This window comes from Sinohyriopsis cumingii, chromosome 14 (genome assembly GCF_028554795.1).
Source record: "Sinohyriopsis cumingii isolate HCF-2022 chromosome 14, ASM2855479v2, whole genome shotgun sequence".
Classification (NCBI taxonomy): Eukaryota; Metazoa; Mollusca; class Bivalvia; order Unionida; family Unionidae; genus Sinohyriopsis; species Sinohyriopsis cumingii.
In genome coordinates, this window is record NC_142974.1 from 11,847,885 (window position 1) to 12,077,305 (window position 229,421).

At 35.8% G+C, this 229,421-nt stretch overlaps 1 protein-coding gene across 12 annotated transcripts; it reads left to right on the forward strand.

The window, feature by feature from the left end:
* Positions 1–7,798: 7,798 nt before the first annotated feature.
* On the forward strand, positions 7,799–192,299 carry LOC149783253 (protein scribble homolog). 12 transcript variants are annotated; one of them, XM_089931472.1, is made up of 40 exons: positions 7,799–8,118; positions 8,237–8,354; positions 21,904–21,985; positions 53,347–53,436; positions 62,044–62,164; positions 65,910–65,984; positions 68,156–68,300; positions 71,620–71,692; positions 76,045–76,090; positions 77,741–77,824; positions 78,645–78,760; positions 80,485–80,657; positions 81,053–81,186; positions 83,287–83,406; positions 85,332–85,470; positions 90,345–90,634; positions 92,537–92,749; positions 94,438–94,572; positions 95,103–95,180; positions 95,840–95,959; positions 97,578–97,667; positions 98,011–98,103; positions 99,268–99,288; positions 106,328–106,408; positions 110,896–111,870; positions 120,094–120,270; positions 122,514–122,624; positions 127,638–127,928; positions 132,538–132,594; positions 134,307–134,441; positions 135,512–135,580; positions 141,231–141,362; positions 147,252–147,354; positions 148,412–148,468; positions 154,248–154,344; positions 166,588–166,749; positions 171,864–172,000; positions 173,422–173,468; positions 178,703–178,779; positions 181,533–192,299. In XM_089931472.1, exons 1-40 carry the CDS (start codon positions 7,957–7,959, stop codon positions 181,534–181,536), a joined length of 5,430 nt encoding a protein of 1,809 aa, XP_089787598.1. In that variant the 5' UTR covers positions 7,799–7,956; the 3' UTR covers positions 181,537–192,299. The 12 variants fall into 12 exon arrangements, with proteins under 12 accessions (XP_089787598.1, XP_089787600.1, XP_089787605.1 ...); XM_089931474.1 differs by having other exon boundaries at positions 80,485–80,651; XM_089931479.1 differs by lacking the exon at positions 166,588–166,749.
* Positions 192,300–229,421: the final 37,122 nt, after the last annotated feature.

A 229,421-nucleotide genomic window follows, 5' to 3' on the forward strand; every position in this document is an offset into this window, starting at 1 on the left:
ATAGCAGCTAGTAGTTGCTAACTTCATTAATATTTTTTATAGCAGCTAGTAGTTGCTAACTTCATTAACATTTCTATAGCAGCTAGTAGTTGCTAACTTCATTAACATTTTTATAGCAGCTAGTAGTTGCTAACTTCATTAACATTTTTATAGCAGCTAATAGTTGCTAACTTCATTAACATTTCTATAGCAGCTAGTAGTTGCTAACTTCAATAACATTTCTATAGCAGCTAGTAGTGGCTAACTTCATTAACATTTCTATAGCAGCTAGTAGTTGCTAACTTCATTAACATTTTTATAGCAGCTAGTAGTTGCTAACTTCATTAACATTTCTATAGCAGCTAGTAGTTGCTAACTTCAATAACATTTCTATAGCAGCTAGTAGTGGCTAACTTCATTAACATTTCTATAGCAGCTAGTAGTTGCTAACTTCATTAACATTTTTATAGCAGCTAGTAGTTGCTAACTTCATTAACATTTCTATAGCAGCTAGTAGTTGCTAACTTCAATAACATTTCTATAGCAGCTAGTAGTGGCTAACTTCATTAACATTTCTATAGCAGCTAGATGTTGCTAACTTCATTACCTGCTAAGATAGCATTACATTTTCTTAGGAGATATTAATCTAAATTTTTCAGCATTTATTTGAATAGAATTAAAGCAGAACAGCCCATCCACCATTCACAAGACTTTTCACCAGACAGATAACTTAATTCCAGTCTTAAAGAGATTTCCGTGTTCAGCTTGTGTTTGCTTTTATATGATTACATAATATATTCAAACCCAAACTCAGTTTTTTGTGGTTAAGGTATGTAGAAACTTTCATAAAATTTGATCATTTTATGTATGTAAACATGAATATTAGTGACACTGAAATCTGGTCATATGAAACATTTTAATGTCTGGGGTATTTTTTCACCTGAATTGGTGGCTAGTACTTTATAGCTGTTTTAATTTAAATTTACAACTCGTTTAGTTCTTGTTAGTGATCATTTATGCAAATAGAATTTAGAGAAAATTCAATTAAATTATGTTATTTTTCAATTTTGTATGAGGTAACACCAAATAAAGAATAATATATAATATATTCCAATTCCTTACATTTATGAACGATTGTTTAACGTTAACGTGATAGGCGATACCACATTTCCCTTGTCAGAAGTTAATGGTTGCTTATTTCATGTATTCAAGAAAGATTTCTTGGATTTTGTTATTTTTTAAACTTAATTTACCGGGTTAATCAGATAATCACTACTCTCTTCCCTAGTTATATTCTGAGGATTACAGTAGTTAATTGAGCCAGTAAAAATGGTGGATAGTAAAGTGACCTAGTTTGTAATCAGAAGTTGAAAATGGTAGAGAAACAGCACTTATATATATATATATATATATATATATATATATATATATATATATATATATATATATATATGGCAGATTGTCACAGAAGCCTTCGTATTGTTACACGCACAGGGGTATTTACTTGACCGAGCGGTTGTCAAACCCTGGTGCGGTTCTCGCTAGAAGTCATAAGTTTATCCCAACTTTCCAAAGACTTCCATACAACTTCAGTTGTAAATTCGAAGGCCCGACGTGTCCATTCTATACCTAAATTTTATTCTAATTAAGGCAAGGCCACAGATAAAACAACCTGCCAAATATATATCAACCGCACATCTGCATGGTTTATCTTCATCATGTTTCCCTACCGCCAACCGTTCGCGCCTTAGAAATTATACGAGTATCCCCTAACACTGGGAACTATTTTAACCCCGCCACCTTAGGCCAGTCAATGTATGCTTTCCTTGGCACATTCCGCCAATATAATTGCACCACATTGGCCCCCATGGTGACATAAACGTTATCTGCCAAGTCTCTTCTTATTTATTCCCTTATGTAATTTACCGGTTTCCTACCGTAAATAATGCCACCGCAGTCACACCACCAATATACACCACTAGATTTGAATATGGACTATCTTACTACAGGGACATTCATTCAGTTTTGGCCTGAATTCACTACTAGTTAACCATGGCATCATGAAAACTTACTAACACTTCACTCCGTGACGTTTGCTCCTAATAATTGGCTAATTATTTCGGGCTAGGAATATTTCCAATGCGCCGAATTCCAATAATAATAATAATAATGAGGACTTTCTATACCGCCTAATCTTTAGAAGGTCTAAGCGCTTTACAACATTAGACGACACCTAGAACATAAAAAAACATATAATGATATGATTACAAAAACAAACACTATGAAATTAGAACTCATTATAAAAAAAAACATGCTGAGAATATTTAAGGTAGGAACTATTATTAGGTCTTTAAGTTTGTTCTTGCAGTCGAAATAAGTGAGTTTTGAGAGCACTCTTGAATGTGATCACTGTGTCTTTGTGTCTAAGTTCAGTGGGCAATTCATTCCACGTTGCTGGGCCCCGGTATTAAAAAGAACGCTGTCCATATGACTTTGTTTTCATAGTGGGAAAAATGAGTATACGATTGTCAGAAGAGGGGCGTAAGTTTCTTGCTGGTGTATACACATGGGTGAGGTTGGATAGGTATGTTGGACTAGCGTCCGACAGTGAAACGTAGCAGAGAGAACAGATTTTGTGTTTGATTCTGGATCGAATGGATAGCCAGTGTAGGTTACAGAGTAGCGGAGAGGTGAACTCTGATCGTGGTACTCTAAGTATGATCCGAGCCACTGTGTTTTGAACTTTTTCAAGTTTCTGGAGCAGATATTGAGATGAACCAGACAGAGTTACAATAGTCCAGTCTTGGAAGTTCAAATGAACACACAAGTGTTTTAGTGGCATCAACTCAGAGATATTTGCGAATTGAGCTGATGCGTCTCAGCTCAAGATATGCAGCCTTGCATATGTTAGTAGTATAGTGGGGCGATATGGCGACAAGGGGACTTTGATGTTAAAATAGGGGGTTTGCCTTATAGCGACAATGGAAATTTAACATGGGAAAATTTTGAATGCCTTATAGCGACAAGGGAATTTAACATGGGAATATATTTTGGGACTGTATAGCGACAAGGGAAATTTAACATGGGAAAATTCTGAATGCCTTATAGCGACAAGGGAATTTAACATGGGAATATATTTTGGGACTGTATAGCGACAAGTGAAATTTAACATGGGAAAATTCTGAATGCCTTATAGCGACAAGGGAATTTAACAAGGGGGTAGATTTTGGGACTGTATAGCGACAAGGGAAATTTAACATTCGAAAATTTTGAATGCCTTATAGCGACAAGGGAATTTAACATGGGAATATATTTTGGGACTGTATAGAGACAAGGGGAATTTAACATGGGATATAGATTGTGGGTCTGTATAGCCTCAAGGGGAATTTAACATGGGAATATATCGTGGGCGTGTCTAGACTCAAGGGGAATTTAACATGGTGGGACTGATACGCTAGTACAAGCCTGAGATTTATATATAAAGCATTACCAAGACCTAAAATTTTGCTGGGGTGTTCAAAAATTTGCATAATTGTAATGATGCTATAAATAGCTATAATCAAGGAAAAGCTCAACGCCAAAATGGATGTGACTAAAAGTAACGCTAAAATGACGAAATTGTTCCAGAATTTAAAGGAGAATAAACATATCCCCGAAAATTAAGTTACAATGGTTTAGACTAAAATGGATAAACCTAGTAACTACTTACAATATCAACTTGTGTGACGATCGTGGATAAACACCCATGTATCTATTTATAGCTATAATCAGCTGAAATTCCTATGAAATCTCACTATCTATTTATAGCTACAACTTGTGGAAAATTCCTTTTGGACAACCCCACTATCTTTTTTATAGCCTCAGCTTGAGTGACGTTCCTGTTTATGAACTCTAGTATATATGTATAGCTACAGCCTGTGGAAAACCCCCAAGTCCATATTTATACTCAAAATTTCCAGCTTCAGTGACGTCACTGTACTGGACACTAGGGGATAAATGGCAACAGTGTTGCAAGTGGCTGACCTGAATACGCGCTACTGTAGGTAGGTAGGTAGGTAGAATGTATTTGATAGGGATAAAGGGAGTTTTATAGGGACAGAGACCAATACATACACACACACAGACGTACGCACGCAGACATACGCACAAACACACACACACCACATAGGGAAGAAGAAAAAACAAACCCAAAATATACTATTCACACAGGGAAGAGGAAAAAAAACAAACAAATATACCATCCACACACGGGAAGAAAAAGAAAAGAAAAACAAATATACTATCCACACGATCTTACACACACACACACACACACACAGAGGAAAGAATAAAACCAAACCTAAAATATACTATTCACACAGAGGGAAGCGGGAAAAAAAAACAAAATATACTATCCACACGGAAGGGAGGGAAAACAAACCCAAATATACTATTCACACAAACTTACACTAACACATACAAACGCAATATCTACTATCTATACAAACCTACGCGAACGCATACAAATCCCAAATATACTATCCACACAACGTCGCTAACGCGTGCAAACCCCAAATATATTATCCACACAACGTCACTAACGCGTACAAACCCCAAATATACTATCCACACACGGGAGGAAGAAGAAAAAAAACAACCAAATATAGTATCCACAAAACGTACGCGAACACACATACAGACACACACACACACACACACACACACACACACACACACACGCACACACAGAGGGAAGAGAAAAAAAAACAAACCTCAAATACACTATCAACACAGAAGGGAGATAATACAAACCACAAATATACTATTAACACATGGAAGAGGAAGAATACAAATCCCATGCCTACTATCCACACAGAGGTGAGATGTAAAAAAATAAACCCCATATCTACAATCCACGCTGAGGGAAGAAGAAACAAATAGAATATAATGGGTTATTTCTTCACTCCGTGTGGATAGTGTATAATGGTTTTCTTCTTCCCTCTTTGTGGTTAGTATATTATCGCTTTTGCCTCTTCCCTCTTTGAGGATAGTGTATATTGGGTTATTTGTCGCTAAATTTTCGAATGTTAAATTTCCCTTGTCGCTATACAGTCCCAAAATCTACCCCCATGTTAAATTCTCTTGTCGCTATAAGGCATTCAAAATTTTCCCATGTTAAATTTCCCTTGTCGCTATACAGTCCCAAAATATATTCCCATGTTAAATTCCCTTGTCGCTATTAGGCATTCAAAATTTTCCCATGTTACATTTACATTGTCGCTATAAGGCAAACCCCCCTATTTTAACATTAAAGTCCCCTTGTCGCCATATTGTCCCACTATACTACTTATGTTCATGACATGCTGGTGCAATGTGAGAGTTTTGTCCAGAGTAACACCTAGGTTTCGTACTGATTGTGTGAATTTAATGTTGGTGTTGCTGATATTTATTGTTTGAGGTATAGTATGTGAATGAGAAAGTCTTTGTGTTGTAATCAGATTGGCCTCAGTTTTATCATCATTCATCTGCAGCTTGTTACATGTCATCCATGATTTCACATCAGAAATGCACCTCTCTACACCTTGGGTGGTAGCATCAACTTCAGTTGGGTGGCTAGATTTGTATAGTTAGGTGTCATCAGCGTACAATTAGTGAGACACTGGATGATGATCTATAACACTTGAGAGCGACTGAGTGTACAGAATGAAGAGAACAGGTCCAAGAACAGACCCCTGTGGAACACCACAACATAGATCAACTGGGCTGGAGTGTATTCCATTTGCAGATACAATTTGTGTCCTGTTGACCATGTAGGACTTGAACCACAGTAAGGCTGTATCACGAATGCCAAATACACGCTGGTGACGGTGAAGCAATAGACCATGGTCTATTGTGTCAAATGCTGCAGACAAATCAAAAAGGGTGAGGACTGTAATCCTTCCGCTATCACAAAAGTAATCATACAACTCTAAGGATTCCTTAAAACGGGGCGCTATAACCAAATGCGCATACTCCATATTTATTGTAGTATCTTTTCAAACGTAAAACTTCTAGCTAGCAAGGTTAAGCAGCTTTCTCCAAATAATAAAATGGTCATTTATCGGACAATCCAGATTTTTCTTATGAATATTTGTTTCACTTTAATATTTTAAAAAGGCTGCATCGTCATATTGTTGAGTAATGTGTTGGATTTTTTTTTCTTAAAAAATTGTGAAAACTGTTTCGAAGTTTTATGGTCAAGATTAACGTTATCTACTGACACGGTATTCTCACTGTGCTGCCATTGCATTATCTATTTTTCCCCCTCTTGGTATGTGTTTATATGCGTGTTACTGTGCAACGCTTGCATGTTTGAAATACGTGTTTGTCTGATCATGTACGTGTGCATGCAACATGTGTAGAGCAATATGACTGTTAGGTACCGGAGGGTGGGGTCATTTGTTAATTTTTGCATCTTTTATAATGATTTTAAAGCGAGTGAATGTAAGCATGTTTTTAAATGTGTTTTGTGGGTAATTTCAATAAATTGTATTAAAGTTTATGTTATTAGATACACGTGCATTTAGTGTTTTTCTGAGGGACAACATGGTGCATCAACATCAGGTAAATATGTCCTCGTATAATACATAAATAGCGACAATTAAAAATGATATAAGAAATGGACGAATATTTATACAGTTTTCTATGATGACAATACATCGTTAAATCATGTATAATATACCTCTTGATCCAGAATGCGTTTATGTGAAGACACCTGTCAGGGTTTCAGTTACTGGCGCCATTAGTTTGATGCAGAGAACATGCTTTCAATGGCAGGTGCCAACCGTCCTCACCATTCCTTACAAATGTTTTGAAGATCTGCCCCTATTACAGTAAGGTGAAGTCGAAATACTATGAAAATTTCAGCTGCCAAAGAAAAGCTCCAGGCGCACCCCTCCCTACACCTTGTGGAAAACGCACCTGCCCCAACTTTATCCCTCTCAACTCCATCGTGTCACCACTGATTCTTCCACAAGCTCAATTTCTATATTCAGCGTTTTGTCTGCTTTTCGAATGATACATTAATACTTTCGCATAGCAGGAATCTGCATAAAACCAGATCTCTACTGTGTTCGTTGCGTACGACAGTGGAGATTGAATTTAATCAGACCGTTGGTGACCTATAAACTGCTTTACCTGCAGAATATGGTCTGGAGCAGTGGTTCCCAACCTATTCGAATAGGAGGATGCTTCTTCACTTTAAAAAAGTGGTCCGGACACACACAAAATAAAGGCTCTCAAAATAATACCTGGGTGGGAACCTCTTGAAACTAGACCAAAGCAGGGCATTGACTTGTATAAGAAATACTGCAACAACACCTGCTTACAGTGTACCGCAGGATTAATATCATTTGAATATCGCTGGCTATGTGCAAATCAGTACATAACTACATTTTTACTGTAGTAAGGTTTTCTTGTTTGTGATATGGTCAATAGGTACGTTCAAAATTAGTGAGCTCGTTCTTTATTTGGAAGATTCACAGCTTAACACCCAAATATCGGCAGTCGCTTGTTTATTTTTGCACCTACTTCCTCGATTGGAAAAAAATAGTCATGGTCGAATGATTGGTTTGGTTTGGCCTTTTTTTTCTTAATGACACAGAAGTACAAGGTCTAGGAAATGGTGAATAGCCCGGCGAAAACGAGAATGCTTCCACGCATTGTTGTTTTATTAAACTGGAATATGAACTTTTTTATGTAACAGTAAAAAAGCCACCACTAAAAAAATTTGGTCCCACTAGTTGAGGAGTGATATGCCACCTAGCGGAAGAATTTGCGTGCGCACTGTTTTGTGGGATTTGTTGTGACGTCACGCGACTCAATACAGTATTCGAATCAGTATCATGTAGCCTCTGTTATTTCCCGGATAAGCATTGGATAATCATCGATCTGTTTTTCAGGCGGATATTTCAGGACATTCACATGTTGTCCTGGATAACGTAACTTAATTTAAACAGCATGTTTAAGTGTATACCTATATTTCGGGCGTGTAATCGCCAGGTAGAGTGGATAGATCGCCGACATTGTAATCTCCAGTCAGTGCCTGACGATGTTTTGCGATACGCTCGAAGTCTGGAAGAGTTATTTTTGGACGCTAATAGTATTCGTGAACTACCTAAGGTATAAGTTTTCATTTTTGCATGTGCCTGTATCTCTCTTTTCTTAGTCGGATCTTGTTGATCTTGGTTGGTACCGTATGCTTACAAACTGATCAACAAATTCCTCTTTCTCTTTGCAGAACTTCTTTCGCTTGGTACAACTGAGAAAAGTAACCCTTAGCGATAATGAAATCGCCAGGTTACCGCATGAAATAGCACACTTAGTGAATCTTGTTGAATTCGACGTAAGCAGAAATGGTAAGTTAGATTATACAGCTATTGACTTAAATATACTATAATTTAAATGGGTATATTGGCGGCCATTTTGGATGCTAGATCAGTGTGTCACCGGTGCATGGGCGTGTGTAAAGGGAGGTAACTCCTTGTGAAGGCCTGAACGTTTATGATGATTTTCTTTTGATACAGATTATATTCAGACTGATACAATTATTTAAAAATAACATATTTAGTTCCTCATAGTTTGGATCAGTTCTCAGTGCTTTTTTGCAATTTTCTAATTTTGGTGGCTTGTTTTGTTTCATTGTGTTTTTCCTTTTTTTTTTATTTAAAATAATATGGTTAGTGACAATTATGCTTTGATGTTCCATATGACAGTAACTGTTCAAATTAGAGTCAGTTTGATATGAGAGAAATATCTATGAATCATGTTGGTTATTCTGGTGATAGTCTGTCATGGTATGGTCAAGAACTGAATGTTGTTACGTCTAGTGACTTCAACATAAAGTAACAAGATAAGGTAAAACCCAAACAAGCATTCAAGTTTTCCAAAATAGAATTTTAAAAAAAAGTAACATCAAGTAAAACAAAGTCAAAGAATTAACAATAACTTACAGTGTATGAATTCCTTGAATGTAATTATAATAATCTGAATTGTACTATCAGTTTGTTGCTAATCCAGAAACTGTATCAAGCTATTGTGGATCAAGCTTTTAAAAAATGCATATTTCCGGTCAGTAGACCATTATCATTTTTGTTGTTGCTGACCCTTGCACCCCACCCCCATGGTTAAAAAAAAATAAATGAAAATAATAAAATCCATAAATTGGATTGTTTATCACATTGAACGGGCTTATCCCAATACTTAGAGCACACAGTACTTTATACTAGCCATTGTGTGCGTATATATATATATATATATATATATATATATATATATATATATATATATATATATAGTTGAAAAGCCTACCTACCTCTAATTTTGAAAACAGTGCAATAGGAAACACACATATATATATGTTTGTTTTTGTCTCACTGCATTTAATACAATTATTAATCCGAATATTTTTCCTTCAATGTACTCTCCAAGTCCTTGAAAGTTTCACATAATCTGATGTAATTAGTTAAATATTCATGTCCTCAAAAATAATCCCATGGCACTGTCTGGCTATATCTAATCATACATCACTAATTTCCTCCTTATGGCTCTTACAAACTTGAGCATAACTGCAACAGTAAAAAAAATATTATTTGAATGCCAATTTTTTTATCTGGGACACAGAAAATCACAGAGGCGGGAGTCCTCCGTACACATGTAATAGGTGTGGGGCAAAATTCAAACACTTGCCAGTCCTGCTTCAGCCACCTGGTTTGTGGAAAAAGTGCTGATCAATTAACTGTACTGATATTTACAGTGTCAGAATTCAGTTGCTGAAAGACCCCTTGATGTACATGTTGCCATTATAAGTTTACATCAAAAGAACACGATGCAATAGCTGAGCGGCAAGTTCAAAGGCTTTGACTGGAGGCGGGGATGGAAAATGTACTGATACTTACAGTGATTGAATTCAGAGGCAGAAAGACCCAGAGATGTACATGTGGTCATTTGTAATAGTACATCAAATAAGCAACTTTAGCTTTCATTATTGTGGTCATTTCTGAATGTAGCAGAATAAGCATTGCACGTGACATCAGAATCAAGAAATGTTGAGACTTAGACAAAATGCCATTCACCAATTTGGATAAGTAGTTTGGGGTTAATGAGATTCAGAAGAGTGCCAAAGTTGCTATTATTGATAGTTCGGTTGGGATGCAGCTAAGTTTAAGAAAATGTGTGCTGTCTGGCTTAGTGTTTGGAATAAGTCCTTACTTGGTTTGACAAAATTCAGTCTCACTCTGATGGTCAAACAAGAGCTATGTCTATGTTATAAAGACTGTAGAAATTAAACTCCATGGCAACCAATAGTTCTTCTAACTTTCATAGTTTTTGGGGGAGGGCCAGGGGTCACGCTACCAGGCAACTATGTTGCCTAAAAAAATGTAAACTTCACCTTCTTCTGTTAGGAAAGCGAAAATGATTTAGCCCTGTGATTTTGTAAGAGGTACATTGACTGATCATACTTTGTGTGCATTGATAGCTGATGGATCATTATCTCTTTTCCGAGTAAGGTAACAACTATCACTGCGCTATTTCCTCATGCTTCCTTTGATGATAAAAATATACGAACGTGTGTTTCGAAACTTGAACAGTAATGAGTAAATAGCAATTTGTGATTTAAGATCGGAATCGGTGTTCTGGATGTTGCCTCTTGTACACTATTTCATCATAAAATTAGTTTGAAACTGTAAGTGAACCATTCATCTAACGGGAAGTAATGGCGGATATCGCTTAGTCTGTTATGTAACAGTTTATTAGATTGTCTGCTTTTGTAACTCATCGGGCAGATATATTCAGAAAAATTCAAAGCCTATGTATTATTTTTGTTAAATATTTAACTTGAAAATGCAAACTATGTAGGTCAGAAATGTATGGAACAGTGCTATGTTGTGGAAATCGCGAGATGCACTTTATGGTCTACACCATTTTCTGACTTTACACATATTTGTGAACATACAGAGAAAAGCATATACTATGTAACCATTGCCTAAAATTACTACAGGTATGTAGACAAATAAATAAACCATAAATTTGCAATCCTGTCAGTGGAGTGTAGTAATGAAGTTATATTAAAGTGAGTGATTACATAATGAAAACCTCTCCTTTTAAAAATAGATGTGCTCACGTCTGTAGGAAAGAAGGGTTTATGTCATATACTGACTATAAAAGGAGACATCTGTAATTTTATGCATTTTAGTGTGTTATGTATTCAGAGATCTCGGAAATGCTTAATTACGCCTATATGGATGCCCATTTTTGATCTGGGTCACAGAAAATCACTGAGGCGGGAGTCCTCCATACGCATGTAATAGGTGTGCTGCAAAATTCAAAGACTTGCCAGTCCTTCTTCAGCCACCTGCTTTTTGGGAAAATTTGTTGATCAGTTAGCTGTGCTGTTATTTACGATGACAGAATTCAGTGACTGAAAGACCCTTTGATGTACATACATGTTGCCATTATAAGAGTACATAAAAAGAACATGATGCACTAACTGGGCGGTAAGTTCAAAGGCTTTGACTGGCTGCCAGGTGGGGAAATCTACTGATATTTAAAGTGATTGAATTGAGACTTAGACAAAATGCTATTCGTAAATTTGGATAAGTATTTTGGGGTTAAACGGCAAACTTACAAAGATTGTAACGAGATTCAGAAGAGTGCTAATGTTGCTAGAATTGATAGTTTGGATAGGACACTAGCTACGTGTAAGAAAGTGAGTGATGCCTAGCTTAGTGTTTGGAATAAGTCCTTACTTGGATTGACTAAATTCAGTATCACTGATGGACGAACAAGATCTATTTAAGAGGTACATTGACTGGCCATACTTTTTTAAAAATGCCCTTCGCCTTAGCCTGGTTAGTTCAAGTGTTGTAGCAAAATGTACTCATCAATAGATCAGTAGCTAGGCCTAGTTTTTATATCACTTACGTTGACAAACAAACTCTTGCCCATTAACCCTTTTCTGAGGAAGGTAGCAACTGTCAATTTCCTGCATGATATCCTTTGATGATAAAACATACAGATGTGTTTTAAGATCAGAATCGGAGAAATGGATATATATTGACTGCCTCTTCTACACTATTTCGTCATAACATTAGTTTGAAACTAAGTGAACCAATAGGCCTGACGGGAAATAATGGCGGACTTGCTAAGTCTGGGGTGTACCAGTTTATTAAATTGTCTATTTTCGTAAGTCATCGGGCAAATATTTTCAGAAAAATACACAAATCATTGAAAGCAAAGCCAAGGTATTATTTATTTTATTAAAGATTTTTAACTTTAAACTGCAAATTATGTAGGTCAGAAACGTATAAGACAGTGCTATGTTGTGGAATTCGCGAGATGTGCTTTAAGGTCTATGCTGTTTTCCGACTTGACATGTATTTGCAAAAATGTGGGGGGAAAAACAGCAAATCGGATACTATTTAACCATTGCCTAAATATGCTACAAGGACGTAGACAAATAAATAGACTATAAATTTGCAATCCTGTCAATGGACTGTTGTAATGAAGCTCTAAAAATAGATGCACTCACGTATGTTGTTGTCCTACTTTCCTGATGGTTGTTGATATTGTAAATAGTTACATATGCATTAAAATTTTAAAAATCAGTATATGTTCATGAAAATCTGTAATTTTGTCTTAAGCAGTCAGTATTTTAGTACTGAGTGGTTGGCAGCTATGTATAGTGTCAATTTGCATTTGAAATAAATCAGAATCAAAATATTTGAATATTCTTGAATGATCTAAATTGTTTTAATCCCATTCTTATTAACATGCAGGAACAGTCCTGTTCTGACCTTCAAATCTTGCATATTGAACCAATAAAATACTAGAGTACATGTGTTAATTCTCCATAGGGTAGTTGCACTTTGATTCGCATTCTTTGTTTATGTGACCCCCCCCCATTCATACTTGCGTGTCACTTTTGACCTGCTCAGTTGATGATTTCATCTTAGTGATCTGCCTTGTCATGAGTGAAATTTGTATATCGAAGTATACATGTACTTCTACTATATTACTAACCTCTGAATTAAAGGACTTAAAAATAAAATAGAAATCATATTAAAAATTCAAATGTTTCATAATTGCATAACAATGTAACTTGTACACATTCTGACAGGATCGTTGCCACAATACTACATGTATCTACATAAGGTTGTTCTCTGTTGACTTGACTTGCTACTTGGTGCTCTGTTGGCTCACCATCAAGATGAAAATGTAGCAACGGCATACTTCACCAATCAGTTCACTGGTTTAATGTTTTTATCATTATGACCCAGCATAACATTTAAAGCCATTTGAATAAACCAATGAAAATTTCTCTTCCAAACAGTTGCTTATCAATCAGTATAACTGGCAGTTGTATTGAGGTGAAGGAGAAGGTTACATTGTGCTGTAGACAATGTAGTTTTGTTTATGATTACTCATAACAAGAAAAAAAATCAGCATGATCAGCAATGTTCCCGCTAAGCTGCGTGCACGCGCAGCTTGTTTGATGTCTTAGCGCAGCTAAATGTATTCTGCGCGCAGAGATAATTCTTTTGATTGAACACAATTTCTTCTAATTGATTACAGTTGTTCATTGTTCAAAATATCGTGACTCGTGCCCCCCACCCACCCACTTTGATGCACCCTGCCTGAGGATACAATTTCCGTAAAAAAAATTTGCTCAGTAGGGTTTTGCGGTCTGTTCAGTGGCCTTTGCTCTGTGCTCACTAGTGTACATGCCTTAGAGGGTACGTTGATGATCAGGTGTGGGTAGTAACAAAACTGCAGATTGACTCCGACGGCTTGAAGCAATGGTCAGAAATTTAGTTTTACTAAGTTATTTATTGACCAGATTGAGAGTAGCATTCATTGAGTATGTAACAGTCTGCCTATAGTGCTATAGTTCAGATGTGGCATATGATTCCAGTCAATATGGATATATAATACTATGGAAGAAATCAGTCGTTTAGATGGCAGGGATGGGTATTGCCAGCATTTTAATTTTTTTTTAATAGGTATTGCAATTTAGCATGAAAATATTAATAGTAGTAATTAATATAAAAGAGTTAACATGTAGTCAGAGTATGATATAACTAGCATTGTTACAATTATTAATTATAATGGAAAATCGGTTGTATGAATGAAGAAGATACTTGATTGTGAGACTCCATGATCAGTTGTGCAGAAAAGGAGACTAGATCTTTCCTATTGTGTTTGAGAAGAAAATGGGGGATTCCAAATTACTTTTTTTTCTTAAAAACCACTAGATCGGAAATACATGCCATGGATCAAAATGATCAAACCACAATATGGAAACCCTCATTTATTTTTCTTTGGATTTTTGCAAAAAGAAGAGTCCACTGATGAAGCAGAATATAAAGTATATACGCACGTATATGCTCTTTCGCATATAAGCCAGCCTCCCAAACTGAATATGTATAAACATTAAAAAGTGCATTACCCCGACCCATGAGACTGAGAAAACATCACAGGATGCATGCAGTAAGGGGGCCTCCAGGTACTTTTGTTGAAATCAATGACAGGGTGCATTTTACTATTTCAGTAGCTTGCAAAACAAAGGTTATGTGCCATTAAAACCACACCTACTGTATTGATATACATGTTTTTTATACTAGTGGAGGAAGGGTGAGGGAACAGAAAAGACATTTGCACATTATTTAAATATTACCTTTATTGTTGAAAAGCTATGTCGTTTATAATCTGATGTTGGTTCTTTTCATCGTATGATCTGAAAGTTAAGATTTCATTCTTTAATGACCATGCATATTTATTCATGGTTTTAAGTTCCTATTGAAAACCCAGTTTTAATTGTTGTACAGAACATTCACTGATCCCATCACAGAATAAATGAAAAAAATCATCAGATCGAGGCATCTGTTTTGGCAGAAACTCTTCTATTATTTTCCTTTGTATATTTTTGGTAACATTTCTTTTCCTTTTCTCTTCATTCCATCTTCGCTTTTCAATGGAAAAAATACCAGCACCTTCAACATTTCATTCATGCTTGAATATTTAAACATTTATGAATAATGTCTTATGAAATGTACTAGAAGGTTATTTGAGGTTTGATAGAGTTAGTAATCCATTTTTACCCATGTATAGATCTGCTACTTTGGTTTACCAGTCTTAATTGGTACATCTCTAGCTTAAATAGTGTAACGATTATTATATCAAATAGCTAATACATGTGCATGCATCAGTTTGGAATTGATCAAGATAGCTGACTGATGGCGGCATTAATTTATATTTTGAATGGGCCTTCATATCAAGTAATTAATTGAAATGTATCAGCCACTTTTATGAAATGTACAGAGTGGTTTGGATTTAAATTTAATGCATTACTTAGATTACAGCAGTAACACGTACAGATTACTTACAGAGTCAGCGAAGCTGTGCTTTGTTATGCTGGTCTTAACTCCCAACCTCAGGTCATGACCCAAATGTTGGTGGCCAATTTAGAGTGGCAGTGAATAAAGGGCTTTGAAAATTCTGCCTTCACCATTGTTCTTCTTGCCTCAGGCAAGAGATAATGTCTAGCAGTGTATAGGGAGAAGTGTGGTGTGGTTCATTTTTGTAGTTGCTTATAGATTCAGCAATTTATAACTCCAAACTGACACAACAGACACTTTCCAGTGTAAAGAAAAAAGCCCAGCTGAGATCTGTCTAAGCATCACTATTAAAACTAATTCATGCACAATTTCGGAAAGCCCAGAATTACAAAATGGAGGCTGTTTACATATAAAAAGATCACATAACCCAGTATGACCTTGATAAAACCCAATCATTTTACTCTGAGACTTTAAAAAAAAATACAAACTAGTTCAGGTTTAGGTGTTTACAACTGAAGAGTCTAGGTCAAACTATTATCCACCGCTCCGGTGGCCTAGTGGTTAGAGCGTCCGCCTTGGAGGCAGGAGGTCATGAGTTCTATCCCTAGCAGAGTCATACCAAAGACTTTCAAAAATGGTACAAACAGCTGCCTCGCTTGGTGCTCAGCATTAAGAGGTTAGTGTTAGGACTGGTCGGCCTGGTGTCAGGATAATGTGACTGGGTGGGACATGATGCTTCAGTGCTAAGCATCACTATAAACTGCCACACTGTAGACATAGTGATATGACTGAAAATTGTTAAAGCTTCATTAAAAATCCAAATCACACACACACAAACTATTTTCTGGAAAATATCAAATTTCTAGTCAACAAAACTACATTATTTTGACATGTAATGAAATTAAAAATAAAAAATTTAAAACTTAAAACAGACATTTAAATTAAATCAAATATACATAACATTACTCTGATCTGGTCTGCAGAATCTTGACCTCAAACAGGTGTTATCTTGGAATGACTGAATACAGCCATAGCGTGTTTAATTAACATGTAAATACCACTACCAAGCCATGTGATTCTTGTAATAATGTAAATGGAAACAAAAATTATAAGGAATCACTTAACTAGTGGTATTAATTGATAATGGAATATGGTACTGCACTTGTACACAAGTAAAAATCATTCACAATATAAGTGAACAGTACATATTTACAATCGTGAAGACATCTGTCTGTCTCTCTTAATGGGGATACAGTTATTTTTTATCATTAGGTGCAAGAAGAAAATTGTGATGGAATATGTCTGTCTCGTGGTTATTCATCTTCTAAATTGTAAATTCTACCGCACATATATGCAATTAAATTTAAACACTGTATATTACAAACAATGTACATTACTGGTGCATCCTGCTTTAGCGCAATTACATCTGATCTATGTTCATTTTTAATACTGACGATCATGTAAGTGTTTAAAATATTCACTGTGGGATCCTATATTTGTTCATACACGATCTCTTCCCCAAAATGAAATATCTTTTGTACATTACTCTTGGAGAATTATTTTCCATACGAAAAATAGGATAAAGCGATTAGGATGACATAATCCATATACAAGTTGATTCAGAGTATACGACAACGCTAAGGCTGGCAAATGTGGTATCTCTGCTTGGGTTCTAAAGTGAGTCCTGCATCAGATCAGATGGAGCCATCTTACATGGCCAAAAATGTTGAATACAAATCAACGACAGCAAAGAAAGTATTGTTGTTGTCTTTTCATAGGTGAGAATGGCATATCAACGTCTGTCTGCAATCTGCATACTATAAATATAACCAGTAAATCACATAAAAGAGCACCACATACCACTAACAGACCTTCTAAAAGATGGTAGGATTGTCAATTTAATATATGTATCATTAATGTATTATATCATAGGCTGTGTATCATGAGTCATTTCGATGCACAACACAGATGTATCATTTTACCCCTAATTTTTAATGCCTCATGTTTGGGGCATTTCATTTAAATACTTGTTAGTCGCAAGTGTTAAGGGACACTTGTTACAGAGCTGTGAGCTTTTTCCATGTGCTTGGTTTTTAAGTTAACATTGCATGTCTGGTTAGTTCACCATTTTAGCATGTTTAGAGTTTCTAATGAGGTTGTTTGAACAATGCAAGATGGTTGTATCTGTCAAACTGATGCCAAATTGTAGCAAACAAATTAAACCATAACAATAGAGGCACTACTAAATTATTTATAACCCCCTACTGTGGTGTATACTGGTGTTCGATTGTCTGTTCAGCCATCAAACATTTGTTTTGTTTGTATATCTTTTAGCAGTCATGCAATACGAGTCCGCCTTTTTTATCAGCAATTAAGTTATCCCCAGTTATTTTCTACCTCTGTGCAACACACTATTCTACAGTTGATATCCTGAACAAATCAAGACATTTTCATTAAACTTGATGCTTTTGAATCCTGATGTGTCTGATAAAGGATGAGCTTTGTTTGATTAGCATTTAAAGAGCTATCTTAATTATGCACACAAAAATAATATTTGGAGTATCAATGCATTCAGTTGGGGCAAAAGTAGGATTTGCATCAAAGGTTTTACCTTGATATTTTTTACACATTAACCCCTGGAGCTTTTTGCCATTTTTGCCTGAAAATCGAGTAGGAAACACATTTTGAAAGATCTTTCTTAATAGACTCGAAGACACCAAATCCCTGGTCATCTTTCAATAACATACTGCCTAGTTGATGTTAGAAACATCATTTTTCATTGGCTATTTGACTCGCACATGAGCCAAATGCCGGTCTTATCCTACATTTTGCAAAGGCTCATCTGTCTGTTTGCAGTTCATACCAGTTTGCCTTAGATCTGAGACCAAAAAGTCTAAAATATGGACACAAAATGGGATTCCAACTACGGGCGTATTTTGCATAAAAAAAAAGTCGGGTCCAAAACACGAGGTTTTTCTATCTGTATTTTGTAGTTGCAACTAGATATTCCAGATTATTTGGTATCATTGTAGAGCTACATCTGTTTACCTTTCTATAATACCACCCACTTTAGTGTATCATGCGTGATCATGATGCTACAGAGCTCGGCAGTAGGCTACTACCTCCTGCCCTGTAAAGTCGTCGCTAGGGTTTAATGTGTTAAGCACAATTTGGTTTCTCTAAAGCAGTCATTCATCTTGTTAGAAAGGATGTCTAAAATGCAATATAAATGTATAGAATCTTCTATTTTAGGATCTTCATTTCTTGTTCACATAAATATAACATATAATATCTAATATCACTGGCTTCTAGAATAACAAGTAGACAAAGTTTACGTAATGTACAAAGTGTAGGATAATTGATTTAAGGGAGAGAATTGGGCTCATAAAATTCTTGCCTTTAACAGCACAATTTTAATTTTGTATTCAAATTTTTTCAGTGCTCCTTATTTACAATTTGAAACAATATTTCAGATGTTGTGATTTAATTTTACTTGCCGTTTTCCTCATTAAATAAAAGGTTGATCACTTTTTTGGGGCTAAAAGTTGATAAAGTGATGTTAATAAACATTTGAATTTTGGAGTGTATATGTAGACCTTGTACCTGTTGAAGTGATCGAGGTCTGACTTACTCCACACATGGGCCAGATTAGTGATTTTTATTGTCCGTAAGGGGATACAAACCATAGTAAGGAGTAGGATTGGGAACAGAAAGTAAATTACTGCTGCCATCCAGCTGTGTTCTACTCTTATTTAGCTAACAGAATTTTTTAAGTTTTTGTATTGTTGAAAATAATTGCTTGATTGAGCTTGTGTTGACATTAACATTGCCTGTCAGTCATGGAGATTTAAATTTTTGTAATTCAGTTTATCTATCGGTAAACTCAAAATCAGTAATCAAAAACAAATGCGGGCAGTTGGTTGAGATCGATTTCTTAGTGAAAGAGGTAATTAGCATCTTCATGTTATGTCACAGAAGACCAAATCCCAGGGGGAAAAAGCTGTTTGGAAAAACGTTGCTTGGTCATGAAGGCACTGCAGACCCACAGCGCCACATGTATATTGGATGGGGGTTAATCTTTGCAAAGATTCTTTGCAAGATACGTCAGCTCTGCTTTCGTGCGAGTTGAGGTGAAATTTTGGAAATATGCTAATTCATGAAAGGGTGTTTGAGACAAACCATAAAGAAATTCCTTTTTATCAGAATGTATCTTGTCTCTGTTTAAGTATGATTTCCAACAGCTTACTAACAACACATGTATGAATTTGTTGACTGTTTTACTTCCTCGAGGAGAAGTATATCTAAAATCTTTCATCAACCAAGTCTGCTCTAGCATTTTAATTAAGGCAGGTAACATTACTTTTTGCTTTGAAGATCACAAGATTTATTTGATCTAAGTAATACACCCTAAAATCACTGCAAATCAGAATGTGCATTTCATTTATGATTTGTTTCAGAGTGGGTGGTATCATCTTTCATCGGGGGGGGGGGTGTCAGAGTGGATGGTATGGTCTTTCATCTTGCCCTGTGGTCATGCTACAGATGGATATTTGCTCATATTAAGTTAATTTGTCATGGTGATGGAGAGGTTAGAGCTAGATTGGAGGATTGCCACTTAGTGCCTATCAGTTCAGCAATTTCGTTTGTATGAGAATCAAATGAAAATTCCCATATTATTTTGTATGACAAAGCAGGTAGTGACCAACATGAGGTTGATCTGTTGTATGATGAAACATTTGAAGAGAGTGGTTTGCAAATATATCTATGAAGTGTTACATAAACCGAAATAAAGTAGCCTATATTGTTTTTGCTTTTCTTTCATGAGGCCAAGGAAAGTGTTATGATTTTGTAACCCAATTGATATAGTGTATGTTTATTCCATGTATGAACTGATGTATATTAGTCTACCATTTAACAAAAATAATTGAAGATGTGTCAGAAAAGTAAAATGAAAATTTTGATTTAGCTTTTCTTTAATTGAATATAAATAGTAACGGTCCTTTTTTGTGACTGTTCTACTTGCTCAATGAATTGCTGTTGTTGTTGTAGGGTTTAACGCCATTTTTCAGCACACGATAAGCTATACATGGCAGCCAGTATTAATTGTGGAGGAAGAACCTGGGAAATCCCCTGAAAGAACCACCGACCCTCGAGAAGCTACTGGCAAGCTTTCTCGATGAATTCTTGCAGGAGAAATATAAATATATGTACTGTACAGTATAGATGAATATCAGCTTACATTGAATACAACATTCTATTATTTAGTACATTCCCTGCACCAGTAATAAGGCAATTAACCAAATGTGCATGTAAATTGTTGAACTTGACATGATATAATAAACTTCAGCATTACCATGTATGCTAAGATGGCATTGTTCAAAGAGGCACCATAGCAAGTTCCGATTGGAATTAATTATAAAATGAAATGATCTTTTTCCCATTTTTCAATGGAATTAATGATGTGAATTAGATTGTTTTGTAATATAAAAGATGAGTTACAGTTGTATTCAGAATGAAGTTCACTCATTTGTGTTGACATGCCAATAGGCTTGGTATATCACAAATGATCTAATCCAAAATGTCTTGAACTGAATTCATGGTAATTCTACAACAACTAGTAAATTTAGAAGTCTGAGCACTTTGTAATTACAATGAATAATTGAAATAAATTAATCCTCTAAATTGATAACAACTAAATTATTCCTCTAAGACTGTTGTTTATGTTAGGAATTACCAACTTTCAGTAAATCATCCCTTATGTAAAAAGACATACATAATACAGAAATGGATGAGAGCTGAATATTCATTCTTGATCAGTCAAACTTTGTCAGCACAGTCAACTACTTTAGCTGCTAGCCAGTCAGTAATTAGGTAAACTTGTGTCTTTTTCAAGAAAAATCCTGAACTCTATTTCATGAACATGTTTACTGTGAGAAGAGTACATTTTACTATCTTGAAAAATGAGTTCACTAAAGTGGCCTCATCATAAAGTCCACACCCAAAATCATACAGAAAATTTGTGTGTGTGTGTATATATATAATAATAATAACAATAATAATGAGGACTTTGTATAGCACCTGATCTTTAGACGCTCTAAGCACTTTACAACATTAGACAACACCTATAAGATAAAAAAACATATAATGATTACAAACACAGACACCATGAAATTAGAAAACATAGAGAGAAAGAAACATGTTGAGAATATTTAAGGTAGGAAACATTGTTATGACTTTAAGTTTGTTCTTGCAGTCGAAATAAGTGAGTTTTGAGAGCACTCTTGAGTGTGATCACTATGTCTAAGTTCAGTGGGCAATTCATTCCATGTTGCTGGGCCCAGGTATGCAAAAGAACGCTGTCCATATGACTTTGTTTTCATAGTGGGAATAATGAGTATAGATACATGTATATCCACACACACACACAGATTTTCTGTATGAATGTGGGTTTGTACTTTAAGATGAGGTACACTTTGTGGGGAGTATAATATGATTTTGTATGAACAGGTCTATAAATTAGTAGTCCTGTTCTTGCTTTATTTTACCATATTGCATTTTTATCCCATTTCAGATATTGGAGAGATACCAGATAACATTAAATTCTGCAAAAATCTACAAGTGTTGGATATCAGCAGCAATCCTCTGGTAACTCCGTAAGTATTGCATATTTTGATAGGTTTTGTACTTGTGCAGTCTTAACAATTAGCATCTTACCCATGACCATTATCAGCCAAATAATGTTTGAACTGGCAGCATTTGCCTGTTAAGTGGACCAAATGAAGAATGCACAGTTCTGATACAATATTTATTATAAAATTCTGTTCCATATTCTTTCATGATTCTAGTTATTTTCACAATTTCATGGCCATCTGAACAGTTTCAGTAAGGTAGTTATAAGTTAGCTTTACACAAACAAATTGACCAGTCACATGAAGTGCAGTAAGATTCTACTGATTTTACAACTTATATACTTTAATGAGTTTGATAATTCAGCATGTTGATCGGAGCTGCAAAGATCCAGATCTTAACAGACCGAAAATCTTGCATTGTTTTCAAGGTTGTGGTTTTTTCCGTTATTTTAAGTGAAAAAATCTTTCCATCATGAATAACAGAGGTGCCCAGAGAGGGACTTAAGGCTAATCTGCTGATCTGTGACACATAATTTTTGAATGGTCTACAAAAAGTGCCATCGTGCTGATCCGTGACACATAATTTTTTGGATAGTGTACAAAAAGTCCCATCCCACACAAATCTCTTTGAAAACGTTCTTGTTCCTATTGTCATTTTGTAAGTTGATAGCATCAAGACTTTAGATAATTTTAATAATGAGTGACATCCCCACGAAATGAGGTCACCTTGCATTTGACTGACCATATTTTTTTTTATAAGAGTTTGATTTGACTTGGTATTTAAGCTTATGTTATTAAGATATTGGAGGAGGTGGATTGAGAACATCATCCCCACATATTAATGTGGTGACAGTGTTGCATGTAGGTTGCACAACTGTTAAAATCCCATAAAAATACAGCTTTTTCTGGATAATTTTTAAATATATGAAGCATGGTTTTATGGATCATTCCCACTTTATTCCAAGAATTGTAGTAATTTCTCTTTATGCTCTGTTATAAAGTTGCTGTTATGGGATACCACTTCACTTGGTTGGAGATTGATTATTGCCAAGCAATGCTAATTTGATTGAACTCAAGCTTAAGTTTCTTTGACAAAGCGATTATGTCTAATCATTTGGCTGAATGAGATTATGTATACAATGGTCCCCCTCTTATATGGCCACCCCTTGTACAACAGGAAAGTGGCCTTTCCAGAGGAAACTGAATTTTTTGTGAGAAGTATATGTAATGTACTAAGTAAGAAAGCTACATACTTCAAAGCATTTAATATCTTCGTTTTAAAGTAATATGCCTTCATAGGTCTAATGATTGGGTATGGTTTTTGTTAGATGTTTCGCAGGAAGGCTACCAAAGACAATTCAGTCAGTTCTTTATATTATGCCAGACTAAAAATATGTTTTTCCAGTCATCCGACCATACCATCCCTGTTTCTCATTGCCGACAATAGCATTTTTTCCCCCCATGTTTAAAAATAATCACATTAAAAAAATACTGTATAATGGTTTTAAAAAAATGATCTGCCAACCCTAATCTTAAAACCATGCAACTAGAACACATTGTTTGACTTTAGAAAAAGGAATCTAATTGCCTGAGGGAGTTTATGAAATCTTACAATCAAGCAAGTTTAGTTCGAGTCCTATCGACATGGCCTAGTCTGGGTTAAGCTGCTCAATAAAATGATGTTCTGTCGCTATTGGTATTTTCTTGTTAATGTTAAGGTTTTTTGTTTTGATCCAAAGGGATAAAAAAATAAACCCCAATCCCAGTTAGGCGTAAAACGATAAACCTGTGCCATATATGTATATTTATTGGGACACACAATCTACACTGGTGTACATAAATTAACAGTATGATTCAGAATTTGTTGTCAAAAAAAAAAGTATTAAAGCTGTAAAACAAGACATCATTATCTCCTGAAACCATGAACAAAAACCTCAATCTGGCGATTACATCATTTAAAGTCAACAATTATAGAGATAACATTGACACTCATTTAATTGATCTTGAGTACAGTAAATTTCAAAACTCCATTGCCCAAGTAAAATATTCTGTATATCCTTAGATTTTATCATGTCTGTCATTATTAAAGGACATCATAATACCCAGATGTTCAATGAAAGTGAGATAGGCCATTGACATTCCATTTATTGGGAGAGCATAACTATACACATACGAAATCATGTTGAATTCCTGAGAAGAAGAAAAATAAAATTTTGAAATTCACAATCATTGAATATAATATTTGTGTCTTCGGTGTTAATCCTGAATTCTGATATTTTAAGTCAGTCTTGCAATTTTCTGACTGACATGGCAAGGAATGTACATGATGACCTAATTTATGATTCAGGTTGTAAAGACATGGTGCCAGCAGAATTTCCGATGTACTTTTCTGAATTTTGTAATTCTATCTGATGCCAGAATGTCACATAGCAGATTCTTCTCAAATACTAGCAGATACTGTAAAAAATAGCTGATATTGTCAACATCAGTGTTGCCTCCTTGTTACAGTTGCATTTGGGTTGACAGCCATTTCTATATGGAATTTTCGGTCAATATTTTAATGATTATTTATTTGGAGAGACCTTAAATGTATTTCATGATCTTTAGTGGAAAAGCAGAAATGGCATCTTGTTACATCACCAACCATTGAGTGATTACAGTTTTCATATACATGTACCTAGATTGGTTCTTTGGTGTCTCCAGTATCATAAAACATCAGTTGGATATTTTTCATTGATGTTAAAAAAATGTAGGTCAAAGTTCACTTTGGTGAAAGACAAACTTGTGATGCCTGTTGTACATCTATAGATGTGCTGCATATTTGACATATTTGAGGCTAATTATTTTGCTGAAATGCATAGTAGATAATTTTACTTCATTCACGGTCAACAGAACATTTTAATTGTGAGCACATGTATCAGCATCTTTGGTGTGTCTTGAACTTAACAGTGGTTGAAATTATAGATTTACTCTATTCAGAACACTTAAATTCATCATTTTAGAATTCGTGCATTGGTTATCTGCTAAAGTCTTTGTCACCAAGCCATGTTCTTGCATTGTTGGGTGCATATTCATTTTTGCTCTTGGAGCGTTTTTGTCCAGTGTCATCCACACCGCTGACCATTATGTGCCTAATGTATTTCCATATAGTGTAGGGAAAGTGCAAAGTTCCCTTGGTTCATGTCCATTATGTGGATAAATGTAAATTGAGAAACTTTTACATACTTTTATGTCCTACATCACATGTTGTTGATAATAAATATGAATAAAATAGGGATGGCCTAGTTGCTATGTTATCCGTTTTATAAAATATCTAAATCAACTGAGACTACAGTATGGAACTTACTAGTCCATGCAGATACATGTATCACTGCATAAATTTACTTCCTAGTCCTTTCAAATACATGTATCACTGCATACATTTACTTACTAGTCATTTCAAATACATGTATCACTGCATACATTTACTTACTAGTCATTGCAAATACATGTATCATATACATTTACTTACTAGTCATTTCAAATACACGTTACTGCATACATTTACCTACTAGTCATTGCAAATACATGTATCACTGCATACATTTGTTTCTGTGTCGTTACTGTCTGGAGGAATTTTCTGTAATTGCTCAGAAGAAATAATAGTCCAATTTATTTGTATAACAGTACAAAGAACCAGTTGGTTGATAAATACAAGCCTGGAGGGCATACATAATACATGCTAGCTACTTGAGTGCTTAATAAGAATTCTTTTGCAATAATGTAAACATTTGTGGAGGAAGATGGTCATACAAATGGACAATGGTGAAATCCACCAAACAGGTCAAGTTTGGTTTGTGTCGATGTTTTTATGCACTGTGAAATATGTTGGTTGTTTAGCACCAAGTTAATTGAAGCAAAGAATTTCCTCATTATTTTAATACAGATTATTAGGAGTAAGTTTTTTTCCAAAGTATTTGTTCAGTGACCATTCAAAAATAAACACCAGTTCTAGTTCCAAACAGACCTAGTCCAAAATCAGACATTTATGAAGATCTCACAGTATTTTTGTTTATGCCTTGAAATGTGTATCCCTAAATTTGTGGGTTAGAGGATCACAGTGTTCCCTGTACATGAATCCTAGGTGTGACATTGCATGTTGAACTGGACAAGAATAATATATTAATCGGTAATGCTCTGTGACAGTAGTTCCCATCTTGGGGACCCTGGGGTTATTCCAGTGGGTTTGCAACTGACTTTTCAAATATGTGTTTTTGTGTTGAGTTGGATAAAATGTGAATTCATGTACGACGATTACTAAGCTCATACTTTTTGTCAGTATATATTTTCATGATTTTGTATTATATATGTTCTGCCTAAATATACAATTAATTAGCATGCAGGGGGCTGCAAAATTTTTTGAAGTGAAGAAGGGGTCTTTATACTCAAAATGGTTGGAAACCAAAGCTCAGTGGTGTTTCAAGGTGTTGAAAATTGATTGGTCATACTCTGGTGTTTACAAGGTGGACAAAGAATATGGCTGATAATTGATGGGTCCTATTCTGGTTTGAAGGTGGCCAAGAATATATCTGATAATTGATGGGTTGTACTTTATGATATTTACAAGTGGACAAGAAAATATCTGATAATTGATAGGTCATGCTTTATGGTGCTTACTAAATAACCCTAGTTGATGCTTCAGACCACGAAGTTCCAAACCAGAAATGCTTTAGACCTGAAAATCTTATCTTGGGTTCTGATGTAGCAAGCAGTATATTATAGCTGACATGTCATGATAGGAGAAATATTGAAGTAATTTATTGCTCAGCTTGAACATGCCATGTAATTTTACTGCAATTACTAGTCATGTTATCAAATGTTAAATTACAATTTCTGTGAGGTAAAAAGTGGTTTTTCGCTGTGTTCCTTTTCTTTAATTGGAACTTGCATGGATAATATACTCCAACCTAAAGAGATAACAAGAAAAGAAGACCAGATGAAAACTAGAGAACAATGGAAAGAAGATAAGATGCAAATTGGAAAGACAATAAAGAGACTAGTAATACAGCATGCAAATTGGGAATACAGTGTAAAGAAGACAACATACAAACTGGGGAGGCAATAAAGAGACTAGTAATACAGTATACAAATTTAGATGACAACAAAAAGAAGACAAAATTCAAGCTTAAAATTTTTCATTTGAAAACTTTCTGTTTTATGATACTTTATTGTATTTTAATAGTTTTGTCAACTTTGACTAAACTAGTCATATTTATATTTGGAACTTGTGAACAAATGTTTTCTTTATCATAAGAAATTTTAATTTATTGTGCATAAAATAAAAGGGGGGTGCGTTAAAATCTCTACCCAGGGAATGAGCAGGAAACTTAAAATTGATAATGCGGACAATGTTTTAGAAACAGCATTAATTATAGTCCTGCACTGAAAATCTTAAAGCATTCAACCAATAATTTTGTATGTCCTAGTTTTAAGATATGCATGACAGTGTTTGTTGTCTGAATATAAAAAACAACTGCAAACTATGATTGTCCCAAAGGCAAATAAAAGCTGATTAAATTTGTTACCATCCAGTTTACATCAACAAATGCATGATTTTCTGCTTACCATATATGCTCACTTATAAACTGAGTCAAACTGAAAACAACAATCCTGATGTGCCTTAGCATAATGCACCTGCAGATCAGGGTCATTGCTGTTTGTTCTACTGATTCCTCATAACAAACTGTGCCATTTGCAGTCGGACTGGACTTATCAGAGAGTATAGATGGTACATTGAAACATCAGATGAATTTCTTGTTTTGTTTTATTAGTCAATGAATTGGATCAATGCAGAGCTATTGAAATGGTGACCTGCAAACTTGCACAGAAATTCCTTTTGCAGTAACATAGTTAAGTTGAAGGGACTGATGTGTGAATAGAGAAATGGTATTTCATTTTCAGTGCTAAATATATTGAGCGGTGTTTGTTACCCAAAGGACCAATCATCAGTTACACAAAATTAATCCATCATCACTTCCAGTAAATTATTTCTTCAAACTGAAATCAGCCATGATGACTGAGTACAGTTCAGTTGACAATGAATTTATTTAGAATTTCCTTAAAAGGACTTCATTTATTGATTGAATTCGAATCAGTGCACACTGTTCCCCATGGTGTAATTTACTAAATGATTACCATGTATGTACACACATGTACAGGTTACATCCATTTGCAAACAAGGTAGACCCTGATCTACCAACTTGTTACAATACCTCTGATCATGGTGTTGTTTATTTGGTCTTTCTCTTTTGTCTGAATTAACCTTGAAAAGAGCTGCACTTTGTTTCTTTTCCATTCCAAACAAACCCCTGCTTCAGCAAAATATTGTGTAAGTTACTCGGGTTTAACAACAAAGACGATGCAGGGTATGCATCCATTGTTGGAATTGTTAATGTGCAAATCAAGCCAAGAATTGTGCCACATATATGTCTGCAAGGAATAAGTTCAGACCTTTAAGTCATCGTTTTCCGTTCAATTGCTGATATTCATCTAGGCAAGTATTTAATAGTCTTTAAATATTTTTAGCTATGTGACTCCATTGTGTGATTGTCATTTCCCTGTAATGGAGTATTAAGCCGTAGTTTAATACCACAACTCTAGCTGCTACAGATGCTGGTCTATAATGTACTTGCAGATCAGGATCTGCCCTGTATTTAGCTCTATGTGTCTTAAACCACAAGAACTTATCATCAGTTCATCTATTAGGTTAGTGTAGCCAGCCAACCCCTAGAGAGGTACAAGTGTAACTTATTTGTTGTGTCATCAGTTCGTCCATTTGGTTAGTGTAGCCGACCAACCTCTAGAGAGGTACAAGTGTAACTTATTTGTTGTGTCATCAGTTTGTCCATTAGGTTAGTGTAGCCAGCCAACCCCTAGAGAGGTACAAGTGTAACTTATTTGTTGTGTCATCAGTTCGTCCATTAGATTAGTGTAGCCAGACAACCTCTAGAGAGGTACAAGTGTAACTTATTTGTTGTGTCATCAGTTCATCCATTAGGTTAGTGTAGCCGGCCAACCTCTAGAGAGGTACAGGTGTAACTTATTTGTTGTGTCATCAGTTCGTCCATTAGGTTAGTGCAGCCGGCCAACCTCTAGAGAGGTACAATTGTAACTTATTTGTTGTGTCATCAGTTCATCCATTAGGTTAGTGTAGCCGGCCAACCTCTAGAGAGGTACAAGTGTAACTTATGTGTCTTAAAAGCATAATATGAGCATCAGAAATGTAATTAGTGTATTGCGTGACATGATTACAATTAACTGTATGAAAAATCTACATTAATTTTGCTGCTGTCCTGGTTAAATTTCTTATAACAAATTGGCAAAATCCATCTGGATTAGTACTAGAATACAAACAAAAGGCAATGAGTGGTATTACATCACTCTCATATTCTTCTTTTTTTAATTTGTAAAGCACTGTTGAATTGTCCTTTTCCAGTCATACAACATTTATTTATCAATTTGATTAAGCCTGTTTCACCTGGTTCCGCCTTTTAGTTAGAGAATGGTCAGTTGTACAATTCATTTCATTGGACTTGGCCAGTGTGGGCTTTATGAGAAAGGATGCCAGAAGGTTCCTAATAGGTCAGTGGTTATTTTCAGGATTTTCCCCGGGTTTTTCTGCCATTTAAGCTGGCCACAATGTATAGCTTCACGTGTGCTGGAACAAAAATGGCATTAAACTCGCAACAACAACAACCAGTATTGCTGAAAGTTTTGTCATTTTGATCTTGCTACTGCTACGCCTCCTGAATAAGTGGCAGTATCAACATGGCTATTTTACCAAATGACTTCTTACAATGTGCGGCTGGTCCTTAATGGGGGCGCTCACCAGATAATATGTACTTTTGAGAGAGTGATGTATGTAAGGTGAAGTAGTTTTGCATTTAAAACATGCACAACAGAGAGAATGTTGGCATACCTCTATGCTACATTAATGTAATGTGGATGATATTTCTTTTGGATATTGTACTTTTGGAAATTTTACATGATTTAAGCACACTGCTAACTAAAATGACTGCTCCCTTGTGTTTAAAAAATCAGCCTGAATTAGTCTAAAGTACACTATACATAGCAGCTATTAAAGTAGGGAAAATGAATTTTGCCAGACTAGACAATACCAGCTTCTGAAAGTGCAATGAATGAATTGCCAAATATATAAAATGTAAAAAAAGTAAGTTCAGGAAGTGAAAATGACCAAGTAGAGCTAGCACTTTTTTGAAAGGTGCACATCTGAAGTAAGGCCAAGCTGTATACTCTATAACCCATAGTACACCTATCAGTCATTCACCAAAATAAAGGGAATTAAAGGTTCTTTGCATTATACTTAAGATATACAAGGTCTTTTCTAAATAGCCAGTATAACGAGTGAGGAAAGCCAGGGAAATTCTTTTTCTTTAAAATCCTAACTCTATGCAAAATACGAAACTGTAGAGCGCCACCAATGTAAATAGTGCCACTCAGACATCAATATAGCTGCCACTATGGCCAGCTTGAACATCTTGTTACACTACTTACTGATTGAATGTCATATCAGCATGAGGTTTTCATTGAGAAACTTCTAATAATGTCTAGTTGGTTGTAAATGGTGTTGATCTGTCAATATGGCTGCCACAGTGGCCATCTTGAACATCTTGTTTTTTTCTACTTTTCTAGATGGCTGGTCGTATTGATATTGTGCTTTCACCCAAAGACTTTCTTATCATGTCTTACGATGTCTAGTTGCTCCTAAAAGGAAACGGTGTCAGTCCGATATCCATTATGACTACTTTGGCAGTCATCTTTAGAATCTTGTTCTCGCTACTCATCCCATATGGAAAATCATAATAACTTGGGATTGACAATTGCACGTAATTTACTACCCAAGGAAATAATGTACCTTATTTCTGTGACACAATGTAATATCAACCATCAGCATTGATTCCTAAAAGTTTGAATGTTACTCCTGATATAACAGCTTAGGGGCCAACTGATGCCTACCTAAGATGAAAATGTTGTGTGAGCTCTGCCTGATGCTGCTGTCATTAAATTCTTTTAAACTCCATTCTATTATTCCTCCATGTTTTCTTTTTTTTCTCCAGCTTTTATGATGTGGCAAAGACATTTGTAAATACTTGTCTTATACTTATTATAATACATATAAATGCCTGTTCTTACCAACAAATAATGAAATAACTGTACACAGTAGAGGGCCCCAAGGGTGACTAGTTTTTGTAAACTAATTGGGTTACCCTCTGACAATAGAGACTTTATTATTACAATTATTAGTAGTTATTAATACACTGGTTCATGCTTTGCACGGTATGAAACAGCGCCCCCCACCCCCCACCCACCACAAATGCACTAATTTTACCTTATGCACACAGATTCATTGTTTATGCGTATGTTAAAGCAAATTTTGTATGCCATTAAAATACTGTATAAAGAATTCAGAAAGCAAGTTTTCTTAAGATTCCGACTTTTCTTCTTGGTTGCAGTCTCGCAAACAAATTGGATTATCCTAAACAATGTTGATGCTTGTATTCAATGATGGTAATAGAGCAGTGAAAATTGTTTTGTTAATGGCTGCTGTTTCTCATCAACTTACTAGAGGTGCTTTAAAAAAAAGAACCTTGTCTGTACCACACTCTATGATGTAAATTAATTGATACAAGCAAGGCCTGGGCCAGATCAGGTCTGCTTTTCATATTTTGCCCACCCTTGCTCTTAAGGTTTCAAGAATAACTGTACATGAAAATATTTCTACATGTACATAATTTATCAGGTCATAAAGGTTAAGTTTGCATGATTTGTATTAGGTAGTATTTGAAACTGAAGTGTCATTGGTGGCAGCTGGGAGCCACATTAATAATTCTTTCAACACCGAATCATTTTATTTTGAACTTAAACACTACTGATGACTTTTTACTCAGTAACTAAGTGACAGTGTTTGTGAAATTATTTGATATCTGTGAAATTATTGGAAATGTATCGATTTGAGTTCACTGTCAGGAATGATACTACTACATTACCATGAATTACTGTAGTCTGTGCCATCCAGCATTTGAGCTGGCACTGAAATGTTTATCTTTAGCAATGACTGATGAATTATGGCACCATCATATTTAACCTTTTGCTTCCCATATAAAAATCTAACCCCCCCTAGCATTGCCTCCCATATGACGTTCATGACATCATAGTTTTACTCCCCATGAAAACACATAAACTGTAAGCAACATCATCTTGAAGACATTATATTCTTGCATTGCTGGAAGAGCTGATCATTTCTACTGTAAGTTGGCATATGTCATCACTGCTGGATTTCCATTAGTTATTATTTACCATCATGATGAAAACAGATACTAGCTTGGGCTTTGAAGCTTTAAAAACATAAATATGTAAATACCGCTATGTATTTAATCACTGTACTTGGTGAAAGCATTTTTTTAAATACTTTTTGTGAAAATTTTCACTGCCGTGCTTGTATTGTATTGTACATAATATCTGTCTGAAACCACAAATAAACCGGTCAATGGACAGGAAAGTACCTGTAATAATGACAGACATTGCAGTACACCACTCCCTTGATAACTTGCAAACCCACTTATAACATAGGGTCAGGTGTGGATGTCAATTTTTAAAACCAGAAAATACCCCCAAAACTGAATCCTATTTGTTGAACTTAAGAAAATCGCGATCAAAATTGGTAATGGAAACTTTGATATAGGGAGAGGTGTATCTAGGCAGTACCTCTTCATTAGACTACCCGTATTCGTAATTCATTTGGCAAATACATTAAGGAAATTATGGAATTTTTTATAAAAAAACATAATCTAAATATTATGTGATTGAATATTTAGCTAAAACTAAATTTAGTCCAAAATATATTGGACAGTGCAAAGTCCCGAGTCAAAGGTCAAAGTTGTTTTCTTTCATCACTCTTTGTGAAATAAAAATGCCATAAAACCGTATATAACCTATCGACAACAATAGTACTTACACAAGTATTAAAATCTGCAATCATATCGGTGGTTGTCGTAACAAAATTAAAATATATGTGTTCACATGAAGAAAATTTCTGTTTCTGAAAATAGATGTACCCACATGGTATGCATGGTGCCATTTTGCTTTTGTCTGTATATTCTGTTGGGATCTAGTTCATTTGAAGATGGACTTCCGTGTTTCAGTTCATCATCGATGTTAGCCAAGGTAATGTTTTATCTGCAACAACGAAATTGATCATCAGAGTTTTGAGGTGACTATATATTTAGAGCTTGAAAATATTTGTACTTTCACTGTTAAGAATTACAGAATTTTCAAGCATAGTTCAGTTGCCTTCACAAAAACCTTTTCTCAGGTTATTAATTCACTTGGCCTGCTTTCCATTCTTGCGCATATTAAAGGTTATTACGAACTATTTCAAAGTGTTTTAGTGTTGTTTGTCATTAGTGATGTGGCTTAGGATAAGTAACTTTATCTAGTTACATGCATGAATAAAATGAAAATAAAAGTATCTTACCTAATGATGTTTCATTTCATTGAAGAGTTGATGTCAAATACATGTATAAATATCTACTATTTGGGAAATCACTTACAATATTTATATGTTCATCGAGGATATACCATGCTTGGTACAGTGTTTGCAGGTTGATTTTCTTTAAAGTGTCTGCAGTCTTTGTGTGTCATTACTGGCCTTTGTCACTGGGGCTACACATTTTCAATGCATGGCAACCTTTATGCACTTGAAACTTCCTATCTGCTGTTTGGCCAAACCTGTCCATGGCTTTGTAAGCCATTGGACAACTTGATATCCAAGACCCTTCATGCTGTCATTCACTTCATCTGTATCTTCCTTCCCCTGATAAAACTCAAACTGGGAACAGAAACCAAACTGTCACAGCTGAGCATCCATACTTAGGCCCCATTTGATTGGCTTCGATGGAAGATACTGCTTGGATTTGTGTCGTCCCTTGAAGGCATTCTTACCTGTAAAGTGCATTGTTCTTGATGCATCATCTACTGAATTTTTGTATGAAATTATAATCTAAACTTTCAAAAGGATCAATTAATGAAAAATTTATTATGAAAAGATATGCTTTAGATTTCAGATTTTCAGTTTTATGTATGGAGATAGGTTGGAGTTATATGATAATGGGTGTCTAATGTGTGTGTCTGTGTGATATGCACATAGGAATGGTTCATATTAGACATAATTATGATATGTAATTACTATCATATTTTGTGCATGTTTTGTTTGTCTTAAAAATTATCATGTTTATTGTAAGAGAAAGTATGTATGTATGTATGTCTTCCTTCTAAGGTCTCTATATGTAAGTGTGTCTGCTTTGCAATTTATTTTTTGAAAGAAATATCTTATTTGTAATCAATGTCGAAATATATAAATATGAAAACCTTCATTAGTGGATTGATATTGGTTAGGCTTGTATGTCTTCACAGTGTTGGGCAGAACTTCATAGAGTATTAGACATGTTTTGTGATGTTCGTCATGGTTAGGGTGATCTGCAGGAAACTATATATTGTCGTCATTTAGGGGTTGGCACTGCAAGAGGTTTTCAAACCCTATGTGTGGTATTACATCTTTAATTCCTTTGTTGGAGAGAAACTTGTTATTTGACCAATAAAGCTATCGTCAGGAGCCAGAATTATCCGTATACGGATCAACATGCCTAGAAGGGCAGAGATCTCAGGCATCATGGTGTCTGTCAAGTTTGGATCACTATTTCCATGATCCTCTTGTTGTTCAGCTGCAAATTTATTAAATTACTTTCTTTTCACAAGTCCAACTGGAAAATATAAATGGAAATAGTCTAGTTCTGGTGCTGTTTCCTGCAAATTAAGTGACAGTCCTGAGTAAATGGACACTTGTTTGGCTGATCATCATCAGTCACTTGATTTTGATGATATTTCAGGACAAAATGTCAGATCCTTCATCTAGGCTAAGGTAAAGGGTGGAAAAGTGTACCTGGTGAGTATAGAGTTAATTGACACCGTTAATAGTCACTGCAAACAAAACAAAATGTGTAACCATTTTCCAGAAGTACAAGAATACAAATGGATGTGTCAGATAACAAAAACAATTCATGTTCCAGCTAATAGTACAGTTTATTGGTATTACTGTTTTGAAAGGCTCTGTGTACTCAACACAGCACTGTTGCATCTTGAGCAAGTCATGGGGATATTTTTCCACCCCAAAACTGCCAGTTTAAAAAATCCCAATATTTTGATCATTATAAATGGATAGAGGAAAACACACAATTTACCTGACAGCTTGTAATAGGTGCAACCCTGACACTATAAGTTATTAGGCAACAATGATCCTTTGACTGTACATCACAGTATGTTAAAGAATGGTTCTAATAAGCATTTGTCAAAATGTAAGAAATGCACAGAAGACAGACAAGTCTATGACATTGAGCATATCAATTCGTCAGACCATTTTGTAGCAGACTGTTAGATGTGATTCATTGTTGGTAAGCAATTTGCCTAAAGGTTATCCTGAAGGTTCTGGTCAGAATGTGAAGGCTGTATTCTTGTCAGTTATTGAGAAACTAAGGAAGGTCCCTTGTTATTTTTGATTATGGAAGTAAGGTTTTTGAAATTGGTAGCACTGTCTTGTCACTGTCATAACATTTAGTGAGAGTGGCAGCCGGGTACAATAGATAGGGTCTGTAGGGGACCTTGAAAACCTTGGAAAGATTTTAAAAATGAATTTGTTCCTCAAGGCCTTGAAAACACCTTGACAATTCAAAAATATTGTTTGGGTACTTTGAAAAGCCTTGATTTTTATGAAACCGAAAAGAATTAATAAATTTTGTTTTACAGATTTAAGTAAAATAAAGAAAAGAGAAAAAAACGATCGCTTGCTAAGTTTGTGCCGGAATGGAAATTATCTACAACTGGCCACTGCGCAGTTGTACATTTTTAACTTCCGATTGTATGAAGCTTGGATATAGCCGCAATTTAAATATGAGTCATTTGTAATCTTTGAAATGGTGGCTGCTGATTCCAACTTTGGTGGCTTGATGAAGAAACATTTAAAGATTGGATTATGAGATCTTTCTCAGAGCAAAATGTAAATTACACCAGAAGGATATTGATTTGCATGCAATGAGGGTGTTCTATGGTCGCATGTAACTGGATAAAAAGCAGCTAATATGGCAAAACAGGAAGCCTTCAGCATGAAATCGTTTTAAAATAGAAACTGTATATAGTCTTATGAAATTAATTTGATCTGGTTCTGTTTTAAGATTGAGTGGAAATAGGCAGACAATAATTGCAATGAACACAATAAATCTGAAAATATAGAATACAGCTAAGCTGAGACAAGTACTAATGTATCTAATATGAAATGGTTTAAAATATCGATGCGCTATTTTTAAATATGTGATAATATTTTTTAAAAACATATCTTTGTTATATTTTTGTTTTATGGGTGTGGGTGAAAAAGAAAGGCAGGTACTGAAAATGATTGAGACAGTGACAGCTGCTGCTGATACTCTGCAATGAAAGCAGAGACCAATAGGAAAATTTCCTTTATCACAACACCTAATAGTTTGAGGAAAAAGTGTTAAGGACAAATTAGCTGAACTTAGAGCTTTCAAAAAAAAAACCAGCTTGATTGCAAGCTGCATGAACTGAAAAATTCACTCTAAAGTATGTTAGGCTTTGTAAATAGTGTTGTGTAGACAGAGTAAAATGAACATAGTTCAGTGACTACATTATTCTAATGTCCAGATGTGGGATGTTTAATATTAATGGGAATTATATCAGTGATCATACTCTTGACTTCATGTTTTTTGGTAAATAAATTTGCAAGAATTTTGTTCCTCGTATGAAGTAATAGTAAGTATCAGCTTGTGTTTACATGCAGTTTCATTTATGTATTTTTTAAATTTTATGTAATAATGCACCTTGAAAAACCTTGAAGATTTAAAAAGAAATGTGCTACTAACCCTGAATAGAACAATCTGCAACAGTTTGAAACAAAAAGTTTCTGTTAAATGATGTCCCAGTGTATTTTTATTGCTGAACTGTATGGGTCAGTGGACTTCCCTTTGTTTTATCTGTTGACCTATTTAATAAACCTTGATTGTCCCAGGTGTTCTGAAATGCACCTTATCTTTGTCACCAGATATATTTAATTGTGCAAATTGATTGACTTGATACCAAATAAAGAAAGCTGTGCCAATTTGTGTCATTTCTGTCCAGTTTACCATTATTGTTTGCCTTTTGTGGATACTGGTTGGGAATAACAGAATTTAATGGTTGATTCATGCATATCTTAGCTAGCTCTCCATAAAAATTACATTTATTACCAGCTAGCTTATTTGCTACGTCTATCTACTGCCCCAGCATTAAAATAAAATAGCACTGCCCTCATCTTTCTAAAAGTACAGGTGTGCTAAAGCACAGTTTGTATGTGTGACTTGGGGGGGGGGGGTTGGGTTAATGGGACAAAAGCACAGTCGTGGCTTATAGATCTGAGTAAGTTTAGGTACCCCCTCCTCCTGCACACAGAATAAAAATAAGGATAAAATCTTTAAAATGCATTGTCCACATAATTTAATTCCTGAAACAAGTATTGTTCCTTGGGGTTTTAACACCATTTTGCAGCACATGAGAGGTTATTGATGGTGCCAGTATAACTGGTGGAGGAAGAACCTGAGAAAATCCCGTGAAGAACCACTGACCCATTGAAAACTATTGGCAGGCATTCTAACATAACTGCTTTGGCCAAGTCTGAGACTCAATAATGCGTAAACAGAGGTGAGATGACTGGTCAGTAGGTGTGCACTATAGACCACTCAGCCACCTGGAGCCACACTGAAACAAGTGTGTATATATATTGTTACGTATATCTGATTTAATTCATATTTATTTTAATTTAATTGTTTGTCGGTTTTTAAATTTTTTATTCTATTATATGCTATTATAATGTAAATTTATTCACTGGAGATGATATTTTTCCAGAAAATCGGTTGACCTGAAACATTCTTTCATAAACACGAGGTGTTGATCTAATTCCTCACCTTGTTTCAGAATTTGTAGCAACCTTCATAAACAAGTTCTGTTTTATTTTAAATTAATGGTTTTCATCAGGGTCATTTTTGGTGTACGTGACATAAACACGATCACATGACCCCCCCCCCCCTTTCGATTTCACAATTCCGGTTTTTCCATTACTGTGCATTGTTTTAATAGAGATGTATAGAGAGAGATTCCTCAGTTTTGGTCTTTTTACACTGATGTCAGGTTATTTTATTGTAGCCATATTTTTGAGTTATAATTTTCTTCAGATCCGTTGGATTTCAAAAGGATTAATTCATTTTTTTCTGTGGAAATATTTTGAGGATTGCTCACACAGAAGTTTTGGAAAGAAATTGCTTATAAATTTAATTTGGATTTCCAACACTGGAGTGCCATTATTTGTATTTCTACAAGGAACTTTAGATAAGCAGAGTACTGACTACAGCATACGTCATCCATCTTGGATTTTCCATCAGATTAGAACAGTTATTACTAGGACTTTTGCAATTTAATTTGTGGGTTTGATTCTTGAAACTGTAAGTTCTTCTCCTTTGTTCATTTTTACATAATTTTTCCAGGGAAATAAATTATTTGTTAAATTTTAAAACGCTTGTTGTTTTCACTCTTTCTGTGTTACTGTTTATTCGAGCCTAAACACATAACATTATCTGTGTGTGTGTATATATATATATATATATATATATATATATATATATATATATATATATATATATATATATATATATATATATCTTTTATTTTGCATGTATTGGCATTTTATAGAACTTTAACATTTTTATGGTGTGTGTGTTCTTTCTTATGATTGTTGCTGTACTTAAGAGTTTATCTTCAAAAGATTTGTGCAGTTTATTCTTACATTTTTTAAACATTTACCTTTAGTTGGCACCAATAGCCATTTTTGTGCTGAGGTGCCATAAATGCTGCTACACATTTACATGTACATGCTTGATTAATGAGGGACTTGGACAGGTATGTTGTTGCATATTGTAGGTGGAAATTAGCAAACTTCTATGTATTTAAATGTATACTATCACATCAGAATTCACTTACATCAATATTTTAATTTTCTTTTGCAAAAGCTTGAAATGAGTCAATATTTATCCGTTCAATGGAGATGTAAACATGAACTTCAAAGACTTGTCTCTTTCTTGCATCTCTGTCTCATCTTTTGTTAATGTATTATGTTCCCCATACACATGCTAAGCGACACCAACTGGAAATGACGCTGAGATGTAAGGGTGCAGTAAAACCATGACCTCTAATGTTTGATCAGGTGCAACTTGAAACCAAGATGCAATATATTTTTGATGTCCTTGGTAACATGTTCTTAACCATTCCTGATTTCAGTATTCCATTAAAACTAATAATGAATGATTCTGATGTATTTTATTTCTGTGTCATTGCTTTATATGTATTTCATTTGGCTTGTTTTGGAAACAAGGAGTGGCACCAAGTTTTTCTACCTTTGATACCTTTGAAATATATTTAAAAGCTTAGTAATCTTGGAGTCAGTTACAGTAAGTCGACTGGGAGTTGTTGTGTTGCATGGAGCATTGCATGAAGTGTCATAGTTAAATCTTTTTCAAGCATATAAATGTAGGAAGCTGCGATGGCTTTGGGGTTAGCATCTCGGACTCGTGACGAAAGGGTGTGGGGTTGAATCCTACCTTCAGACCAGCCAGGATCAGTTACTGGGGTGTGTCCATGGGCAAGGCACTTTAATCCAATTGCCTTGGCACTAAATAACCTACTTGTGTTGGTGTGCTATAAAGCACAACATCAAATGTTTGCTGCATGCCCAATTTTCGAAGGCTGGCACAAGTATACACTTCAGATGAGTCCAGCTGCAAACTGCACAGAACCAGTTCTGCTGTCACATAATGTGCTGGCATATCATTGTCTATGCAGTTGGTTAGGAGTAATCAGTCCCTGATATGCAGGCACATTATGCTATGGCAGTTGAGGATTTTTGTTTGGCTCCACTTGTAAGCAAGTATATACAGTATGTAAACACCTGAAGTTTGGGACCTAGGTAACACACATGACCATGCATTAGGTTTTCATTAGAAGCAACTGTAAGGATCACCTGTGCTAAAAATGTCAGATTTTTCTAATTTTGAGTTAAATTTCGTAATCGTTATTTTATAGTAACTATATTACAGGCACACAAAATGTTTTGAATATAAGGATATATTAAGTCCATTTACAAATTGCACCGACTTTGATCAGGTGTCGAATAATGTACAGATCGGGGCCTATACAGGTTGTTGGGAATAATCATTTAACAAACAACACAGATCCTGATCTGATGGTGTGTTATGCAACAACAGATCTGGTTCTATGCTGTCTTTTGATTATGCATGCTGCAACAACAGATCTGGTTCTGTGTTGTTTTTTGATTGTGCATGCTGCAACAACAGATCTGGTTCTGTGCTGTTTTTTGATGGTGTGTTATGCAATAACAGATCTGATTCTGTGCTGTTTTTTGATGGTGTGTTATGCAACAACAGATCTGGTTCTGTGCTGTCTTTTGATTGTGCATGCTGCAACAACAGATCTGGTTCTGTGTTGTTTTTTGATGGTGTGTTATGCAACAACAGATCTGGTTCTGTGTTGTCTTTTGATGGTGTGTTATGCAACAACAGATCTGGTTCTGTGTTGTTTTTTGATGGTGTGTTATGCAACAACAGATCTGGTTCTGTGTTGTTTTTTGATTGTGCATGCTGCAACAACAGATCTGGTTCTGTGCTGTGTTTTGATGGTGTGTTATGCAATAACAGATCTGGTTCTCTGCTGTTTTTTGATGGTGTGTTATGCAACAACAGATCTGGTTCTGTGTTGTTTTTTAATTGGGGTCATCTTATAAGCTGATATTTATAGTATGCTTTTTTTTTCTTTTTTTTTTTCGTTTGTTAGTTTTGGAGACTTTTTCTTTCCTGAATTACTGTGTGGGTGAATTCATTAATAAAGCAAATGGTCACATGTCACAAGACCAATCTTCTAAGGATGACGGCAGGCAAAATTTAATTAAAAAACCAAGCATGCTATGGCTGCATACACATAAATGAAACCCAACCACTGTCTAGGATGCCATAATGATATATATGATGGCATATGACAAAGGATAGGGGATGGTTTATGGACACCTGTATGTTTTTAGGATTGCCCAAGATTTAGGGCAGACATTGAAATGTTGTAAATACTAAGAAGGATTGCTGTGATTTTAGCAGAAATGAAGCATTATTGACTTAAATAACTGTCAGTTGCTAACATCATCTTTGTAAATAAAGTTACTTGTTCCCATTGAGACAGATGGATGTCCAACTTCTTCATATATTTTGTTGGAACAGTCCTTATTACTTGGAGCTGTCATTAGATGATAAAACAACTTTCTTGATTCAGTAGCTTTTTGAAGTTTTCCAAAGGCAGTTGCCAATATATTTTTCAATTTTTATGTTTGAAAAATGTATCCATGGGTGTCCTATGATGAATTTGGAAAAATGTTGTTCCTTGGACAGATTTAAAAAGATGAATTATAGATGAATTTAGAAATTTGTTTATTTCCGTGGATGAATTTAGAAAAAAAATAGTTTCCTGGCATGAATTTAGAATTTAGACAAATGTTATTTCCATTAATGAATATCGATCGATTCATACTGCACAAAGTCCAATTTAAAACACTGAAGAATCATTAGATATCCTGTTAATTCAAATATTGTACATGTTTATGATTTTTTTTTCTGTCCCTTTCTGTTGGATAAGAAAGTTTTTAACAATAATGTTTTATTTTAATGTTACTTATAGTGAAATAAAGAAAGTTTCTAACAAGAAAGAGTTAATTGTGTCGCAGGGCTTTTCCAGATAGGAATATGTTTGGAAAATTGCTATTTTTACTTAAGAATTGTTTTGGATAAGTAAAAGGAATATGAAGCTTAGTTTTTGTGTAGGTACCATTTAGCTCAAACACACACTATTTTGAAACAAAATAGAAACTACACTACATTCTGTGGGCAAGGAACAATGTGCCCCTGAGATTCACAGTCAAGGGAACACTGTTTTTTAAATTGACAAGAAAAGTATTGTGAGAGATTGAATTTTGTAATAAAAAAATCAAAATACACATTTGTTTTATGGCTTACAGATCTTTACATAAGTTTACATGTGAAACTATGATCATCTGTTCAGTTATTGAAACAGTATTTCGTCTTTCTCTACCCTCCATAACCTAAGAGCAGGTAAGAAGTGAATCCTCAACTTGCATTTCTCTCTCTTTGTGCCCTTTTATATGCTAAATTCACATTCACATGTAGCTGTATGGAGAGGAAAGACAAGAGCAAGCTGCATTAACTTTAGCTGATATGGTAAGATTGAAGATTGACTGGTATCCAAAACTGTACCTCTAACTACTTCTTTCACAGACCTTCATTCCTCAAATGCCAATTTGGCATCGATTACTGACTGATACTGACATTGTCATACTGTTTTCACAATTACATAGTCATCTAGAATCATCTGAATTTTGTCATTGCTATGTGAAACTATGTCATCCTGTGAAACATGAAATGTCTCTCATTGATAATGCTTCCCCTGCTGATGCAGTGGTGAGGGTACCTGTAGGAAATCGTGTTTCAAGATTTTCCTTCAGGTTTGTAACAAATTTTGTACTTGCAGAGTCAAACTGAGCTCACTGGCCTTCTCTGCTGGTTATTTCTATGTCCTTGTAGACATATATCCCATCAGCTTGTCTGATGTCATTGTCTAGAATCTTCAAACAGTTCCATCTTATTAAATACATTGATAGCAAGTCTTAGACTAATGGTGGGTAGATCAAGATCTTCTCACTGAAATTTCATGCTCAAGGCTGTTATAACAGGAATGATAGTCATAAGGAAATGTGTCATGGCCGCTAACGTGTTATGTGGGATTTTCTTTAGCAAGCCATTCTCCCTTGCATCTTTGGCAGCTAGAGAACTATGAGTCTAAGCAATGACTTTCTGACAGTCGTATGCAGTTTTTAGGGCATCAAACAAGGCAAACCATCAGACTTCATTCATCTCCTTCACCTTCAGTTGAGGAGAATGTACAACTTCCTGTATCAAAGTCTCTCTATTCTGAAAGAAGAGGATTTAAAATAGAATTAAAGAGCAGTCAAAGCTCTTTTTTACTTCTTCATTATGTTGATTTTATCTGCTGCCCAATGGGAGCGTAGAGCCAGCTTATGAGCAGTCGAGTAAAATTGAATTATGAAAGGATTTTTGTTTTAATTGTGTCCCAACACCATTATGATTCCCTGTCACAGTAGAGGCGCCATCTGTCAACAAGGTCGCTACCTGAGACAAGTCAATATTCCTTGATCTTATGCACACCTTTAATTTCTCCGTGATACCAGAAGCAGTCTTGTCCTGTCCATCATAGTCCTCAAGAAAGTAGTTGCCAGTCAAGTGTACAGGGGTCAGCAGTTCTTGCTGGTTACAGATATAATAATAATAATAGTAATAATAATAATAATAATCATAATAATGTCTTTATTTAAAGTGGGTAACTCATAAATACGAATGATCTCTCTAGTTGTCCTCTAAAAAAGTATATATATATATATAGAGAGAGAGAGATAGATAGATAGATATGCATACATTGATCTGCTTAGATATACCTTGAGGCTATTCTGCAAAAATGTGACATACACATAAATAGCATACTTTTTCATAACACAATGTTAGGTACAAAAGTAGTTCATACACTGAATTTATCTGTATTGGACAGTTTTACATACTTTTTTAAACATGCTAATATAAAAGATGGAAATCAAGAAAGTGATAAATTTGAAGAGTATCACTGTAATAAATCCAACTTGAACTTCTATTTCTAGTTTGTTTGTTATGTAAGTTTGAAATACTGCATGTACGCTTTTTTAAAAAAAGGATTCAACTGAATCAACAGATAAAAATGTGTGCAGCAAGCGAGTTTCATAGTTTTGTCCTAAAATACTGCAGACTTCCTTTGAATTATTCAATTATGGTTTTGACACCTCTAAATTGTTGTTAAAATTTGATCTTAGTTCATAGGGAGAAGACATTTTTGTAGAATAACTTAGCCATGTACTCAGGAACATATCCTTTGATGCGTTTAAAAACTAGAACTGCTTTCAGAAAAATGTATTCTCATATATTTTTACCATTTTAAATCTTTGAACATGTCTGACAATGATGCATTGATGGGGACATCAAGTGCACGTCTGACAATGATGCTACTATGGGGACATCAAGTGAACATGTATGCTGTGATGCATCAATGGGGACATCATGTGAACATGTCTGACAATGATGCATCAATGGGGACATCATGTGAACATGTCTGACAGTGATGCATCAATGGGGACATGTGAACATGTCTGACAATGATGCATCAATGGGGACATCATGTGAACATGTCTGACAATGATGCATCAATGGGGACATCATGTGAACATGTCTGACAGTGATGCATCAATGGGGACATCATGTGAACATGTCTGTCAATGATGCATCAATGGAGACATCGTGTGAACATGTCTTACAATGATGCATCAATGGGGACATTATGTGAACATGTCTGACAATGATGCTTCAATGGGGGCATCATGTGAACATGTTTTAAAATGATGCTTCAATGGGGACATCAAGAGTATGCTGAGCTGCTCATTTTTGAAGCTTGTGAATTCTGTCTAGTTGGGAACTAGCACAATTTCCCCATATTGTTGTACAGTAGTCAACTTTTATAGGTATATAAGCATTACAGTAAAGAATTCTTGAGTCCTTTGTCAGGTACTTTTTTTATTTTACCAAGCAAGGAAATTTTAGATGTGAGCGACCTTTATATATATTCTGTACTTGTTTTTCCCATTTAAGACATCTGTCAAAAATTACTTCTAATATTTTCTCATCATTTCTGTTTTGAACTGCCTTATTGTTAATGTACTGTTTCTCATTGCAGACCCTAACACTATTTTCCCATATGGTAAAAAAAAATAATCACAAAATGTAACATTATATATATATATATATATATATATATATATATATATATATATATATATATATATATATAAAATGACCTGCCTACAATAATTTTAAAACCAGTGAAGTATGAAACACATTATTTTCTTCGGTCTTACTCTTATTCATTTCTTCAAGGCATTGATTGGTTAATTTTGTAAGAGCTGTTTTTATAAACCTTTTTTAGCTACATGTTTTTCAAAAATCTTTGATAAAGCTGGTAGAATAGAAATAGGTCTGTAATTTCCAGGATTACTTCTGCATTCTTATTTAAAAACAGGAATAATTTTAGCACACTTTAGTTGATTTGGGAAGACATCTGAAGTAATAATGAAGTTAATGGAGTAGGTAACACTATAACTGGTGCTGATAAATGTAGGATTTTTAGTCCCACCTCATCTGTACCACACAATGTGTTATGTGTTGATTGTGCCAAGAGTGTTTAGTACGTCACTTTGTCTCACAATGTCTAGGGCAAGTTTTAGATCATCAGGAATTCTAGCCTTTACCCGGGGTTTAAGTCTGGGAACAACCATTTTGTTTGTTCATTCTCAGAATATAAACTTTTTAAATGGATTGAGTTCATTCACATGTTGTAGTCACAAGGAGCTAGAATGTTATTTTCTTTAATTCAAGTTGCATAGTAACTTTTCTTTAATTCATTTGTTAATAGTTTACTTTATTTTGCCATTTTCTATAGGTTTTCCAGTCTTTATTTTTTTTTAATGAAAGTTGGCCGGTTTATGTCATGAGTCCTCCATTTAGTTTGTTATTGATGATTGACACGTTTTATTTATATTGGTATATGTTTTGAACATTATTAAAAAGTCCATACAACATGGCAAGAACAGTGCCAATGTCCAATTCTCATTGAAAGGCAAGCCAGGTCATAAAGGAATTCCTTTTTATCAGAATATTTCATGTATCTGCTTTATATCTTTGTGATGATAACAGAGAGATGTGAAGAGTCTGGCTGTACAAACTGGATAGTAGTCAGTTAGGGCATAAATAATTACTTTCATTTTACTTTCATTTTCTGGTCTATTAGTGTAGATATGGTCAATAAATGTAGCACTGTATTCAGTTCCCATGGTTGGTTTATCAATCATTTGGGATAAATTATGTGGCTGGAAGAAATTTGACCATTTTTAATGAGGATCTTTGAACAGAGCAATATTAAAGTCACCCTGAATGATTGTCTCATATTCTTCATTTAGAAAGCTTTTTCAGTTTCAGATTCTAGTTTATCAGTCCATTCAGACAAGGAAATTGGTAGTCTGTATGCATAACACAGAAAAGTAATGGCCTAGCTTCAGGAAGTGATATTTCAGTCTAAATTGTTTCTATATTGCTTATTTCTAAATCCTCCCTTAGTCTATAATTTACTGACTGCATTGTATAGCAGAATACCGTGTCCATGACTGTTTCTGTCCTTCCTTTTCAGTTCATAATTATTTATACTGCATATGTTATTAGGAATTGTTGAATTCAAAAAGTCTCACATAATCCCAAAACCATGTTTTTATGCAACATTAACTTAATTTAATCTAGTTTGGACATAACATGTGAATGTTCAAATTAGCTGTCCTTGAACTTTTCCTTTTTAAACCAAATGGTTTATGGTTTACTGAAATTGGGATATTTTTTACATCAGTTGATAAAATATTGTCTCTTGAATAATTCATATAATTACTTGAAGAAAATATAAAAGTATTCCCAGTATTGGAGCTGTTGACTCCAAAACAAGAATTATATGATCTGACATATTTGAGAGACTTCAAGATGGAGATTTTTTAAGCATTGAATTGCTGTATACTGCATTCATTGTGCACTTCAGGCACATCGACATATCTGACCTTGCATATGTCTGTATGTATGTGTGCTCCTTCTGAAAGGAGACTGCTAGAGTCTCTAAGATTCACAGTCGTTTCATTGTTTGTTTTTTATTGTTTGTTACAGTTTTATAGGGTGATTTATGGACATTTCACAGCTTTTAGGTGTTTTCAAGTTGCACTCTCTACACAGATCAGATAACAGCTGAAACCTGTTTACAGAATGTTTACATTCATTGTGTAAAAAGGTTCTTATACATTTTGTTGCTGGTTGTTATAGGCCTTCACTTCTTGGCCTTTTACCTGTTGGTATGTGGGTTACTTTTGTTGGTCTCCTAGTTCATTACAAACATAGCCACAAATCTGCTTTCCATATAGACACCTCAGTGTTAAATGCTCCCAACAATAGTCTGTTGTTTCATCACAGGACACCTTCAAGAAACTACTTTTACAAATTTTTTTGGTCAACTTTATTATCAACAGCTTGGATTTGAACAATCAAAAACTCCACAGCTGTCTTATGTGATGTATAACAAGCCTGTGATGACACATTCAGAGCTTGCAAAATCACAGCCATTAACTTATTCGGCCCCAGAGGCTTTTGTCGTTTTCGCCTGAAATGCACATAGGAAAGACATTGGGGGGCTGTTTCTGAATACATCATAATACATTGGCTTTCAACAGATTTTCCATGAGACTAATGCCTAGTTGTATTAGAAACATCATTTTCCATTGGTTATTTTGCTTGCACATGAGCAGGAGGGTAAAAGTTGGAGTTCTTTTTTTTTTTTGCTTAATGGACCCATCATTTTTGTATGGAGACCACTCTTTATTCTTGATGCCCACCTTTTCCTAGTTTTTGCAAAGGTTCACCTGTCTGTGTGCAGTTCAGACTGGTCTGCCTTAGATCTGAGGCCAAAAGGTCTAAAATCCGGACACAAAATTGTATTCCAACCACGAGCAAATTTTGGGTGGAAAAAAACCGGGTCCAAAAAATGAGGTTTCTCCCTCTGTATTTTGTAGTGCAACTAGAACTTCCAGATTATTTGGTATCATTTTAGACCAATATCTGTCTGGTTTTCTGTAATACCACCCACGTTGGTATATCTTAAATGACCTTGAGGCTGCAGAGCTTGGAAATAGGGTTCAGCCTCATCACGCCTACAGACGGGATTGGGGCCGAATCAGTTATGTTCCATCAAGCTGACTTCCATTTTCTGATAGGTATTTCCTCCATTGCCATATAATATACAATTCTCATGGTCTTGGTCAGGTGTAGTGTTAACTCATTAACCCTTGAGGCAAACAGCTACATGTATGCATTCCTCTGCAGGGGATCACCTGGGGCAGTGTTAACTTTACCAGTGCCTGTATCCCTAAGACTCACCATCATCACTTGACTTGATTTTTACAGAGGGGGCTACTTACAGTAAATCAGTTATTTTTTGCTTTTTGTTTCTTCCATTAAGCTGATATTTGTCACAGATGTTCTCAGGATAATTATGTCATGTTATAAATTTCATGTAACATGCATAAATAAAACCTTGAGTGTAAAGGTAAAACCAAATGATTTTCTTAACAATAACCTTCTTGTATCATTTATAATACTTAAAATCCATTATGAATTCACACTCAATAATTCAAACCTTCAACACATGAAGTAATTTTATTTTATTTAGACAGAAATTCAATTCGTCATGTCTCTTGCAACCTTTAACCCTGTGTGAAGACTGCAGACTGGCATATTTTTCTTGCCCTATAGTACATATCTTTCTTCCTTAGAATTCTCCACTGTACATTTAAAAGCTAACAAAACACTTTGAACAAAGTACACTAATGCTAACTAAATTCATTTTCTCAAATATTTACCAATTCTTCAAAAAATCTAGACAATTCTTTATCAGCGTCTGTAAGGTAACTTTCTGCACCCAATAAACGATTCTCGTCATTTTACATCATTTTCAAATCTAACTAATTCCACTGTTTTTGGTGTTTTTTAAGTTAAATTTTTATTTTTTTGTGCTGCATTGTTTCTTGTATCTATGTAACCTAAAATTTGATTGGTCAAACTGCCTGCATAGCGAGGAAATGGCTTGAAATCTGCCAATGGTTTGTGCCACTTTAACTCCGGTGGGAAACAGGTTTAGGCTAATAGTGCCATTCAAAATCGCCGATAGTGATACCAGCAAGGTAAACTCTGCCATGTTATTGTGGCACTGAGGAGATGAGACATTTATGTGGTGGCAGGGGTTAAGGAGTTTAGCAAACGATTGAAAACCAACTGCATATATGACTGCATTTTCAGAGTACATTCATCACACTTGTGATCAGAGCTTGCTTTGTGATGAGTAAGAGTTGAGGTTCTGATGTTACCCGTTCACTCACAAACGAGTTTGAAATTTTCAGTTTTTAATCAATACAAACTTACATTGAATTTTACCAACTTGTTTCTTTTAAGCCAATTTTGTCTCCAAACTCTCTCTCTCTCTGGTAATAACAAGATTTTGATCAATCTTTTTGAATGTGAGATTCAGGAATAGCTCTATTTTCGGAACTAAAATTATATTTCTCATTTGATTGCTCACTGACAACATCTTCCCTTGATACACTCATTGTAATATTAAAGAAATGAAAAAGCCTCATCTGTGTAGGTGGTTTAACCATCAGTATTGTTGTCATCTGCTTACTCTGTGGACACTTACATTATGCAATAGAAGTCATACGAAGTGCTGAAGTAACTTGCAAGTATTCATGAATTGCACATATCCATCTAAGCTAGTATTTACCGGCAGGCTACTTGTTTGTTTTTGATACTACACAGGCAAATTTGATTCTGCAAATAATGGAGGGTACCACTTTTGATCAGCCACTGTAATCTTACTTGGCAATAATGACATACAGAAACCATGCATGCATCAGCTGGTTACAATATTTCCTAAAAGGGATAACATCGTAAATTGGCCACTCCTATTTCATGAGATCAGAACAGTGACAAGTAACATGGAACATGGAATTTGGTACTCTATGTTCAAGTTTCTTAATTTACATGTATTTCTGAAATTGACCTACACCAAGGTGATTTTGAGACTTTTTTTCTCTCTCTGAAATATAATGGACAGAAAAGCATGGCCAAGTGATGCACTGGGTCCAAATTTGGGGGACATCAGAGAAACATCTACAGGAAAGGACATGGCCAGCACTCTTGGTACAACACTGAATACATGCAGGCTCAGTTAATTTCACTTGTCTTTTTGCTACTTGCTAAATTCAGTACAGTACAGTGTGCAAGCACACGTGCATAACACACAAACCCAGATGTGGCAGTGACTGAAACATGCCATAGATATGCAGAATTTTAGCAAGTAAGACAAGGCATTATAAATGTAAATGAAGCACATTTTGATAGCTTTACTTTATAATATGCAGTATCTGGGAATATGAAATATGGAAGTAACACGAGTTTTTTTAATGTCAAAATAATACATAATTTGTATCTCTTAAGACAACTTACAGCGAGAAATTTATATAAAAGTGGAAAAATTATATCTAAGCCCAGATTAGTTTTTTTTTCTTCTTGAAAAAAGTGGCACAAAAGATGGGCTTGCTTTAACAGAGACATGTACAACGTAACATCCTTAAGGCCAGATCTGGTTTGCAACCTGGCTTTTTCCATTTATTTACATCACATACTTGCTCGATCATTGATTGATTGTCTAGCTAATTGACTATCCATTCCAAACTTTGTGGTCCCTTTGTTGGTTAGTTTACCCTTTTGATATTTTCCTAATTCCTGTATCGAATATAGACTAGATGTGAATTTACTTAATCTGAATCATAGGACATTATAGCTGAGACTTAGAAAGTGTAAGGGATTTTGTTTTCAACCATGTGTGATAATAAGATGTCTCGAAAAAGAACAGAAATAGATTTTAAAAAATGATCCAGGGCTTGACATTTGACTTGCTGGACCAGGACCATTAAAACCACAAATTGCAGATGATTGCACAATTGACTCACTGGTCCAGGACCATTAAAACCACAAATTGCAGGCGATTGCACATTTGACTCGCTGGACCAGGACCATTAAAACCACAAATTACAGACGATTGCACATTTGACTTGCTGGACCAGGACCATTAAAACCACAAATTGCAGACGATTGCACAATTGACTCGCTGGTCCAGGACCATTAAAACCACAAATTGCAGACGATTGCACATTTGACTTGCTGGACCAGGACCATTAAAACCACAAATTACAGACGATTGCACATTTGACTTGCTGGACCAGGACCATTAAAACCACAAATTGCAGACGATTGCACAATTGACTCGCTGGTCCAGGACCATTAAAACCACAAATTGCAGACGATTGCACATTTGACTCGCTGGACCAGGACCATTAAAACCACAAATTGCAGATGATTGCACATTTGACTTGCTGGACCAGGACCATTAAAACCACAAATTGCAGACAATTGCACAACTGACTCGCTGGTCCAGGACCATTAAAACCACAAATTGCAGATGATTGCACATTTGACTCGCCGGACCAGGACCATTAAAACCACAAATTGCAGACGATCACACAAGCCAAGACAGGTTTCACAATAAAGTATAACATGCAGATATTTAATACAATATATTACCATGAATTAAAGACATGAACATTAATAAATTTAATGCAAACTTAGAATGCAGGCAACTGCTTTAGTGCTTATTAAATCATAGAAATATTTTACTTACCATAAAATTTAAAAAATTTAAAGTTATGTGACCAAGCCTAAATCTGATGGTGGATCATCTTTAAATCTTGGTGCTGTAGTTAACTAAAACTTCAAGTCTAAATGTGCTCAAAATAAAAGATATCAAACATCCAATCAAAATAGAACACAATAGCCATTGAAAGCTCATCTAGTGAAACAGAAGGGACAACACCCATAAAATCAGTCAGTAGCCCCATAATTAACAATTCAGTTTGCAGGGTAAGAGTTTCCTCTGACTAAATTTCCCACCCATTTGATTCTTTTTGCATTTTTTGTTCTCAAAATATCAAAAATGGGGTAGGAAAGGTCAGAGAAAAGTTAAATTACTCGACAGATTGCTCAACCCCACATTAACTTCGGCATGGCTGTCACAGACATCTAGTTCATTTCACAAGCTCTTGTGAAAAGAAAATATGGCATCCTGTTCCAACTGCGAAGCTGCAATATACATTTATACTGATATATATGTAAAATATAAAAAGTAAGTATTGTTCTTTGCACTTTCTGTAATTAGATAATTATGACATTGTTCAGATATTGTCAGTGACTGTGTTGAGATACGAGGACAAGGATTTCATTGGTGTCTTAAGTTACATTGTTTGTTGTTAATTACTAAACATATTTCTATTACCTAATACACATTAAGAAGTACTGTATCTCATTTCATACAAAACTGAAGGTGTTTTAAAATAAAGTGACATGGGTAATTTATAGCTTTAAAATTTTGGGCAAAGAATTAGATGTGACAAAAAAAATTAAACTTTAAATTTTAAGATCTCTACCATGTATCATTGTGCCATGAAATCTCTTTTTCATTATGAATACTAAAAAAATGTTGGTGGATGGATTGTGGAGTTAAAAAAAATGTATTTCTTACATAACAAGAGTTACGGCGGGTATGCAGTCAGTGTTCTTCAATAGAATGCAGTTTTAACTAGACCTACAGTTGTTTGGTCATTGCATATTCACAGCCATAAAGCACAAGACAAAAGAGGTACAAAACTTGTATTCTGGGCTGTAAAGAGCCTTTCGCTGAATGATAGCTCCAGGGTGTGTACTAAAGACATTTCATAAGTGACGTTGACCTTTTAATTGTATTGTGTGACTGGTTTGTTAGAACATTCAGTAACTTGAGAACAAGATAAGTGTGGTTCTGGCCCTAATTAAAAAGAAAATGATAGATACTAGCATCCATTATCATCCTCCTCCACTAACAAGTGTTTGAGTACCAGTCCAGATCAAATAAAACTTCAATATCTTACTTACCAGAAATGGTTGTTGATTAAGTGTTGGGTTGTTTTGAGCTTTTAGGTCAGCTTGTTGCCATTGAATACTTGATTTTTTTTATAAAAAAAAGACTTGATCAGCATACAATTTTATGTTAACATTTTATGAAAAATTGTTTTTTTTATACATGCAAATAATTAGTTTGAGAGAAAATAGTCTTTGTAAGTTAGCTTTGTGGTCAGCATTAGAAACTTATAGGCAGTTTTTTTTTACATTTTAAGTTTAAAAATTTGCTGACTACTATACAAGGATTAAAACCTTCATTCACCATGTGCTTTAAACTAAAGGCCATCTTTTGGAATGGGAAGTTCTCTGTTGGTGAACAGAAGTTAATTTTTTTCTTCCATTTTCCAATTATTGAGATTTGTCCATCTTTTCCTACAGACTTCCAGCAGGGTTGACACAGCTGAGAAATATAACACATTTGGGCCTTAATGATGTCTCACTATCATGGCTGCCAAAGGATATTGGAAGGTAAGATTCAAAGAAAATAAAATTCATACCTAATTAAAAGAAATGCCTAGTTGGTCAAAAATGAAAATGTTGCTGATCTGACCTACAGTAGGGCCACCACCCTGCAAATATTGTTATCACGTCTTCGAAAGAGTAAGTCATATCAACATGGGATTTTCATCTGAATACAGTTTTTCGGAGTCTAGATGGTCCTAAATGAAACTGATGCCAATCTGACACCCAGTATGACCATCATGGGGAAAACGAAATGTATTCACTACTCCTAAAAGGACGGTAATATTGATATGGTTTTTTTTTTTCTTATAATAACTAGTAGGTCCAAAATGATGTGAATATTACATCCAATATGGCTTCCATGATGACCATCTTGAGAATCTTGTTATTGTTTAAGAATATTATAGTTTGAACACTCAACACTTTATAAGAAACAAGGAACTGTCTTGTATTGGATTCTGGAATTAATAGTTTTCAGGCAGTATAGTTTGTCCCAATTTTGTTTTGTTTTTGTTTCTTTCCCTGTGGCTGGAAAAGTTTACTCATTTGCTATTATCCATTACTACCTCATCCCTTAGCAACATGTGAAGAGAGAACATGCCAAAAAAAACTTTATCAATTTTTGCGAACTTTTTTTATTTAAAAAGACCTGATGTAAGACAGTTGTTTGGGATCTTTAAAAAGACAATTTACTGTAATTTATGTAGAAATTCAGAATACTTGGAAGAAAAAACACAACAAAGAACTGAAAAAGAAATATAAACCTCAGTCTTTTTTTTATATTCTTTCCATCATATGAGCTGTTAGTAGTAAAATGATGCTTTTCCTCTGTACCATTCAGCTGTTTCTAAAGCTAAAGTTTGACAGGAAATCCTATATAATGATGCTGAGTAATAAATCAATAACATCTGAATACTGTAAAGTATGCAAGAAATTCACTATAGTAATGCTGAGTACTGAAGCCTCACATTTGAATACTGTAAAATGTAATTGCTGTCTGTAAATTGTAATAATACTAAGTATGGATCCCAAACATCTGAGTACTTTAAAGTATGACAAGAGATTCTCTATAATGATACTGAGTACTGAATCCTCACATTTGAATACTATGAAATGTAATTGCTGTCTGTAATAATACTAAGTATGGATCCCAAACATCTGAGTACTCCAAAGTATGACAAGAGATTTTCTATAATGATACTGAGTACTGAATCCTCACATTTGTATACTGTAAAATGTAATTGCTGTCTGTAATAATGCTAAGTATGGATCCCAAACATCTGAGTACTTTAAAGTATGACAAGAGATTCTCAATAATGATACTGAGTACTGAATCCTTACATTTGAATACTGTAAAGCATAATAGTTGTATGTAATAATACTTGGTGCCGAATCCCTAACATTTGAGTACTGTAAAGTATGACAAGAAGTTCTTTGTAATGACACTGAATACTGAATAACTAAAATTAGAAAACTGTAAAGTATGACAAAAAGTTCTCAATAAGAAATACTGGGTGCAGAATTCCTGACACTTGAATACTGTAAGGTCAAGAAATTGTTTGTAATGATACTGTGTACTGAATCCCTAACATTTAAATATTGTATATTGTGACAAGAAATTCACTGTAATAATGCTTAGTACTGAATCTCTAACACATACACCTCTCCCTCGATAACTCGCGCACAATGGGGTCCACAAACATTGACCACACTATAAGCGAGGCGCAAGTTACAGAGGGACCTCCAAAAAGTGATTTAAAAAATCGCTTTGACATCGAGAAAACAGTATGGGGGAGCGGCATTAGGGAACTGGGCTGTTTAATGACTGAATTTTCATTTTACAATCACGTCGATAATAATTTTTAATAATGATCTTTTTATAATGAAGTTGATCGTTACACTGTTTAAATAACATTTTTTCTTCAAAATATCCAACATAAAAGATCGTTCCAACTAGTTTGAACAACCATCATGTGTATGCGAAAAATCAGTGTATTACGTCACTGCTTTTTGTTTTTTTGATGAGTCTGGTTCCCATAGTGGTGTTTATTAGTATCTTGCCAAATCGGTAGTCCATAATAGGAACAAGACTAACTGTTGATACACCACCAAACAAGATTCCTTTTTTTGTCCTTCAAAAACATGCGACATTTATTTTGTGACATGTCTACATCGAAACTAAATTTTTTATTGTTCAATTAGTACAGTGTTAATGTCGTGATTTCAGTGGAAGTAATAATGAAATTTCTTATCATCCCTGAGGATATCTCGAAATGCCAGTTCAAGAATTCTTGAAACTCACTTGCTCACAAATGGTCCGTATCTGTGAAATCAAGCTCTATTATTTACTTAGTATTCATTTCGCTTGGCTGCTTTGTTATCTTTGATCACAGTTATCAAAAAGTCGGTTAATTTTAGGTAGTTTCTGTTACATACACAATAATGTTTATTACAGTGCCAGCTTTTAATTAAGTGCAGCAATACAACAAATACTTCCGCAAGTCAGTTCTCAAAATATGGGATCCACTTAATTAGGTTCTGAGATAAATGCTCGCGGACATAGCTGTTACGGTAGATTGACGCATTTTACATTTATATTACAAGAGGACATATTGTATTTATGACGACTACACTTAAAAGGAACTAAAAGATGGAACTAGAACACAAATTTCAATTATTTAATTTGTATTTATTTATTAAAGTACTGCCTCCACTCGGTGTAAGTGACATTTTCATTGATTGAAATTTCCCTACATATAGTTATTTGCGGTGTACTAGGAATGTCGTTTGGAAAGAAAATGTAAAAAATTTTATGAGCTATTTTTAAATTTGATATTTCATAGTGTTGATTAAAATTTCCAGGTCCTATCTACCGTTTTCAACAATAAAACGAGTGATACAACAAAATTTCCGTTTCCAATTTTGATTGCGATTTTCTTCAAATTCAACAAATAGGGATAAATGTTTGGGGTGTTTTCGGGTTTAAAAAATGGGATCCATGCCTGACACTGCGTTATAAGTGGGTTCACGAGTTATCAGGGCGTGAGTTATCGAGGGAGTGATGTACTTGTCTTCGACTCTGTTTTTGCCAGAATAGTTCCAGTTTCAGAACCATAATACCACATTCTGATTATGCTGTTAAAATTCCAATTTTAATGTCTTGAAGTTTAAAAAATATTGATTTAAAAATCCAAAAGCTGCTTACTAGACTAGCTTGTATGCTGGTTTTGTTTTTCTTTTTTCTTGAGAGCATGGGCAAAACTTAGTGAAAATGTACTGTCGCCATATTTTTTTCCATTAATTCATTGAGAGCAATTCCATCCATTTATAAAATTGTGACCTTCCAGTAAGAATATATCATTGAGGTTGAGACTTCTCCGATGGCCTAATGGTTAGAGCGTTTGCCTCGGATGTTGGAGATTATGGTTCGATCCCCTGCCAAGTCATACCAAAGACTTACAAAAATGGTACTAACAGCTGCCTCACATGGTGCTCAGCATTAAGAGGTTAGTGTTAGGACTGGTCAGCCTAGTGTCAGGATAATATGACTTGGTGGGACATCATGCTACATGTCTGCGGCATGATGCCCCAGTGCTCGACATCACTATAAACTGCCACACTGCAGACGTTGTAGCGATATGACTGAAATATTGTTAAAGCTACGTTAAAAATCCAAATCACACACTCATTGAGGTGGCATTAGTTAAAAGTAAAAGAATGTTGGATGATGACTAAAAGACATCTGCACAACCAGATCTGGCTAAATGTAAAGCCAAGATGATAATTGAAAAGAAATAAAGTGAGTTATGGAGGCCTCAGTGATGTTAAGAGACATGTTTCTATTAAGAAGCACATTACCATGGCAAAAGCTATGGAATCTAGCGGTAAAATGAGTTCATATTTTATGACTCTTGCACACTACACTGTAATAAACGCTGAAATATTGTTTGCAGAATTTATTGTGGAACATTGACTTCCATTATCTATGGCAGACCATGTCAGGAAACTCTTCCGAAAAGGTTCCAGGTTGCAAACAAATAAGGATCTGCCAGAACCAGAAGAACTAGCATCATCTACATTCTGGGAGATAATGGTGTTAGTCAGATATTTGATTGTATAGGGAATTGTCCATTTAGCATTATCACAGATGGTAGTAATTATTATGAAGATGTAAACCTGTACCCAGTATCGGCGAGATACAATGATGAAATATCCTCCTCTGGCAAAGTTAGCAAAGCTGTACTGGCAATACATTATTCTAACTCCATTTGTGAGATAGCAAAGCTGTACTGGCAAGATATTGTTCTAACTCTAGTTGTGAGATAGCAAAGATGTACTGGCAATACATCATTCTAACTCCAGTTGTGAGATAGCAAAGCTTTACTGGCAATATATCGTTCTGACTCCAATTGTGAGATAGCAAAGCTGTATTGGCAATATATAATTCTAAATCCTATTGTGAGATAGCAGAGCTTTACTGGCAATATATAATTCTAACTCCTGTTGTGAGATAGCAAAGCTTTACTGGCAATATATAATTCTAACTCCAATTGTGAGATAGCAAAGCTGTACTGGCAATATATAATTCTAACTCCAATTGTGAGATAGCAAAGCTGTACTGGCAATATATAATTCTAACTCCAATTGTGAGATAGCAAAGCTGTACTGGCAATATATAATTCTAACTCCTGTTGTGAGATAGCAAAGCTTTACTCTCAATATATCGTTCCGACTCCAATTTTGAGAGGATCATTAGCATTGCAAACAAGAACAAAACAATTTAGATCAAGCCTCTCTACTCATGCACTAAGTAGTATCACAACTAGAAAATGATGATGACAATAACTCATAGTTGTTGTTATGATATGGAGCCTAGTCAAGAGTTGCTAAATAAATATAAAATTGCAACTAGAGACAATCTGGCTGATAATTATATAACAGTAAGATAATTCCAGCTATGTCAAGTGGTTTAATGCTTAAACTTATTTCTATTTTTCCTAATGCTTCTAAAACTTTTGTTATTGTAAGGTAAATTTTCAATATTGGTTATTTTATATACATGTGATCAGTAGGTAAATGGTTATGTATTTTCATTATTTGTGCTTCAGTATTGTTTGATTATGCTACAGCTGTTCCATACTGCTCCAGTGGCCAAGTGGTTAGAGTGTCCGCCTTGGATGCGGGGGATTGAGGGTTCAATCCCTGGCCGAGTCATACCAAAGACTTCTAAAAATGGTACTAACAGCTACCTCGCTTGGCACTCAGCATTAAGAGGTTAGTGTTAGGACTGGTCGGCCTGGTGTCAGGATAATGTGACTGGGTGGGACATCATGCTACATGACTGAGGCATGATGCCCCAGTGCTAGACATGACTATAAACTGTCACACTGCAGACATTGTAGTGATATGACTGAAAAATTGTTAAAGCTGTGTTAAAAATCCAAATCACACACACATACAGCTGTTCCTTCATTAATGTAATATGATCAGATTAAATAAAATCAGTCTCTTTTAGTGACATTTTTCTTTTAATGAAAAGTCACCTTGTGATTAAAACTGATATATGTAATCTTTTCAGTGGATCAATTGTGTAATTCCTTTTTTTTTGTCTCAAAAAGGCTGGCAGTATGCTAACATTTGAATACTGTATAGTGTGACACTATTCTCTGTAACAATACTGGGTGCAGAATCCATAACATCTATATAATGTTAAGTATGTCAAGAAATTCACTGTTATAATCCTTTGTACTGAATCCCTAACATTTGAATATTGTATAGTGTGACACTGTTCTCTTTAACAATACTGGGGGAAGAATCCCTAACATCTGAATATTTCCTCACAATATAGGCAACTGAATACTGTAAAATATGTCATTCTAATGATACTGGGTGCTGAATCCCAAATATTTGAATACTGTATAGTGTGACAAGAAATTTTAAAAATACTGGGTGCTGAATCCCTAATATTTGAATACTGTATGGTGTGACAAAAAATTTTTGATGTTACTGGGTGCTGAATCCCTAATGTTTGAATACTGTATGGTGTGACAATAAAATTTTGATGTTACTGGGTGTTAAATCCCTAATATTTCCTCACAATATAGGCAGCTGAATACTGTAAAATATGTCATTCTAATGATACTCGGTGCTGAATCCCTAATATTTGAATACTGTATAGTGTGACAATAATTTTTTTATGTTACTGGGTGCTGAATCCCTAATGTTTGAATACTTTAAAGCATGTCAAGAAATTGTAAATGTACAGTGTGGTGAATCTCTTACATTTGAATACTTTAAAGCATGTCAAGAAATTGTAAATGTACGGTGTGGTGAATCTCTTACATTTGAATACTTTAAAGCATGTCAAGAAATTGTAAATGTACAGTGTGGTGAATCTCTTACATTTGAATACTTTAAAGCATGTCAAGAAATTGTAAATGTACAGTGTGGTGAATCTCTTACATTTGAATACTTTAAAGCATGTCAAGAAATTGTAAATGTACAGTGTGGTGAATCCTTTACATTTGAATACTTTAAAGCATGTCAAGAAATTGTAAATGTACGGTGTGGTGAATCTCTTACATTTGAATACTTTAAAGCATGTCAAGAAATTGTAAATGTACAGTGTGGTGAATCCTTTACATTTGAATACTTTAAAGCATGTCAAGAAATTGTAGATGTACAGTGTGGTGAATCCCTTACATTTGAATACTTTAAAGCATGTCAAGAAATTGTAAATGTACAGTGTGGTGAATCTCTTACATTTGAATACACTGCTCTTTGAATAACTCAAGCTCAGATAATTGAAGAACCCGCTTATAATGCATGGGCAGACATGGATCCCTTTTTTTCTAGAACATGCCAAAAGAATTTATCCATATTTTTATAATGTAGAGAAAATCATGAAAATGGCAAGTTTTGCTTGTTTTATCATCGAAAATGGTGGCTACTGTCCAGAAATTTGAATCAACATCATGAAATTCTCAGAAGTTCTATACATGTATTTTTTTGTCCTTTTTCTTTACGAAAAGAAAACTTCTTAGTACCATGTAAATAAAAATCTTTGATAAAATTTCTATAAGTGGAAATGTCACCTGTGCCCAGTGGCAACACTTGAAGAAATAAATAGCATTGAAATAGCGTTGTTGAGTGAAATTTGTTTTAATCATATATTTTACTTCGGTTTTAGAGTAATCAGGCAAAAAGAAAATATCTCTTTCTGGTCAGCCAGCCATCTCCATTTCTAATTGCCATCCCTCTATGGTTGCCATGGTTTTAAAAAAATCACAAATAATCACACTGAATTTATACAAAGTTTAAAAATTAATAACAAAATATGACCTGCTTGCCGTAATGTTAAAACTAATGCTGTAGGAAACATTGTTTTGGCCTCATCATAAATGCAACATGCCCACTTTTATTCAGTCTTGAAACCATCTCATCTGTGTTTGGGTCTGTTTCTTTGAGAACATAATTAATGGCCTGATGTGTTTTGATCTCCAATTGGTGAATGTATTTGTTGTATTCTTACACTAAGTTATAAACAGACCTGCTTTGTATTGTCATGTTAATTATGTCTCTTGTATGAGATAAAGGGAATCAGAAAAATAAAAGAGATAAATGAGCTAGCTGTCCTGGTTATTTGTCAGGTCTGCAAATTTCAGTTGACTACTCAAACACTGTTATAAATATTATTGTGTAAGTAACAATTAAACTACCTCAAATTATCCTATTCATTCACAAATGTGATCAGAGATAGCAAGGCAACTAAGCAGAAGGAATAGTGAATTCAGTGCTTTGTTTGATAGATGCGGTTCGTTATAGAGAAGCAAGTTCCAAAGTAGATCAAGAGTTCAGGAATTAAACGTTTACTATAAAACTTTGGAACTTGCTTTTGTGCGTAGGGTGCAGAATTCCCAAAATTGTAATACTATAAATAGACTTATGATTCTGTCATACCAGTTATGTGTGGATTATATTGTTTTTAGTAACTAGAATATGGAATATCCATCATATAATCTTTGTTAAAGATGTATTTTGTTTTGATAAAACCACAAATTAAAACGATGCTGTACAAAAACTATTTCCATTAAAGCTCCACAACGTTAAAATTGCTTATCATTAGGATCATTCATTGTTTCACATCACCTGAATACATTCAACATTGATAGAGTGAATGCTTGGAGTTAATCGCACGTCTTGATCATATACATACCAGGTCCATTATGGCAAGAGAAAGCCTTGCATGTCCTTGATTTCACACATGCTTTTCTGTTATAAAGAAAATTAATATTTCAGTCAGGATATTTGGGATGCAAGAAAATAGGCAATAATAGTAAACATATAAAGCTGAAAGAGAAAGTTATTTCCATGAAAATCAATGGACTCCATTTTGAAAATCTATATTATTCTTTTCTGAAGTTTTTTTTAAAGCATAAAAAGTCTCAAAAGTAATTTATTCTGAAGAAATAAAATATTACAGCAGTTATATGAAAGTAATATATAACTCAAGTGAAATTCTCTGGTTCATTCCATCAGAAACATATATTTCCTAATTTTCTTGTACATTTCATCAAAGTTTGTTTAAAATCTCTTTCATTTGTCTTTTTCTAGTTTAAGCAACTTGGTGTCACTGGAGTTGCGAGAGAATCTACTGAGGCAGCTGCCGGCCTCCATGTCCTTCCTTGTGAAGCTGGAGATCCTGGATTTGGGCTGCAATGAGCTTGATGAGTTGGTAAGTCTGGATTTAGTTTGCATTAAGTTTGTTGTTTTAGTTTGTTGAGATTTGGACTGCAGTGAGCTTGATTTAGTTGGTAAGTCTGGATTTAGGCTGCATTGAGTTTGTTGTTTTAGTTTGTTGAGATTTGGACTGCAGTGAGCTTGATTTAATTGGTAAGTCTGGCTTTAGTTTGCATTGAGTTTGTTGTTTTAGTTTGTTGAGATTTGGACTGCAGTGAGCTTGATTTAGTTGGTAAGCCTGGCTTTAGTTTGCATTGAGTTTGTTGTTTAGTTTGTTGAGATTTGGGCTGCAATGAGCTTGATGAGTTGGCAAGTCTGAATTTATTTAACAAAATTGCAGGCATGAAAATTTGCTGAATCTATTTGGAATTGCATAACCACAAATCCATTTTGATTATTTAAGTGGCTAAGAGAAAAACCACTTGTAGATATATTTCATCCAAGTTTACTGTTGTAGTTTAAATATGGTATGAAAAGTGCAAGGAACGTTATCTTTTTTTGTAATTAGGAACAGTTTCTATCAATTCATGTTTAAATTTCCTGAAAAACAATTAGGATCCATTTTCTCCAGAGGCTTTCTTGGAAACATTAATATTGTCTTTAAATTATTGTGCAAGGAAAAGTCACAGAAATCAATTTTCCAGTTATAGTTGGTATCCTGTATTGTTTTGTGCATTATGTCAGGAAATATGATACAGCCATGAAAATGCATTCTTCATCCTAATTATACAATGTTTGATTTGTACCTCACTGAATATGAATGGGAAATTATCTTTAGTGTAATATGAGAACACTAGGAATTTGTCAAATTTTCTATGATACTGGAGGCAGAAATTGTCTTGAGCAAAACAGGTCGCTTGGCATACCCAACTCATTCTTGGCTGTGGCATATAGCATAATTTTGTTATTGGCTGAACTTTTCTTAAATGTATCTGGACTGAAACTTGCAAAGTCATTGGCTTATTGATCAAGATAATTAACCCATAGATGAAGATAGGCTTGCAGGACATCTGAACTGTTTTTCGTTCAGGCAGTTATTAACCTAAAGCTGTTTGAATGTAGTGATTTTTTTGTGAGTGCATTTTTAGACGATTGTAAACTGCTAGTTTCATTTGCTGTAGTAACTGAAGGATATGAACTCCAACTGACTTCTAAACTACAAACTAAGGCCTCCATGCTTGGTTGTTATGGTATATCATATGAATTTTTTGTATGATATAGAATAACTAAGTCACCTACACTCAGAATATCAAAGGGAAGTTGTATCCATTTAGTAGCTCGGACATTTTACCCATGGTCCTCACCATATTGTACATCTCAGTCTGTGTGTTCTTTGCATTGCAACAGGCTACAAGTGTATTTACTCACCTTCTCTTTCTTTTCTCTTTCTCTCTCTCTCTCTATATGTTTTTTTTATTTTATTTTTATTGGGTAAAATTAGAGCAGCGAGTGGCAGATCTGATACATGTTTTATTGTTTAACTAGAAGGTGAAAAATCATAGAAAGTGTGCTACCATTCAGTTTTAAAAGAAAAAACTTAAGTGACACAACGTTGAATTTGCAAATCAAAATTGCTTTTCTGGTACCTTTCCCTTCATGAGAATAAATGTCAAAAATGCAAATGTTTACATCAGAGCAAAAGTAGATCTTTGTTTTTTTTGGTAATTCTGTGTTATTCTTGTGCATGTATAAATGAAATTAGCATTTTCGAAAAGCTTCCATCAGTATAAGTGAAATGCATTCACGGTTCAGTGTCATTTCCTCTCAGAGGTAATTGCATACAGCTCAGCTCCACATGAGTGAGCAATGATAGTATGGAGGCACTAATTTGTGTAAAATAAAAAATTTAGCTGCCTGGTAAGCCACTTTGCTGCCAGATTAAATGCTATAATTTTCAAGGTAGACTTTAAACATCAACATTGTGTCATCATGGCATCATGTCAGTATCATGGCATCATGTCACATTTACACAGCAGTCCCATGATTACCATCTTTCTCAGGATTTTGGCAAATTTTATTTTAAAAATGAAGAGGCCATTGATAAACCTACCTGTTGCCTGTTAACAAATGTACAAGGCATGCTGCTGTTCTTTTCATATAAGACATACTAACTAGATCTCACTGTTGCCAAATTGTTTGTTTGCATAATGTCTTCTGCATGTATATTGCCAAAAGCAAAACTGCTAGAATATCAGCTGGGAATATATTTTATATGTATATTCTTAGAACTTAAATTAGTAGATATAAACATTCAGGTCATGTCCTTAAACCAGACCAGTGATGAGTTGTACAGTATCGAGACCACAGCATGTTTAATATTTTGAGTTCTCTGTCAAGATATTTTTAGCAGAGTGTGTGTGTGTGTGTGTTAAAAATTTTTAATAATACTTATCATACTGTTTCAGAGATGTCTGTTTAAAAAGTTAACCATATCAACTATACACACAACTTTAGGTATGTTTATTGCTATGATTTCAGTGTAGTTTGTGCAGTTTAAGTTGTCACTTTTTCATTCTATCTTTTCCTGCAAAGATTCATCATGTTAGAGTTCTGTGTATATATTAGGCTTTTCAGCTCAATCACTGAAGTTCTGAGAATGCTTCATTGCACCACATTCAAGATTCTGTAGAATTGAATGAATTCAGGTGTGTGTTTGATTTTGTGATGGTAGTTTGTGTGGACCTCATGATCAAATAGTAACAGCCATACATTGTGAGATTTGTCAAAAGTGTTGATGTTAAATTATGGACAAAATGGCTAAAATAACAGGCAGGAATTTTCCAAACTACTGTAACACTTCTACACAGTTTTGTTTGTGTGGAATGTTTGCTGTATTTTACTTTTCCCATATGTTTATTGCTTGTCATGAAATCTGTAGCTGTAATTTTTCAGAGCTTTATAAAGCATGCACATTTTAAGGCACCATCCCTTCATGAAGTTAGTCAAGCATCTGTTCGACAAATTGTTACCTATACTGTGAGGAAAATACGCATCTATATAAGTGGAAGAAAACTTGATCAACATGTACAAGAGAGAGATAATCATGCATGATAGAACAATTAGATAATTGATACTTTCCACAAAATCTAGAAATCTGCCTACCTCACAGTTCTAAGCTGATCTATTTAAAGCATTGACCTACATATTTTTTACCCAAGGTATTGATCAGTTTTTCATGGTATGTACCTTGTTTACCATATATAACCATAAACAAGTCCTTTCCCTTTGTACTTGTGACTCATCTAAAGTCACAGCTTAAGTTGCTTTTACATGAAACCGGTCATGCTGCTGGTTTGGAAGGTTCAGGGTAAGTGTTTGGAAGGTTTGGGGTAAGTGTTTGGAAGGTTCAGCATAAGTGTTGAAATTATTGTTTTAAGGAATTATGAATTACAGTTGGTTCTATAAGATTGCAAAATCTTTATATGGAATAAATAGTTTACATCAGTCTGCATGATGAATGATTTTTTTATAATTCTAATGAATTTTTTAAAAGGGGAAAAAAATATTTAGTAAAAGTGGACCTGTTCTCCCACCCACACCAACCCCGGCCTGCAAATCAAGAATTCATAATTTTCAGGTAAGGCTGATGTGTTGTATCATGAACATCAACACTTTCATCCAGCTGCTTTCTTGGAGGTGCTGGTGTTGGTGGTGGGATTTGCTGAAATATCGTGCTTGCTAGTGTATTTCTATTTTTGTTCTTGAAATATTATTTATCAAGCTATTTCTATCTTTTTCAGCCAGACACAATTGGTTCACTGCCAAATCTCCAAGAATTATGGCTGGATGGAAATGACTTGACATTTCTTCCGCCGGTAAAATGCGACCAATGAACTGCCTTCCTCTCTCTCTCTCTCTCTCTCTCTCTCTCTCACACACACACACTCATGTTTTAGGCAAGGCTTCCTTTTATGTTATGTATTTGTCACAGGTTTCCCATGCTACTGGGCAAGTTGGGAGAAATAACAGATTTTTTTCCCAACTGTGAAAAGTCCTTGAATTTTTGCAACATTGATGAAAGTAGAGGGAAAAACCTACAAATTTTCGGTCACCACTTGACGAGAGAGACAAGTATGTAACTGAGTAGTAACTGAACTGCAGGGTTCCCATTCTACTGGGAAATCGGGAAAAAGTCAGGAGAAATGATTTTTTTTTCCTGACTGTGAAAAGTTCTTGAATTTTGCAAACATTGATGACAGTCTGGAAAAACCTGGGAATTTTCCTCCACAACTTGATGCCCAAAACAATTACATAATTGAGTCGTAACTGAACTGATCTTGAGTTCAATTTATTGAGTTCTAACCAGAATATTAGTAGGTTGGCAATATGGATCATTTGGCTGCTTGCCATATATATATTTGTTGAGACAATCCAAACGCTCAGTGGATTAGATTTGTCTGGTAGACATTTTGTTTCACAGACAGCTCGATATCCCTATTACATTTTTTCATGGAAGGTATGAACAGCAGTCTAGCACCACAAGAGGCCAAGATGGTGGCGTTAAAGCATAGCCGCTTAGCTGATGGGCTTGCAAACTTAAATGTTGTTAAATCGAGTTATACCTGCATGAAATCAATATGAAAATTATTTATTTTCTCAGAAATTGCGAGTTTTAAAATTGTTATGTCTTTAATCTGCTGAAAGACGATAAAACTAAAGCATTGATGAAATTTGAGCTGGTACTAGCGATTTCTATTGCTAGTGGCACGAGCTCACATAATCTCACAGCCGTCATTTTCAAACATTGTAGACAAGATATTAAATGAAAGTCGTATACTGATTGTAATAAAAATACATAAGCGAAAGAGCACAAAATTCTCTACATTTATTCCGAGATCAACTTCCGTTGTTTTGTTGTATTACGTGACTATCACATTGATATGAGTACTCTCACGCAGTGAGCATACAAAGCAGAGAACCAGGCTACTCTGCTTGACTAATCAGACTGGCCAAGTTTCTTGTAGTTGTTCTTGAAATAAATATGTTGAGAATTGTATATTCTTTCTGGTTTTTACAAAAGGTAGTAGACTTTCTTTTAATATAATTGAAATTTTGTACAACAACATTGAAAAGGTGTTTGTTGTCGATATCACATGACTATTGGACTTCCAATATCGTTGTTTGGTATTATTGAAGTCATGTGACTATTCTCATCTGTGCTGAGTTTCGTCTAGTCTGTCAGTGGATTAAAGACATAATGATTATAATACTTGCCATTTTTGAGAATTTGGTTTCAAATCTTAAATAGGTTACAGGAGAAATAGAAATTGATCATCTCTTGTACTATATTCAGTAAGTTTTAAAAAAGGATACAAGCCCCTTTATGTATCATTACAGATTCTGGACTGATGTGTCACATTACAAGGAGACCTGTTGATTTGACAGACAGTGCAGTCCTTTTTTACACACTAGTATATGATTTTGAAGGTCATTGTGGTCAAGATTTTAATCAACCATTTTGTAATTAGGTCTTTTTAAATGAATGCTTTTAAAACAAATTGTCTTAGGCCCAAAGGTCTTTTTTTCTTGACTCAGTTTGGTACTTAGCCACTGTGATCAGTAACTTTGATCAGGAAGTTTTTGGATGACATTCAAGGTACAGGTCATTTAATGATCGGGACTGAGTAAACTTTAGATAAACTGTTTTAGTATTAAGTTTAAGAATAGCAATATTTAATTCAGCTTGAGTAATTGTACACCATCCGCTCAAAAGCACCTTGTTTGGGTGCAAGAGAATCGTTCTTGAGTTTGGAATAATCTAGCATTTATACAAGAAGAAATAAGAGACATTTTGCAGAACTTTTGTAAACATGTATTATGTTTTCTTAAGTAATATTTCTTTTCCTTTGCCCCCTTTTCTTTACAATACCTAGGTTTTATTGCTTAAGTATTTTCATTATTTTAAATATAATTTTTTTAAGACCTGCAATTCTTTTATCATAAAAATATTTTAATTCATGACTCTTCTCTTTATCTGTTCATTCAGGAGATGGGTAACCTAAAGAAACTTGCTCAGTTGGATGTGTCAGAGAATCAGTTAGATTTTTTGCCAGAAGAGATCGGTGGTCTATCCAGTCTAACAGACCTTTGTTTATCACAGAATAACCTGGAATCACTGCCTGATGGGATTGGTAAGTACTAAAAGAAACAAAGAAGGATGACATGTTTCTTTTTGTAAAACTGACGGAAATTGTTTGTGTGGTTCCTGTGATGTTGGTATCTTATCATCAGCTACTGAACCTGCATAGTTAATTTTCTGTTCATTAGATTGTCTGGAATATGTGCAGGTTTGGAGTAAATGCATTGTCATTATTATTTTGTGCAGTTTAAATGATGTAAACCCTAGCCACACACACATACACACAAATACACAAGCTGGGTTGGGTTATTTTTTAAAAAAATTAATTCAAAGCTATAGTTTGGTTATTTAGATCTGAGTCAATTGATGTAAGATGCATTGCCAGCACTGACTAATCCAGTGGTAGGGTTTAAAGTAGCACCCTTTTTGGTTTTGGGCCAAGCACTTTGCCACCATAGTTCCAGGTTCTGTTAGTTGCATTCTATAACATGAGAGGGATCAGCAAGTCTATTTTGTCCAAGCCCATGGGATGACCTCCACAAGATGGAACTGATGTTCTTGGCTACCGCAGGATGATCTTCATAAGATAGAACTGATTGATGTTCTTGGCTACCCCAGGATGATCTCCACAAGATGGAACTGATGTTCTTGGCTACCACAGGATGATCTCCACAAGATGGAACTGATTGATGTTCTTGGCTACCACAGGATGATCTCCACAAGATGGAACTGATGTTCTTGGCTACCACAGGATGATCTTCACAAGATGGAACTGATGTTCTTGGCTACCACAGGATGTTCTCCACAAGATGGAACTCTTGGCTATCCCATGATGATATCCACAAGATGGAATTGGTGTTCTTGGCTACCACAGGATGATCTTCACAAGATGGAACTGATTGATGTTCTTGGCTACCACAGGATGATCTCCACAAGATGGAACTGATGTTCTTGGCTACCACAGGATGTTCTCCACAAGATGGAACTCTTGGCTATCCCATGTTGATATCCACAAGATAGAATTGATGTTCTTGGCTACCACAGGATGATCTTCACAAGATGGAACTGATTGATGTTCTTGGCTACCACAGGATGATCTCCACAAGATGGAACTGATTGATGTTCTTGGCTACCACAGGATGATCTCCACAAGATGGAACTGATGTTGTTGGCTATCCCATGGTGATCTTCACAAGATGGAACTGATGTTCTTGGCTACCACAGGATGTTCTCCACAAGATGGAACTCTTGGCTATCCCATGATGATATCCACAAGATGGAATTGATGTTCTTGGCTACCACAGGATGATCTTCACAAGATGGAACTGATTGATGTTCTTGGCTACCACAGGATGATCTCCACAAGATGGAACTGATGTTCTTGGCTACCACAGGATGATCTCCACAAGATGGAACTGATGTTCTTGGCTACCACAGGATGTTCTCCACAAGATGGAACTCTTGGCTATCCCATGATGATATCCACAAGATGGAATTGATGTTCTTGGCTACCACAGGATGATCTTCACAAGATGGAACTGATTGATGTTCTTGGCTACCACAGGATGATCTCCACAAGATGGAACTGATGTTCTTGGCTACCACAGGATGATCTCCACAAGATGGAATTGATGTTCTTGGCTACCACAGGATGTTCTCCACAAGATGGAATTGATGTTCTTGGCTACCACAGGATGATCTTCACAAGATGGAACTGATTGATGTTCTTGGCTACCATAGGATGATCTCCACAAGATGGAACTGATGTTCTTGGCTACCACAGGATGATCTCCACAAGATGGAATTGATGTTCTTGGCTACCACAGGATGATATCCACAAGATGGAATTGATGTTCTTGGCTACCACAGGATGATCTTCACAAGATGGAACTGATTGATGTTCTTGGCTACCACAGGATGTTCTCCACAAGATGGAACTGATTGATGTTCTTGGCTACCACAGGATGATCTCCACAAGATGGAACTGATTGATGTTCTTGGCTACCACAGGATGATCTCCACAAGATGGGACTGATTGATGTTCTTGGCTACCACAGGATGATCTCCACAAGATGGAACTGATGTTCTTGGCTACCACAGGATGATCTTCACAAGATGGAACTGATGTTCTTGGCTACCACAGGATGTTCTCCACAAGATGGAACTCTTGGCTATCCCATGTTGATATCCACAAGATGGAATTGGTGTTCTTGGCTACCACAGGATGATCTTCACAAGATGGAACTGATTGATGTTCTTGGCTACCACAGGATGATCTCCACAAGATGGAACTGATGTTCTTGGCTACCACAGGATGTTCTCCACAAGATGGAACTCTTGGCTATCCCATGATGATATCCACAAGATAGAATTGATGTTCTTGGCTACCACAGGATGATCTTCACAAGATGGAACTGATTGATGTTCTTGGCTACCACAGGATGATCTCCACAAGATGGAACTGATTGATGTTCTTGGCTACCACAGGATGATCTCCACAAGATGGAACTGATGTTGTTGGCTATCCCATGGTGATCTTCACAAGATGGAACTGATGTTCTTGGCTACCACAGGATGTTCTCCACAAGATGGAACTCTTGGCTATCCCATGATGATATCCACAAGATGGAATTGATGTTCTTGGCTACCACAGGATGATCTTCACAAGATGGAACTGATTGATGTTCTTGGCTACCACAGGATGATCTCCACAAGATGGAACTGATGTTCTTGGCTACCACAGGATGATCTCCACAAGATGGGACTGATTGATGTTCTTGGCTACCACAGGATGATCTCCACAAGATGGAACTGATGTTCTTGGCTACCACAGGATGATCTCCACAAGATGGAACTGATGTTCTTGGCTATCCCAGGATGATGGAACTCTTGGCTATCCCAGGATGATTGAACTCTTGGCTATCCCAGGATGATCTTCACAAGATGGAATTGATGTTCTTGGCTACCACAGGATGATCTTCACAAGATGGAACTGATATTCTTGGCTTGGTACATGATGGATCTCTAGCTGCTTACATTGTATCAAGGGAAATTTGTACAAGATGTCTTTAATATCAATAAATGCATCAACTCATTTTTTATTCTTCTATATGTCCTGTCTGAACACATCTTCCCATCCACCCATGTATTTAAGTTTTTGTGTATAGAAAAGCTTTCCAGCATTGGTCCTCTTTAGTATTCACACTGTTGGGTTTGTACAGGCAACTCATGCCACTTTGTTTTAGTTCCCTATAAGTTTGAAAAAAGTTGCACCATAATGCAGTTGTGGAAGGGATAGTTTGTTAATGGTTGAAGTGTTAGAAAGCATTTAACAAAGACATTAATAAATAACCATCATATTTTCTTTCCAGGTCAGCTGAAGAAACTGTCAATCATAAAAGTGGATCAAAACAGATTGATGACCCTTACACCTCATATAGGAAGGTTAGTTTCTTTGTTTATATGATATTTTGGCTTTAGTAATACAAATCTTATTGAAATTAGATGAAGTGTACCTTAGTATGCTTCTTTCAATTATGATAGCTTTCCTAAATATCTTGTTATAATCTCAGCATAGAATGATTATGAATAAAAAGGATTCATTCCATAACCTACATTGCACTTTTGATGCCTGGTTCAGTGTTGGATTATTTACATTTAGGTTTCTGTTTTCATTTGCCAACATCTCCACAATCTCATGGTGGATTTTCTAATACTTTGTATGAAGCTATAAAGGTAAGACAAATTATTCTGTGTATAAAGGTAAGACAAATTATTCTGTGTATAAAGGTAAGACATTATTCTGTGTATAAAGGTAAGACAAATTATTCTGTCTATAAAGGTAAGACAAATTATTCTGTGTATAAAGGTAAGACAAATTATTCTGTGTATAAAGGTAAGACAGATTATTCTGTGTATAAAGGTAAGACAAATTATTCTGTCTATAAAGGTAAGACAAATTATTCTGTGTATAAAGGTAAGACAAATTATTCTGTGTATAAAGGTAAGACAAATTATTCTGTGACATGCTTACTTAACCATTTGAACTTGTAAGGAAGGTCACATTTTATCGCAGTCTTGACTTAGTAATAAAATGTTTAATTATAATTAATTAAAATAAGCTAGAATATTGAAACTTTTCATTAGAGCACTTCCAGGTATGGTTTTAGTGTTTCCCTTTACCCTCATCTGCGCTTCAGAGACCCCCATTTTTAATTTGACCCCCAGTTCTGATACCAAAGTATGTTTTTTACTCAGTCTGACCCCCAGTTTTGACACCAAGGAGATTTTTGACTCTCATTTTTGCACTCCTAGGGGATACACTGGTTTTACGCATTTCAATTTTCAACTAATTGTGTAAAAAGATTTGAAGGGCGGAACATGCATTTCCTATTTCTGTTTTTAAAATCCGTTAAGAATTTTTTTTTGGCAAACACTGAATTCATTTTATTTCGAGAGTATCATTTGTTGTAGTTTATGAGTCATGGCATCTTGGAATTTTCTCAGTACTTAATTGTGTGTTTTGGGGATTGAGTCATATTGTTTCTACAAAAATATCGGTGTTTGTTTGTCGCAACCTCAAAAATTGTTCCATGTACATCTTCCTTTTTGCACAAGTTAGTTATAACTACTCTTCCAAAACTACTTAACAGATTGGTGTAAAACTTTATACACACATTCATTCATTCTAAGACCTGTTAGATCCTAAATGAAAATTGTGCTGATCAGAAATCAAATAAAATTTTGTTATAACTACCCCTGAATGGATGGTCACATCAATAGGGAGTTTTAACTAAATCAGTTTTTATGATATCTACTTGTTCCTGAATGAAAATGGTTTGGCTTTGTCATCCAAAATGGCAGCCACAGTGACCATCTTGAAAATAATTTTTGTTACCCCTCCAGAGTGAATGGGCATATCAACATGGTACCATTAAAAGACTATGATTTTAAGTTGGTGGTTATGAAGATGGTACCAATCTGACATTTAGTTTGGATGTCATGGCTTCAGTATTGAAAATCTCGTTATTGCTACTGCTTTAGAAACCGAAGTTATATTGACATAAGATTTCTTATTATGTTTAGTTGGTCCTAAATGAAAATGGTACCGATCTGACTTGCAATTTGGCCACGACAATGGCCAACTTGGAAATCTTGTTACTGCTATTACGGTGACCCCAGATCAGAAGGTCATATCAGCATGGGTTTTCACTAAAATTCATATGGTTTCTGGTTTGCACTAAATGAAAATGGTTCAGATCTGACATCCAGTATGGCCAACATGGTGGTCTTAATATTGCTACTCCTAAATGGAAAGTCATATCAATGTAGGGTTTCACTTAAAGACTAATTATGATATCTGGTTGGGCTTGATTTTAAAATGCTGTTGTTCTGACCTCATATATGCCTGCCGCAATGAACTTATTGAAAATCTTGTCCCCTGAAATAAAGATCATATCATGTGTTTTTTTCTCGCCAAAATTCTTATAATTGTATCAAGCTTGTTCAAAATGATAGCCGATTTTACATCCATTATGTCTACCACAGTGGTTAGTTTAAAATCGTATCACTCATGAATATCAGAGATGTTTTCAATACTTGGCTGATTATAAGAAAGTAGGGTCTTCAGGGCTTAACGGGGCCCTGAGTGGTCTAAAGCGCTCTCCGTTACGGATCACTGCCATCTCACCTATGTCTGCGTCAGTTCGAGTCTCGGATTCGGCTGATGTGGGTATGTGAGAAAGCTTGCCAGTAGCTTCTCATGGGTCGGTGGTTCTTTCCCGGGTTCTTCCTCCACCATTAATACTGGCCGCCATGTATAGCCTATCGTGTGCTGAAAAATGGCGTTAAACCCTACAACAACAACAAAAATCAGGGCTTAACCAAAAAATTTCCAAACCCCCTGGGATTAATGAGCTGCATGAGTTACTCCTCCCTGTACTCATCCCAGCACAAAATATTTCTGAACTACACTGCTTACACTTTTACTGAAGAACCACAGGTACCCGATGCAGGCTTGATACTAAAATGGGTAAAAATCATGAAAATAATATGTTCTAATACATGGCTTCATTGACGAACATTAGTAAGAGACAAGGTTTGTAACTCAAGAATATGCTTTTGCATATATAGCCATTGATTTCTTAGTGGTATTTGAATTTACAGCGAAATGTAAGATTAATCTAGGTGCCATAACTTTCCTTTTTTTAAGCACTCTGTCACACATCTTTAAGAATTAGATATGTGAGAAGGGAAGAGAGCGAAAACGTAAATGTTTTATGATTTTAATCTGGTGAGACAGTGTTATACTTGTCCAAAATGACCAGTATTTTCAAAACTGCATTGTTATTATTACATTGTCACACCAAGGTAAAGAAAAAAAGCAGATATTTGTACAAGCAAGTAATTACTTTTCACATGATAGATGTCTGTAAGTTGCATTTAAAAGGAAACTTTAAAAATTCTCTATTTTCAACAACATTCCCACAGCTCTCTACTCGAGAGAGCTACACACAGGCAGGATAAAAAATGGAAAATTGGCCAAAAGATTTGGAGCCTGTCATTACTAATGTGTCTTGACATTATTTGCAACAGCTGCATTGCACAAACACTTGTGGGAATCAGCTGGGAAAATGAAAATACTCATTTTGAATGTAAATGAGTAACATCTTTCTTGTGAAAAGTAATAGTACACTTATATCAATATCTGCCAGCATCTTTACTTTGGCATGACAAGGTATCAATAAAGCTTCAGTCTTGAAAATATCAGTGACCTGTGACAACTGTAACACCTGTGACAACTGTAACACCTGTGACAACTCTAACATTGCCTAACCAGACTAAAACATGTAACATTCTGTATCTTATTTTCTCAGACTTGTAAAGATTTGTTATAGCTCATTGCAAGGGAAACTTTCTCCACATAAAAATGATGCCAAAATTGCTGAAAAGAGTCACTGTAAAATGTTAACACCATTAAGAGTCACTGTAAAATGTTAACACCATTAAGAGTCACTGTAAAATGTTAACACCATTAAAAGTCACTGTAAAATGTTAACACCATTAAGAGTCACTGTAAAATGTTAACACCATTAAGAGTCATTGTAAAATGTTAACACCATTAAGAGTCACTGTAAAATGTTAACACCATTAAAAGTCACTGTAAAATGTTAACATTGTTAAAAGTCACTGTAAAATGTTAACACCATTAAGAGTCACTGTAAAATGTTAACACCATTAAGAAATTGATGGCTAAGCATTAAACAACAGCATAATATATTCATAATATTTACCCATTTTATTATCAAGCTTACATATGGTACCTGTGTAAAAAAAAAATGAGATTGATTCCTCTGCAACATATTCTACACTGACAGGTATGCTAATTAGGGATAGGTTATTTATAACTGATGCATGCCAAATATTAATCAGTGTTAAATTTGGGTGCTTGTAAAGCCTAGCAAATGCACTCAGATTTCTCCTCAGGGTGCAAATATGCATGTACCTGGCCCAGGGATGAGTAAGTGGTAAAGTTGTACTTGGCCGGCCACTATTTACCAAGTCAGAACTAGAGAATGAGTGGTTTTGCTGGGCCCTGTGTCTTGTCTTGTATTCCTTTATATAAAAAGATTGGCTAATACAGATTCTTTGAGGAACTCTTGTTGAAGGTCAGTGTGTATTTATGGTCTCCTCTAGCACTAGAGCGCAGATAAGTAGTGTCAATGTTATGAACACAGTAAACTTTTGTGAACCATCTTTTCTTGTGTATAAAGCCATTTTGTTGTTTTTTTTTTCAGTTGTGAAAACTTAGAAGAGCTTATTCTAACAGAAAATTTGTTAACTGTAAGTATGTAAAATTTGAAATATGCCTGACATAAGAACATGGTAAAGGGAACAAAAGTTTGAGATTTCTTTTCATTCCTTTGCCAAGAAATTAATATTAAAAATTTCAGTTTTAATGTGGCTGTGTATGTTGCTGTTACCTCAGATGAATGGATTATTCTTGATTATCCTAAAGATCCTGTTGTGTATGTTGATATATGTATGACAGTTTGAAATGATGAAAGTCGGGTTTTAAAAGTATGCAGACATTTTCATTAGGGCAGAGGGGAGCCAGAGTTTGGGACTCTACATAAATTTTGAGGAACTTGCCCAATCGGGAGGTTTTATTTCCTTGACCAGTTCATAACTAGCCTGGACTGTCTTCAATAAAATTTGGTGAAAACATACACAAATAGTGGCTTATTCATACATGATTGAACAAATATATTTTTTGAATTTGTCAAAAGGTGATGCTTAAAAAAACAAGAGAATATGGTTAGATATGGTAAGATCACATAATGGTACACTTCAGAAGAGAAATAAAATTGTATAAGATCAAAAGTATTGTAATTGGGAACAGAATGGATGATTGCGTGAAGATATAAATCTTGTTTTATAACCAGAATATCATTAAAATAATAAATCATATTAAATCAGATTAGTATAATCTATAGTTATTAATTACTTTTCAGACCAGTTAGTAATCCTCATCCAAAATAAGTCTCCTATATTCCACATTCTGTTTTGGCAATATCATGGTATGCAAACCACTGTACTACTGTGACTACAGCCAATTTTAATTACTTCTAATGACGTACAGGAGAACCAATCTGTATCATGTAGCCCTTGGGGGCTGGTGTAGGATAATTAAGCTATCTGTACAGGAAAATCTGGTTGTTTGTACTGTAAACCTATTCTGAAATATCAGATTTAAATGGTCTACTGTTGTAAATCAAACTTAAGGACAGTGTTTGCATTTGTTATTTTGAGGTTAGCTCTCATTCCGCTCATGTGAAACTCCATCTTTATCCTCCTTGAAATGAAGATGTTTAGGACCTTCTTTTGAAGTACTGACTCTGTTATGTGTTAATGCACTGAAGGTAGTGACTTGTATTTTATTTCAAAACTGCGGTGGAGGGAAAGACTGTGCCGTTCACCACTTCATATGAGGTATTTTAAAAGAACATGCAATTTTGGATTACTTCATGAAAATCCCATATCACGTACTTGGTGGCTTGTATTTACGTTTTGAGTGCAATATTTTAGCAGAAGTCTTTTAAATTTTATCAATTGCACATGGACAAAATGGTATGGAATGAAAATGTACTTGTTTTGTTTTTAGTCGGAATTTTTTGACCATGTCTATTGCTTTAGCTTAATCAGTCTGACAAGTTCTTTAGCTTTCATTTGTTCTGACATTAGTTTCAGTTGCTCATGCAACATGGCAACTGTTAGTATCAAGCCCGGGACATGTACATCATGCTTGAAATAGGTCACAACCCCTTATGGTGGGCATTTCTTTAGGTCCAAATTGTGCAGTGAGTACATTGTTTTTCTATTTCAGGAAATTAATATATGAAATTATTGGAAAATTGTGATGGTTTGTTCTCATTGCATGTTTTTAATTGTAATTCCAATCACATACTATCCAGGACTATTTTCTTATCACAGGAGCTTCCAATCACCATTGGAAAGCTAAAGAAGATGACAAATTTCAATGTAGACAGGAATAGGTTAACAGACATTCCAGTTGAGGTAAGAAGATTGTGCACTAATACTTTCTGTAAATTTAACATGCTTTTTCACTGCTGAATGCTAAAATTTGCAACAGTAAAATGATAAATTTTTGGAAAATTTTGGTTCTGATGCCATTCCAAATTAGTCTTGTTTTATTCCTTGTCATGACAGTGGAAAAACTAAGTGTTACCATTTTTCATCCATTTGTACATATCTCCACAAGTTTGTCAAGTTGTGCATTTGCCATTTCTGGCACTGTGTTGGTGTCTCTGTTTTCCATGAACAGGTCTCTGGTTTTGGAAATATTTTCCAAAGCATGTCAGAATAGGATAACAGTAATGTATTTGATGATTTGCAGGCATTTATGCTCATTTACTATCACAAAAGATATTACCAGTAACATGTCACTCAGTTTGTGACAATTATTCACCTTAAATAATCAAAGCATGAAGTAAATTTCTGTTATGCCATTAATTACTATTTACAATGCATGCTGTAGAATAGTACTGTAAATACACTACTGCATTTATCATTTAAATTTGACAGCATATTTAATAGAGATGATTGATCAATGAAAGTTAACATGGCAAGATGGAAGAATCCATTACAGAATAAAGTATTTAAATAAATACTTGGTTGTGCTCATATTTTACAAACAACAGACTGAATTTTATCTTTAAGACCGTTTTTCTTGTACACAAGTATATGCACATATTTTGATTTCAAAAGTACACGTGGGCTCATATGTGCATATTTTTATTGTCTGCATATAAACAGACAATATATTCTATTTTTTTCTTGCTGACATGAATAAATAGTTTTCTTCGTTCTGCATCAGATTGGAAAATGTCAGAGGCTTGACATCCTTAGCATGAGGGACAATAAATTGCTCAGGTTACCTCAGGAACTGGGAAATCTGAAAGAACTCCATGTGTTAGATGTGTCAGGAAACAGGTAAGTGAAATGTGACTAGGTATTCATCATGTGAGTGCATTGATTAGAGTAAACCATAATAACATTACAGTTGTATGACTGATCAAGATACATGGAGATTTGGATGAATTGTTCAAGAATGAAACATAGTACCTTCATGCAGCATTATTTGCAGCTGTATAGACTGATTTACAAAATAGATCAAGTAGATTTTTCATCCCCATCCCCTCCATTAAACAACAGGACCATGACCACATGAACACCCCACCCCAATACCACTCTTAAATGTGCCAATATTTGGTAAATTTGAGTGCTTTTATTTAATATCTGATAAGTAAAAGATTACTTGGTTGTAAAATTTGTAAGAAAGAATTCATTTGCAGACCCATACTTAAAACGGGAACTATGATATGGTGGTGGAGGGTAATGGAAATGCTTCTTGGTGGTGGAGGGTAATGGAAATGCTTCATGGTCATGGAGGGTAATAGAAATGCTTCATTGTGGTGGAGGGTAATGGAAATACTTCTTGGGGGTGGAGGGTAATGGAAATGCTTCATGGTGGTGGAGGGTAATGGAAATGCTTCATGGTTGTGGAAGGTAATGGAAATGCTTCATGGTTGTGGAAGGTAATGGAAATGCTTAATGGTGTTGGAGGGTAATGGAAATGCTTCATGTTGGTGGAGGGTAATGGAAATGCTTCATGGTTGTGTAGGGTAATGGAAATGCTTCTTGGGGTGTTGGAGGGTAATGGAAATGCTTCATCTCAGGCAGTTTCTGACATGATTTTCAAGCCTATGGCACACTTGCTGGCACTCATGATCGACAGGCCAGACTCGATGCACTTTGAGCAATTTGTAGTTTCACCTGAAAACATAATGGTATCATACTGCACCCTCATCCATTTTGCTTGTTAGTCCATAATGTGGCAGTGCATTCAAATATTGTATCAGATTATACACACCATATCCAAGGTTACAGTGCCTGTGTTTTTGTTTTCAATAGGATACTAATGTGCACTTAGTAACATTTCTTAAATGCGTGAAGTTTTTAAACCATACTTGTCCAGCCTGTTACCTTGTAGTATTTAGCCAAGTTCTGTTTGTGATCATTGTCAACGAAGGGCTTATTCATTAACAGTAAAGTAATGAGGGCTTCTGTATGATGAATAGTCAACCATTATGTAATGTTCCATTAACATTTATTGAGATTTGGCTCTTGTCAGTTGTAAAGTTGTGAGAAAAGGTTGCTAATATTAACTTGATGACAATAACAGTTTCAAAGAACATGTTTCAGATGTTATGTCAGTATCATCTTTTATTCATAGTCTTAAAATGAAATATTTTTGCGATATTTTGTATCACCAGGTTCATACTATATTTGACACTGTGCACAAGTGCAGTGTCCAACAAATTTAAAACTTGGAAGCCTGCAAGAAAAGAACCTGCTTGCCTATGTTAAATTCATTAACCAAGAAAAGTTAAAGAAGACACCTGAATTGAAAATGTTAACTTAAGGGCTATACATTTACCTTATTATATGGTATTTTTTTATAATTATTATTCTTTGTAAAGTATTTTTGTAGGTACATTTTCCCAAAAATATAAAACAATTCATATTATTGTATGGTAGCCCATAGTCTCCAAGTACAGTGGTAGGCATTTTTCTGCTAAATATTTATGATCGAAAAACAATATGTAACAAAATGTTAAGACAGTTTGTATGATGTTGTACTGTTTATTTTCTAGGCTGGAATACCTCCCCATCACAGTTACAAATTTGAACCTGAAGGCACTGTGGCTGTCCGAGAACCAGGCGCAGCCAATGCTCAAATTTCAGACAGACTTTGATGAGAGGACAGGCCAGAAAGTTCTTACATGCTTCCTCTTACCACAGCAGAACTTTCACACAGAAAGTATGGGTAGGATGTTTACCTGGCATAGTGTTCTATGCATTTTATTATAAGTATGCTCACTGTTTAAGTATAGTATTTTTCCATCAGAATTTAAATATGTTTCAGAGAGAGAGAGAGAGAGAGAATACGCACCATTGGAAATAGTATATGGCTGAGTGGGTAATTGTATGGGTACATTGATGATGAATGATTTATTTCAGGTTTTAGTTTCTGCTTTCAGTTATAAGTGTCTGAATTGTGAGTGATGTTTGTTGTAAATTAAGAGGTGCAAATTGTATATATGTATGTGTGGGTGCACATATATATGTGTGTGTGTGTGTGTATATATATATATATATATATATATATATATATATATATATATATATATATATATAGTGTAATCTTTAAATCTGTTTCAGAAAATCTTCTTCGAGGCAGCACTGCAACTGAAGATAGTCGATCTAGCTGGTCGGAAAAACTGGAAAAGCCTCGTGACAGTGTCATCAGGTTTGAAGAAGTGGAAGGGGAATCTGATGAAGATGATGAAGATAAGGTAACGAGAGACATGTACACTTGCTGCTGTATTGCATATATTTCACTAGTTATCTTCAACTACATATGCTCTCACCCAGTATGAGACTTACTGCTAATAAGACTTTAGGATTTGTCTCACTGTAAAGCTGATAAAACTTGATTTTGGTTTTGTCTTGCCTTCAGAGTTGATAAGACTAGATTTTGTCTAGTGTTTGTTTGCTCCAAAGCTAATAAAGATGACTAACACTAAGTTTTATCTCACTTGCAAAGGATAGGTGAGAAATATTTATCACTTTTCCATCAGGAATGGAGGCAGATATGACTTGGTTATGAAGTTTGTTGTTAACATTTGTGTCAGTCCTGTTTTGATTGAATATCATAGCTGGGTCCACAGGTGATTTGTAGTGTTCTACATTGTTACTGTCATTTTAGTTAGCTCAGGTGATTTGTAGCGTTCTACATTGTTAATGTCATTTTAGTTAGCTCATTAATTCTGGTTATAGTCATAATGTCTTCCGAATTGGTAAGAGATCTGCATAACTGTAGCCTTGATAGGGTGGTTAAATCTCCAGGAGTTCTGTGTAACTAACCTGATAGGGTTAAAGTTTCAAATGTTTTTCAGTATAATTAAAACCTTGATAGGGTTGTTAAATTTACAAGAGTTCTGATAACTGTTGCCTTTATAGGGTTGTACAGTTTCCAGGAGTTCTTTATAATTGTAGCATTTCCAGGGTTGTACAATTTACAAGAGTTCTGTATAACCATAGCCTGTATAGGGTTGTACAGTTTCCAAGAATTCGGTATAATTGTAGTATTTTCAGGGTTGTACAATTTCCAAGAGTTCTGTATAATTGTAGTATTTTCAGGGTTGTGCAATTTCCAAGACTTATGTATAATTGTGACAATTTCAGGGTTGTACAGTTTGCAAGAGTTCTGTATAATTGTAGTATTTTCAGGGTTGTACAATTTCCAAGACTTATGTATAATTGTGACAATTTCAGGGTTGTACAGTTTGCAAGAGTTCTGTATAATTGTAGTATTTTCAGGGTTGTACAATTTCTAAGACTTATGTATAATTGTGGCATTTTCAGGGTTGTACAGTTTCCAAGAGTTCTTTATAAATGTAGTATTTTCAGTGTTGTACAATTTCAAAGACTTATGTATAATTGTGGCATTTTCAGGGTTGTACAGTTTCCAAGAGTTCTGTATAAATGTATTATTTTCAGGGTTGTACAATTTCAAAGACTTATGTATAATTGTGGCATTTTCAGGGTTGTACAGTTTTCAATAGTTCTGTATAACCATAGCCTGTATAGGGTTGTACAGTTTCCAAGAGTTCTGTTTAATTGTAGCATTTTTAGGATTTTACAATTTCCAAGTTAAGATCTTTTATCAAAGTCATATGGTTTAAAGCAAGAAAAGAAAAAGAGAAAGTTGATCTTGATAGGTATAAATAGGCTGTCAGTAATTTGGGGAACGTGTTCGAGGTGGAATTTCACAAACAATTTTCTTAGGCCTGCCTGGGTCATAGCTTGAAACGGTGAATGCTTGGCATCCATGTTTGTGTCTATACCTCTGTTTTTTTTAGATTTTACTTGGTGTTAGTTTTTTAGCTTTAACTTGTTGTAAATATTTTAAAAACTGAACTCGGTATTAATATTTCTTTTTTTGACTAAATAGAATGTTAATGTTCTTTTACTTTCTAGTTGAATAAAATGCTTGCTTTTCAAAATTGGAGTCTCTTTGTTTATTTGATATTTTGACTTAACAAAACACCTTAGTTTGTGTGTCAGTACAAAGTTTCACAATTGTGTAAATTTATTTAAAAAATTGTTCTATTTTGTGGCTATACCTCAGATGTACTTCAGTTCTGATGGAATCACACACGTTTGACTTGGCATTTTAGCATCTCTTTCAATTCTAAGGGAACTCATAAATTTGTATCTTCATTACTTAGATCACATAAATGTGACTGTGTCTTTTATTATCTCCTAAATGTTTGTAACCTCATTTTCTTTTATTTTAAAAAGTTGTATCTTACATGTCCTAATCTGAGTTTGCTGTCTGTCATGAATCTGTGAAATGTTTACACTAATACATTTAACTCGATGCTTTTCAGACATTTATTCGTCATGACACTCCACATCCAAAAGAGCTCAAGGCCAGGCATCCAAAGTTTGTAAAGGCCAAGGGAAGCATAGATGGCCACATCATCCCACACCATGAGAAGAGCAAAGAGGTTAGTATATATAAAAGAAAAGGGCCAGTTTTTCATCTGTCCATGAAAATAGCAAAGATGTGTGTGTGTGTGTATATATATATATATATATATATATATATATATATATATATATATATATATAAACAAATGGGGCAGTTCTTCATCTGTCCAGGTGATGTGGAAATGTCTGTTAACCAGAAAACATTTCAAGTGTATTGCTTCCATTTTCCTGCATGTCCTTGCAACCTGTATTATTATTAATGTTTGTGCTTTGCTGTATAAACACTGTTTTGATTCCATAAAAAATTTTGATTTAAGTTGTATTTTCCTCTTCTATAAGTTGTATTTTGTTCCCAACTTTTTTGCCAGTCCGCATGGCCTGATAAGACTCTTGGCTTGTACAGGCAGCACTTAATTAGTTTTTAAGTTGACATTCCTTTTGATCAAGCTGTGAATATAGCACCTGTACTTTCTCAGAGCAAAGAAGAGTTCCACATGTTCCAGTGAAAACTTTTACCTTAATCCCTCAGATATTAAAGTCTGCACCCTCATTGTTTTCACGTGACAACCCTTTGATCGATCCATGAGTGACAAGTAACAGAAGGTGGTTAATTGAACTTCTTGTGATCTGGCCACACAATTAACAAATGTTCATTTACAGCCTTTAATTGATTTAAAACTACGATCAAAATGTTACTAAGCTCAGTCTTTACATAAGTACCCACATATGACTGAAGCAGAGGAAGCAGATTTGGATGATAATTACGATAACTAGATGGCAACAGGATTTCAGAACTTGATCTGACAATGTGGATTATTCTTTGATTTTGTAACAGATGACATTGGATAGTGACATTCATAGAATACTGTGTGTGTGATTTGGATTTTTAACATAGCATTAAAAAAATTTCAGTCATATTGCTATGATGTCTGCAGTGTGGTAGTTTAAAGTGATGTCTAGCACTGGGGCTTCATGCCGCAGACATGTAGCATGATGTCCCACCCAGTCGCATTATCCTGACACCAGGCCAACCAGTCCTAACACTAACCTCTTAATGCTGAGTACCAAGTGAGGCAGCTGTTAGTACCATTTTTGTAAGACTTTGTAGGCCTCGACTGGGGATCGATCTCCCGCATCTGAGGCGGATGTTCTAACCACTAGGTTACCGGAGCGGTTATAGAATGCTGTGAATTAAACAATATGGACTTTCATTATTTATCTGTAAGACATGTGGAATTTATGGGATATTGTGAATAAGATGATTCAGAACTATTTTTATACTGATGTCTGACCTATAATTGAATTCATGGATTTGTCATATAATGGATTTAAAATGTCAAGCATTATGCATTTTAGAGGATTTAATTAGAACAAATTGTAAGTTGTCATATTCTGCTTGATAATATAATTGTATTTTACACTGGTTTTGTCATTTAATATGTCTGTGCAGTTGGGTTTGTTTATTTTTCCAAAGTGCAACTCACTCACTGAAGACAAATTACTCCTTCAGATGGGTCTGACTCTAAAAATATATGGCAACTTATTTGAGGGTTAAATTGGCTTTTTGTAGTACCCAAAAGGTGGATCAATTTATAGACAAGGCGACTTGTAAGTGAATATATACTGTACTGATGAGGAGACCAAGATGTGAAACTTAAAAATTGAGCTGATTCCTTTTGAACAAATGTATGACACTAAAAAAATAAACTGAAAAATGTATAACACTAAAGAAATGATCTGGTTCTTTTTTGAGACAATTTGTATTCAGACAGTTAATAAGTTAATATTAAGGTGGATACCAAATACCTTTGATTTGTAAATATTTATATCAAAGAATTACAGTTACGTAGGTATGTTAAAAAATTTAAGTCATAATTCATTCATACTTAATAATTGTGAAAATATTTGAGGGAATCTTAAAAAAAAATTATCATTGTTCTAGGACCAGGCATTTGTCCCGATGCGGGACAGTGACACTAAATGGATGACGGATGAAGAAGATGAAGCTTCTCCAGTAAAAGAGAAGCCTCCAGTACCTGTGAGAACAAGCACACTAGCAGCAGAAAAGACAGTGCTGAGAGGTAGGTAGTCATAGCATAGCAAAGAAAGTAAATTGACATGAAGAATTTGAGACTTTCAGTTGAAACTTAAGATCAAATGGTATTTTTAGTTAAATTAGTTTAGTTAAATACCCATCATTTGTTTCAAATCATTAATCCTTGGGACAAGTCTGTTGCTTGACCCTGTCATTATTGTATTGAAATGCAGTACCCTTCTCCACTACACTACTTCTGTGTTACTGAAAAATCACATAGGTACCAGACACAAGCTTACTTCTTAAATGAGTCAAAATAAGACAACGCATATAACAGTATTCCAATACACAAGCCCTTACATTAATTGTACAGCTAGCCCTCACAGACTTTCTGGTATTTGTTTCTACAGTGACACCTTAAACATTGTTGTAATACATCAGCCCTTACATTGTTCAACTAGTCCTCAATGTCTTAGTATTTGTGTGTACAGTGACACCTTTAACAGTGTTCTAATACATCGGCCCTTACATTAATTGTACAACTAACCCTCAATGACTTATTAGCATTCATGTGTACATTCACACCTTTAACAGCATTCTAATTCATCGATCCTTACATTAATTGTACAGCTAACCCTCAGTGTCTTAGTAATCATGTGTACAGTGACACCTTTAAGTGTTCTAATACATCAGCCCTTACATTAATTGTACAGCTAGTCCTCAACGTCATAGTATTCATGTGTACACCGACACCTTTAACAGTGTTCTAATACATCGGCCCTTACATTAATTATACAGTTAACCCTCATTGACTTATTAGTATTCATGTGTACATTGACACCTTTAACAGTGTTCTAATACATCGGCCCTTACATTAATTGTACAACTGACCCTCAATGACTTATTAGCATTCATGTGTACATTCACACCTTTAACAGCATTCTAATTCATCGATCCTTACATTAATTGTACAGCTAACCCTCAGTGTCTTAGTAATCATGTGTACAGTGACACCTTTAAGTGTTCTAATACATCAGCCCTTACATTAATTGTACAGCTAGTCCTCAACGTCATAGTATTCATGTGTACACCGACACCTTTAACAGTGTTCTAATACATCGGCCCTTACATTAATTATACAGTTAACCCTCATTGACTTATTAGTATTCATGTGTACATTGACACCTTTAACAGTGTTCTAATACATCGGCCCTTACATTAATTGTACAACTAACCCTCAATGACTTATTAGCATTCATGTGTACATTCACACCTTTAACAGCATTCTAATTCATCGATCCTTACATTAATTGTACAGCTAACCCTCAGTGTCTTAGTAATCATGTGTACAGTGACACCTTTAAGTGTTCTAATACATCAGCCCTTACATTAATTGTACAGCTAGTCCTCAACGTCATAGTATTCATGTGTACAGCAACACCTTTAACAGCGTTCTAATACATTGGCCCTTACATTAATTATACAACTAACCCTCAATGTCTTAGTATTCATGTGTACAGTGACACCTTTAACAGTGTTCTAATACATCGGCCCTTACATTAATTGTACAACTAACCCGCAGTGACTTATTAGTCTTCATGTATACAGTGACACCTTTAAGTGTTCTAATACATTGGCCCTTACATTAATTGTACAGCTAGTCCTCAGTGTCATAGTATTCATGTGTACAGTGACACCTTTAACAGTGTTCTAATACAATGGCCCTTACATTAATTGTACAATTAACCCTCAGTGACTTATTAGTATTCATGTGTACAGCAACACCTTTAACAGTTCTCTAATACATCGGCCCTTACATTAATTGTACAGCTAGTCCTCAATGTCATAGTATTCATGTGTACAGCGACACCTTTAACAGTGTTCTAATACATTGGCCCTTACATTAATTGTACAGCTAACCCTCAATGACTTATTAGTATTCATGTATACAGCGATACCTTTAACAGTGTTATAATACATTGGCCCTTACATTAATTGTACAACTAACCCTCATTGACTTATTAGTATTCATGTGTACAGCGACACCTTTAACAGTGTTATAATACATTGGCCCTTACATTAATTGTACAGCTAGTCCTCAATGTCTTAGTATTCATGTGTACAGCGACACCTTTAACAGTGTTCTAATACATCGGCCCTTACATTAATTGTACAACTAACCCTCAGTGACTTATTAGTATTCATGTGTACAGCGACACCTTTAACAGTGTTCTAATACATCGGCCCTTACATTAATTGTACAGCTAGTCCTCAATGTCTTAGTATTCATGTGTACAGCGACACCTTTAACAGTGTTCTAATACATTGGCCCTTACATTAATTGTACAGCTAGTCCTCAATGTCTTAGTATTCATGTGTACAGCGACACCTTTAACAGTGTTCTAATACATCGGCCCTTACATTAATTGTACAGCTAGCCCTCAATGACTTATTAGTATTCATGTGTACAGCGACACCTTTAACAGTGTTCTAATACATAATTTTCTTTTTTTAGCAAAGTATCGCCGAATTTGATTTGGACCTTTAAAGGACAGAATTTTTTGATGTCTTGGGTGGGCAGATATAATCATACACTGCTAGAAGTTAACCCTGATAATTATTGGGATGAGGGGGTTGGTGCAATTTCTGCTAAATTTTGTACTGAGTAATCCATTTTAGTGAAATTTCCATTTCTGGATAACTGCTCAAGGCTATATGCCAAAGGAAAGAGTGCTGACTAGCCAAGTGAATTGGAATGATTCTACATAATGATCTCAGTTCAGTTTGGATCAGTCGGTTCATGACTTGACAATGTGGGCTTTATAAATAAATTATAGTGGCATGCATTGTTTGAAAGTTGGTGGAAGTCTTTGGAGACACTTAAATTTGTTTTTTTATCAAATGTAAGTTATCAAAATATTGCGCATGAAAAATCCTGCTTATACAAATATATATATGCAGGCATTTTCTTTAGCTTGACAAAGCATCAATAAAGTTGCAGTCTTAAAAATAATCATGACCTGGGGCTATTGTAACACTTTAAACAGCATATCACACAATTTTTATATTTGCTGGCTGTTAATTTATCATCTGTCTGACTCAAAAATATGTAATGACTTGTTGAAAAGGTAAAATTTCTCCACAAGAAAATCATGCCTAGATTGCTGAAAGATAAAATTTCTTTACAAGAAAATGATACCTAGATTTCTAAAAGGTAGAATTTCTCTACAAGAAAATGATGCCTTGATTACTGAAAGGCAGAATTTCTCTACAAGAAAATGATACCTAGATTACTGAAAGGTAGATTTTCTAATATGATGCCTAGATTGCTGAAAGGTAGAATTTTTCTCACAAGAAAATGATGCATAGATTACGGAGAGGTTGATTACTCCACAAGAAAATTGTGCCTAGATTACTGAAAAATATTACTGTAAATGCAAATATCATTAAGAAATTGAGGGCTAATAAAGAAACTGCAATTTCCTGGGTTAGTATACAAACCCTGTCTCCAATTATCTACTTATGAATGGGGCCATGTATTAGAAGGGTTTGAAACAAGATCTCGGCTCTAAGCATAATATTTTCATTAGTTTTGTGCAATTTAATATCAAGCTGACATTGGATACCTGTATAAAAAAGACAAAGTCATCTTCCTTTGCAGCATCTTTGAGATCGATAACAAGAAAACAAATGGGCAGAAGTAATGGGTAATTGATGCATGTTAAATGTTAAGCGATGTTGAACTTCAGCTTGTAGAAAATGCACACAGGTTCATTCTCAAAGTTACAAATCTGCATCAACTTTTACCCATCTGTAGGAGAAGATGAGTGGGGTTTTTTTTAAGTGCAGATTTTGATTGTTGAATATGAAGCCCAATGGTAATGTTGTGGAGCTTTATCTCCTTGTTAGTTTAACTTGATGCACAGAACTTTAATTACGAAATCGAAAGCATTGTGAATGTCTGGATGGAAAATAATCAGCATCAGAGAGATGGGTGATGGAAATTGTTAAGTAGCATTTAGTTTTATAGTGTCACATTAACAGGATAGAAATACCCGGATATGGCCACGGCCAGTCTTCATTGGATAGAAATACCTAAATATGGCCATGGCCAGTCTTTACGGTATAGAAATTCTTGGATGTGGCTATGGCCAGTCTTTACAGGATAGAAATTCTTGGATGTGGCTATGGCCAGTCTGTACAGGATAGAAATACCTGGATATAGCCTTGGCCAGTCTCTACAGGATAGAAATACTTGGATATGGGCATGACCCATCTGTGTATGATAGAAATACCTGGATATGAGCATGACCCATTTCTGCATGATAGAAATATCTGGATGTGGCCATGGCCAGTCTCTACAGGATAGAGATACCTGGATATCGGCATGACCCATCTCTATAGGATAGAAATACCAGCATACAGACATGACCCATCTTTACAGGATAGAAATACCTGGATGTGGCCATGGCCAGTCTGTACAGGATAGAAATACCTGGATATAGCCTTGGCCAGTCTCTACATGATAGAAAAACCTGGATATGGGCATGATCCATCTCAGCAGGATAGAAATACCTGGATATAGCCTTGGCCAGTCTCTACATGATAGAAATAACTGGATATGGGCATGACCCATCTCTACAGGATAAAAGTAACTGCAAGTAAGAAATAATAATAAGCTGCTGCTGAAAATTCCACATGATTTTGAAATGGACGATTGGGATTTGGTCTTATTGAAATTTGGATTTGGCATTTTTATGTGGTCTTTGAGAACTTATGACAAAATTTCATGGCTTATGCTGTTGTTCCTAAGATTATCAGATTATTAATTAAACATTTGTTGTCATGAAAAATGTAATATTTCATGAAGATATAGTAAAAAACAAAACAACTTCGATAATAAGTATATCTTATCCTTAGCTCCAGAACTGGAAACCAAACGATCTGATGCAGAAACACGGCAACAAGCAACATCTGATGAGGAGGAACCACCAGAATCTCAGCCTCTGCTCCGTGAGGTTACTATAGTAACCAACACCACAACGATCCCCATAACTGAGCCAGAAGAAGAAGAGGAGGAGGAGGAAGAATCTAGTGAAGAGGAGGAGGAGGGGCAGGAAGAAGAGGAGGAGGAAGAGGAGGAAGGCGACAAACAAGAAGAGGAAGAAAATGAAGAAGACTATAGAGATGAAGAGGACTACAATGAAGAGGTTCATTTTATTCATTTTCATTTCTAGTATGGTATATTAAATGATACATGGCCATAATTTATGATACAAAAAAGCTAACAACAACACATAGGTTTTGAAGAAGACAGCTTTTATCAGATTTTGTACCTTTCTTCATTAATTATTGTAGAAGTTAATTTAATTTTGCATGCTTATGTTGTGCCACAATCAAAATTACCTTTACTTTTCAGATTGTATTTGGATATATGTTGCAGTTTTAATATAAAAAACACTTTATTGCTATTCCCTGTAATAAAATGTGCTAAAATTATGTTGTGAGCACATCCTTAAGAACCATTTGGTTTTTGTGTCTAGCTTTGGTAAACATATCTTGGAATTTTTTTAATAAAAATATATGGACTAGTTTCAATCAGATTTTCTGTTTCGAAATGCTGTTTTTAACTGAATTGTATATAAAACTTCATTTAGTTAATTTGTTATATTCACATGTGAAGTATTTTAACAATTATTCCAAGGTTATGAGCTCTGTTAGTCAGATTTGCTTAGGGATGTTTAATGAATGTTCAAAAAGAATGTGTACAGGGTGTTTCTGAGATACTGCCAGAGTACACACATGCATGCATTGTGCAAAATTTGTTTGAATTTGTGCATTTGGAGAGCAATGATGCTCAAGAATTCAAGCAAATTAGTTTAAAGTTGTGCATGTAAAAATGTGCTCAGCGTTATATACAAATTTTTGTATTACCCGTAAATTGCTTGTCACGTCACAGTCACGTCACTGCCAGTAGAGGTCTCATTGAGCTTGTTAGGATCTTTGTTTTCTGTCGGGTCAGCAACTGTTCTGTGTATATTGGCTTAACATGGATGGGTGTTAAGCTAAAGTTGATTGGCTCATTGGGCCCTGGATCAAGCATTCTTTCATTGTTTAACTTTGAATTCATAAAGTTAGTTGTACAAATGCATGTTTAAAATATGGGCCACCTGGAAAACCAGAATGGTGTATCTTCAGATGATTTTGTTTGGCAAATACTGCAGTGAGTTTTAAAGTTATAAATTATATCAAATTATTGGAGCTGGGAAAGTGTTGCTGGAAATAAAAGTGAACGATTTTGAACCTGAAAATATTGTTGAATGTGAGTCTGGTGTGCATGCTGGATAGACAAAAAAACATGGCATGTTAGTTGGCCCCCATATTTAGCTGTATTTCAAAACTAAATGTAGAAAAGAAAAAATACCAAGCCCAGTTAAACTACAGCTTATTTAGAAGATAAAAAGGTATTATAGCACTCTCATCTACTCCCAGTTAACACAAGGTAACGAACTCTTGCAGTTTGAAATCTGACCCCTTCGCAATTCTGTGCTAATTGTTTTATACTATCTGAGGAATCAGTGACTCAACTTAATCCATAATAAAGTAACTTAAAAACATTTTCCATCATGTACCTTACCAATGTTTAATGGCAATTTTTTCTACTTGTTTCTCTGTTGGTTTGTATCTTGTCTGTTTTAATACTAGTACAATACTTCCGGTTTACTTGACTGATAGAAACAAGTATCTGACTCCAAGGATTAAGATAACATTAAATAATAAGAATATTTTAAAAAAATATGACAAAGTAAGGATATTTATTTGATTAAAATCTTTCTGCTGGAACAGTAGAGTTATAACAGAGTTGAACAATAACAAAGAGAGAGAGTTAAGTGTTGTGTAACTATTGAACTATGGCCATTCCCCCTCCATTCTTTCTTTTACCCACCCCATATATTGTGACAAGAGGGTAGCTTCCCCTTTTAGATAAAATACTGACAGCATCTCTGGTATTTATTGTGTTTTGACATGCATAAGACTGAATATAATGTTACGGTGGAGTTTTACACTGTGCACGCTGTTGGACTATTTTTTTCCATTGGTGTCTAATGTAGGATGAAGATGAGGCAAACACATATGTTGAGAAGCGGGTAGGTTTTGCTGCAGATGTGGAAGATGAGAAAGAGAAGATTACTCCACTACGACGTCGTGACACGCCTCATCATAAGAAGAACAAACGAATCATTCAGAATGAGGAAGCAAAGGAAAAGGTTTTGGAAATCCTTGCCAAAGTTGGGGCCAAACCTCCAGGAATGCTGCAAAATCAGGTAGTTTATGCTTATGCCTTGTGAGACCACTCAGGTTGCCTAACTGGTTACAGTGTCCACCTTGGACATGGGAGGTCGAGTTTTTAACTCTGGCCGAGTCTTACTAAAAATTTATAAAAATGGTACTAACAGCTGCCACTCTTGGTGCTTAGCAGTAAGAGGTTAGTGTTAGGACTGGTTGGCCTGGTGTCAAGATAATATGACTGGGTGGGACATGATGCTGCATGTGTAAGCATGATGCCCCAGACATCACCATAAACTACCACACTGCAGACATCGTAGTGATATACTGAAAAATTGTTAAAGCTTCATAAAAAATTTAAATCACACACTTAATGCTATATGTATCAGTAAAATCATGCTGATAATTGAAAACTTGTCAGTATGAGTCTCAAGGTCAGTACTGTTTACCCTATCTATTAGTCATCCTACATTAATTCATTGTCTCCTGACAGAAATAAGCAGTAATGGATGGGATTTGTTATTGTCTTTGACTGGTCATTTGTAGTACACTATTCTCATTTTTGTATGAGAGCCTGATTGTAAGGTTGCTCTTGTTGTCTTCAGCAAGATGGCTTATTGTTTGTTGAACCTCTGATTGTAAAGTGTTCCTTGTATTGCCCATAGCAGAATGCTTCATTGTTTGGTGAACCGCTGATTGTGAAGCCTTTCTTGTGAGTCCTCAGTAATATGGTTCATTGTTAGATGATTGCTAACCCTACCCCCACCCCTACACCTAATTAACTATAATGATATTGAACAGGCATACTTGTATTTCTATGTTGTTCACCTGATTAGATTTTTCAGGGCATTACAGAAATGTTTGAATTTGGAATGCTTCTTGACATTTTTTTAGAAAATGTTTATGTCCTTACTTCCATCCATTTGATCATGCCAAGTTGCTTGTCAACAAGATTGCTTAAAAAACCATTAAACTGAGGCCAACAAATTTTTTGTTGGCATATATGTACCCCTGTGTGGAATTACCTGATTAGATTTTCAGGCCATTTCAGAAATGTGTACATTTTTAACATAGACCCTATTGACAAAACCCTTGGGAGGGGTCCCATGTGACCAAGTGGTCTAAAGCGCTCACTGTTATGGATCACTGCAATCTCACCTTTGTCTGTGGGGGTTCAAGTCTTGGGCTCGGCCAGTGTGGGTATGTGAGAAAGCTTGCCAGTAGCTTCTCGTGGGTCGGTGGTTCTTTCTGGGGTTTTCCCGGGCTCCCATGTATAGCAACAACAACAACTACAAAAACCTTGTTAGCACAGTGAAGTAAACTCAACTTTAGAGAGACAAATGAAACTTGAAACTTGGTAGGCTTATTTATATTCATATGTAGATGATCTGATAAGAGTTTCGTATCGTTTTAGCATCTTTTCAAAGTTGTCTAAATGTACAAATATTTTGGGACTTAGACTTTTTAGTTTGCAGTGGGGACATTTATTTTATAAGCACAACTCATATTTATATTGAGTTGAAATCTTAAGAAGTCCACAATTGGCATATAGCAGTTAATGTCACGTAAACTTTTGGCAACTGTAATCTCAATTTGTATAGTTACTGTGGTTTCAGACTTTAAAACTGTTATAACTTTCTTTACTTTGCAGTCAGTTTTGTCTATAAAAAAAATGTGAATGTACAAATAATACACATCTATTAATGGTTGACGTTTTTTCCACCAGGCTGGTGAGGAGGATGAAATGGAGGAAGTTATAGAGGAAGAAAGTACTATCACTATTTTCCGGGAGCCAGGAACAGGGCTAGGCATCAGTATAGCAGGGGGCAAGGGGTCCACTCCTTATAAGGGCAATGATGAGGTAAATATGACAGGGTTGTTTTGGGTTGGCATTTAATGGCACTGTTAGCACATATTAGGATATATCTTGCAGATGAAATTGAAGCTGACTGCCTTTCCTACCAAGGCAGATGACCAGTGGTGGACTGGATAGGTATCCACAGGAAGTCCTGAATTTCTGGGTCCAGGTATTAACCAGTAGCCCTTGGATTTATAAGTCCAATATTTATTTGTTGAGCTGCCATGGTGGTCAAATATGACAGGGACCGGGACCTAGATTTACTAAATCAACATGTCTATCTAAGTTGAGATTATTGTTCTTTATTTATAATGCTTGCTTAGCAAGCATGGTTGTTTTCACAGAGCATTCAGCTTGCATCATGGATAAAAATAGTTGTAGGATCATACATTTTCCTAAAGGAGTCTTTTCCTTGTCTCTGAGAAATGTTTGAGGAATTCATCAATTTTTTTTCTCAGGATTAGAAATGTTTCTATTTATTAAATATTAAAACTAACAAGATGATTGAACAATGTTTATTTTCTCTTCCACAGAGCATTTTTATTTCGAGAGTCTCAGAGGATGGTCCTGCAGGAAAAGCTGGTGTTAAAGTGGGAGATAAACTGTTATCTGTAAGTACAATGTCCAGATCTAGGTCTAGTAGTAATCATTGAACATGAAACACAAGCTCAAGGTCAAATGATGAAGACCAGGCTTATTTTCACTGTTACATTAAATTAAAATGATGTTAGATCTCATAACGGTGCATTATTTGATGGATATTTCTTTAAACATACTTTTTTATCACAAATTTAAATGTACTTTCCTTCATGCTTTGCTACAGCTTATTTTGTGATTTAGTCACACCATGTCAGGTTGTTGCACTTGAATCCTTTCTTTGTGTACTTGAATCATACTACTCAAGGGATGTGCATTTTTGTTTATAATAAAAGTAGTATCAAGTTTTGTTGAGATGCATAACATAATTCATTATTCAAAAATTTCTTTTGCAAAAAGGAAATTTTGAGTGACTTTTGGATGTAGATTCATTTATAGGTTTTTGATAGTCTTCTTAAGTTAGGTTGAATTTTGTACAGCTATATGTATCATTAAAGGATATTAATGCTGTAGTATAGATTTGTTTGTAGTAAAATATCTTATTAAAAAAAGTGGTTTAACATTGTGTTCTGAAGTTTATAAAATGTCTGTAGAGCACACAGCACAAATGTAAAGCAGTAAATTGTTTTCAAAAGATGCAGACACATTTACGTTCTTCTGTTGAATTGTTTAGGTGAATGGAGTACCGCTAAATGATGCCGATCATTACGAGGCTGTTGACATACTGAAGAATGCTGGGAACTCTATCACAATGGTTGTATCTCGTGAGACCATTGTGGACAAACCAAAAGAGGTATTATATTTCTCTTTTCAGGTCTTAATTAATAGATCGCAATATGTGTACAATTTTTTCCATCAGGGTTTGCAGTGGATTTTGTCAGCAAAGTTGAAATTTAGTCTTAACATTGATATCTTGTTAAAACATCTGAGTACGGTCATGTGACAAAAGATGTCAGTTTTTGAGATTTGTGGAACAAATAGAATACTTGAAAACACCAAAATAATTCTTCACTTGATTTAGCTTTTTAGAATAAACATCAAAAATGGGAGTTATTTCCTCAGAATGTAAAATTATTTTCTTGTTTATTAAAAGATAGTTACTCATTTGTCTAAATTAATTCATTGGTTTGTCAACTATTTCTACCAGTATGAGCAAAATGGTTGAAAATAACTTGTTCCTCCCTCCCCTTCCATTCAACATCAGATAAATGGTGTTTTGCAAGGGGTATTGTACACAAGGAGTATTACACACAAGTACTTTATGTATGATCCTCTGTCAGAATCTTAAAAATGACAATCAGAAGTAAGAAACTTAGTATAATATTACAATTCTTCATTTATTTTTCCCACTGCCATCTTCATGGCAGGATGTTTTGATTTATAGCAACAATAATCAGCACATGAGTTATAGAGACAGTACATGCTTCAGTAAATGTGTAGTGTTGGAAGCAACAAATGCCATTGCATGGGCAACACACATGAATTTATCAAACAAATTATTTTCAAACTTCATTTTTAGCTATGCTGGTCATTAACCAGAAAGGATAATTGAATGGTCTGTTGTGACACTAGTCTATGGAGCATACAGAACAAATTAGAAATGGTTTCATTGTTGATGTCCATCTATCTATAACCACAAGTTTGTTATCACTACTCCTTCTAAGCTGTACATGCACATTCATCCCATGTTCTACTTGTTCCAAAATGACACTGTTTTGGGCATCAAATATGGTCACCATGACAGCCATCTTGAAAATCTTGTCACTACTGCTTCTGAATGAATGTTACATCAACATGGGGTTTTTACTAAAAGACTTTATTTGATATCTAGTTGGCCCTGAATGCAAATTGTGTTGATCTGTTCTTCAAATATAGCCACCATGGTGTTCATTATGAAAATCTATCCAACCCTACGTCTTCTTAATAGATGGTTTTATCTGCCTGGGGTTTTGACTGAAATACTTCTCATGATGTCTTGTTGGTATTAAATGAAAATGGTGCCAATCAGATGTCCAATATTGCCACCATGACAGTCATCTTGAAATCTTTCTTATCTCTACTAATTCAGAATGTATGGTCATATCAACATTTGATTTTAACTAACAGACTACTTATGATGTCTAGCTGGACATAAATGAAAATGATGCCAATCTGACATGCAGTATGGCTGCCATGGCAGCCATCTGGAAATCTGTAAATGGTGCCAATATGACCTTTATTATGGCCACCACAGCAACCTTCTTGAAAATCTTGTTATTGCTACTTCTGGCTGGAAAGTCATATCTTTATAACATTGTTGTCTCTACTCCTGTTCAAATAAATGGCCATGTCAGCATGAGGTCACCTTTAGACTCCTTTTTTAGGACTTATTTTGATGTTTAGATGTAAATCTTAGTGTCTTTGAATTTTAGGTGGAACCTCCTGTGGAAGAGAAAACACATGCCGTCAGTTTTGCAACAGTTACCTTTGAGCCAGAGGAGGGCACAGAAGTTTATGGAGAGGTATTTTGCTTACACACACAGTGTATTAAAAAACTACAGAAGTCCATAGATTGCAGATTGTATATCTGTGTTTTCTGTAGTTTTAGTAAGCTGAAAACACTAAACAGTGACATAGAGATGAAACAAAATTCTCTGTAGACGGACAAAGTTTATAATGTGTTTTGTCAAATTTGCATTTTTTTAAAATGGCATTACATTGTATTTTTAAAACAACCATATCACTGCAGCAGATTTGAAGTTTATATTTATTTTCTCTGTTTTCTACAAGACAATATTCTTTCAAATACCCACATCCTTTCCAATACCCACAGACAAAAGTGTATGTAACATTTTCACATTGCAGACAATAACAACCACATTGTTGCGTGATCAATCTGGCCTAGGCTTCAGTGTAGCAGGAGGAAGGGGCTCCGTTCCATTTAAAGGCAGTGACAATGTAAGTAGCAGTTTTTATATTTTAATAGTTTTACCTTGGATAATAATCCATTTCTCACATAGAAGTATTAAAATAAGATTTTTCTTTTGCAGAATGAAAATAAAGTAGTTTTGTATCATCAAGCACATGAAATTAATCAGCCTGTTAACTTTGTATTTTGTCAGCAAAATCTTTAATTATTTTGTTTTTTCAGTATTAGAAAATGCTGTCAAGCAGTTTCTTTATTACCGTTCCATTTAGCAAGATGTCAGAAACTTGTCTTCAGAATTCATAAGTTCATGTTAAACTTTTCATACACAATGTGATCTTCAATTCATATCTTTAAATTTCATGTTCTGAAAATCCTTGATTTTTTTTATAATGCAAAATCCATGACAAGGGTCCATATTGATTTTTGTACAAAATAAAGTTGAGGTTTATTTAACATTATGATAGAGTCTTATTAGAGTCATTGTTAACTATAATTGAATTTTGTGTACTTTTGCTTGTCATTGAATTTTGATGTTACAATTGAGATTTTTTGTTTGACACGTTGAAGACGGCAGTATGTTTTACAAGCTTACACACTGATTATTGGATATTGTAAAGTAAAAATCAATACATGTGCTTTGCGTAGTGTTGAATTAATGTTAAAGCAGCACCTATATTTGTTGCCTTCATTTGTCTTTATGGTAGCTTTCATTGGTCTTGTGTTTATTAATGAGTTTGCTTGGCAGACATCCAATGTCTTAGTGCAATCAGATTTAACAAAGTTTTTTTTCAATGTAGGCAGTGACATTGAAATTAATTATTAGGATAATTAATTTAGAAAAACATTAAGATCTAAATAACTAATGATAGTTAATTAATCTTGTCTTCATGTGATATGGTCTTTAGAAATGCTGTTTTGTGTAAATTAGATTATTAATGGATTATTAAATAAAGATTAATAAAACCAGCAGGCCAGAGAGGGAGAAAAATCTTAAGTTGCAAATAAAGATCTGTTACCATTTTATTGGCATAATTAGACTAGGAATCATTTCTGTTGATCTGATTATAAATGGATTTAATAAGGTGACAGTATTCGTTTTGGGATGATTCACTCAGGCAGTAGAGGAAATGAATATCTTCTGCTACAGTAAATAAAGAAAATGCAAGATTTCATACCAAAACTTCCATTTCCAGAAATTTTACACTTTTCTGGAGGTCAGTATCACTGCATTCATTGTTCGTTGATTTGTTGCCTTGAAAGCATGACATTTGCTGCTGTTCCTCAGTTACTGTATTGTTTTATTGGCATATTTTGTAAAAAAGAGATTAACTAGTTTGTCATGTGGGAGCTGAGAAATACACTTCTAAAATTACCATTGTTATTATTCTAGAAAGATACATTTATCAACTCCAACTATTGCCTGTTATAAAGACCAATGATATATACTAGATCTGGATGCCACAAAGAGCTGTTTCAAAGCCGCAATGTGTTGCCAATTGAAACAATATGTCTGGTGTATGTTTACAAATTAGCTCTTCTTAGATTGAAATGCATGGAAATTTTGTATTAAAAAAAATCTTAAATGTTTTCAGAGCTATTTCAACTCAATGCTCTTTCTGCCTTATAAAGGGTGAATGGGTTGGGTGGGTAGGTGGGACCAAAGAACCAACAATCATACTGTTTGATTCATATTTTCATGATTCAAGGAATATGGAAGAAATGGTCTCATCTTGAATTCACCAAAATTCTTTTTGGCCAGTAGAGTGTCCATCCATAGGAGGAACACTTGTTTCATGATATAAGGGGGAAAACAAAAGATTTATACACATCTTGGTCAGTTGGTAGAAAAAGCAGTCACCTTTAATACAAACATGTTTTCCATGCACTTTTATTTAACTTAAAGTACATCAAAACATTAATTGTCCATTTAATAATTAACCTGAATTGTTCGAACCAAAGGATTTGTGGAGGTAATGATTCACTTTGATGAAAGTAAATTATACGGAAAACAACTGATGAAAGTAAATATATGGAAAATATCTGTTTTGTCCAACAGCTAGTCTGACAGTCTGTACTAGTATAATGTACAGATAACATGGTAATCTGACCCTACCAGACTTAGAAAAATTACACAATGTAAAATTTAGAGAAAAGCATCTGACCCAGGAAGCATATATTTTTATTTCAATAGAATTTGTCACTTTGAATTTGAGCTTGCACACACTAAGTACAGGAGAGCTTATGCAGTGTCTTCGGTGTTATAATTGTCGTTGTCATCATATATGGCATTAGCAAATGTACACCTAATATGTTCAATCCAATATATGCCCAGGTGAGCTTTGTTGTCTTCCAACAACTTCATTTTTTGTTTTGAAAATGCATGTTTGTGATATCTTGTTAGCTTTACCAGTCATTGACCTGAAGAGCTTAGATCTTATGGGTTGCCCTATTTTCGGTTCAGTTCATTAGCACAGTTTGTTATCCGTACTCCTGGAATTTTTGGATGGCTGCCTTGAAACTTTACACACACTCACACATTCATCCCAAGGTCTGGACCACTCTGTTGACCTAGTAGTTAGAGTGTCCGCCTAGGATGTGGGAGGCTGTAGGTTTGATCCCTGGCCAAGTCGTACCAAAGACTTACACAAATGGTACTAACAGCTACTTCGCTTGGCGCACAGTATTATGAGGTTAGTGTTAGGACTGGTCGGCCTGGTATCAGGATAATGTGACTGGGTGGGACATCATGCTACATGTCTGTGGCATGATGCCCCAGTACTAGACCACTATAAACTGTCACGCTGCAGACATTGTAGCGATATGACTGAAAAATTGTTAAAGCTATGTTAAAAATCCAAATCAATCACACACACATCCCAAGGTCTAGTTCATTCTGAATGGAATTTTTTTGGCTCAAGATATCTACTATGTCATGGTGCCCTGACAAATGATTGGCATTAAGATTGATGCCTTACACAGTCAGAGTGCCCTGACAAATGATTGATATCAAGATTGATGCCATACACAGACCTGCCAACTCAAACGATTTTGCCTAAGTCTTACAAAATTTACCCTTAAAATCCATACTTAAGCATAAAAGCAAAAACTACAGAAAAATTATCATTGCTCAAAAATCCGGATTTTTTTTCTTCATCTGTGGTTGATTTGGATCTGGGTTTCATATTAAAAGTAGTGAATTTGGTCAGGGAAAAAGGCAAATATTATGTGTTATTGTCCATGCAGATGTATGTGTCATGTCATGCAGTGTCTTGTGTACTGTTGTTGACTTCAAGACTCAGGTTATGATTGGAGATAGTCGGTACAGGAGATCAACAGTTTTGGAATTGAGACAAAGCGTGGGTGGTGGTGACATATTTGTCCTATCTAGTTAGTGTAGTTTCAGGAGTTTTGATGCACAAATACTCCTCGAGATTGGGACTGTAAACCTTCAGATATAATTCAGGGTGGTCTGTAAAATGCACATTAGTCCCAAGGTTTTTTATTCACTTCCAGGAGCAGAGATGTGGACCCATTGGTTATTACTTGGAAACTGTTCAGGTCCCCACTCTGTTACTATGCAAGCCCTATACTTACTGGGTATGAAAAGATGGATTAAGATTAGCATGGGCTACATGGTCTGTCATTACCACTAAGGGGCACAGATTGAAGTAGTGAAACAAAAGTGGGAGCATGGGTGCAGTTTTGAAATCACTCAGGAATGTTTTTTTGTATAATGAGTCTCTTTGCCTGCTACTCTCCTGTCTTCATTGTGCTTGTCAGATGACCTTGGATCAAAGTTACATGGTGAAATTTTGCATTAGCCATGCCTTTGACTTTTTTAATGAATTAAACATTCTGACATTTTTGTATTAGAGGTCCCATACTAACCATTAAGCATGTTGAGCAACATCAATATACATGTTCAGTCCATAATGAAATATGTTAAGTTGTATTATCAACAGTTCCTGCAGTAGTTTGTAAAGGTAGTTGGACACTTGTATGTATGTATTGTATATTTCTTTTATTTTTATATCAATATTTAACATATACCTCACTTACTTTAGTCCATCTGGTGTTCATTTAGAAACTTTTAATGAAAATATGATAGATGTTCTTTTTATCGTCTTGCCTTTGTCAGAGAATAATGTGAGACAGAGCAAGCTTGGTATCATGCACTGGCAATGGCAATATCAGCGTGGACCCATTTAAAGATGAGACCTTCATAACTCTTGTTTAACTTTGAAAAGTAGATATTATACAGAGAATGCCATGTCTGTTCTTTAAAAGGAATGAAATAGCATCTTTTGAAAGGCATCAACATTGAAGTATTAGTAGTTTGTTTGAAAGACTTTACATTTTCATCAAAATTATATCCTACCAGTGTACTAGTAGATTTTAATTTTGTACTTCAGAAGATCACACTCATTCCAAGGACTAGTCCCAAACATCTTGATTCAACTGTGTGTTATCCCCACACATCAGTCTTTCCAAGTACTAGTCCCAAACATCTTGATTCAACTGTGTTATCCCCACACATCAGTCTTTCCAAGCACTAGTCCCAAACATTTTGATTCCTATGCATCTTATCCTGACACATCACACTCTTTCCAAGTACTAGTCTCAAACGTCTTGATTACTGTGTTATCCTTACACACTCTTCCCAAGTACTAGTTCCAAAGATCTTGATTCTTTTGTGTTGTCTTCACTCATTACCCTCTTTCCAAGTACAAGTTCCCAACATCTTGATTACTATGTGTGTTATCCTGACACATCACATTCTTTACAAGTATTAGTCCCCAACAACTTGATTACTATGTGTGTTATCCTGACACATCACACTCTTTCCAAGTACTAGTCTCCCAACATCTTGATTCCTATGCATGTTATCCTGACACATCACACTCTTTCCAAGTACTAGTCCCAAACATCTTGATTCCTATGTGTGTTATTCTGGCTGACACATCACACTCTTTCCAAGTACTAGTCCCAAACATCTTGATTCCTATGTGTGTTATCCTGACACATCACACTCTTTCCAAGTACTAGTCCCAAACATCTTGATTCCTTTGTGTGTTATCCCGACACATCATACTCTTTCCAAGTACTAGTCCCAAACATCTTGATTCCTATGTGTGTTATCCTGGCTGACACATCCCACTCTTTCCAAGTACTAGTCCCAAACATCTTGATTCCTTTGTGTGTTATCCTGACACATCATACTTTTTCCAAGTACTAGTCTCCCAACATCTTGATTCCTATACATGTTATCCTGACACATCACTCTTTCCAAGTACTAGTCCCAAACATCTTGATTCCTATGTGTTTTATCCTGACACATCCCACTCTTTCCAAGTACTAGTCCTAAACATCTTGATTCCAATGTGTGTTATCCTGACACATCCCACTCTTTCCAAGTACTTGTCCCAAACATCTTGATTCCTTTGTGTGTTATCCTGACACATCATGCTCTTTCCAAGTACTAGTCTCCCAACATCTTGATTCCTATGCATGTTATCCTGACACATCACTCTTTCCAAGTACTAGTCCCAAACATCTTGATTCCTTTGTGTTTTATCCTGACACATCACACTCTTTCCAAGTACTAGTCCTAAACGTCTTGATTCCTTTGTGTGTTATCCTGACACATCACTCTTTCCAAGTACTATTCCCAAACATCTTGATTCCTATGTGTGTTATCCTGGCTGACACATCACACTCTTTCCAAGTACTAGTCCCAAACATCCTAATTCCTTTGTTTTATCCTGATATATCACACTCTTTCCAAGTACTAGTTCCAAACATCTTGATTCTTTTGTGTGTTGTCCTCACTCATTACCCTCTTTCCAAGTACTAGTCCCCAACATCTTGATTACTATGTGTCTTATCCTGACACATCACACTCTTTACAAGTATTAGTCCCCAACAACTTGATTACTATGTGTGTTATCCTGACACATCACACTCTTTCCAAATACTAGTCTCCCAACATCTTGATTCCTATGCATGTTATCCTGACACATCACTCTTTCCAAGTACTAGTCCCAAACATCTTGATTCCTTTGTGTTTTATCCTGACACATCACACTCTTTCCAAGTACTAGTCTCCCAACATCTTGATTCCTATGCATGTTATCCTGACACATCACACTCTTTCCAAATACTAGTCTCCCAACATCTTGATTCCTATGCATGTTATCCTGGCTGACACATCCCACTCTTTCCAAGTACTAGTCCCAAACATCTTGATTCCTATGTGTGTTATCCTGACACATCACACTCTTTCCAAGTACTAGTCCCAAACATCTTGATTCCTTTGTGTGTTATCCTGACACATCATACTCTTTCCAAGTCCTGGTCCCAAACATCTTGATTCCTATGTGTGTTATCCTGGCTGACACATCCCACTCTTTCCAAGTACTAGTCCCAAACATCTTGATTCCTATGTGTGTTATCCTGACACATCACACTCTTTCCAAGTACTTGTCCCAAACATCTTGATTCCTATGTGTGTTATCCTGACACATCCCACTCTTTCCAAGTACTAGTCCCAAACATCTTGATTCCTATGTGTGTTATCCTGGCTGACACATCACACTCTTTCCAAGTACTAGTCCCAAACATCTTGATTCCTATACATGTTATCCTGACACATCCCACTCTTTCCAAGTACTAGTCCCAAACATCTTGATTCCTGTGTGTTTTATCCTGACACATCCCACTCTTTCCAAGTACTAGTCCCAAACATCTTGATTCCTATGTGTGTTATCTTGACACATCCCACTCTTTCCAAGTACTAGTCCCAAACATCTTGATTCCTTTGTGTGTTATCCTGACACATCACACTCTTTCCAAGTACTAGTCCCAAACATCTTGATTCCTTTGTGTGTTATCCTGACACATCATACTCTTTCCAAGTACTTGTCCCAAACATCTTGATTCCTGTGCATGTTATCCTGACACATCACACTCTTTGCAATCACTAGTCCCAAACATCTTGATTCCTTTGTGTTATCCTCACTCATCACAGTCACATTGTTTTAGCCATCATTGTGAATCGTGTTGGGAAAAAAAGTAAGCAACAATGATCAATTTATCACATGATCAACAAGCATGATTAGTTCATCATCCATATTTTATACATCAATGCCTTTCTTCATCATTTCAATTTATTCATATTCGGATTAGAAAGAATCAGGTCACGCTGAAATTTGACTTTGAGAAAAACGGTAAGGGGAACTTGATTGCAGATTTTCTTGTATTTTCAGACTTCATCTATTTTTACTGTTATTGCATGTGCTCTTTAAGCCATCAGAAGTTTATGTTGGATTTTTGTTTGCATAGTCAAGTTTCTAAGTTTGTGTATCTTGCATTTAATGTGTTCCCATTTCAGTCTCACATTGTATTTGAGAATGTTTGTCTCACTTGTCCTCTGTCTCACGTTGTATTTGAGAATGTTTGCTTGTCTCACTTGTCCTCAGTCTCACTTTGTTTTTGAGTATGTTTGCCTCTTATGCTTGTCCTGAGTCTAACGTTGTTTTGAGTATGTCTGCCTGTCTTACATGCTTGCAGAGGAGAATTTCTCTCATCTGACAGATGAAGATATCTTTCACTCTAGACTTTAACTTCTTTATAGTTTGCAAAAATGCATCATTTTACATTTTTTCTTAGTTTGAAAAGATTAACATGAATATAGTAAAAGCTGACTTTAAAAGTCACTCAGTGACTTGTTTTGTTCCTATCAAGAAATGTGTTCTTTAATAAAAAGTTAAACATAAGTGAATTTAAAATAAGGTTCACAAATGTTATTGTATTGGCAGGAGTCTTTTATATGAAGGTGTCTGCTAAAACATATTTCACTTTAGATGTTTTCCTATATCAGAAAATCATATTCCCACGTTGAAAATGTCTTATATTAATCTGTAAATGTTTGCAGCAAATTGTAATGTGTAACCTCACCTGAGCACCACTTTGGCATGGAACAGTTTTGGTTATGTAAGGAAGGTGCTGTTCAGTGGAGTTGCAGTTTACAAGGAAACAAATATGTTGGATGGAATGCAGTACTTTATAAAGGGAGATAACCATTTGTAGTTTTAATTAAAATTAGCTGTCAGCATCAATATTGTCAGTGATTAACGACATGTTTATTCAAAGATTGGTACTGCAGCAAATTTATTTCTTCCTTTCATCTTTTATTTCTTTCTTTCTTATTTGACTATTTGTAAGTCATTTCACTGGAAATTATTTATTTCACAGTCAATCTACATATCAAGGATTGTTGAGGCAGGGACTGCACACAGGGATGGCAAGCTGGCAGTTGGCGACAAAATTATATCAGTAAGAAATTTTACTTTTGTCTGCACAGGGACAAGCAGATATACAAGGTTTTGTTGTTGCATTGTGTTTCATCTAGTATTTTTAATTTTCAGCTGATTTCTTGGCAGCATTTTCTACCAATTGTAAAGTGCACATTCACTCTGAATTTGATATTTAGATGTTTCTCTACCATTCAGCATTTACTCTTGTTGGTGAGTATTTGTTGGAACTAAAGTTTTTCTGAATGGTTGTAGATTTGCTAACTGATTTCCAAGTGTTTTAAAAAAAAGAGTGTACAATTGGATAGATACACAAACACACATGAAGAGCCACATCTACACACACAAATTATACTCTACAGATATGTTGTCAAATTTGGGAGTGTATACTGAAGTAATTATACTCTACAGAGATGTTGTCAGAGGAGGGAGTGTATACTTAAGTAATTATACTCTACAGAGATGTTGTCAGAGGAGGGAGTATATACTGAAGTAATTATACTCTAGAGATGTTGTCAGAGGAGGGAGTGTATACTGAAGTAATTATACTCTACAGAGATGTTGTCAGAGGAGGGAGTGTATACAGAAGTAATTATACTCTACAGAGATGTCAGAGGAGGGAGTGTATACTGAAGTAATTATATTCTACAGAGATGTCAGATTAGGGATTGTATACTGAAGTAATTATACTCTAGAGAGATGTTGTCAGAGGAGGGAGTGTATACTGAAGTAATTATACTCTACAGAGATGTTGTCAGAGGAGGGAGTGTATACTGAAGTAATTATACTCTACAGAGATGTTGTCAGATTAGGGAGTGTATACTGAAGTAATTATACTCTACAGAGATGTTGTCAGATTAGGGAGTGTATACTGGAGTTACCTAGTCCATCTGCATCTTTCACGTTAATGTTAATGTCTCCACAAACTTTTGTGATATCATTATGATGCTTGGTATTTATAACTAGACATTGTGTCCTGTACAAAACTGGATATTGGTCATCAGAGTTGTCCCAATTATTATCGGGTCTGCTGGTCATAGGCCGAAAGAGCTTATGGGATGTCGTCCATCTGTCTGTTAGCACACGTATGTTATCATTACTCCCCTTGGAACATTGCCATCACACACAGAGACACACACACACACTTGATCCTAAGTGAAAATGGTGCCACTGAGACATCAAGTATGACTGCCACAGTGGCTGTCTTAAAAGTCCTCTTATTGCTACTTCTAAATGGAAAGCCATATTGACATGGCGTTTTCATTTATGATTTATTATGATGTCTAGTTGGTCATAAATGAGTGGTGCCAATCTAAAATCACTGTGGCCATCTTGAAAGACTTTGTGATAGTTTTTCCTCCTGAACAGATGGTCATATCAACATGGGGTTTTCACTAAAAGAGATTTCTTGATATGACTGGTTGGCCCTAAATGAAAATGGTGCTAGTCTAATGTCTGATATGAACAGTACATTGGCCATCTTGAAAATTTTGGTTTTGCTAATCCACCTGAGTGAAAAGTTTAATTGTTTTTGGCTTTTCCCCCCAAAAGACTTGTTACTATACTTAGTTGGTCTAATAATGCAGATTTCTGAATTTCAGCATGACCACAGCAGCAGCCATTGTAAAAATATTGCCACTACTCCTCTTGAATGGATGGTGATATCAACATGAGTTTTTTACTAAGCAATTTTATGTCTAGTTGGTGATAATGTTGCCATTGAGACATTCAATATGCTGACCACAGTGGTCATTTTGAAAGTTTTGTTATCACTTTATCCTCCACGAATGGTCATATGAGCATGGATTTTTATTTTGAGAGTTATTTTGATGTTTTTTTGGATGCAAATGAAAATTGTGCTGATTCAGATTCTAATATGACTGCCCCAATGGCCATCATGAAAATTCTGCAACTTCTTCCAAATGGCAGGTGATGATGACTTTGTTTTTAACCAAAAGATGATGTCTAGTTGGTACTAAATAGAAATGATGTCAGTTTGATCTTGAAGCTGGCCACCATGGCTTCCATCTTAAAAAATTTATTATTATTCCTCCAAAATGGAAAGTAATATCCAAATGGGCTTTTCCACCTGAAGACTCCTTCTGATGCCTTGTTGGGTCAAAATGAAAATGGTGCTAAGATGACATTATATCCACCACAGCAGCTAATTTTAAAATCTTGTTATAGCTGAAAAGTTTCAATGATGGTTTCAACACTCAGTAGTTAAAAGGAACAAATGAATTTGTCTTGAATTGCTGGAAGCTATTTAACTCGGTGGAACATCAATTTCTCCAAAAGACTCTTGTTACAGATTTTCTCCCTCTGTCCATCTCACTTTGCTTCAATGGCCCTCTGTTCATCACACTTTACTCCTGTCTCCCTCTTTCCATCACACTTGACTCAATTGTCCCCCTTTCCATCACACTTGACCCTTTGTCCATTACACTTTACTCCAATGTCCCTCTGTCCATCACATTTACCTTTGGTGAAAATCTGAACTTTGTGAGATATCTGAATTAAACATGGTGTGCATTTGTATTATGACAGGTGTGTGTACTGGCTTTTTCAGATTATTGCTTCTTACTTCCCAGGTTTTGAAAAATTTTATATTTTGTAAAATCTCCTTAAACATTTGATGTAGCTTTGTGATACCTGGCATGCTCTTGTAGTATGACTAGACGTTGTTTCTTCTAAAAGAATAGACTCTTGTCGGCATTGTTTCCCTTTCTTCTAAAAGAATAGACCCTGGTCAGCATTGTTTCCCTTTCTTCTAAAAGAACATCCTCTAGTCATCATTGTTTCCCTTTCTTCTAAAAGAATAGACTCTTGTCAGCATTGTTTCCCTTTCTTCTAAAAGAATAGACTCTTGTCAGCATTGTTTCCCTTTCTTCTAAAAGAACATACTCAGGTCATCATTGTTTCCCTTTCTTCTAAAAGAATAGACCCTGGTCAGCATTGTTTCCCTTTCTTCTAAAAGAATAGACTCTTGTCAGCATTGTTTCCCTTTCTTCTAAAAGAATAGACCCTGGTCAGCATTGTTTCCCTTTCTTCTGAAAGAATAGACTCTTGTCAGCATTGTTTTCCTTTCTTCTAAAAGAATAGACCCTGGTCAGCATTGCTTCCCTTTCTTCTAAAAGAATAGACTCTTGTCAGTATTGTTTCCCTTTCTTCTGAAAGAATAGATTCTGGTCAGCATTGTTTCCCTTTCGTCTGAAAGAATAGACTCTTGTCAGCATTGTTTCCCTTTCTTCTAAAAGAATAGACTCTTGTCAGCATTGTTTGCCTTTCTTCTAAAAGAATAGACTGATCAGCATTGTTTCCCTTTTTAAAATAAAATTGTGTAAATCTATCATTTTCTTGACAGTTCATATCTTCCAGACTGAGATTGTTGTTGTTGTTGTGAGGTTTAACGCCATTTTTCAGCACACAATAGGCTATACATGGTGGCCAGTATTAATGGTGGAGGAAGAACCTGGGAAAACCCCGGAAAGAACCACCAACCCACAGGAAGCTACTGGCAAGCTTTCTCACATACCAACATTGGCCGAATCCAAGACTTGAACCCATGCAGACAGAGGTGATCCGTAACAGTGAGCGCTTTAGACCACTCGGCCACTTGGGGGCCCCCTCCAGACTGAGATAATTACATGAAACTTTTCTGCATTTGTATCTTGATGGAAGCCCTGTCACATATAAGAACAAGACTATTGTTACTTTCTGAATAGGGTGTATTTCATAAGCACTGACAGATCTAGTTTCATATGTGGGTGGGGTGCATTTCTTTATTTTCAGATCTTTTAGTTATTTAAATTCAGCGTTGTCTTCGTCAAGATTCTATGATTTAAATTCACATCTCTTCATATTGGGTAGTTGAAGAATTACTGTTAAGTGATCCTTTATAAGAACAATTTTTTTTTATAGTTAATTTTGTGGTTTTGCAAACTTATAATTTTTTTTTAACTCTTTGAATACCTGTTATAGAGCACCTGCATCATGGTTCATTGGGTCACTAATAGCAACCACAAAATCAACAAAAGTTAATTGAAATTGTTCATTGACTCATGGAATGTGCTCTAGAATTTCATTGGCATACTGTGAAACTTTTATGAAATCAGTGAATTAATCGAGGTGGAATATCCAGACCTGCAGGATCTTGATAATAAAAAATAAGTTTATAGTATTTTTAAAATGTACTAAGTACAATGTAGGATACTATTTATTATATGAAGTATACAAATAAACTGAGTACAGAGATGTTGATTGATATACAGTTGCTTAAAGCATTGGACATACCTAGATAAGAAAATAACAATATTTGGGGGAAAATCACAACATTGTTTAAGAGCTCTAGTATTCTTAATTAATTGTTTAGAGACAGTTTTGCCTGTTTAATTTGTATTTTTGATTCCAGTATGTTTTGTTATGTTATGACACAGAATATCACTAATGTAACATGAACAGTTTGAAACCTATTTATGTTGTAAATTAAATTTCATATCTCATTTTCAGATTAATGGTGTCGACTTGACAGATGCACGCCATGATCAAGCCGTCAGTTTATTAACAGGAGTTGACAAGGAAATAAAGCTAGTTGTGTACAGAGAAAAAGTAGTAAATAATAATGATGAAGAAATGACACCACCTATTGGAGAAAAACTAGAAAAATTCTCTCAACCGAGGATTGTATGGAATCAGACAGATTTAGTTACCTTGCCTGCTGCTGAGGAAAAAGTAACATTGAGTCAGTCTGTCAATATATCAGCTAGTCCAAAGCCCCCACTAACATCAAGCCCCAGTCCATTTTCTGCTGCTATTCCATCATCATATACATACCCCAGTCAGCCATCTCCACCCCTACCCCCACCCCCACTTGTTGAACGCCATATAGAACCATTACCCAAACACTCACCCCTGCCTGCCTCGCTCCCACAAGTGCCACCTCCCACCCAGATTCTTCAGCCTTTTCCTTCTCCATCTCTTAGTCCAAAAATTCTGACCACAGAATGGACATCACCCCCACCTGTCATTCAGCCCCCCAAGTTTCTTTATCCAGGATTTTCTCGATCTGCAAGAACTTCGGCAAGTGATACTGACAAGAAAACATCTCCTTTGCTACCAAAAAAGACTGTTAGCTCAGGAGTGACTTCACAAAATTCCACAGATTTAGAGCCACGTTTGAATTTAATAAATCGTGTTCACTTAGACAGTACTGATGATACAAATCATGTTTTAGGAGTAGATAACAGTGTTCAACAAGTGGATTCTTATCATAGGACGATAACAGAAACACGTGCTACTATTTCTCTAATAAAACCGGATTCGAATCATGTGAGTTCAGTTTCCAGTGACTCAGAGGGGAAATATCCCATTGAGGATATAATAATAATGAAAGCTGGCGGCCCTTTGGGCCTTAGTATTGTAGGTGGAAGTGATCATTCAAGTTTACCATTTGGAGCAGATGAGCCAGGAATATTTGTTTCAAAAGTAAGTAATTTGATTTCATTTTAAATCATTTAAAAATGACACTTTTGATTTTGAGTTTGCAATGTTTTATTTATAAATAATTTGGAGGTTCAGGTGTCTTTGGATTTCAGCAGTGAGAATTCAATTAAAAGTTACCAATTATTGTATTATATCACTTTTTTGAGTCACAAGTGCATTTTTATATATTTATGGGGGTCAGAGGGAAACCCAGGAAATGCTTTAAAACAAGATTTCTTCAAAGGGACTGGCTAAAAAGAATGCCCAGAAATCCAGGAGTATGTTTTCTTCTGTGCTTATATTTTTGTTACCTTCTGAGTATTGAAACCATCTGTTATATTCTGAGAAAGTCCAGCATATTAAGTTTGGTATTATTATTCACTTAGGCATGTTCACAAAGTATGTGTGGATGCAGTTCAAAATTTTTGTTGTAGCATTGACCTTGAACCTGGATATCATTAAAAAGTCGTCTTGGCCTTGTCAAGAAGTACCGATTTGCTAAGTTTGTTTGAATATATGATAGATAGTTTTTGAAAGAACCAAATAATGGAACTATCACTGTTCAAGGTATTTTTCAGTTACTTCTACCAAAATATGGGTTTGAAAAAAATCCTTTCATTTTGTTTGTGTTGCTATGATAAGATTTTTCTTCTGTCAGATTTCTGTTTACCGGCTTGTTTGTATATTTGTATATGTACTAGGCACTAAGTTCATAAAATTAATTTTTTTAAAATTCTGTTTCCTGTAAGAGGCTTGAAAAATATTGGGTAGAAAGTTTAGCCTCTTTTTTAGAAAAACAATTATTGTATGAATTCACTTGTCTTTGGTTCCAATTTTTCAAACCTAGGAACAATGCAATTCTTTATACTAAATACCAAAATGACAGAAAATCTGGATTTTATGAGGGTTTGTTGGGTTACAGGAAACAGAATTCTTTTTTTTTTTTTTTTTTGGCAAAGCCCAGTGAAGTATCAGAGTCAAATTGGTGACATGTGACTTCACCTCAGTGTCATCATTAGATCTACTTTTTCAAAATCCACCCCAAAATCGGTGATATGTTTATGGACAGATCTGTACCATACTCATTCAGAACCAATCACATACTGCAAGAAGTTTTCCACCATTTGTTACAGAGTAGTGTCGACAAGATTTTTCGCATGGTCAGTATGGTTGGGTCAGGTTTTGTGATTTTTGGCATAACAACACAAATAGATTATATAGTGCCTAGGCAATTTGAGTAAAGTGCCTTGCTCAAGAAAAAACTGCTAACTGAACCAGACTGCTCTGAGGGTAGGGGTTCAAACTCTTACCCTTTCTGTCACAAGTCCAGCATTGTGGCTTCCTAGTGTTTTAGAGACATGTCGATACAACCATCCCTTCAGGAAAAGTAGCAGTATGAAGATTTTCGAGATGGCTGTCATTGCAGCCAATTTGGATGTAGGATCAACATTAAGTTAATATACAAAAAAACATGTATTGCAAGAAAAGAAAAAATATCAGAATGACTATTCAGGGGAAGTATCAATCCCAAGATTTGTCATATTTGGTTCCTGTGGTTGCAATCTTGAGTAATCATATTGGTATCAATTCATTTGGAACCACTACAAATGATGAAAAATGTTTTAGTGAAAACTTCATATTGATACAACCGTCCTTTCAATAAGAGAAGCGTTAAGAATAATTTTCAGGATTGCCACTGTGAACAGCACCATCATTTCCCTTGTAAGTAAACGGTGCCACAAATTCAATTTAAACTCCATAGATCCTTGTTTCCTTGAAAGTAAACATTGACACAAATTCAATTTAAACTCCATAGATCCTTGTTTCCTTGAAAGTAAACGGTGTCACAAATTCAGTTTAAACTCTGTAGATCCTTGTTTCCTTTGAGTACGAAAAAGTTTTAAATTCTGTTTATTGTTTCATGTTAAGATAAAATTGTATCATCTGCAACTGGAATGAAATAATATTGACAACAACAAAAAATCAATAACTTCAAGTTACAGATTTCAGCACCACTGTAATAGAAACTCCTTCATATGGCTCTAGTGATTGACAGTAGGTTAATTTTGTCTTTAAAATCATGATATGACTCAATTCACTGATAGTACATTATAAAATTTGGTTAAAATTCATGATATGGCTCTATTCAATAACTGTAGGCAGTAAAATTTGTCTTAAAAACCATATCACTATATTCAGTAACTATAGGTTGTAAAATTTGTCCTAAAAATTGTGATATGATTCAATCAGTGAAAGTTTGCTCTACAGTTTGTCTTAAACATCATGATATTGATCTGTTAATTGTCAGTAGGTCATCAAATATATCTTTAAAATCATGATATCTGTATTGACTAACAGTAATCTTTGTCATAAAATCATGATATGGTTCTGTTGAGTGACAGGTTGTAAAATTTGTTTTAAAAATCGATATACTCTATTGATTAACACTAGGCTGTAAAATTTGTTTTAAAAATCATGATATACTCTATTGATTAACACTAGGCTGTAAAATTTGTTTTAAAAATCATGATATACTCTATTGATTAACACTAGGCTGTAAAATTTGTTTTAAAAATCATGATATACTCTATTGATTAACAGTAGGTTGTAAAATATGTCTTTAAAATCATAATATGAATTTAATTGACAGCAGGTCATAAAATGTGTGCCTTTTTTAAATATGAATCGTATTGTCTCACCAGCATAAAGCATAACAAGACTGATATTATTTTAATGGTGATGGTGTTGTCAATGTCAAAATTGTATTCTACAAGCGTGATGAGGGTAGAAGAGAGATACATCAACACTGTACAGTGTATTTCCTAGGAAAGCTGGATTGGGTGTCAGAACTGAGGTCAGACTGGTATCAGTGAAGACTGGTATCAAAATTTGAGGGTCTGATAAAAAATATGTGGGACCCTGGACCATAAATGAGGGTAAAGGGGAACACTCTTACTTATTGATGGATGAGGTTTGATGGCTTATCAATCAGTACAGTAGTGGCTACATGGTTACATATTGATGGATGAGGTTTGATGTCATATCAATCAATACAGTAGTGGCAACATGGTTACATATTGATGGATGAGATTTGATGTCATATCAATCAATACAGTAGTGGCTACATGGTTACATATTGATGGATGAGGTTTGATGGCATATCAATCAGTACAGTAGTGGCTACATGGTTACATATTGATGGATGAGATTTGATGTCATATCAATCAATACATTAGTGGCAACATGGTTACATATTGATGGATGAGGTTTGATGGCATATCAATCAGTACAGTAGTGGCTACATGGTTACATATTGATGGATGAGATTTGATGTCATATCAATCAATACAGTAGTGGCAACATGGTTACATATTGATGGATGAGATTTGATGTCATATCAATCAATACAGTAGTGGCAACATGGTTACATATTGATGGATGAGATTTGATGTCATATCAATCAATACAGTAGTGGCTACATGGTTACATATTGATGGATGAGGTTTGATGGCATATCAATCAATACAGTAGTGGCTACATGGTTACATATTGATGGATGAGGTTTGATGGCATATCAATCAATACAGTAGTGGCTACATGGTTACATATTGATGGATGAGATTTGATGTCATATCAATCAATACAGTAGTGGCTACATGGTCACATGTTGATGGATGAGGTTTGATGGCATATCAATCAATACAGTAGTGGCTACATGGTTACATGTTGATGGATGAGGTTTGATGGCATATCAATCAGTACAGTAGTGGCTACATGGTTACATATTGATGGATGAGATTTGATGTCATATCAATCAATACATTAGTGGCAACATGGTTACATATTGATGGATGAGGTTTGATGGCATATCAATCAGTACAGTAGTGGCTACATGGTTACATATTGATGGATGAGATTTGATGTCATATCAATCAATACAGTAGTGGCAACATGGTTACATATTGATGGATGAGATTTGATGTCATATCAATCAATACAGTAGTGGCAACATGGTTACATATTGATGGATGAGATTTGATGTCATATCAATCAATACAGTAGTGGCTACATGGTTACATATTGATGGATGAGGTTTGATGGCATATCAATCAATACAGTAGTGGCTACATGGTTACATATTGATGGATGAGATTTGATGTCATATCAATCAATACAGTAGTGGCTACATGGTCACATGTTGATGGATGAGGTTTGATGGCATATCAATCAATACAGTAGTGGCTACATGGTTACATGTTGATGGATGAGGTTCGATGGCATATCAATCAGTACAGTAGTGGCTACATGGTCACATATTGATGGATGAGGTTTGATGGCATATCAGTCGATACAGTAGTGGCTACATGGTCACATATTGATGGATGAGGTTTGATGGCATATCAATCAATACAGTAGTGGCTACATGGTTACATGTTGATGGATGAGGTTCGATGGCATATCAATCAGTACAGTAGTGGCTACATGGTCACATATTGATGGATGAGGTTTGATGGCATATCAATCAGTACAGTAGTGGCTACATGGTTACATATTGATGGATGAGATTTGATGTCATATCAATCAGTACAGTAGTGGCAACATGGTTACATATTGATGGATGAGATTTGATGTCATATCAATCAATACAGTAGTGGCTACATGGTTACATATTGATGGATGAGGTTTGATGGCATATCAATCAGTACAGTAGTGGCTACATGGTCACATATTGATGGATGAGGTTTGATGGCATATCAATCAATACAGTAGTGGCTACATGGTTACATGTTGATGGATGAGGTTCGATGGCATATCAATCAGTACAGTAGTGGCTACATGGTCACATTGATGGATGAGGTTTGATGGCATATCAGTCAATACAGTAGTGGCTACATGGTTTTAATTTAAAGCTGTCTTTAAAATGTATTTAAAGAAAGTAGAATTTAAAGAAAATGTGCGGAAGGGTAAACCCTTCCAAAATAAATGTAGACATTGTTCTAGTAATTGTATTTAAAGTGTGGTGCATATGCTTGAAAAGGTTTCCTTGGACACCTTAACCATAATGTTTCTTGGACATCTTAACCATACTGTTTTTCTGGACACCTTAACCATAATGTGTTTTGGACACCTTAACCATAATATGTCTTCAGATTATCAGACATGCATATGTACATAGACATGTGCAGTAAGACAGATTATCCAGACTCAGGGAACTTTGGATTTTCTGTCATCTGGCTGATCAGATTGTGGTTAAGATATTGAAATGGAAGTGATATGATAACATAGGTGTGACAGACAGTGATTTTATTTGCGTTTTGGAGGGTTCTTTTTACTCCGTATCAAAGAGCTTTGACCATGGTAAACTCAGCTGCCATGGATTCCTTTTTCACCTGTGATGGTAGGTGATTATCTGTTAAAACCGACAAAAATAAAACAAACTTCTATCACATGTGAAGTTACCATTGGTAACTGATCAGCAGCTAATAACTTGGGGTAGGACTATACAATGCCAATCTGGTATTAGAATAAAATTTCATTTTTGATATCCCCATCTCTCTGTCCTGCCCTTCAGATTACATTTACATTATTTGTACATTTAAAGGGTAATTTAGTTATTCTGAATAACACTGTATTTATAGTTGTATGATATTATATTTAATTGTGTTTGCTTCTGATTTTTGGCATTATAAAATTGGCTTCATGTATAGACAGTGGATGTTCATTACGGTTGTAGTAGAATCTATACATGACTTGACCCAGATATTCAGCATCTAGATAACAGATTTTACTGTACATGCAAATAAATATATATTTGCCATCAAACAGGTATATGCATACATACGGACAAAAAGACAGACAAATGACTGCATGCTGCATGATACAACAAAAATATAGTACGAGCATATATTGTTTTCTCCCAGATTTATGTTCTACACAAGGTTACTGTATCCTGCTCTCTTTAACCCATCTTATGAATGAAATTATCATGGACTTTATAAATAGATACCCATCTTACGAATGAAATTATCATGGACTTTATAAATAGATACCCATCTTATGAATGAAATTATCATGGACTTTAAAAATAGATACCCATTGTTGTTTCTTCACCCTCTCTCAGTTAGTCAGTTGCTGAACTTGGCAAGATCAAAAGATGGTCTAGAAGCCTATGATGAACAGAAAATCTAAAGAAGCTAGCTGTGCATTGAACTGAAACTTCACCTGCCTTTACAGACATATTTTGAATATTAAATGACCCCTGGCCTCTTATGAAAAGGGCTGTAACTTGTATCTCTTCATAGAGACATACAATCCTTCAGAGAACTTTAATTCACAGGTAAATAGGTGAAGATATGTATCTGTACCTGTCACAATGGCATAATGGTGACTTCCATTTATGCCGCAGTAACACAACTAACACAACTACTTTTCTCACCATCCAGCAAATGAATAGCTTTGATCCTGAACCCGAGTGGTCTAAAGCGCTCTCCGTTACGGATCTCTGCCATCTCACCTCTGACTGGGTGGGTTCGAGTTTCGGATTTGGCCAATGTGGATATGTGAGAAAGCTTGCCAGTAGCTTCTCGAGGGTCGGTGGTTCTTTCTGGGGATTTCCCGGGTTCTTCCTCCACCATTAATACTGGCCGCCATGTATAGCCTATCGCATGCTGAAAAATGGATTTAAACCCAACAATAACAGCAACAACATTGATCCTGGACCCTAATGTTAAAAAGTGCATTGACTTTAAATTTTTGGTCCCAACACTCGTGAGCAACACTGTCTAGATGAGTGGAGTTTCGAATACAAGAGATAAATGTTTGTACATCGATTCACATATTTTCCTTTATGAAAACAAAAACCCACTCCGGTGGCCTAGTGGTTAGAGCATCCGCCTCGGATGCAGGAGGTCATGGGTTTTATCCCCAGCCAAGTCATACCAGAGACGTATAAAAATGGTACTAACAGCTGTCTTGCTTGGCGCTCAGCATTAAGAGGTTAGTGTTAGGACTGGTTGGCCTGGTGTCCGGATAATGTGACTGGGTGGAACATCATGCCACATGTCTGCGGCATAATACCCCAGTGCTAGACATCACTATAAACTGTCACATTGCAGACATCGTAGAGGTATGACTGAATTTTTTTTAAAGCTATGTTAAAGATCCAAATTGCGCACACACACACACACACCCCTTTATCAAAAAATTGCCATCCTTATGAAACAGTTTAGATGTGCCCTAGTGACCACTTAAGGCAAGGAGAAACCTTTATTTAATAGGGAACACCTCCCTACTGAACACAAAATGCAGGGGACCTTGTACATGCAGGGTATTTATATTGGAATTTTTGCTTCCCCAATGACCACTGAGTAAATATGACTGTTTGGACAGGTTTGATTGTTTTTGTTTTTATTATAAAGTTTTATTGCATCCTTGCTTTCAAAAGTTGGCATAGATATGTATGCAGAAGTGACATATTACTTACAAAGAGCTTATTAAATTAGAATATATAAGACAGAGAATTTGCCATAGGTTATGACATAATCGGTGATTATGAAGAGAGATTATGACATAAAAAGTGATTATGAAAAGAGATTATGACATAAAGCCATCATTAGTACAGAATTCCAGTTTATGTTCACTTGGCAAAAGTTGCACATGTAGACTGGTTAAATAATATTGATTATAAATAATTTTTCATTAATTTATGCCACATTGAATAGTTTAAGGAAAAACGAAACGAGAAAAACCCTGTCAGATCCATATTTTTAGTTAAAATTACCAACAATACCTCTTTCAGGATAAATGGCTTATCTGTGAAGTGGTACATGGAGGATACTGCTCGCTTTTAAATGTAACCTTTTATCTCCTAACATAATATTTGACCATGTTCAACTTGACATTCTCCATCCTAAATGTTTAAAGTGACTTCAGCTTTTATAAAACTGTGTATGCAGTTCAGATTCCTGTACCTAACTCGTCAATAATTTTAATGGTAAATTTCATTACTTTTGTTGGAGTGAAGTTTTACAGATAAACTAGTTACTCACAAATGTCTGCAAAAAAAATACAATAATTAGATAATTCAATTTTTTTCTATTCGACCTTGAAAATATACATTAATGAGATGTAATATTCTTCAGAGCACTTATTTTTTCTGTCTTGTTTTTGTGAGAAAAAAGACATCAGGAAGTGTGAAATCAGCGTCTGATTTATTTATGCATGTAGATTGTTCCTGACGGTGCAGCATCTAGGACTAACCTTCAAGTAGGAGACAGAATTTTAAGTGTTAACGGTAAAGATCTGACAAATGCCACGCATCAGACGGCTGTCATGAGCTTAATTGCTCCAACATATGAAATCCGTGTCAGGGTTCGGCATGATCCACCTCCAAAAGGCCTTAAGGTGAGTAGGGTACTAGTGAGTCTTTCTTTTGTTGTAAGAATTTTTGCACCTAATGCTTAAATTAATTTTTCTGATATGCCCATGCAGGGAAGAGCCATGGGTGGGGTAGAGTGGGGTGGTCTTGTCTCTCAGAATAACCCTACTCCAACCTATGACCCTGTTTTTTTTTGTATGTGCACATTTGTACAAATTCCCAATCTGAAATTTTACAAAAATTTAAGTCCTTTACTATACTGAGCAAGGAATTACAATAATCAATGCATCAGTTAATTACAATAGTCAATGTAGCAAGGAATTACAATAATCAGTGTAGCAAGGAATTACAATGATCAGTGTAGCAAGGAATTACAATAATTAATGCATCAAGGAATTACAGTAATCAATGTAGCAAGGAATTACAATAATCATTGTAGCAAGGAATTACAATAATCAGTGTAGCAAGGAATTACAATAATCCATGTAGCAAGGAATTACAATAATCAATATTGCAAGGAATTACAATAATCAATGTAGCAAGGAATCACAATAATCAGTGTAGCAAGGAATTACAATAATCAGTGTAGAAAGGAATTACAATAATCAATGTAGCAGGGAATTACAATAATCAGTGTAGCTAGGAATCACAATAATCAGTGTAGAAAGGAATTACAATAATCAGTGTAGCAGGGAATTACAATAATCATTGTAGCAAGGAATCACAATAATCAATGTAGCAAGGAATTACAATAATCAATGTAGCAAGGAATTACAATAATCAATGTAGCAAGGAATCACAATAATCAATGTAGCAAGGAATTACAATAATCAGTGTAACTAGGAATTACAATAGTATAGCTAGGAATCAAAATAACCAATGTAGCAAGGAATTACAATAATCAGTGTAGCTAGGAATTACAATAGTATAGCTAGGAATCAAAATAATCAATGTAGCAAGGAATTACAATAATCAATGTAGCAAGGAATTACAATAATCAGTGTAGCAAGGAATCACAGTAATCAATGTAGCAAGGAATTACAATAATCAGTGAACAAGGAATTACAATAATCAATGTAGCTATGAATCACAATAATCAGTGTAGCCAGGAATTAAAATAATCAATGTTGCAAGGAATTTACAATAATCAATGTAGCTAGGACCCTATGGAGTTAAAGCAGCTTAGACTAAACTTAATGCAGAATTTTATTCATTGTCCATGTAGAACTCAAATATTTCGGTGAAATGACTTGTCTATCCATCGAGAATGAAGCAGAGCTGACAAAAATAGGTAGTAGTGACTGTTGAAAGATTAACTTGTATAATATTAACCAGTCACTCAATCTTCTGCTTTTACATATTTTCCTGTCAGTTGATTAAAAGTACTGATGAGATACTATTAAAACTTGATATAAACAATATTAAAACTTGTTTCAAAAATATTAAAACTTTTCAAATTTTGCTTCTTTAGAATTGTTGATTAAAATAAAATGCAACCTTGAAAATAGGTTACAATCAAGGACTGGCAACATTTGTTAATGGTAGAAGTCTTTTCTCACGTTTATAGGATGAAATATTGGAAAGAAATGATTATTTCTGAACAGTAATATAAGTTGTCCATATTGTCACAATTTTGTGGATGGCTTGCACGCGAGATAATGAAGAAATGAAACAGTTTTGATGTTGATGATAAAACAGCTATTTATCTGGCCAAAGTAATTAACATGAGGTTGTCACATTATTGATGACTCCAATGCTGATGTTGAAACTGCTATTTAGCTGGCCTTATAAATTAACACAAGGGTATAACACTATTGATGTCTCTCATCCAATGATAAGACAGCAGCTTAGCTAGTCAAAATTGTTACCACATGGGTATAACGTTATTGACATCTCCTGTGCTGATGAGAAGATAACTGTTTTGTTGGCCATAATAGTATTTAGCTTCATTGGCATCACCCATAACGATATTATCTCCATTGTCAGAGTGGATAATTGTTTAAAAATTCTTATAACTTTATTCAAACTTTCAGGCTGTAACTCTTAATTTTGTTTATACAAGTCATAAATTCCATTGAAGTTAAATTAATTAAAAAGTATAAAAGAGTGAGAAAGAAGAAAGATTTGAAAATTTAATTCATTTAATTTTTGTTTGGGGGTTGCGGGGTTGTGGCTTAAAAATTGTTTTATTTGAAATATCTGGTTATAAAGTCACCATTCTGTGATTCGGAACCAAGTTAATGTTTCCTTTCTTATATTTTAATTACAGGAGATTACGATAGTAAAAAGCCCAGGAGAAAAACTGGGCATGAGTATTCGAGGTGGAACAAAGACATATCCTGCCAATACGAAAGTGGATGAGGGAATATTTGTATCTAAGGTAAGGCAGGTTAATCACTTTGTAGATAATAAGTAAATTAATTTGGTTATCTTCACTCACGCTAACTCTTCCATCAATACCATCACCATTTCTTCTATATCACTGCCATCAGCAGCACAAAACACCACTAGTATCACTATCAGTGTCAGCTGCACTACCACCACCATCATCAACATCATGGTCACGTGAATACATCCCCTCATGAAGACAGGAACCAGGTCAATATTTGTGCGTATTCTGACTGTTGATCATCATTCTAAGTTCTCAAGCTGGGCTATAAACAGTGAAAAGAAGTAACTCTTGATTTCTTGTTCAGTTATTATTGGGGACCAACTAAAAGAAGAAATTTGTTCACAATGACAATTGCATGGACATGTGGCCAGTTTAATTTAATTAGGAAAAGTAGATTGATAAAGGCTGTCTTAATAGCTCTATACCAGGGGCTCAAACTCAAAGCACCCTGAGGGCCGCCAATCATTTTGCAGGCCACACATGATGCGGATTGGTGGGCCGCATGTTTGAGACCCCCTGCTCTTTACCATACACTGCAACTATTCTGCTAAAGCGCTCACCGTTACGGATCACTGCCATCTCACTTCTGTCTGCTTCGGTTCGAGTCTCTGATTTGGCTAATGTGGTTATGTGAGGAAGCTTGCCTGTAGCTTCTCATGGGTCGGTGGTTCTTTCTGTTGTTTTTCCGGGTTCTTCCTGCACCATTAATACTGGCTGCCATGTATAGCCTATTTTGTGCTGAAAAATGGCGTTAAACCCTACAACAATAACAAAAACAGCAACTATTCTGAATATTGAAATTAGTATTATTGTATTTACTTATATGCAAACTGCATGGACCCAGATCTGATATCACATAATGTGCCAGGAGATCTGGGTTCATGCTGTTTGTTAAAACTTTTACTCTTATCTGCCAGTTCTTTATGCATTGATAGGTCAAGCTTTGTGTTTGTTTGCAGTTGGATTTGACCAGCAAGTGAATATATGCGGTACCTTATAAGTGGGAGTTTGAATATTTCATGTTTTAGCAAGATTAAAGTTGTTTCTTTGTAATTTAATTTGTCCTTGCATTGGTACATTCAGCCTTGTTTGCAAAAATGGTGTTATACTTGCTAGGTAAGCAAATATTTAAATACTGATTTTCTGTTTGAATATTCACGGACAGGTATTCTTATTCAGGTGTTTGTTTATTTGTTTAAGGTCTACTCAATGATTATGCCCCTCGGGTAGGGATGAACCCCAGGGTCATTGTTTGATGCATATATACATTTTTGTCTTTTTTGGCCCCATAGATGCATATATGGTTATGATGTGGAATGTGTCGTGTTTTGATTCAGTGGCCAAGTTCTTGGGATAAGAAATGACTCAAGTGCATCTCCCAGAGGTTCCAGGCTTCTATAAGTTGGGTCACTATTCAAATACACTAATTCTAAAAAATTTGAGACTTGGGAGTCATGTGATTTTTTTTTAAAGCGCCACTGCCAGCCGCACACTTAGGGCACAATCATATTTCTGAAAGGTTTGGCAAAATTGACACTTGTACAGACCCAAGTTTAATCTTGATTCATGTTTTCACAATACACTTGACGGGGTTGATTAAGGAACCATACTAGGTATATATAAAAAAATTGTACTGCAGTGTCTCTGAACATACCAAAACACGTACCAAAGTATACTGTAAATATATTTGGGATAAACCATCTAATATTCTTGGGCAGGGGCTGGACATTGTTTTTATTTTTTTTTAAATTATTGGCTGTGAATAGGTGGGGGAAAAAATAACTTGCTTTTGACTTGTAGCAAAATAACACCATATTCATTATATTTTTTTATAAATGACTTAAGATAAAAGAAAAGTTATCTCACATCAAAGGAAAATGGAACCATCCCATGCCCAAAATATTAATGGTCAGTACCTTATAGACGATGAATTTGTTTTGTTTATGTTAATTGTTATTCAGTTTGTAATCTAAAAACAGTAACTGAAGGTTAATGACGTAAAAGACGTTATACTTACATTAGAGAGCTTGTTGATACATAGGAAGTGTTGATACTGAAGCCTACAATTTACTAGCTACTCCATTGATAGGAAGTGTTGGTACTGAAGCCTACAATTTACTAGCTACTCCATTGATGGGAAGTGTTGGTACTGAAGCCTACAATTTACTAGCTACTCCATTGATAGGAAGTGTTGGTACTGAAGCCTACAATTTACTAGCTACTCCATTGATAGGAAGTGTTGATACTGAAGCCTACAATTTACTAGCTACTCCATTGATGGGAAGTGTTGATACTGAAGCCTACAATTTACTAGCTACTCCATTGATAGGAAGTGTTGATACTGAAGCCTACAATTTACTAGCTACTCCATTGATGGGAAGTGTTGATACTGAAGCCTACAATTTACTAGCTACTCCATTGATGGGAAGTGTTGATACTGAAGCCTACAATTTACTAGCTACTCCATTGATGGGAAGTGTTGATACTGAAGCCTACAATTTACTAGCTACTCCATTGATGGGAAGTGTTGATACTGAAGCCTACAATTTACTAGCTACTCCATTGATGGGAAGTGTTGATACTGAAGCCTACAATTTACTAGCTACTCCATTGATAGGAAGTGTTGATACTGAAGCCTACAATTTACTAGCTACTCCGTTGATAGGAAGTGTTGGTACTGAAACCTACAATTTACTAGCTACTCCATTGATAGGAAGTGTTGGTACTGAAGCCTACAATTTACTAGCTACTCCATTGATGGGAAGTGTTGATACTGAAGCCTACAATTTACTAGCTACTCCATTGATGGGAAGTGTTGATACTGAAGCCTACAATTTACTAGCTACTCCATTGATAGGAAGTGTTGATACTGAAGCCTACAATTTACTAGCTACTCCATTGATGGGAAGTGTTGATACTGAAGCCTACAATTTACTAGCTACTCCATTGATGGGAAGTGTTGATACTGAAGCCTACAATTTACTAGCTACTCCATTGATAGGAAGTGTTGATACTGAAGCCTACAATTTACTAGCTACTCCATTGATAGGAAGTGTTGATACTGAAGCCTACAATTTACTAGCTACTCCGTTGATAGGAAGTGTTGGTACTGAAACCTACAATTTACTAGCTACTCCATTGATAGGAAGTGTTGGTACTGAAGCCTACAATTTACTAGCTACTCCATTGATGGGAAGTGTTGATACTGAAGCCTACAATTTACTAGCTACTCCATTGATGGGAAGTGTTGGTACTGAAGCCTACAATTTACTAGCTACTCCATTGATAGGAAGTGTTGATACTGAAGCCTACAATTTACTAGCTACTCCATTGATAGAAAGTGTTGATACTGAAGTCTACAATTTACTAGCTACTCCATTGATAGGAAGTGTTGGTACTGAAACCTACAATTTACTAGCTACTCCATTGATGGGAAGTGTTGGTACTGAAGCCTACAATTTACTGGCTACTCCATTGATAGGAAATGTTGGTACTGAAACCTACAATTTACTAGCTACTCCATTGATGGGAAGTGTTGGTACTGAAGCCTACAATTTACTGGCTACTCCATTGATAGGAAATGTTGGTACTGAAACCTACAATTTACTAGCTACTCTACTGATAGGAAGTGTTGATACTGAAGCCTACAATTTACTAGCTACTCCACTGATAGGAAGTGTTGGTACTGAAGCCTACAATTTACTAGCTACTCTACTGATAGGAAGTGTTGATACTGAAGCCTACAATTTACTAGCTACTCCATTGATCGGAGGCGAAACTTGAGTTGGATGCCATCTCCTGAGCAAGGTATTATTAAGAGAGCACCTGTAAACATAAACACTCAACTGTTTAGACAATATTTTGTGGACTTAAGAAATTACATAAAAGTAAAACAGGAAACAATTTACTTCAGAAAATCTTGACATGATTTGCAATCTTACAGTGTTTCCAAATGTAGGATTTGGTCTGATTATTTTTCACAACATTCCATTTGGCCACCATGTTGGCATAGTTGACACATGTTAAATATATGATTAAAGGATCATAAATATAATTATATTTGTAATATTCAAAATTAAGATTTGACAAATATATCTGCTTTGTATAAAAAAAAAATTAAGCTGAACTTTTAACATCATTAAAGTTGTAAAAAGGTATCTCCTAAATTCCCATGCACTCCATACTTCATACTGATAGAAATGATGATAGAAATGATAATAGTACTGATACAGTGAAAATGTACTGTGTTAACATACCACAGGTATGCAGTAATAGCATGCACCTCTTGGGGCTACCTCAGACACTTTATGTTTTTTATGCAAAATACCTACATGATCAAGCATTTGCTTTTATTTTATAGCTGTCTAGAAATGTCATCAAGCAAAGGTAAACATGTTAAAGGTGACGTTAATAATTCACCTTTTAAAATGTCCACACAGTTGGCATGAAAGTATGAGAAAGAATATTTGCTTGGTCATACATGGAAGAAAACATCAAAGGCAACAGTTAAATTTGGTAGACATGATTCATTGATTTGAGTATTAAATCAGGGGAGGTAATTGCTGTTGCCACAAGAATTGATCCACTAAAAACAGAAAAAGATTATATCAGGTTGAGAGATCCAGCAGAAGTAATTGACCTGCATGGGTTCAGAACGCCAGGTTTCTGAAACTGCACTGGAGGTCATCAAGGCCAAAGTGTACTTGACAGACTTTTTAGTCGAACACGATGTTGTCTTCAACAGTATCAGATCACACAGCTGAACTTTGATATAGCATGTTTTCTCATTGACAATGGCAGTACATGATATTTCATTGAAAATTGCTCCAACTTAAAGGCTTAATTACTGAGAAGGTTTCTGCATGGTTGGCAGGTCTGTGAATATGCAAGTTTGATTTAATCTTGCCCGCAATATCCAACAATACCGTCCATATAAAATACAGTACGAGAGGGAAATAAATTGTAACTTGGCTGTTAAACTTCTTGTACTTCTACACGCAGATTATAGATGGTGGTGCTGTTGCTAAAGATGGAAGGTTAAAGACAAATCAGCGAATTTTAGAAGTAAATGGACAAAGCCTCCTAGGCGCCACACATCAGGAGGCAGTCCGAGCATTAAGAAGTGTGGGTGATAAGTTGGTAATTGTAATTTGTGAAGGAGAGGAGCCTGAATCACCTGAAAGTCCGTCGCCCGATACACCTAGTAGCCCACTTGGGTATATCCCTTCCATGAGAAGGTCCTCAATTTCTAGCATCGACAAGGAAGACGAAGAGCACTTTATTATTAAGAAGGTAGGTAAAGTTTACTACTGGTGTATTTTGTGATCTTCTCTTGTCTCATACATTCTAAGACTAGCACGTCCGATTTGAAATATTGTCTTAATGTCATGGTAATGTGAATAGAACTGGAGAAATAATTTATTTGTTGGGTTTTTATTTTTAATAAGAAATTTTTAACATAATATGTATATGCCTGCATGTTATTACTCTACTGGAATGCTTTTTATCCTTTTCCTTGTATCATGCTGTACTAAATTTTCCTCTACTTTCTTTTAAAAGCAAAGAATAAAACAAAACAGATATACATTCCTCATTGAAGTTCTTAGTTCATTTGAGTGTGACAGGCTTAAGGTATGGTCCACTTTTGGTTGTAATTGTCTTCCACCATCTACAATCTATCGATATAAGCTATTTCAGATTTCTCCTACCAGTTAAACTTCTACCAGTCAAATTTCTCCCCACCCCCGAAACCTGGCTGGCATTAAAGCTTTTAAATTGGGTACAGATAACATTTGTCTGCTTGACATATTGTTAGTGTGTCAATAGTAGTAGAAGCTTACAAATTAATGATTCCTGAAAGTTTTACAATCATATTGGACATAATATTCTATCTGGATTCTTTCAGTCTGGTGATTTGTAGCTACAGCATATGTAATATTTACACTTTAATTTACACCAGCTATAATTTCATTTCTTTGTTCATTCTTGAGCTATTTAAATTTATTGAGCTGCTCTCCCCCAACCCACCACCTTGTATATATGTTTTGTTCCTTTTTCACACAAATGTGATTGTAAATTACACTGGTCAACAGTGAAATCATTACTGACTTGAAAAGGCCCTAATCTGTAGTATTTTGGTGTGCCGAACACGAATATAACCGTGAAAAATTTGTATTGGCTCTCGTTTTGAAGATATTCATATACCTCATTTTCTGTGTTTCACTGTGTAAATTTCTCCAGTAGGACTGCAGCAACATCCGGAATAATGATGTAACATTGCATAATACCATCATGCTCACATCATCCACAGTTGATTGCATCATTTTCTGATGCAACGCAATACTAATGCCATGCGGCTGCTGAAGTAAGTTGACGTCAGCAGTGTACTATACATGTGTAGGCCTATTATACTAATGCCAGGCGGCTGCTGAAGCTGACGTAAGCAGTGTACTATATAAAACCCAATCAGATAGGTTCAGCATTTAAAATATTTTAGACGTTGTGCGAGACAGTTCAAGCTACTGTTACATAAAACTTATTATTTTATCCATTTACGTACAATAAAGAACAGTAATGCCTCGAAAGTGTGTTAATACCGCGGACAATTTTTGCTATATTTGTGGGGAAGTGACATTTGCCAACCAGAAGAAAAGTATCAATTCTCAAGTGAAGAAGGCATATCATCTTTACTTCGGATGCAAGGTTGGTGACCAAGACAAGCCTTGGGCTCCGCATATATGCTGTGCTACATGTACAACACAGCTTTCACAGTGGTTGAATTGCAAAAGGTCATGATCATCAATGCCGTTTGCAGTCCCAATGGTGTGGAGAGAGCCAAGCAACCACCTAAATGACTGTTACTTCTGCTTGGTTCCTCCTCTTTCCGGCGGAATAACGAAGCGAAAGAAGTCGAGAATAGTCTACCCAAACATTCCGTCTGCATTGAGACCAGTTCCACATGGTGAGGGACTTCCTATTCCAGAACCTCCAGCAGAATATTCTCTTGATTCATCTGACGAAGACAAAGGTGAGTCGACCTGTTCTTCTCCTGGTCCATCAGCATGCAGTGATCCAGATTTTCACTGTGGTGCATCATCAACCCCACACAGAATAACACAGGAAGAACTAAATGACCTGATTCGTGATTTGGACTTATCAAAGAACAAGGCAGAATTGCTAGGATCAAGACTCCAACAATGGAATCTTCTAGAAGAAGATGTCACAATTACTGCATATCGAAAGCGCCACCAGCAATTGGAGCCTTTCTTCAGAAAGGAAAGTAATCTGATATTCTGTTCCGATATTGAGGGCCTCATGAATGCTTTAAAAATCACTCATGACCCACAAGAATGGAGACTATTTGTGGACTCTTCGAAACTGAGTCTCAAGGCTGTGCTTTTGCACAATGGAAACATTCTTCCATCTATTCCAGTAGCGTATGCTGTCCACATGAAAGAGACATACGATAACTTAAGGCAGCTACTGAATTCCATTGAGTATAACAAGTACAGCTGGCACCTCTGTGGTGATTTGAAGGTAGTTGCCCTTTTAATGGGACTGCAGCAAGGATATACAAAATACATGTGTTTCTTATGCGAGTGGGATAGCCGAGCAAGGGAAATGCACTACATGAGGAAGGAATGGACTCACAGGCAGAATGTAGCCATTGGAGAGAAGAATATCCAACAGCCAGCTCTGGTTGAGGCTCAGAAAATCTTGCTACCACCCCTTCACATCAAACTAGGTTTGATGAAGAACTTCGTGAAAGCCATTGACCGGACTTTGCCAGCATTCCGATACCTGCATGAAAAATTCCCTCGACTCAGCGAAGCAAAGATTAAAGAGGGAGTTTTTGTGGGTCCTCAGATTCGAGAGCTTTTCAAAGATGACCGGTTCAACAACTTGCTGGAAGGTGACGCGAAACAAGCATGGAATGCTTTTCGCCTAGTTTCTACAAACTTCCTCGGAAATGTTAGGGCAGAAAACTATAAGGAACTAGTAGAAGACATGTTGATGAAGTATAAGAAACTTGGCTGCAATATGTCTCTAAAGATTCACTTCCTTCATTCCCATTTGGATTTCTTTCCTAGCAACTGTGGTATTGTTAGTGATGAACACGGCGAACGTTTTCATCAAGATATCGCAACAATGGAACAAAGATAGCAGGGAAAATGGTCCACTACAATGCTGGCTGACTACTGCTGGACACTCCTCAGAGATGCTCCCGAACAGCTGTACAAGAGACAGGCGAAGAAATCTAAGATGTAGTCAATGACTTGATTTTTTATAGGTAGGCTATTACAGTTGACCTTTTACTATTGGAATGCATTTCGTTATGTAAACATTAATTTCTTGCAGATTACAAAAAAACTAGAGCCAATTTTGCAATTTGACTGTCATATTCGTGTTCAGCACATAAAAATTGATAAGAATTGACTAATTTTATTTCAGTAACATGACTTTTGTAAAAATTTGTTGTCCAGTGTTATTTGCCATGTATTACAAGACTAAATGATTGTTATGTATTTCAGAAAAATCATATTCTATCCAAATTCTGATTTGTCAGTAAGATACCCAATTCCATAAGGATGAGTGGATTTGCCTGAATTGTTTGGATATCCACTCATTTTTATATACCCTTGATAAAGCAGAGCACTTTCTGTTAACGATACTGTCCAGTTATATTCTGTCTTAATAATTTTGTTTTCACACAATGATGACTCAAGTTGTCCACCATCTGTTACCAAACTTTGAGGATTGCTTTGGGATAAGGAAAAAACTCGTTGATTTTAGGGTCAAAAGGTCAAAGCTTAAAGTAGCTGACTGAAAGAAGAAAAATGGTGTCTGCACACAAAATGGTTTTAGCTATCGTCCATGTGCCTTCATCAAAATTTTTGGATGACTTAAACATCGGTCAAGAAAGAAGCCAATTATTTTTTGGGGTCAGAAGGTCAAGGTCACTATAAATGTATAAAGAGAAACTTTTGTATATTTCATTCTATACCACATACCTTGACCATAGTTAATGGTGGGTTTACACTTAATTATGGAAGACACCTGTTGATTTAGGAGTCAAAGGTCAGTGGATGTCTTGCACTGAAGATAATGAAAGAACCTGTGGCTTCATAGGTCAACAGGTCAGAGTTAAAAAAAAAAAAGATTTATACGTTCAATAAGAAATTAATAGTGTCTGCAAATTAAGTTGGGTTTATGACCCCATGCCTTGACCCAAGATCCAGGTTATTGAGACCAGTTGGTCAATAAGCTGTCGAGTGAACCGTGCCATACTGGTGCCTACATAAAGAACTATTAAATACATGTCAGGCGTATAATGAAGAATTCACATTACTCTTGTTCATGGCTATGTTAATCCTACATTGAATTTATTTTAAAATATATCCTTCGTGGTGACCATCTGAATTTTTGTTCAACATGTGTACATTGCAAGAAAAGGACTGTTAAGTGAATTAGTTATGGATTAAAGTATTTGATAATAAAGAAATTATTTAAAATTTGATGTTAACACTTTTATTCTTTACAGTCAAATATATCTATTACAGTACTGTTTTCTCCATTTTAAATTTTAACATCCTGTTTAGATAATGAGTCATCTCTGCAGTGTGTGAATTGTGTAGAATTGACAGAATTTTCATGCAAGGTATGCTGTCTCAGACCTTTATAACTGTACACTCTAAAATATTATTTAGAATTAAAATCTTGAAAAATGATATAAAGACTCTTGGATTCTCATTTGTTTTGTTTTTTATGAAACTGTAATTTACACCTACATAACTGCATGATCCCTAATATTCTTGACCTGTAGAAAACAGGGGTGTTTTAGCACTAATTGTCTCTTTCTACTGTATGGTAATACTAATCTATACTGATCATTAACCTGCAGGAACAAGAGTTAGTTCGAGAAACTTTACAGTGGGAGAAAGAAGAGCTAGCCAGATTGGTAGGTCCTCTTAAAAAATCCAGGTTTTTATGAGATTTTAAAAATGTGAAAGTTTACAGTAAAGTTTTATTTTATAAGTAATAAATCAAGCAGGCATTTTGAAAACTACACCCAGACAGTAGATATTACGAGGAAATCCAGATATCAGCTAGATAGCTTTGTCCATTTCACAAGACCCTGCTGGATTTCTTTACAAAGTAAAGATCATGGGTTTGATTTGTTCTCTAAATGAAACAAGTGAGACCTGACAAAACGGACACAAAAAGCATGCATATATTGGCAGTGTTGCTTGCTGCAAGGGAGTTGCAACTTGCCTTGCACAGAGGAATCTTAATGGTTGAACACCCAGGATTGCATGATTTGGTTTTGGTTTTGGTTTTCACTCCAACCAGAACCATATTGCATGGTGTCCTACTATAATGATGCTAAGAATAATGTGTGTTCCTAATAATACACCTGTCTATTAACTTTGTTGATCTTAATAAAAGCTATGTAAAGGGATGTGATTCTTTCTATTATTTGTGGAAAATGAGCTGACTCATTGTCATTACCTCCCTTTAATAGTGTGGCAGCTTCTTTATGGCAATCCAGATTATACGTCATTACAGTTGAACATACTTGTAAAAGGTAATTGCTTAAGCATTTTCTCAGAAATAATTTCATTTTTTTTAATCAATTCACTGTTATAAAGAGAAAAGATAAACAGAAGTAACAAAAAAGTTTAGAATTTATATTATATGTATTTAACCTTAAAATAGAACATAATTATTAATATTTGGCAAGTGTGCAATCCTTCCAAGGAATCAGTATTCTTAATACTTTAATTAATTGACTGCAGAATGTTTGTTTTTCTTGTTCACAGTTCCTATTAGGTTAAATTGAACTTCATTGACTTGAAGTTGTTCACCAGGTCCCAAGTAGTTTGAACCTCTTTGACTTGAAGTTGTTCACCAGGTCCCAGGTAGTTTGAACCTCTTTGACCAGTTAACCTACCTCAAGAGTGTTGTGCACACATTGTTCATACCATACCATTTTTGTCTCTCTGAATTTATTGATATAATTATTTTACTTGATATTCTGGGTCCCCAGGGTGGAAGAGTGGTCAAAAGAGCTCACCTTTACCGATCACTGCCATCTCACCTCTGTCCATGTGGGTTAGAGTCTCAGGCTCAGCCAGTGTCGGTATGTGAGAAATCTGCCAGTAACTTCCCATGGATTGATGGTTCTTGCTGGGGTTTTACCTGGGTTCTTCCACTACCATTTATACTATCCGGCATATATCGCCTGTCTTGTGCTGAGAAATGGCATAAGAATCCAAAGCAACAATAACTTGGTATTCTAATTCTAATTAACAGCTGTGTCACTTGAAATCAGACATATTTATATGAACACACTATTCTGCTTTGTTTTATTTCAACTACAATTAAACAAGATTGGATGTTACATAATATTATGCACATTATGAACCTATCTCCATTGCTGATTTGTATCCCCCATCCTGGAGAGAATTTGACATGGCTATAGTGGGGATAGAATAAATTCTTAAAGTGGATGATTGAACTTTTAACCAGCTTGTTGTGGTTAGGAACAATGACAAAAATAATCAGAGGAAAAACATTAAAAATTTTAAAAACGGTTTGTTCTGAAATATTGGATTATTGAATACCATTTGTGTACAATAAATATGTGCTTGAATAAATTTTCTTGTCCAGGAAAAATTGCAGCGTGAAAGAGAAGAGCAGGAGGAAAGGTTGAGAAAAGAAGAGGAAGAAAAACGATTGAAAGCTCATGAAACATTTTTGAAGAATGAACAAGATCTTATCATTGATCAAACAAATCCAAAACAGGTCATTACTTAGAAAGTTACTTGTTGAGTTGGTTTTAGTTTTTTCAAAGCTTGTCTCTTGCAGGGCATATTTGTTCTTTTTACATCTATTGAAAGTAGAAAGCTAAAGTCATTCATCATTTATTTAGCCACAGAAAAAAGGGAATGATATTTAATCTAGTTATAGTGTCTGCATTAGTTTTCAAATGAGTAATTACAATTGGAACTGAAATGCATGTATTCATGAGGCATAAAGTGCCTTGAAATATGCATGGAATTGATGTTGAAAAAAAAAGGAACTAATATGTATGTGTAAATGTTAATTAAGCTGTTTAGGAGTGACAGTTTAAATGTGAGCTTGAATTTGAGTATTTTGAGTAGTCCAGATATGAAATGTCTTGGTTTGTTGTCATTTCTTGTGTGGCATTGCTTACATTTCATGCTCTAAATCAAACCACTGTTGTCAAAGCTTTCTCTTATTACTTCTGTTGTAATTTTCTTGATTCTTCTGAATGATTTAAATTCTTATTCATACTCAAGCATGCCTTATTTAATATCATTTAATTTCATAGGTTTAAGTCGACTTGTTTATTTCTCTGGTTCAGATGTTATTGTTAGTTCATCATTATTTGTGGGGTAACATTTTTGAAGAACTTTATGGTTGCTACAAATTATCAGATAAAAATGGTCAATTAACAAAGAACAACCTGTGGGGAAATGAAAAGCCCTCCAAAAACATCTGAATTTAATTACCAATCAAAATATTTTTGGTAAATGTATAAAAACAGATTTCAAAAATAAGTATTTTTCACAGTATTTTATTTTGTATGTGTTTATGTTATTTGTTTTTCTCAAGTTTACTCTTACTATACTAAGTCAGTACAAAAAGTTTCTTGGGGGGTTCAAGTAAAAATGGACATTTTCATTTTATTGAATTTCTGATTTGTTTTTTTTTTCCTACCAAGTATGCAAAATCAAGATATGTAAAAGAACTCTAAAGCATAGGAAATTTAAGAAGACAGATAAATATACCTGCTTGTATGAGCCTTCTGATGCTGAAAGGGTTACAATTGTACCATTTTTTGCTTGTAGAATTCTATGTTTGTGATGTCTCAAGTGCCTCAAGAACCAGAACCTCCTTTGCAGACCTCCAGTCCACAGGTAATCCACTTAATCATGACCCCTACTGTCTTCCTTATTCTGTGCACATATATTCTTATACCACTATTAAAAAAGCTTTGCCTTCATAAGAGAAAGGTGCATGAGTGAGCAAAGCAAACTGTATACACTTTATGACTTTTCACTTTAAATCAAGTCCAACAATGATGGCAGTTATTTATGGTCAGATGTACAGATTTACTTTATGTATTTAGGTGCATAGAGTTGAAGTTTTCACATAAACTACACAGTTATCTGAAAACTGTATAGAAAGTGATTTTGTTGAACATGTCTGCAAAGTGATTTTGTTTAACATATCTGCAAAGTGATTTTGTTTGACATGTATGCAAAGTGATTTTGTTGTACATGTCTGTAAAGTGATTTTGTTGTACATGTCTGCAAAGTATAGGTAAATAGACAGGGCGTACAGTGGGGTTATTGTTAGTATAGATGTTGTTAAGTCTCTGCAGTTAGCTCAGTTTCTCTGATACAACTGTATATATATCTATGAAACTTGTTGGGTTTATTCTTCATGGAGGGTACTACTCACCATGGATAAAAGTGTTATCATTGACCTAGTTTTCATGTTCCATTTTTGTTTTTAGCTCAGTTTCTTTGACACTGTTTTATGTACATTCATGATACTAAATGAGTATATTCATTTTGGAGGGCACTGCTCGCCACTGGCTAAAATTGGTCACAGTGACCTATTTCCCTTGCTCTAGAGCTTTTGCAAGATTTGTGTAATGTGTCATGGTAGAACATGCAGAACACATTATTCCACATCTTTTGGTTTTTTTTAATTGTCCAGCCATATTCCATTACTTGTTATTCTGTTTTGCATTAACCATGACCTTCCAGTCAGATCTTGTCTTTTTTGTTCCACTTCCTGGGTTTCCAATGTCATGGAAAATTCTGGGAAATATGTTTGTCACGGAAACATCATGGAAAATGGCCAGAGTCATGGAAAGTGAATTGAAAGTAGTGAAAAATGTCCAAAAAGTGTGTTAAAGTTGATGGATCTGATAGCTGTAGGTGGAGGAGGAGGCCACAAATTAAAAAGGATCATGTTGATAAGCATTATCATTATTTTTTCTTTGTTCCAATCCATCTTTCTGGCCTTTTCTTTGTGAGCATGGAAGAATTTTGTCACGGAAGATTGTATATTTGTCGTGGAGAAGTCATGGAAAAAAAACTTTTGTGTAATAACCCTGCACTCACTAACTTTCCTAATACCTGCCTGGATTGAAGGAAAATTTGGCATGGGACTTTATGTTAAGTAGATTTAGGTCAAATTTGATTTTCAACATTTTCTGGCCAAGTTGATGATGACCAATTTATAAATCCTGATTGGCTTCAAACTTTATCTTGGGATATTGAACTAAGCTTTCTTAAGTAACATCATGTCGTTGGGTTGGTGGGGGGTATCCAATTTGTGTGATGTATATCAAATTTTTTATACAGTTCAACACATTGTACTGTGTTTGAATTTTACAAGCACTCACTTTCATGAAAATGATTTGATACTAAATGAAAGAACAAGCTGTATACATAAATTGTTTGAAGTTATGTTTTAATACTGACTAAAGCTGGATGAATTGTGACTGATTTTTGAAAATATTTTTTTTTCTTATTTTATTGTCTGCTGATGGAGAATTTTAAAATACATTCACATGTGCACACATTATCATATACACCAAAGCAGTGCCAGACATGTACATGAGATAACCTTGTTTTTTTAACAAACTCCTAACTTAAAAAATGGCATGTTTTCAGTATAGACTATTGCTTACAAAGCATGTTAATTGTATGCATCATTTGGTTTTTGCTACTGTTACTTTTCCTGATAGGTTTGAATGTTCTACACATCAGTACATTGATTTTATTTTTTATTGCAGTTGTGCTTATCCGCATTTTCTTAATGGCTGAAAGTAATTTTGATTGCAAATAACATATCTGTTATGTGTAAAAGGTATATCTGTAAATAAGCTTGCCACTAAGATTTGTTCTCATATATTATGCCCCTTGATTTAGGAATTGAACTGAACTGCTTCAGTAATTTATTTAGGTTGGTTCCAGGCTTGTAAATATTCAATTTGGAAACAAAGAAGGTCAGTAAGACGGTGTCAAAGTCAGTAAGATGCAACCGCAGAAATCTATAGAATATATTTAATCATATATGAAGATCTTGTCTTCTGATGGTACATTTGCATGCTGTCAGACGTGTTATCCAGTGTCTTATGCAGTTTCAGTATCACTATATGACTACATTCTTGGTTTTAAAAAATTCAGACAGTTCTTTGGATTGAGTAATTACAATATTTTTGTTTTTATTGTTATATTTGTATGATTATGAAAATACAGTCCTTCATCACCACAGTACCATTAAAGGAGCCATTAGAGTTGTCAATGTTGTAGATGGTGTTGGCTTATACAGGGTTACATACTTTAGAAAATTAAGAAGTGTCATGAGATTGATGCATATCTGTGCAGTGTTATGCTATGGTGTTGTTTAGTAAGGTGCCATCTTATGCAATGAGATCATTACTTTTCACTTGGGTACCTAGTTTGGGGGTAGGATCTCTTACCGCTATAAAGTACTCAATGATCAGTTTTGCTGACAATAGAACAAGGTTCCCAGCCTACAAATTCATGGATGATTGCTTGTGATGTGTAGGAGTATGTAACTTCTTAAAAAGATGTATAATTTGTTATTGATAGGGGTCCAAGCTATCCAGTGCCACTTAAAAATGTATAGGTTGTTGTGCCTTTTCTCAAATGAATGCATATTCCCAAGTTGGAGTCAGTACATGGAAAAGTATTTGAGAAAGTACACTGTCGTTAATTGTCCATAAAATAATAGAAGAATGATATGTATTAGATTAGCAGAAACAAGATCATGGACACCTATTGATTACACACAGAAATGTGTAGGACGGTTGTGAATTTTTTAATATGACAAAGTTGTGAGATATCTGATTTTCTGCCGCTGAAAACCTGTGCTGCCTATTTATGGTAGGTCATAAAGGTCTTGTGTACTTTTTGTGAGTTTTATCATTTTGTTTCACAGGACTAGTATTGCTGTTAATAAGATTGTATAAGCATTTATTTCTCTTTCGCTCTTTAGTAGGTGATAGAAGCCACAGTTGTGTCATTTTACATGCAGTCTGTCCCAAATACACTATGATACATTTTGGTGACAAGGGATATGTGTATTAATCACATAATTTACAGCTGCACGGTAAACCTTGATTTTACGGAAGTGGATATCCTTAAGATACAAGAAAAAGCTTACTGTATGGACTCGCTTGTAATTTGAGTCCAACTGCAGACTACATACACTCAACTCTACTGTCACATAATGTGCCGGTAAATTAGGACTTGTTTGGAATACTAAGTAGAATAGACTGCATACACCCAGCTCTACTGTCACATAATGTGCTGGTAAATTGGGGCTTGTTTGGAATACTAGGTAGAATAGACTACATACACCCAGCTCTACTGTCACATAATGTGCTGGTAAATTAGGACTTGTTTGGAATACTAAGTAGAATAGACTACATACACCCAGCTCTACTGTCACATAATGTGCTGGTAAATTAGGACTTGTTAGGAATACTAAGTAGAATAGACTACATACACCCAGCTCTACTGTCACATAATATGCTGGTAAATTAGGACTTGTTTGGAATACTAAGTAGAATAGACTACATATACCCAGCTCTACTGTCACATAATGTGCTGGTAAATTAGGACTTGTTTGGAATACTAAGTAGAATAGACTACATACACCCAGCTCTACTGTCACATAATGTGCTGGTAAATTAGGACTTGTTTGGAATACTAAGTAGAATAGACTACATATACCCAGCTCTACTGTCACATAATATGCTGGTAAATTAGGACTTGTTTGGAATACTAAGTAGAATAGACTACATACACCCAGCTCTACTGTCACATAATGTGCTGGTAAATTAGGACTTGTTTGGAATACTAAGTAGAATAGACTACATACACCCAGCTCTACTGTCACATAATGTGCTGGTAAATTAGGACTTGTTTGGAATACTAAGTAGAATAGACTACATACACCCAGCTCTACTGTCACATAATGTGCCGGTAAATTAGGACCTGTTTGGAATACTAAGTAGAATAGACTACATACACCCAGCTCTACTGTCACATAATGTGCCGGTAAATTAGGGCTTGTTTGGAATACTGAGAAGAATAGACTACATACACCCAGCTCTACTGTCACATAATGTGCTGGTAAATTGGGGCTTGTTAGGAATACTAAGTAGAATAGACTACATACACCCAGCTCTACTGACACATAATGTGCTGGTAAATTGGGGCTTGTTAGGAATACTGAGAAGAATAGACTACATACACCCAGCTCTACTGTCACATAATGTGCTGGTAAATTAGGACTTGTTTGGAATACTAAGTAGAATAGACTACATACACCCAGCTCTACTGTCACATAATGTGCTGGTAAATTAGGACTTGTTTGGAATACTAAGTAGAATAGACTACATACACCCAGCTCTACTGTCACATAATGTGCTGGTAAATTAGGGCTTGTTTGGAATACTAAGTAGAATAGACTACATACACCCAGCTCTACTGTCACATAATGTGCTGGTAAATTAGGGCTTGTTTGGAATACTAAGTAGAATAGACTACATACACCCAGTTCTACTGTCACATAATGTGCTGGTAAATTAGGACTTGTTTGGAATACTAAGTAGAATAGACTACATACACCCAGCTCTACTGTCACATAATGTGCTGGTAAATTAGGGCTTGTTTGGAATACTAAGTAGAATAGACTACATACACCCAGCTCCACTGTCACATAATGTGCTGGTAAATTAGGACTTGTTTGGAATACTAAGTAGAATAGACTACATACACCCTGATCTGCTAATGCATTATGAAATGTCAGATCTGGGTCTGTGTTGTTTGCAGTTGGAGCCAATGTTTATTGAGTATATATGGTACGTTAAAATTCTTACCAATAAATAAATTCATAGGATCTTTTATTTTCTTCTTTTTTCTGCTAAACTGAAGCCTTCTCTCATGACGGTTTTAATGAAATAGATACCTTTGCCATTCTAAGGCAAGGTTTTGATTTCCAGTGTCAGTGTCGACAAGGATTTATCATTGTTGATAAGCATGAGAATATTTCATCTCTGTATGTTTTTCTGAATTAAAAAGTTTCATTTAAGTTTTCACAGTGCACCTAGTTTTTGTTTCGTCAGCAGCTTGCTCCTGTTCTGTCGCCTCTTTAGAGTACATGCTATATATTGAGCTTAAAAGATGGACCATCAGAAAAATGTGACCGCTAAATAAAGCATTCAGCTTTTGAACATTGGAAGGCCATTTTTGTTGTACATTATTAACAATTCAGTCGGGTATGTTTGTTGGGCAAATAGAGTAATAAATGTTAATGTAATGAACAATCTACCATAGTTGTTGTTAATTTTTGTGAAAGACTGGTTCAGACCAGACCTAGTCATTCAGGCCTAAAATGAGTTTCTTCCACAATGCTCAAGTATATTTAACAAACTTGATGAAAGAAGGCTGACTGTTTTGCAGGCATGTGCATGGTTGCATGTTACAGTATGTTTTCACTTCTTTTTGATTGTAGCCTGATCGCAGGAATAAACCAGGTACTAAGCCACCCCCTCTTCCTCCGAAACCAGCTAATTTAGCACAGAAAACTGTACTTGAGGACATTCGTAAACAATCTAGAATTCCATCAGCAAAAGTTGATGTTGAGGTAAACATTTTCTGCTTATTTTCTGTTTCTTTTCTTGAATGCCTGCACTAATCTATTGTCTTTTATCAGACTTTTTATATTTTGTTTACTGTAATCATGCTTGTTACTTTTTCTGTTTGTTTATTCCTGGCTTTAAAATGTTATGCAAATTGCAGTATTGGTTAGAGTTTTCCGTAGTCCTTTTAGTTTTATAAGTGTTCATAATAAGGAAATGGAATGTGCTGTTTTCTGTTGTTGTTGTTGGTTGATGGTGAGACAGCATCTCATGACATACTGTTAATACATGCATATAAGGCCCCAAAAAATGTGTTTCCAGTCATTCGACTATCCCAGTTTCTATTTGCTGACCCTAGCACATTTCCTCTATGGTAAAAAATATAATGTTCGAAAGATAAATTTAAAAAAACAAAAACAACCTGCCTACCTTACTTTTCAAACCAGAGCAATAGGAAACATAATTTTTTCCTTTTTTTTTGGCCTAATGCATTTCAGACATTGATCAGAATAGACTCTGAGCTGCTGTCATCAGACATGTCAGGGTCTCTGCTGGAATACAGTATAATTTAAATTCACTATTGTTTTGTGGGATGCCAAATTTTGTGATGCCCACCTTTAAAAATCATGTGGACATCTGTTTGCATGTCCTTTCATATGTCTGCATCCTCTTTATTTTATGTTTATTTAATGGCCTGATGGATTTTGTGTTGGCCACAAACACTGAATATGATGACTCAATGAATAAATGATTATCAGATTGATATGTGTATTATGATTACCAGATGTGTATATAATGATTGCCAGATATGTATATATTGATTACCAGATTGATCTGTGTATAACGATTACCATATTGAGATGTGTATATTGATTGATGTGTATGTATATTGAACACACAACCACAAAATAGCTTACACTCAGATTTGCCATCGCATAACATGCCCGCTGATCATGTGTGTAAGCAAGTACGTTCCTTATAATGAGGTAGTAGTTTGATGTCAGATATGTATGCTGCTCAGTTTGGTGTATATGGTATTAAGCAAACATATTTCATATAATGGGACACCTTATAGTGAGGGTTTAGTATGTTGACATGCATCTATGCTATTGCATTGTGTACAAGCAAGTATGACCCTTAAACTGAAAATCTTTATAGTCTGGAAGGAATTTGATGGCAGATCCTTCAGTGCTGTTTAGTTGAATGCACACTGTGTGTAAGCAAGTATCGCTCTTGTGCAGACACCTTATATTGAGGGAGTAGTTTGATGGCAGATCCATATATGCTGTTCGGTCCTTATAGCAAGGGAGAAGTTTGATGCAGACCCCTATATGCTGATCATTTGGGTGTGCATTATATACAGCAAGTATATAGTGAGGGAGAAGTTTGATGCAGACCCCGATATATTGATCATTTGGGTGTGCATTGTATATTGTATACAGCAAGTGTATCCGTTATAGTGAGGGAGAAGCTTGATGCAGACCCCGATATACTGATCATTTGGATGTGCATTGTATATAGCAAGTATGTTGCAAATAATGAGAATAATTTGATGGCATATCCATCAGTGCTTCTTAGCTGGATGTGCATTGTATTTAAGTATGACCTATATAGAGTCACTTTATAGCAAGGGAATAATTTGATGGCAGATCCATCTGTGCTGTTCATTTATTTGCACTGTATACACCAAGCATGTCCCTTATAGTGAGGGAACACTTTGGTGACAGATCTGTTGTTGATTTTATTGTGCATTGATGTAAGCAAATTTGGTGTATAATAAAGGTTTAAATTTATTGCAGGTTTAAATATTTAAAAAGTCTTCTAATTTCTTATTTGTGTTTTGTGTCCAAACTTTGAATTTTTTTAAAATGTGATAGAGTTACATTGGAATGATAATACTGTACTCGATGTTGTAATATGAACACAGTACTTTAGTATGAGTGACTTAATACTGGATAGAAACACAGGTGTGAAACTTGTTGGATTGAATCAAGTTTGGAGCTGTGAAGCTTGTCATCAGTCTTATTTTGTTTTACTGCATATATAACTGCAAGCTTGGTTTTCAGATGCGGACTTCCCTTATTTAAATTTTGGTGAACACTGGTCTGGTTTAGGGTGATGCGGGTATTAATATTATTTTTATCTAGTGACTTGTACAACTATAATCATTTAGATTTTTAACTGACTTGTTTCTCTTCATCAGTCATGTTCACTACCCTATTAGTCACATCAAACATTGATGTAGACCCTAACTTTGTAAATTGGTTTCATGGGAAATAGATGCAGCTTTTGTTCCTTGGATGTCCTTGATGTCAGTTATGTCATTGCATTGTCATGCTTTTTCTAATAATATTTGAGATTGATAAATGAATTGATAAATAATATGTTGGGAGAGATTTTGTATAATATGGATCAATACTCGGAGTGGATGTTTTGTGTTCTTTCTGTGACAGTGTCATATTCTGATATTCATGTAGCCTTGTTTCGTCTAGACTGTTGTGAAAAGCATTTTTTAGATTTTGGACATTAATGGTAACTTACGATGAATCATTTGAATTATTCTGTATTTTAAAAATAATATGTGTGCATATGGCAGGGAAAATAATCTGCACAACTGTTGAGGATTTGGCATCTGCCATTATTTAAATGCCACTCAGTACCTTCTAATATTCATGTTTCCAGAAATTGATCAAAGGCTGTTTTCTAACAGGTCAATGTAATCCCTTTCTACCCTTTTCATGCCCCAGTTGCATCAACCCTTTTCATGCCCAGTTGCATTAACCCTTTTCATGCCATCAGGGCTTTGGGTTTGTACCAGGAGTCTTCTAATGGTGTCCAGAGTGTCATAAATGGAAATATTGCCAATCTTGCATCCAATACAACCTCCACACTGAATAATGCAATAATCTTATTTCTCAAAAATGGCAGAGATGATTTCAGCACTCAGTAGTTGCAAAGAAGAAATGGTCTTATTTTGAATTCCTGGAAATCCATCTCATTCAGTAGAGCATCAGTCTATTCCAGAGGCTCTTGTACATATTTATGAACAACAGTTGAACTTCATTGCCTGTTATTAATGCAAGTCACATTGTGAAAGAGACTCGTAGGTAATCATAGTGATCCATTCCCAATTGGCATGTTTTTGGCAGACAGTTATCCAGCTTGATGTGCAAGGAATAGATCCTTAAGCATTGAAATTAACCTTCATTGATGCTTCAGTCATGAAGGAAATATATGGATCTGCAATTTTAATTCTTTTGATTTCATTCCTGCAACATTTCATTGAAGAAAAAAAAAACACAATAAGAATTCATTCAGTTTCAGATGCTTATTGCTTACATTACTATTAGCGAAGACATGTCATCAAGCCATTGTGACGTCAGTAAAATTACCAACTCAAAAACACCTGTAGGATTCAGGGCAGTTCAGGATGGCCATTTTTTTTCATGTGAGGATCTTTATATTGCAAGCAAATGAAAAGGCCAAGGATTTTGTGAGTGGAGAACATTGTTGTTGCTGTAATTTGCTTGAATTTAAGTCACCTAAATAATTACAACTCAAGTCTCAAAATGCCATGAAAGACATTATAAAAGGAAAACAAATAATGGAGGTTAAGAACATCAGTTACAAAACTTGACACAAGTTAATATTTAGGCTTTGATGATTCAAGTTATATACAAAAGTTTTGTGACAAAGTAGTCAGGTTAGCTATCATACATGTACACTGTTCCTTTAGGGTGGGGGCATAAAGTGTTCCATAAGTGATTGGATTTTTCTCTTAAAATAAGGGATATTTTCATGCCCTTTGGGTGTGTGCTACTCTTGCTGATTCACTCTCTTAACTATGGCCTTGTCTGTAGAGTTAATTGATTACTTCATGATCTAGGCAGGAAAAGGGCTTTATTGATTTTAATACAAAATGTCTCTGCCTGGGTCTACTGTTTTCTCCCAGCTTGTGTTATAGTATTCTACAGAGTACACTGTGGCTAGACAGTGTGGGGGCCTTTTGCAACATAATTCACCAATACTCATTAAAGTAACTGATTCACATCAGCTCAGACATGATTGTGTAGGAAGAAAGGTTTATTTCAGAGCATTCAGGAGTATGGCTGATTTCAAGTATGAAGTGTTTGATTATCAGGTAGGTAGTCCCATGGAAATAATGTGACATCCATTTGGCAATTTATATTTTGTAGTGAGCTGTTAAGGAAGAAATTCTGGGAATCTGAATTTTTTTAGCTATTAATTTTTTGTAAGTCTCCAGATGTCAAACAATTTTTTTAGGGGCTTCATTCTTCAGATCTGTTGCTGTTTATTTAGTTTTTTAAGACTTGCTGTTTATTTAGTTTCTTAAGACTGTTGCTGGTTGTTTAGTTTCTTAAGAAGATGCATCATGCAACTAATTAATGTGATTCTCACTTAAGCTCCATGTAGGTGCCATAAATTTACTGTTTTTCATTGGGTATCAGCCGTCATGGATTTTTGATTTGCCACAAACCATAAAATTTAAGAGTGCAATGAACAATGATCCTTCTGTGGAAACAATCAAGGTTGCTTCTCCAAGTCATTTGTTTAAATAGTGACAGAAATTTGATATTTTTACAAGCAAAGAATTTTGGTAACCATTATAAAATATTAATTATCAATAGAGAGCACTTATCAGATTAATGTAGCATCTAGAGAAAAGTTAATTTGCTACGTTTTTTTTATGATTTTTGACGTAGTGTTTGTACATGGCTGAAATGGTGCACAATTTGTTGAGGGGGGGGGGCTAGGAACATAGCTGCCAATTTTAACATATGAATAGTTGAGTGGCTGCTAAAACACATTTAGAAAATCAGTTCTCATAGAAGCTACCACCATATGGGCCTGCTGTATCATTACCTTCTAACTTTGAGGGTTGAATTAGTTTAATAAATTCTTACATGTGTGAGGGTGGGTGCCCATGTTGAGAGAGAGAATAAACCTCGAGACTGGAGATTTCCCAACATAGACCAATAGAGCTTGCTCAATCATTATGCGCATACACATGATCATGAGATTGTTTAAAACTGAGGAATTATTTACAATGAACTTTGACTCCTCAGATTACCAATATGACGTGTTACTTTGTATTTGGCATTTCTCCAAAATTGTGGATCCAAGTTATTTTGGTTGAAAAATGTTTTGAAAAAAAGAATTATATCAAGCAACCAGTAAGTTTCTTCTGTTTACCATTTGACACCTGGATGATATAATTTATATATTTAAGTAGATATAAGGAAATATTTCACAAGTGAAGTGAAAATATTGTATTGTTATCATTGGTGATATTATGTTTTTTTCCACCTACATATGTCAGTATCTCATGAAACATCTTAAGTATCCAATTCTTTATTCTTGATCATTTACATGATTGTGTAACACTTGTAAACTGTATATCCTCCATTCAGACCTTCCGATAATGCTCATACATCACTGACCATGGAAGTTGTTGTGGGTTCAGCACATCATATGTTACACATGTCAGCCAGTATAACTGGTGGAGGAAGAATCTGGGAAAACCCTGGGAAGAATTGACAAGCTTTCTTACATGCCCACAGAGGCCAAGCTTGAGGCTTTAACCCAAGTGGACCAAAGTCAAATGGCAGTGATCAAAGTCAAATGGCAGTGATCGGTGAAGGTGAGCACTCGGCCACCCAGAACCCCTCTGTGTAAGTGGTCAGATATAACATGCTTGGACAGGATTCACTGCGGTCTGCGGAATCAGTTGGTCAAACATTTGTTTTTAGGTGAGCATGATACTTTTGGCCACTGATAAACTCAGTTTGAAACTTTGGAAAATGCACAGAGGAGTCAGTGCTTGTCAAATCCTTAATATTCATGCACTGTTCTGGTGGTTAATATCATTGCAGGATGAGAAGAAAACAAACCTTAAGAGTGAGACTTTGACATTCAGCGCCAAGAAACACTTTTTCGAAAAGGAAATTCATGAACAGTCAACCAAGGCCAAAACAGGTGAGGTATCATATTAAATTTCTTCAGGAATTTTTCAAATTTTTTTTAATCAAGGTCTTGTTGTACTTTATAAGATGTACTTGGTATATATGCAAGGACATGTTTTTAAAGGAAAGTGTGGGTCCCCTTCCACTTTTACCAACTAAACAAAGCTAGGTTGGGACATGCACACAAAATTGTTGTTATGCAGTGTTTGTTGTAATCTGTGCAGACTGACACATGAGAAATTTATTTTTTCCTGGCATATATACGGCATTTTTATGCTTTATGAATTATCAGGGTTCCTGTGTATGGGTCTGGAAGTCTGGAAAAGGTCTAAAATTTAAAAATTGCTTTACTGGGTCTTGAAAATGTTTTGAAAAATGACTAAAATGTCTTGAATTTGTTTTCATTATTACAACTGTTTTGGTTGCAGTCCAGTATTTTGACTGCACTTGTATTTTTGGGAGAAATTTTAGTATATTGATTCTGAGCTCTTCAGGAGGTCTGGAGATTTTTTGTGCCTGGAAAAGGTAAAGAATGTTTGGGTTTTTCTTAAATTTGTGGCAGGAAGCCTGATTATTCTCACCATTGTTAAGTGAAGGGTGATATTGGCTTAATTTTCCATTTTGGGGTACTTTATATACTGGCATATAAGTAATGTCTAACAGCCCAACAAAATCCATAGACCCTGATCTGTTGCAGATTAGGGTCTCTGTTGTTTGTTCTATTGATTACTCCCAACAAACTGGGTAATTTAAATCTTTATTAAAAACAATTTTTATTAGCATTTTATTCTATTTCACTCATATTAGTCACTATATTGTGTTTTATTGTATTTGTAAATACATTAAAATATTCATATTTTTGAAACAATTTGAACATAAATATGAGTTTAATATAGTTATCACCATTTTATAAAAAGAAATAAAAATGCAGAATTACAATTGGCAAGACAAAATATATAGTGTCTTGCATAGTTTAAAAATCATTTTATTGTTTTATTTCTCAAATGCATTGTATTTTTTTATTTCTCAAATGCATTGTGATGAAGTAAGAATTTTTTTCTTCACTTTAGCCAAACAATTTTCATACTTCTCCGAACATGAACTTGCAAAAATGAGGCAGGAGGAAGGTATATTTGGTGTTGTGAACACAAAAATTGGAATATGTGCACATTTTGGTTTCTTGGTTTGGACGGTAGTTGTTTTTTTTTTTTTTTTTTTTTGCTTTTTGCTTAATGTCTGTATAGAGATTTCTGTTTCTAAAATATGTTTCTTGTTAGCTGACCTTGCCATAAAGTAAATTGAATTTACAGTTCAGTCCAACATCTTTTGCCTTTGTGCATCTATGAACAATTGCTGTTTTAAATGCCTCAGAAAACAGTGGACATGTTTTGACAAATTTTGCACAGAGCATCCTGGCATAAAAGGGTTTCAGATATGTACAAATGATGACAGCCTGCTTGCTGTCAAACATGACTACTGCTGCTGAAAATTAAAAAAAGGGCCTTTAAATAACTTCCCTAAAGCTGCTGAATTATATTTGAAAAAAAGTATTCTGGTGTGAAGAACTTTAAATTGATTTGCAAATGATACCAGTCCACCATGAAATATGGCCACTGTTACTAAAAATAGAAAAACACATCCACTGTCTATCAGCAGTTTTTCTACACATTTAAGAACCAAGTCGAACAGTTTCAGTAAAACTTGACACAGAGCATTCTGGCATAAAGAACTTTAAAATTTATTTTATGATCCACCTTCTGTTATACACTGTTTCAATGGAAGAAAAGATAAACACTTATATAATATATGCTACAAATCCATTGAAGAGAATATGATTATGTTTGACAGAATTCATCCTGGCATGAAGACCTTTCAAATTTAGAGATCGTTATGCTGATCCACCACCAGATATGGCCACCATTCCCCACAAATATAAAATCTTGAACTGATTGAGTTTGTTGCAGTCTGGTTGGATTTAAATGATCATGCAATCCTGATTTTTAATATTCTACACATCGGTAAATTCTGCAGACTACTTTTGGTTTCCAATTGTCAGGTGACTTTGTGTGAAGCTTTCTGTGACATTGCCTTACACCGTATTAATAACAACAAGCCTTACCCACCCCCCATGATTTCCTATCAAAATTTCCAACTCCTGATTAAAATCACCAAGAAGAAGTTAAAACCTTGTAATCGCACAGTCCTTCCTGCACTCCAACACCCTTTTTGCCAAAGTAAGCATTTGGCAGGCTTTACAAACCAATCTACTGTCAGAAATTATTGCATTTGCATCAACACTGTTAGCTGTTATTATAGTACAAGTCAAATGGGTCATGTATGTGCATTTACCCATTTTAAATTGAATATCAATTGTTCTTTTAAAATTTAACAATAATTTTCATTAACTAAAGCCTATTCAGTCTTGATTATTGAATGCTCTGCACCTTAACTGTCACCAAGAAACTTCCAGATGAAAATTACTTATCGCTATGGACCTTTACAATGATGGCCATGTACTAAACTTGAGTCAAAATAAGTGTGTGTCGAGTGGAAACGGCACAGTTGAGGGTAGTACAGAGTTGTTCTTCAATATGTGTAGCTTTCATTTTGACATCACAGTGTGCAACATTCAATCCGGATTGTACTGGATCACATCTTTAGGTTCATTTCGTCCAAAAATGTTGAGGTACTTTAACATTGATTTTGCTGTATGCATGTCCCACCATGTCACATTATATGGGCGTCTAAATGATGACCTTCCAAAGGAATATGGATGTATACGAGTGCAGATGAAGTGAATACTTGCCACTTAAAGGTATGTAGAATCAAATTCTAAGAAGTGACCCATTTCTGTAATAATCAGTTTTGAATGCCTACATGACCAATGTGACTTGTACTATACTAAAGGTCAGGATCATATAACAGGCAGGGAATCTAGCTAAAAGTGGGCACAATTTTCACTTTGAAGATGGAAATGCATAGAAAGCAAGAATAACAAACACCAAAGCAACACTTGTCATACGGGTGCATAATGTTGGAAAACAAGGAATAATCTGGTTTAAACAATTACAACAACCACATGAAATTTGAATACAGTCACTCTACCAAGTTGCTTAGATCACTACCATGACCCACTTTGACACTATCCTATAAAACTATGTAAGAGTTGATGAATCTTGGTGAGTGAAGATGGAAACCTATTCTGGTGCAGTGTGAAAGAAATAAAACTATAAGGTATCTACATTTGAATTCTTTGTTCATGAAATCCACTGATATTATTACAAACGGGAAGAAAATTGGAATTATAAGGATTAGGATCAAGGTTGGGTATTTATCATTGTGTAAATTGTTACCTAATCACTCACCACTTCTGTGGCCTAAATGGTTAGAGTGTCTGCCTCATATGGGAGGTCACGGGTTCGAACCTGTCCAAGTCAAACCCAAGGCTTATAAATATGGTACTAGTAGCTGCTTCACCTGGCACTCAGCATTAAGAGGTTAGTGTTATAGTACTGGTTGGTTTGTTATCAGGATAATGTGACATGGTGGGACATGATGCTACATGTCTGCAGCATGATTCCACAGGGCTAGACATTACTATAAACTGCCATACTACAGACACTGTAGCGATGTGACTGAATTTTTTAAAAACCTATGTTATAAATCCAAATCTCACACAAGCACACACACACACACAACTGTATCTCAATAATCTGATGAACAGAATTTGACCAACTTTGACATGATTGATTCTGGCTTTGGCCTTTCAGTGTTGCATCAAAAATGCTGATGTGAAATCAAATATAGATGAAGACAGAACAAAACTAGAGACACCCTGAAACAGTTGTTTTTATAATTTATGTAGCGGACAACATTGGGAGAAATTTCAGCAGCATCATACTGGGGGCCAATCTGCTCTTGAGTTTGGCTATTAGGCCGATTCACCAGGTGAGCAATTTCTGGCTCATCTTGTTTCCACCATGTTTTTGGAGCATTTGTATATTGACAGGACAAATGAGATAAGCATACAAATAATATTTTCATTAAGGTTATAATCTAGATTATATCAGTTGATAATCTTAATCCATAATAATGAAGCCTGAATCTTTATTTTCAAATCAGACAACTTGCTTGTTCATGGCTTCATGTATAGCTGCCAACCCTCACGATTTTGGTGTGAATTTCATGTGATTCATGGATTCACGCCACAAGCAAAAAATTAATGAATTCTCCAATTCTCAATTATTTTAAATCTTTAAAATAACAGATTTTTGGTTAAGCACTAGTCATGATATTGGCAGTTGCCGAAACGGTCCGGTACTACTGGTGGCAATATTAAGATGTAAGATCTTGAAAATTTAATTTGGAATATGCCAAAAATTGGTTGTGCATTCTGCCATTAAACATTGATATACATCATGCTTTTTGCACAGAGTGTGCCACAGTTTATTCGGCATAGTGGCAGAGACCATGTGAGGAAGCACATAGGTTGCAAAAAAAACGTAGAAGTTGGGAAAATTAAGAATTCGCAGATTTCAGCTCTAGAATATTTTAATGCCATTGATGGAAGACCTGCAAGCTGCCAACGCTAAAGCATTATTTGTAAGTTTTCTTGTTGAATACAATCTATCTTTATCAGCTGGAGACCATGCTAAACATTTGTTCCGACAAATGTTCCCTGACTCGAAGATCGCTACCAAATTTTCCTGTAGAACAGCCAAAATTGCTGCAGCTCCTGTGCATTCCTCACAGCAACAGAGACAGTGAAGGAGTATTTTCTCTAGTGAGGAAAAATAAGACAGACTTTAGGGCCTAAAGAGCCAAAAAGTTGTCAGCAATTTTAGTTACCAAGATCAAACAGCAGGCAAGAAGTCTGAAATTTTTTTTAAAACAAATTTATGATCAAGCTATTGAGGAAGTTCAAGTCTGCCATAGTATCATGTCTTGATAAATAATCACAAGAACAAGTGAAGTTTATGAATACCATAATAAATAGAAATGCAGATATGTAGCGTGTTAGTTTTATATTGCGATCTTGATATAGTGTAGTATTGACGGTCAGAGTTGATGGAGTTATTATGGTATTTTTCAGTAATTCATGTACAAATTCACTACTTTTTAACCCTATTTTCACTAATTGCGAGCCTGGAAGGTTGGCAGCTATGCTTCATGTCATTTTAAAAATGTAATGCCATTTCAGATAAATCAACCTGCTTGTTCACATTTTCATGTCTTTTTAAAAATATATCATTTCAAGGGAATTTCTATCTATCAATTTTTAGTTTCCTGTAAAATGTTAAGCTGTGTTGTGTTGCATGATGTTTTTGCAGTATTTGAATAATTGTATTCATATATGATATTTAGTCACCTAAAACATTATTTCAGATCAAAGACGATTGTATCTTTTTAGAATCTACTAATGTTGCTGACATCATCGTGCCAAAAATGCTATCCATGTAACTTTGAAATTCTTTTCTTTCGCTGATTACATAGTTATTTGATTTTCCTTAAAATTAACCACAATGAAAAAATGTATTAAGTACATGTAATTGAAAAAAATGTATTAAGTACATGTAATTCTTCATAACTTCTCTAATTTATGTTAAAGTTGTTACAATTGTCTGTTCTAATTCTGTTAATTTTAGAAAATTTGTTTCATAATGTTTTTTATTTTTTTTTCTTGGTGGGAAGCAAAGCATTGTAAGATTGTATTAATGAACTGTTTTGGTACTATGCAGGTGCATTGTGACAGTACAGTCCTTGTGAGAGTGGCAATAGTTGACTTTTAGGTTTTATGTACCATTTTTGTCATGTATACTGCACAGACTGTGATTGTGGTGGATCTTGATCTGCCAGTATATAATATACAGGCAGCTCAGGATCTACACTAGAATTCATACTTGTGATTTCAAGTGAACAGCTTACACTGATGATATTACCTTGGTGTTATTTAGGTTAATATTCAGGACCTGCCAATCTTTAATTTACACATATAAGGAACAGTAGATAAAATAAGAAACAAAATCATTGCACTTAGATCTGGATATTATCTAGGTTTGGTCTGGGTCCAGGTTATTCTTTGACTGGTGATGGTCAGGGAACCAGACAGACTTTGCTGGGGTATATCAAATGTTTTAATTTGCCTGATAATAATATGTCCTTTGCAATAGAGAAGATTGCGGCTGACATGTGAATTAATAAAAGGTACAAAAAGGTTTCGTCAAGTTGAGAGATCAATGAAGAAATTATTAGCCTGCATAAGGTTTGGAACAGCAGTTTCAAAAACTGTATTGTTGATCATTATGGCCAGAGTGTACTTAGAAACCTTTTAGTTGAACCTAATGATGTCTTTTCTGCGTCAAAACCACACCTAAACGTTTCAAACATCTTTGGTCTCAACAATAGTGGTATGTGCTATTTTGTTACACCAAACAGAACAAAATTGGATTATCATCTGGAAGAATATTAGCCACCTTACTGAGGTCTTTTTATGGCTGTAAGGTCATATATCTCTCTTTATATTTTTACACAGGATTAATAGCATCTCATGACTTTAGATCATGACATGTACAGTACAGATCGTGAATGATGGAAATCATACAACTTGTGTCATAAATTTATTTTCCAAAAAGTATTATGCAAGATCCTCTTTGTTCCAGTTATATCTGTATTTTACATCAGTGTATAAATAATGGTAAATGGATTAAAACTAAGAACAAAGTTACAAATACAGAGCAAAGGTAGATGCATAAACTTGGATAATCAAGAAGTTGATGTTTGTGATCAAGGTATATCTTACTGTTCTGAAAATGATATAGTAATGTACGTAGTTTTGCTAAGTAAGGTTTAAATTGCTTGTAACTGGGAAAACTTGCATTAAGGTTGGTTGTTTCTTTTCTTTTTCAGAGACAAAGGCAAATAGCATGACAAAGGAGGAACTGTTGTCACGGGCAACAGATAACATTAGCTCAGGGGAGGAAGAGTTTAATCAAGTTCTAGCCAGGTAGATCAGAGTGATCTCCCATTTTTTTAAATTGTTATTATTTTTTTTGTCCAACAGATATGCATAGATATTTGTATCATACTCACTTAATCAAGAGACATATCTAAGTTGTATGTGTGCATAGTAAATGTCATGTTTGTCACAAGAGTAGTTTTTGTTTTTGTTGTAGTTAAACAAAAAGTTAACCATTTAATTACAATTTAGGGTTTGTTCAGCTTTCTGTCACACTATATTTTAGCATGCTCTTAAGATTAGCACTGTAATAGTTCCTTGCACTTAAAGTTGAAAAATTGATAAAACAGAAAAGTTATTATGTTTTTCACTTTGGTCCTTTTTAATATTATAATGTGTTAGTGTGAATCTTTATCTCATTTAAGAAATTATAAAGTGATAACATTAATGGTATTGTTTACATATTTTACTGAGTTTTGACATAGTGAAACTAGATTTTTTCTATAAATCACATCAGGTTATATGTTTTGTGGTAATGACAGTAATAAAGTGCAGTGTAGCATTGTTCTTGTGCCTAGACTACATTTGTCTTAATTTACACCAAATGTAAATGTTTATGCATGTGTGATTGCCTTTGGCGCATTTGGAGGGAAATAACAGACCAGTAAATGTATAAATAAATAATATATCATTCATCTGTAATCAAAACTGATGACAGGACAAGACTAATGTCACTAAACTACAGGTGTACAGGTGTACAAAAATCATGTACATTTCTCCAGCTGTTATTGAAGATGACACAAAACAAGCCTGTTAATTTCTTTCTGATTATCTCCTCCTACCTCAGGAGCTAATATACACAGGTCAATATTTTATTCTGCTGTCAGTTGAGACAAATGTTGGTTTCTTTGGGTGGGTGGGGGTGGACATGTACATTTTCTCAAGTTCTCAACACTAAATATTTGCCACATTGCACTTTACAATTGTATATAAAAAAATTAACATGAATATTTTATAACTTCATCAGACCTATTTGTTGCAAATATACGTCCAATCAAATTTTTTTAAATATTTTTTTACCAAATACATAATATATCATTAAAAACTTTTGACTGTAACATAGAATCTTTTACTTTGGTACATAAAATTATTATTTGTGGTTAAAAGTTATTACTAAGTACTAATTATTATTACTAATTACTAATGAAATTTAGCTTTATATCTTTTGAAGACATTGAGCAATTCCTCATGTACAATTAACCTCATGCATAAAATTACTAAAGTTGGACCCCAAGAAGCGTTTTATTTTTAAATTATGCTAATATTGGATATGGAAATATATTAGTAAGGAAGTGGCTGTTGTAGATTATTATTGTTTTTTATGTATGGGTGTGGTTTTTTCACTAACCATTATTACTGCTCTTTTATTTAATTGGATCTGGATTTTATGTTGCTTACAGTATTTCTAAGAACAAGACTTATGTTAATAGCCACTGAAGTTGCTAAATTGTTCAAACTTTATTTCAGAAAAATATGATACTTACTACTCGGTTTCATTCATGAGTGTGAAATTTTGAATTGTATTTTTATATAGAAGTAAGTTCCAGGGTTAGTAGTTAACTTAGATCTGTTGAGTTTATCTATTTCTTCCGACCAAAGAGGAAATAGCTTGATAAAAATCCAGGCTCAATTGATGTTCATGTTATTAACACAGTTTGCCAGTGATTCAGACTGAGACTCAGGTTTAGAAATGTTTGTACATCAGAATATGTTGGAAACAATTTATATGATATCTGATGTTAAAATAAAACCAGTTTGATGTTGATTTACACTCATTGTAGAGTATTCATTGCCTCATAGAAATAAAAAATAACATTGTCACCAGTCTAAGAATGTTGGTTTCATGAATTTTATAGATCTTGTCATGTTGCCCATGTACATTACCTACAGTTACTACTATTACTACAGAATAACATAGTTGTAAGTATCGGTAATCTGAATCATTAGTAAATTAGTTCATACTATAGATGAATATTGTCTAATCTTGAAATAATTTCTTACTACTTGAACAGTTTTGGAATCAGGTAACATAATGGAGTACTAAATTTCCCATTGTTATTGCATGTATTCTGCCATGATGCTTACATGTAGTATATTTTGCCAGCTTCTGTATGACATTTAGTATGCATAATTGAAATAAATGCACTTTTTATGCAAATCTTACCATTTCCAGTAGGAATGCAGGATTTGTAATATTAACAAAATGTCGATCAACTAAACTTTATCAACATGCATGAAAATATGAACTTTGTTTGTACACACAGATTAATAAGTTTTGAAATGAAGATTTTTGAACTCCATTTAGCTTTTGCTCATTCACAGAGTAAGTTTTGTAATTTCTATATTGGGTCCAGCTGTAATCAACATAGACCCAGATATCCAATGGCATAATATGCCAGTACAGAGTTTATGTTATTTGTTCTACTGATTACATATGCACTTTGCCATTGGATCTGACTATTATGCTAATACTTATTTTCATATTTCTTTTCTCATATAGTCTGAATCCCAAGATCATATCAATCTTGTGCATGTACATTATATGTCCTGCTGTACAGGTCCTTGTGGAATTAACGTTTTAAACATATACTCCTTTATTTTGCATTCCTTTATGACTCCTCTTGGACAATAAAAGTTCTTAATATTGAAGGAACCATTGCCTAATACCAGGTATAAACAGAGTTTGTAAAAGAATATGTTGTGGGTTGGGGGTTTTTTTGGGGTGTAAAATCTAGGCAGTTGGTATCTGATATACAAGTGTCATTAAAGAAAAGCTTTCCTGCATCAGGAGATCTTATTCTTTTTGAGGAAAAATGTCCTGGGAGATTAAAATCAATCCTTTTATCTCATCTTTTATCCAACAAATTTTCCAGATATGTGAGTATATTTCTGAATTTTCTTTTTACTGAAGTTGAGCAATAAAAGTAGCAAACACCCCACCCCCACATGGACTTGTATATGATTGACATGATTTAACACACACTCTAAATTAAGCAGAGGTTCACAAACACATAAATATGTATACGTAAAACAACTGATACAAATTAGTGCAATTCCCTCAATAACTTGACAACCCACTTACAGTGTAGGATCAGGCATGGATTCAAATTTTAAGTAGCAAACACCCAACCTCCACATTGGGCCCCTGTTGAATGTGGAAAAAAATCAGGACTGAACTTGGCATGTAAAACCTTGGTACATTTCCCATCAAATTCTTAACTTTTAGTAAGAAGATGTTTACTTTGTTAAATATTTCCAAGCATGTATTCAAATTTTAAGTAGCAAACACCCCACCTCCACATTGGGCCCCTGTTGAATGTGGAAAAAAATCAGGACTGAACTTGGCATGTAAAACCTTGGTACATTTCCCATCAAATTCTTAACTTTTAGTAAGAAGACGTTTACTTTGTTAAATATTTCCAAGTAACTCTCTCAGGACACTGTCAATAACAGTAATCAACTAAATTTTGATTAATGACAAAGTGACTAATGCAACACTTTAATGAATTAAAAATAGTTAAATAAGTTTTGTCAAATGAAATATGGGTGTTAGTCCTCTTCTATTCAAACGTGATAATGTGAATCAGCATCACAGCTTTGTCCACAAGAAATTCTGTGAGAACCTCATTAAATTTGTATTGTTCCACTCAGTTAAAAGCAGACCTGCTTTGTTTTATCACATTAATTATGTCTTTTGTTTGAAAACAAAGTGGATGGAATAAAGGAAAAATTGAAGGACGTGGAGATCCTTTCTGCTAACATGCTAGCTGACACGGTCACGTCGGATCAACTCATTTCTACTACTTGATTGAACGGTTATAAATATTAACTCCTTTAAATTAGACCGCTCATTGTCAATTTGATCAAAGATAGCAAGGCAACCAAACAAAATGAATACTTTGTGAATAGACCGCTTTGTTTCGCAGTTTGTTGTAGAGAAGTGAGTTGCAGAGTTAGTAGTCAACTTAAAATTCCTGAATTGGCACATGGACATTTCCTCACAGATGAGAAAAATTGGCACATGGACATTTCCTCACAGATGAGATAAATTGGCACATGGACATTTCCTCACAGATGAGAAAAATTGGCACATGGACATTTCCTCACAGATGAGAAAAATTGGCACATGGACATTTCCTCACAGATGAGAAAAATTGGCACATGGACATTTCCTCACAGATGAGATAAATTGGCACATGGACATTTCCTCACAGATGAGATATATTGGCACATGGACATTTCCTCACAGATGAGAAAAATTGGCACATGGACATTTCCTCACAGATGAGAAAAATTGGCACATGGACATTTCCTCACAGATGAGAAAAATTGGCACATGGACATTTCCTCACAGATGAGAAAAATTGGCACATGGACATTTCCTCACAGATGAGAAAAATTGGCACATGGACATTTCCTCACAGATGAGATAAATTTGCAGTTACTTGCAATAAAATCACAGCATCAGTAGAACACTAACAAATCGAAGTTTCGATGTTGACAGTTGTTTCATAAAATAAACGTCCCTAGTTTTTGTAAAATAAGGAGTCTTATTGTGTTACAAATCAATAACAACAAAAAGCAACAACAGTTATGTAATACACTGTGTTTTCACATTCATGTGATAGTTGTTGAAGCCTATTGAAGTAATGTTGTTAACAATCTTCAGAGTTTTGGACTCTTGATAATAAGGTAATGTATACCATTAAAATCAAACAACATAATTAGAAAAACTTAAAATTATTAAACAGTTCCACTATCCCCCCAACCTCCATTCCCTGTTTTCTTGATGTCAAGCAAGGATGGCATCCATCTTGGTAACTTGGCTGTAGTGTTTTCTATGCTTTTGGACCCAGTTGTGCACAAGTTATCAAGGGAGAAGTAGGTGTTGTTGTTGTGGGGTTTAACACCATTTTTCAGCACACGATAGGCTATGCATGGCGGCCAGTATTATCGATAGAGGAATAACCCAAGAAAAACCCGGGAAGAACCACCGACCCACGAGAAGCTACTGGCAAGCTTTCTCACATACCCACATTGGCTGAATCCTAGACTCGAACCCACGCAGACAGAGGTGAGATGGCAGTGGTCCGTAACGGAGAGCGCTTTAGACCACTCAGCCACTCGGGGACCCGAGGAGTAGGTGTATGGCTATCTATATGTTCCTTATTTTGTTTCTGGTCGATAACTTGATTTCTCCTTCAGATACCATTGCCAGACTTTCTAAGCAGCTTTTATTTGGCATATTGAAAAAGGTAACAGCTTTGGGGTCAAAGGTCAGGGTCACAGGGACTAGAAGAAGGAAAACTGTTTCCACACAGTATTTTCATTTCTGTATCAGGTACCAAGATCAAACTTTGTACATGACTTGTACATGTATGTGAAACAAGACAAAAACTTTTGACTATCAGGCGAAACATGCAATGGTCAAAGTACCAGTGTCTATAACAATAAAAATGGTTTTTGCATGGTATCATAAGGTATTTTTTAAAATTACATTCTCAGACCAGACTTTATGAATTGCTTGCACTTTGGAACAAAGAAGACATATGTTCATTTTGGTATCAAAGGTCACAGGGATAAGATGAAGGAAAAAGTATATCCTCAAAGCTGCTGAAGTTCTGTGTGACATGCTTTGACTAAACTTAGCAGATGGCTTGTATTGTGGACATGGAAGACACTTTGATTTGGAGGCCTAAGGTCAGGGTCAGAGGAACTCCAGGAAGTGAAATGGTTTACACAAAATAACTTAAGGTCTATGCTACAAACAATGATTGAAGTTTTGGGATGACTGCATTTGAGGAAAAAAAAAGACACCTCTCAGTTTTGAGGTCAACGGTCAGGGTCAACAGAACTGAAAGAAGAAACATGGTTTCCAAAAAATAACTTTAGTTCTGTGGATTTTACCTTTATCAGGTTTTTCGGATGGTGTGCATTTAAGACAAAGAAGATATTAATTTATTTTGGATTCTAATACGGTTGAGTATCTGCCCAATAAAAGAGTGTTTTGCATAAAAGAAGTACAATAATACCCACATGGTGGATGTACAATCTACTGCTCATGTTACTCTTACTCTTTCTCAAACAACATGTGCTAACATTGATCTGCACAGAAGTCCAAAATCACAGGTGTTTAAATGTTCAAGTATTGGCACAGTATTAATTGTTTTACCATACCTAAAATACATGCATTTGTAAATAAAAGTGACTACTAGTATTATATCATATGTAGAAGGAGACATCTATGCCATAATATCAGTGTCAGTCATTAAAAGAACATGTAAACATGGGGAAATATCAATGTTACACTTTTATGAATTTTCAGTTTTGAAAATTCATGTTAGTAATTTGTTCTATTTTGTTTGTGGTATGCCCCATCATTACAGTGGAAAGGGCATATAGTGTTGCCATTGTCGGCTCATCAGTACATTTCTGTTCATCAAACTATAATTAAGGTTTTAGTTGGCACTGTGATGGGGCATACGTTTTTATATAAAAACCTTTCTAATTCAGTTATTTTCTTACATTCTATACTTCACAATTTTGGTTCTTTGTGATCAGGTAGTGAAAATTAAGAGACTTTAAAAACTTGAAATTACCCAATTTTTGTGTGTATGTGTGTTACCTGCCAATATATTATGTGGCAGAAATGTGATAAGAAACAAATGTTGAAATGTACAGGAGACAGTACATGTCGAAACAGAGACTTTTGAATACTGAAAATGGTCTTATGTTATATTGAAAGAAAAAGAAGCTGTGCACACACAATACAGAATAGAAGATAAGCATTACTCATTTCCTCCAGGGTCTCGTGCCTTTTTATGTCCTTAGAAAGGGCACTTGCTTTCCATTTCCTCCAGGGTCTCATGCCTTCTTCTGTTCTTAGAAAGGGCACATGCTTTCCATTTCTTCATCTTGATATAGCCTGTATTGTTTTGCAGATATTTTGCAAAAAAACCGAATATTTTTGGAAATCATTTTTGCTGTTTTATAGCATTGAAGAAAATTGTGTTTCTTTTTTTTTCAAACGCTTTGCTACATTTAGCTTCAAGCATTTATTGTAGTGCACCAGCAGTTGATTAAATTTGTATTGTGATGGTGGTAGTTACTTTGATTCTTTAATGGAAAAAAGCCAGTATGCTTTTTGTGATGGTTGTCAACAAATAAAGGACTTTGATTTTTTGGGGTTTGTTTTTCCTTTTTAGTTATTCTTTAGATTTCTGGTTCTTCTGTTGATTTTGTAAAGCTAAACATTTTATAGACCAGAAGAATTCGTGAAATGTCTAGTACTGTTCTGTCATTTAGTTGTCTATCCATTAATACAAGTGTGTCATAGCTACTGCTCAACCACTTGGAGGATTTTTTACATTGATGTCAGGATCTGTTATGTCCAAAATGAAAAATGTGTCACTCAGCAGTCCAAAATGGCCAATACAGCAGTCATCTTGAAATTTTGTTATTTCCACCAGAATAGATAGTCATATATACATGAGATTTCATCAGAATGCTTCTTGTCAAATCAGGTTTAACCTAAATAGATATAGTGGTGATTGGTCCTTCAGGATGGCTTCCATGTAATTTATTATTACTTTTCCTGAATGGATGGTCATATTGTTCATTAAAACAAATCTTCTGTCTGCTTGGTCCTAAATGAAAATGGTGCCATTCTGACAACCATTTTGACCTTGGTTGCCATGTTGAAAGTCTGTCTATCACAACTCCTGAACAAAAGGTTGCATCAGCATGGAGTATTTGCCAGAAGACTTTTTATGGTATATAGTTGATTTAAAATGAAAACAAAATTCTTATTACTGTTACTTTGCATTACAGAGTGGATGGTCTTACTGACAAGATGTTTTCATCAAAAGACTTTTTATGATTTCTACTTAACTCTAAATAAATATGGTGTAGATCTTGCCTCCAGTATAGTTACCATGATGGTAAACCTTATCACCACTTCTCCTGAATGGATGGTCATAATGACATGGCATTTTCACAACCAAAATATAAAAGTGGTCCTAAATGAAAAAGTGCATGTTGTATCCATTATTGCCACCATCATGGCCATCTTGAAAATCCTATTGCTGAAGAATATTTAAGATGATTTCAAAATCCATTAATGAAAATGAATCACCATTTTTATCTTGTAGTTGTCAATATTCTTTTGGCCAATAGAGCATCCGTTACCTCGAGGGACTTTTGCATGTCTTGTCCCAATGAAAGTAGATAATGAAGTTGTGAATACTCTTTTGGCCAATAGAGCATCAGTTATCTCGAGGGACTTTTGCATGTCTTGTCCCAATGAAAGTAGATAATGAAGTTGTGAATACTCTTTTGGCCAATAGAGCATCAGTTACCTCGAGGGACTTTTGCATGTCTTGTCCCAATGAAAGTAGATAATGAAGTTGTGAATACTCTTTTGGCCAATAGAGCATCAGTTACCTCGAGGGACTTTTGCATGTCTTGTCCGAATGAAAGTAGATATGAAGTTGTGAATACTCTTTTGGCCAATAGAGCATCAGTTACCTTGAGGGACTTTTGCATGTCTTGTCCCAATGAAAGTAGATATTATAGATCGCTGGCATATTGGCTCAGGTGGATTTATCCCCAAAGCCTTTAGAATGCTTTCTGCTCTTGTTACTAGGAATAGTCAGCATTTCTAAAAGTTTGTCAAATTCTATAGTTAGCTCTATTTATATTTAAGCTTTGAAAACTTGTCAGGCTGTTGTAAAGGGACATGACTCAATTTCTAATTCTCACTCAGAACATCTCATCCCTCACTAATGCAAATCAGATAATTTTGACTCACTGAAAGGGACTCCAAGGTAATCATAGTGATATTTCCGAAATTGGTAAGTTTTTAGTGGACAAACATCCAGCTAGATGTGCGAGGAACACCCTAATAATATGAAAAGTCTTGAGATAACACTATGTGACATTTCGGCAATCATGAAGTAGCTGGACATTTAATTTTTAATAATATTCCTGCATTTTTGTAATAAAAAAAAAAGTTGAAGAAATGATTTTGGTTTAAATTGTCCATAATTATTGTTTTTGTTGCTGTTAGTGATGATAAATCATCTTTTTTGTGATGTTATCAAGTTAAAAATACTTAATAACAACTACGAGTTTGAGGGCAGATTAAAATGGCCATTATTTACATCCAGTGATTGTTTCTAGCATGAGATGGAAACAATTAAAGATGTTTGATTGTACCGATTCAAAGAAAATTATACTTGGATTCAGTGTACTTACCTCCCTTAATTTTTTTATATTTTTTTTAATGATCTTCCATTTTACTTGAAATCGTAGTGAATCAATTTAACAGAAAATGCTTGTAATAGCCAATTGCTTAAATATTTTTAGGAATTTGAAAATCTGTTCTCTTTTGAGAAATGAAGAGCTGGAAATGCTTACAATTTGTACAGTTAAGATTACAAGAGAAATATTACTAAATACTTATCAGCATAAAAAAGAATAGGATTGTCAACATCTTAAAATTTATATTCATCCCTTTTATACTATTTATTATTTTATATTATCCAATCCTCCAAGCCATTTGTATTCTCCATACTTTGATTTGGGCTTGTACTATTTATTTCCTTGATCCCTTCCACTGTATGATTTTGTTTCTGTTCTTTATATTTTCCTTTATCCTCACCAGTGCATGATTTATTTGTATTCTATATATTTCCTTGACTCCCAAAACATATGATTTTTATTTTATACTATTTTCTTGATCCCCACCACTACAATTTCTTTTCATGTTACAATGGTTCCAACAGCTGTAACTTTCATTATAACAAGATTAAAGCAAGCTTTTCAGTGATGGCATTATTTTAGGTTTTCTCATCTATATTTATGTCCCATTCTTTGCATATTTTACCTGCGAGGAATCGCTTCTTCAGAACCTTTATATACGTCGACTTCATAGAGTATGTTAAAGCATTTTATGGCCTGTATGCATTTCATTTCTTTGTTAATCAATGTAAAGAAGAGAAATGGAACCAAAAGGAATCATCCTTAAGAAAAAGAAGAAATTATTTAAAGCTATCAGAGTTTGTCAGTAGGTTTATGAATTTGTATATTTTATTTCTTGTATTTGTATTGCTCTGGCAATGACCTTCAGGAAGGGAAAAAGTGGGACTCGAGGGCCCTTTGAAACTTAAAAATGGGGAATAATTTTTAGAAAAAGAATGGGTCACAAATATCCATACTGATTACTGTTTATTCTAGAAAATTATAATCCATACTGATTACTGTTTATTCTAGAAAATTATAACTCGTATCATTATTAGCCTTGTCTGCCATTACTAGCCTTCTGTACAAAGATTTGGATTCCTTCTGTTAATCAGCAGTTCCCTTGAAGACATTGTTTTGGACATTTGAGTGTACATGTTTTAAAATCTGTTTGCTACTTTAGAAATAAGGGGAATAAGATGCTGGAGTGATTTTGCTGAAGATTTCATCTTTATACATTTTTTATCCATGATCATTGACCAAGTGTCCTTACCTGGTACACAAGCTAATCAAAATCACTAAGACATTTTTGTCAGCCAGTCAGATTGATTGTCTTGTGATTCTTTGGAAATGAGTTCACTCTGTTGAGTAATCCAGCTTGGGTGTATATGATTAAGTGAGACTATAATCAGCCATAATGATCTTACACCTCTATTTTCTAGAATTTTGTATGTACCCTGCAGGTGCTATAGAGGCAATGTTACTGCATCAATGATCAAAAATAAGGTCTAGTGCAGGGGTCTGAAACACATGGCCTGCCAAGCCGTATCCTGTTGACTGCAAAATGATTGGTGTTACAAGGTGTCATGAGAGAAAACAAAGGTGGCGCAGCCCTTGGGCCATCGAAAATGCTTTCATGTGGCCTTTGGGGGTGGTTTGAGTTTGAGACCCCTGGTCTAGTTGCACAGCCTAAAACTACTTTTGCCTTGTTGAATCCTTTTAATACAAAACTGTGATAAGCTGCACTTCGAATGGTAAATTGCATTTGTAAATTATCAAGAAAATTAACCAAAAGTTTGAAATCTTGAGCTTGTACTGTTTGTACTCTAGTAGTTTCTCACTGCCAGAAAGTTTGGCTTCATTGGTTTGTCTGTTTGACTTAGGTTTAAACTTGAATTCTTATTTCATGTTAATTGAAGCATGGATGATGTAGCAGTTTTCCTTTACCCAGGTGTTCAATGGGTCATTTTACTCTAGGATTTTCACATTTCTACTTGACTAAATACTAACCAATTCAGTCAGTTAATTATAATTTTTATCTTTAATTGGGATTTTCTGTCATAAGCATGTTGTAATGGGCTGCATGAAAATCTCTATAAACTGAGTCCAGTTCATTTTCTTCAGAGGAATGTTTTCTTGTGTAGCTATGAATGCTAAAATGACTTTGGCTTTATTGGAAAGAGTCACTCTTTGTTTATTGAAAATAAAATTGTTTCTAAAATTCATTATATCTGTTAAACATAAATTAAATGGAATTAAAGGATTGTTGGCATCTAATATTTTGTATATGCATGCTTATTACATAAAGACATATGACATAAATGTATATGCACAGTCTACCAATCTGAAATATTGAATTAAAATTATTTTCAGATACACAGTCTAACTAGTAACTGATTTGAATTTACTTTCTTCCCCAATTAAGCTTGACCCAACCATGGCATTGTATTAAAGCAAAACCATTTGGGTAATCAGATGCCAAATGAGCAAAACTGAGCTAACATTATTTGGAATACATTATGCTTTGTATTAAAGCTACAGAGTGATAATCAAAGGCCAGGTGAACAAAAACTAAACTGCAATGATTTTGGAATATTATCTTTTTTGTTGTTATAAAGCAACAGTACAATAGTTAGAGGCCAGGCGAACAAAACTAAACTGTGAGTTGGAATATATTATTTTTGTACTATAGCTACAGTTAGATAATCAGGAGTCAGGTGATAAAAACTAAACTACCATTTTTTGGAATGTTATTTTTGTGTTTTTCTTGGGGAAAAAAGGAAAGATAACATTCTTTTCCATTATATGGAGGAAAATTGGGATTTAAAAGTTTGGTGTCAATTTATAGTTCAATCTTGCAAAGAGTGACTTTTCTAAAATTTACTTCTACAATTCCTCTTTTCACATGGATTTGCCCTATTGCAAGCTTTCTTGTCTCCTATAGTTGTTATGCCATTGGAATGATGCATGACTGATTTCTGTTTTTGCTAGTCCTCCAAATGTGGTACGCACCGCCAAAGCTGAGAAAAGGATGAATGAACATTTAGGTGAAGAATTATCCGATGCTTCTCTCAATTTTGAAGGGAAAAAACTTTCGCCCGCAGAGGAGCGGGTACTTCAGGCTGAGAAAAAGGCAGCCTGGCGGAAAGCTAGGTGTGTTTTATTGATCACTTTTTAGTTGCTTTTCTTTGTTATAAAAATTGTTTTCTTATGCATTTGCTATAAACAAGAAAAAGCTAAATGTGTAAACTGTGTAACCAGGTTAATTACAAAAAGTAGTGATGAATACGGAGTTGAATGAGGCATATAAAATTAGTGTCAATTAATGGTTCTGGAAAAGACTTCAATCTTCCAGGAAATCTTGATGAAAGCTATTGTAAGGTAAAGTTATGACACACTGATGTTGGCAGTGAAGTTTATTAATATAGGATAACTGATTGTATTTTATAAATAAAACTTTGAAAATTGTTCTCTGGCCTTTTTTCCATTATATGAAACTTATTTTCACAACAGCAAATTTCTTCAATGCTGTCAATTTTTCATGGTTATCTCATTTTATTAATGTGCAGAAAAAGGTGATATATTTGTTGGTACTTAAATTTGTCAATGGACAACGAGTTTTAGAACATCATTATTTGTTGGGTTTCAGAATCCATAGATTGCATCAAGCAGAAATTACCAACAAATGTGTGGCCACCCCCCACCCCCTCGCTTTGAATTATATTGAATTCACTGTACATAAAAATGCAGGAGCTGTGGTAATGCAGTTGGTACAGAGCATTGGATTGTCTGAAGGTAGCAGGTTTGAAACCCAGCAAGGCCAGCCTAGGTCAACTGCCTTGATGTGGCCTTGGGAAAGACAATTAGCTGACATATCCTTGGCATGATACAGTCAATAATATACAAAACATGCTGTTACCCCTCCCATACATCTTCATGGCAACAGTATTCTGTGTATTTTCTGTGTTTTATAAATGATATAAAATGAGACTGTTTGATTTTTCTGATTTTTTTGAGGTTAAAATGGGAAATACTTTTTAATGTTGCACAGGTTGTCACATTATAACATAAAATGTGATACAAGGAACTGCACATGCACAGTTGTTAGTTTGATTGACTAGCAACTGAAAAGTGTTGGGTTTGAATCCTGCCATTGGATCAGCCCATTTCAGGTATTATGGTGTGCCCACGGGTGGTATTTTACTTCAGTAAATAACTTGCATGCATTTTAAAATACTCAATGAATTCATAGTCTTGCACCATTATTGTTTGTGAAGTAGGCAAAATATGTTGTGTGTTAAAGATTTATTTGCTTATGATAACCTGCCCTTGTTCTTAATTTGTATGCAATTTGTCTACATGTCAGAAGCAATTATGCTATTAAACTTGGTTTTCTGTATGTTGTACCCTTTATGCATGTTATATATATTTCTCTTGCTTTTCTCTCAGTTCATTTCTTAAGTGCAGGGGAGTTTATGCTATATTCCGAGTGTTGTAGTTGCTATTACCAAATGTACACCTTGTATTTTTTATTTCCAGTGTTGTAGTTGGCACTATCAAATGTACAACTTGTATGTTTAATTTCCAGTGTTGTTGTTGCCATTACCAAATGTACACCTTGTATGTTTAATTTCCATTGTTGTAGTTGACATTATCAAATGCACACCTTGTTTGTTTCCTTCATTGAATGTACAGGTGAGCATTGCTGTCTTGTGACAGCTCAATTCTTGTTTATTTTTTAATGCAAATTTTAAAAGTGTCGAAAAATATGTCATGGCAGAAAAAAAATGTGATGAGTATTTTAATTGCCACTTGTTAAGTGATTATTTTTTTATTTTTTAAGCCATTGTTTTTTTATCATTTGGTGTGAGGAAATTTCAAGATGAAAAGTCTTTTTAAGGTGCTATTCAAGAATGCTTTCTGAATATTTTTTCTCAGTCAAAGAATATTCCATTCATGAGAATGATGTCATTTTTCTCTCCGGTAAGAATGGTCCATGCGTGAGAATGGTGTCATTTTTCTCTCATGTAGGAATGGCTCATTCATGAGAATGGTATCATTTTTCTCTCGTGTAAGAATGGTCCATAACAGAGAGACCACTCTGGTGGCCTAAGTAGTTAGAGCATCTGCCTCAGATGCAGGAGATAGTGGGTTTGAACACCAGCTGAGTCATACCAAAGACTTAATAAAAATGGTACTAACAGCTGCCTCGCTTGACATCCAGGATTAAGAGGGTAGTGTTAGGACTGGTCGGCCTAGTGTCATGATAATGTGACTGGATTGGAAATGATGCCACATGTCTGCGACATGATGCCTCAATTCTCAACATCACTATAAACTGCCACACTGCAGACATCGTAGCAATATGACTGAAAAATTGTTAAAGCTATGTTAAAAATCCAAATAACATACACTCTAAGAATTATCCATAGATGAGAACAATCTGTCATAATTAGCTTTGTGGTAATGTTACATTGGGTGTGGTTTGCACTCCTTCACACAACAGTATGTGGCTATGAAAAGAATTTTCATTTGCTGTGTGAATGGTTAGGATTCTTTTACCATCGTGGCTTTGTCATCAGTCCAGACAGCAGCTCATCAAAAAAGAGCATTTGGACTAATATCAATCCACAAAAAAAGCAATGAAAATGTAGCTGGTATGGTAAAACTAGTACCTATTAAAGACTAAATCCATTTGAGAAAAGCCAGATTAATGTACAGGATATCCAATAATAGTGCTGCTGAATATTTACAATCACTATTCCAGTATAGGCTACTTGGTAATACTCCCCACCTGTGATCCATGTCTACCAGACAGTATAAAATTCCTAAACCAATTAAGGAACTATTTAAAAAAAGTTTCCAATACTCTGGAACTTTGCTCTGGAATAGTATTCCGGTTGAAATTAGAAATACCCACTCTATTCCCTTCTTCCAAACCCAATATTTCCAGTGGCTTCAGAGACGCAGCTAAAATAAATAAATTCCTTTATATGAGGGCCTCAAGGTAGATTAGTTCTTAACTAACTGAGTTACCCTCTTTAAATAAAGTCATTATTATTATTATTATTATTATTAGCTGTCACCATTCTGGTGATTAGTATGTTGGCAAAATCACAGTGTACATATTGTGTACATCTCTGTCATGAATGTCATAACACTTGTGTTCCTAGAATTGACTGTACAATAATACATCTTGGATGTGACAAAATGAAATACATCAATTTGATGGAAAGGGCAGCACTTGGCACATTTTCTGTTCCATTATTGGATGGAAATGTTTACACTTGGCACACATTCTGTTGCATTACAGTTGTGACACTTCCTGTTGCATTTTTTATGGAAATATCTGCACTTGATACATCTTCAGTTGCTTTATTTAATGGCAGCACTTAGTCACTTCCTGTTGCATTGAAAATGTCATCACTTGGGATAGTTTCTTTTGATGGTATTGTCTTCACATTGGACACTTTATGCTTCATTATTTTGTGAAAATTCAACTCGTTAGACTTTGTGCTGCATTATTTGCTAATAAATGAGTAACCAGGTTTTATTTTGTAATAAATAACAAATTTATTATTAAATAATATATAACAAATTTATTATTAAATAATAGATACCAAATATATTATTAAAAATAGATAACAAATATATTATTCAATAATAGATAACAAATATATTATTAAACCATAGATAACAAATATATTATTAAATCATATATAACATGTATATTATTAAATGATAGACAACAAATATATGTTTAAATGATAGATAACAAATATATGTTTAAATGATAGATAACATATATTAAGTAATAGATAACATATAATTAAATAATAGATAACATTATTAAATGATAGATAACAAATATATTATTAAATAATACATAACAAATATATTAATAAACAATAGATAACAAATATTAAATTCTGAATCAGAAGAGATACAATAGTAATGTGAGAAAAAGCATGCAATTTTGAACTTTCAGATTGATAAATAAGCATTTAATACCAGGGCATTTCATCATGAGAATTTCTGTGTGTATACAGTAGACACAAAGTGCACTAACCATATTACACTCATGCTAATGTGGGGTGCAGTAGAGTGTAAAGTGACATGCAGATGTATTAACCAGACTGATTTTACTACTATGCGTATATTACACACTCAATTCCACAGACATGAATGTAGTCCCTCTGGTCAATTTATGGCTACTTTGTATGTTCACATATGTCACTGAAGGACTCTGGCAGGTGGGTACTTCATTGATTATATATAAATCAAAAGTCTAACACCATATAACACTTTATCTTGGAACCAAGCTTCACCAATAACAAATGTTACACAGTGTAGTGGGGTGTAAATAATTGGCAGCCTCATTGGAAAGTGGAAAATGGTCAGTACCCTTTCTATGCACTGGATTGGCAAATGAAGGAGCTTTCCAACAATTGTTATGAAAACCATTTAAAAAAAATAATTGTGGCAGCTTGTTGTAAGTGGCTGTCATCAGCAAACATTTATCTTGTGTTTTTTCTTCAGGCAGAAATACTGGAGGTGTTCACAAGGATATGTAAACAGTAGTTACAGTGCAAATATTACAAATTTTACTTATTCTTTCTAACCATTTTTGTGGCCTACGTGGTTAGAGTGACTGTCTCAGATGTGGCAGATCATGGGTTTGAACCCCAGCTGGTCATACTAAAGACAAAAAAAATGGTACTAACAGCTGCCTTGCTTGGTGCTAAGCATTAAGAGGTTAGTGTTAGAACTGGTTGGCCTGGTGTCAGGATAATGTGACTGGGTGACTGGGTGAGACATGATTTGATGGATGGAACATGATTCCACATGTCTGTGGCATGATGCCTCATTGCTAGAAATCACTATAAACAGCCAAACTGCTGACATCTTAAGCAATATGACTGATTTTTTTAAAAGCTAAAATAAAAATCCAAATCACACACATGCACATGACAAAAGAATGGCACACCCTTATTCTTTCAAAATTTCTAAATAATCTTCATCTTTTGTTTGTTTAAAATCTTATTATTAGATGTGGCTCAGGTTCCCCAGGAGTCATCAAATATAAGAATTGTGTGGGTTAGGAGGTCAAAAGTCAAAGGTCATAGTTGATGTTTGCCAGGATAGGCCAGAGTGATAATTGTTGCATATAAGACTGCAGATATATAAATGCTTCATTTTTATTTATCTTGAAATGAATCAAATAAGTTATGTGATGTTTAATTTGGTGGTGTTCTTTTGCCTGGCAGGATGAAGTCATTAGAAGATGATGCCATACGTGCTCAAGCTGTGATTCACAAGGCCCAGGAAATGCAGATGGAAATTTCCAAAGAGGAGGCCAAAGCCAAGGCATCCAAACTGGAACCTGTTGAAATTGCTTTTGCTGGTATGATTTTGAAGACCAGAGTATCAGTATAAACTTATTTAGTACATGCCAGACTCATATATGAATGGACTGATGAATACAAAAATGTACGAATTTACATTATAGTCGACCCATTTAAGTTCTTGAGCACGCTTAAATGGTTTTTTGCCTCAGCATGACATCAGAATGGTATATAGTGTTACTCTTGTATGTCCATCCATCAGTTTGTCACACCTTTGTTAAATTTTGCATGTAAGTCAGTTTTGTTTGCATAGCTAGAGGGGTGTCTGTGCTCAATGAACATATTTTTGTATCTGGTATAGATTGGCATGGATACATATATAAATGGACTGATGTTTATTTCACTTTTTTTAATAATAGCAAAATCATCAGATTGACTCGACTTTCTGATAAACAGTTAAGGGTTAGAGTAACTTACAGTACAGCTTACCCATCATTAAGTTGAATAAATTAAGTAGATTTACTGACAACTGATTTATGCAGTATGTAAGTATATATATATATTCTCTGATTGATTGATGTACCACCAGCTGTCAGTCGTGTGTTCTTGAGTTAATATTCCAAATGACCACTTCCCACTCTGAAGATGGGCTGTTTGGTTTATTACATAATAATGCTGGAGTGCTAAGATTGTCTGACAAGAGATAAATAAGGGTGGTTCACTGATGGTCTAACACAGTGGATAATTTCATATAGAATATGCAAATTCAAGCAATTATAACTATCTTTCACCCATTTTTATGAACATTTCTCTACTCACCAATAACTTCTGTAATATAGGAGTACAGTTTTCATGAATGTTTTGATTTAATAGAAGATGCTGTGGTCATCAGTCATTGTTATTAATGGAAATATCTGGACATCAGGTATGCTGTTGAAAGCTGACAATAAATTGGAAATGCCGTATTTGGAGTGTCAACAATGTTAAAATTTCTTCATGACTGATATATGTTAAAACTTCTTCATACACTTAAGTATGTTAAAACTTCTTCAAACACTTAAGTATATTAAGACGTTAAAATATCTGGACATCAGGTATGCTGTTGAAAGCTGACAATAAATTGGAAATGCCGCATTTGGAGTGTCAACAATGTTAAAATTTCTTCATGACTGATATATGTTAAACCTTTCTTCATACACTTAAATATGTTAAAACTTCTTCATACACTTAGGTATGCTAAAACATCTGCATATACTTTAGTATGTTAACATATACATTGTATGTTCAAACTTTATGTAATTAATATGTTCAAAACATTTCATACACAACAGACCCTCCCACAATGATGTGAGAAATAACATGCATCATTTCAAATACTTAGTGATCAGTCATTAAAAAATGAGAACTTTTAAGACCTTGGGGATTGTCTTTTTTCTAAGTGATTTTATGTGACCTTGTCATAAGCAAAATATACTTTCAGATGATGAAGAGCATATTCAGCCAACAGATCAAAATGGAGATACCAAGGTAGGTTTGTCACAAAATAAATAAATTGTTTAGTTTAAATTTTCTGTTTCATGTTGTATTAAAAGTTACATTATACTAACAATTAGCTACTCAGGTAGTAGTTGTGCTTTCTTCTTTATGTTTCACATTCTATGACTGTAATAAAAACTATACAACACTTCATGTTAAACCAGTTAGACATTGGAAACAGATAATATGCCTATAGTCCAGCAAGAATAGGCTCCAGAATCTTAGGACTTGGTGACTTAAGTCATTTTGAAAATTTTCAGTCTAAAGGAATTTGTGGCTTCATATAATTTCTCATTTCATGCTAAGTTCTGTTGATATAGAATGATTTGACTTCACCAAGTGTTTCATCATGATTCCAAAATGAAGATCTTTGAACATGGTCAGTAACACAGACAATCTTGGAGAGATACTTTAGTTGTTGAGCCTTGTCATTGAATCATGTTTTGACTACACACGATATCACATATTAAAAGGGAAGTAATTTTTAGTGATTCCTATGTTTTGTAAACCTGTTAGTGAATTTCTGCTTCCTTTGTTGCATTCCTTAGCCTTCATCATTAGCTGATGGGAATGTGAAGCTTATTGTAAATAGGCGTCCAGGGGAAACTTCTGTTCATGAAACATCCCAGGTTATCGATGAAAAAATAGTCCATCGAACAATTCAGGTTGTAGACGAAGTCACTGGAAAGGCACAACTTCAGACTTTTGAAGTGATCCAGAAAACAGTTGATCATGAGGTAGTTTTGTGGTTCTTATGGCCTTGTTACCTTGGCTTTATGTGCACTGGTGCTTTGTATACCCCTTATTTTCTATGTTCAACAATCCTCAGGTGTTTTGTTTCAAAGTTTGTTCATTTCTTCATTTATTTTAGTTCTAATTATATATGGATTTTTATTGTTTTCCTTTATTGATAGAGGTGATAAAGTGGTGTTTTGGTGGAAATTTTCTAATTATTGCTAGTCACATAGCTGTCTTACTTATCCCAAACCACTCATCTATATTAAGTTGTTTGTTTTTTTTAATCAGCCAAGTGTTTTTCAGTCATTTACTTGTTCCTTTAAAACAAAATTCACATTGTTTTAATTGGGGAAAATAGCAAAGGAAGATCATCCTCCATAAAGCAGAGCCTATCATGTTATGATGTACAGCTTTCTGTTTGCAATTTCATTTCCACAACAACAAAGTCTCCTTCATCTGCCATTATTAAACCTTGTAAGTAGCCTATATTTCAGGCAAGGAAGAAACCTATTGATTTTGGGCTCAAAAACAAAAAGGCCAAGGTCATACAGATTGAAAGAAGCAAAGTCTTTTCCACACAAGTTGTATACTAGATATCCTGACCAAATATTGTAAATGGCTTGCATTTGAGATTAGAAACACACCTGTTGATTTGGGTGTCAAAAGGTCAGTGGTGAAGGTCACAGTGACTCTAAAAGGAACATGATTTCTGCACAATTACTCAAGTTTTTTTACTACCAACTTTGACAAAGCTTTGTGGAAAGCTTGCTGTTGAGACCTACTGATCTTGCAGTCATGGTGAATGACTTCGATTTGAGACAAGAACGGCTTGTTTTAATTTTGGTATTAAGAAGTCAGAGGTCAAGGTCACTGGCAGAAAATGTAAATTGTATTCTGCACAGAAATTTCACTTGGCATCCATGTACTGTCTTCAAAGTCTGTGAATGGCTTACATTTTGGGTAGAAAGAAGCTTATTGATTTTGAGATCAGATGTCAAGATCACTGACTGAAAAAGGAAAATGGTGTTTGAATAATAGCCATAGTTTAAGACCACATACTGTAAGCAAAGATTGTGGAGGCTTGCATGTAGGCATGTAAGAGGTCTATTGATTTTGGATCAAAAAGCTAAAGGTTAGGGTCATTGCTTCTCAGAGTAAAATATTTAGCAAAATAACATTTGTACTAAAGCAAGTTCCTTTGCATGTCTTTGTTATTGGCTTAAAGCTTAAGATTTTTGGAGTCTTGTTAAAGTCTGATCTGGAAATGACAGTTTTCTGGGCACTAAGTTGAATTTAAGATCACATACCATGACCATAGGTCATCGTGAGCTATTGGTCAATATTCTGCAAAGGCAACCACACTGTACTAGTTCCTACATACTAAATATGGTGTTGGCACATAATGTACCAAATATAGTATCGTTATTTAATATTTTACAACAGAAAGTCACAAGGTTTGTATTGTTTGGTGTTGGTGTTATATGGCTAAATGTTTATTTGTTACTGTCTTTATCATGTTATTTGTATGATGTGGAGTTGCATGATACGGTCACTTAGATATTTGCATTCTAACTTGAATTTTCAGCATGAAAGCAATAGATCTTTGTTTATTTGATGATCCAGTATGGGTGGAGTCAAAATGTTTTGCATAGGAAAATCTACTGGATAACAAAGCTACTGTTTTGCATAGGAAAATCTACTGGATAACAAAGCTATTGTTTTGCATAGGAAAATTTACTGGATAACAAAGCTATTGTTTTGCATAGGAAAATCTACTGGATAACAAAGCTACTGTTTTGCATAGGAAAATCTACTGGATAACAAAGCTACTGTTTTGCATAGGAAAATTTATGGGATAACAAAGCTACTGTTTTGCATAGGAAAATTTACTCAATAACAAAGCTATTGTTTAGCATAGAAAATTCACTTGATGGCATTGTTATTGTTTTGCAAAGGGAAATTCACTAGACAACAGTATTATTGATTTTTGTTACAGACCACTCCAGTGGCCTAGTAGTTAGAGTGTCCGCCTCGGATGTGGGAGGTTGTGGGTTTGATCCCCAGCCAAGTCATACCAAAGACTTATAAAAATGGTACTAACAGCTGCCTCGCTTGGCGCTCAGCATTAAGAGGTTAGTGTTAGGACTGGTCAGTCTGGTGTCAGGATAATGTGACTGGGTGGGACATCATGCTACATGTCTGCGGCATGATGCCCCAGTGCTAGACATCACTATAAACTGCCACACTGCAGACATCATAGCGATATGACTGAAAAATTGTTAAAACTACATTAAAAAGCCAAATCAAACACACACACATACCCTTTTCATTACAAAATCATATTCAAGTCCATTACAAAGGGGAAAAATGTCCTGATGTCACAAAGGTAGGAGTTAAGTAATTTCCATGTTCACAGAAAAGTTGCACCATGTTTAAAGTTCAGAAGAATTCATTATGTTTAGATTATGGTCTGTTGAAAGGTGACAACAGTTGTAGATGGTATATTACTAGGATCAGGTAGATACAAAATGGAATAATAATAAAGAGAACCAATTTAATGCTCACTTCAGGTGTGTTTCATACAGTGATACTGTTTTGACAGACATTGTACACTCCAAAGTGATTTATGTCAAAATGTTGTTTGCAGGATGTGCAAAGAATTGAACTATCCCCATTGCTGCTATGCTTCACAAAATAAATGCCTGTCAACCAGGAGTTCTGAAATTTATTTTGCAAGGATTTGTTTGCTTCGCAGATTGCTTATTGCTTTGTGAAGTGCCTTCAGAATTGAGACAAGAACTGAAATAATTATGCTTTGTATTTTATATATGGTGTAAAATCAGACTTCAGAGAAATATTGTCACTCTTCACAAGCTTATCAATAAACCTGAACATAGATGGCTTAAACAAACTCATTCAAGGCAATAATGTGTAATAAACATCTGTTCATCAACATGCATCTCATTGATTTACCTATAACTTAAGATGAATTGGGTTGTTTCACTTTGTGAACTTACCTATGCAAATTAGAACAGTGTGCTCACCCACAGCAGTCTTAAAAGTAATTAACACATCACACTAGCTTTTGTCTGCCAAATTAAGTGATATGTGAAATAGTGGTTTATACCTTTCCTCTTTGTATTTTGGTTGCCAATATTCAAATGAGTTGTGTAATATACTTAGTGGTAGCAACATCTTTATAATATTATGACCAATTATACAAAATTACTGTGGCACACATTATATTTACTTTTATTTGCTTTTAATTACTGCATAAAGTATATTATTATTATTATAAAGTATATTATTATTATTATTATTGTTATTATCATTATTATTGTTATTTAAACTGTCCCAAGAATCGTTTTGTGTCAGTTCCAATCAGGGCTGCCTACTGTTCATGCATCCTACAGATTACAGGCATATATTGAAGTGGTGGGTATTTTTTTCTCCAAGACTACTGAAAATTATTTCTTTTTATATTAAAAAAAAGACAATGCTGTCATGGGGTTTGGGAGTAAAACTAAGTTCATGTTTCTAGTGTTATGTATGCTGGGGCAGTTACAACTCCAGTTTGCTCTTTTTTGTGTGATTATGCACAAAATTAGGGATGCCATGATACACTTTATATCACAATAGGTGATTCATCATAGCCGTTCATATCATAACAGATATGTCCTGCTACAATATGCATCATTGATATGACAAAACTGAAAAGAAAATGTATGCAATATAAGAATACATCGATTAATAATTCTCACAATTCTGTTCAATATTACGTTGATGAATTTTCATAACTCTCTTAAGTTGAAAGGTAGTATCATGTTTATATAATGGTAATATTTTATGTATTTTCATAGCCCTAGCATGTATCATTGTATCATTACATCCATAAACAAATGATACATGTTTTCTTGTATCATTAATCCATACAGAAAGTGATACATGGAACTTCAGAGAGATGTTTTCTGGCCAAAAATTGTCGTACAACAATGACATTTTTACAGGTCATTAAAAGGTCATTAAATTGTGCTAAATGCATAAAAATGAGTATTTTTAAATCAGGAAATCCATTGTAAATATATACCACACAATGTTTCCAATTTACCTATTAAACATTTTGACCAGCTTGAATTGTGGGTTGGATTTTATGTGACCCTGGACTTAGAGTTTGATGCCATACAACTGAGTTACCTCAGATTCCAACCAGCTAGGATGAAGACGTTATTTTTGTGAACAGTCACTCGATCTGATTAGATATAATCAACTTTAGTGCATGGTGTCATTTTTTTTTTATCTTTCTGATGCTGTGTTGAATATGATAAAGTCCACTTGAAGCTGCTTTAAGGCTTTTGCAGACGTAAGTTTTGTCTTTTTTGATACAGTTGTCAGGTACATTGTACCTGAGATTTTCAAATTTCCAGTTTTTTTCAAAAATGAAGTGAATTGATTGGCATACTCATGAATTTTTATTTCTATTTACATAGGTTGAAGTGAGAAAAAGACAAATCATAGAGCTCAATTTAGAAGATAGTACAAATATTAACAGTACAGGTGATAATCGGTAAGTTTTCATTATAAATCCTTAGTGTTCTGCAGTATCACATGAATTGAACTAGTGAAAACTATCAGACATTTAACTTGTCTCATGCATTCCAGCTGAATTGCTGTTAAACCACTCAGATAACAGTTGTACCCCTTGAGACAAAAGTATTTTCAAAGTGAACTTTATCAAGAAACTGTATGATGATGTGCCACCCAAAAAAAACATATTGGACTTTTTTTTTAGAGAATGAGGTTAATATAATACATTTATGAATTTTACATGTGTTACCTTATTATTTATATTTTTTTACAGAATTGTAACATTATTACTTTTATATTTTAGCTTGTGCTTTATGTTTACATTTTTGGGGAGGATTTAGTTTGGTTTAGTTCTTCATTTTTAGCTCTACTTGTACTGGACCAACATGGGAAGTCATTTGATCAACTTGGGAAGTCATTAGATCAACATGGGAAGTCATTAGATCAACATGGGTAGTTGTTAGATGAACATGGGAAGTCATTAGATGACCATGGGAAGTCGTTCGATCAACATGGGAAGTCATTAGATCAACATGGGAAGTTGTTAGGTGAACATGGGAAGTTGTTTGATCAACATGGGAAGTCGTTAGGTCAGCATGGGAAGTCTTTTGATCAACATGGGAAGTCATTAGATCAACATGGGGAGTTGTTAGATCAACATGGAAAGTCATTAGATCAACATGGGATGTCATTCAACCAACATGGGAAGTCGGTAGATCAACATGGGGAGTTGTTAGATCAACATGGGAAGTCATTAGATCAACATGGGGAGTTGTTAGATCAACATGGGAAGTTGTTAGATCAACATGGGAAGTCGTTAGATCAACATGGGGTTTACACTTCTAATAAAGTGTAGCTGGTCCATAATGAAAATTATGCTAATCTGTTATCCAATATGGCCACCACATTGTCCATATTGAAAAGATTTTATCGCTAATCATCCTACATGGGTGGTTATGCCATCCAGGGGTTTTCACTGAAAGGCTTCTTATAACGCATACTGTTCCAAAGAAAATGGTGCTGATATGATGTCCACTATGGCCACCCACTGAACTTTTTTTTATTATTGCAAATCATTCTGAACAGAATATAATACTGACATCGGGTTTTCCCCGAAGAGCTAATTACGATGTTAGTTAGTTTTAAATAAAAATGGTACCATTCTAACATCCAATATGGCCACCACACAGGAACCATCTTGAAAATCTTGTTATGGTGCTGATCTGACATCCAATATGGCCACTGCATAGGAATCATCTTAAAAATGGTTATTGTTACTCATCTTGAATGGATGGTTTTATCAACATTAGGTTGTAACTAAAAGACTTCTTATGGTGTCTAGTAGGTCCTAATTAAAAATTGTAATGAGCTGACATTCCCATCATTGCCATTACAACAGCCATCCAGAAAATCTTCTTACAGCTACTCCTTATGAACAGAAAGTCATATTAACAATGGGTTTTCACCAGAAGGCTTCGTATGATGTTTGGTTGATCCAAGATGAAATTGGTGCTGATCTGAGTTCTAACATGATTGCCACAGTGGTCAACTTGAAAATCTAATCATCACTACATTTCCAGAATTAATTTTCATATCAGCATGTGTTTTTCACATAAAGACTTCTTACAGTTTTTTGTTTATTATAAATTAGAATGATGCTGATCTGACATCATGTGGCTGTCTTGAAAATTTTGGTTTTTCTACTCCTTTTAAATGTTGACATGGTTTCTTTCTTTCTTCAGGAGACTATCTTTCATTTTGGCCAGCTTGAATATAATGTTACATTTACCAAATGGTTGGCAATATCAACACGGGATTTTAACCAGTAGGCTTCATATGATAACTAGTTGGTCCTAAATGAAGTTGGTACCAATTATATAGCCAGTATGGCTGCCACAAGTGTTGTCTTTAAAATCTTCATGTCATATACATTCCCTGAATAGGAGATCTTATGGTGTTGTCACCAAAAGACTTATGATATGGTGTTATCACCAAAAGACTTAGATACGATGTTGTCACCAAAAGACTTATGATGTCTACTTTGTCTTAAATAGAAACAGTGCCAGTCTGACATCCAGTTTGCCCACCCCAACAGCTGATTTCAACGTTTCGTTGTTGCTGAAGAATATCAGAGATGGTTTCAACACTTTGCAATTAAAAGGAGGAAATGTTCTTATCCTGAATTTCTGGGTATTTATAGAACATCAGTTCCTTTGAAGGACACTTGTTTTATTTTTAGAACCTTGCTTTTAATTGGTACCATGTAGCCATTGTTGAGCTGTCAAATGCTAATACCTACATCATTTCACGTTTGCCAAGATCTGGTCTTCATATTTTACATTTGACAAGTCTGGGTCTACATTTAGGTCAGTTGGCAGATTTGGGTCAACCAATTGCACTGCAGGCATATCTGGGTTTACTCCTTTCACAGTTGGTAGGTCTGAATCTACTCATTGCAGAGTTGTCAGGTCTGATCTACTCATTTCACAGTTGGCAGATCTGATCTATTCATATTCCAGTTGGCAGATCTGATCTATTCATATTCCAGTTGGCAGAGACAGGTATACATTTTCACAGCTAGGCATGATACAAGCCCAAATATAATGAAGCCATTGTGACTCAGTATGGTATTTAGTTCTTCCCATTTCTGTTACTCACGAAGATGCCTTGTAAGTTTATGATAATGTCTACTCAGATGTGTTTTAAATATGTATATATTTTATTTCTTTTCAGGTAGATAGGAAATGTGTTAAATAGCAACACATGCAGTTTCTGGAAAGAGGCCATGCCTAAAGAGGATTCATTACAAATGAAAAATATTATGATTACCCATGCTTTTTATAGCATGGAACTAAATAATGGCAAGCATATCGTTTCCAGTCCTACAGCGCCAAGGGCATAGACCTGTTCTTCAATTTCTAGCATCATGTTTCCTAACTATTACAAAGATGCCATTGAAGACTGAATTTTATGTTTGTTTTTTTTAGAATGGGGGGAACTTTTTATCTGTACAAATTTTAATATAACAATTTTTACCCTGCATTATAATAATTATTTACAAGTATACATATTCTTTAACATTGGATGGTTTATCATTTTCTCAGCATTGATAATGTTACAACATGTACGTTAATGATGATTATAATAATCATTATCTGTGTTTATGTATACTGTTTTTAGAATTATACCTGGTTGGGATTTGCGTGAGTGTGTTCTTGAAAAGAAAACATGTCATAGTTGCATATAGGATAATTAGGAGCTAGAAAAGATCTGTTTAGAAATGTTTTACCAGTTCAGAAATGTACATTTGACCTGTGATGTCCAAGACTACAGCAACTATAGCTTTTAACAATGTCACCATTTTAAATGAGAAATGTCATCAGAAATCTTGAGCTGTCAGAATGGTAATTAGTTCATTTTGTTGCCATTATTTTTTTCCTGGTGAAATTTTGTTGCCATTTATTTTCAGCTTAAGCTTTTCTATCATTCTCCTACTTTGTGATTGAAACAGGTTTTTTTGTCCATCCATTTATGACTAAGTAAGAATAAAAGGTCAAAATCTTTGCAGTGACCATATTTGTGTTGGCATAGGACCATGAACACCTTTGTAAGCCTCATTGCATGATCCTAGAACTAATGGTTGTTTGGTCTTATTTCATTTACCCCCTTACCTAAATTATTTTGAACAAGACTATATTTTGTTGAATTGTACTGTGCATTTTCTAGTGTGTATGGTGTTTGTGTTTCAAGCCTCACTATGAAAGTGGTAATGACAACTATGGTCGTGTCTGTCTGTCTGCATGTCCATCACACCTTGGTTAGGTTTTGTGTTTAAGTCAGTTTCAGACATAGAGATGGAGCATCTGTGTTCCACGAACACTGGATTTAATATAGGAATGTTTTGCTTGACTGTTTTTCAAATTTAACCAAACTAAGGCTGGTCACACATTATGCCTTAGATAAACACTTCAACAAAAAGTATCCTCATCAAGCTCTTTAAGCTGGGGTATAAGCTAATAGTGTAGATTACAAACTATGTCTTCATTGCCAGATTTTGGAGTTTTCTCAAAATAGATATATAGGTGGGGATTATTTTTGGCATCACCCTTGGTTAAAGTTTAGTGGATTCTGTATTCATGTATATTTTAGTATAGTATTGGTACTGATTCCATTAGGTACAAAGACAGCCAGTGTTACAGTGTAACATAACACCCTGCCGAATATAACCTTTAAAAAAAGCTAACATATACACACACAAGATTAAAACAAACAATTAGTTGTGCACATATTTTAAAAATTTCAAACCACGTCTATCGCTGTTATGCAGAGATTGCTTTTCAGAGCACAGAAGATTATTGTGTGAAGTTGTCCAATAAAATTCTATTAACCTGTCCATTTAAAGCACTGAAAGATCGTAACATAGTTTCTAGGAGCTTGTCCTTTTTAAGGACAAAAGATAATAACAGTTTCTAGGAGCCTGTCCTTTCTAAGGACCAAAAGATAATAACACAGTTTCTATGAGCCTGTCCTTTTTAAGGACCAAAGGATTATAACACAGTTTCTAGGAGCCTGTCCTTTTTAAGGACCAAAGGATTATAACACAGTTTCTAGGAGCCTGTCCTTTTTAAGGACCAAAGGATTATAACAAAGTTTCATTATGTTTTTATATAAAGCATTGAATCTACTATTAAACAGGCCTTAAAAATGTTTTGAAAGTTTACATGCTTCTAGGCAAATAATTTCATCTTCTCACTTGCCCGTTTAAATTTTAACTTCCCCAGTCTATATAGAGAGTATTTGGTTTCATTTTTACAAAAGGTTAACCTGTGGATTTTTTGCTTGTCCATGTCATTAACTTGCCCAGCAATTGGCATTGGAATGTTACCCAGGGCAATTGGCAGTGGAAAGTTTAAATGCCTGATTAAAGAGGGATACCTTAGCCAGTTTGTATTTGTATGCATAGCTGTATTACACTTGAATTGCCTATAACTTGGAATTCCCATGTATTATTCAAAAGCACTCCAGCAAATGTAAGTTGTATTGACCTTGCTTGCTTTTAAAAGTGCAGAGAGAAGGGCATATCAATAAAATTTATATTTTATATTTCAATTAGGTAAGTTGAAAATGAGGCAATTTAAGAAAAGGTGAAAAGATTATAAAGTCATCCAAAAATTGCCTCATTGTTATCAAGTTGTATATAAATAATTGAGAAAAGTTAACCAATGTTAGCGTTAAAAATTTGATGAATTTATTTAATTGGATTTAAATTGTTGTAGAATTGTTCGATACTCAGAAAAGCTATTGTAAGATTTTCTGTTGAAGCCAGCTAGGCTTGTTTCTAGCATGTGAAATAAGTTTAGTTGTGGTTCATGTAAATGAAAAGCCGTAATTGACCAATTAATCGCTGTTAATCAAATGCAGTTTATTGTGGTTCCATGAGACAGCTGATCAGTTGCAATTTATTCTCTACTGCTTGTTTATCCATGTCCTGTCTGAACGATATCTGATACCCGTACATTTCTTGCTATATTACTTGTAAAATTTCATTTTGTGTAACTTTTCAACTTTGTGCCCAATTTTGACAACATTTTTTGTAGGTACTGAAATTGTTATTAAATTCTGTTTTTTCATATCACTTCAAGGAACAAATGAGTAAATACAGCACATATTTCAGTGTACTTGAACACAATCCTGTGGCATTGATGTGGCCTGGCATCATGCAGGAAACATTTATGAATCTATTGCTGTTGACAATAGTAGTCTGTGATAAGAAATTGTAGAATCCTTCCAACATCTAAAACTGAAAATGATTTGGTTTAATGCAATTCTTCACAACGTGATCTTTAATATATATACAAAAAAAATTGGTATGGTAATAAAAAGAGTATGACAATGAGTACAGGGAGTGTGGTATTGAGTACATGAGTGGTATTGAGTAGAGGGAGTATGACATTGAGTAGAAGGGGTATGGTAATGAGTACAGGGAGTGTGGTATTTAGTTCATGAGTGGTATTGAGTAGAGTGAGTATGACATTGCATAGAAGGGGTATGATAATGAGTACAGGGAGTGTGGTATTTAGTTCATGAGTGGTATTGAGTAGAGGGAGTATGACATTGAGTAGAAGGGGTATGGTAACGAGTACAGGGAGTGTGGTCTTAAGTACAGGGAGTATGGTATTGAGTACAGGTAGTATGGCAGTGAGTGCATAAATATGGTATTGAGTACAGGTAGTATGGTAATGAGTACATAAGTGTGGTATTGAGTGCAAGGAGGATGGTAATAAGTACAGGGAATGTGGTATTGAGTACAGGGAGTATATGGTAATGAGTATGGAATCAAGAGCAGGGAGTATGGTAATGAGTAGAGGGTAGAGTATAGTAAGTAGGTTATTTGTTTCTGGAATAGAATTGATAAACTGTCTTTGATTGTTATCTGTTCATTTCAGTTCAGTTTCTAAGCAAACACAAAGATACATGTATTGCCATGGAAACAAGATACAGCTGTAATATGGTTAATAATTTTTTACCAGAACAAATACATGCATGTCTGTAAATGTACTCTTGTACTTCATTCAGTTAATAAGATCATGTACAATGCTATGTATGAAATTCTGATACCTTTAAAAAAAATTCTTCAGGCTAGTCCTGGTAACTTTGTGAAGATAGCATAAAAATGCTTATCATATGGACATTGATAAATTACAGAGCATTTCTAGTTTTATAATTGAACCAAAGGCATGTAATTGAGCTCCATTTTGAAAAAAAAAATGTATGTATAATTTTTTAAAAAACATATCAAATTTATTTTATTGTTTAGTTGTCCAAAAAAAGATGTAGATTTATTATTTATGTATCACATAGGTCATGGGATTTTTGCAATGTGTACTTTTAGGTTCACTAACATTGTCTTAGAAATAACACTTTTTTTCTTTCTATTACTTTCTTGCTTTTATAATTAACATATATGCTTTATATTCAAAAGAAGTTTCTTTTAATTTGGACAATACCAGCATTCTGAGTTCTGGTTCAACTGGCAGCTTTTATGAAGCCTGTAGAACTTATTTAATCATTTCCATGCCTCAGCTGCTTAGTTTCTTTGTAGTCCTTTTTGCTTCCTTCCGCCATCAGAAGAAATTCTCTTCTCGTTTCATGTACATTGTACATGTTGCAAGAATTATTGCAGTGAAATAAAAAGATGAGTACATTTTTTTCAGTTTTCATTCTTCTTAGCTTATGATTAATTTTACAAGTCCTGATGGGGCCTTTTCGTAAAAGGAAAATATAGGGAAATCATTTCAAATAGTTTAGGTGTCTTTGTCCATATTTACTTTGCGATTCTGCATTCATGTTTTAAATTTTTATACAGACCTGTATTTCAACACAATGTTAGTTTTGTTTTCCTTTACCCTTATTTTTATTTCTCTCCCCGTGACTTGTCAAGGCATATCAAGGATGAAGTGTAAGAAATGCATTAGGTAAATTTGTGTTTTTATCTGGCCCATTAGTATCAAAACTGTTTCAGTCAAAAATTGAAACTTAAACTAAAAAAAATAGAAGCAAAGGTTTCCTAATTGGATTCTAAATTGGTATCAGTTATCAGTCTTGTTACATCAATAATTTTTATATGCATGTCATAAGGCAGAGTTTCGATATCCATCAGGTACCAGTTTAGATTCTGCACAATCTCCACCATCTGTAGTTATCAGACTTTGGGGATTTCTTGTGCTCAGGGCAAGGAAAAAGTCTATCCATTTTGGCATCAACAGTAGTAGCCACTGTGATTGAAGTTGAAAAATGTTTTTTTTTCTCGGCAGAATAACTTAAGTTTCAGACAATGTACCTTGATCAAAGTTTGTGGAGGGCTTACACTTAAAGTATGAAAGAGGTTTGTTTATGTAGGGATCAAAAGGTCACAGGTCAGGGTCATAGCTCAAAAGAAAATTGTTTCTTGGAAAAAGTTTTGTTTAAGAACTAAGTACATTGACCAAAGTTTGTGGATTGGATTGCTTACAATCAGGGTAATAAATAATCCTATAGGTTCTGGGAATTATAGGTCAGAGGTGATGGTAAGTCTAATAAGAAATGATTTCTGCTTAGTATGTTTAGGTCAAGGTTGCTTACCTTGACCAAAGGTTCAGGTCATTCAATCTTATTGTCATTAGTCTGCACAGAAAACTACAATCTACTGATGTCCTACAAAGAGAAATAGTTGATAGGTGTATAAGGTGTCGTGCTTGTTTTCAAGCAAGTACAAAAACGACACTGAAGACGGAATTTAAATTTGATTGGTGAGTACACAAGGTGTACCAGACTATCCTCCATTGAACTAAATCCTTTCGAGTGACACTACTGGTGCTTGGCTTCAATTTATCATATTTTTCCATAAAAGTTCTTTGGCTGATAAATATTTGTTTTTAATTTTTATATAAATGGTAAGAGAGACATTGACAGAAAGTCACATGTCTGTCAAACAGTCAAATCTTGATCAGATTAAATTTTCACGTATCTTTCTCAGAAGCAAGTAGTGCACTTTATTTTAAGAATTGATTGAGTACATTAGACTATTTGTCAAATTTTGTTTTAAGTATCCATCTGTATGAGATGATGGTGGTCTTAAGTATATACTATGTAAACATCTGTTCCCATTGTAGATCATGTAGTCATGGTGGATTTTTTAAGTAACTACAGTCTCTTTACAGAGGTCATAGGTCGTGTGGATACTTGAATCAACTACTCTCTTTATAATTATGGTGGATACCTAAACCATTCACTATCTCTTTACAGGTGCCATGTCATAGTTAATGGTGGATATGTAATGTAGTCACTATCTCTTTACAGATAGTCATGATAGATATGTAAGGAACCACTATCTCTTCAAAGGTGACATGTAATAGTCATGGGGGATACTTGACACACCCACTATCCCTTTACAGATAGTCATGATGGATATGTAAGGAACCATTATCTCTTCAAAGGTGACATGTAATAGTCATGGGGGATACTTGACACACCCACTATCCCTTTACAGATAGTCATGATGGATATGTAAGGAACCACTATCTCTTCAAAGGTGACATGTAATAGTCATGGGGGATACTTAATTCAACTACTGTCTCTTTACAGATGACATGTCATAATCATGGTCAATACTTAAAGTGACCACTATTGTTTTACAGATGACATGTCATAATCATGGTCAATACTTAAAGTGACCACTATTGTTTTACAGATGACATGTCATAATCATGGTGGATACTTAAAGTGACCACTATTGTTTTACAGATTACATGTCATAATCATGTTGGATACTCAAAATGACCACTTTGACCATACAGAGGAAATGTTAGTGTGTTGGCCTTAAGTAAGAACAGAATCAGTCATCTCATTGGTTGGGTGTACAAAATTGTTGGTAACTTTGGTCACAATAAGCTGCCTTTTCTGAGATTCAGTATGCTTTATTTACAAATTCAAAGTGAAGAGTAATTTTCATGGCAGTAAATGCCTTCCTGAAATGATTCCTTAACATTTTTTTTAAATTTTAACATGTATATATATATATATATTGATTGATTCAAATATTGTTGTATAATTCAAACTAACTTTACTTGGAACCATACTTTAAATTTCTTTGAAAGTGGGAAAGTTTCAAAACTGATTATAAGATCTTGCTTGTTTTTGCTTTATTTTGGATAAAGTTACTAAGAATAAGAATTTGAAATAGTCTCGCATACAGTTTTCCACTGTGGAAGTTTCCTGATTATGGGGCCCAAGCACAGTTAAACAAATAAAAATAACCAAAAATATGATTTACTAGATTCACTTTTTTGATACTGTGTTCATTTGTTATCAGCATTTCAATGAAACTGTATGATGCTACTCCACATATTTTGGTGACTTATAAAATTAATGAAGATAAAAACTACTGAATTTTGAGCTTGAATTTAGATTTTTGTGGGTTATTATGTAACAATGTGACTACAGAGCAAGGACAATAGGGTCTGAATTATAGCTGCAATGAAATAATCCATATATACAGTTGCACTAGGGTTAAGTTTTATAGAGTGCAAGCCCCTTGAAGGGACTGTTGTGTCTTGCAGTATTATGTGACGGACATAAGAGGATGGACAAAAATGTAACTAATTTAAAAAATTCCATATATTCACAATAGGGTTAAGTTTTGTAGAGTGTAAGTCCCATCGAGGGACTGTTTCTTTGGTTATTGTAGGACTGTGCCTTCAGAGGGAGGACAGTAAGCAAGAACATAATTATAACTGCAGTGAAAAAATCCACAGATAGTGTCACACTAGACTTAAGTAATATAGAGTACCAGTCCCTTTAAGGGGTATTGTGTGGCCATGTGACTATAGAGTTAGTACAGAATTATAACTGCAGTGTTAAATCACACTAAGTTTTTGTACACTGGATTATGCAAGCTTGACCTGTGCATGTTAAAGTGGATAGTCTAACCTTGTTTATGTAAACATTTTTGGGGGATATCCATTAACAAACAAAAATGGCTACCCAAGCAGTATTTTCACCAGTCTCTACAGCGTTATTTTGTAATGGAAAATATATCCACTACCTCCATTTCCTTTCTGTCATATTCTTTATTATGTGCTGAAAATGTTCTTCCGATTTAGTTTCTGTAGACCAGTGATGGATCCTTTTCATGGCCCACAAAAATAGTGTAATCAAGATACATTTACCATGAAAACAAAGGCAGTTGAAGATTTAGGTGTTAAAACCATAAAGGGCAAAGAAACGTACCTCGTTCTATATAGTCCAGATTTATAAAGCACTGTATATCACCAATTTCTTGAGTAGAACATTTCTTAAATTCAGAAAAGAAATCAAATTTGCAGATATAATTTTCCTAGTGATGACTTTCATGCAGAGTAATGTACTATAGATCCATCATTGTTTGGCAGCCATTTATACTACGAATATGTTCAGTTAATAAATTGCCATACTTCATTGATGCATATAATATTGCATATTCATTTATTCTCTGCAGTCTGAATGCAGTGAGTATATGCATCATGAGTATTGTACAGTTGGAACACAGCAAGTATATATCTATATATATCTATATCTATATATGTGTATGTATATATATATATATATATATATATATATATATATATATATATATATATATATTGAGTACTGTACAATCTAACATAATGGGTATTATAAGTACTGTACAGTCTGAACACAGTATGTGTATGTATTGTGAATACTATACAGTCTGAGCACATGAAGCATATGGAGTGTGAATACTTTACAATCTATGCCACCATGAGCATATAGAGTGCAAGTACTGGACACTGAGCATTTGTATTGTGAGTACTGGAGTAATCTTTGCCATCATGAGCATGTGTATAGTTGGAATACTGTACACTGCCACTAAGCATATGTAATGTGTGAGTACTATATAGTCTGAGCACAGTGAGTATATGTATTATGAACTAGTCTGAGCACAGTGAGCATATATATTGTGTGAGTAGACCATGAATGCAAATATTTTGATATATGTGCTGCACAACTCATAAAAGCAGCATTATGAAATATGGTCTTATTATAGCATAATTAATTAATTAAACAAATTAGCATCAGTTTCAGAACAATTCATATTAAGAATATCTCAGTTGAATAATAAGAACTATTTATCAATTATTTTTATAATTTCCAATTTCAGAGAGGCTTTTAATGGATAGTACTGTCTAAGCATTATTTGGGTCCTGCATCATGATGCAGGAGCCATTTAGTAATCACATTTTCTATTTGTCTGTGCACACATCTTATAATCACCTCAGCTCTGTGACCCTCATGCCTAATTGGATTCCATTTCGTTGGTAAATTGCCATATAAATGTAGATGTGTCTTTTACGGGTTTCATTGTATATGGTCCATTTTTGATGGAGTTGTGGTCCTTTTAAGATGAGTCTTAATTTTCCACATCAGATCCTTGCATAGCTCAGGTGCCCTAATCATTCTGATGATCCTTGACAGTTAACTTGATATCTTCGTGTAGGATATTGCCTGGAGATAATATAGCTCAAGAAACATTGAACATGCAATTTGGTATGAACATTGTTTCATAGATTTGCATGTGCTGTTCATGGTTTAGTCTTGTTCAATTTGGAAAGAGTTGTGATATTTTTAAATGTTTTGTTTCAGTGTGGGGGCCCAGTGTAGTTCTGTGTCTCTTTCTAATTCACTGTTTTGTATCTACTGTATACATCATACATTTTCAACCAAACCTTGTAACATTACCATATTAAAGAAAGTTAATAATTTGTTTATTAAAGATGCGGACAAGACATGTTATGTACTGAGCTCTCTTGTTTATGCCAGCATTTATTATTGGGTACTTTGCCATATGATACATCATCCATGATTTGTTCAGGTCAGCTTTGAATCCTAAAATTTTTACGATTTTAGAAACATTTTTCCAAAACACAATCATGTCACATGTTGATTTTTAGTGCCCAGTTTTTAGGATGGGTTGGCTTTTTTGGGCAACGTTTTTAAAATTAGTAAACTTACAACACATTTAAAGGTGCTATTTACTGCATTTATGTAAATGACAATGATTGAACAAAGAATTCATGATCAATGGCACATAATCTCTTCATTGTAATGTTGAGTTCAAATGTTCAGTTTTATAATACAATCTGTGTGTGTAAAATACTTGGGATGATATCACAAATATATTGTCATAATTTTTTCAGATTAAGGCGAATACATTTCAGATTTTTTAAAATCATGAGCTGTCTTCAAGATATATCTAGTTCATGTGAACTTATTTTGTCATTTGATAAAGTTTTTCTGTACCTTATTTCAGAACTACTCTTTTGATAATTAAGTAATATGATGATTAATGAGTGACAGAAATACAAAGATAATCTGAATAAGATTTAATGTCTGCAGTCCTACATGGAGATCTGACACATACACCGATAAAAGCTAATGTTCATTTTGACCTTTGGAATTCCCAGTCTGCTTATTTTTAGTAGCGTATCAGATAAAGTATTGCATTTTTGTGTTAGGGAGAGTTATTATTAGTAATACGTTCTGAATGACGTGTCCCTTTCAGAAATTTGAAAGCTGTGATTTTATTAGTGACCACAAGGTCAGCAGAGCATGACCTCTATCAGTGTCCATCAGACCTCCACGTACTACTGTGGATCTGGTTTAAACAATTTTGTTTAGAGACGATTCCAAAACAAAACTAACAGTGGACATGGTACTTTTATGACTACAAATTCTTAGTGTTAATGATATCGTTTTTTTTTTTCTCCCTTCTTTTCCCTAAGTTGATTTCACTGGTTTAGGAATTGATTTTGTTGTTACCTATGAAGTTCCATGTTTGAAGCAGTCGTACTGTTTTCTAAATAAGAAACTCCTTAATTAACTGATTTGTTGTTTGCTGTTTCCAAGTGGAATGAATGTAATTTAATGAGACATACTTAATAAAGATACAGCCATATCATAAAATGTTTGTTATTATTAATAGCTTGTTTTGGTAGCAGTAATTTGAGCTTCTGGGATGGCCTGGTATCCATGGATGTATTGATGTTGATGCTTTGGGACCAGTATATGAATGGCAGGTAACTTATGTAAATAAAGTGTTATTCTTTAGAGTAGTTATTATATGGGAACTTTTGCTCAGTAGCATACCTGATAGAGAGGAATTTGTGCAAGTTCAGTTACTGTATGTGAATTTTTAGCATGTCCCTGGAAATCATGTAAGTTCACAGGGGTCATGCTACCAGGCAAAGCGAGCAACTAAGTCGCCTAAAAAAATGTAAGCTTCGCCGCCTTCTTTTACGAAAGCGAAAATGACTTTTAGGACAACATTAAATGACCGTCCTTTTCTTTATATGTTCCCACGTCTTGGCCAGGTTATTTCCAGTGTTATATATAGTTCAAGGCGAATTGTAGGTTTCAAGCCATCAAATAGTTCGTGTTGAAATTTAAGCCGGCAAACAAACTCTTGTACATTCACAGGCATGTGTTGCGATAGCTGATTGACCATTAACCATTTCCTGAGTAAGTTAGGAACTATTACTGTTCGATTTCAGGAAGTTATCATTTGTGATAAAAACACAAACTTGTGTTTCGAAACTTAAAGCTATATAAATAGCAATTCGAGTTTTAAGAATAGAATTGATAACATGAACATTATAACTGCCGCATATTTTCTTGATAAAAATCAGTTTGAAATCTTAAGTGAACTTGTCGTGGGGAAATAATGGCGGACATCGCTGTTCTGGGAAGTACCGTTTTATTAGATTATATATTTTCAAAAACCATTAGGCAAATGTATTAAGGAAAATATACAATTCATAGAAAGCAGTCTAAATATTATGTAATTAAAGATTTAGCTTTAAAATGCAATTATGTAGGTCATAAATTTACGGAACAATGTTATGTTGTGGAATTTGAGTTTACTCATTTTTGTGAAAATACGTAGGGAAAAAAAAGTAAAGCAAATACTATTTAACCAATGCCTAATGATACGCCAAGTTTGTAGACAAATAATAAAATCTTACATTTGCAATTATGTCAATGGACTGCTTGATTGGATGGAAATTGTGTTAGTTCAGTGATTGTATGGGAAATTGTACTTGGTAGCATGCTTGATTGGATGGAAATCATGTTAGTTCAGTGATTGCATGGGAAATTGTACTCAGTGGCATGCCTGATTGGATGGAAATCGTGTTTAGTGATTGTGTGGGAAATTGTACTCGGTATAATGCTTAATTGGATGGAAATCGTGTTAGTTCAGTGATTGTATGGGAAATTGTACTCAGTAGCATGCTTGATTGGATGGAAATCGTGTTAGTTCAGTGATTGCATGGGAAATTGTACTCAGTGGCATGCTTAATTGGATGGAAATCGTGTTAGTTCAGTGATTGCATGGGAAATTGTACTCAGTAGCATGCTTAATTGGATGGAAATCGTGTTAGTTCAGTGATTGTATGGGAAATTGTACTCGGTAGCATGCTTACTTGGATGGAAATCGTGTTATTTAAGTGATTGCATGGGAAATTGTACTCAAATAGCACGTCTGATTTGATAGAATTCCTGTTAATTGAGTGATTGTAAGGGTAACCTTGTAAATTCAGTTACTGTGTGTGAAATGTTACTCAAATGATGACAGATAGGATGGAAATCATGTTCAGTTATTGGATGTGAAATTTTACTCAATAGCCTGTCCGATAGGATTTAAATCGTGTTAATTGAGTTATTGTATGGGAAATTGTATTCAGTAGCGTGTCTGATAGGATGGAAATCATGTCAGCTCAGCGATTGTATGGGAAATCTTTTTAATAGCATGTCTGATAGAATGGAAATCGTGGTAGGGCAGCTTATAGAACATAAGACTAGCAATCCAAGTGTAATGGCTTCAGTAGCTGCACAGGTCATCAACTTTTTGTGTCATTAGGAATGGCACTTAACTCCCATTTCTTCAACTTGATAACTAATGTGCTCCAAGTACCTGCCTCTGTAACTGATATGATAAGCCCAGGGATCGTCCCTCTGTAATTGTTATGATAATACTTGGGATCCTCTCTCTGTAACTGATATGACGATCCTTCTGTAATTGATATGATAATCCTTGGGATCCTTCCTCTGTAATTGATATGATAATCTTTGGGATCCTCCCTCTGTAACTGATATGATAATTCTTGGGATCCTCTCTCTGTAATTGATATGATAATTCTTTGGATCCATCCTCTGTAATTGATATGATAATCTTTGGGATCCTCCCTATGTAATTGATATGATGATCCTTTGGATCCATCCTCTGTAATTGATATGATAATCCTTTGGATCCTCTCTCTGTAATTGATATGATTATCCTTGGGATCCTCCCTCTGTAATTGATATGATAATCCTTGGGATCCTTCCTCTGTAATTGATATGATAATCTTTGGGACCCTCTCTCTGTAATTGATATGATAATCCTTTGGATCCTGTCTCTGTAATTGATGATTATCCTTGGGATCCTCCTTCTGTAATTGATATGTTAATCATTGGGATCCTTCCTCTGTAATTGATATGATAATCCTTGGGATCATCCATCTCTAATTGATATGATTATAATTGGAATCCTATCTGTAATTGATATGATAATCATTGGGATCCTCCATCTGTAATCGATACGATAATTCTTGGTATCTGTCACGCTATAAGAAAGCAACAATAGCCAGATTGCAACATGTATGTGCTAGACCCTGAGGCTAATTATTCGCTTCATAAATATTGCGAGAGTAAGCCGACATCAAAAAGACGGGTGGGAAGCCAGTTGTATATAACATGGCCATAGGAACTTGTTACTTGCGCCTTATTCTGCTGCGTGCGATTCACAGGTAAGTGGCATGAATTGCCGGTATTGGCTCAAAGGAATATCAAGTGGGGTCGTAAATCCACTCTTTACAGACTGCCGGGGAGGGAGCAATGTCTGCTAATTATGTAGACCATGGGTGAATCGACATCCACTCGGAATTGAGCAAGGCGTGGCCACCATTGGAATCGCAAGTTTAAATATATTGTCTTGAAACTAAACGGCAGTAGTCGCTAAACCATCTTGCAGGAATTACATAAGGAAGTTATAAGCTACTCCGAAGTCATTCGAAATTGGTGGGAAACATTGTTATTCTGGGAATTACAAAGGAGCTTCGGAAAGGAAGCTTTTAGGACCGGATGAGCTGTATGAGACAGAGAAGGGAAATACCCTGGTACAGTTGGTCACGAGTCTCTGGGAGACAAGAAAAGGAGAGAACGGAAGTGGAGAAAGTGGAAGGGTTAATGACGTGGTTGTTGGACTGAAGGGGTACTGGGTACCAGTCAAGAAACACTACAGATGAGTAGAAACACAGGACAGGATGATGATGAAATAGGCCGTCACTTGGTCGAGTGAAAGACGAGTGACAGTGTTTTGAATATTGAATTTCATTTGAGGAAGGACTATCTGTAATTGAATGGCATTACATTTGTTGCTTATTTGAATTTCATCCTTTGTGCATTCAGTAATTTAACTGTCGGCATCGCTGACTGGGGCTTGGAGCTTTGCATCTCTGTCACTACTTCAATTTCTAAGAAAAACAAGCCAGGGTGGGTCTTCTGTAATAATTAAAGATAATACTGGGAACACCCCACCCCAACCTAAGGTAGTCTACGACGAGACCCTTTACAGGATCTTCTCACTGTAATTGTTTCAAAGTGTAGGGAAGACTTGTAATTGGATAGTCCCACGACTTTCTGAATAAAATTTACTGATGTGCTGCATCAATAAAAGATAGTATATTACAACCATGCTTCACAAGTACTCAATGCTCAGTCAACAGGCAATAAATATCACATGAAATTTTGCACCTATTTTGACACTTTTATACCAGTCACAACTACCAGTCTGGCTATAATATTTCTTGTGGTGTCTAGTTTGTAATAGATTAAAATAATTCCGATCTGACATTCAGTATGGTTACGAGTGGACGTTTTGACAATTTTATTATAGCCACGTCTCCAAGATGGCTGATTGTGTCAAACTCGGATGGCTGGTTGCGTCGACATTGCACTTTTACCAAAGGATATTTTGTTTGATGTCTAGTTGGTCCTCGAAGGAAATTGAACAAATCTGATATCCAATATGGCGAGCATGGTAGCCATCTTTACATTTTTGTTATCATTATTCCTCCAAAATGAAGAAGAAGAAAAAAAAACCACATCACCAGAAGACTTTTTATAGTGTCTGCAAATCCAAAATGAAAAGTGCGATTTTCTGAAATCCAATGCGGTCACCGTGGTGGCCAGGTTGTAAATGGTGTTATCACTACTTCCTTTAAATGGAAAGTCATTTTGACATGGAGTTGTCATCAGAAGATTTCCTTTTGTATCTAACTGGTCTGAAATAAAAATGATTCACGCAGACCCTCAGCATGGCTACATGGTGGTCATCTTGAAAATGTTATCTCCAGTCCCAAATGGATGGCTGTATCAACATGTGGGTTTAAACATAAGACGTCTTATGAGACCTAGGTGGCCCCAAATGTAAATGCCGCCGATTGTACCCCCAATAAGTCTGCCATAATGTAGGTCTTGAAAATCTTGCTGTCACTAATGGCCATGGATTGATGGGCATATTAACATGGTGTGTTCACCAGAATACTTCTGCTGATGTCTTCCTGGTCCTTAACGAAAATGATCCCATTCTGATATTTAGTAGTTAACATGAAGAAATGGTCAAATCTTGAATTTCTGGAAATTCGTTTCACCTAGCAGAGCATCGGTCCTTCTGACGGCTCTTGTTCTTGGCAGAAGGGGTGGTGTATCAAGGCAACTTTCACTAAATAAAGTCATGGTGTCTAATGAGACAATTTATCAAGAGAAAACACTTTCGCTTGACAGAAGGGTAGTCTCTCAAGACAAATTTTAGTTTATAATATAACCTTTAGTAAGAGACCACCTGCCTTGAGTGACCACTTTTTATTGGCCTAATGGGTTATCTATCAAGACATCTTTTACCATATAATGTGATTATCTCTAATGAGAGACCACCTGTATTTTGCTTCTAAAAGTGTGATCTAACAAGACATTTTCCACTGTATAATGTGTTTAACTCTAATGAAAGACCATCTGTCTTGAGGGACCATTCTTTGTTGGTGGTCTATCAAGTCTTGTGTTCAGTGTAAAATATAACATAAAATAGGAAACCATCTGTCTTAAGTGTCCCCTTTTGTTGGCAGATGGGGTGAACCATTAATAGAGCTTTCACTGATCTCAACTTTGTTGTTGTTGTTATGGGGTTTAACGCCATATTTCAGCACACGATAGGCTATGCATGGCGACCAGTATTAATGGTGGAGGAAAACCCCGGGAAGAACCACCGACCCACGAGAAGCTACTGGCGAGCATTCTCACATACCCAAGTTAGCCGAATCCTAGACTGATCTCAACTGGAAAGCACCTGTCGTAAGAGACTACTTTAAATTGGTAAAAGAGGTTGCTTATTAAGACTGGTTTGACTGTTAGAATTTTAGCAAATATTATTTTTGCACATTCTGTGATGCCAATCCTTAATAACTTATAATACTTTAAGACAATGGTATGGTAGAGATATGCTCTGGTATATAATACATGCTGTAATTATAAATTCATCATTCGTATAAACAGTACGTACCAGTTCGGCATATACCATTTCAAAAATGTGAGAGAAATCTTTTGAAAACACTATTCAACTGAAAAAGAAAAGGCGACATTATGTGTATGGAATTATCTGTTCTATGACATATGTCTCGACCACTCACGGATTAAATGTTGGACTTTTGAAACATGACAATGGAAATCTTAAATGATAATTAAATTCAGAATCTTTCAAAATCTGCCGTGATACCGTCTCATTTGTACCATTCAGACAGTACTAGTTGTAAATTTAAGCTAAAATAGAGAATATGCACAAAAGTTAGGTTATTGAAGATAGCGCACATTTTAATCGGAAACCTTCGGGTTTTCAAAATTATTAATGTCAGTATTAAAAACCGTAATTTTTAAATATTCTATGATTATCAGAAAACAAATTTAAAACAAAGAGAAGAAGATTAAAACATGAAAACCCTATTTGATCTTATTTATAATTAATACGTATTAGAATCTTTTCATTTTGGGCAGAGTCAGTAAACAATGTGACAATTTGATTTGAAACATCAAGGCAATACAATGTCATGTCCCTTTCATCTTTTATTACACAAGAAAAGATACACATGTGTTTAATTATCTCTTTCTTTCCCGGTATCAAACACACTCACACCCAGAGTGGCATTTACTGGTACAAGCTGTTTCTAACTAGAAGGAATTTCAAAGGTAATTGTTTTAAGAGTTTAAGGTTTTTTCTGAGTTTATCGTGGTATAAACTGTCAGTTGCCGATTCTCACAGCAAATGACGCCCGAAGGGCGTTATGTAAGCTGTCTGAGTCGGCAACTGACAGTTTATACCACGATAAACTCTGAAAAAAACAATTGAAATTTCAATTATTCGTTACCGTATTTTGTTTGCATCATTAAAAGACAGAAATCTTAATTGAGCGTAGTAATACATGTGTGGGGTTTTCTATTACGCTGCTACTTATAGCACTTGGGCTTGTGCTGCTTGATAATAATAATAATAATAATAATAATAATAATGAGGACTTTGTATAGCGCCTAATCTTTATTTTTATTATTATTATTAATGAAAATGATAGCATTTTAAAACTGGCATTTTATCTTTGTTAGCAATAGGAGTGCCTAAATTATCACATTTCAGCTATTTACCCCCACCCAGTTATTGAAACCTTTCACAATTCCACATCTGTTGTTATACAACAAATTTAGTGTTAATTTATCATTCACATCATCATCATCATCATCATCATGAGGACTTTGTATAGCGCCTAATCTTTAGATGCTCTAAGCGCTTTACAACATTAGACAACACCTATAAGATAAGAAACATAATAATATTATTACAAAGACAAACAACATGAAATTAGAAAAACATTAAAAAAATAAAAAGCATACTGAGAATATTTCAGATAGGAAACATTATTAGGTCTTTAAGTTTGTTCTTGCAGTCGAAATAAGTGAGTTTTGAGAGCACTCTTGAATGTGATCACTGTGTCTTTGTGTCTAAGTTCAGTGGGCAATTCATTCCACGTTGCTGGGCCCTGGTATGCAAAAGAACGCTGTCCATATGACTTTGTTTTCATAGTGGGAATAATGAGTGTACGATTGTCAGAAGAGGAGCGTAAGTATCTTGCTAGTGTGTACACATGGGTGAGGTCGGATAGGTATGTTGGACTAGAGTCCGACAGTGAAACATAGCACAGAGAACAAATTTTGCGTTTGATTCTGGATCGAATGGATAGCCAGTGTAGGGTACAGAGCAGCGGGGAGGTGTGCTTTGATCGTGGTACTCTAAGTATGATCCGAGCAGCTGTTTTGAAGTTTCTGGAGCAAATATTGAGATGAACCAGACAGAATTGAGTTACAATAGTCCAGTCTTGAAAGTACTAATGAACACACAAGTGTTCTAGTGGCATCAACTGAAAGATATTTGCGAATTGAGCTGATGCGTCTCAGCTCAAGATATGCAGCCTTGCATATGTTCATGACATGTTGGTGCAATGTGAGAGTACTGTCCAGAGTAACACCTAGGTTTCGTACTGGGTGTGTGAATTTAATGATGGTGTTGCTGATATTTATTGTTTGAAGTAAAGGATGTGAATGAGAAAGTCTTTGTGTTGTGATCAGAATGGCCTCAGTTTTATCATCATTTATCTGCAGCTTGTTACATGTCATCCATGATTTCACATCAGAAATGTACCTCTCTACACCTTGGATGGTAGCATCAACTTCAGTTAGGTGGCTAGATTTGTATATTTGGGTGTCATCAGCGTACAATTGGTGAGACACTGGATGATGATGTATGACACTTGAGAGCGAATGAGTTTACAGAATGAAGAGAACAGGTCCAAGAACAGACCCTTGTGGAACACCACGACATAGATCAACTGGGCTGGAGTGTATTCCATTTGCAGACACAATTTGTGTCCTATTGACCAAGTAGGACTTGAACAACAGTAAGGCTGCATCATGAATGCCAAATACATGCTGGAGACGGTGAAGTAATATATCATGGTCTATTGTGTCAAATGCTGCAGACAAATCAAGGAGGGTGAAGACTGTAATCTTTCCGCTATCCAACGCAGAGAGAATGTCATTAACTACTTTTAGAAGAGTAGTTTAAGTACTGTGGTAAGGGCGATATGCAGATTGTACATTGCTATAAAGACTGTTTAAATTTAGATGAGATACAAGCTGGGATAGAACAACCTTTTCTAAGATTTTTTATATGAATGGGATATTAGAATAATACCATTATAATACCAGTCCTTCAACCAATGGAAGGCACATTTATTCAATTATTTATTTTTAAATTGATAGAATGTTCTTTTCCTTTGACGCTTACTTCATGTCTGCCTTCTCTGGCAGTGTTTATCTTATGCTGTACACGTGACTATTTATAGAAGTGGGTATTCTTAGAAAAGTAGTTCTCCTTACAGTTCATACAGAAATAAACGCAATTCATTTTGATCACGTGGTAACATTCTGACCAAAGGAAATGTTACTTTCATTTACCAGCTACTGGCATTGCAATTATGTGTTTTATTAGAATTGTTTTCCTAATATCCAAAGTATTTGCATGATCGTACAAAACATTTTAAAAAGAGGAAAATCGATCACTTTGATAAAGACTTTTTCTCTTAAAAAACGAGATAAATTACAATGATGAAATCGTAAAAGCAATTTTAAAAAACAAACTAGAAACAATTCGAAATAATACGACTCGAGCTTTTCATGAACAAACCGGAGATACATCTTTTAAAAGCTATAGTTTTCATCATCGGAGGCAGTGATGAAAGGGAGGTTTTCATGCCTATAGTTACGTCTAGTCATGCCTATAGTTACGTCTAGTCATGCCTATAGTTACGTCTAGTCATGCATATAGTTACGTCTAGTGACGTCTATAGTTACGTCTAGTCATGTTAGTAATACAGGAAATTATTACTGAGCTAAGCTGCTTTCCCAAAATATTTGCCAGTAGAAGACTTTTAAATTAGGTGAAGAAAATAATGAACTATGCATAATTTGTTATCAAGAAAAATGGGGAACTACTGATGTTATTTTTTTCATATTGCTTAATTAAAATATATTAAAGTCAATGTAAAATGTGGTTTTTTTTATATAAAAAAATATAAACTTGAAGAAAATCAAAAGCATGAGTGTGTAAAATGCCCCCTTACAGGATTGGTGTCTATTTAAGAATACATGCAACCGGAACAAGAGCACCACTAGGACTCCGGTCCTAGATGTTCTTAACAAACCGTGTAATCAGCTAGGACTCCGGTCTCTTGCTAAATAAAGTATAAATAACATTCAATCTCTAAAAACATTAATAAATAAATAACTTAAAGAGGCAATATCTAAAAACTTATAAATAACATAAGGTAGGAAACACACCCTAAACACCTCGACTAGTAATACCATAATAACCTTGAAAATCTCTCTTCATACATGATTTCTACTAAGAACCTCTATAAACAGCATAGAACATCCACCCCACCCCCTTTTTTATAGAACATTTTGAAGAAGAAAAAAAAATCGAAAAAAAAATTGCAAGAAACACCAGGCAAATGCAACAAGAAACCAGCGATGTAGAGCAAGCAGGACCGTTCCCGAGCTCTCCTTCCCACTAATGACAGCCAACCATTCAACTGTAAGGGACCTTTATGGACCCACAGATTGAGGCCAAACTATCAGGGTTCCTTGAATCCATAAAAGCCTGGGGGAGGTGGCACCATTCCCTTCCCCAGGAACAAGTAGCAGGCTGCGATGCAGTCAGAAAAAAAAGTGGCACATGCACAATTGTGCGCACGTCACAATAATTACACTCAACAACAACAACAACAAGAGCACTACTGAACTGAAAAGCATTTATTAGGATGATGGAGCAGACCTAAGGCAAGCTTTTGTACATAATTTCGTTATAAGCAATCTTTTGCACAAAAATGATGCGGTATACCAAAGACGCTGAAGTAAACCATTCCCACAAAAGTCTAGTTTTCTTCTATACATTAAAAGTACAGGGGTAGTAGTGAATGGGGATATTATAGGGTCTATGGGACTTATCATTAAAAATACCCTTGGGACAATATAGGGTCTATGTAAATTTAACATGGAGAAAAATCGTGGGACAATATAGGGTCTATGGGAATTAACATGGCCAAAAATCGTGGGACAATATAGGGTCTATGTAAATTTAACATGGTCAAAAAACCCTGGGACTGTATAGGGTCTATGTAAAATTGAAACAGGGAGGGTCTCTATTTTTTTTTTAAATAAAATAAAAAAATAAAATAAAAAAAAGGGGTAGGCAATGGAAAGGCTATCTCTTTTCGAGAAATATGGCTGGCCCTGAAAAGGGTCTTTGGGTTTATGTTAATATTAAATTAACATAGATGGCACCGCATTGGTCTTCTTCTTGTCCTTAGGCTACGTCTCACTGTTGGTCCGTAAATCAGCACTCTTTTCAGGCATCCTTGTCTTTCAACGTAGATCCTACGTATCCACAGGCTGGTGTTTGTCCTGTGGACAACGGTCCACTTCGATCGGACATACATGAGCAAGTCTGTCCGAAACATCATGGAAGACACAAGGGTGGATGACTCAACTTTGGTCCACATCTTGATGCGACGAGAACAGGTGAATCAATGCAGTCAACGGCGCTTATTTATAGGTACAGGTAGGATTGAAACGGATTGAGTTCATTCACCAATCCGAACACGCGTTACAAAATTCAGCCAGCCGCATCCAATCCGAAGAGAGCAGTCTGTGACGTCACGTAGTCAATATAGATCTGCTAGCGCTTGTGTGCAGTCAATCTATGCGACAGTGATTCAACATAACGGAAACTCAGAAAACGATCCAATGGGGTGCACCAGCAGCGGAGACCGCCCAAGGGAACCCGGACTTACTTTCAGAAGAGGTGAATTGGGATTTTGTGGATTTTCTTTCCTCGCAAGAATTTGTTCCGGAACCTTCGTTACCTTCTTCATTACCGCAAGTGGAGAATTTTAGACAGAGACAGAAAGAAGAATTGGAGAAATTTATACAACGACAAAAGGAAGCGGAACAGGCTTTTCTCCTACAGCAACAGCAACAAGAAGAAGAGGTAAGAAAAAAACAACAGCAGCAACAGCAAGAAGAAGTAGCAGCAAAGAAACAAGAGGGTGAGAATCAAACGGTCACGGTACTGTTGGACATTTTAGCGGAGTTAAGAAGTCTGAAACAAATGTATCAGACTTCTTTATCACGACCGAAGAGAATACGACCTTCCCGAGCTAAACACGTCAACCCTGTGACTAAGCCTACCGTACCACCCTTAGTGATTTCAACCCAATCATTATCATCATCATCAACATTACGCAGTCCAGAAGTAGGCCTTGGCCGTGGCAAAGGCATAAGGCAGTTAAAGTTGATTGCTTAAACTCACCCCTTCACCATGAAGAAAAAAGGCCCTTTTCAGGGCCACCCACATTTCTCGAAAAGAAATACAATTTCAATTTGCCAATAACTCAAAAAAAAAAAAAAATAAACCCCACCCATTTTACCCTTATAGTACGTGTCTGTGTATGAGTGCGTGAGTGTAGCTTCTTATTTTAAAATCAAAACTCAAAGACACTTACCTTATATCATTAATTTATTCTTTTATCCATTTTTTACAATCCAATTCACAATTCACAACACTTTAATAAAAAGTTCATTGACTTCTTCTTTCTCCTTGTTTAGTCTCTCTGTTTTTTTAATTTTTTCACCGTCACACTCTTTTCCTCTTCTTCTTCCTCCTCGCTTTCTTCCCTTTTTCTTTTTTTCTCCTGTTTCTTTTTCTTCACCTGTCTTCTTTCTTCCTCAGAAAAATCCCTCTCTTCCTCTGAAGAATCCCTCTCTTCTTCTGAAGAATTCCTCTTTTCTTCTGATTCCTCTTGTTTCTTTTTTGGGCAATCTGGAGACCAATGTCCTTTTTCTTTACAATAATAACAGGTATCTTGACTTTTGTCTTTTTTAGTCCCTGTTTTTGTTCTTTTTGACGGTCTGGACACTCTGAAGACCAATGCCCTTTCTTCTGACAGATATAGCAAGTATCTTGACTTTTATCTCTAAAGGAAGGAGAGTAGTCCGTAGGCTGGTCTGAAGAGAATTTTCTAATGACCCCTCGCAAAGCTCTGACGAAACGTTCCATCTGGTTAGTCTCTTCCATCGTTGTGCTCGGCTTGAGAGTGAAATGAATAGTGAAAGGACAAGACACACACCCTTTTACATACGCTGGTCTGCTATGACTATAAAGTAGCTCATGGTGTTTGAACTTGAGTCATTTGACGTTTTTCACTCAAGATGAAACGATCCAATTCATTTGAGAAGAAAGAAGAAGAAAGTAAGAGGCAGAAACGTGATCTATCGCCTCGTACCAGGGCTGAAATCTTGGCACAAATTCATGCCAGTGATTTTGAAGAGGACATGAGTGAACCAGAATCAGAAACCTCTAAACCAAGTTCACCACCCTTAGTCAGCCCTGAAAAATACTATTCCATTCGAGAGACGGAAAAGCGTTCCTCTAGAAAATTTAGAACCACGGCTTACAAATACACGGTGAAGTTTAAAGATTTCAAGTCCGAAGTACCGTTAGAGAAAGCAGAAGGGTTCATCACCGGAGTGTGGGATTCTCTGCTCACTTCACTCAAGCGACAATGTCAACCCAAAGAAGACGATCGCTTGAGACTTTCCATACAACACGACGGTTTGAAATCCCCTGTTTGGATCGAGTTTAGCACCCCTGCAGAATTGACCGCTTCCAAAGTCATGGACAAGATTCAACACGTGCAACAATCTAATGACCAGTTTGACATCACCGATGGAAAAGCCACATTGGACATGACCCACGTCTCTCCTCCTCAAGGGACCGGACGCAAAAAGATGTTATTGGTGAACGACCTTCGCAGCATTAAGCGTAGCCTCGTCCAAATTCACAATCCTCATGACCAGATGTGTTTAGCCCGTGCCATCGTGGTGGGACGAACCTATGTCAACAAGAACGACACGGCAGAATGGAAAAGAGACTGGGAGAACATTCGACAATCGGACCGAGCCAAACAACGAAGTGAAGCAGAACTTCTGTTACGACAAGCTGGCATGTCCAAAGACACACCCTGTGGCATTCCTGAGATGCAAAAATTGCAAGATGCCCTAGCTCCACGATACACTTTGAAAGTGCACCCTCAAGAAGTGCGCGGGTCTCTGTTGTTTCGAGGGCAAGATTTTAAGGACGGAAAATACATTCACGTTTATCATCACGATGACCATTTCGATACCATTACCAGTATCACCGGATTCCTGGGATACGGTTATTACTGTGAGAAATGTGACCATGGTTATAATAATCGAGAGCAACACAAACATTGTGGATGGAAATGCTCAGGATGTTTGGCCTCTTCACCCTGTCTGAGCGAAGAACCAGTGCCTTGTTCGACTTGTCTGCGCACGTTTGTCAGCCCTACCTGTTACCAACAACATTTGAAGACGCAAGGTTCACAGAAGAAATGCGCTTGTCAACTGCTGAGATTGTGCTCTACGTGTGAACAAGTCTTACGTACCAATAATACCAATGCACACATATGTTCAGGAAAGAAAAAATGTCACATTTGTCACCACATCGTGGACTTGGAACACCAATGTTACGTGCAAAAATACCAACCCCCACCAGAGAAAGAGGACGGTCACAAGAAGAAAGGCAATTTCATCTTTTTCGATTTCGAATGCATGCAAGAGACTGGCATTCACATTCCTAATTTCTGCGTGGCTCATCGAGCGTGCGAGAAGTGTATTCAAGAACCTATCTTCAGTCATTGCCCTCACTGCAGCAAGATTCCCGGAGGGCGTGAAAAAATCTTTCGAGGACCGAACACGTTAGCCGATTTTGCCCAATGGGTCTTAGACCCCGTCGACAAGACGTGGAGCCAAGAGGACATCGAACGTTACCGAGATTGTCATCGCCATGCCACAGTGATGGCTCACAATTTCTCCGGATACGATGGACAGTTTCTTTTGAGGCACTATACGGAACAAGGCACCGAACGTCCTAAAGTGACTTTGAACGGAGCCAAAATCATTTTCATGCAAGTGGGACAAGTACAGTTTAAAGATTCGATGAGCTATTTGGCCATGCCTTTGAGTCGAATGCCTAAAACGTTTGGAATGACAGAAATGGCTAAAGGGTACTTTCCACACTTTTTCAATACGGAAGCCAATCAACACGCCGTTCTACCCCATTTGCCTGAGGCTCACTATTACGACCCCGACAACATGCGTACCGAACAACGAGAAGCTTTCTACGCTTGGTACCAGGTTCACGGCTCGGACCCTTTCGACTTTCAGGAAGAAATGCTAAAGTATTGTCGTTCCGACGTGGACATTTTACGACGTTGCTGTGGAAAATTTCGAGAACTGTTCATGGAACACGGAGGGGTCGATCCTTTGAAAGAAGCTTGCACCATTGCCAAAGCGTGTTCCTTAGTGTATCGACAACGATTCATGCCTGAAAACACCGTGGCTGTCATCAGTCCTCAAACGACCCACTTTGTCAAACGTCAATACTCGGTCAAAGCCCTACGTTGGTTACATTACTTGTGCGACAAGGAAGACAAATGGATTCAACATGCCCGCAACGGAGGGGGCGAAAAGACCATCGGAACGTATTCGGTCGATGGCTGGGACTTAGAAAACCCCAAGATCGTGTACGAGTTTAACGGTTGCTTATTTCACGGATGTCCCGTCTGTTACCCTGACCGTGGCACTAAAAATCAGTTTTTGCAACGAACCATGGAAGACTTGTACCAGGACACTTGTCAGCGGCGCCTAAAGTTAGAACAGCAAGGATACCAAGTGGTGGAAATGTGGGAACACGAGTACGATCACCGTATGAAAACCGATCCCGAGTTTAAACGCCTCGTGGAAAGTTACCAGTTCATGGACCCGCTGAACCCGAGGGATAGTTTGTACGGAGGAAGGACCAATGCCACCTGTTTGCTGTACCAAGCCGACGAAGAGAAAGGAGAAGAAATCAAATACTTGGACGTGTGTTCGCTGTATCCCTACGTGTGCAAATATTGTCGCTTTCCTGTAGGGCACCCGCAATTGCTGACGGAACACATCGACCTGAAAAACATTCGACAGTACGAAGGCTTGATCAAGTGTAAAGTTTTGCCTCCCACGAACCTATACCATCCCGTCTTACCTCACCATTGTCAAGGCAAACTGATGTTTCCCTTGTGCCGTACTTGTGCCGAAACGTGCAACCAAGACCAACCTTGCCATCACAGCCAGGAAGAACGGTCCTTGACGGGAACCTGGGTCAGCGTAGAATTGTTCAAAGCTCTGGACATGGGATACCAACTGTTAGAAGTGTACGAAATTTGCCACTTTCCCAAGACACAACAATACCACAAGGGTGACCCCACGCAGAAAGGCATTTTCGCAGACTACGTGGATACCTTTTTGAAACTGAAGCAAGAAGCCAGCGGCTATCCTTCCTGGTGTCACACTCCCGAAGACCAAATAAAATTCAAAGAGAAATACTACGAACAAGAAGGCATCCCTTTAGACCACATCGAGAAAAACGAAGGCAGGCGATCGTTTGCCAAAGTGATGTTAAATTGCTTGTGGGGTAAAATGGCACAACGACCGTGTTTACCCAAGACGGAATATTTGACAGAACCTTCCCGCTACTTCCAGATGATTCACGACAAAACCAAATACATGAAACACGTGGACGTCGTTCGAGAGAATTTGATCTTGGTCAATTACGAAGAAGATATGGACTTTGTACAAGACGACCCTTTTGGAAATGTCATCATTGCGGCTTACGTGACAGCCCATGCTCGCTTAAAATTGTACGAAGCTTTAGAACTGTTAGAAGAACGCGTCCTGTACTTTGACACGGACAGTTGCATTTACATCCATCACCCGATTCAACATCACCCTAACATCGAAGGAGACCGTTTAGGAGCCTGGACAGACGAGCATCCCGACGACAAGATTCTAAGTTTCGTCAGTGGCGGTCCCAAAAATTACGGCTACGAATACCGGGACAAACAAGGAGAAGTGCACACGACGTGCAAAGTGAAAGGACTGACTCTGAATTATCGTACCAGTCGAGTGGTCAACTTTGGGGTATTGAAAGAAGCCTTGCAATCGGGAGAGGATGGAAACTTTAATGTGACCACCTATCAACCGAACAAGATTGTACGTTTACCCACTCACCACATCGTCAGTCGACCCTTGGAAAAAGTCTATCAAATTGTGTACCAGAAGCGAGTGCGACTTCCCAATCACTTTGCGTTGCCGTATGGTCACGTCGGTATTGGTCTGTATATAAAAAAGGAACCCTAGGCAAGATCGATAGTTCATTGGGACTACCAAGACCGAGCGAACAAGATGAATACTTTCAGAGAAACACAGAACAAGTTGTTTAGAAAGGCACAATTCAAGTGTGAGGCTTCGGAAGTGGAATGCGATTGTGAGCCTTGCGATGGGTACGATGCTGTACGTTGTGACCTGAGCGATGCCGTAAAGCATCATGGGAACTTTAGTGTCCCTACCCCTATCATGGAAAGGGATGCTGTGCGTGTCAAACCTGAGGGATGCGAAAGTGATGCCGCTCGTCCTCTTAAACATTTTACTGGGTTTCGTTTTAAAGGGGAATGTTCACCTTCACGTCTACCCCCTTACGGATGTCATCCAGCCCTGAGCAAACTCCTACCTATGTCACTTAACCCTCATCGAAACGAACCTGTGAAAGACGAATATTCGTTCCCTGTGCGTTTGTCGGAATACTGCGACTTTGAAAATCGTCTTCAATCGTTCAAAGGAAAATGGCCAAAGTATCTGGGAGGACCGACCCCCGAAGAATTAGCCAGAGCCGGATTTTTCTACTTGGGTGAAGGAGATAAAGTCAAGTGCTTCAGTTGCGGTGTGTCACTTCACCACTGCGAACCGCAAGATTCGGCCTACGTAGAACATGCTCGATGGTCACCGAATTGTCATTACTTACCCTTAGTGGGACCGAGACATTGAAGTAACTTACCATGTCGTTGACGAAGAAGAAACCAGATTGGCTAGGAGTCAAATGTTGGACATCACCGAGACCAGTATTTAAACTTCATTTCAAAAACGATATTGAATCATTACCTAAAGAACTGCAAGAGAAGATTTACAAGGAAGTTTGGCAGGGGTTTGCCAGAGTGAAATCTCAATGGGTCACTGTAGAACTTTTGTGTCGAGAAATTCATAAGAGGAAAGTGAAAAAAGTCAACCAGTGTGTTAGATTTCTTTGGGTCAAGGTTGCATTCATCCTATTATATCGCTTTAGACCGTTTACATCAAAAGAGTTCAGTGACATTCTTGGACGTTACCCTGAATGGCAGTGGTCAGAAATTACTCACTATGTGGATTACTTTTGTGAATTGTACAGACTGACCTATTCATGAGTACTTTACAAGAGAACATTCGTGCTTTGCCTGTGGAATTGAGAGAAAGGATTTACCGAGAGCTGGTGAAAATACAAGTGAAACGTAAAGAACAATTGCATCCGTTACGTCACCAGATCTTTAACCACTGGTACCTGAATGGTATAAGAGAACTGATTCGTCAGAAATTGTTTCAATGGTCAGACCTTGTTCAATACTTCCAGGCCCCCGATGATTCACGTGTTGATCATTTTGGTTACTTCGAGATTCACCTAGAGCAACCCCTTGAGGAAGACGAGGTAAAGGATTACCAACATTTGTTACGTGGAATCTACTTAGCGGAAGAGGAAACTTCTAATCGAACTCTGACGTTTCGGTTACAGTATGCAAGATTTACATTCCCCACTGGAGAACGAAGATCACTGGCTAGAAAGTACGTGTATTCTTTTCGAAACAAAGAGACTATAAAAACAGGTTGCTATGCCACGACTTATGTCGTATGTAATCCAACAGATTCCGTGGAAGGAACTCAATGACCATATTCAAACTGTGGATCATTACCATCGATTATTACAAGAACTGTATCCATTCAATTTGGGACGACAAGTGGTGTGTGTCTTAGTGACTTGTTTTCTGGGATTTCGTTTACCAGCCGATTCTTTGTGGACTCTTTACGATCAGTACTTACCACCTCAATGGCCTTAAATGGTCACGAAAAACTCCTTTTGCTCAAAGCCTTGCGGTTTCATCTGGATACTTCTCGACCTCAACAGGAAAAAAAGATTCGTCAACTTTTAGCTACCCAAGACGTGTATGACGATGTGTGTGTAGCTTGTGACTTACATCCCCATTGGACAGATGTCCGTGCCTGGAAAGAATGGGGTTTTGAGGCTTGGACCCAAGAAGTGGCCCAATATGCACGAGAGTTGTTCAAGTTACTTTTCAACCCGTGTTAGTGACGGTGCCAGAAGAACCCGTCACCCAGGACAGGACTGTCGTGGACAGGCCTGAAAGACCCTTTCGGGAGGACACTTGTGTGACCTTACCCCCTACTATAGAACTGGTTAGAACATTACCCAAAACATGTTGTTGTACAGACACTTATGTTTATTCCACGTTCATAGTTATTATGTGCCTTTTATCCTTGTACTTAAGCCTTTGGCTTTTATGTATTTTTGTCTTTCGTATTCATGTTTGAAAAAAAACATTCAATAAACGTGTTCTGAAAAAGTATATAAACTCTTGTCTTGTTTGTTTTTCGTGTCACAAGTGACATTTCTCACACCATGACTACCTCTGTTGTCTCTGCTCCCTCTTCCTCTACTGTCAAAGTCATCGACGAACACTTAGATCGTGCCAGTTGGGAGGCTTTGTATCTTCGCCATCCCTTTAACATGCTCATTGCTGGACCTAGCGGTTCAGGCAAAACCGAATTCGTCAAACGTTTGATCGAACATAAACATCATTTGATCGATCGACCCCCTCAACGGATCGTGTGGTGTTACAAAGAGTGGCAATCGGCGTACAGCCTCTTGCGAGAAAGTCAAGGCGATTCCGTCGTGTTTGTGGAAGGCATTCCTAAAGAAGACGACGGCATCGTCTCTGACTCCCGTCAAACCCATTTGGTCATTTTCGACGACATGTTAGGAGAAGACGAAGAAGAAATTAAATTGTGGTTCACGCGCAAAGGGCATCACCGTAATGCCAGTGTCATTTACATCACCCAAAATTTGTTTCAACAAAGTAAAGCCCATCGCACCATCAGTCTCAATGCACATTACGTGGTCTTGTTTAAAAGCCCTCGAGATAAATCGCAAGTGCAAGTCTTAGCCAAACAGTTAGGAACGCCTTGGCTGACTCAGGCGTACGACGATGCCACTCAAACGCCACACGCCTATTTACTCGTCGATTTGAAACCTACCACTCCCGAGGATTTGCGATTTCGTACCCACTTGTTTCACCACTGGTGCCAAGACGGAGGGCCTGTCCTGTACACGTCTCCGTCGTCGACTTCATTTCACTCCCCATAAAAAAATCTATAAAAACCTCAGACCCTTTTTCGTCTGTCTCACACAGTGTGAACATGACGTCCCTTCAGTCGCATCTTCCCGTCAAATTGATTCGTGCCTTGTATGGCATCAGTCGAGAAAAAGATCCACAAACACGAGCTCGTGTCTTAGAAGCTAGTCTCAAAGAAGTCTTACGATGGTTCACGGTGACAGCACGTCAATTACTCCAAGGAATCATTCAGATTCCTCATCAAACCCAACGCTTTTTCGATCGAAACAAAGTCGCTTTGGTCCAACTGGCCGATCCCCGCATCGACACTCAAACCAAAAAACAAATCATTTTGAAACCTGGAGGGAGCGGTACTCTAGGAGGGGTCATCATTCGTTCACTCTTAAGATGGGATCCTAATGCCCCCAAAGTTATCCCCAAGACAAAAGTTCAACGAAGCCCCAAGAAGAAAAAGTCCAGGTCCCCAAGAAGAATAACTTCTCCAGTGGCAGGACCCTCCTCTTACCAGACACCACCCCGGAAAAAGAAAAGAAGCCCCCAGAAAAAGAAACAGAGAAAAAGTCCTCAGAAAAAGAAAAGTCCACAGAAGAAAACTAGTCGCAAGAGAGGCACTGCGGCCAGGACGCAGCCTTACACTCGCAAACCACGACCTGCCACAGCGGTGACTGTGTCTCCGACAGCCTCACGTTTATCCACTTCTCCGCTGATGTCACCAGGAACTGAAGAGTACTTGGAGACGTTAATCACACCAAGAACTTCTCCGTTGATGACCCCCAAAAGAACTTCCCCAGTGGCAGGACCCTCCAATTTAGTGGCAGTGGCTGCTGCTCACAAAGTACCTTCTCCCAAAATCAAAGTCCACGAAAGATCGGGCATGTTACAAAGTTTACTGGATTTGTCCAAGCAAGAACTGACTCGATTTAGTCCGTTACGTACCCCTGCACGACGTGTCATGCCTGTCATGAAGTTGATACGCCGTAAAGACAATCAGTGGCGACGCGTTCCAGTATAAAAAAGGCCTGTGACCAAGTAGGGTATCAGTGTTCTTTTGGTGCTCCTAAAGACTCAAAGATGTCACCCTCCAGAAAACCCCAAGGAAAGAAAAGGAAAGGACTGCCACCACGTTTAGCCAAACATGGGGACCTGTTATCTGTCCTGTCCAAAGCTTCTCCACCCCTACGAAAAAAACTCATTCAAACGGCCTCCAAAGAGGTCATCGATACCGTGTGCGAATGTTGTTTGAACGTTTTGAAAGGCACGATCCCTTTGTCCAAACACCAGAAACAATGCTTAGGCAAACATCGTCACGTTCTTCGCCAAATGGTTCAAAAGAAAATTCCCATTCGTCAAAAAAAGAAGATGTTGGTCCAACGTGGAGGCATTTTGCCTCTCTTGTTAGGCCCCATACTGAAAGGAGTCTTGGGAACCATGTTGGGAGGACTGGTGGGAGCAAGATAAAAAGGCCTTCGAAAGTCCCAAGATCTCAGAATCGACCCCTGACAACCCCATGGAAGGACGAAAACTAGCTTTAGTGCCTTACAAACGATGGATGGAATACCATCGGTGGCAAGAACAACGCACCCCGCATTTACCTCCCAATCCCAATTTGAGCGAGATGTCCCAGTTACAACACGAATTGCAGTCCTTGATGGATCGCCAAGATTTGTCCGAAACAGAAAAATCGCAAAAGTACGGTCAACTCTTGCAACGACTGCAACTCTTTCACCAGAAAGCTTTAGACGAAACAGCTCTACCCACTCTGAAAGATTTTAAGACCTTGATGAAAAGTCCAGCACCATCACCAGTACCAGTACCAGTGACCAAGACAGAAAAAGGAAAAGAAGAAGAAAAAGGGTTTCAAACTCCACCAGAAAAAGTACGCAAGTTAACAACACCACTTACCTCCAGAATTGGATGGATTAAAAAGATGATGGCCACCCCTTCTTCATCACAAGAGAAAAAGAAAGTGAAGACAGAAGTGAAACAAGAACCGATATCCCCCGCTCAGACATCCTCCTCCTCTTCGACACCTATTGCCGGTCGCACACGCAAAGCATTGCAATCCAAGAAAATACCCCAAGAGAAAAAGAGTAGCATCCTCCAAGAGTGGGTGCCTTATTAACACACCAACCAACACAAAAAAATGGAAAAAGTCTTAGCCAGCATTTACTACGATCCCTCGCATCCTGCAGGTTACGCAGGAGTTCAAAAATTGTATCGTGCTGCCAAAACGCGACTGAAAAGTCTCCGTTTACCTCAAGTGCAACGATGGTTACAAGAACAAGCTACCTACACTTTACACAAACCCATTCGACGCAAGTTTGCCAGAAGTCGCACCCGAGTGGAAGGCATCGATCATCAATGGCAAGCCGATTTAGCCGATGTCTCTCATTTGGCCAGCTACAATCGTGGCTACAAATATTTGTTTTGTGTCATCGACGTCTTTTCAAAATTTGCCTGGGTCGTGCCCTTGACTTCCAAATCGAGCAGCGAGTTAGTGCGAGCCCTGCAACGGGTGTTGAAACAAAGCGGTCGTCACCCTCTTCGATGGCAAACGGACAAAGGCACCGAATTTCTGAACCAAGCTTTCCAAAAAGAATTAAAGAAACGTGACATTCATTTTTTTACCACCGAGAATCCCGAAACCAAAGCCAGCATCGTGGAACGTTTTCAACGTACTTTGAAAGAACGCATGTGGAAATATTTTACGCATCACCACACTCTGAAGTACATCGACATCTTACCGCACCTGGTGCAAGCGTACAACCAATCTTACCATCGAAGCATCGGACGTGCCCCGCAAGACGTGACTCCCGACAACGAAGTGTTGGTGTTTGAGCGTCTGTTCGGTACGTCCCCGACGAGGGCTGTCCCCAAGAAAAGTGGAGAGTTAACCGTAGGAGATTGGGTACGCATTGGCAAAACCAAACGCACTTTCGACAAAGGTTACTTACCTAACTGGACGACCGAATTGTTTCGCGTCACTGGACGAGTGCATGGCCGTCATCCTGCCGTCTATAAATTGGAAGACATGAACGGAGAAGTGCTCAAAGGAACGTTTTATTTACCCGAGTTACAACGTGTCACCAAAAAAGAAGACGACGTGTACGACATCGAAAGCATTCTCGAACGCAGAACCCGTAAAGTGGGCAAACGACGTGTCAAAGAAGTCAAAGTACGTTGGAAAGGATATCCACCCAGTTTCGATTCTTGGATCGACGCTTCGCAAGTCATCGACTATAAAAAGAAGAAGTGACCATCATGCCCTTTCACACATCAGACGCAGCTACGTCGACCACTCCTCCTTCACCCAGTTCTTCTGTGCAAGATTTACAAAAACAACCCTTGTGGGTGTGGTGTGGAGAACGTGTGCCTAAAACGCAAATCGTCTTTTTCTGTCAAATCTTCGTGGTGTATTGTGTCATCGGGGCAGCCATTGCCAATTTGAGTCTGCAACAAGGAGACAAACAATTGTGGACCATTTTATTGAGCAGTTGCATCGGTTACCTGCTTCCTAATCCCTCCCTGAAATTCTCCTCGAACGGGAACCACGGGAACCTCGTGTCCAGTGCCAGTGCCAGTCACCACTTCAATCACAACCAGAACCCCATTTTAGACGGAGACACGCCTCTGACATCCAGTAATATCCCCTCGGACAGCCACAGAACTCTGGAATTATGAGTCACGAAAACCAATTTTACTTAACCTTACCCAGTGACAGTTCCATGGAGGTGTTTCCCCACAACACGTTGTGCTGTTACACGGCCAAATTACCTCAGGCCATCCCCTTAGATCACGAAGCCCATTGGGAAGTGGCTTTGGTAGAAATGATTCACCCGACCCAAGTCCTCAATGTCCTTCCCAATCAAAATAAATTTGATGTGGAAGTTCATGACGAGCAAATGCAACAGTGGATGGATACCAATAGCAAATATGACAAGAAAACCCGTACACCAAATCTAAAGTGGACCACCTATCACTTGTTCATTCCCCCAGGCTATTATTTTAGTGGTCAACATTTGGTCAGCACCATAGCCACCAGGTTTAATGCTGTGTTTCTGAAAGCTTTGGAAAGTGTCAAAAAAAGTGTCACCCTGGAGTACCACAAAACAGCTCGTCGCTTCCTGATAAAATTTCCTGAGGGGCCCAAAATCATGTCTTTCTTATTTTGTCTTGAATTGTTTGACATGTTGGGCGGTGACATGGAGCTGAGGAAGAAAGTAGAACAAAAACCCGAATTACCAGTCATTTCTGACAACGAGACTTTTGCCAAGTATTTTCGTACCCCGGTAGAACTGAACCAAGGACTGAATTTGATGTTTGTGTATTCCGATGTGGTGGAATACAACGTGGTGGGACACACCTCCGTACCGTTACTGCGTGTCATTCCTTTCAAAGTGGATTCTGCCGCAAACGCTGACGAGGAAGGTGGAAACACTTACCACGTCCACCGCGAATTTGTCCATCCTCACTATTTGCCGGTCAGCAAGTCGTATTTGGACACGGTCAACATTACTATAAAAGGAGATTTGGGACAAAATATTCCATTCACCAAAGGAAAAGTCACGGTGAAACTCCATTTTCGAAAACGGTTTTCTCACGATTCGTAAGTCATGTATCCAGTGTACCGAGGGGTTGCACGACAGCGAGGACACGGTTTAGGAGATATGTTAAAATCGGCCTTTCGTTCGGTGGCCCCGGTGTTGAAACCGATGGTGACACGCGGATTGCACGCCTTGAAAGATGTGGCACTGACGCAAGGCAAAGAATTTCTCCAAAATGTCATCATCGACAAACAAAACCCTAAAGAAGCCTTCATGAGGGCAGGCAAAAATGTCTTGCTGCAAACGGGTAAAGACATTTTAGGCCGACGAGACACACCTATAAATGCCCTGCACGCTACCGAGTCAGGCATTCAGCAAGGAACAAGGCAGAAAGAGACGACGAAGAAAACACCCTTTCACTAGACTTCAAGCTAGAAAGGCCAAGAAAAGAAGAACCGTTCGAGACTTAGACGTTTTCGATTATTGAGACACAGAAAAAAATGATGCACCGAGAGTCTTGCGCTTGTTCCAAGACGGAACTGGATCTGTTTGCCATGCCCCCCACCATGATGACGATGCAAGAATCCCAGTGGGTGGAATTTCATCCCGTCTCCTCATTGACCGATTCCGCTCCCATCGAGTTTGAAATCAAAGGACAGCCCGAAGATTACATCGATCTGAATAGCAGTTACCTATACTTGAAAGTGAAAGTGATCGAGCCACCCAACGCTAACATAGACGCTGATGAAGCAGTAGCTCCCGTCAATAATTTCATGCATTCCTTGTTCAGCGAAGTGGACTTGTACTTGAATAACAAACTGGTCAGCAGCAGCATGGATACTTACCCTTATCGAGCGTACCTGGAAAATCTCTTGACGTACGGAAAAGAAGCCAAGAATACTCATCTAGATGCTTGCGTGGTATGGAAACCTGACCAAGCGAATAAGTTCAACGGCATTGTACTTGCTGGGGATGCTTCAAATCCAACGGGATTTGTAGAACGACAAAAGAAAATTGCTGGAAGTCGTAGTTTAGAACTAATGGATCGCTTGCATTTGGACATGTGGTTGCAAGAAAAGTATTTGCTGAACGGGGTGAATATCCGTCTGAGACTGAATCGCAGCAGTGCCGCTTTCCATTTGATGGCTGCTCATGATGCCACTTACAAAACCATCATCCAAGAAGCCAGACTCTACGTGCGTCGTGTGGAAGTGTTGCCTAAAGTAGGTAACGACATCAGTCAGACGTTGAGCAGAACGACCGCCAAGTATCCGATACGACGCGTAGAAGTGAAAACCTTCACCATTCCTGCTCGACAGCGATCCATGATCGAAGATCATCTGTTCCAAGGACAGTTACCCAAGCGTTTGATTGTTGGTATCGTCAAGAATTCAGCCTTCAACGGAGCCTACAACGAAAATCCTTTCAACTTTCAACATTACAATGTGTCCAAGATCGAAGTCAGTCGCGATGGCAAGACCTTGTGTACCCGACCCTTTGAGCCTAACTTTGGTGCCGCGAAGAATTATTTGAGATCGTACTTGTCCCTGTACGAAGCTACCGGACAGTTAGGAACCAACACCAGTCACGACATTACGTACGACGATTATGCAGGAGGCTACGCTTTGTGGGCTTTCGATTTCACTCCTGACCAAGGCAGCGACGAGGGACATTTCCACCCTATAAAATCTGGCCAGATTCGTGTGGAAATTCAGTTTGCAGAAGCTTTACGCGCAGATAATACAGTGAACGTCATCCTGTATGCAGAATTCGACAATACCATAGAAATCAACAGTTTGAGAGAAGTCATTCTAGCTATTAGAAGCTATGGAAGACTGTTATCCCTCTTTGCCTAGTGGAGAAACTTTGGACATGGAATGTGAGGAGACCCTGGAAAAAGAAGAAGTAATCATGATGAAGTCGAGATGGCCAGAACAAGAAGCCCATTTAGTCTCCTGTTTTGCCAAACACTTGGTCGACAAAATAACAGAATTGATCAAGAAAAATTGCTATGGATGTCAAAACGATCATCCCAGTCAAATTCAACACGATAAATGCCTGATGTTGAGTCAAGAAGAAAAATTGGACGAGTATCTGGACGAAGCTTGGAGTCTCATCTCGGACAAAGACGTGTTGCACTAGTGGTATAAAGACTTGCGTGAACATTCTTGTCCACCATTAACCACTCAAGAGATCCATCGTATCGAAGCTCTCCTGAATCAGAGTGAGGAAACAGAACGAATAACCGTTTATTCGTCAGACATTTTCAAGCAGAAAGTCAGGATCGAATTGACAACTTATTATTACCTGTGAAGAAGAAGAAAAAAAAAACACACAAATGGATACCTGGGAACTTTATTACCTTTTGAACCACAGTTCGTATACGGCTTCTTGGAATCCCGTCGTCTGTGCTAAAGATGAACTCCCTCATCGCAAACCTCAAGACCATCAAGCTTATGTCATTAACACGGACGACAGTCATCTTCCAGGAACCCACTAGGTAGCCGTCTACTTTCCTCAAGAAGGATGTGTGGAATATTTCGATTCGTACGGATTGCCCCCTTTGGAAGACGATATCATTGACTTTATGAGAAGAAATGCTCAAACCACCCGATTCAATAATGTGAAATTACAAGGCACAGATTCCTTGGTGTGTGGACAATATTGTGTGTATTTTCTGCATCATCGCAGCCTGGGCTATTCCTCAGAACATTTAGTGACTCATTTTGATCCTCGTTCTTCTGCTAGAAATGATGTGAAAGTAGATCGATGGTTTTGTGACCATTATGCTTATCTTTTGTCTCAAGCTAGGAAACGTAGTGTCCATCAATGGCCTAATGATTTCCAACAGTGGAAATCACAATTTCATTCACAACGTTGTCAGCCCTGTTTAAAGTAGATTGTCAATTGAGAAAAAATTGTTTGATGTTGTAGTGTTGGATTATTGTTAAAAATGTTAGAGTTGTTGTTTAGTGTTAAGTGATTTTTGAATAAAAAATGTTGTGTTTTGAAAAAAAATTGTTTGATGTTATAGTGTTGGATTATTGTTAAAAAATGTTAGAGTTGTTGTTTAGTGTTAAGTGATTTTTGAATAAAAAATGTTGTGTTTTGAAAAAAATGCCTTTGTCTTTTGTTTAGCTATAAGAATGTTGGATTGATGCTCTTTCATTTCTTACTATCCCTCGCATGACACTCACTGAACGTTGCGATTCGAAAACCGTGTGGGGGATGTTTTCCTTCACGTCCGCGCTTTGACTTTAAGAACCGGGTTATTTCCAGTCTAACCATCCATTGTCGACTCATCCTCCTACGAAGATGTGCTCCAAACTAGCTAAGCTCAACGAAGCCTACGTGAATTTGCATAGGGTCAGACACACTCTGATACCGAAGCCAGAAGAAATAGAGAATGTGAGAATGCTAAAAATCACTGAAGACCTAATAGAAGAGCTCTTCAGAGAAGAAGTGAACAGGGAAAAAGAAGAATGGACAGAGAAGTACAGACTTCAGAGACAGCAGCAACAGCAGCAACAACAGCAACAACAGCAGCAGCAACCTGACAGAGGCTTTGTCGATTGCCGTATCGACACCAAAGAGTTCTTCTTCTCTTTCCGAAGAAGCAGACCTATTGCCAGAAAGTCTATCCTCAGAGGACATCGCATTCTTAGAAACTAAAAAAGAATGCCATAGCAAACAAAAAAACAGCCCTTTTCAGGGCTACCCAATACTCTAGAAAAGAAATAACGATCGATTTGCCAATGTGTGTAGGTAGAGTAGTGTGAATATAAACACTAACTCTTTTTAAAAAATTGTGAGGGTATGTGTTTGTGTGTTAGTGTTAGTAAGTGCTTAAGTAAGTTGGTATGGATAGTAGATTAAAATGATGTCTTTTTTTGGTGTTTGAGGTGTATATTTGGAATTAGATCGGATTGCTTTGCGTATGTGGATAGTCTATTGAAGTGATTTATAAAAAATTTTACAATAGTGATGGGTAGCATAAAAAAGCGAGTGAGTGTTTCTTTTAGGTCCGCGCGTTGTTTTTTTTGGTTATGATATAGGTAAGATGAATTTTATGTTTTTAGGGGGATGTTTTCCTTCACGTCCGCGCTTTAAGTATAAATTGAAACTCGTTCGGCAGTCCAGCTACCCTTGTTGATTGATCAACACTAGAAAAATGAGCAGCAGACTGAGTAAATTGATGGAACTTCAGATGCATCTGGAGTATGCCAGATGCCTCCTGAATGAGCTGGCTGCAGAGGCCCTTGTGGAAGAAGCCAGGATAAAACAAGAGGAAGAAGAAAGAAAACTGAAAGAAGAGGAAGAAAAAAAGAGAGGGATAAGGTCTCACGTGTTGATGATAAAGAAATGTGAAGTGAAGCCCTGGGTGATGGAACCTCCACAGGTAATGACTGCACCACAGCAGTTACAACCACAGCAAGAGGTAATTGTTCATCCTCGAATGAGGAATAGAAGAGAAAGAAGACAAAGGGAAGAAGAAGAAGTGTTCACTATTCCGCAAACGGAGGAGTGGGATAGTGAAGCCACTCACCCCCCGTCAGCTCTTCCAACAACTTCAGTCAATTGGACCAATGACTGGAGTAGGCGTTGTGTCTGTGGTGCCAGACCTGGAAGGTGCCACCATTAGCCAGGTGCCTCTGAAGTTCCAAAAACAGTCCTTTTCAGGGCTACCCAATACTCTAGAAAAGAAATAACAATCGATTTGCCAATGTGTAGGTAGAGTAGTGTGAAAATAAACACTAACTCTTTATTAATAGTGGAAGTGTATGTGTTTGTGTGTTAGTGTTTGTAAATGATGAAGTAAGTTTGTGTGAATAGTAGATTATGGGTTTATTTATTGATTCTTAGCGTATGTAGAGAGTATAGTTGAGGTTTATATTATATGAAATGAGAAAGTAAGGGGATGTTTTCCTTCACGTATGCGCGATGTTAGTCATGATCTAGGTAAGATCAAATTTATGTTTTTAGGGGGATGTTTTCCTTCACGTCCGCGCTTTCACTATAAGAACCCACAGTGTTCGTTGTTCAAACCATTCTGCAAAGAATAAAAAGAAGATGGCGTCAAACCAAATGGACAAAATACAAACCTTGCAAGACGTTTTAGACAACTTAGGAATAATGGAACAGATGCTAATAAGACTCGTTGAAGACCATTATTCCTATAGTCCCCATCGTGTGAAGATGGAAATTAATAACTTAAGAAAAGCAAAGGACAAGATTAGTGGTGTCATGAAAGAGATCAAGGAGGAGAAGGAGGATAAAGAGGAAAGAATAAAAATACGCAAATGGAACGAAAAAATTGAAAAAGAAGAAGAAAATGAAAAGAGGAAGAAAGAAGAGGAGGAAGAGAAGAAGAAAGAAGAGGAGGAGAAGAAAAAAAAGAAAGAGAAGAAGAGTGTAGGAGATAAAATAAGAAATTGGTGGAGGAAAAGAAGAAATTAGAAGAAGAAAAACCAAAGGCCCTTTTCAGGGCCAGCCATATTTCTCGAAAAGAGATAGCCTTTCCATTGCCTACCCCTTTTTTTATTTTATTTTTTTATTTTATTTAAAAAAAAAATAGAGACCCTCCCTGTTTCAATTTTACATAGACCCTATACAGTCCCAGGGTTTTTTGACCATGTTAAATTTACATAGACCCTATATTGTCCCACGATTTTTGGCCATGTTAATTCCCATAGACCCTATATTGTCCCACGATTTTTCTCCATGTTAAATTTACATAGACCCTATATTGTCCCAAGGGTATTTTTAATGATAAGTCCCATAGACCCTATAATATCCCCCTTCACTACTAGGGGTAGTTACCTATATTCTTGTGCCTTAACCTATTCGAGGTTTATATGATACTTTTTTGACAGCATGGAATGCAGGGTTTAAATGAGAATATTTTCAAAGGTAGCAAAACCTCTCAATAAAGACTTTACTTGCCATTATGATAATTGGCGTCTGAGCAGATATAATACAAAGAATACAATGAACTGAAACAGAGACATATTTGGACACATAAGGTAGGACAAGATGAGCGATACCATAAATATCTTGAGAAAAAAAATCCTGTGAAATACAACATCATGTACACGCATACATTAATATATAAAGAAATTATTAGCAATTAGCAAGGACATAATAGTAATTAGCTAAGGCATATATTTAATACTACTGATTAAAATATCACCTTATCCAATAACCAATTTAGAGATGAATCACAGTATAAAAAGTCTTAAACCAATTAGTTATAATTATATTTATACAGCCATGGTGTAGGAATTATATACCATTATTTGAACTTTTATCTAGTGAAAAAATACGTAGGATTAAAATTGTTCATACATTCACTTTTTCAGAAATTAATAGGGGTGCACATGTCCAAATTGGCATGAAAAGGCAACCCAGTCAGCAATATATATTTTATAAAGAATACAAATTATTACGAATGTTGAGAAATATATATGCAGCGGATTTCCTCTTGAAATTCTTCGTGACATTAATATATTTAAATGTTCCAGCCATAAACTTAATATTGAGACAGGTAGATATAAAGGTGACGTTGTGTCAAGCGGGCTTTATTTTGTATGTACTGTTCCAGAAATAATTTACTACAGTATTAGTTCAAGACAAACTGAACCTTCTTGAAGAGAAAAAAAAGACATTCACTAAAACCAATGTTAAGATGAAAGTTGGTGTGCCATTCCATCTTAATAAATTTCTAAAGCTTGCTTTCGTCTCAAATTCCAGTTTATCTAGCATTTATTAGCTAGACAAAAACCTTTCCTTAATGTCTGACAGTTATGCTACACGTTCAGTCCAATATAGTGACCTTTTCAGCATTCATTATAGAACGATAGCATAAATTACTGAAAAAGAATATAAATTTACTTCGATTTCCATTTGTAGAGAAATGACATTGTAAACAGCCTTTCGAGTGTAGAACATACTGATTTTCTATTAGACTGTTATTTCGCCTCGGAAAGATTGTCTTCAGTTAACTCTACGTAAAGAAATGTCACAAAAAAGCACATGACTTTAGCATTTAGTGTGTGACTTGACCTCGGCGCAAAATGACCAGTGTGCAATCTGACAAAATATAATAGCTACCTCCGATGTCGCGCGTTCTGTGGTATCGTGGCATCTACACATGACCGTAAGTGATTAGTTCTACATCATCAGTTGATTTCGGCAAAATGTCAGTATTGCTGACGAGTACAGTTTTAAAAATACACCCATGAATATCAACGCTTCCAAATATTGGACGTCCTCATATTCTCAAATAGAATCTATATCTTCTTAAAATCGCTAACATTGTAACAAATCGGTGAACTAGTTTTGTAGTCTGATAAAGGCCAATGATGTTATACAAGAGCCGGATCACGTGATTATCGTATTTTGTCCTTAACAAAGTGATCGAATCTAGGGTTGGAAATACGAGTCAAAATGTGAAGTTTAGGCGGTTGTTGTTTGCTGGTGGCTTTCAAAACTGTCAAGTGTTGACTTTAAAACTTTGTTTTACACGATTTATTTTCATTGGAACGCTGGAAGCACAGGTGCTCGTATCGGTGGTTAAAATTGAATGTCATACATATACTATATAATAACTACAAGGGAGGACACTTCTTTCCTTTCTCGCGCGACCCATTTAAGAATAAACGCCGTTATTTCAAGCCACATTTCACGTAGTGTAACAATTTGGTACCGATGTTTAGCTCACGCATTTACTGTGTATCCCTATCAAAAGTTTGACTTACTGTCATATCTTTAAGGAATGCCAAATCATTTTCCCACATTACCGCTCGACATGTACCTGATCGCGCCCGCTTGTTGGGGGACGAATGAGAGTTATTGATGCCCCAGTAGAAAATATGTAATTAAATCGCTCGTGATATTATAATGTCATATCATCATACTAGTGTCAGTCTGACTCCTGGTCAGATTAAAAAACTACAACCAGTATCAAAAAGGAATCTTGGAATAAAAATATCACTGAAATCAGAACAGATCGAAGGTGGTCCGAATAAACTATCATTGTCAGAACGTGAACTCAGGCACTTCAATGAAGCCAAACGATAAAAGACCGGTGTAAAACTTAATCTTTCTGCGGGTGCCATTAAAGACTCAATCAAGACGGGTGGTATATTTCCACTTCTTGCATCTACACCAGCGTTAATAGCCGCTGCAGCCCCAACTGTTGCAAAAGTAGCTGCTGGGATGGTATTAAAGAAAGCAACAAGTCACGGAATCAAGACTTCCCAAAAAAGGAAAGGATCTGAGACTGCCAGGGACTCCCCATTCATGGTAAGGAAAAGGTCTAAGACGTCCCGGGACACTTCGTTGATGCTTCCCATGTCCAATTTTGATTTACTTAATGCCGCTAAAAATTAAACATACAAAACTTCAGATGTGTTTTTATGCGTGATCAATTACTAAAACAACCAAATATCCAGGAAACTGGTATCATTAATCTCGATGGAAGTTCTGGTTCAGGTACTCATTGCGTTGCATATGCGATTGATCCACGTGGAATTGTTTATTTCGATTCGTATGGACTGGCGCCACCAAAAGAATTTGTAAAATAAATCGGCGGTTCTCAAACTCCCGTCTCGTATTCAACATTACCAAAACAGACAATAACAGATCAGTTAATATGTGACCGTAAAGTAATTGCTGTACTCGAGTGTCAAAGTCCCTACTATCACCTCATAAAGTCGTGCACAAGTATACCACTTTGATCGTTTCAAACAGGTCTTATTTCATATATAATGGTAGATATTTGCGAAAGATCTTCTCGCCTGAGTAAAACTCAGCAAGGCGACTTATCCAAATATGCATCTCTTAAGGTCAAAAACAAACTCCCTGATCTTTTGAGTCTCGCAAATGTGGACCAAAATGAAGTCGTTGTTTTCTCAGGATAAATAAGGACGATTAAAGACAAGCAATATCCTGTTGACAGATATTATTCTGCGGGTTCCTGATGCAACAGAAGATAACTTAGTGGTGTTTGCTAAAACTCGGTAAAATGAAAAAAAATCAGTGGAATCAGTCTTAACACTCATGGGCGAGATTGCTGGACGCATCAGATCAATTGGAGATAATATGTATGGCAATCTCACCATGAGCAGAAATACAATTATTAATGTGAGAGAACCAAAATCAAACGATGATGTGGCAACAAAAAAAGATACGTAGACAGTAACAAGAATATGACAAGACCTGAGATCAATGATGATCATTTACTATTCGCGGGTGATACATTGACTGGTTCTCTTAATATGGCTAATAATAAAATTACTGATCTTGGAGAACCAGAATCAAACGATGACACTGCAACGAAGAAATATGTCGAAAATAGCAACATCTCGATGATGACATCCTTAATGGTGATCAATGATGGAATGACCACAGTTAGATCTGAATTTTCTACTCACGTAAACACATTTTTGAACTATCGTAGAAACACAAATATAACCATTCATTACTTTTTTGAGATTTCAGCAGTTAACGATATTAAACTCTCCGAAATAAAAAAAAGATCACCGACAGCGTTGTATATACAGTAGCGTCAAGATCAGCATTATGGTCACCGCTCAATAAATTCATCAAACATCGCGCTGAGGTTACAGGTTCACAGTAATCAGAGATACAAAATTTATAGCATTTACCCAAATTTTACGCCGTCTTTAACAATATGGGCCTTCTATATCGCTAGTATCACAAGATCAAAACGACGAAGTAACATTTGCATCGGTATTACAAGCCTAACTTTTATCAAAGGGCCACACATGTGCTGTGCATTAAAAGCCTGACTTTTATCAAAGGGCTACATATGTGTATGGCAAGTCTGACATTTATCAAAGGGCTACAAGTCTGACTTTTATCAGAGGGCTACACGTGCATTACAAGCTTGACCAGTATCAAAGGGCTATACATGTGGACCAAAAGCCCGACTTTTATCAAAGGGCTACACATGTGCATTACAAGTCCGACTTTTACCAAAGGGCTATATATATGTATTACAAGTCAGACTTTTATGAAAGTGTTACACGTCTGTATTACAAGCCTGACTTTTTTTTTAAAGGGCTACACATGTGCCTTACAAGCCTGACTTTAACCAAAGGGCTAAAAATGTATATTACAAGCCTAACTTTTATCAAAGGACTAAACATTTCTATTACTGTGGTTCAAGTCCTACTTGGTCAACAGGACACAAATTATATCTGCAAATGGAATACACTCCAGCCCAGTTGATCTATGTTGTGGTGTTCCACAGGGGTCTGTTCTTAGTCCTGTTCTTTTCATTCTGTACACTCAGTCGCTCCCAAGTGTCATAGATCATCCTCCAGTGTCTTACCAATTGTACGCTGATGACACCCAAATATACAAATCTAGCCACCCAACTGAAGTTGATACTACCATCCAAGGTGTAGAGAGGTGCATTTCTGATGTGAAATCATGGATGACATGTAACAAGCTGCAGATGAATGATGATAAAACTGAGGCTATTCTGATCACAACACAAAGACTTTCTCATTCACATCCTTTACCTCAAACAATAAATATCAGCAACGCCAACATTAAATTCACACAATCAGTAAGAAACCTAGGTGTTACTCTGGACAGTACTCTCACATTGCACCAACATGTCATGAACATATGCAAGGCTGCATATCTTGAGCTGAGACGCATCAGCTCAATTCTCAAATATCTTTCAGTTGATGCCACTAAAACACTTGTGTGTTCATTAGTACTTTCAAGGCTGGACTATTGCAACTCAATTCTGTCTGGTTCATCTCAATATCTACTCCTCAAACTTCAAAAAGTTCAAAACACAGCTGCTCGGATCATACTTAGAGTACCACGATCAGAGCACACCTCCCCGCTGCTCTGTACCCTACACTGGCTATCCATTCGATCCAGAATCAAACACAAAATTTGTTCTCTGTGCTACATTTCACTGTCGGACTCTAGTCCAACATACCTATCTGACCTCACCCATGTGTCAACACCAGCAAGATACTTAGGTTCCTCTTCTGACAATCGTATACTCATTATTCCCACTATGAAAACAAAGTCATATGGACAGCGTTCTTTTGCATACCAGGGCCCAGCAACGTGGAATGAATTGCCCACTGAACTTAGACACAAAGACACAGTGATCACATTCAAGAGGGCTCTCAAAACTCACTTATTTCGACTGCAAGAACAAACTTAAAGACCTAATAATGTTTCCTATCTGAAATATTCTCAGCATGTTTTTTATTTTTTAATGTTTTTCTAATTTCATGTTGTTTGTTTTTGTAATAATATTATTATGTTTCTTATCTTATAGGTGTTGTCTAATGTTGTTGTTGTTGTTGTTGTGGGGTTTAACGCCATTTTTCAGCACGATAGGCTATACATGGCGGCCAGTATTAATGGTGGAGGAAGAACCCGGAAAACCCCGGAAAGAACCACCGACCCACGAGAAGCTACTGGCAGGCTTTCTCACATGCCCACATTGGCTGAATCTTAGACTCGAACCGCCGCAGACAGAGGTGAGATGGCAGTGATCCGTAACGAAGAGCGCTTTAGACCACTCGGCCACTCGGGGCCCCGTTGTCTAATGTTGTAAAGCGCTTAGAGCTTCTAAAGATTAGGCGCTATACAAAGTCCTCATTATTAATGATAATTACAAGCCTGACTTTTATCAATGGGCTACTCATGTGTAATACAAGCCTGACTATTAAAGGACTACGCATGCGTATTACAAGCCTGACTTTTATCAATGGATTACACATCTGTAATACAAGCCTGACTATTAAAGGACTACACATGTGTATTACGAGTCAAACGTTTATCAAAGGGCTACACATGTGCATTACAAGCCAGACTTTTATCAAAGGGATACACATGCGTATTTGGGGCCCCGAGTGGCCGAGTGGTCTAAAGCGCTCTGCGTTACGGATCATTGCCATCTCACCTCTGTCTGTGTGGGTTCGAGTCTCGGATACGGCTAATGTGGGTATGTGAGAAAGCTTGCCAGTAGCTTCTCGTGTGTCGGTGGTTCTTTCAGGGGTTTTCCCGGGTTGTTCCTCCACAATTAATACCGGCCGCCATGTATAGCTGAAAAATGACGTTAAACCCTACAACAACAACAACAACAACTCATGCATATTACAAGCCTGACCATTAAAGGACTACACATGTTCATTACAAGCCTGACTTTTATTACAGAGCTACATATTTGTATTACAATCCTGACTTTTATTACAGAGCTACATATATGTATTACAAGCCTGACCATTAAAGGGATACACATGTGTATTACAAGCCTGGCTTTTATTACAGGGCTATATATATGTATTACAAGCCTGACTTTTATTACAGGGCTACATATATGTATTACAAGTATGACTTTTATTACAGGGCTACATATATGTATTACAAGGCTGACCATTAAAGGGATACACATGTGTATTACAAGCCTGACCATTAAAGGGATACATATGTGTATAACAAGCCTGACTTTTGTTAAAGGGATACACATGTGTATTACAAGCCTGACTTTTATTAAAGGGCTACATATGTGTATTACAAGCCTGACTTTTATCAAAGGACTACACTTGTCCATTACAAGCCTGACTTTTATTAAAGGGATACATCTATGTTTTACATGCCTGACGTTTATCAAAGTGCTATATATATATATCATTACATGTCTGACTTTTATCAAAGGGTTACACATGTGTATTACAAGCCTGATTTTATCAAAGGGATACACATGTGTATTACAAGCCTGACTTTTATTAAAGGGATACATATGTGTCTTACAAGCCTGACTTTTATCAAAGGGTTACACATGTGTATTACAAGCCTGATTTTATCAAAGGGCTACACATGTGTATTACAAGCCTGACTTTTATCAAAGGGTTACACATGTGTATTAC

Bases quoted from the DNA above. Each gene is read 5' to 3' on its own strand.
- LOC149783253 (XM_089931472.1), top strand. From the start codon at position 7,957: ATGTTTAAGTGTATACCTATATTTCGGGCGTGTAATCGCCAGGTAGAG. The intron at 76,091-77,740 runs GTAAGTATGTAA...TTCTTATCACAG, and splicing joins TAACAGAAAATTTGTTAACT to GAGCTTCCAATCACCATTGG. The intron at 122,625-127,637 runs GTAAGGCAGGTT...TTCTACACGCAG, and splicing joins AGGGAATATTTGTATCTAAG to ATTATAGATGGTGGTGCTGT.